Raw genomic sequence first — 222,266 nt, 5'->3', positions numbered from 1 at the left:
TTTTATTTTACTTAACAGGACCCATAATTAAATCATTAACATTAATGAATGATTAATTAATTAATGATAAATTTAACAAACTTTGACTCCAATATACTTAATGAAATATTTCATCCTATTTGATGATTGCTCTGAAAATGAACAAATGAACAAAAGATGGAATTTGATGATTGTATTTTTTTTCTTTGTTTTTGTTTTATTTGTTTGTGGCAACCAATGACCAATAAACCAATAAATAAATAAATAAAACTTCTAATAAAGTTTTTGCTAATTTTTCTGACATTTAGCTAATAGAAATATTGTTGGTATTTATAGGTAATGTAAGACAAGTGATATTTGGTCTGACTTAACTTCAGACAGTGAGATAAAAAAAAACTGTGCACTCGTCTTTTTAGTCAGTGTTCAACTATATATAATGTTACATAAAATGAAAGAGAATATACTTGTTCAATTCAAAGAGAGGAAAAGCTTTTGTAAGGATTGTGGATGAGTCTCCTGTTCTCTTCTTCTTCTTGTGCATTACCGCCATCAAGTGGACGGAGATATAATTCAGAAATTCATTTTTCCCATAAATCTTCAAGTCTTAAATGAACTAAAGTGTATACATACGCATACTCTCGCATACGCATACATACTGAATCCTCTCAGACAATTTTGTAAACTTTAAATATTGAATAAGTGCTTGAATTGTATCATGTGTTTGATGCTTCTCGTGATCCCTGATGCTCCTTGTTGTGCATCATTTCCCTTCACACCTCGTCTCAGTTCTCGTTGGATTATTTCAGTGCCGGTTGCTACCAGTGTCAGAGTATGTTGCCTTTAATGTTCATTTTCTCACTATAACTTGGGTCCACCATGTCTACTCGTAAATGGTATATCATTTACAAGTAGATATACTCGTAAATGGTATATCAATGGTATATCATTTATGAGTAAACTGGACTTTATGAGGGGGATGTTTTTGTGGAAGCACTTTCCAAGAAATAAGCAGTAAACCATTTCCACACTCATCCAGTCACAGATTGCAATCAATTACATAGCTTCCGTGACCCTGATCATATTTTGAAAAAGATGATCTAAGGCAGTTTATAGCCCCGGCTGAAGAAGAAAGCCCCACTAGTCGTTATTCAAATTTGGATGATTGCTCCTTTCGGTGTCGACACGCTTCCCTCAGGTGGATCTCGTTCCCCACAGCCTTAGGATGGAAGGTTAAGGCAAATTTTACACTTTTCATCTATGACATAAATCTATACCTTGGCAGTTAAACTGTAAACACATTGCAGGAATGTGACTAATTTATGGTTTCTTGTACATGTCAGGACAATAGACATCTTTGCCCATGTCGTTACTATAAACAGATGCATAAATGTGTAGAAATGAATCCTGAGGTTTTGGCCTTCATTAGGAGTGCAGCTACTTTTTCCCATAAACCGTAAAATAAACTCATTCCAAGAAACAAATAGCCACCCCATCTGTTGATGAAATAACTCATGGGGTTCATATAAATATGAATATGCAAATGAATATATGCATATTCATAAACTTATAACAATCAAAGAAAGAGAGGTCTGTAGTGATCATGGAGCACAAAATGTTTGAAGGAGCTGAAGATGCTGAGGAAAAGTGGCTTCTAGACAAAACTCAAGGACAAAAGACAGAACAAGGTCAGATTGCGCTGAGCCCTGGTCTGTGTTCCCGAGTTTTCTCTGCAGACTGTCACATAATTGATTTTGCACTCACGGCTAATTTCCTTTTGTGTGTGAAGTGGACTTTGCCTTGGTTGTTTTTTGAAGCTCGCTACCAAAATGAACCGCTCAGCAACACTCAGTAGAAAATGTCTGAAGACGGGAAGGACCACAGAGAGGTGATGGGAGCATGTGAAAAGAAACGGCGGGAAAAGAACATGTCTGCTACTCTGAACAGTTTAGAAAATGTTGGATATGTGGTCTGATATATTCTTTGTGATATTTTTGTGAAAATTGTGAAAGTGTTCACCACATAAACATTTGAAAGACTAAAAACTTTCTCTTCTTGAGTGGACATTAAAACTTTTTTTCTTCTTATAATAGGCTTAAAAAAATCTTCAGTTTGTTCTTCGTAAAAGTGAAAAGAAGTAAACAAAGAATTTGCCAAAAAAGTTAGCAAAACTAATAGTGTGAAAGGTGGTGACACTGTGGGACATTTCCCACATAGTGGGAAATATCAATGCAAAGTAATTATGCACGATGGTTGAATTTGTGAAACCTCCATTCAAAATGAGATGATGGAAAGAAACAGCAAACAAAATAAACATTTAAACAGTGAAGGAAAGTGTAATACAGCCGCCTGTGTAATGAACACCGAATTTGTCAACACTGGAGTGTCAAACAGAAAGTGAATTCAGCTTCTTTCTCAGAATGGTGAATCTGTAACCAGTCAATTGTTAATGAATTATTAAGCTCTGGATTAAATATGATTCTTGCTCACACCTTTAAGTGCTGATGCAGCTCATTTCCTGTAGTATCAGCAGCATCTCTGTGTCAAGCTCCAACACCTCGTCTGCGTTTTCGGATCATTTAAACCCGCCTTGTTAATCGTTGACTTTTCAGGATTGACAACACATATTTTACAGTGTATCAAATATGAGAAACAGGACCATAAACAAGTCAGAATGAAACTGGCCGATGGCTGCCCCCTGCTTTCAATCAGGACAGACACGCTGCAGGGACTTTGCTAAACCCGTATGTCTGGTCCAAGACAGTAAAACCTCAACCTCAATTTTTTTTTACTAATCTTTTAAATACAAAAATGTAAAATACAAAAGTTACTCTAATCTATGTTCTTATTTTTCATTTAAGAATAAAATCTAATCTGCTTCATAGTGCATAATCCTCTAGTCTTTCAAAAGACCTTCGCTGCAGTTGCACTATTACAGAAAAGGCTAACACATCATCCGAATTTTTCTTTATCTTTTGTGCATTTAACTGATTTTCTAAGATTTTCTTGCCTTTTTTCTTTACCTATTCATCTTATTATACTTATTGCAGCTGCTGAAATAAATTTGGGTTTCATTTATTTGTTTTTATCACTTTAATTCATTATCTGATCAAGTGTTTTATTGTGCGCCATCTCTGTTTTAATGCACTTATCACAATTTTTCTTGCTACTCTTGTTCGATATTTTATGTCAAAGTTCAGTCTCGCCATGATACTCTTCGTTTGTTGGACAAACATCAACTCTGTTAGAAGCGCATTTATGTACATTTTTCTAGTCTTCTTAAGCTCTTTCTTGCTCTCTGCTGTTGTGTGTTGAGTGTTGACACATTTTTTGTTTTCCCAGGCTTTTATCTCTTGATTTTACTATGTTTCTCATGTTGCATTTTATGCTTTGTGTGGTTTTAAGGTTGATTTTTATTGTACAGTGCTCTTGTGATTTTATGTCTGTGAGAAGCGCTGTATAAATAAACTTTACTAATCAGTTTTGCTCCTTCAGCCCACATTATATCACATGACACTCATTTCTGCGACGAGTTCCTGTGTTAAAATCCGCTGTCACCTCTTCCATAGCAGTGCTGCAACTCCATTTTGATGCAGGTTTTCTGTAATATTCAAAGAACTTTTTGGAAATGTAAATGTTTACTGTTGTCAGACATTTAATTGAAGAAGGAATTCCATTGTATAAATTTGTGCAATGTATTGTGGTTTATTTTCCTGTCCACAGTTTGCAATAATGACAATACAAAAAAAAAATACATTCTATATGATATACATTTTGTCCCTGAAAAATACTTACAAAGTTAATATCATATTTACCATAAAAATAACATCATGAGACTAAATAAGACTTTTCAAATAACAAAAGAAAGTGCTTTAGAAAAACAACAAAACCATATTTAAAAAAAACAAAAAAACAGTCATTAGCAACAATTAATAAGTGTCTTCACACTAGAAGCATCTCATAACCTTTACTCTTGCACAACTTTCAAGTTTATTCATTTCAAAATCCTGGTTTTACTTCACTTGAGGGATTTTTTTGTTCCTTCAGAAATCCCCCAATTATTGGCTTCTGTCCCAGGACTCATTCAGTGGTTGCTGTCCGTAGTGTTACAGTCTGTCAATAGTTTGCATTCGATGCTTTCTGCAGCAGGTTCAGCGATCAGCCTGCTCCAAAGGGTCACGTCCACACCTCTGGTGGAGTGATGATCTCCAGTCGACACAGCGGACAGGTACCGAACTCCATCAGGACTCTGAGGTTGCAGTGATCGCAGAGGCAGCGGTGACCACAGGGCAGCGTGATGTCGGCCTGCCACACCATGCACACCACGCAGTGGTCATCTGTGAGCAGAAGAGAGAGACAAAATTCAATTATGAGGCATCCGGGTGACTCCGTCGTTCACTTTCATGGGGGAAAGAAAAACATCAAATGACATTGGCAGAAAACAAACCTGCTGGGATTTCCATGTTCAGGCAGGACATCCTGTCATCAGAGTTTTCACTCAGCATTGGCTTTTCAAAACTGATAGATGACGATCGCCTGATGGGAGGCTTAGGTCCAGGGCAGGATGTTTTCTTGGAAAGAAAACTATTTGTCTTTGAGCCTGCAGGAGGGGATAATTCAGAGAATTATTGCTATTTTTAGTGTATGCAAAAGCTTTTGCTAAGAACAAGAAGATCAGGCTGTTAGCCAAACAAAACGTGGGTGTGTTAAAATAACCTAGAAGGAAGATGGAGCACGTCTGGCCGTAGACATCAATCATGGCCCAGAGAGGCTTTCTGACATCCACGGCTGCGCCGAGCCTTTTCTTCCTGGAGTTTTCAAATTTCACACATATGTTGCCGTCATATGTGACCCAGAATTCCAGCACCGATGTTTCCTGACAGTAGGACTCGCGCACAGGGACGGCCCAGTGACCCGGGGTTTGGATGAGGTCAGGCATAGAAAACGGGGGCAGAGGCAAGGGTATGGTAAATGGCGAAACGTTGGTGAAGCCCACGCGCAGGGCTCCTTGCCAGTGTGGCTCGCGCTTCTCCACCAGCACCCGGACCCTCTCGTAGGTCCTCACAGGGCGGCTGGTGAAAACAACACCACCTTTGAAAGTGTCTTCAGCTCTCTGGGCACGTCGGCCGCCCTCGCTCAGACGGATCTGATCTCCCACGGCCCTGGGATGGAAGGTCAGGGGACCGAGGCAAGAGGAGTCGCATTTGTGGGCCGTCTTTGGGTCTGCGGGGGAAAAAATCACCATTAAAACTGTATGACCACATCAACAGGTTATGTGTATGACATTTACACAAAAGCATGAGTTGCACTATAAAACCAGAACATGTAGTTTAACACAACATCCTGACAGGTAGACAGTAAAAGTGTCAACATAAATGTCTCCAATCCCGATGGATTGCAAGGGATAGTCGACAGAACTGTACTAGTTTCGCTGCAGATACATTTGTAAATACGTTATAGAATAGCAGCCATGCGTGGTTTCACTTTGAGAAGAATGGTTTGGCAATCTTCCCATTTAATAATTGCTCTTAGTTCACAGTAAGTGACAACTGATCTTCATAAACCAGAAGTTTAATTCAGAACAATCCCATTTACTTCACATCCCCGTTTCCTATTTTTGCTGTTGCAGGCCAGACTGTTGCTTAAGACTTTGTCAGCAAAGAAGAAGAAATTATGAGTAAATCTACCTAGAGGTGATCTAAAACTAAATATAATGGGCTAATCTGCGGTTCAACTCGTTTCTCGCTGACAGGATTCTCGGAACATCCCGACATAAACTTGACCTCAAGTGTTTTTGTTTGCTTTCATTTTCTTATCACACTACCACCAGAGGAAACAGCGGTCGGATTGCTCACTTTTGCTTTGAAAACATGCATAGTGCTGGTGTGTGGCGTAACCTGCTGGAGTCTGTGCCTGTCAGGACATGTCTTATAGTTAGTCTCTCCCTTGTGTTCTCAGAAACATGAGCTGCGTCTTTTACAACGCTCCCAGATCTTACAGTGAGTCATCCACAAATTCCCCGGTGTAGGTTACAATGCACTGCATGTTGGTCAAAAAGCATTCCCATCTGACATCATGTTTCCCACTATACGTGGTTTATGACTCCAGGAGTTGCATTATGGATGGACACAGTTGTTTGAAGTCTTCTTAATGACTCTCTTATCATGTGTTTCACAACCAACTTATGTTGCTTCTGCTTAGTTTCCCTGCCATTCTTATTTTTCTGCAACTTTAAGAGTTTAAGTTACAGGATATTTTTTTAGTATTATTATTATTATTAGAAAACACATATTTTTCTGACATGTAATTTTAGCTTTTTCCCTACTTTCATAAACAAAGAGCATCTTACATCCTTAAATATTTTTTTTTTTCAAAACCTGAAAGACGCATTTTCAATTCAAATATAAAATGAAGAAAAGTTGTAGAAATCTTACCAGTCTTCTTGTTGTGGTCCTCTCTCCTCATCTTGGAGCAGGATCAGTCTTTCGTACATCGACACGGGAACTGCGCTCTCTCGTCTGTGTTTGGTTTGGTTATGATCAAGTGTGGGTGATCCGACCTGCTTTAAAGTCAAGCGCACGCGTGGCTTGGATAACAACAACATCCACTCAGTGAATGAATGAAAAGAGGAAGAGGGCGGGACAGAGGGAGGGTAGACTGGAATTTTACCCAGCGCTTTCTCATGTGACTTCTTTTGGGACGTTTGAAAAATGACACTAAACGTTTTGCCATATACGTGCTGGTCATGACTTCTCTTATTTTTGCCAATTTCTATTATGTTTAACTATTGTTTCCCATTTGCTTCTAACTTATGTTGAGGACAATTTTAAATTTATTCACAGGTGCAAAAATCCAAGTTCCTCTTTTAGCTGAAACAATGCAACATAACATAATAATATAACATAAAAATACAATGTAATATACAATGTTTTGCTTTTTTCACCCCCCTTGTAACCTACTTCATATCATTTAAACAGGTTATATCAAGATTTTTTCAGAGCTTTATATAGTAAAATTAAAGTAATAATTCCCACTAATAAAAGGTTTTGTTACATTAAAACTACCTTTCTTAAGAATGTTTCAGATCGTCATGTGATGATGCGACTTATTTTGGTGAGAAAAAGAAAAGGCAAAAAACAAATAGAATAGAATAGAATAGAATAGAATAGAATAGAATAGAATAGAAACTCTCATGTTGGAAAATCCCCACTAAACATCAGGGATGTGTGTATGAAACAGACTCCACACAGTTGTGTCATAATTTTAGACGTGATCTTCTTCTTCCTCAGTGAGCGGTTGACTCAGATCTATTGGTCAAGTCGGAATATGCATGACTGCTCCTGATTGGCCGTGTGCTGTTTGTCTTTCGCAGGAAATGCAGAGCGAGAGAACCACTGGAAAGTTACTGCGTGTCTGTTTTTCCTCTGGTGAAGAGCCGTGTGTCTCGCTGCTCAAACTGCAGGCCGCTTCCTGCATCGCACCTGTTTGCAATAACATTGCAGGTGACTGAATTACTGGAAACACGATCACGTTCGCTTTATGGTCACCAGTCATTTTGAAACTGAAAGCTACTGTTGAACTCCTGGAAAGCACGGGCCATAAATCTTTTTCTCTGAATTTTGACATTTAGTTTAGCTTGGCTACGATTCACCTACAATACGCTGGACTCCTTAACCTCTGCTAACAGCCCGGCGTCCGGGTGTAAAACCGCCTAAAGGATTTGGAATAGCAAGCCGAGCGTGACCCTCTCTGTGGCCGCGTGACTCATTGGCGACGTGGACGCGCGTGGAAAGGGTCTCGGCGAGACAAGAGGAGGACGGTGTCTGTCCGGGGAGGTGGGAGAGGGTCGCGGCAGCCGTGGCCTGTCTCCAGCCACAGAAACACGTCGCTAAATGTATCACTGGTTCTTGTTTTGAAAGAGGAAAATAAAAAGTCACAGCGCTTCTAACATCCCCACGCTCAGGCGTGTCTCTAGGCTCCGCCCACTTTGGTGGGATTTTCTTCAGAATTTCCTTTTTTTTTTTTTTTTTATTTCCAACTTTGAAAAATTGGAAATCTGAGGAGAATCTTCCACAACTTTTCATGTAACATTCAGAACATTTGCTACATTTAAATTTTCCAACGTGTCTGTACAGTACAGGCTCCGTTTATTATTATATATATATATATATATATATATATATATATATATATATATATATATATATATATATATATTTTTTTTTTTTTTTTTTTTTTTTTTTTTTTTTTTTTGTTAAAGATATTACAAGTTATTTAGGGCAATCAACTGGCTTCTCCAAAAACAAACAAACAAAAAGATTATTTTTTTATGTACTTGAGGCCAATATGCAGCCACTGACTCCATCTATGATTTCCAGTCCGTTTTGCGACCCATATGCAGTCCATGTGTAAACATATTGGGATGTTACTCACAGAGCCTCTTCCTCTCTGTGAGTCCAGTTTCTGCATCTCCTTCATAGTTCCCCTGTGTGTGTTTGATCCAGACCAGAGATGTCTTATCAACTAGGCATCTGGATATGAATCCAGAATGGTGTGCCCCACATCAGCTGTCTGGAAACACGTCTCCAGGTGACGTGCTTCCAGAACCTTGGCAGATGAAAGTGTGGAAACCACAGGCAGCACGGGTCAGGCAGCACGGGTCAGAACCAGCCGCGTTCTATGTTAAGACAAATCTACTGACCGGAATCGTCTTGAATAATTCAGTGATTCATATGTTGCCATCTGACTCACTGAATCACTGACACTGGCCGTTAGGGAATAACTTACACAACTATAAGTTTTCAGCAGATAACATTTTGGTAATCGTCTTACTCGCACAGAATTACCACATTTTAGGACAAGTCTGAATATTTTTTACATATTCATGAAAAGGAGAAAAAAAAAAGAAATACAGAAAATGGCATCATTATGAAACAAAACAAACAACTTTAGTGACCTTCAAAGACAAGCATTGGGGTTATTTTCTACGGTCTGCTGCCTTTGTTTCGTCCGTTTTGGACTTTGTTACTTTAATAAATAACTGTGCCTCTCTAATCGATGCCAGTCAGACCCAGTCTGTTTCATTCTGGTAGCAACACAGAAACTTGCTCAGTCTACACCGTGTTCCAAATTATTATGCAAGTGATATTTTCTCAGATTTTCTTAAATGGTCAATGCAAATTATGGTCAGTATAATTTTCAAGTCATGAACTATTACAGTACAAATCAAACTTTACTGAACAAAGTAAATCATGAGAACATAATTTTTTTCAAAAATGAAAAAGTCAAAATGCACTGTTCCACATTATTATGCACAGCAGATTTTCTGAACATTTTATGGATTACAAAGAACTGCAAACGATCATTCCTTGAATGTGCAGCATTATGTGGTCACATGTACTAAAATCAAAAGCTACTTCAATCAAAAACATCTTAGCAGACAGAGTTACATGTTAACATACAACCCCTTCTTTGATATCACCTGCACAATTCTTGAATCCATTGAACTTGTGAGTTTGTGGAAAGTTTCTGCTTGAATTTCTTTGCAGGATGTGAAAATACCTTTCTACTGCATCCCACCCTCAGATCGTCTGCTTCAGGAAACTCCAAAGATTCTCTCAATAGGGTCAGAGGTCAGAGGAGGATGGTGACCACACCATGAGCTTCTCCACTTTTATGCCCATAGCAGCCGTTGACACAGTGGTATTCCTTGCAGCATGAGATGGCGGATTGTCATGCATGAAGATGATTTTGCTACTAAAGGTACAGCTCTTCTTTTTGAACCTGAAAGAAAGTGATCAGTGAGAAAGTCCATATTCTTTGATGAGGTGATTTTCACACCTTTGGGGTCTCTGAAGGGGCCGACCAGATCTCTCTCTCTCTCCCCATGATTTGGGCCCAAAAAATGACTCCACCCCATTTTTGCTGACGTCACAGCCGTGTTGGGATGCGATGGCCATCCACCACCAATCCACTACTGCGTCCATCTGGACTAGCCAGGGTTGCACAGCAGATATCAATGAAAGAAGATATGCTTCTGACAAATCAAAAATGATGTCAGAAGTTCATTGATCATTACAAAAAGTGTGTGCAGTCTGCAACTGCTTATAGATTAAAAAAAAATAAAAAAAGTTGGGGGGGAGAATTTAATAATATATTTGAGTTGACATGCAAAATTGTAAGCCTGTGTGCATTGGAGAAAATCCACAATAAACTCAAACTCCAGGAGTTACATTATGAACGGGCATAGTCGACTCAACTCTTGTTTTTTAAACCATTTGAAGTTGTTTCATAACCATTTTCCTCTCAAATACATAAGTTCAAACGCATCATTGGAAATTCCAACATTTATATTGACTGTATGCAATCTACTGAAAAGAGTTGCACATCTATCATCACACTTTTTAATGTATATGACAACATTTTCATTCAAACCAGGGGAGCACCCTGCCTCCTTCTCCTCCCCCTCTGCTGCTTGCTCTCGCACCATCACACTTGATCAGACATGGCAGGCCATCAAAAAATCTACTTGTTCCCACTCCATCTGTTCAAAAAACTATTAATCTGCTGCCGTCCAATAAAACGTTCGGCCCTCACCGTGGAGCCAATGGAAGGGCATTAATGCAGTGAGACCCAGGCCAATCCCCGGCTGCATTCTAATGCGGGCCATCTTTATCAAGGAACCACTCCATTTCCACATTCTGCGTATCTATGATTTCTGAAGAGACGGGCAGCAGGAGGCATGCATCTGTAGGACACAGCTGAGGTCTGTTTCCAGAGGGCTCAGATATGGAGCTAACCCATGCAAAACTGAGGATGGGCGCTGCATGGTGCACTCTCAGGCGACTTTGAAAGAGTTCATGTTAAGACTGTTGCTTTTGGACTAAATCTTTAAGAAGCTCGCTGTGCTCCAGAACCTCGACTCCGCTCGCGGCTGTCGACGTTTTCCTCGGGGGGCCACCAGAGGCCTCTCCCCGGCTTGGATCTTACTGGATGTTTTCCTGACACTGGGGGGGCGGGAAAACGATTTGGAGAACTTCCCATGGATCCGAACATCCAGGGGTCTTTCCTCTTCAACAACAGCCTGAACCAGTTCCCCTCAGACCTTAAGGCGCCGGTGTGCCAGTACTCGGTCCCCAACTCCTTCTACAAACTCAACCCGGGCCTTAACACCCAGCTGCAGCCGGGGACTCCCCACGGCATCAGCGACATCCTGAGCCGATCCATGGTGGGGGTCGGCTCCACCGGCACCACCACGCTGCTGTCTGGGTACTCCCCCATGGGGGGGTTCGGTCCCTCCGTAACCACTACGTCCATGTACTACAACCGAGATTACAACCCCTCGCTGGGCTTCTCCAAAAGCACGGCGGAGTGTCCCATGAAGGGTCGCAGTATGAGCTGCTGGGCGGAGAGCAGCTGTGACTGGAGAGGAGGGAGACAGCAGTGCACCAGCGGTGAGTCTGCAGAGGGTTTCAGCGTCGACCTCATCAGCGCACAGAGACATGCTGCAGCTTGCCGGGTCACAACAAGAGCAGGCTTGTGCTGGCAGGATCAGTCAGATTCAAGAGGAATGCGATAATGCTTCACTTGAATTTAGTTTTAAATGAGACGTTTAGCTGTAACGTCGCCGTTTTAACAAAACATCTGGAAAGAAAGAAAACTACCTTGTACTTTTACATTAGATTAGAGCTTATATTCAGCATTTTCCCGTCACATCAGGGAATAAATTGCGATGTGAATTATATATTAGAAATTCCCAATATGTAATTGTGGCAGTCAGTTTTAACATTCCAAATTATTAAATTATTTTTTTCAAAATAATTCTAAATTGGGTACAAAATGTCCAAATTATTGAAACAAGAAGCCAAACCTGCACTGTTTTTTTGTTTGTTTGTTTCTTTCTTTTCTTTTCTGTTTTTGCTTTATACATTTTTAGGCAGTGGTCCACTCGGAGAAATGCCCAACAGGAAGAAACACACCAGACCAACATTTAGTGGACATCAGATATTTGCTCTGGAGAAAACCTTCGAGCAGACTAAGTACCTGGCCGGACCAGAGAGGGCAAGACTGGCTTATTCTCTAGGAATGACTGAGTCACAAGTTAAGGTGAGTTTCACCACACATCATAATCAAAACCAGCTTTCGACTCAGATTCTCATTTTTACTCCTTTTAAAAATGTCTTGTATATTCGTCGTATTTGCTGATCAGTGATGGGTTCGGATATGAGCGCTGTGGCTCACTGCCCAGGACGGCTATTCTGTCAAGGGGCTACAGTAGAGAGAAAAAAAAAACATTGTGGCTGTTGTGCCTCAAACAAGTTTTCTGCTGCTTGGTGTCATGGCGGCTGGTCAGCAGAACATTAATAGAGGACTGAATCTGTACTAGAATTTGTGATCACAAAGTTTTTATCTTGTGGCACTTACTCGTGAGAATCGCAAATAAAGCTCTGGAAACTCACACATTTTTTTATGTTTTATTTGCAGTTTATTTGTAGTTCCAAGTTATTAATATATCTTAGATGAATAGATTCATTCCAGTTTGTTTACTTCTCAAAAGAGGCATAAGTGGCATTTTACATTTGAATAAAATGCCACTGTAAACTAAACATTCCCACAAAATCAGTGGAAAACTCAGTTTTAGAATGACAGCATCCAAACCCTTCTTTTTCCAATGAACTGCAAGACTTTAGGCTGAAAGGCCTTTTTGTCATCGCCATTGCTGTTTATTTAATCATAAATCTCGCGGATGAGATTGATGAGTGTTGTTCTGCTGAAAAACAAGTCTGTGTGTGTGTGCGTGGGGGGGTGTGTGTGCGTGTGCGCGTCAGGTGTGGTTCCAGAACCGACGCACCAAGTGGAGGAAGAAGAGCGCCTCGGAGCCCAGCTCCACGCAGGCCACGCACGCCGGACAGGGCGGGGAGGCCTCGGAGAACGAGGTGGAGGACGAGGAGTACAACAAGCCTCTGGACCCCGACTCGGACGACGACAAGATCCGACTGCTGCTGCGCAAACACCGCAGGGCTTTTTCTGTGCTAAGACTGGGGCCGCACCCTGTCTGAAACACACGCACACACACACCCCCCCCCCCCACACACACACACACGCACACAAACTTCACTCAACAGACCTGCATGCTGTGATTAATTAAGTACCATTTGTTTAAAGCTGGGGGACAGGGGAACGGACTGAGCATGCGCAGATGATGTCCCACAGAGAATTGGAAAGATTGAATTCAAATGACTTCCGGCCTGTTGTTATTGTAATTTTTCAAATATAAATTCTACATTCCAAAAAAAAATAAAAAACACTAACTTGAAATCTACTTGAAAAAACAGCAAATCTTTCCTCTCTCCAGGCCTTTCAGCAGTGTCTCTAAGGATTATGTTATTTGAATTTAAAAGGTGTAAAATAATAGAAACGTGAAACAACCAGGATCTAGTGAATTGAGTCAAAATTACACATTTTAATATCTCGATCGATTTTCTGCGTACACATGTCCGATGTTTTTAAGTTACCAAACACCCTGCAAAAAAAATGTCCAGCTGAACAATGTAAAATGATCGCACTTGAAATTGTGTGCAATAAAAGATTATGGGTTTGTTATCCGACTTTATGAGTCTGTTCTTTTCCTCAATGAAGAATTAATCTGATGCAGTCTTTTCATTTCTTTGTGTTCGCTATGGGGTGGCAGTTAAAACAGCAAAGCACCAGGTCACAGATGCTTAGAAGAAGGTCGTAGGTCAAATCTTGTGTGATTTACTCTGTTGGGGGGGGTTAATTGAAGACAATGGTGCCTGCAACCCAAGCTCAATTGAAAATCAATGCCAGCAGTAAATGTTTGTTCACCTCTCAGACGTTGAGCGTTTGTCCTACTTATGCGACATGCAGCAGCCTGCAGACGATGCCACGCTTGTTGAAAGGCTGAGGAATGCTGCAGGGACAGTTCTGAAGATCATCGTCCACGATGAAAGCAAAAACAAAATACGCTGGACTAGAGATAGGGCAGCATTTTCTCATAACACAAAGTCCAAGATGTCAAAATGAGTTTTATTTGTTTGACTTTCTTCTAACCTGAATCATGTCAGTGGCTCTCTGCAGTGTTAAGACACAAACTGACATTTAATCTTTTAATTCATATTTTAATAGACATCGTGTTCATTTTTATAATCTCATCCAAAGCTTATATTTGAAATTGTTTTATTTTCTGGTAATCTAAGTCAAGAAATCCAATGAGCAGAACAGTAAATAAGCAGCAAAGTTTGGATTCAGACTGGAAGTTACCAGATTTTCTAACGTTCCACTTTAAAGTTTACCGATCTGAATGGTAGGCTGTCCTTAACAGTAATCTCTAACCACTTTCAGAACTATTTTAAACTCTTGAGGAGTAATTAAAGGAGCGGAATGCATACAGCCAAAGGCTTTAAAGTAAAATATGAAAACTGGACTGGCAACATATTACCAAACATCAACTCATATGGAAACCGACACCAGGGTCAGTTTTTAGTTCACTTTCACAAGTCCTAAATTTGACTCACTGAGGTTTTGACACCATTGGATAGATACCTTATCTGGAACCACTGAAGTGCCATTGAATAAGTAAAATAAGTCATATTTTTTTATAAGTGGTTTTGTACATTATTTATCCTCACAATTAGCATTTGGCTTTCTTTAAAAATGACCAATAATTTTAACATTCTCCTTAGACATATGCAATAAATAAATAGTAATGGACATGGATACTTAATATAAGTTTGAATTCTGATTTTAAATAAATTAAATTTAGTCATTTCCAGCGCACGAAGTCACTAATGGGTTATGTTGAACAGATTGTATAAAATTTATATGAACCCTCTTATTACCATGAATCCAGCGCAATCAGTGTTATGCACAGTGATGTAATTAGAAAATAAAAACAAGCTAAAAATCAAGACAAAGTAATTTTGAAAATGGATTAGGCATGAAAAAGCAAATATCTTTGGGTACTACACCATTTATTCAGACATGGAAATACTAATTCCTAAATAATTAATAAAGAAACATTTAAATACAATTACGGCACATCTTCACATATATTTTCTTGTCTACATTTTTGCCACAGATACGTTTTGAAGTGTTTTCTTATCAACGGGAATCCTGCCATTATCCAGGAAATGAAGAGATTCTTGGTGTGAATCTTTTGCAATCAAAAGATCCAAACACGTTCTGAGGAGATGACTCAAATAACAGAACTACTTTGCATTGCATGCTTTATTTCCAAAAGTCAAAGTGAAACATGTAGTGTCTGACTAGAGTTAACTAAAGGTAATACTGGTTCCTCCAACCAACTCCACTCCTGTCACAACATTACATTACATCACACACTGGTTCAGACAATGGACACTTGATCATCATCACTGTGTCACTATGGTGAAGCAACAGGCCAACTGTACAAACAGGACATCCAAAACTTCACTTCTGCTGATATTTGGAATAAATAGACACAAAAATAAGCAAAACCCAGTAAGAAGCAGTCACTGTCATTAAAACCAGGTTAAAACATAAACTGATACCAAACATTAAAAATATATTACTGCACTGGAGTTACAGTTTCACAACATGCATCATAAAAATCACTCATAAAGAAAGAAAACTTAAAACAGTGCCTCATGCTTTACAAGTGTGTGAACGTGTTGTGTCTGCATGTGTGTGTGCGTTCTGCACAGACGCAGCATCCTTTGAGGTTTCAATTAAGTCAGGGAATGAAACAGAAACCATATTCCATATTTCAGTCATGAGTAAACATAAGAGGACAGACAGCATGATGAGTTTGGTTTTTGGCAGTGAAAGATGATGCGTTTGAAAAAGCGTGAGAAGAGACGATCCAGTGGAGGAATGCTGCACGGCACAGAAGTGATGATGAACGGACAGACCGGTAACAGCTGAGATGTTTTGGGAGATAAAGCACTTGGTATTATGTACAGTAAGTACATAGAAAGCCTGTCAGCGTCACACGGTGCAGAATGGTATTTTGTTCCCCTCTCCCCTGTTTTTGTCCCATTAAAATGTTTCAGATCATTGAACAAACCTTAAGATAACCCAGGGACAAACAAAATCACATCTCTAACTCCACTTAAAAGCAACCTGTTGCTGAAAAAGCAATCAGACGTAATGTTGAATCAACAACATTTTTGTGAAATCTTAGTAATGTCAGTCAACTTTAAAAAAATGTTAAAAAATGAAACGCCCCCCTCAGAAATCTCAAAGGGGACAAATATTTTTTTATGACAATCTGACTTCATTTATAGCAGATAAAGACTGCTAGACATTTTTGCTGCTGCTCTAAAATTTCACAGAGCCCTCATCCCGTAAAGTGTTATGTTTCAGTGATGTCACACTTCAATTCCAAAGCCTTTTTTAAAGGTAGATTTGAGGAGAACATTGGTTGAAACACGACAATAGAAAGGTGAATAAGAAGCAGCGCTTCTGTTTTTAAAATGCCATTGAGGCAGAAAACAACAAATGCCTAAAATATACGGAGTGGCAGCCGATGCATCAGTTCTTGATAAGATACAATCTGTTTCGAAGTCAACAGATTCCCGTACACGAGGGTTAAGAGAGTTCTGAATGTTGAAACAACAACAAAAAAAATCGGTCTTGCTTATAGCTTTACAATATATACACAATGTTTAGAAACCATTTTACGACAATTATGAGGGTTCACATTAAAATGTTGAGAACTAGTAAGGACTAAAGTATCTGCCCACATGGCTGCAAGCAGGAACTCCATGTTGAGTAAAGTCAGCATGGAGAAAGCTGCAGCTCAGAGATCAGATGACGTATGAAAGCAGACGGTTTCATGAGTTCTTCACGAGGAAGAGAATAATGCTGGTGTCCAGGGTGGCTGAGTTGTGGGGGTGCAGCTGAACACCTGGAACAGACGCAGAGTCAGACAAGACAAATGCACAGTATGGTTTTAAACTTTCTATCGTAGCTATTGATTCAAAATATTACCTCCGAAGGTATTTAAACCCTATTAATCTTCCTACGAACACCAGGGTTTCATTGGGATGTTTTTGTGACAGACCAACGTAAAATAGTACAGAACTGTGACGTGAAAATTCACTGATGCAGTTGTAAATGCATTTTAAAAATCTGAAAAATGTGAAGCACCCAGTCCCTGTTGAAGAAAAGAGCCTCCACAGCCTGCATCTTGAAAGAATGATGTTTTTAATCTCAATGTGATCTTCCAGGTTAAATAAAACAAAACTTTATGTTTCACCTCAGACACAGTGAGTTCAAGGTGAAGCGCTGGATTCCTTCACACAGTGCTTTGCAATCAAAGTTTTTACAATCAAACTGTAAAAACTAAGTCTGGGGTTATATTGTCCCCTCAAAATGTAAAAAGCAAAAAGAAACAACAGATCTTTGTAGGATATTCGTCCCTGAGAGGTATTCATTATTTGTGGCCCCTCCACACACACACACACACACACACACACACACACACACACACACACACACACACACACACACACACACACACACACACACACACACACACACACACACACACACACACACAAAGACCGTCATGATAAAGCAGTCCATCCTTAAACAAATAAATTTAAACAGCAGCAAAACAAAATTATGGCCGTAAAAATGCCAATATCCTGCTGAGGTGGGATGAATGCCTCTCCAGTCGGCCATCCAGATTGTAATTAATGAAAAGAAGTCGTGCAATGCACTTAATGTGTCGCCGCAGCGAGAGACCAGAGGATTCAATAGACATAGATCAGTGGAAGGTGCTGATCGCCTGTGCTTCAACTACACCAGACACAAAAGGAGCACTCGTGTCCCGCAGGTGCTTCATCTTAGTTCATATTCTGACTCCACTGGGCTGGCTTGGTTATGGCTCTCCAGAGAGAAGAACGAGATTACCACAATCTCTTTCTAAATCTGCCCTCTGGTAGCACTGCATTCTCACACATGGCGCTTTACTTATAGATATTCTTACCATTGAGAAGGATCGGAGTCAATGGTTATTCGTCTTCAGCGAGAAGGACAGGAATACGGGCTGCAGGACACCAAAAAACACCAAAGAGTCACTCTGCAGCTGATTTACTGCCTGACCAGAATAGATGGCTTGTTAAAGGCATACCTTATGGTCTCCCATGCAGACATTAGGACCAATTGTGTTGTAAACGACACCCTCTCCATCGTAATCTCTCTGAGACAAACAGAAAATGAACACAATCTAATATTTATCAATTAAGAGTCTCCTGAGTAAAAATGAAATATGCAGACAGTTCAATCTGACCCTGTTGATGAAATCGTTGGCAGTGGGAGACATGAGGATGCGGTCACACCAGGCAGGACAGCGTGTGTTCATGTACTGCCTCGGCTTGTGGTGGTCCTCACTGTAGGGGTAGCTACAGGAGACCACAAAATCATATTTCGATTGTCAGGTAGAACAGGAGAGGATTTTATAGATCATCGTTTACCGTTTTGGTAAATTTATTCTCACCTGGGTGGAAATGTGATGTCCTCTTCTCTGACAGCGTCAAGAAAGGGTGTGACCTCTTTATCGTACTTTAAAAGCTGGGAAATAAACAAAAACAGGCAACGTGCCTACTTTTAAAATTCCAGGTAAATTCTAGTGAACAGTCAAAGTTTTTTTTGCGTGTATATGGGTTTATGTGTGACACAATCTGAAACCTTTGAGAACAGATCCGACAGTTTTGCAACAACCTGAGTTTCTTGTTTTTATGGAGCGAAAGTCTGGAATGTGTCCCTACCGCTCTGCCATTGTCCTCTCGGAAAACAGCCTGGTGCACGTACTCAAACAGCTTCTCCTCGATCTGCAGCAGTTTCTGAAGGGAAGGGCAACATGAACGCCAGTCTGGGTCAAATCCGGTGACGGCGTTTTTGCTTTCGGGCTGCTGTAATTTACCTGGTGGTCGTTGTCTCTTTCTTCAAATGTGATTCTCTCCACTTCGTAATTGCTGTCTTTCACATCTTTCACAACATCTGCTTCGATGGTCAGGCACTGGCCACAGCAACACAAGCAGAAATAAGAGGCAGTGGGCGGGGGTCCGTGTTCAAATATGAAGCTGGTCAATATATATATATATGTATATATATATATATATATATGAAATGACAACATACCTGGACTAATGTACGTGTGTCCAAACGGAAGTTAAAATCTCCGAACAGAAAGAAAGGCATAGCAGCGTAGCGGCTGTCTAATAACCTAGAAAAGACAAACAATGTTTTTATTTGTTTAACACAAGAAGTTAAGGTTTATTTTATATAGTCTTTAAATATTCTGGTTTTTAAATTGGAACAAAAGAATACAGTTGCCTGTAACAACTATGTGCTGTTTTCATCTTGCAAGGACATAAAGTATTTGATTTGGACTTTATGGGACAGATCAACACAAAGTATTGCGTGACAGGGAAGTCCAATGCTGCTTTATTCTCAACATTTATTACAACTAAACATTTAAAAAGTGTGTCTCATTCATTTGTGTACAGACCTCTTTAATCTTACGTCCGTAAATAAAATCCGGTGTCACCAAGTACTTTACCAAACTGCCTAATTAGTAAATACAATCTATGAATCTGTAATAATCCAGGTGTCCGGCACATTGATGTGTTTGGGAGGCCCGTTCAAATTGTACAGCTGCTGATCTCACCTGTTGATGACATATTTGAAAGCGTTCTTGCGGTTGGCTGAATAAATGGAGGGAGTGGAGTTGAGGGCAATAAGGTTTGAGGCATCGTGGAAGAGGTGGATGTTGACCAGGTCTAGACCCCTGCGGGCAACACAGACATCGTCAAAATGCGCCGGACGAAAAAAACAAAGGAAAAGAAACAGTTTGATATCAGATAAGATGACACGTGTGTGTGAGCAACAATGGCAGCGTGAATGCATGATCGCGCAGGTGTCACTTTACAACTTTCCTGTCAGTGTGTAGACTGCTGATAGCTCAGAAGTTTGCGCCTCTTGAGCCAATAAATATGCATCAAATTCTTGTCATAACTATTGCCTCACAATGTAACACCATAACTGAACCTTTGTTTATCTTTTATCTAGCTGAGGGAAAGTCTGTGAGTAATGGCAGATGATAAACCTGGTTCAATAAAAGGACCAGGTTTATACAATCTTCAGTCAATAATTGTAACTGCAGGAACTGTTCAAGGTTTAAATTTGAAGATGGAAAATGTATGAAAATGTGCCATGTTTTATAACCTTGTGAAAACAACACAAACACTAAAAAGGAGTGATGAAAATATGATTTTGTTGATAAGATGTTACTGAGCTACGATTAATAAGAAATGACAGAGAATTCTGTTGGAATTTTGAAACAAGCATTAACATTTTTTTATCTGTTCAACAGTTAAAGTCAACTTTATTTGTGATGTGGTGATAAAAACTACATGGAACAAAGTTGAATTCCAGGTTAAGGGGAATAATTATATTTATGAATGAATCAATTTATATTTACAAGTACATCTCAATATATGAAACATATTCTTAATCACTCATTTCAGAAATGGAAACTCAGATTTATTATATACAAGTGGAATATTTCAATACTTTTTTTTTCCAAAATGGTTGGCCATTCAGTGCAGAACAAATTCACCAAGTTGTGCAAAAAACAGAATCTTCATAGATTAAACTGTAGAGCAATAAACTTGAACTTTTGCCTTCAGAGAGGATTCAGGGTGCCATGATGCAGAAGGAAAAGGTACAAGAACTGCTTGGTGCCTTATTTCATCAAACTCCAAAACCAGAGTGAACATAAATACACTATTGCAGACTACATTTCAGTTTCATTTTTACAATTATCGTGATAAATGTTTATGATGTAGCTATGGGAGGCATCTGACAGACTGGAAAGCTTGCTCATAAGATTTCCAATTTAATGAGCAATAAAGATCAATTTAGATGAGCTACTTTTCAATCTGTAACTCATAAGTCTTTCAAAACAAGTTTTCTGAAAGCTTTGATTATTTGGCGTTTAACAAGACCCAGTATAAGAGCTTGATCCAAGAGGCCAACAAGCTGTAAATTTGCCTCATTTCACATTTTGAAGTTGTTGACCTATGTAGGTTTTATATTTTATCTTTGTGTTTCCCATCAGTGTCTAAAAAAATCTTACTGATCAGTGCTTTGGTCAAAATTTTAAGCTACAGTGAAAAATCCAAGACTGTTGAAGTCAATTAAATATAACCTCAATAAAAAAAAAAAACCTTTTTAAGTTTCAGAATTTCACAATTGTGTTTTTTAAATTCTAGGCTGCATAGTACAAAAAAAACTTTTACATAGTTAATTCCATAGCTGAATTTTTTTCCCCCAAACTTGAAAAATAAAAAAGATCAAATAAAACGCAAACCTTTTGCAGACTTTCAAAGACTGTGTGGAAACTCACTTAGCAACAACACTCTTCATTTTAAAGCTGTTACTGACAGAAAAAGATTCTTTCATCAGTCAGAATCAGTGATTTAAAATTTTTTTTTTTTTTTACACAAAGCCATATTGTGTATCAGCTCTTTAACTCTGTTGTGTTTTTAAGAAAAAAAATCATTGTGCTCCCTAAATGTTTGTGAAAACAATTACATGTTCTGTTCTCCCCAAAAGCTAAGACGGGGTTATATAAACGATGATTATTGAATCTCTGCTTTCCATCCTGTCTCTCCTATGAATGTATCAAACACTGGCCTACATATTAAACCAGAGATCACAAAAAGGTACTAAATACAAGTGTTAAAACTCTCTTAAAACATGACATTATAATTTATCAAAAAATAAAGCATTTCACTATTTCTGAGGGTTACGTACTGGTTGTGTATGAGCCATCGGGTCCTCATGTAGCCCTTTCTGGACCACTTGAACTGCAACAGAGACAAATGAGAGAGAATCGCTAAACACCAGGGAGCCATGTCTTTAAAGTGCCAAACTGATAATTATTGATTCTTGCAGATAATTTGTCTCATCTCTGTGTCAGCAGCCCCAGTGGACTCATTTTTCCAGCATCTCCCTTCTTCCTGTTAGCATCCCCCTCGTCTTACATACAGACTTACATCGGGCCAGAAATTCTTTGGGAATTTTTCTTTCTCCACGGTGGCGACGCCGTCCAGTGAGCCCACGTACTTGGTCTGTCCCACCACGGCTTTAAAATCCTTAACTGGGAGCAGTAGGGTTCGGGGGGGGGAGGCAGACCGAGGGCGGTGACATGGAAAAGAGCGAGAAAACATGCAAACAGCGATCAATAAACTGGTGTTAACCTCATCAGAGCGGCATACGTGATGAGGGAATCTATAAGCGGGAGCCATTAGACTACGTTTGGCCGACGACGATCGGTTCGGGCCACACAGCAAGTGGCAGCTCCAGGATGTTTATGGCTCTTCCATAAGCTTTTCTGCCAAGCTTTTTCACACCTAACGTGACTGGACTACACAGCAGCCAAAATAACAGCTCCACTTTAAATTTGAGCACTTTGCAAATACCTGCCTAGGCAGTAGAGCCATCAAACTCTCATTACACAGAAACATCTTAAAATATCCAATGAAAAATGACAGGAATTTTACCAATCATATGCAACAGCAAACTGGTCCACCATGGGGTGGGAGCAATTGATCAAAGCGGAGGGCTACACTGCTGCCAGTTAGATTTTAATCATTCATTTTAAAAAGAAATGTTTGGTGAAAAACCAAAAACGCAGAAATATTCGTCACAACCTGATTCATTATAAACCAATAAAAATGAATGCAACTTTCAGACTTTAAGGATTTCTTACCATTAAAGTCATAATGATAGATATTTTTCAGTGTCTTGTGGATGAAGTACATGCTGCCCAAAGCCTATGGAGAAAAAAAACAGACAGATGGTGTTCAATATCCGATAAAGTATTCACAAACTGATTAAGTAAAAAAAACCTTGTTAAATTACTTTTTTTTTTTAAAATAATAATTTAGTTGTAAAATAATTTAGGTGACTATAGGTAACTAACCTCCATCAGCAGGTTAGTTACCTATTGTAGTATTTAAGGCAAGCATGTTTAAAACAATTTAACATTTTTGCAACCGACTTCTGCAATGACTAATTCAAAATGTAGCAATACCTCATGTTTGACACTAATTATTGTTACATGTGATTAAAAAAAACAACATTTGTTCATTTAAAACATTTACCATACCAATAACTATTACAGTGTGTAGTTAAACTCATGACATTGGTTTAATCCCAAAAAGCTACAGATATTAAAGCAGTATAGTATCACTTTGAAAGAAGCATCATAAGAACAAAAACAGGAAATACACTCTTTGAGTCTCATATTTTGGGGAAAATTTGTTAGTCTTTCTTAACACTCTGGCAACAAAATATCAAAAAATGGAATAAAATAGTTTTCTTTTTCAAAAGAGACTGTTGGGTCTAACATTTCTTGGTCTTACTTACAAACAGCATGGATAACATCTAACAACACAACAGGGCATATTTGTTTCCAAACTAATAACAATAATAATAATAAAAAAACAGCAGTAATTGAAAAAGGTTTTGTAGGGGAATATTTTAACTACTTCCTAACATAAGTGTCATGGGCTGGGTCGATGTAAACATGAAAAGGAGACATTTCTTGCTCCATCAGCAGGTTTCTTTTAAAGCAGGTGTGTAGAAGCACTGACTTGGGTGTTTCTAGTCAAGTCCGAACAAGTTCCTAAATCAAAACCTTACAGAAAACCTATAGGGTAAAATGAAGAGAGTATACAAGTTGACACATGGTTTTGGATGATAAGAGAGATAGTTTAATGGTCAAAGATGGCTCAATCTATGGTTCAACATTTTGAAGCATTATAGGAAACAAAGTTTTGTACTGTTGTTACAGTATTGACAGTTCGGGTATTAACAATTGTACACCTGGTTATTTTGATTAAAAAAAAAAAAGTTCTTATTGGGATATATTTTATGTCCATTGAAAAGATTAATTAAATTAACAGTTGGAATTTTCTATGAGTTTCAGTGTGAGATTATGCTACTGCAGAATACGCAACTCTTTGACAAACTTATCCACACCAGTGCATTGTAGTTTTATAAATCTATTGCAGGCATCCTGACACTGCAGCCTGCAAATCATAATACGCATACCTGTAAACGAACACGTGCCTAACGCTTTATATTCAAGTCTGCATTTCAAAGAAATCAAAAGCAGTGTCTCAAAATGAAACTAAAACTAAATTTAGACACAAACACATGGCTAGTCTCAAGGACCGACTGTTTATTACAGATAGCAAAAGCCTTATCTTCCAGCTATCCACTTAAGTTTTTCTACTGTGCAAATAAAAACCACGTGAAACTTTTAACAATAAAAACGTTCAGCAGAGCCACTTTCAGTGTGCACACTTCAGCGCCCAATCATCCCTGACATGGAGCTGACAATTTTTAATGTACTAACTGCCTGCTCCACTGATCTGATTAATCATGGCCTGTGAAATCAATAAAGACAGAAAATTAAAACCATTTAAAAGGTATTAAGCAGTGGGCTTGCTGTCTGCCAACGCTGGCGCTCTAAGAGGGAGCCGAGAGAAAAATAAGCGAGCGCACGGAGGGGGTAAGGTCGTGACGGAGAGCTGGCCTGCGCACACATACACACCGACGATCAGTCAGAGCATGAGAGATCTCTCCCTGAAGACATCGTTTATCTTCGATGCCACAGTCATCCTCATTTATTAAAACAGAGGTGTCTCCATTGACGGCTTCAGTGAACAACCGTTAGTGACCGACTTGTCTGACCTAGAGCGACGGAGGAAATTACTGGAACAGATCTGCAGGAGTTGAAATGTTTCTACGAAGGAAAAAAAAAAGTTTGACTGTCAGGTAAAGTTCCTCTCCAGAGATTCCTGTAGGGAAGCCCAATTCATGTGCGATTAGTAGCAGTGTTACGCACAGTTAGGCACACACAAACACCTTCACGTAGTTGGCCAAACACCCATCTTCATCAATCAAGTTTGTGCACAGTTTAATAAAAAAATATTGACTTTCAAGTGATTTTTTATCAAAACACCATTTGTACTGGGGATGCATGCCCCTCTACGTCTGCAGCCCCTGAGAAAAGAGAGCCCCTCCACCCCTACTAAGCTCTCTCTCTTGGCTTTATAACTGATGATCTGTAGCCAGGGGGAAACAAATTGAAAATCAATGCGGGTGGCACCGCCGAAATGAGAATGAGGCATTACGTGGGGCGGTGGTCGGGGAGAGGGGCTGCAACTCTCTCAGGGCAAACAGAGAAGGGTGCAAACACTCGAGTCCAGAGGAAAACTTAGTCCCAGCTGTCCACCGCCACCCCCCGACGCTTAATTTATCGTGTACAGATAGCCTGGGATCAATAGTTTTAATCTAGAGTTAAATGTATTGACTTTGGCCCGTCTCTCTCTCGCACCTGGCCATTGACTTTCCCCCGCTTTTGGCTTCACACACCTTCAGTCTACAAATGCAGACATTGACCCCTACTGTCAGGCACGCTGTGTGAGGGTTTCACCTGGGAGGAGGAAGGGTTAATATTTGAAGATACTTTTCTGTATAGGAAAGGCCCTACCAGGAGTGAAACTTTGACAAACCCCATTACAGCCAACTGCAAGCACAGCCTGAAGCTGATTAGTGAAACATGAGGTTAAGAAAAAGGGTGGATGCAAGAAATGACCTGCATGACCAGTGTGGAGACTAAGGCTGATGTTCTATGACCTGAACATCAACTGCACAGCAAGAAGTGACGTTTGCATGGTACAACAATCTGGAGAAAATAATAGTAATGTAATATGCTATCTCTGAATTTATAGAAATATTTTTTCAGCAAAAATGTATAACAGAAATTATTGTACATGCCATTAAAATAAAATGAATCATGGACATATTGACTGAATGACATTTGGAGCTGTTCAAAGTTTCATTCACCAAACACTCCAGTTCTATCGTAAGAAAGGCAACATCAGATTACATTCTGCAGTCACCACCATATTTCATGGTGATGTGCAATCAACAAGAATATTGCAGCTAAAGATTTTTTGGAGTTTTGAAAGTATAACTTTGTATGAACTACGGCTTGATTGCACTGACCCGCTCATACCTGCTCACAGCTCCATAACAGCACTGCAGACGGCAGCTATGGACAGAAATTCTTGGTCCAGTAAATGAAAGCATCACAGCTGACCAAACAAATCTGTCTTTGAGGGCCTCTCATCTCTCTGTGCCTGCACCGCGTTACAACTCCAACATTGTTCTATACTATATCTAGAAGATCCATGTCCCATACAAAAGGCTGGGATTATGAACGCTGCTCATATTGCACGGAAGCTTTGACGTATGAAGTTCTGCTGAAGGAAAAAAAGGTGAGCAAACAGAAAAAGCGTATAAGAAATCGGATTTCCTAAAAAGGGTGCACCTGCAATATGTCATTAAAGGTTGTAAGCCGCCGGAGTTCATTATTGCGCTTGGTGAATTCACACTGTTAGGCAATCTATATTTATTAAAATAGCTAAAAAGCAGCAAACAAAGCATGCTTTCAATGTTTTTAAAAATGCCCTCCTAACATTGACATGACCTTATCACACAGTCAAATGGTTGCATTTACATTAGCATCAGCAAACATCTGCTGCAGACTCCTTCCTATCAAGCATCAGAGTGCCTCACGTCTGTTGCTGAGGCCACCATTATGTGGAGGAGAGCGCCATCTTGTGGAAGAATATTGGAATATCTCCACAGGTTTCTTACCGTAAAGCTGTCTTCCGCTTGGAACTGGGTGTCCACATAAATGCAAGACCTGTCAAACTCCTTCATTTCCTCACTGGACTCTATGTTACTAGGAAGAGGAAGGGAAATGAATTGGCTCAGATGCAATGCAGCGCAACCACCCGGTCATTGTGGTTACTTTTTTAGTAGTGTTTTTATTTACCAAAAGAAGTTTTCTGCCTTGTCCATGTTGACCATGTAGTCCTTTCCTCCCACCTCCTGGAAGTGCAGGGCGATGAACTGCGGCTTGTACTTCCGGACTGTCTGTTTCAAAACCATTAAAGTCTAATGTTCAATCTCACATTATAGAGTGCTGCCGTGTGAAGATGGTCACAGTTGCTTTAAGGCCGACCATCACAACTCATCAGAGGTCTTACTTTTTTTTTCCATATTTGGAAGAGCGACAAAAGTGGGACAGAATTAGCAAAGATTGTAATTTTTTTAGCTGGATGAGATCGCCCACATAAAAATGTCATATGTTAGAACAGAGAGAGCTCTACTAATGCGAATGTAAAGTGTTCAAACTTACCTTATACAGTTCTTCTAACCATCCATTTTGGATTTCATCCACCTTTGAAATGAATGGAAAAAAAATAAAACAGAAAAAAGTTAAATCATTTGACTAATAATCAGTCACTGATTCAACAGTTTCAATCAATGTCAAATAGAGACTATATGCCTCATATTCTGTCCACATCCCATTAAGAAGCAAACAAATATACTTTCATGCATGCCTAAAAATCTAAATCTTCTATTTGTGTTACAGAAAGAAATCACAACATAGCTTAAAGAAGCAAAGGAAACCGAAAACAAAAACTGAATCAAACAGAACAAAATTCTTTCACTTTCTTTTTAGATACATCATCAAATAATTGATCAAAATCAACACTTACATCCCATCATAAAACACATAGCATACATAGTTTAAAACCATGTACAGTATGACTTGAAATGTGTCCGACAATCATTTGGGTAATACAACCATAATCTCATATGAATAATAAGCAGTGAATCCAGACTTGGTGCGGTTTTTATCTGTGGTTAATTGTTTTTAAACAAAACCAAAATGCAGAATCACAACCTGACTCGACGGATTACAAAAGCAGCTCCAGCAGCAACAACTAGCAGTTTCTGTCTTCTTCATGTGCGTTTCAGTGGAAACTCTTGCTAACGTGTTGCTTCAGTTTTACTCACCCAAGATACTGATAGTGCATCTACTGAGCATAAATCCCCCAAGTCCAAATCATAGAGTTTCCACCACCGTGCTTGATAGGTTTTAATAGCAACTAGTGTTGATTTTCATCAAAATATCCTTTGTGCATTAGAGATAAATATCTCTACTTTGCTCAAAAAAATGTTATTCTGGATGTGCTAAACATTTTTCATATGCAGCTTTCCAGAATTAAAAATTTTATTTGCCAATTGTTTCAATGGATGGCCATTTCAAGTAAAGATGCTCCTAAAAAAAAAAAACAGTGAAATCATTGGACTATTGTCTATAATTTGGATTCTGTGAATAGAACATTTTAAACTGAGCACTTTAATCACTAAAATCTTCAGAAATCGGTGTCCAGTTTGTTGTGCACTCAGCGTTTTGTGTGTGTGTTTTTTCAAATCATAGTGTCGTGACCTTTTACTCTTCAAACGCTAAATGAAATATTTTACATTTGAGATGTATGGTTGTTCTGCACAGCCTTTTCTCACTCACGGAAACCAGATGGGGAATCTATTCCAGGAAAGATTAGCAGCTGTTTTGAATGTTTTTCAGTCGTGAATGCATCTTTGTTTGTGTCACTGCAGGTTGTTTGGTCATCGCTGCATTGCCTGAGCGCCTGCTTCAATGAGTTGTTTAAGGATCCGTTTTCTCAATAATATTATATAGAAACTCACTTTCATTGCAACGGCCCAATAAAAAAAAACTGACAAAACTGCTCATTTAATACAGGCTGCATCACATTTTAGTGATCAATGGTAGCCTCTGGCTGCTGTTATGTTTACCCTTTTAGGTTTTGCTAAACAAGTAATGTTTTATATTAAACTTTTCTTGGTCAGGTCCAGGTGATATGGGTGCCTGTTAAAAAACAAACAAACTTTTATTCCTATAACTAATAAACGAATTTGTAGCAAAAGAAATGCCAAACAACAAAAAGGGAAAGTTTTCAGTGTCAAAAAATTTCTGGGAAAAACATTTATTATTCAAAACTCTTAGTATTTAATTTTTAAAAGCTCCTAACATACCCATTTGTGGATTGTTGTACTGAAAAAGAGGGCCTGAAAAAGAGGCCTGACCCTGTTAAAACAGCAGGTCATTACGCAATTTGACTCAGCAAAAATAATTTCACTCTTCCAAATTAATTTGAGGTTCTCCTGTTCAAGTAAAACATGAATAAAAAAAATGCATTTCAAAATGTGACTACAAAAAAGGTAACAATTATTTTCTTTACAAAATGAAGAAAGTCAAAGTAAGACTGTGTGATTGACAGATTATAGAAGCGTGACACCACTTTGCGTGTATTAACTGCACATCTGCAGATAACACCGGCAGCTATAATAAGTTTGTGGCCTGTTTTGTACCCGGCTCAGAAGGTTCATCTCTAACTAACGCAAGTTACGAGTTGAAATTACTGCAATGTTAACAAACTTGTAGAGTTGTTTCATTTATGCATTTCTTAGATAAAATTGAAACATTATGCAGTTTTTGTTGAAAAATGATGGCAGATGTTAACCCAAGACATGAAAGGTTGCAGTTGATTCAGAAGGTGTTTCAATATAAATAGTGTTCTTTTTTTTCTTTTCTTTCCATCATTCATTTGTGAACATCAGATTGATATTTCAAAGAGGGTTCAGAGAAACAAAACGTAGAGACGTAGGTGGGAAAATTACCATTAGATTCTGTTAAAGAAAGACTTTCCGTCAATGGCTGCAAAAATGCTTGAGGGATTCTCCCTTTAAAGTATTTTTTAAGGCTAGTAAAATTCTGTTTAAACTTTTGGCATAAAAACAAAACTGCATTTTTTTAACACCGTATTTCAGTAACATATCTCTGAGGAAAAAAATGTTCACCTTGAGTTTGAATTTTCTTACACAGATGCTGCAAAACATATTTTGGTGAGTCAGAGGTCAGTTAAATAAATGTCATGACTGCAGAAATGGCTTTGCATAGTGCATTTGCATGACAGGCCCAGTGCAGGTGAAAGGTAGGAAACCTCACAGCACTCTGCCTGCAACCACAGCCATGTTTGCACACTAATGAAGATAAACACTTGACAAACTCGATTTGTCTCCAAATCTTCATTATTTAAAAAAAAGTAAAGCCCGTGAGCAGATGAACACTGCAGTCCAGAATTTGACACGCTAGTTCCGTTTCCACAGGAGCAGCAAAGTCTGTTTTTCAGTGTTACTGAAGCAGCGAGTGTCTCTGATCCTAAAGTCCATTTCTGTGGCGCATTAGGATTTAATCTGTGGTCTGCTTAACATCCTTCTCTCACCCTGAGTCAACGTTTCAGAGTGTTTGTTTATGAGAACAGAAGGGGCCCTGTGTTAAGTAGAAAGGCTCTACTCCCCTTAGGAGAGTAGATATTCATCTGTTTATACATTTCCCACTGTGGGATCTCACACAGAATTGTTGGACCTAAATTTGCTCAACGGAAATATGGTCCTGAGCCAAATTTCCATGACTGCAAGCGCCCTCCTTCCTGCTAAGTCTGACTGTTTCACCCAGCCAGCCCAGGCAGAAACAAGGGAGAGTAATGGATATCTACATACGTTTTATAACAGACTGGAGCCTCGAAGTTGATCTAAATGTGGCAACGTGCACAACTATTTAGAAATATAAATAATGTCGTGTGAGAGACCAAATACAAAATGACAAAGTTTTCTAAGACCTGGGTTTTGGGCTGGTCACTCCCTCATGTTAATCAAGTCTGTCTGGGACCCTGATGCTTCTGACTTACTGGAGTTTCTGTCTTGTTCAGTAGCATTTCATGTTCAGCATAAGGCAACATGACCTCTACAAGCTGACCCCATGATCCCAGATATGAGATAAATGTGCCCAAAAACATAGTAAAATACATATTCCCAAAACATGATGCTCAAGCGGCCACAAAATACTGTGGCCTACAACTCACAGGATCAGTGTTGACCTTCATTGATCTCTACGACTTAAAACTACTGAGGACACATGCGTCATTAAATAATAAACTCTTCTTTTAAGTAGCTGCAATCACAAAGGATTGCAAGGATGCAGTATTTGGTGTGGATTTGTTTTATTTCAAGCATATAAATTGCATGAAATTGTCAATAACTTGTATATTTGGCTGGCTAGATGGTCTTTCTCTGTTTTTTTAGGCTCACCTGATATATGCCAAGACGGTAAAGTTCAAGGAGAGTGCTTGGGATATAGTAACGATGGAAAAAAAACTAGAAAAGTGAGAAAAATGGGTCATTTGAGATAAACAATTTTCAGTGTTTTTAGTGTCACAATAGCAAAATAAATTTTCTTGCAAATATTGTGCAGTCCTGTTCCATGTACACAAATCTCTATGCGTAGTCCAATATTAAAATAAAGTAAACTTTGTGTATTTAAAGTATGTCATGACCTTTACTTAACCAGTGCTTACTTCTGGTTGAGTTATATTTGCATCTCAATCAATTAGAATATCCTCGAATAAGAACGTATTCCAGGAATTCAATTAAAAAAAGTAAAACAAAGACAATATAAGAAGATTCAAACAGTAATATATTTAAAGTGTTTATTTCTGTTAACGCAGATGAATATGCCTTACACCAAACACAAGCAAGTCAAGCCACAAACAGTTTATGTTTGAAGAAGTTGGCTGCTGTTTTGTCCAACCATATTAATGGAAAGTTGAGTGGAAGGATCAGTTGCATGAGCAACAAGGATAAACTGTGAAGCCATACAGGGCATTTTAAGAGCCATCTTACACAAACACATCACGGACACGGGCTATAGCTGTTGCTTTATTTTTATGTAAACGTGAACTAGATAAACTAAAGTAGCGTCATACTTCCACTGGAGAAAAAGAACTGAACTCACTGGACTGTAGCTAAGGGGTCCAAAGTCCTATCTTTTTAATAACATACATTTTGTGTTACATTTAGAAATTAAGTTAAAGTGAAGAGGAAGAGAGTCCCCAAATGTTTGAGGTACAGTGTGAAGTTTCTACATTCGGTGCCGACTTGGGGAGCTGGACCCAAAGGTACAGACTAACTTTTTACACCGTTTACCATGTCTGACGTTGTTTCTGTCTGTGTGAAGAGGACAGCAGAGCTGAGCCAAGCCCTTCTTAACCAGTTACAACATGTATGAGAGTTGCAGCAGCTGAAAGACCATAGAAACTACTGTATCAACATCCCTGCTCATTGTGAGAATTACTGGTAAATGGAAATCTCTTTCCATTTTGCTTGTTGAATTTCAAGATTCTTGTTGCTGTTTTCTGCATTGTGGAAGTCATAGGGTTCTGCATTTTCTTTTTCCTGGGGTAAGTGGTCCCACTGGTGCAAACTCAAAATTTTTTTCTTAGGCAAAACACTTACAAATTAGGTCTCATGTGCAACCAGTTAGAGTGCACTCTGCAACCTTGAGACAAATTACTAGTGTTGGTCCAGCACTGTTTCTCAAATCCAAAGGCAACATAGCCGTCTGCTGCTTTCATCGTACTGTAGGACTTTGAACCTCCTACAGAAGGTAGAAATATTGATAATTTTTACAAGTATTGGTGCATGCAAAAAGTACCAATGCTAATTTAATGACAACAATATTACTCTGCTTGATAGGACATCACACTGACCAACAGAGAGTCTATACTACGTGTCAGGAAGAAGCTCTGTACACATTGATAAACTTTTATTTATCAGAATCAGAAATGATGAAAGGTCAGCCCTCCTTCAGTCAAAACTTGGTCCTGCTGTAACCTGAATGAAGGGCGAACCAACCTCTCCAATGATGATCACAGCGAAGCGGGAGACTCCTTTCATCATACAGCAGTAATCACCTCAACAAACCATAGAGCACTTTTAAACAAACTGAAGTTGACAAACTTGCAAAGACTTCAGTAATGGTATTATTTCCAACAAAGGTTCCACATAACAAAGCTGTCAAAGCAACTGGAGCGCTACTGCTCCAAGTAAACTCATCCATAGTACACATCCTCTGCTCTGTCAAGAGGAAGATGAGAAACACCAGATCCAACACTATAGACCAGCGGAAGGCTGCTAGGAAAACATCCTAGACTTAGAAATACTTTACAGCATTTTTTTTTTTTTTTTGGTCATGCGCAATATTTAAAGTTTCAGAACAGAGGCCAGCTATAAGATTTTTATTAGCTCTAGCTCTATTAGAGTTTCAACCTTCTAATAGAAATAGAAGGTTGAAACTCAGTTTCTCAAATTTCACTTTTTTGAACTGAATCACTGAAATCAACTCTTCATTTACATCCTAAAGTGTTGCGATGTACCTTTAAATGTGGACAGCAACAACACAAACAGCTTCAACGGGAGGTTCACGAGTTTGACTTCAATCCATCTTTTTACAGTCATCCGCATTTGTAAGGTATATGAAGGCTCTGTTTGGATCCTGACGGCAGTTTTGAAGCCTCTAACATTTGATCAAAAACGTTTGTCCGTTTGTCAAGCACCGGGTCACGTGACTCGTCGGCAGGTAGCCGAGCGTATAACGCTACTCAAGATAGCGGAAGAACACCGCTGAGCGCGGCTGTGACAAACACGACTCACTGCCTGGGTTCATACACGTTCAATAAACAACTTAACGACAAGATAAGACAACATGTCACCTGTCCGACCCTCACACAACGTGTACGTCAGCACTAGAGACCTCTCGCGCCTCACAGTAGCCTGCCTGTAACTTGCTGTGACTCGTTTCGGCGTGAGCCCTAATCCAATCCTCCGCTCTTGCTACCGTTGTGGCGTTATCCGCCCGTAACGGCAGGTTTTTACCTTTCTGCCGGATACTCACGTTGTTGAAGAGCGAGCCGACGTTCGCGGTGACGAGCAGCACGTTGGTGAACGTGTCCATGTTTGAGCCGACCACTTTCACGAACCGTCCGGGTGGGGTAAAAAAAAAAAAGAAGAAAACTTCCGAGCCGTCGGTAAGCGCCTCTGTTTGGACTTGAACAGGCTTGCAGTGCGAGCAAAAACAACAACAAAAAACTTAAGTTTATATCAGCTGCGGCTGGAAGTACGCCACCATCATCATCATCTCAGTACGTGAGCCCCGCTCGCGGTCCAACTCGGCTGCTGCTGATGGCGGGCAGTCGGTTCAGGTCGTCATCACTCGCCTCGGTCGGGCTCATGCTCCCAGCCGAGTCTCCAGTTTAACTGCGTGGATTCCCTCCCCCGCCCTCCAACTCTGAGCTAATTGGACTAGCAGCTTCTTAAGGGACTAAAGAGTCAGGAGGGAGCAGCTCCGCTGCCTTCAGAAGCTCTCTCTCTCTCTCCAACGACCCGGAGGAAGCCGACAGGTTGTTTAGACAGCCGCTCCGCCCTCGCGCAACTAGGACGTAGTAGTTTGAAATTTAAAAAAAAACAACCTGACGTGACCCAAAAAAAAATGCTCGTGCCATATTCTACAGCCACGCACACGTCAGTGTGTATCAAGAGGAACGAAATGCTGTTTGTGTGAAAAGTGTTTCTGTTTCCGTGTCACCGGGATTTTAAACGTCTCATTGAGACTGAAAGCATCCCGCTGCGTCATAATACCAAGTTTTGACGTCTCCCACCTGGGTTTGCTGACTGGACAAACATTCGTGGTGCACTGCACAAATATGCCATGCAAACTCACAAAATGTCAGGTTGAAAAGTTTTCCACAAGCCATGTGGAGGACACAGCAAACATTTGCTCTGGTAAGACATATCCATATATTTTTATTTTATTTTTATTTTTTTTTACCTGCATGTGAAATCCTTTGTATGGCTGAAAACTGACACTCTGAACACGCTCTCCTCATTTGGAGAGTGAACCGGGAAGCTGGTCAAAGCTGATTTGAAGATGGACGAAGCTAAATGTAGCCACAGCTCTGATGCAATGGTTTAATTATGTGTTTGCATTGCCTACACTTAATCTGTGAAGATACCTGAACATATATGTTCAGTCACTCTCTGTGGACAGTGATGGACCTATTCTTTTCTTTGCAAAAGAAGAATGTGCCACACTTGAGATATAGGTCAAAACACTTGCAGCTGTCATTGCAATAAGAAGTGCTTCTGCAAAACTACTGGTAAGATTTTGTTTTGCAAGAAAAAAAAATTGCTTCAACTTATAAATATAGATATTGCAGAATATCTGAATGGTGCTTATGGAAAATGCTGTTACTGCAAGAAGCACAAATCAATTTGCTGCAAAAACTAAAATAATGATTCCTCTACCACCATGAAAAGTTGTTAAAACATTCTACTATGGATGACTATGAAATGCACTGTGGGGACATTTGCATGTAAAGGATATAGATATAAATCTTGTGGTTTGACTTGAAACTTGAATATTTGTTGTTTTTTTTAATGCTCTAACCCACAAAGTACTAAGAAAGGGTAGCATGTTTTTGTTTTGTTCTTCTGCCTCCATAAATTGCCATCTTGACCAAACGAGAAGTAATTTTACTTTGCTATTTTTTGAGCCACTTACATAAATAATTACAGCAAAGAGAATCTGAAAACACTTTAATGCATTCTGGACTGGTTTCTCTACATAACACACACTCACTGAACTGGAAACCATTTTTGAGCTCTGTTGTGTGAAAAAACATTTCAAACAACTTGCATAACAAGAAATGTACATTTGATTGGGCCATGAGAAACATAATTGTTTTTCCAATTTACCCAATTATTTTTCTGTGAACTATGTGATGATAAGAGACGGTCTTGGATAGTCGCTTCTTTTTACCCAGCGCCGGCCATTGGGTAAAAAGCTATAAAACCCTGTTTAGTAAATGGATGTGTGCCATCCGGTGGTTCAGAGTAAAAGGCCATAAAGCAGAGGCTGCTGGATGGCTGACTCTGACTTTCCATAGCTCTGTTACCGAGCCGTAAATCATGGCAGGAGTTACACAGTGAATCCATTCCTGCTTCCGCTCAGTCCTCCTCCAAGCACAGTGTGCTTTCATTCATCAACGTCAACAGATCTATTTGAAACTGTTGCAAACAAAGACATGGCAGAACAATACCGCCGTGTGTAGAGTGCCGGATTGGGACATCCAGCTAAAGGCGGTTAAGCCTGGATGCCGGACAAACCTCATGCCCATATAAGGAGATTTTATTCATAAAAATGTTCAGCAGAATCATAACCAAACTGTCAGTGTGTGACAAATCGTACTGCGATGCCCCTAGACGACGCCATGAAGAAGAAATGCTTAAAAGGGCAGCGACAAAAAGAAATAGTACATAAGAAATATTGTATTAATTAATAATAAATGCAGTTCTGGCAACTTTAAACCATTTTTTCCCCATTTCCTTCATGGCAGTAAGTCTGCTCCAGACGGTGATACTCTTGTCAGTTTTGATATGGAGTTCTTTCTCTCTGAGGATGTAAACAAAAGAAGTGTTGAAAGAAGGGTATGAATTGTATTTGGACTTCATTTTTGATGTGGCCAAACATTCCACCCCAGTTCACGCCCAATGACACAGCAATGGTGCAACGTCTGTGTATTCTTCATGCCGAGTCAGTGTGAAAAATGTACAGCAGGGGAAATGAAACACTCAACCAGGAAACTGCCCAATCAGCACTTGGATCAACTTTGTTCAAATTGGATTTTCTTGGTTTTATTCACTGTAAAGTTCTTTCTCTGTGTTGGTTCGGTTCTTGCCTCCACAGAGGGGAACGACCCGACCTCCAGCAGCTTTTATGGGCTCAGGGTGTTGCCTCTGGCTGCATGACAGCCAAGAGCAAGAGAGAAGACTTGTTGGTTTTTAGACCGTGAAGAGGATTTTACCCGACCAGACGTACTCCCTGTCACGACGTACGATCAGTCCATTTTCTGGGATCAGAAGCTGCTGGGCATCATCAGCTGAAGAAAATCGGAATATTAACTTTAAATTTCCCTCCGAATTTCCTTTTAATTTTACGTCTGTGTTTGTCTTTTTTATTTTCTTAATTAAAAAATTTGATTACTAATAGGTTGAATGTTTAATTATGATACTGAACCCTATATAAGAACTCATGTTTTGAGAAATATGTTCTCAAAACCTTATTTGAATCTATGTCCAATTTAGACTGAGAATTAAGTTTTCAGGAAGAAAGATTTCTGAAACGTGGGAGTGTTGAAAAAAATGATTTTAATACGGAACTTTTAAGTAGCTTAATGGTTAATAATCCATCTCTTACAACACATTATGACATTGAGAACGCACACGTCATCCCTTACATAAGTGCCTCGGGTAATAGTAAACTTTTCTTTTCCAAGTATTCCCATGATTAACAGGTTTATTTTTATGACATAATTATGATCATAAAAAATACAACACATTTCATGATGTTTAACAGCCCTTTCTGGCAGGATCAGCTGTAACAAACCACAAGTCAAGACTTGACTCCCGTTCTTAAATATTTAGTTCAATGAACTGATTTGACAGGATTTGAATGACTGTCCCTGTTAACGTCAAGCTAACCAGCTCAATGTTTCAGGGAGAAACCTGCAAAAAAAAAAAAAAAAGAAGAAAAGACTGTTCCCACGATGCTACCTCCCAGTCTAATGCAAAGCCTCAACTACAGCTACAGTCCCGTCTAGAGACCTCATTGAGATTGCAAAGTATGGGGAAGAAGAAAACAATAATACAAACATATTTTAAAGGAAAAAATAGATAAAACCTTCCTAGCTTTTTATTGAAATGAGGTAATACAGAAACTGCACAAAACTAAGTCTGGTTGGAGGTAACTTGAATATGAACCCGCTGATTGTTTCTTACAGCTATTGTTTCTGTCATGGTTATTTATTCTATGCAGTTACCTTGGTGCCGTAAGCCTTTAAGGCACAACTATAAAAACAAATGGTTTATGAAAAGACTGCTGTCCTTTACTCCGTGTTGCTGCATTGACTTGAAGAGGAGTAAGAGCTCAAAAATCAATATTCCTGCATGATCGCAGCTGTAGGTGGACAGTTTCCACTTCATATTGTGAGGTCTCTCACATTCCATGGAAAACAAACAAACGGGATGCTTTCCTGCTCCGACACGAAACCACATGTTGATGCACGTCATAATGTAAACTAAAAAGCTCCTCATACAAGATTTGCTTTGCTTTCCCCCTGGAGAAAAAGCACACAAAAATATCTAGAATGTAACAAAGTTTTGCCCTGTAGTGTAGGCGCTGGCCTTTTAACAAATCATCCTCAGGTTATCAGATTAAAAACACGCTAGATTTAAACTACATTATCGCTTTTCTACATTCCAGGTACGCGTCCTGAAACGTCAACGCAAGGTGACACCATAAAGCTTTTTAAAAGCAAGGTGTAACAAAACAAAAACAGAAGTCAAATACAGATGACCATTTGTTTCCTCCTCGACAGAAAAAAAAGACAAGAGGAAGTCTTCCTCTTCACGCCAGGCCTCCCTTCTCTACAGCTAGCAAGGCTTTTATCGAGCTAATTCCAACGTGGCGGTGAAGGGGTGGGCTGGGCGGATACCCCGCATCAGTGATGCAACTTGACATGCCAGGCTGAGGCAGTGACTGGAGAAGTCAAATGGAGTATTGTTGGCATCAAGGAGAGGGCAATCCGGTGCAGCGGCTCCACCTGCTGACGGGTCGCCGCCGTCTGCCTGCTCAGCCTGCGGCGTCCAGAGCGGTCTCTGAGTCAGTCCACGTCCAGGGAGAACCCTCAGGAGCGGCTGCGGTCCTCTTGGGTGCCTACGAGCATTTTGCTGTACAACTTTTGCTGCTCTTCTTTAAAGGTATCTTTTACCTTCTCGCGCTTTAAACCTCCGTCCCTGTACAATCGAGAGTGCATTTTCAGAAAGAAAAAATATTCTGTCTATGGGATCAGACGTATTCGAATGACATGAAAGAGGAGCTAAAACAGATCATAAGGCCGTTTTCTAGGACCTGAACCTGTGAACTTTAATTTGTCATAAAATGAAATAATCTCATTGAGGAACAAAATATTGTTAAGCTGTTCAGTTTAATGCCATTTTCTATATGGTAGAGCAATTAACTAAGCGCATGTCCTTTTTGTTTCTCTTATTTAAAAAAGGAAAGTGAGAACATCCATGACTAAAAACTTGTTTTTCCACTATTTCTTTTTTGGCTGAGACGCTTTAAATACTCTGCAAATACTTGGACTCTGTTGGTATTTCCATGTTAAACATCTTATTAACTTGATTTAAATGATGCTTTATTAAGTCAGACAACAGTCTTCAAAGCAAAATGGTTTTCATATCATTAATTATCATTTTCCTTTAAAGAACTGACTGGTAACTTGTGTGTGAAAATGGCGTCTTACCACAGGAGGTCAACCAGTCCACCCTTCCTGGCTATGGCTGATTTTACACGATTGGCAAACTGAACAGCGTCTTCTCCTTCCTGTTGAAAAGCACAAATATAATACAGGAACGTTAATATGTCAATAATAAAAGATTATAACAAATTTTGTGTAGTTATGAGAAATAGAAATATGGTTCTAGCAATGCAACAGATGTGCAACTGAGTAGGATGTCTGAAAAAAAATGTGCATCACATGCACTGAACATTAAAAAGACAACTGAATACTATGGAAAAATATAATAAAATCAATTGAGAAAATTAACAGAAGTTTGACCACATCATAATCCTGCTTACTGTTCTAATAAATGATCTCCAGGCAATTTTTAAAGAATCTAGGACTTATGCTTTTAAACAAACAAAAATAGAACATTCCCAGACCAGATTAATTAAATAATGTACGCTTAATGCAATGACGACTACATTTGCTGAAAATCAGTAGGTAATCTGTTGAGCCTGACCTCTCTTGACATGGGAGGAAGGTACCACACGCTGCAGACGATGGCCCAGCTGCTCATCATACGCAAAAGGTAGCTAACCATTCCAAACTTGCTGCTATTCCAGAAGGCATCTCCAAACCGAGGATCGTACTGCGAGGAACACATCAGGTTATTCAACACTTTTCTTTAAAATACAGAAAGAAAAGCTTAACGCATAAAGAAAAAGAAAAAAAAACGATACCTTAATAGCCACGGGATAGACTGTGGCACCGATATCAAAACTTCCCTTCTTAAACATCATGACTGATGTATTGTTTATGCAGGTCCCTGTGAGTTTAAGATGAAGAGCCATCAAGAGTCTATAGATGAAACCTACAACTGTTGCACAGTTCATCCACTGAAAAGCTCACCTTCTGGGAAAATCAGGATCGGCAGTTTAGACTTATCTTGTATGTGATTGCTCAGCCTGCAACACAAAAGCAATGAGGCTTATTGCCAGACTGACAGGGATCAATTATGATTTTTCACGTCTGGAGAACAGAAACGGTAGAGACACAGACGGAAGTACTACCGCTTGGCCACTAGGTGTCTGTCTTTGACTTCTGAGCGCTCAAACCAAATGTGAGGGCAGGCCTGGACCATGGCTCGCTGGATAACCCCCATCAGTCCACCGTGAATCTGGCCGACCTGACAACACAAACAAATAGTCGCATCTATTTCTGGCAGGGCTGTGACTTTCTGCTGCCAACTGGAGTTAAAACAAAGATAATCAATATATTTGTTTTCCTTCCAGACTTCCTGTAATTACCATGGCGTAGCAGCCGTCGCTGGCCAGGATGATAACATCAATGGGCGAAGTGTGGTTAGCGACACAGATGCCTCCGTTTTTGGGTTTGTTCTCACTAGAGAAGTACAAAAAAGTGTCTTAAAAAACACTGCATTAAGACAGATCGTCACGGTTAAGCATCACAGACAATGTGAAATTACTCCATAAAGGAAAAAGCAGGACAGAACAAGAGTAGGGCTCGTCTTGCGTGACACAAAGCGGCTTATGAACTCGAACATATCGAGTCGACATTCCGGAGATAAAGTTACAATCTTAAATAGAGCGACACCTCCTATGTCAGCTGATTATTTTTAGCACTCCCCCTGTGGAGGAACCAAATTCAAACTGAGACTGAAAGAACTGAGAAGAGTCACGAGAAACTGAACAGATTAGCAAAATTTACCACAAAAGCTCAGATTCAGTAGTTCAATTTAATTACAAATGGAACATTAATGGAGATTATTATTAAAGTCACTGTCACTTTGACAGTGACTTCTCTAAAACCTTCAGTAAAGCCTGAAACGCCCATACCAACAAAAACAGACCAGATGTTGTCAGCTTCATCAGCAGGCACACAAACCACCAGCTTCCTCCTCCACATCCTGTTACATGTGCCATCATGTAGACACACTTATGCCTTTTTGCTTCGTGTTCTTCTCATATGATCACACTTGCAGTTTAAGTACAATGTGTCCCTCAATAACCCTGCGCATAATCTCAGTAAAGCAGGATTGCAGCTGCCCTTGTGTCCGAATTAACGTTTTATTTGTGTTAGAGAGCTCTGCTGTGTTTTTGTGCTTTGTCTGGACCCTGAAATGGCTCTCGCTGTGAATAAGACTGTCGACAGCTTGAGCAGAGCTTCAGGCACCTCTGCATTCCTTTTTATATGCGAGGGGATCACATTTCTCTGGGCACGGATCGTCGGAAGTTACGTAACGGCAGAGGTCTGCTGTGGCTCAAATTTGAGGGGAAAAAAAAAAAAAAAAAGAGGTAACTTGGAAGGTGAATTTCAACCAATGACACTTTATTTCTGTGGTAAACTCTAACACTCTTTGGAAATAATTGAAGAGTATTTTCTCGCTGACAGATTTCTCCTGTTTTAGCTTTCTTACGCAATGCGCCTTTTCTTTCGAATAATTATTTCATTCATTAAAAGAAAAGGAGATTTTCTAACCAACTTAATCCCATGTGAAAATGAAATCGCTCACCATTTCTGATACCAGCTAATCGCTGTGGAGTCGTTCTGCCCAACTCTTTTTGTGTCATTTAATGTTGAGCATGAAGAGCCTGTTTGAGATCATAGACCAGACTTTGACTGAGCCACTCCAACTGGAGGTAGGTGTGCTCTGGATTGCACCTTGCTGAAAGTCTCATTGTTGATTGTGGGTTTTTTGTACAGCAGTCGTATTTACTTTGGAACTCCAACGCGGTTGCCATTGTATTGTATGATTATTGATTTATAAACACTGCCATCGATTAAAACAAATGAGACTTGAAAAGCGCTTTAAAGGATCCCCTGGGTTCTTTTGCGGCGTTTTTGAATGAGTTGCTGAGTCATTTGGAGTGATGTGAAAAACAGTAGATAAAGTAAAAAAAAGAAGTACGGCGCTACTACTGCTTCACAGCGCTGCTTTGCTTAGCTAGGTAGGAAGCTGCTTTTTAGATAAAGAGAAGAGGAAGACTCAAGCATAGGACAAAAACCTGGCTTGAGCATTAAGCAGTCTTGCTGAGTTCAGACAGATGCAATCTGCTTCTAGCTCTGTTTTTTTTTTCTTACATGGGACTTGCTTATCATTGAAATTTCAATAAATAACAGAAGGAAATATTATTTTGGTGATGTGTAACTATGCTGTGGAAGAATCAATGACTATAAATAAATAAGAAAAGAGAAAAAGAAAAGCATAAATTGACGCTGCTTTTAAAATGTGTAAATGACCAAAAGCAAAGCTAGATGGAGTTTCTTATCAACTAAATGCGCATTTCAAAGTCTTTGATGTAATCTCAAGTACATTAATGCATTCAGATAATAAATCTAAAATGAGCAAGTGGCTAGAAAACACTCAATCTGCAGCACTGAACAGGTTACATTTTCCTAAAACCACACCAATGAATGTGCTTCAATGTGTTATGGTCCAATGAAACAATCGTTTCATTCGGTAAGTTTGAACCAAAATCAGAGTATCACCTTAAAAGCCTACAGTGAAGTAAGAGAATAAGAGCTAAGTTCACAAGGTCTGTGGGAAGTCTGTACAATCTGATAAATTTGGGGAAACTTTGCCAATATTACCAAGTCAATCTATGAAATACTAACAGATTTCTACCAAAAATAAAGACTAAATTAAATCAATAGGTGCTTAAACCACATATCACACATTCTCTCGTTTGAACAATATATAATGCCCATAGTTTATGAGAAAAGGGTTAGAAATCATTTGTGTCATTTGCTGCATCACATCAAACTGGCATTTTAACAGTGTGAAGTGTTGTTCACACTTTTGAGAGCCAGTGTGTTTGAAAAAAAAACAAAACAAAAAAAAAACGGTCCTCTACCTGTCATGATAGGTTATAATGGCAGTGAGAGCTCTGACACATATTCTGTAGCACATCAGATGGACTTTCTCGCTGAGGACGTTTTTCATTCTGTAGAGAAAACACACACACACACAGCGTGACATACTCAGGGCTAATCACTTCAAGAATTCAAACAGCAGAGATGTGATCCATCTCACCTTCCATTTTTCAGGAGTCCAATTAGAGAGGTGAGGAACACCAGCAGGCTTACACCAGTGAAGGCAAGCGTTACCCTGGGAGAGAGACGAACACGTCAACATCAGTCTTTAAAAAAAAAAAAAAAAAAAAAAAAAAAACAGGACAAAGTTGCTGCTTTCATATTCTAAACATTTGTTTAGGACGTCTAGTGAGAATAGGCTACACGTGTTGAGCCCTCATGCATTCTCTACCACCATAATTAACCACAGAGCCACCAGGAATGATTAGAATGATAAAAGGTCAACTAAATGTGGATGAATCCATCATGCAGGGTTGGAGGGGGTTCTGATTAAAGGTAGAGGGAATTAAACACATTCAGAAATGCAAGGTTCCCAACACTTGACAGCACAGCCAAGATTTCACTGTACAAGGCCTGAAAGAGAGAATCTATTATAGCCACGGAGAAGACTAGAATGACATTCGTCTGTGCAGCAGTGGCCTGATTCGTCTCCCCACTGACAGCTGGAAACGAGCCAGCCTCGCCGAGTCCTGAGTGGCTGTCACTGTGAATCTCTAACACGACCCCGATATCTTTAACTCGCACTGGGGAAGTGTTTACAGCCACTTCGGAGCACTGTCAGCACAGATGCTATGTCATTACTCAGAACAATTGTTGTTCCACGAATGAATCAACTAACAACATAAACATTGATGCGCCTTTTAAATAAAAAGCTGTAAAAGGTTACAACATATCCTATGATGAATAAATAGGAATTTCATTCCTTCATTTGACTCAGAACTCTAACAAAGACAATGCAGCATATTTATTTGTCTTACAGTCTTTGGAACACAAATCTTAATCTCTGAAAGCTGGAATAGGCAGGTTAGACCTCAAAGGAAACCAGAAATTGGTGCTGGTCTGATAGGTGCATCAGTAATGTTTATGTGGCTCACATTGCTTCCAGTCATTTTAGAAATAATTTTTGTCTTTCTGCACTGAATTAAGAGTTTCTGAACACATAATTTCAAGAAAACGGGTCTTTTCAAACGAAGCAGCCATGCTCGCTGAACATGGTTTTACTAGATACCAGATAGTGAAGCAGGGTCACGACAGTAAAAGCTTGAGCTGTTAGTGGCTAAACTTCTGCTCACACCTGTGATTCTGTTAGTGACACAGTCGATTATTAATTTCTTGTTTACTTTCAGTTTTACAAAGGAATATTAAGATAATTTTCAGTGTATTAAATATTTGACAAAAATGACATCGCTAGATCTGGGGCTTAACAAGTTGTCAGTAAAGCAACATTCCTAATTGATTTATTAGATATAAATAGTTTGACTATCCATGATCTCCCTTGAAGCTTTTTAATTTTTTTCAGTGGACACATTGCAAGGCCTGTTATGTTATTTCACATTTATTACTATTATTTTATATATATTTTATATATATATATCTATATATGTATATAGATATATATATATCTCTGTACTTTATAATTGAGACCTGTACCTGAGAGGCAGCAGGATCCCGTAGCGGATCAGGAGGCCCAGCCCCCACAGGACGGTCAGCCTCAGGCTGATGTATTGAAAGTTGTTGTTGCTGCGAGTCAGCAGGTTCCAGGACTCCAGCTCCTCGGCAGAAAACCGCTTGGTCACCTCGTCGTCCATGATGCTCTCCACACCTCGCCGAGCGAAGTAGAAGATGTCGGACATCTCGAACTCCGACGCAGAGTCCAGGTCTTTGTTGCTGCCGCTCCGCCGGATCTCCTTGATCTCCTCCTCCAAGGAGGTGGGCTCCTTCGCGATTATAGCTACAGCAAGACAGGCAGGCAGGCCACACGTCAACATTTACCTCTGGAGCAGAGGCGGCCGCTGAAAACGTTTCCAAAACAAACGTAATTAAAACAAGACAATTGTATCTTACCATTGGAGTAAGGTTTGTACAGGTGGTGATTTTTCTCTTTGGCTCCCCTCTCTATCCTAAGTGTGGCCCACTGGAAATGTAGAGCACAGGTTACATCAAGGTTTAGAAGACGCAAGAACATTTGCATTTAGATCGAAAGCTAGTACAGGCACAGAGAATTAAAAATAAATACAAAAAATACTGAAATGGTGTTAGTTTTACTGTGCTGAAGTTATTAATTTCCCTGTTTAGTTGACACTCGATGAATACATGAGGTTAGCTGGACTGGAAGGGAGGCAATATTTTAGTTTTACTTGATCTTTATTTAACCAGGGAATATCCCAGTGAAATTAAAAATCTCTTTTCTAAGTCAGACCCGGTGAAGGAACGCAGCATAACAGGACAGAAAATGTCTTGATGTCAGCTGACCTGAAATTTTTATAATGCATCTCTGCTTCAGCACGCCCAATTTAAATAATCAGGTCATCAGCAGCACTCTGTAGAAACTGACTGCCTGCTGAAGGAATTTGATTCAGGTGTGTTGCACCACAGGGAAATCTTCTCTATTGCAACAGTCTTCAGTCAGAGGCCTCTTCAGATTTGTTGCAAGACTGACTGCTACCACCACAACACCATCCATAATGACTACTTGAAGATACTTGATATGAGTTATATTTCATTTTCCTTTGGCATGGATACTTTTTTAGTCGTGCCAAAGGAATGAATGAAGATATTATTTTTTATTTCTTTGAATTTCTCTAAACACTAAAATAAAAACTGAGAAATAAAAAACAAACACTGCTTTTATTTTGAAAAATTGGATTTTAATATGTAGACTGACTTCTGCATAAGGACTGCTCAATGTTATTGCTAAGTAAGTGAGCCAATTAATTAACCTCCAAATGAATGAGTGTTTGAAATTCAGTATTTGTTGGTCAGGAAAAACATCTTGCAAGCTATGAAGACATTAAGAACATAAACATTAAATTTTGTGACGCCTTGTTCCCTGGAAAATGAATGTTCACAGTGAAATAAAGTCGCAGAAGTTGGTATGACATGCGGTTTCTTGATGCACTACAAAACAGCTGATGAAGAAGTCATTTCAAGGTTGTATTTTTGTGTGAGAGTAATTATAAAGTTCTCAGCCAGTCTTCTGGCCAATAAAAAAATATTGTTTAATTATATTAAACAGCTTGAGAAAAATTGTAAAAATCATTGTTATGGCAATAAGTTACAGAAAACCGGATTTAAAATGTGAGGTCCTGATTTCAATCCCAACTTTAAACACAAGATAATGAATTAACACCAAAGAAGAACTGGAAAAAAAAGTGGCCTTTCCGATGCACGTCAAATCAAACAAAACGCATGACAAGAAGAGAACAGGGTGTTCCCAAAAGCCAGCAGGGAAGTAGGAAAGGATCAGGAAGTATGGACCAGGATACGCTGTGAGTCTTATTTAGCCAACAGTCCAACATGACACTGACACGACACATGATAAGTTATGTCGGCTGGAGTCTAAAACAGTCAAAAACATGATACTGCATGGAAGATTCCTGTGTCCAAACGCTTTAACGTACTAACGCTGGGATCTGGAGTTTGTTTGTCAAACACAGGAAATTCAAAGAAAATTGCACTTCTTTATGTAAAATAATAAAAATAAACAACATCTACTGACTTTTTGAAATCATAAAAAAAAAACTTAAGTTTGAGGTTTTCCATGTGCAAGAACCAATTATTCATAGTTACCACATAGCATTGGCCAATGAAGCTCACCTATTGCTTTCTGTCAGAGCAACCTTTAAAATGTGTTGTGACAAGCTGTGGTACTGTTATTTAAAAATGCAGCAACAGGGATTCTTAGCAGAAGCGTCTTTCTAGTAACAGTGGAAACGGCTTAATGAATCCACCGTGACCTGGGGCAGCAAAAACTGCATGTGAATACAGGAAACGCTGTATTCACAAACGCTTTAAAACCTGCTGAACATCAGGTTTGTCCTCACACGTTGAATCTTAAAATAGATAATTAATGTCATTTGTAAGAAAATGGCTCATTATTTTTATTGAGTTAAAAGTTAAGCATTTGAACACTTTTTCCATGAGTGTATCTCAATACTTGTGAGTCATTTCTTTCTGCTCTGCAGTTGATGCTACAACAGAGTAGAGAATAAATGAAACATTGTTTTTGCCAAATTGTATGATAAACTGGGAAAAATAAGAAAGCACTGGAGCCACATCAGTTAATGATCTGGGTCTGCAGCACAATTTCCCCGCTGGTTACATAAGAGCGGAAGGACACTTAGTAGGCTGTTGTTAATCTGCATCAGTCAGTTAATGCAACACCCAGTGGGTTGACACTAAACGCAACCCAGAAACAGCTTGAGCTGAGCACACGTTAGATCGGATTCCTTGAAAAATGCTTCCTAAAATGTACAATGATGGGACTAAAAGGTATAGGTTCACTGGAGACGAATAAAGAAACCAGCTTGATTGTTTTTTCGGCAGTCAGTGAACCCATTAGCTGCTTGTTAATGGGTTCTGCTGACACTATTTGAGTGTGGAAGTTTATTAGATTTTTTCAATAATCAAATAAAATGCCAATGTTTATAACACTTCAAAGTAATCCTTTACCTTTTTTTTAACTTTGTAGAGAAAAAACATTTCTCTCCAATACTGATATACAAAGAGAAAATATGAAATTTAATATTTCCAAATATGGTTTGACAATCGGTCCTGTAAAGGAGTGATCTGGAAATGCTTTTTTTCTGTATTTCTTGAAATAAGAGAAATGTATTTAGCTCTTTAAGAGAAACCATGCTCAAAGTAAGAACTTAATATCTATATTCAGACAAAAAATAAGTAATTGGCAGATGGAACGAACTCGGCATAACTCCAGGTTACAAAGCCTCGATGTCGATGAGTTTTGTGTGTGCCATTTGTGACTGCTCCATCATGTTCAACTAAACACTTGATGAAAAGTCGATCGAAAGGCAGCGAGCTCTTACCTCAAAGATCTTCAACAAAGTCTTCATATAAAGCCGCCTGATGCCAAATGACACCCCCAAAATGGCTGGAACAATAATGAACACCAGAAGCAGGGTGACCCATACGGTGAAGGAGATGCCCAGCAGAATGCACAGCAGATTATCAAAAGGGTTGAAGAAGAGCTCCATCCTGACGTATTTATATATATATATTTCTTTTTAAGTTAGAGATTAGAGTTCCTGTGAGTACAGGTCTCTGCAGTCTGGACCCAAATGGCCCCTGTGGGTATTTGTCACGAAAATGCCCTCATTGACATCACCAGAGAATAGGGCTTCTCCAGACATTCAATGAGAAATCAATCCAAAAGCAAGCAGACATCTTCACGCTGCCCCTCAGGGCATTTTTCTCCAGATTTCATTGGTCCACTGAAAACTGGGATGAGTTCAAAGTCTAATAAAAAGAAGAGAGAAATAGAGAGAGAGAGAAAAAAATATCCGTGTCCTGTCCTTGCTGCAGATGTCCTTTTGGCATTTCAGAGACTGAATTCCCGCTGACGACAGCGACGCAAACAACGTAACAAAAACAACTGGGCTCGGCAGGTGTTTCCCTCCGGGGTCTCCGCTGCTGGGTGTCAACCTGCAAAGACGAGCAAACAAACCATCAGGGCCATTTGTGCATCAACGTGACGTCCCTTTCCGCCTGAATGCTGACGAGAAAAGTTAACAATGCAACACAGACTGTGTACACTTCTGTAAAACCGGCGTTCAGCCCTCACGCTCGCTTCCGTTTTCTCTTAAGACACTTACTGCAGTGCTTACGTTTACAAACACGTTTGTCCTTTCTGTAATGCATCCGATAGCACAATCAGATGTTCGCCGAGCGACGCTGGCTGCCGTGAGGAGATAACGCTAGCTGGAGGGAGGCCCTCCATCATCATGAGTTCATGAGAAAGCAGGACGGCTAACAGGAGGGTCCACACCGACCCGCAACCGCCGTCCCTTTGGGTTCACTCCGGAGCTTTACGCAGATATCCGTATCCCCGCGTTTAATAAGGATATACATCAGTGTTAATCCGTTCGGAACACGTCCGGAAGCCAGCCGTAAACGACCCCCGGTGCTGAAGTGAGCCGTTAGCCACAGCGCTAGCAGTTAGCCCGCTTTCATCCCTCAGCAAAGAGGTTTGAGAGGACTAAACATGCTGAGCCGACCTTTCACGGGATTTAATACGGCAACTACATGGCGCTCCGTGTATTAATAACTCAGCTGTGAAATACATGGGTGAGGCTGAAAGGTGCTTATGTCTGACCAACCTTCAGTCCCGCGCCGACGCAGCACGGCTTCCCTCCCCGTCCATCCCTCTCTGCTTCCCTCCCCGTCCATCCCTCTCTGCCTTTGTCTCGCTGACCGCCGTCAAACTCCACCCGCCGGACACCACGAGCAATCAGCGGGCGACCAGAACAGAGGCGATAACCAGCGCAGAACAGAAGAGCTTCGAACAAATACCTACCAGGAAAAACTACACTGACACCTGGTGGCCGAAGTGAGCAATTGCAGCAAACTTTTAGAAAACCTCAACGCCTGTCAAATTTGGGCAGCGTTTCTCCAAATTAGAATAAAGTAGAATGTAATTGAAAAGTTAATTTATGTCACAAGATTAATGGAGAAAAATCAAACTCGTGTCAAAATCTTAACTCTAAATTGAAATCCATCGTTTTATATCAAGTGCAGCGGTCATGAAAAGAAGTTTTGGGTATTGTTGCTGGGATCAGGCACAGATGACGTCCGGAGTTGTCTTTGCGCCGTCAGCAGAACAAAAACAGCGCACTGCCTCGCGAATGGCACGTGCGAGGAACACGCGTAAAAACAGTCGCATTCAATGACATATGGGAAATAACAGTACCGAGGATCAAGGCCCAGGACAGACACAGAACCAAGTTCTGAAGGAATGAACAAGCTACAATGAAGAATGAATGAGCTTATAATAATAAACCAAACAAACTGGGTGGAGTACATGTGAAATGCAATACACATGAACGGTAAAAAATAGACAAATAAACTAATAAATTCGGCGTCTCTCACTGTATTTCTGGCAGTGTAGATAAACGCCAAGTTCTAGGAAATTAAAATAGCTTCTCCACAAAGCCTGTCAGCAGAAGTTAGCATGAAGGCTGAAAAAATAAAATATATTGCTCCATTTACTTTTGACTTGATAAAACAAGTCAAAATGGGCCAACACTGGCATCTACCATGGCTCTCTAAATCACGGTGGGGGGAATTGGTGTGCCTGGGTTGGTGTGGACCACAGCTGGAGTCCTCACTGAAAACTTGAATGTGATTTATTCCGATCCTCTCTAAGGATCTGGTTATTCCTGTGCTGTACATCTTTTTTTAACCAAACTTTCTCTCTCCCCACTCAACTTCACAATAACATGCCTGGATGCATGAAAAGACAAGACAGTTTGCTGCTTGTCCTCATTGTTTAGTCTGCTGGACAGCTGTCAATGCCATATTTCCAACTGTATCCAAATCTTTTTCTTCTTTTTTCATTGGTGTTATGCAAGACATATGAAAATGTTTTTGACTCATAAAAGCAAAGATTTTTAAAAAATGCAGAAAACAGTGTAATTGATCTAAATATACATTTATTATGGAATTACCACACATTTTGCAGCAGAGAACATTCTCTACGTAATGTAAACATTTTTCCTACAATTGTTTTATGTCTTCAGAGAGAGCATGAATCTAAATTGCATGATTGGCAACTTGAATTTTTTTTATCTTAAATAGGTAAAGAAAAAAAAATATGAAAAACAAATATAATGGGGGCTGTACAATGGCACAGTTGGTAGAACTGTTCCCTTGCAGCAAGAAGGTCCTGCACAGAGTTTGCATGTTCTCCCTGTGCATGCGTGGGTTGTGTCCGGGTACTCCGGTTTCCTCCGACAGTCCAAAACATGAACAGATAATGGATGGATGGACAAAAATACTGGAAGTAATTCTGTAATTTGAGTGAACCAGTCTGAAATAAAAATGACTTACTGGAGTAGGGATATTCTGTCTTTATTCACACATTTATATCCATGTACAATTTTGTCAACTAATTTTACACAAACGGCAACAAAACTTGGCACTCAAGCCTCAAACCACCACCCGTCTTATTCATAATTAAAAAAAAAAATTCTATAATATGCATAATTGATATATATCAAAGCAATTTTAGCAGCTCTGAAAACATAAAAGGCAATCAGTCATCAGCATAGTTTATTCAGAGATGGGGGTCGTAGTTTTTGTTTTATTGAATACTAGTGCATCTAATGCATCAGAGGTAACTGGGAGCCCTCTGCCTGGGCGAGCATCATGTCTTGCTCTCCAGCAGAGACTCAAAGTCAGGAGAGCAGACCATTTTGTGCCTGACGTTCCCCAACACCATTAGGTTTCCGTTTTTTTCTGCCGTTTGAACAGAAACCAGCTCCTGAGAAGAGAAGCAGCAGAGACGACAGTATTTAGGATTGATTTAATACACATATGTCAAAGTAGCACAACTCTCAAATCAGATTAATGATGAAAAAGTATCACACCTGAAGGAAAGAGCACGACGTCCCTAGAGACACGTCAAGGGTGACTTGTCCCAGTATGAGTTGCACCCGGCCAGACTTCCGGACCAGCATCTTCCCAACAACGCCCTCCCTCAGATCCTTCAGATTACAGCTGTTGTCTTCAGCTTCCTCGTCCTGTAACAAAACAAATGAACTTATCACACGCCTCCTATGCATCCTCACTGATTGAAATGTCACCACCTGCTTCGTCTACCTGTGGCTCTGTCTTCAGAAGCACGGACTGCCCGTCCTCCGACTGCACCTCGGTTTTTACCGCCTTATGCTCCTTGGTGGGAGGCTGGCCGGGCAGCGAGTCGGGCAGCTGGATGAAGAACAGCTGCTCCGCTTTGCTCAGGCTCCATCTGTGCAGCAGGTCAGGGAGAACTTCAGGCTCAGGGAGAGGAGGAGGTTTGAAAGTGGCTTCAACCTTTTGTATCTCCACTTCCTCTGGCTCTTGCTTCACTGTAGACGTGTTAAGACAGAATCTTTATAGCGCACAGAAACAAGTGAGTTATCGCGTCGAGGAGTTAGAAAAGCTACTGGACATGGATGCTGGCATCCATCCCTAAATGGGATGTTTTCATCTGCATTTAGTCAATAATATATAGAACCACCTTCCAGTGAAATTACAACTCTGAGATGTTTCCAGAGACTGAAATTTGTGTTCATTTGTCTTTTAAAAATAGCTCAAGCTTCTGGGGATGATGTGTTCAGGATGAAATGCAGCGTTACTTGTGCACCAAACACAATGGTTTGTGAGGAGGTTCAAAAGCTTTTGGGCTCGTCTCCACACTGTAGGTGGGGGAAAATAATACATATACTTCAAGAAAATTATGTTTTGTATTACTCTTGACTTCACAATTATGCACTACCTTTGTCGGTCTGTCAATTCAAAATGGTGTGAGTGCTTTTTCAAGGCAATGTCATTCGGAAACTACCTTCAACTGAAGTCTCCATGGGCTCATCTGGGTCTGTCTTTTCTACTTTAACGGCTACACTGTTAAGCTCCTCCTTGAATCCCCACCCTGACACAGCCAGGGGAAGCTGGACTGGGCAGCTCCTCTGCTCGCTCCTCAGGAATGGGTCATCTATGAACTAAATGAAAGGAAATAAATCAGTAAGCAAAAACTCACACAGTCTGTAAACCAAAAACGCACAAACAGATGTCTGACGGCCAAAGGACGCACGTTTTCTCGCTCCAATTTGCGCAGAATCTCTTTGGTTTCCTCTTCGGTCTCCCTCTTCTCCTTTTTGATATTGATGATGGGCGAGGGTCCCATGCTCGGAGCGTCTCTCTCACTCTCGTAGCCCCCTGTGTGTGTGACAGGGTTCATATGCATGGATGTGAAACACTGAAGCATGAATTCATGAGCAGCCGCTTCTCTAGCTCGAGGCCCACCTCTTCTTTTAATCATCGTCTCTCCAGGCCCCTGCTCAAAGATGGAGTGAGACTGGATGACCTCGCTGCGACCTCGGCCCCTGCCTCTTTCCCCGCGGCCCCTGCCCCGCCCTCGATCTCCATCCCTCTTCTCTCGCCTCGGCACACCTTCGACCTTTGGTCTGTCGCATTAGAAACAGAGATTATCACCCAGCAGTCCCAGAAAAACATAAATAAATAGATCATAGATGTGCTCAAATATTTATTTATATATTTTTTTGTTTTAAAGGCTCCCATGAACTCACTCTTCTTTAACTTTTCGGCCAATGATGTTGGGAGTAAAGGTTTTCTGAAGAAGGAGGAAAACAAAGAAATGTGATACAGATCTGGCACTCATAAATATGTTGTCAGTCACTACTGTTAGCAATCTATCAAGTATATCTAAATTACAGGTAAATTACATTTATGTCACAAAACAGAAAATAGATTGTAATAAGGGTAAATGCATCTTTTCACTCGGACAACAGGTAGAAAGAACAAATACTGAGCCAATTAAAATATTACTGCATCATTTTTTTAGATTCCCATATAAGGCAAAACTTATTTTGCTCACATTATAATAAAAAATAAAAATGTACAGAGAAATTATCTGGTTAACAGAATCTGCAATATTTTCAAATTGATCGTCTCCAACTGCTAATCAGCTAGTTTAGAAATTCAAAAATCTGATCCTTTGTGATCACTGAATGGCCCAAGTCTAAGTGCTACCAGGTTGGGTGACTGGAGCAGTCTTCAGTGTGCCAGTTGTTGTTAAGTCAGGCAAACTCAAAGTTAGACATTTTTAGCATCAGTGAGAAGCGATTTAAAAGATAACAGCATTTTCTGACACAGGTCAAGAGATGTCAGGCTGCGAGAGAGATGAAGATTTTCAGCAGCTTACATTAAGGCAGAGACAAGTTGCTCAGCTCTATCTCTGCATGACAAAAATGTTTCCTCCCATTTGTCCAATTAGAAATGAAAAAGAAAAACTACCTTCTTTACTCCTCCTAGCGTTAGATCTCTGGATCGCACCGATGGCAGGCGTCCAGGAGAGATGCCAGCTGCTGGTCGGCGACCCATCAGAGGTCCTATGCTCCCCCGGCCTCCAGGACCTGGAGCCTGCTGACCGCTGTGGTCACCTGAGTCTGCCATCCTGATCTGCAGACAGATCTAACAGACAAACACCCTCTTTATGTGGAACTAACAACTATAAAATACAAACATGTGACATTTATTTTCGATTTGTACTTGTAATTGTTGTTGGTACTATCTGAAGAGTAACATGAGCTAGAACCCACAAAATGCTGCCCTGAAAAAGTGCAGCTTCCATCATACGACAGGCTCAGGGCACAGCTCGCCTATGTTAGGGACTACATTGAAAAATGGAACAGAGAGCCAACACCCAGTTCAGTTTTCACCTTTAGTTCCACATAGCTGGTTTTAAAGACCATGGGATTAACTTTTAATTCTGAAAGGTGTATTTCTCCCAAACTGATTTTAGGTGACTCTGTTAAACATTTATCTTTCCTGTAATTTATGTCATTTTAGGGCCCAATAAATTGTAGATGGAATCTTTATCCACGGATGTTATAAATTGGGCACTTTTATGAGAGCTCAGATCAAAGCTCAAACCATAATTATCTATAAAGATGTTTGAAAAGTAAATATTAGATCATACTAGATTCAAGTAACAATAAATTATGAATGTTAAGTCAGAATTATTTACATTGAATAAAATGCATTAGTTTTAATTATATAGTTTTGACAGTTTTTTTTTAAATTTAACTACAAATAATTACAAGTAATAAAAATCACACTACAAATCCTCAACACGTGGCCACATTACAACACAGACAGACACATGAGCTCAGCACTGTAGTTTACTAGAAAGTCCCAAAGCAGAATAACAACACGTGTTCCGGTTTTGTTCGGCTACTTGCTTCGTTACCCCTCCAAGGTTCTTACTGGGTCTTAATTCACAGCCAGAAATCCATCCCAGATCGTTGAGGAGCAGCTAGAGCTGTTTGTTACCGAGCTCTGACATCACGCACGGCGCCATGACACCACGGCGTCGTTGTTCCGGTCTGACGTCACGGGGCTCAGAGCTGCGCATGACAACCCGCAGGGTGACTTCGTTATCATTGCGTAAAGTGTAGCGCAGAAACGATCTTTATGATGAACCAGAGGCAATTCTGCAACACATTTTCTAACAAAAAAAAAACAGATTGACTGAGATTTTTTCCCCATAATTTATAAGATTTTCTAGTTTTAAAATGCGCTTAAAATAAATAAGTTAAATTTGTTAAAATTTTATTCCTTTAAAGTATAGGACCAAACTTACCACATGTTTATTTAAGCCATATAAACCCTTTGGAGAGTGACGTCACTCGCATCAGGCCCCGCCCCCATCTCCCTGCTGGAAGGCAAACAGCTGCTGACCGTGACAACAATAGTTTTTTTTAAAGCAGTGAAATAGACAATACAAAGCGCTAAATCATATATGTACGCCTGATCTCTAAGGGACGCAGTGCTTTGTTGTTAATTGTCAACACTACAAAAACTAGTTAAAGTCAGGAAAACGTTTTAATTCAGGAAGATAAATGGTGAGGAAGAGGAAAGTAGTTTTGTTATTCTTACTTGACTTTGACAGCCTTAACATGATGTTGAATTTGATGTTTCAGTTCAATTTTTAAAAAAATGGCCAACCACCACACCAACTCTGATAGGTTATCAGTAGAGCAGGTGTTTAAATGAGCTAATGACCCTCAGCTGTGTTAGATTAGCTAATAGCGGTCACGGTTAATCTGTCGCAGCCACTGTTTATGAGTTTCTGCAAAATCAAACCTGAATACATAATACTGTAAGAGACATAGTTTCTTACAGTGAGACTTTCCTCTTTGTGTGAGGAAGGTGTGAATGTTTTTTTTTTTTTTTTTTGGTGTTGTTGAATCCTGAAACACACAGGGGCGTTGTTGTCAGTTGCTACAACAACGCCACAGACTCGGCCATGCTACGAGTCTGTAGGCTCTTTATATGGCCTTTACAACAGAGCGAGAAAATGGTGGTTTTGAGTTATTCTTCAAAAGGTTCTCTGCATTATTTTCTTTTTACCTTTGCTGTCGCACGGTCCACTAAATTAATACTACATCTCCAGGTTTCATTCAACGGTGACAGCGGCGCTATAGATGGCAAGTAAATGAACCGTTGGCTTCCCCTCCAGCGTTGTGCGCATGCGCGAAATACAGTATGAACGTCTGACGTTTTAGTTTCAGGAAGAAACTAACATGTCCGTTTACATGGCTTTACAAGTCTTTACATGTCTTCCTGTGATTTTCTGTATTATAAGATTTGTGCCATTTGAAACATGTCCACAGACGAAGATAAATTGTACACCATTTTTTATATCCTAAAATAAAGCATGCAAAAGACATCCTTTTAATGTGTACACAGCATTAAAACAAATAATCTTTTGCAATAGCCATATGAACATAAATAAAACTTCTAACATTCAACTATGTTTATCAAGAAAATCCCAGGATAAGAATCGGAATTATATAGTCATACCACAATTTTTAGCTCCTGTGTTTGTACGGTCCCATTTGCAAATTACACTAATTTGTTATGGTTATAACATGAACGGCAGGTGCATTTTAAGATCTCCTGTGAATAGTTACTTGAAACACAAACCAGAATATTGTTTTTTCCCCTCATTTTTTTAGTTTTGGGGTCCCACCTTTGCAACCCCATGCAGCCGAACCTAAGCTACATAAATGTCACCAATAATAACAATAAACTAAACACTAAACAACACAAAGACAAAAACTAGTAAAGACAGTAAGAACAGTAAGCACCGTTCCATATTGATCATTGTAAATTCATCCATCCATTCATTTTCTAACACCCTTCTCCCTAATGGGGTCATGAGGGGAGGTGGTGCCTATCTCCAGCTAACGTTCCGGGCGAGAGGTGGTGTGCATCCTGGACAGGTCGCCAGTCTGGCACAACACTGTAAATTGTTTTTGTGAAATCGTAAAACATCAATAGGCGTTGAGAAAATCAACGCCTATTGCTTCCTGTAAAGAGCATCCCTGTGAATGTGTGAAACATGTCAGTTATGTACGCCACTCCAGATGTCTTTGTTCATCACCTTATTTGCCTCTATGAAGGTTTATTCTGTTGGGCTTACTGTGTACTGCTTAATGTGTAAATTATGTAATCTGAATTTATATAAACACTTAACAACACAAACAAAGACAAAACCATTAGAATGGTCAAAAAATGATTCCAACATCCCTGTAAAGGAGATAAACCGTTTGCTCTTGCTCCAAAGAGGGGGTTTTGGGACAGCATTGTCATGCCGTGACTAATGATGGATGACTGCTGCTTAATTACACTGTGAGCCTATCCGTTATCTCTGCTTGCCTGATAATAGATGAAGCTTCTCAATACTGCTCATAGTGTGTGAAATAACAATAATACATCACGGTCACTTTGAAAATTACAACTATGATGTGGCTTTGGGAGGATTGCTCCCTCACTGTGAGTCTGGCCTATATTGTCATATTGTCTTTATCCTGTGTTTGTGTCCATTGTTTCCGCAGCAGATTATCATATTAATCTGAGGAAGATTTCTTTAATCTCTAATGGCATCCAAAATGAAGGCAACATAATAACTCTGTTTTCTCTGAACAATAATGCCAGAGGAAATCTGCTTACTTTGGACTTATACGGTGGCATCCCTCGCCCCAGGATAGTATGGGACGGGATGTGGGGGTAGAAGCCTTGTGGAGTTCGTCCATATGGCACGACAGTTGGCACATGTATATTTTTTTAGGTCTGGTTGGCGCTCTGTGTAATCTACTGGGACGAAAATCAGAGCTTAATCTCTTCTGATTTTGCTAACAGAGCATGTCAAACACAACTTCTTCTCGTTTAACACTTCCAGTGCCCGTGATGTCACCATATTTGAGAGTTGACATTTACTCAAGGAGCCAAGTGTGCAGCCTACATTGGAAGGAGAGTGTGTGTGGCTTCTGCACCTCCGGATAGATTTACTCCCGACTGACGTGTTGTGTACGGTTGGCTGGTGAAACCGTGATGCTGACGAGGTTGACTCCCGCTGTGGTCGCATTTCAGTTTACAGATTTCTGCCTTTGTACGGGAGATTGAGGGAAATGGGGAGGAGTGGGGGGTATTCTTTTATGCATCCTGCATATGTGCAACTGCACGGGAGTCAAAGTAAACACCACGCAGAGATCAGAGGAGAAATGAGACTGGGAGGAGGGGATGGAGGGAAGGACGGCGGGAGGGAGAGAAGGTGATGGTGGGGGTTAGGCTGTTTGTGTGACACTGTGAGAGAAACAGTCGGAAGGAGAAGGAGGAAGAAGAAAAAGAAGAAGAAAGGATCCTGTGTGTGCGTTTGTTTCACCACCTAATCAGTTTTCCTTAGGGACCCATCAGCAGCAGCATCAGTGGAGGAAAGTAAGGAGGAAAACAATCGTCTCCCGTCATAGAGCCGAACCTCAGACGAGTAAGAAATGCTCTAAAACTATTCTGCTTATTGATCATTGTAAATGCCGAGAAATGAAATATGCAGAATTGTTCTATTTACCTTATTATGAACTTGATCATTCCATCTCTACTTCCTGTGTATGTGCCTCTAAAGAAATATTTGACATGAAATGGCTCGTGGATAGTGTTTCATATCAGCTGCACACTTAGTGAAATCATTAATGCTGTTGCAGGACAGGAAATGGGTTTTTATTTAGTTGCATTGATTATTAGAACAGGGCTATTATCATTCTCATATATCGCTTAAATTGTGCAGATGAACCATAAGCTTTAGGTTTTTCTCACATAAGATACCACTCAGTGGCTTTAATCAACCAGAAAGACTGGATTTCAAACTCAGCGGTACTATATTTGGTTCTGATGAAAAATACTACACTGTTTTTTTCTTCTTTTTTACATTAAAATCTGATTCAGTTCTACCTCAAAGTCCTGGAAAGCATTAAGTTCAACTCAGAAAATTGCTTAATGTACCTTTCTGTTTCAATGTGCAGGATTGCTGCATCTCGACATCTGTGTGTCGCGTGATAGGAATGAGCAAGCCAACGTATGCATGTGTGCACAAATCAGGATTTATGATGTGAAAACTCATTGTAATTATCAGCCAGAGCCAGCTGTCTTGATTGAAGCAGCTGTCTATTAAAGTAGAGATAACTGACTCTGATTTCTCATTGAAACGCCGGTTTGCAAATGAGGTCATGCAGTGGAAGCCTGTGTGAATGATATTAAGACCTTTGTCTGAACTGCGCTCACACATTTTTTGATCTGAAAGTAGCGCACGAGGAGAGGCGTGGGGCTTTCTGATGACCGGTCCTGTGAGAGTGTCTCTCTCCCTGCCCCAGATTCTGTCTCTGAAAAGGCTCCATGGTTAGAAAAGAGAGCAGGCAGCTGGAAAGCAGACGCATGGAGACGCACGTGATGCATCCCTTCTCTCTGCACGGTCGCCGGCGTGGACGAGCTACCTTACAAATTTCACAGTTCAAAGGCTTTAATGAGCTGCTGCAGCCTGTCCATCATCCTGGTCTGGGAGAGCTCCTCAACGAACCCAGCGGTCAAAAATGACGGCTCCTCTTCACGCTTGGCTTTCATCGCATCACACAGACAACAAAAGGAGAATGTTATTTTTAGCAGCATCTTTGAATTAGCATATGTTCAGTGTGAGCGTGCGCTTAGTAAGAGAAAGAAAAAAACAAAGTTACGTTGCAGGAGACGCTGGAATTTTACAATGCTTTGCAAAAGCAGTCAGCCAAAAGATTCAGTGAATTTTGGTGTGATTTTGTCTAACAGACCAATTCAAAGTGGTGCTTAATTATGAAGAAGAAGAAGAAAAAGGATGCTTGGTTTCTTTTTTTTGTTGTTTCTTTTACAAATAAAAATTTGACATTTGTATTCGGTTAATCTAATGTCCCTAATGAAAACCCAGAAGTCACATAATATAAAGTCATCAATTTAATCTCAGCGTAAATCCAACTGTTCAGTGAAGGCCTTAGGCCTTTATCAGAAAACATCAACGAACAGGCAACATCAAGACCAAAAAAACACGGCACACAAAGGCGTTTAAAGCAGGGTCCAGTTATAAAATAACATCAGAAAAGCTTTATCTATCTCAAAGAGCTCTGGTAAGTCCATAAAGACGATGGCGCACCTGCTGCCCTACAAAAACATGACCCTTCACCTGAAGTGGTGAAGGGTCATGTTTAGGAATGAGAGACAAGCAGCCGAGAGATGCTTGGTAACACCTGAGCTGTTTCATTAGTCTGTACTCCATACATCTGGCCTTCATGCAAGAAAAGGCATGAAAACTGCCACCGTCATAAGAAGCCAGCATGTCAGGGTCAAAGTAAAGGTTACGGCCAACATTTACAGAAGGTACTCTGATCAGACAAAAGCAAAGCAGTTTTTTTATTTTTCATATACATCAGAATTCATCATCCTCAGAAATATCAGACATTTAAATAAATATATATATATATTTTAAGTCCAGGGATTCCTAGCCTTAAAAAAAAACAACTTTTGACGCTACAAAAGATTTAGACTGGGTGTCAGATTCGCCCTCAGAGGAAAATACCAATGCTCGTCTCTATTTTTTATTTTAAACTTGAGTGAATCTCAAATATTTGTCTTTCACTTGACATTTTTATACTATCTGTTTGTGACACGTCACATGTAGATTAAAACATAACGTAAGGCACTGCGGTCAGGTATATTGTAAAAGAAGATTGCAAAGTTCCCAATGGATGGTTATTACTGGAAAACTACAGAGGAGTGGATGCCTCAGGGGGCAAACTCAGCCAAAGTGCATCCACCGAGGAGTCTTCCCATCAGTTGAGAGGCGAGAAGGCGGGAGCTAATGAAACAAACACAGACTGAGCAGCAGATTGTGCCCAGTTTAATGCTCTGGGCTGTGTGCAGCCGCCTGAATCGACGAAGATATGACCATACATCACTTGCTGCTGATGGGGTGTAAACCTCCCCAATTTTGGCAATACGAAGTCGCCTTTCTTTCACTTGTTCAGCCGTTTTTGTGCAAATTCCAGCAGGGAGAGGAGGCAGAAATGTTTAATAAGTTTCCTACAGTTCCAACTCCTGCTGACACGTGCAGAAAAGGGGCTTGTTTGTGACCCTCTTCCCTCAGAATCACAGGAGAAGACTGAGGGGAGGCTGCTGATGAGTGGTTGCTTGGAGACTGCTGTAGGTGGATTATGAAATGCAGAGGCAAAACAGAGGCTACTCACTCCGCTGGGAGCGTATTGAGTTGTGTAATAACTGAAAATGTCAGTTGAGGGCAAGAAGAGGGAGGTGGAGTAGAAAAACGTTCGGAGAGGGAATAAAAAAAGCAGCCACACAAATCCCTAAATGAGAGTCTAATTAAATTCTGTCTGAAAACGTCTTCATCCGCGATGTTTTCCGCTGCTGCTCAGACCCGACTCCAGTGACACTGCCTTTGGAGATTCTGCACAGATCAAGGCATTGGTATCACAGCCTGTATTTAGACCAGCCTAACCATGCACGTTTATCTCCTACTCTAACGGCAGATGACAGAAATGGACGCCCCTCTCGCCACCCCGTGCAACATCCAGATCTGTGAGGTGACCTGTGACTCTTTCCGCATCATGTGGGATATGCCTCCAGAGGACACAGCCAGAGCGACGCATTTCTTCATCGACCTGAGCCGCAAAGAGAACAGGGATCCGAACCGCTTCAAACACAGGGTCTGAAACTGCTTCGTTACTTCATCCTCCACCTGCAGGGCGGCTGCTCTGTCTCCGTTCATGTCTTTTCCCCACATTCAAATCGACCGACATCAAAATTCTCCACAAACACTGAGCCCAGTTTGGTTAGTATAATGGGTCTCACTTCGTCTTGGTATTCTGCATTTGTTGGGATATCAGATTTAACACAGAGTGCTTGTGCCCTTTCAGTCGCTTCCAATACAGGCAAAAAGGAAAAGGGATGCAGTCAACAGCTGCAGGCTTGTGACTCAGTTGTGAATTGTTTCCCTTTAAAGTGAACTAAAGCTGACAAATTCAGCTGCAGCAGTGAGCCGTTTTAGACCTAATTGCATCTGCTGCACTTTGAAACGACATAATAATACAAATACAAAGAATGTTTTTTTTTTGTCAAGGTATATAAATATCAATCGCACCTACCGTCTGTCTGCACACCTTTCACAACAGATTTATTTCAAATATTTTACTAATAAACTCAGATGCGTTCACATTAAGCAGAACCTCAGGCTGTTTTGGACTTGTTCGCGTTGGCTGTTTTTTGGGCTCCCTGTGTTAGCATGCTAACAAGCTCACCTGAATGGAGGGGTTTTGGGAAACTAGCCTCAAGCATGTGATAATTTTTAAATTATTATTATGCAAGCTTCCACTCCCTCTTGACTTTACTGTCATGTTTAGGTGTTGTTGAGTGACAACTTGAGCAAGTGTTATAGCAGATTCAATCAATTCCCATGTACAATGCATTGCATAGGCACTGTAAGAAATATAAACTCATAGATGCAGTGACTAATGATGAGATTTTTTTTTCTTGGTTATCTGGTTCCCAGTTCACAATTTGGCGCGAGATGAAAGGAGTACTTTTGAAATCTGGACAGGTTTTGGACATCTCTTTAATTCATTAAATACTAAGACGTCACACACTGTGGAGGGAATTTTTAAAACACACCTTGAGATGAAATGCAGTTCTCTTTGTGAACCCCTCGCCCCCCCAAAAAAACAGCAGCTGAGGAGAAGAGGAGTTGGAAAAGCAAAGACCTTTCAATCAGCTCCCTCTCTGACACTTTGCCACACTTTGCTTGCATTTCTACACTCAGTTTCATTTTGACGTCAACACTTTCACTCAAATGACATCCACGTGCATGTAACATGTGGAAGATAAAAAAAATCAAAAAAATCCCAGTCTCTCTTTCTTGCAGCTGCAAATCCCTGATAGTGATTATGATTTGTTGCTTCAACCTGCATCCTGTCACTGAAAAAAAAGAGAGGAATCAAAGCAGGGAAGGGAATTAGAGAGATGTTTCAGGATCGAGGTTATTTTCCCTCTCAGACAGCAATCGACAAAGCGGCATAAACAAACTTTTGCATCAGAGATGTTTCCATGGATATGTGAGCCGCTGAGCCAGTAATTAGCTGTGCTGCTTAGCGGCCTTGGCCAAAACAAAGCTGCTGATTTGATTAGATGTGTCTTAGTCGCAGCAGCTCTGGCTTGGGAAGGAACAGAATGCATTTAATAATGGAGCGTTGATGCTGAAAAAGAATAATGATTTCACAATTGTAAGTAGAATTTACTTCCTTAAAAGTCCATTAAACAGTCGTCCCCTCTCTGGTCTTCAGGATGTCCCAACCAAGCTGGTGGCCAAGGCTGTCCCACTGCCCATGGCGGTGAGAGGACACTGGTTCCTCAGCCCGCGGACGGAGTACTGTGTCGCTGTCCAGACAGCCGTCAGGCAGTCGGACGGTGACTACCTAGTGTCAGAGTGGAGCTCGGTGGTGGAGTTCTGCACTGGAGGTAAAACTCATCAACTCATTCAACAAGATAAATACGCTTAGGAACTTTGAAGACGAGAGAAAAGTATTCGCACCCCTGGAATGTTTTCACAATCCTGCCACAAGGATGAGCGACATTTATTTGGATTGTATTGGATCGACCAACACAAAGGCTTTTTTTTTCTTTGTTTCTGAAAATTGTGTTATGCATTTGTTATTCAGTGTGATTGCATCAATAGTTTCATTGTTTATTCTTTTGGATATAAAAACTGTGTTTAACTTTGTCTAATAGATTCGGAACACGTGTAAAAGTCACTTTTCAAGCTTTGCCAGATAATCCTAGCTCCTTTGCAACATTGTCTGTAGCTTTGCTGAATAGTAAACCTTCACCCTAGTGACTATTTGTAAATCTTTTTGGTCTGATTGGTCTTTTCCCAGGATCACTGCATTTAGCTCGATCTGTCTTTCCATCATGTCTGATCAGTTTACCTGGTCTTACTGAAATGAACACCCCAGGGACATGACGCTTCCACACTTGATTTCAGCACCAATATTATTCAGGACACAAACATCTCAATGTGATGAGGACTGAATGGAAAAGAACATGACAATGGTTTATGTGAAAAATCTTAAAAACTATTCATCATTCATTTTCCTTAACGCATTGGGTTGTTTAGTGTATAAAATCCATTGAAGTTTGTAAATGCGACTTGACAATACGGTATGTGAAAAGCTTCAAAGGGTGCGGATACTTTTGGGGGACCATATATTCAAAGCATCTGTCGAGGAGACATGATTTTTTTATAACATTTTTGCAGACTATGCAATGGAACACCTTCAGCAGCTCCTTGACAAGGCCAGCGGTCCTGCAGGACGACTGCTGAGATTCTCTGTGTTCTATCGCAACCAGCACCCAGAATACTTTGACTATGTCAGGTTGGAGCTGTTATCCTTCTCTTTGATCTGATTGGTCACACCAACCAGAAGAAATCCTCATTTTCTTTCTGTGTCTTGCATTAGGAGGGAATGTGGGGGACTGATGCGTCCGGCCCTGAAAGACACCAGCGGGAGTCATGGCTCTCCGATCAACGGCAAACTCCAAGGCGTCTTCTTCAGCTGCAACACAGAGTTCGACACGGGGCTCCCCCCCAAAGACTCTCCGTACGGCCCCCTCAGATTCCAGATTCCAGCTGGAGTCCTGCTGAACCCAAACGTCTGCCTGTACTTCGCAGACTTTTACTGCATGTACACGGCATATCACTACGTGGTGCTGGTGCTTGCGCCCGTTGGCACAGAGGGAGACAACTTCTGTCGCACCCGCCTGCCGAGGCTGGACCTGTCCTCCAACCCCTTTCTGACCTACACTGCCCCCCAGAGGCAGGGGGAGGAGCCCGTGTACTGCCACGCCAGTGACGTGATCCTGGAGGTGCTTTTCACGGAGCCGGTTCACGTGGATCAGGGGAGTGTGGAGCAGATCAGTGGGCACCACCAGCTTATGAGTTTGACCACGGCAAACGCCAAGAAAGATCCAAGCTGCAAAGTGTGCAACATCAGCGTGGGGCGCTGAGGGACAAGTTGACTTTGAGTCGACAGTTCGAAAAGACCCAGAATTGGACAAAACAGCTGAGGAAATTATGGACTTGTCAGAGCATGGTGGAGAAATACATCTCTTGAACTGTGTTAAAGCTGCTCCCCACCCCGCCTCCACCCTGAAGTGGAGGAGATTTTTATTTAATGACCCCTTGGATGATATATATTCCAGAGCTCTATACCTACTCTTCAGGTGTCTTCATGTGTTTTCCTACGTCCACAATGCTCCTGTTTCGTCATTTGTTCCACCATAAATTGGATGTTACTGCCTTTCAGAAATGTGAGTTTCAGAAAAACAGAAACATTGCACAGATTTTTTTTTTGTCGACTTCTCGGGATTCCCTCTGTGCCAGGATTCCTGCCACCTATAACCTACAGATGCAGACTGATCTGTAAAAATGTGGAGTCCATCTTTAGCATTTGTCCATGCTAAAGATGGACAAAAAGCCTTCAAATCAATTTTTCTACTCATTGAAGTTTTCCTTTTCCATTTAGAAAAATCCTATGACTTTAATTTGTGGACATTTATCCAGTGGGTGAAAGCACAATGTTAAAATAGAATCGCTTTTAACACATTCGTTGGTGGAACAGTCACCGGTAACCCTGCTGCCAAACGCTTTGTGCAACCATTCTTTGCAAAAAGGACAGTTCTCTGTCTCTCCTAGAACATCTCTGATAGTGGGATGGCATACACATAGTGAGACATCCTTCACCTCTACATTTTGCATAATGTCCCTGGAAGAAGGTTGGTTTTGTTTGTGATAAACCCTTTTTTATTCCCAGTGACAGCCCATTTTAGTCGCATTTCCCGCCGTTTCAAATTGTTGATGATGCCATGTACTCTAACAAGGTTTCATAGCGAATGCACATGCATGCACATAGTGAATGGATCTGGATGACGTGTCAGTGAGCTTACAATGCAGCGACAGCATGGGGAAAGTTGTAAACAGTGGATTGACTATGCAGCTATATTTATATTATTAAAAATCATATCAGTCTTTGTCAAAAAAAACCTGTCTGTCTGGAGGGTAAATTATCTCTATGCTGCACACTTCAAGAAATGAATGAGAGGAAAATGTAGCAAAAATACACTGTAGTCATTCTTACATCACAATACCAACATTTTCATTTGAAATTCAAGTGTTCATTTTAATGTCTTGTCACTAAAAAAATACATCAGTAAACTGTTACCGGTTAACTGTTATAAATAGTGCAACTATTTATCTACAAAGACACAAGAAACATATCTTGTTTCAGAATTTCTTCAACGGAAATTCTGAGGTTAATTTATAATGAGAGTATTTTTTGCTGGTTCGTGATTTGATTTGTCTAACTGAGAGTTTGATTTTCTAAATATTTGATTTGTCTTCTAGGAGACTTTGGGGGAAAGAAATAGAGTCATGAACTGTAAGTGTGCCACATTTGGCCCTTCATCTCTGGTCGCCCTGAAGTGAAAAGCAGTATCCTAGTTCGGTCCAACGTCAGACTGAGTTGTCACCGCTCTCTGAAAATGGAGTTAGAGGAAGCAGCAGAGGAAACAGTTCCCTGACTGTCACCTTTCTGAAGCTGTCAGTAATGTCTCAACACGCGGCAGGGAGGGTCACCCTGGGACTGCCTGGGGGTCCCTCTTCTGCTGCTGACCTCTGGTCTCTTGACTTCTGGACCCAATTGTAACCAATTAGAAAAAGTGTCTTGCTGAAATGTTGAAGAATATTAATATCAATAAAAATAAAGTAATCAAAATTTGACCAAGTTGATCCACGTTTGATTAATACAACTGAGTAGAAATTCTTGACTTTGGATTGCGTTCATCCGTCCTTCCATTTCCTGTACACCCTTGTCCCTGATGGGGTCGGGAGGTGCTGGTTCTCCAGGGAATGTTTCGGGTGACAGATTGCCAGTCTGTCGCAAAGTTAAAAACCAAATGATACAAATTCTACTTTCAAACCATTTTAGTATTTTACTGAGTTTTGTAACATTTCAGTGTTCTTGTCTGTTTTTCGAAATGTTTCTTTTTCGTCTTTCAAAGGGAGAGTAGATGGTTCTCGTGGTAATGTGACAAAAAGCATGAATTATTAGAAAGTCTAGTCAATTTAGAATAAATACTTAAAAGGTAGAAGTATACTGTGCGATGATTCTGCGTTGTTTATAATGAATTTTAAGGCTTTACCAAAAATCTGTACTTGTCTTCAAATACCTTCATTCGAAGAAGGAAGGTATTCTTCCCTTTATGATGTTGCTGTTTTTGTCATTTGCTGCAGTTTGTTGTTCCTGTTTGTCAGAGATTTAAGTTTCAGTCAAGAAAGATGCAAAGACTATTCCTTCTGCTTCTGAACCAGCAAAAACATTTCCAAAGGTCAAATCGGCTTTCACACCTTTGGTGCTCAATCCAGTTTTCTGACAGGACACGAGTTAGAACTGGGCTGTTGCTCATAAAGTACAGAAAGGATTCCTGTCAGACTATAAACAGAGCCCAGCTAAGACTGGCTTGATGCTTCTATGCGTGTGTGTGTGTGTGTGTGTGTGTGTGTGTGTGTGTGTGTGTGTGTGTGTGTGTGTGTGTGTGTGTGTGTGTGTGTGTGTGTGACGGCCCAGTCATCTTTGACCTATGTGGGAATGCTGGTGATGCCTGCAGTGTAAGGGATCCCTCTGCTATTGCACAACAGTATTAGATGAGAGACCAACTAGTGGGTCAGGACACAAGAATGTGGAGTGAAAGGAAATGGCATGTGAGAGATGGAATAACCAAGATTTATTGGAACAAAGCACAAAAACAAACACTTTTAAGCTAGAAAAGCTTTTATATGAAGAAGCTAAGTAGCGACGGCATATTCAGCTGCTTCTCATGCCCTTTTGCTTTTCTCATGGCAGAGATGTGAATTCACACACACCAAAATGCTGTAGTTCTGCCCGTTGTTGTTGTCCCAAAATGGCTCCCTGTGCCCTGCGGGCAGATACATGAGGCAAAACTCTATCTTCCTCTTGGCGTCCAACACTTTAGGAATCGCTATATCAAATTCAAAGATGTCGGTCTGGGGTCCTCCGAAGCGTTTCTGCAGGTACGTGCAGGGGATGTCCCTGTAGCTCTGCCAGGAGTCAAAGGTGACGCGCACACGCACGTCCTTCTGGTAGCTGAGGTTTCTGACTCGCGCGCTGCCTTGCAGGGCCTGTTCGGTGACGGCGCAGTTTTCCAGGGTGACCATGCTCTCGGCCAGCTTGGCTCGGAAGGACTGGAAGTCCAGTGAGGGCTGCGGGAAGCCCAGCTTGAGCTGCGTCCCCGGGCAGCAGGTGCTGACGGTGCAGCTGTATCCGTCCCCGGTCATGCTCCCCAAACCCTGCAGGGAGGGCAGCGGGCCGAGGTCACGCTGATCCTCCTCGTGGGAAAACACGCGCACGGCCGTCAGGGAGAAACCCAACTTGTCTGCAAATACCACACGTCTGTTCTTGACCGGTGCCAAAATGTCGCTGTCGGCATCATCGCCTTCCAGGTCACTCAGGAAAGGTGAGAAGGGGTGACTCAGATGGTTGGCGACGTAGTCGGGGAGCTGATCCGTTGCAGGGGCTCGGATGCAGGGCCGCTGAGGCTTCAGGATGGGGACCCACACGTGGGGACACAAGTGTTCGCGCTGGTTCAAGCACAGTCGCACTGCAATCTCCACAAGTCCCGCCGAGTGAGCCATGGAGCCCAGGCCAACCATCGGCAGAACACTTTGCGAAGAGCAAACAAGGAGGTTTAATAAAGACTGCTGCACTGGATGGGGGGAATTAAATGTGCAGTACAGTTTGGTTATCAGATGAATGAAAGAGCACATCTCAAGGTCAAGGGTAAACATTTGATCTCATCCTCATTTTGAAGGAGAAAAGCCAGACATAAGACCCCGCAGCTGCAGGACAGCATACTTACGCTGGACCGGACATCTCCATGCTGGCAGAGTGATGGTGAGGTTTATCTCAGTGGGTAAGCCTGCGGTGGAGACAAACGGAGAAGCATGTCAGTGTTACTACAAATATTCTGTTTAGAAATACAAAAACGTGTTTCGAAGCTCCCACTTACTAAGTCTGGAGTCTGGGAGGCTGAACCACAGACTGCATTATGCCTCTGTCTGCAGGACCAGCTGAGACTGACTCCTATTTTTACCAGCTCATTCAATACAGCAGAGACGGCTCTGCCCAGTTCAGTATCCTGACCAATCAGGACCAACAAAGAGACATGTTTGTGCTTATTTTTTTTTTTTGCTCTCAGTATTTACACAGATGCAGTGTAACATTATGACCACCCAACTGGTCCTGGACTCCACTGGACTCCTGAAGGTTTGTTGTGGTATCTGACACCAAGACGTTTGCAGCAGATCCTTTAAGTGCTGTGAGCTTCCCACTCAGCGAGTTGGAAGCCTTTACTCCCAAAGAAACATAAGAAGTTTGCAAATACCTTCATCTAAGAGTGAACTTGTCTTTTTGTTTTTGGATGCTTTCAACGAACCCCCCCCCAAAAAAAGGATTTTGTGTTTTATGATGAAACAAACTATGAGAAAATGTGATTTTGATGATCTCTTCAGCCGTAAGGATTCCAGCGTCTGTATGGCACTTGTTAAGCTCTGCTGTACGTGATTTTATTCTCCTTTATGGAAACCATCCCAGTCATGCTGGGCTCTATTCTCAGACACGTCAGTCGACACCAATCTCCACAGAGGCCTCAACCCTCTCCCTAGTTGGCACCTGGCTTGTCTCACGAAAGCATGTGTGACACGGAGGAAGGCCAGGTTACCAACGAGTCCCAGCGTGCAACACTTTTATGATCCACGTCCTACACGTAGCACTAGAGATGTACTTGGCAGTGGAAACCAGACTTGATGCCACTTTGAGAATTTGACATGACCCCAAAAATATTGTATAACACATATAAACCTTTAAGCTCGAATTACATTAATAACAAAAAAAAAAAAAAAAACACGCTCTTAAAACCAGACAGTTGTTGCAGCAGCTTAGGATTTATTAAAAACAAAATTGCAAACTTTACTCAAGATCAAGATTCTAGACTAGATTTACGGTTGGACTTTGTGCTTCCCCAACATTTGGATGCGTTTTAATCAGAACCAGTGGCACACAAAGTTCTTTCTCTGGTTCTGCTGATGTGAATCAAGCAAATGGTGATACTTGATTCAGGTTTGTTAGAGAAGGGGGGGAACGCCAAAAGATGTAGGACTTGTGTCCTGGATTTAGACACCTCTAATTCTAAAACATTGCATCGCTGCTCTTGGCATCATTTCTTAGTTATTGTTTTGTGATAGTATTCTACATAGCAAAGATGAAGAAAAATATGATATACTAAATATGTAATCCTAAACAACTGATTGGAGCAAAACAAAAAATTCTACAAAAAAAATGTCCAATTTTAATAACTTTAGTAAAATATACTACTTTTATTTAAGTTAAATAACTGATTGAGCAATTAGAAGTTATAGTCATTCATTAATTTGGTAAATGACCATCCTGCTAAAATAAAATGCTTAAACACAATTTAATTGTATAAGGAGTCATCTTCTGAATTTTTTTACGAAACTACAGATCGAATATCAAGCACTTTCAAGATCATTACACAGGTATTAAGTACCTTAAAAACACCTTTTTAAAATTCAAGCAGCAGTGCAAACCCTCTGAATGGTTTAAGGTAACTAGTTATGCTGGATTGTACTTTGTGGCTTTACCATAAGCACGCCACACTGTTCAGACTTTTATTCGTAAAAAGCTTTAAAAACAACGTAGTTCAGAGCTGCAGCAGTCGCTTGAGAAGAGTGCAGGTCGACGTGACGGCACTTCTAAACCCGGTCGCTCTCTCTGTTCTTTATCACTTCCAACTGCTGAGCAATAACAGTGAGGCCAAACAATAAGCACTGATTGCCCCCTCAGGCAATCATAACAATGCTGCTTCAATAATTACAACTCACAGTAGACAATGTTTATTCGGCTGAAGATGAAATGCGTCCATTGTACAAATGCATATTTACAAGATGAAGTTAGCACACGGCGTAAGGACATTTGCTAAATTTCAATTAACTTAGGAACACACAGACGCACGAGTTCACGTCGATCGAACGTCTCCTCTTGAAAAACAACCGTTTTCCCACACAAACGACGACGGAACGGAAAGGCGGGAACTGTGGTGCCAAGCGAACTGAAAATTACTTCCCCTTCCGGTCATAGAAGGCATCCTGTTATCGAGCGGCAGAGAAAAGGTCCAATAACGACGATGAGTCATACTGATTCAGTGATGCAGAAAGAATCTGGGAACATGGCAGCTCATATTCTGGTGTGCGTAAGGCAACGATCTGAAAACTTAAGCGCACTTCAGTTCTGATGATTATAATGATCCACAAATAACAGCACAGCCCTGCAGAATCGGGATTCTTCTACACTGTTTGTCAAGGCACAAACACATCTGGATCTGTGTGACAGGAGTCGCTCCTCTCTGAGGAGCAGCTCTCTTGATGTAATAAATGTTGATGCAGCTGTCCTTGCTGTTTCACAGGGCTGGAAAATACAGCAAATCTTCAGAAGCGAGAGAGAGAGAAACATCAACAAAGACCTAAAACGTAAAATTGTGTCTGAATTAGCATTTAAAAAGAAACTGTGATTCAGAAAAAGTCCCTAAAACTTTTCATAGTTAATCCCGTTGCAGTAATTAACTTCAATGTATTTTATTGTGACTTTGTCATAAATCAGCACAAAGTAGAGAAATTGTAGTCATTGCAAAATAGGTTATATGAATACTTTTGTAAGTGTTATAGTGTAAACAAAGACATTTAACTGATTCTAAAAAAACTCCCAATAAATCCAAATTTTACAGAGAATATAAAAGCTACAGAAAATGAATAAGCACAAAAACGCTTAAGGCTCATTATTGATTATTGATTGCCCTCATGCATCCTTACTTACCCAAATGTGTTCAAATTAACTGCACAGCTCCACTTGAGACCAGAGGCGCTACAATGCGATACCGCATCAGGTGCTGGGAGCCCTCTTCAAGATCCACAACAAAGTCTCTGACATAAACAAAAGAAGGCATTTCTAGAGCATCAATGCCAGGAAAATATGGCATCACAGAGAGGGGAGGTAGCTACACTCCCCCCTGCTGGACGCTTAGCTGAATGACAACGCATGAAGAGAATCGCAAAGATAAAATGAGCACCTCTGTTCGTCTGTTTCAGGCTCGATCAGAACGTTTTCTTGCCGCTCCTTCACCCGCAGAAACACAAAAGAGTCCAGGCAGGGCTCCGGCACTGGGGTCACAGTAAAACAAAGGGTTAAGGTCAGAGATCATTGAAGGCACAGAATCAAGATGGATGTTGTCATTTTACCTGCTTTCAGCATGTCCACAGCCTGCAGGTTTGGAGGCATGCGTTTCAGCGCTACAGCCTTCAGGTAGGTTTCTGTGTTGGTATAATACCTGGACGCAAAGTTTTTAAAATTTTATTTTTATTATGAATCTTGTCATACGACACAGGCCACATTTGCAGCACTCAACTCTTTGGCAAAGGCAAACTCCTCCGGAGAAAGCAGAGACGGCTGACCCTCCACTAGAGACTTTTCTCTCTCCAGGACGTGGGGGAAGTACTTCTCAATCTAGGGTGCGGAAAGCGCAAACGTCAAGACACCGGCAGAGATGTCTTGACGTTTTCATACGCGTTCAACGGACCTTCTGAAGGCGGGATCGCAGGTAGCTGCTGAGGACAAAGCGGATCCTGTCCATCTCCATCCGATGGAAGCCGGCCTTGGCGTCGCCCTTCTTCACTCGCTGCAGGTTAGCTTCCTGTTGGAAGAAAAAAAAAATGTTTTAGTTCAACTCTAAAATACTTTATCCCAAAAGTAAACAGAATTTTGTTGTAACTCATATAGTGTCTTGAAGAAGTAGGAAGGCGCAGGAGTCAACGACATGGTTCGTTAATTACGACTGACAGGAGAAATGGTTTGAACTTACTCCTCCTTTTCACATGCTCTGGGACTCGGGGTCGTAGTTCAAGTGTTATTTGAGAATTTGAAATGCTGATCATCTGCTTAGAGCTATTAGAGCTTCCTTCCCTCTTAACTAAAGTCACAACTCAAATGATGAAGCAGCATTTGTGACACTTATAAACTGTCCCAAAAGGAAGTCCTATTTCTGAGCAAATGAATGATGACTATTCCATATATGGACAATGTTTTGTGTGTGATAACAAGACAATGGAGCAAGTTCAGCTATAGTTCAATTGGAGAAAATGTGAATTTTTCCCACCACACCCAGAATTTCTCCTACTTGATCCTGTAGAGTAGCAACAGGTGTAACTCAGGTTCCCCCCTGGTACTCACCATGTGAGTCAGCTGCTCCATCACACACTCCACCACCTCTGACCTGTTCTCCAGCAGCTCCGGAGAAAACTTCTCGTTCAGCCAGGCCTGGGAGGCAGAAACAAAGTGGCGACACTGTGAGCGGAGAGCTGGTTGTGTCTGCAGCAGCGCGGAGAAGGCCTTAAAAGTCCCGGATGTAACAGCAAACGGTGTCTGTGGCTCACCTGTTCCAGCCTGGCGATCAGCTCCGCCGGAGTCATGACGTCCTCCTGGCTGTCGTCATGGTGGATGTCGCTGCCGTCCTCCGACAATGCGTCCGACATTGTTGTGCTGTAAAACAAAAAAGCCCGCTGCCTAAAAATTACTTTAAAATATGTTGTGTAGAGTCTTACGCTATATTTTTTAAAAGAAGGTTTAGAAAACCCCTTGGACGAATAAGTCTGAGGAGAGGACGGCTAGTTGTACAACTGCTGGAAAAACCTTCTTGTTTATTCGCGCCACTGAGACTCTTCTCGCGAGAGTTAGGTTTGTTTTCAAACCCCGGGTTGTGTCTGTCAGGCAGGCCGTCTCGCAAACCGAGCTTAATATGTACACCTGCCAATCTGGACACTTTACTAAAATCCTTAGTTTCTTAATAGTGTCAAGATTTTGTCATTTTTCGCACTACCTATATGAATTTATGCTGCTACAGAACTCGCATTAAAATAAAATTAGAAACAAGTCCACCTGAAGTACATAACTCGGGGACTATAATGCTCTTTTTGGATTCACGACACAGACCAACACAAACCGGAGCACATATATAAAGCGGAAGGTAAGGATACTAATAAAAAAAATCTACAATACGTGGTATTTGGCTTCTTCTAATTTGATGGCACCCTTTAAAATAATCAAGTGCAACCAAAGAGGTTCGGGTTAGGTTATCAAAAAAAAAAATTTTTTGGTAATGTTTTATACATCAGCCAAAATTGGAAAGAGTATGAAACAATTGCAAATTCACAAAGATGCTGGGAAAGCAGAGAATTAGAGACGAAAACAGAAACAGTTAAAATGACGCAAAACATCTGAATGTCCTTAAAGGGCTACTTAAACTGTTAGAATAGCAATGAACAGCAGTTCCTCCAATATATCTGTGTGTGTGTACATATATACACACACACATATATATGTGTGTATATATGTACACACACACACACACACACACACACACACACACATAATATATATATATATATATATATATATATATATATATATATATATATATATATATATATACTGCTCAAAAAAATAAAGGGAACACTCAAACAACACAATATAACTCCAAGTAAATCAAACTTCTGTGAAATCAAACTGTCCACTTAGAAAGCAACACTGATTGACAATCAATATCACCTGCTGTTGTGCAAATGGAATAAACAACAGGTGGAAATTATTTTCATATTTATTTCATTTTTATTTCATTCATTCAGATCTAGGATGTGTTATTTAATATATATATATATGTTTTTTTGCTTTTTTTTCCCCAAATTGACTGCTTTTGTGCCAATTTAGAAATGTTAGGAATTTTTCTAATGCATAATGTTAAGTGCGACTTTTTACTACGGAATATATAACTTGACATCAAGTAAGGCTGAGGCAGCAGTCTGTTTAATTTGGCTATCACACCCAAATTAGAGAGTAAAGGCAGAAGTAAACAGAGAGTCTTAGAGACAGAAAGGAAAGGCAAAACTATGGTATTTTTCTCCCTATTGGTCACATTTCATGACAATATTTAACTATGACAGAAAGTTTTACAACATCCTGAACTCCTGCTCCTGAAAATTTATTTGAATCCTCAGTGCTAAAATATTAACATTTACGCTAATGCTTCCTGGGCATAAACAGCACGTTGTTTTGTTTTTTTTTCTTCTCAGTTTTACGTTACATTTACAAGAATTTCTGTTACCCGCTCTACTACTTCCAGCTGTTTTAGACCACATTGTGGCTTGCAGCATAATCTCATTTGTGTGATTTCCTCTTTCTATTTCCTCTTCATTGCTCTTGCCTAAGAATTCTTTGTTATTTTCACCACCGCTGAACCTACTTCCACCCTGCCCATGCCACAGTGAAGCTGAGCATGACAGACCACAGCGGTGCGTCATGAGCTCTGCGCTGCAGGGCGTCTTTGTTCGACAGACAGTTCAAAACCCAGAGTAAATAAATGTGTTGGCAGATGCAAAAGCTATAACAGTAGCAACAAATAAATCGGCCCTGTTATAAGAAAAAATTAAACCATAAATCAACAAATAATTTTCCAAAAAAACGAGAGAAGAGAACCGTTATAAAAGATTTTTGTTTATTTATTTCTTTTCACTGTCTTTTTTAAATACATTTTCAAAATGGCAAATTCTGACAAAGACCTTTTTTTTGTCTCCTTTTTCTTTTTTTTAATAAAATATTTAACACTGATAAAAGGTAAACAAAAAACAAAGAGAGTGACCGCATTGTTTACTGTTCTGACTTTGCAATACAGTACTAAAAACAACAGCAAAGTTGCTTTTTTAATTTTTTTTTTAAATTTAAGATCAAGAACTGAAACAGTGGAATCAAACGTTAATGAGGTAAGGCTGATGTTGTGGAAAAACTAGCTCCTTCGACTTCTAAGCTTTTCCGGATGTGTGAATTGGCTGAAAAATGTGACTTTTATTTCAATGTGTAATAAAGTAGAACTTTGTGAACACAAAGACAGGATGAAAATAACGCAGTTCCAACATTTACACGATCCAGATTCAACTGGCCTCGGTCTTAGCAGCTGTGGAGAATTGTTGAATTTCTAGTGGTTTTGTTTGACTAATAATACTGCCTTGATTTTCTCTCCTCTAGTTTGAAAGCTATTCTAACATGTTCAATTGTCCTCCTCAAATCTTGTGAGAATAAACTGAACTCATGGTAGGTAGCGGGTATCCGACTTGTGGACTCAGCAGAGGGATGGGGTAAGGGTACGGGTAAACGGCCGGACCAATGAGAGCCGGGTGACTTGCACCGACTGGCATAGAATGGTACATTAGCTGGGGCTGAGGGAGTCTCACTCTGTGGGGAAGGAGCACCGGAGGTAACGTATGTTGGTGCCTGGAGTCTCTCAACGATTTGTCGTAATTGGACAGGATGCACGACGTCGGCAAGGCGGTGGTGGACTGAGACAGTCCCTGCTGACTGGGAGGAACTTTCTGCTGCACCGTCCTTGACCTGTCCCTCTTGTCTGTCGGGTAAGACCACGGGGTCACGCCGCCCAGCTTCTTGGCGAAAGGCAGAGAGTTGTCCGTCTGGAGCAGCCTGCTGTGGAGAAGTTTGTAACCTGGGCGAATGGGAGAAGGTCGCAGCAGCTGCACGGATTTGGGAGTGACTTTGGTGAAGCTCGAGGTAGAATGCGAGAAGGAAGGCGATGAGTGAAAAGGGTTTGCGAAATATTTGCTGGGTACTTTGTGGTAAGGGTTCCAGGCAGAGTCTTTTCTTTGGCTTTTTACAGAGTCAGTAGTCAGTGTTTGGGAGCTAACGAGAGGCGTGTCTTTCTTCTGCGCTGATGTGCTTGTAAGCGTCTGACCACAGCTCAAGGGTTTGCTGTCCTCTTGCATTTTGGCAGCGATCGAACAGTTCTCGGCCGACGTTGAACTGGGTCTGGGTTTGTCCCCGCTCCCTGCTGGAGATTCTTCCGAAGAAACGGAAAGGGGGGAAGAACTGCGCGAAGAGGAGGAGGATAAGGGCAACGGAGAGCCTTCAGAGGAATTGCAGTTCCTGCTAGAAGAAGCCCTGGCTGGAGACTGGGAGCAGTGGATGACTGAAGGCCTCTCCTTATCCTCTCTCTGGGAGCTCAGCGGCACACTGAGGCTGGCCTGAGCCATCCGCTTCTTCTTCTCCAGAGGAGAGATGACCTCTCCAGTTACAGAGGGAAGATGAGGAATCCAGTTGTTGGGAGCCTGCAGGATGTGGCCGTTTACAGTGGGGCAGAAATCTCCAGCGCTTCTGCTCGGTTGAGATCGCTCCGGGTGGCGTCTGTCAGAGCTGGGAGGCCAGTGGGTGAAGTGAGGACTCATCAGTGATTCACCTTGGCATACCACATCTTGGCTTCTTTGGGGTAACTTCAAAATAGGTAGGGAACATTTTGTTACTCACATGTAGTTATAAACCTTTTCATTTTCAGATTTTAAACAACGCTGTCCGCTGTTACCTCAGAATCCATTTCTCTCTCAGAATGACTCCTCTTCCTTTTCCCGTCGATCTTGTTCACTTTACTCTCCTGATTCCTCTTGTACGGCTTCCGTGGTTTGCTCGGAGGTAGAGGTTTGTCGTCCTCCCCTTTTATGTGTCTCTCAAACGGCAGCACCAACCTGCAGTGCGGAGTTCAAGATGTCGGGTTTATAAATGTCTTTTTTATTGTTATTAATTTTGTGATTTCTTGACCGCCTGCATGAATCCTCCTCACCTCTCATAGTGTCTCCGAGTGCACGTAGCAGCACTGGTGCTACCTGGGCTTCCTCCAAGCTCATCGTAGACTTTCTTCCAAAGGCGTCCGGTTGTCACCTGTTGATCAGCACAAGGGGGTTAGATGGAGTCTTTGATCAGAAACATCATTGTGAGTTTGTATGAACATAAACACATTCTTAATTTATGCATATGGTCTCAAAGATCTAACAGTTAGTGATGCTAGCTCTATTTTAGGGGCTTTTAAAGCATCATGTTGCTTTGCGGTAGGAGGCGGTGCGTCGTAGCCCATATTCCCGTCTGAAACACTGCGAGCGGTGCAGCTAAAGATTCTGATCAGCTCAATGAAAAGTAAGGGAGTATATGAAAAAAATATACACCACTCTACTTTTATATTGGACAAATACTTTTTTTTGGAAACCCTATATACACTATATATAAGCCTGAAATCTGTTTTAAGATGGCAGAAATTTGCTTTCATCTCAGTTTCTCTTGGAGCGGCTTTAAGCTTCAGCCTATGGGGACAAACTAATCTAGATTTCTGTCCCTGAATACGCCGGGGGAGTTATATAGTCCAGGTGAGATGGTAACTGCCTTCTCGCTCCTTTATCGGAATCCTGAACTATCATTCATTTAGAGCAAATAATAGCCTTGCTATCAAATTTAGGTTTGCGATCGTTTCCAACTGTACCAGCATTTCATAACGTAGTTTTTCGATTGTGCATCCTGTGTTTGGGCGTTGGTATACGTGCTTGCTTTGAGAGCTATTTTAAAAATGTCTCACAGGAAGGTGGTGGCAGGCCATTCTTGAAAAAGTCAGTCGGTTCACTTTCCTGAAAGAACACTTTCATTTTTTTTTTTTTTTTGTCAGATTGAGGAAATGTGATTGGCTTCTGTTGTTGTGTTTAACGCCCCTGGAGCAAAGCGTCGGTGGTCAACTTTAGCCCAGTTTGGCTCCACATACATGCAAGTTTCACTCTCGGTATTCACCCGAATGGGGCGACACAAAAAAGAACCTAATATTCTGAGAGCTTAGGCAGACATATTGTCCCACCCCTCCATTGTGTGACACCATTGTGACCATGTTGTAGCATCATAGCATGACCAATTAGGTGTTTTCCAACACAAACCAGTGAACACTGAGCCCCAGATAAGCAACATATTACTTACTGATTCATATCCCCCGAGTTTCTCAACAGCTTTGTAGATCATCCAGAGATCAACTAGGAATCAAAAAATATGCATCAGTACCAACATATTTTAATGCAAACGTCATGTGAATAACGAATCTTGATAATTATGATCCACTTACTCTGTTTAAAGCCAAGATGGGGAATCCTTTCTATGGGTGTGCCCTTATCTTTCATAAAACAGTGCAAACTTGCGACAAATGCTTTCTCCTCCATCGGCACCTTACTGGGCCCCGTCTCTTCCTCGCATTCAGTCGTAGAGTCGTGAATTTCAATAACGCAGGGAGAAGCCTGACGGGGGGACGAGGGGGAGACAAAAATCATAAGTTCACAGAGCATGGCACCCAAGACTGAGCTGTGCATTGTGTAGGACCTCAAATTACAGTTGAATGCATCATATTATAGATGAGAAAGAGTAGTCATCTCAAAACACACAAATGTTGAAATGAAACATCAAAATCAGAGAGTAGGGTTTTACCGCTACTTTCAATAGATAACCGCTACACATCCTGTCTGGAGAGAAAGCTGCAGACTTGTGGGGTTTTTGGTCTAGAGTTGTCAGTCAACGGTAACACGGATGGCACTTTGAAAAACAAGCCGTTGCCAAAGGACTATAAGTGGTGGAAAATAAACTACTTTTTGTAGGCCAGATGTTAAACAAAGATTGAATGAGGTTTTGTCACATCAATCACATTTGCTCTGGTTGTTGTGCTTAGTTAAACCTTCTTTATTTATATAGAAAACTAGCTGGGGTATTGTTATGACAACTGTACGCCAGCAAACATTTTTTCTCAAAATATACAACAATTCACAAACACAAAATTATATATATACATGTATATATATATACGTTCATGCTTTTTTGACAATTACCTGTAGAAACAGATTTTGTTAGTTTCAAAATTTGAGGACTTATAAGAAGTTCATTGCTCTGGAGCCTTTTTTCTGAAAGTTGAATCACTTTTCTTTTTATAAACACAAAAAAAACATACTCTTTGTGTTTCTTAGCATGATACAGATATTACACCATGATATAGAAGATCAAAACACTTCTTTTTTTTTTCCTTTTTTTAAAAAAAAAGAAATTCCAACCACACATGACTAAGATTTGGCTTACGTGTCTGATCACATACAGGCCGTTCCTGCAGTCAGAGAGGCAGCAGGGCGAGCAGCCGCTGACATGAAAGAACAATTAGAGCAAACTCGATTGCAAAAAATTCCAACGGACTCTGTAAATTCTGCTCCTGCGTACGGTAAAGTCATCTCGATGGGTTTGGCTCTTCTCTTTTTGAGGTTTAGTTTCTTGTCAGCAGCCACCAAGCCGCCCACTCTTGAGCGACATCTCGCATGTCTTTCTCTTTAAGTGGAGATGCACGATTTTTGCCTCATTGGCGACATTTTGAAAAACAGTCGCTTTTTAAATCCGATATCGAAGAGTATCTAACGACGAGCGCCACTATGCGAAGCGCAATAGAAAAGAACTTTAGCACTACGGGCGGAACCGCTTAATAATAAGTTTGTGTTTTGGGGGGTTTTTGTTTTATTTGGTTATCACCTTGTTTTAAAAACACAGCAGTTTCACTGTATAATTTCAGTTTACAACAAAAATATGACCCCACATGATCCCATTGCTTTGCATTAAACAATAATAATAACAATAATAATAATCATAATAAAGAAAAGCAGCAACTGTTTGTACTGCTGGACAAACAACATCGTACAGTGTTGTGCTGCAGCAGGACCAGATGTGTGCTTTGAGATCACATCAAGTCTCTTTTCACATCTACAAATGGACGGTTTAGTCGGTGATGGATGAGATTAAGCTTTCTGAACCTCGACTGCATGCCATATTTTAGTAAAGGTTGTGGGAAATTGCTGCAACGTTGGCGGACATGCCACGGGACGCTTCCACGTTGCCCAAAACGAACGCCACAACTTGGAACGGCTGGTCAAATGATGTTTGCTTCTGCGTCAAGAGACGCAAGGCAGGCAGGCAGCGTGTCTTCCTACAACACCGAAACTCGAGGCAACTGTGCAGCAGGAAGACTGAGGTTTTTTTGGTTTCATGCCATCACCGTCTGTCGTTTTCTCAGCCTAAGATATTTCTAAAAGGAAGAATTTGTGGTGGATTGCGAGTTTGGTAAATGATGTCTGTTTTCTTTTGTTCAGGTAGTAACAAATAGGGGGCCGGTTGGAGACACTGCAATGCTCCAGCAACTCTTTGAGATGTCTTTTCTTCAACACACCCGACTCAAACAATCAGCAGGACTCTGGAGAGTTATTATTATTATTATTCGAAATTATAACCCGTACCACAATCCCCAGCTGCAAATAAACCCGCTGAGATATTTCCACCGTCTTCTCAGTCTCAGCACACAAAACAATGAGTATAAAGTGCTTCTGCCTGCCTGCCGTCCACAAAACACTGTCACTGAAGTGAAATCAAAAGATTTGAACAATTCACGCTTCACATTCAAATGCAGACTCTCACATCGTCGCCTCCCCGGTCAAATTTCGCCAGATTGGATCGTCGATATTTTACTTTGACTCATCGGGGCCCAGAGAGCTGCTATTTCTGCGGCGCTCATTGTACAACAAAACAGCAAGAGGTGGTTTCATATTGAATCAAGTTCCTCTATGTGGTTCCTGGTTCCGAGAAGCAAACCTCCAGAGTGAGTAATAGTGAAGGTGCAGAGCTCTAACCAAGACAGTCCCGACTGAGTCACAGTCAGTCGGTGTTCCCAGCCAAACGGGGAGCAGCTCTGACTTTTCCGCTGTTGTTGTGAAAAGGTTTGTGTTCAGATTTCACCCCAAGGCCATTTTTACAAACCGCCTCGGGGTCCAGCTGATGCTTTCAGGCCACTGATTCGAGAGTCAGAAGGAAAAAGAAAAGAGGATACTTTTTTTTTTTTTCTGGCACAAACAAAATAAAATCTGATTGGAAACCTGCATGAAATTCAACTATACTCATAAAGGGACCTGCTTCACCCTCAACCATTGTTTTCTCGATCTGATTCACAAAAGTTTCGGGTTTATGCATCGACGGTTGCATACAGGAAATGTCTGCGCTAGGAGAAACCTAGTAGCCCCCCCCCCCACTGTTTTTCCCCCTTTCTTCTGTTCTCCTTGCAGCTCTCGGTCCACGCCGCAGAGAGAGAATATCATTGTGAAACGCTCGTTTGATTTTTCGCTGCTGCAATTTTTTTTTCTTTTTTGGAAAACTGTGTGGGTGATGATGTCAGTGAGTTGTGTTTGCGATTCTCACGATGACTGTGATCGGCGCCCAGGATCGATGCTATCTGGAGGGCAGAAGTCACCGCAGAAACCGCCGGGCTTTCAACTCGACCCGGCCTTGGAAATTTGATGAGCTAATTTATGCTTCTCATATTGTACCTCTCACTCCAGTTACCAGAACAGTGGCGTTTGAGTTTCTTTATGCGCAATAAAATATTGCAAGTGTGTGTGTTTTTTCTCTCTTCTTTCTCTCTTCCTCTCCTTCGCTTTCTATTTTGTTGATTCTTCTTAGAATGCAAAGCAGAAGCTTGTTCCTTGTACTCATTTCACCATCGGTCAAAAAAACAAAAAAAACAACCATAAAACAACTGTACACACACACACACACTCATACAACCAGTTCATCAAACTGCTACTTAAATCGAGCAAAAAGGGGAAATGAAAACACAACAGATAACACATTCTGAGCAGTCATGTCTGTAGTGACAAATTAACTGTAACTGCAGGAAACTGTCCAGAGGACCAACTGACAGGGGCTTTTTTTAAATTTTTTTTTAAAATTTCATCTCTGGTACCTGTTTTGCTCTCGCCTTGTCTTCATCGCTCCCAGCTGTTTGTTGTGATGCCTCGCTCTGGTCCTCTTCAGCTACACACACACACACACACACACACACACACACACACACACACACACACACACACACAAACACAAAGGAAGGAGAAGTCACCTCACTGTGTGACTCTGAATTCAAAGAAGCGAGCACTTCTTCATTTCGAGAAGGCTTCTAATTAAGAAAAGATTCGACATCAACATTGTGTGCGCGCGTCAATGATCAGGTGACTCATCCACACACACACACACACACACACGCACGCACACACACACACACACACACACACACACGCAGAGAGATACATAAGAAGTAATCTGTAAAGCAAATTGTTGACAGAGTGTGATATAAAACCACAGGCTGCAAAACCACTTCCTGCTCAAGAACACCGCCACTTCAACGCTGCACTGTATGGTATTGTAACTAAGAACAGCAGCAATCTGGAAATGGAGAAATCCAAAAATACATGAATGTTTGGTCGTTATCTTCAGCCTATTGCGACTCCGTTTTGGTCACAAGAGAAGTGACGCAAACAATGTGGCGAGTTATCTGTGATATAGAACTATTTTGTTGTCATGAAACTATTGTATTGTCCCAAAGTTTGAGAATGCACTTGCTCCCATCGGAAGAATCCAGCTAAGATTTTAGCGGGGTGGGAAAGTGAAACACAAACTCCTAAAGAGGAGAAATCAAAAGCCTGGGAGCGAGACGCAGTTCTGAGAAAGAGATGCCATTCTTCACCAGCCACCACCTCGACACCCTGTGAGCCCTCCACCCACAGCGATGTCACTTTTTTTTCCTTCTTCTTCAAGGCAAAACCAATATGCTTCTCTTTTGAGATCACTTGTTTCCTGTGCTTGTGGCTTAAACCTTTAATTCTGCTTTCAGTGGCCTCTTTACTTCTCCATTTCGGGCGATGAAGAAATATTCTTAATACAACATTTCATAACTCGCCGAATTAAATGATTGACTTTCAGTCTTTTGACTTTTGACTGGGCCGTTTGAACCACTGCATCCAGACAACTTTAAACATTTCATATTCAAGACATTATAAATGGGAATTCATTTTTTTTCTGTAAAGTCAACATTATAAAAAATGAGTGAAGTGTGAAAGTATACAATCAGCTCTGTGTATGTCTATATATATCTATATATATATATAGATATAGATATAGATATATCTATATATATATATAGTTCAGTTTGCATACACACACATATATATGTGTGATAATACTGTCACACACTACTACGGTGTGTGAGAGTAGTGTGTACTATCACACACCACTGAACTAATCTGCCTCTAACATTTCAGATTGTAGATTGTTTACACATGTAAATAACGTGCTGTAAAGTAAATAATGATCACTACTCACCCATTTCCAGAAGCCGTCCTCAACTCTGTGACTCGCCTGTTTTGTGACAGTAATTCATGCGACAGCCTCTTCAACTTCACACCACGAAATAGGAAGACGTCTCTGCGGGACAGTTTCATTGGTTGACTGATGATGCCATGACAGCGAATGAGGCTGGGAAACTGAGTTGTTTCTTTTTTCTTCTTTTTTTTTTTTTTTTTCATGCCTCGTCTTACAGTATTAGTTCTCACCGTGTCACGTCTGATATTCAGATTGAAAAAAAAACAACCCCAACATGCTGTGTTAAATTATTAAGCAGCAGATTAGTGTCAGATTTGAAGTATTAATTGGATCAAATGTTTGTGTCAAACTGTTCATTTGTGTCTTTGCGGCGATCATGACATTATTGCACATTGCAGTTTTAACAAATGTAAACCAGTAGTTTAGAAGATTTCTTTCTCAAAGACTCTCTTTCACGTCAAAAGGAACAGAAGTTTGCAAAGCTGTAATAAAAAAAAAAGGGCAAACATCCGCGTGGTTGCATTGAAACTGATTCCTCTCAATTGGAGCAAAACCAGACCTATTATTATAAGCACACACAGCCCTGAGTCAAATTCAGCAAAAATTGTCTGAATTTGAGGAAGCGAAAGCAGCACTCAACCGATGTCCAAATAAAGGTCTGCAGACCTCTGAATGCATTTCCTGGCTATCTACGAAAACAAATATCTGTTTCTACATTTCTTCTTCAAATAAAGGAAGCCGGGGCGTAAATAGTCACACATGGGCTGAGTTTAATGTTCAATGAGGTGCAGGGAGGCAAAAGGCTCGTGCTTTCACTCTGGGTCAAACATGAGGAATAAAAAGGGGTGAAATGTACATCCTGCTTCCTCAGCAGCCAATAAAACGGTCAAATTGTGGCGCAGGTTTGAACTTGCGTCCCCTTTTCTGATGACATAGGAAAATGCAAGTATTTTGGATCTTATGCTTTAGCAGCAAGCATGGTGTTTCTCAGTAATCGCGGCCAACATAAACGTTGTGAGACTTGCTGAGCAGAGGCTGCATGCATTGAAGTCCTCACTTTTTTAAGGAAGAGAGACGGTTCTACTTCTTCAAAACACTTTCTACTGACTGTTACCCGTTGATATTGGTTAAAAATAAAATGCCGAGATAATGCAGAAGCAGCTTCTTTTTGTTTTTTTTCCACATGAAATGAGCAGAAAATGTTTTTAAGTACTGCTAAATATATGTGGACAGGTTGTTGTCTTCAGAGTTCAAGCTGATGGAAAGCATCACAAAGAAGATGCTTCCAAGAAGAACCATCTTGGCGTTGGACGTTTTAAAAAGAATAAAATTTCATTTTTTTTTCTCCTCTACAGTTGCATTTTCCCTCCATTCCCCTCTGGCCTCCTCTTAACTCTGCAGATCTGGTGATTGAGAAGAGTCGACAGACGACACCCGGCTCCATCCACGTTTCCTCCCCGTGTTTTTGATCTCTTCGAAAAGGGGGATGCCCTGCTCTTCCATCTGCTGCGGATAGAGGTTGACATTTCGAGAAAAAAAAAATTAACATCTAAAATGTCAAAATAATCAAAAAAAAAAAAAAAAAAAAAGAACCTACAAATGGTCTGATGCTGAGAAGAGGGGGAAAATGTTTTTATGGAAGAAAAATATGATTTTGATTGGAAATTGTACTTCTATTGACACAAAAGCTCTACTAGATCAGCTTGAAACCACCTGAGATCAGTTGATAGATTAAAAAAACAGAAAAAAAACAATCTATGTGCACTCAAGTTCAGAACAATTTGCAGTCACTACCTAAAAATACAACATATGATTAAGCTGTGATTACAATTTTCTTCTTATCTCACATGCGAGCCGTTCAAAAACTTAATTCCTTGTAATTGTGTCAATGTTTTTGAAAAACTCGTGAGAAATTCTCTCTCTCTCTCTCTGTTCTTCAGCCGACAACAAATGTGAAGCTGATGAGCAAAACAGAGCGAGAAAATCCCCAGGCCATTCATTTCAGACTTTCAGTAGCATAAAACATATGAGGTTGAGGTGAGGATAGAGAGCTCTGAATGAGAGCATGAGGATTGAATATTGTGTTTTTAAAGACGCACGGCATGTTTCGAACCTTAAGTTGACTCAGTTTACTGGGAACAACCTGCAAAAAAAAAAAAAAAAAGAAGAAGAAGAAAGAGGGTTTTAACTAGGACGTGAGTCTTCCAGTCTTGGGTCGTGAACAAACCATTGCATCGTCGGTATTTGGCTGATTTAACAAGAGCACAGCAGTGGGAGATGATGTTTCTGTTTGTCGTTCGTCTCTAAATCGTGTGGGTGCGCTCTTGGGTGGAATTTTTATTCTGAAACCACACCAAGCTGATTTATTTCGGGCCAACAGTGTAAACACCAGCGGAAAAGATTCAAGCTGGAAGCTGGAGGTTAACGACGACCTCAAAGGGTCACGGAGGGAAAACTCAAAGAGAGGAGGAGCCGCTAAGGTGGGCATCGCATGGCCTTGGCTGCATATTTCATTCCCTTCGTCTGCACTATTTAACTGGCAGATGCAAAAGCAGATAGGCAGAATCTTATTTTCACGTGAAATTGAAACCTAAGCGTTTGGAGGTGAATTCCCCACGTGTTACCTCATTCCAGGAAACGGACGGTAGAGAAAATACTCAGACTGCATACATCTGAGTTCCTGTTAAACCTCTGAAAATCCCTTTAGATTTCTATATTTTAACCCCCCACCCCCTCCTTTATTTTTTAACCTGATCTAGATTGTATGAATATAAACAAACAAAAGTAGCAGAATTTGGTCACTTCTTTTATTATCAAGAATCTCTGCATTACAGTAGACAGTGAAAAAAAACAACAACACATGAATAAAGCATCAGCACAATGCCCTTTTCTATGTATGATGAATTGATTTTTTTTTCCATGATTAATAACAAAATGAAGTTGCATAAAGTCTGCTGTAAAGCCCGATGAAATGATTAAAAGGACGCCAACCATTGCACTTTCAACCCTTTATTATGCCACGCCCCTATCTGCTGTGCGCCCAAATTCAACTTCGGCCCCTTGAGGATCCTTTAAAACGAAATTAAATGCTGACTTTTATGTTCTTCTCCAGCTTTTCCCTGAAAAGTTACGCATGCTGAAATTATGCGGCCAAAAATGAGGAAGGACTTGAAATAAAAACTGCCGTTTGCTCACAGTTTCAAGCCAGGAACTTGACTGTTTTATGCCGCAAGAGCCCAGCAAGCATCACCTGTCAGTTTAAATATTCACTTCCACCACTGTCAGAATAAAAATGAACCCGAAGAAACACAGGATAGAGGTTCTAGCACGTTGAAAAAAAGAAAAAAGAAAAGTATAATTCAGTCTGCCGGTATAAGAAGGCAAAACACAGAAAGGCAGAAATAATTAGGCCGTTTGTGGTACCGTCATCTTTTCTCCTGAAATGGGAAGGAACATTTGCTACAAACACATCAAATATACCTGAAATCAAAACGAAGCCACTTTTTAAGAAATGTGAACTGGAAGTGGTGTTATTGAGGCTCACAGCGGAAATTAAGACTCATGTACTGCATCACACTGACAGATAAATACACTTCTTTTCTCAGGGGGCAGAGAAGGGACGAGGACGCCTCGGGTTGGGTCTATGGTTCTTCACAAATCCATAAACTACGCCATCGGCTGCTTACAGTATCGATTTAACTGGAACTGCGCTCTAAGATTTAAAATAAAATAAAAACTAAAAAAAAAACCTGGCCCACAGTTACCATGCTCATTGGTCCGGGGATGCGGAAACTCGCTTTGTTCATTTTCAGCCTGATCTAGAGCGTGTGAGGACCGACTTCGCCGAATGACGCGATTTTTTATTTATTTATTTTTTAAACTGCAAAAGTCCTCAGAAGAGTCCCGGCGCCGTCGATCCGCCGGGCTACATGAGCTCCACGTAATTGGCCGGGAACATCCCGAAGTGACCGTCCGGGCCGTATCCCCGCCACCAGCCCTCGTCGATCATTTCGATGCCGGTGATGATCTCGTCCGGGTCGAACGAGATCTCGGTGTCGTCGGCTGAAAGAGCAAAGGAACGGCGCGTCAGCATGAGCAGACGTGAAGCTGTGGTTTCAGGGGCTTTATGTGCTGCGTGTAATCAGCAGAGATCAGAGAGCGGCGCCTCTGACGATGTGGGGGACATTAGCGAGCACATGCTGCCAGTCACCAGCACACATTACAAGCTGCATTCGTGCTGGGCAATAACTATGGGATTTGGTGCAAAATATGCTGGTCAACGACATTATCAACTCAAAGAAAGAAAAAAATCAACTCGTTTTTAGCCCTCCAATAAGATGCAGCTATTGTCTCTTCACCTCCCAGATACCTAGAAGATGCACTGAAGGAAGAAGTGATGAAACGGCGTGGTCACCCAGTCTTTGAGAAGATAAATGTGCCCTTCACTTCTCAGAAACATGTTTACATTAAGAACAGCTGAATGTGTTTGTAATAAAAGCTGCTGTCTTCCCAGCGGTTTTCCACATCAGACTCTGTTTGCAAAAAAAAAGCAGTGAAACATAATGGAGTCACTGGTAAATATCACACTCTCACAATCTATCACTGAGAACCAGCCACAAATAAATCACATTTATTTATTCTAAATGCTATTTTGTCTAAACACATAATTGGCCAGGTTATTTCCCCACACCTTTTTCCTGTAAGCCGTGCTGCTGTGCGCTAACATTAATGACTTTCAATCACATTTTGAAGCTTGAAGGCAGAACGCATTGAAGACCTCAAAGACCTAAAATGGCCCGACTATTGATCATCTTCTCTGGCACATTTTACCACAGAAAATGATAACAAGATCGTTAGAAAATATTATCTCTCATACTTTTTAAATGTTGGGTTCTAAGACCGTTTATATTTTATTAGCAATTTGAAAGGGGGTCTTAGTAGTCGGAGCGCCGACTATTAAGAGTTTTACACTTGGACCCATTTATTAAACTTGATAAAATAATAAAAAAAAAAAAAAAACATTTTCCCCGTTCATATCTAATTGATAAGAACTGGCAAAAAAAAAAAAAAAAAAACATGTAGACCATTGAAACAGTTTACAGAAAATATTATACTTGTGAACTGTTTTGATGGTGTACGTGTTATGATATTTTTTTGGGTCAGTTCTACTCCATTAGATTGCATTTTTTAAATTAATTAATTAAATTTTTTTTTTTTTAATTTGAGCACTTTGTGAATTGGTAACAAGAAAAAAATAACAAAAGCAAAAACAGTTATAATTCAGCATTTTTTGGGGAAAACTAATTATTAAATTGTATCTTGCAAGTGTCTAAACTTTGGGATTTTGTTCCACTTGGCAGAGTTCGAACACAACTGGCCCAAGTTATGCTTTTGTAGTTTACATGAGGTAAATAATATCACACGACTATTAGCTAGCTGTCTTTCACAGCCACTAATTGGTGACAGAGTCTTAAAATAGAGCAGCAGTGCGATAAAGACTTGACACAAAGAGCTTCATATGAAGTCAGTGGAAACATCCTTTTTGGGAAAGGGTCTGATGTTTTAGAACTGAAGTTCTGTGGTTAAACCACTATGAGTATCATTTCTGTCTTTTCTCTTTTTAGGTTTAGTTCTGCGTATTCCTTTTATATGTAAATGCAAAACACTGTAGCTGCTAAAAAGAGAACGTTAATAGGGAAATTAGAAGTGACTCGATGCCGAGACGACACTGACGTTTTTCTGCATGTGCCCCCAGCACCACTTGTTTTAATTTGGTGGTCTGAGCCTCGCATTTTGTCGATGTTTGTGCTAAGTTACGCTAGAGTTTGGTGCAAACAGTAACAAACTGATGCAACAAAAGGCTTGTGGCTAAAATAAATAAATAAATAAAAAAATCTTTGAACGCGGTTTGCTAAAACTGCTGATATATTTAGCTTGAGAGAGAAAATTTAAGATTTTATATTTAACAAAACTAAAGGTTAAACATTACTAAGGCGACGCTGTTTTAAATGTCAACTTAGTAAACTACAACCATTGTTTGCAATGAAGACAATAAGCTATATTGCATTGTGACAACTCACCAGCCTGATAGTCATATAATGCTCTGGCACAGATTCCTCTATCTGACGTTTCCTCTACAGTCATTTCATAAGAGTTACTCTCATCCACCTGCAAGAGAACCGACGTTAACTCCTGGAGCAGATTCAGGTATGTCTTATGGTAGAAGTGTCTTTCTGCAGAGATGAGAACACCAACCTGGGCAGGCTCTTCATACGGTGTTTCTTCAACATACGAGTTAGCAGCTGGTGCCTCCTCTGGAAATTAAATAAAAATACAAAAAACATAAATGAGGTTCTCAGAGTATGACTGTGCCATTAGGGACTGTCACCTGCCAGCAGGTGGCAGCACAAACAACCAAACAGAAAAAACCCCAGCTCCTCAAAGTAAACAAAGATAGCTTTTTTTTTTTTTCTCATTTAAATAAATGGCAGGGTTGGGAAAACTGATCAATGATGGCTTAAGGTGATGGGGAAATGAAATGAACCCCACCTTTCCTCTGTTCCTGCGGAGGAGTTTCCTGCTCCTGCTCATCTTTCTCAAATGTGGCTGGCTCATCATTCAAATCCGGTTCTTTAGCACCCAAAACACAAGCACAGACATGCATGTAGACAATGGAGCACATTCACAAGTCCACACAGGTTCAACGCTGCCACCGGACACACTTAGAGCGTTCGTTACACTTTTGTTGTGAAAAGACAACAACAACAACAAAAAAAGACATAGGGAGTCCACAGGATTAGCTGGGTATAAAGCGTGACAAAGAATGAAAATGAACGTCATGAGAAATGAGGAGAAGATGACAAATATGACGAATGAGACACAGAGCTTTTTGTCTAGTGCGAGTCTATAAGACACACCACTATAGAAGCCGGAACATGTTTTACATCAGTCATTTGCCACTAAGCCGTAACGCCGTCTTATTTCCAACACTGACATGTCAAAGCAGCACATTCTCAGATCAAGAAGAATCTTTGACCAATCTGAAAGGTGTGGTGTGCCGCTGTATTCAGCTCATCTGACTCAATACTTTGCAGAATCGCATTTCACTGACACAAGAGCATTCAGAGAATGCCTAACAGATGTGCACATCTGGTGGAAATATTTCTCCCCATTCTTTGCAGAAATCTTAAGTTCTGACAGACTGAATGGAGAGCAGTCTTGCTGGGCCTATCACACCACTTGCCATGGAAATCCTGGCTGCTTCTCTGAATAAAGCTTTAGATTTCCAAACATCTACAGACTGTAGGTGAGCTGTATTTAGTAATACGGTGACTTACCAATTCACTGGTGGAGCTCGATGTTATTTTGTGTCATCAGAATAAAGGGGGCTGAATACAAATCCCACTCTTTCACATTTTAATGTGTGAATCAGCCAAGTGTTAATTTCAATGCAACTCATTTTTGGAAGCGTTTTACTCAGGAAGTTGATTCTAAGTAATAAAACAATCAGAACCAGTGGGTGTGAGTAACTTTTTGTTTCGTGACAATTACTTTTGATATGACTTGGGTTTAGATGCTGGTGTGTTTCAGTCTTCCTGTCAATATGTGTATGTTTGTGTGTGTGTGTGTTAAGCTCAGACCTGTGGCCCGGACAACAGCAGCTGGCACAGCAGAAGGAGAAGCTTGGCGCGGAGGTGAGCCGGCTCGCTCAGATTCGTACGCTTGCTTAGACAGAAAAGGGCTGCGAAGTCGCCCTGAGCAGACGAAACAAACACACCCCCAAAACACGGGTCCACAAATGGATGAGAGAGAAGACAAAGAGGAGGCAGACTCAGCGGAGGAAGAGACACGGTTACGGAGACAAGAGTTAAGTATGATCATGAGGCAACTAGACAGTCTGATGAAAAGCTTTGAGTATGTATAGAGGAGGCGATTACAGTCGCATCTACCACTCCCTGACAGCAAGTCAAGAAAGCGTTACGCTGATGCAAGGCTGGCAGGGGGCATATGAAGCAAGCAAGCTGTTACTGGGGCAATACCTGGCTGAGGGCTGTCGGGGGCAGCAGAGGGAGCGTCCGAGTCGCTGGGAGTCATCCCTCGCTCCCGCTGCTTGAACATTTCCCTGGGGTTCACGGGGCGCTGAGAGATCAGAGAAGCCGCCTCCTATAGAGGGAAAAAAGAGAAATGATAAAAAAAAAAGCAAAAAAAAACCCACTGAAAATAAAGATTCATTTGTAGGCGATAAAGAAAAGGTTGTTAGTGAAGTTCTTTTTTTTTCAGAAATTTGTGCTGCAGATCTAAACTGGAAAAGAAAACGGCTTTAGAAATGTGAAGCCTAAAGAGAGTAGGGTCAGAGGGAAGAGGCGCTTCAGGAGAGAAGGGTTTCCTTGGGGAAGGAAAACTCACGTTGGCTTTCTCCACAGAGTCACCTCTCCTGACTGCTTTCCTTTGAGCGGCATCGTTCTGCTGCTGCTGCTGCTCCTCCTGATGGTGTCGATATTAAATTTGGCACGACTTTCACAAGATGTGCGCACTTCATCTCTGGGTCATTCCGCCCCTTCGCCAAATCACACCAACACATTTTACCCGCAATTACCTTTTCGCATGCATTGATTATTTAGCAATCCGCAAGCTTAAAATGGCATCAGTTTTCCTTTTTGTAGAAATAAATAATATCAATCATTAGTGAGGTGTGGATCAGAAAGTTCTTGGGCGATACAGATGTTCTGAAGAAAGCCAGGGTTTGTGACACGAGGCAATGCCGAGATTATTCCCGCCAAAGTTTGGGCCAAAGTTTTCACTGGATTTTTATTAAGCTAAAAAAAAGTTTTGATGCATTTAACAAATTGTATTTTTAAAAGATCAACCTAAAAATCAACAGAGTACGTCAAATGGTTCAAACCAGTTCTAAGTTCTAATAAAAATAAATAAAATAAAAAAAGGTGAAATTTTAAAAATGAAGATAAATTTTCAAAAATCCTGGCATCACACAGCTTCTCCACTGGTTTTGGCTTTGATCCCTATTTACTGGAGTCACACAAACACATGTCTGATAACAGACAACCAGTAAAACTTGATAAAGTGTTTTAATCGTAAACCGTTCAGCTACTTAAATCATTAACTAAAAGTAAAAGTGGCACACACTTGTGCGGTGAGACCAGAAGTCACTTGCAGTGTTATTTTTTCTTTTCTTGTATTCTATGTTTATTTTTTGTGACCTGCTAAGAGACTGTAGATGACAATTAGCTTATTCCATAGTCCATCAAATGGTGACATTTGTTTTTGAGCTGCAAAAAGTCCCTTTTTAAAGAATGTTTACTTTCATTACCAAATGATTTATTGTCAAAGCAAGGGCAAAAATGTCCACTGTCCATGTCTGAAACGTCCTGCAGGAGGCGCTGCTATTTTTTACTGAACAACCGAAACCAAAACAACACGGGTATGAAATGGCGAAGCAGGAAAATGCCCAGCACTCTTCAGCTATCAAAACAGTGTTTTATAATAAACCAACTCCACTTAAATAAGTTCATCCCAGTCAGCAGACTGAAGAGCTGAAAAGCATTTGGTTGGCTGTCAGTCAGACTCACCCAGCGTTGCTTTTCCTGCTCTTTGCTCTCGGCTTCCAGCTGCTGCTGATACTTCCTGCCATGAAAAAAAAAAGATGAGGATCCTGTTAAAAGATGCTGTTATGAACAAGTCAGAACCAGAGCATGCGCTACCTACTTTTGCTGATCGATTTGAGAAGATCTCTCCTTGTCCCTTCTGTCCCTCTGCACTGCCTCTTTGGTCTCTCGGTCTTTCCTCTCCCTCTCCAGCTTTTGACGCTCCTCCTCAGCCTTGCGACGGTCCTCCTGGCGACGTTTCTCCTCTTCTTTCTGAAAACCCAACAGATCAGAATTCGTTGGAAATTTTATATTACTAAAAGCAGAAAGAGAGTCTTCTCACTACCATAAACAACTTAGATCTCAAAAACCTACAGGAGTTTCAATATAGTTCAAAATATTTACCTTTTAAACAAATACAGGAACTTAGACATTTTTTTTTCTACGCACAAAATATTTCCATGGTGCCACCAAGCAGTGTCAGCGTGCAAGCAGAATCTGCACAAGACTGATGTTCATTTGATGAAATCACCATCTGAGGTCAGAGTGAAACGGTTCTACAACTGATGTACCTCTGCCTGTGCCCAGAAGTTGTCTTTATTGGTCTTCTTTATTTCTGACATGGCGTTGGTTTTCTGGTACACTGAACCCTGAGGGGAGACAAAGGCATGCACAGAAACTGTGTAAGAATAAAACGGATGAATGAAATCCATAGTGATGCAAAGTGTTAGTTAAACCAGACACCAAAGTACCTCTCCTCTATGTTTTAGCTTTTTCAGATTCATTAAAGCCGCAGTATGTAACTTTTAAAAAAGCATTTTTTTTTTTTTTACATATTTGTTAAAACTGTCACCATTTTATAATGGTATCAGGAAGATAATATGTGAAAAAATATCCAAACTTCTTGGTGCCAAAGACAACCAATCAGAGCCAGGAGGAATGCATTAGTGCCGTCTGTCACTTTTGTGTACGCGCTGCTAAATGTACAAATGGCAGAGACACAATTTACTCATCTGCGTCATCGGTGGCTATGCTGACTAGTCCGAGTATTTGTGACAGGCTCCGTTATGGGCAGAGAGCAAACAGAGGGTGTGAGCAGAGCGTACACAAGCATGACTGACAGTACCGAGACCCTCCTGGCTCTGATTGGTTATTTCTGACCGATCTGTATTTCTGTTGATTTTTTCACAGATTATCCATCTCATCCTATACTTTCATAACACAGTGACAGTTTTATTACATATATTTAAAAAAAAACATCTTTTATCAAACTTATATACTGCAACTTCAAAGTAAAATACACAGATATAAGAGCCAGTTCTATATCTACAGTGTGTAATGACAAAAATGTCCAAGTGATAAGATCTCTGTACGACTTATGCTGTAGGGGAGGGAGCATACCACGGGCCCCTGAGGGCCGCTGTCCTGGAAGCGGTTGGAGGCTTCTTTGTGGAAGCTGTAATTGGCTCCTGAAGCTTTGGCCACCTTCTGCATGATCGCCTCAGGCTCCACATCCTCATCTGCTCTGGCATTGATGGTGACATGAGCCCCCTGAAACCGCGGGAGAGAAAAAGTTAACGCTCTTTCAGCGCACAACCACATTTTAAATGTACCAGCCAGTGAAAATGTTGCTGCAAACGGCCGCCATGTGAATCGGACAGAAAGCTGTCACTTTCAGAAAGACTAAGACTAACCAGTTCAATCCAACTGAGAATCTGTCGCAAGATATGATGATGAGATTGAGGTATTAGGTTGGGGTGCACCGATTGCAGTTTCCTGGCCGATCACTGATCATTGATAAGCCTAACCAATTTCAATTTTGACCAATACCGATTTTCAGAGCCGATTGGTCGGTACATCTCTAGTATTTTGCACAGAAAAGCAGGCAAACATTTCTGTCTCCAGAGGCAAAATAGCCAAGACGTACCTCAAAAGATTTGTAAAAATATTTTGAAAAACATGAATCATTTCCCTGAACTTCAAAAAGTGTGTGCTACTTTGTGTTGAGCTACTGCTTAAAGCATACATATAATTTTATAGTTAAGTTAATGTGAAAATGTTCTAGGACTTTTCCAAAGCTCCAAATTCTTTACTACTATAATCTTTTCAGAAACTACAACTTCCAGCAGCAGAACTACGAATTAAATAGCACTAATATTGCATAACCTGGAGGCTAACTCTCTTCTACCATAGGAAATGGCGCAGTGATAAGGAGGACATTACCCTTTTTGTTTAGTGTCATCAGGCAGAATCATAATCATAATTTCAGGTCAACTACAGTTTTACACAGCTAAAAATATGTGATTACTAAAGTGCAAACTTTCAATAAACAAGATTCAAAAAAGTTTTTGACAATCCTGTGATGGCAGTTTTCTCATCAACTGTGCTGACAGGAAATGATTCAGACTAGATGCCTTTGCTGACATTTTGCAGTCAAAAAAATAAAATAAAAGGGAAAAAGATGCATATTTCACATAGCCTCAAACATTCAAGATTACCTTAAGGAAATTAGCTATGGCGCTGACGTGGTTTGCACAAATTCCCTTCCTGGCATCTTTTACACCCTCTCCAGTCTGAAACGTAAACCATCATTGAAGCGTTTAACAAGTGGTGATCACGTCGCGTGAAATGAAATGCGGGACAGAGCCACGCAGCACCGACCCAGTTGATGAGGACATATTTAGGCAGACCGGAATTGGGATCCTGGACCCGGCAGAAAGCGTACATCACTTTTCCACTGTTGAGCTCCTCAACCAGCTCCTCCAGGCCTCCATCTGATACACAAACATTGTGGAAGAATTCAATGGCTTCTTGTGGTTTATTGTGCAACTGTGGACATATTTTCCCCCCCTCTTGGAAATGTTGGGCTTTAGAAAGCAAAGACCAGCAGTTCTTTTGTGCTCAGATTCAAGCACCACGACTGCATGCTGACAGAGACATTCCCACATGCATTTGAGAACAACGACAACAACTGGGTTATTTACCTCCTTTTTCTACCAGGCGAATGTCATTGCTGTTTCCCTCATACGTGAACAAGGCCCTGTGGAAAACACAAGGACGTACAGTGTTTTATCGCTCATTAATCCATTTTAAGCGTTCATGACACTTAAGCCCCTCTTCACACAACATCGTTTAGGGAAGTAGAGTTGTGTAAATACGGCTTCTGCAGTTTTAATCCTCTTTAGAAACAGACATGTTAGTAATCTTTCTAGGCTGCTGGCCTTTGTCTTAAAGGTTTCACATAATTTTATTTGCTTGGCGAATCTAACTATTCTTGAGCTCTTTGTGTGTTTTACATGTTGCAGATTGAAGGGAAGCAGAAAAATGAAAAGCAGATGACAGACGTATCTGCCAGGTTTTAACTCGAGATGCATCAATGCTGGGTCACTGAAAGCATTCAAACATTATCAGTTCAACTACTTTTCATAAATTTGAATCAATGCTAAAATCTTCCTCTAAATGTACATGTGCATCATCCAACAGTTTGGTGCGATACTAAAGTATATACTAAGTAACTATTCCAATGTTATAATCTCATAAACTGATTCTTTTCTGTTGGGATTAAACATTTTTTAATCAAAGCAATTGGGTCGCACTTTTCTTTTTTAAGTGACATAGTTCATAAGGGGGAGGAGGGAGCAGAAGAGTCAAAGAAAAACAGAAATTGGCATCAGACCAGGGAAGCCAGATCAGTGAAGTTTCTAGTTTTAACCAAACACTGAAAATACACTTCCTCTCCATATGCAAAGTGCAAGCTCCTTATTCTTCTTAGATTCAGAAACCAGCTCTCTCAGAAAGTAGCAAGAGCCAAGTCAGATCCCTATTCTTCTTTTGTTTTTACCCAGTCTGCAAAACAACAGGGAAGAAAAATAACTAGTTACTGAATAAGTGAAAGAGGGCTGCAGAAAGATTAAAAAAATGAACACAGGGAAACAATCAGAACATGTATGTAGAGGGAGGCCCGAGCTATGAGGGAATCCTGGAGTAATTTCCCATTTGGGTGAAGTAATTCAGGTCAGAGTTAAACACTGCAGCGGTCATCAACAGGTATCTGTCTGGAGGCCGTGAGAGCTGTGGGGTTTGTTATCTGAAAGAGGAAGTCTCTGAATTTGCCTCTCACATATTCATGTCATGTTCTGCCTCTATGTCGCCCGGAAGTGGCTGACATAGGTGAAAGTCTTACCTCATTTACTTCATTAGATCACTTAACAAGTGCTACAAATACACATGAAACAACATCTCACTAACATGACACACATCCCTGATTACCAGGTTTTAGGTCAGCAAATCCCAAACCTGAAACATTTACTGCCAATCAGTTGATTGGTAATTCTTCCCACGAGAAGAACTGATTTATATTGAGGTTATTATTATTATTATTATCATAAATTCCAGCAGACAACCACTAACAGAAATCTAGGTACCATGTAAGTCAATCAGATTCAATGCAACTTATTTGACGACACACTCAAAGCTAGCAAACATGAAGCTAACCAGCCCTCCTGTGAGGCGCGAGCGCCGCTTTGATGGCGGCGCCCCTTACCAGTTCGTGTCGGATTTTTCATCCACTACTTCTTTATAGGCAGCTGTTAACGCAGGGCCATTTTTGCTGAGGTTAACAGCCATCGTTTTTGCCGAGTACAGCTGGGCAGCTAGCTCTCTGCGGGCTGCGCCCTTCCTACAGGAGGAGTGGCAACGATGCTGACTTTCAACCACATTCGCCCAGGGTGCGCTCCATATCATGCGCCGCGCCTCCCGGACGGCGGGGCTCTTCAACTTGTTCACGATTGACGACATATGACTGTAGTTTTATGTCTTGTCCGTATCATTTCTAAGAAGCATCGCTTTGTTTCTCAAGAGAATTGGTTTACAGACGAATATTTTGCCCCTTTTTAAAATAATGTGTAGCTCTGCCCCCGTAAAAGCCGCGCGTGCGAATTAGTTAATCAAACGTACCCCAGTGTGCGTCGGTTTCAGGCAATCAGTGGCCCTCTAGAAACAGACAGGCCCTGGGCAAGAAGCGTTTCAAAGGCCCCCCGAGTGATAAAAACTAAAGACGCTTCAAATGAAGGTTCCTGCGGGATCTGCAAATGTATTCACTTTAAATTTTTTCCAACTACAAACTTCAGTGGGTTTTATGCGTTAAAACAACAGGAGCAGCACAACTTCCCAAATGTAATCATAAAAAAATATGTAGTCAGCTCCGCAAGTCAATATGAGTAAAAGGACTTTTATTACAAATCGAATTTATTTTTTTGTACCAATTTTCCTTGAAGAAATTTGTGTTTCAAAATAGAGGTCAGATTGGGTGGGCAGTTCTGAGGTCTCGCCATTGGTTCTCAATTGGATTTCAGTGAGGACTTTGATTAGGCCGTTCTGACATATGAATATGCCTCGGCCTGGCCAGGGGATGATAATCTTTACTATTCAAATAGTTTTTATTTGAACTTAAATACAAATACATATAGAACTGAAGAACACTGAAAAAAAAACCCCCAAAAACACCGGGTTTTAAAAAGACTGCCCATAAAAAAAAATATTTACTTTATGGGAGTTTAAGAACAGCAACAGCATTTCTTTTATTAGGTAGCAAAGCAAACATTTAAAATGAGAAATACACTTTGTTGAGCAAAACAAAAAAAAAGAAGAAAGAAATAAAACATTTAAATAATTTCAGTTTCATATCAGTCAAAGTTATCTGGAACTTCGGTGGAGAACCTTAAGTCGAAGATTTTACTTAGACGTCATCACCGAAGTGCACAAGGAAATTATTGCATGTTTAGTGTCATCCTCCCACTGAGGTGACATTCTGCACCAGTCCCAAGTATTTTGCAAGCGCTAACAGGTATTCCTTCCACAACTGCCCTTCATTTAGCTCACATCATGTTGCGACCACTGTGTCACCAAGAAGGTGTTGATGTTATGCCACCCAAAGTGTTTTGCATGTAGGCCAAACAAAACAACTTGGGTCTTCGTTCACATGTCTGAGCTTCCCTCTCTGGGCTTTAGCAAATTCCACGCAGGACTTTTTCCATCTTGACAGTTTGTGCACGCATGACTAACAGCTCCAATTTATGTGAAATGTTTTTGATGTGAAATATTTATGCCTCTTTCGACACCGTCACTGGCCCGGTAAAGCTCATCGTATAAACACACAAACTCCAAAAACAGACAGTTGTAAACCAAGATTAACTTTATTTTCATGTTATAACAATGTCATTAGTTATCTTGTTTCTATCTGTGAAGACATGTAGGTTCACGGTGGCAGTTGAAGTATAATTCACTCCAAATTTTCAGATGCGTGAAGGCAGGTTCTGCATTCCGACAAAGCCATGACATTAGTACTGTTCAAGCAGGTTTCCGTGTCTTTTAACGGGACGAAGAACCCAATTTGGGGCTAAAGTCTTGACAGCTAATTTACAGTTAACGACACATCCTCCGGATATAGAAAAATGAGGGTTAAGGCTAAAAAATGTTTTTAGTTCGAGGTGTCAGGCAGATGAAATGTAACAAAATCCCTGATATCTGGCAAATGGCTGTGAGAAGGTTCTCCAGAGTGCAAAGCATGCCAAAGCTGCCTATAAAAAGTCTACAGAGCACGCTGGACAGAGAAATGAAATGTGGCATCGCTCGTATTTATACTCGAGGGCGAATTGAGCTGCACAGCTGGAACATGTAAATAGATGACTGCACTTGAACTGAATTTATAGAGCAACTGGATCATGCAGCTAAGCCTTTCACTGCATATAGAGAATATACTTTTAACACTTTAGAATGCATTGTTTTTCTAGGACTTGCTTTTAAATGGCTTCTATAACAATAGCTAATAAAAATCTATGTTATGTGCCTAATTCAGTGTTAATTCTACAAAGCTTCTACAATCAGTCATGCTTAACTATGCACCGTCCTGCTGTTAAACCTATTCAATGATGCCTCAATAGCAGAAAATAAAAACATTTCCCTTTATATTGGCAGCACCAGCATAATGAGACACAATCACAACTTTTCTTATCTGCCTTGTCCAGCAGTGGAGTATATTAAAAATATGACATCATGACACTTCACAATCACGTTCAGTTTTTGTGACATAAAGAAAAAAAAAAAAAAAAGCCTAAAACTAAAAGCTTTCAAAAATACAGTCACATATGTATAACCCAGACAAAATATGTTACTGTCAGTTAATTCCAAAATAAAACTTTGCAGACCCCTCATGAACATGACAAAAAAAAACAAAAAACAAAGCTTCATATCTGTTTAAAGCAATTTATAGTGTCATCATATTTAACGTGTCAAGTAACTAAATGCTCACAACTTATAATGGCAAAGTTTTGCACAGACTCCTCTCCAACAAGGGACACCACCATAAACCAGAGGGCCCTTTTATTACAGTAAAACAGTAGCGTGTAAGTCTCATTATGACATCTGAAAGCTCATGAAATCCTGGTGTTCCTTGATGAATAATATCAAAAGTCCTGCAGAGGGATAGTGAGGGTGACAGTACTTCTTACACAGCATTTATTTGTGTGCAACACATTGCCTCTTCATGAAAAATTGGCTTCTGCTTTTTTTTTTTTTTCCTAAGGTGAAAAGAGATGAGCACTGTACATAAAGGGAAGATAATGGGTCGATGCTCGTCAAGTCTGATAACTTGGTTAGATACCTGAGTAACTGTACCGATGGGGTGGAGCACAGCGAAGCAGTAAGTGGAGGACTAACCGTGTTTGTAGCTACGTAACACAAAATAACAGTAGTATTGTTTTTGCACAATGAAAAGATCAGTGACCGGTGGTTATTTCTATAGTATACGAGTGCAGTGACAATGTGTGTGAAAGGAGGGGAATGGAAATCTAAGCCCATGGGGTCCCAGAACACTGACTGTAAAACAGTAGCTCTCCAGTGTCTTAAAAATCTGTAAAATTATTTTTGAGTTTCAATTACAGAGGACAACTGGGACAATTTTTTTTTTTTTTGAGTTTCACATTATTTTGGGGTAGAGACAGTTACTGCCAACAGATAATCAAACTGCTGTGCCCTTTTGTGTTCACCAAGAAACATTCTGTCTCAATTGCACATCTACTAAACAGTCTAACACAGAAAGGCCACTAAATACATGAAAGTACAGAAATAAGAAGAAATCCAGTATGGTGCATGAAGTACCTCTGAAATGAAGGGAAAGCCACTCTCCTAGACCGAAGTGTTTGCATCTCTGCAGAACAATAGCATGACAATGAGAATGAAGCGTATGAATAGCAACGGTGATAATCATAACAGAATGACTACCAGTTTACAGTCAAAGTGTGGCATCAGGGACTGTAAAGAAATTCCAGTATTCCATATGGGAGTGCTTTAAGTAGGCCGCCAGGTCCTGCTGTGTACATCTATACCAGTAATGAAGGACAGCACATTGTAGCTGCTCAGGACACCAAAAGCCAAGAGGCACCGTACCGCATTGGATCGCTTCCTTCTCAAAATGTGGGCTGTTTTGTTTTTAACTTTTCGTTTCCCTCATCTCCGTTTGTTCATTTGTATCAAGTAACAAATCCTTTGTGGGTTCTTTTGTTCTCATTTGTATTTTGATCTCCCTGGTGTTCTCACATAGCATACTTCTGTGTCCATTCTCTTGCTAGTTTGTTGTATCTGGAAGAGCAAGCAACAGTTTAGTTTGGTTTCAAGTTGGATACTATCCTCTTTAAACCAGTGGTGTCCAAAAACCTCACGTTAAAAGCACTTACAGGCCCCAATGATGTCATTAACTTTTTATTGTGTTGAAATGTTCAAAGTAGACTATTGAAAGAACTGGATACATTGTGGAGGCAAAGCATAAAATGGGTATCTTATATTTGCCTGCCTGATTAATTTTTTTTTTTTTTTAGAAAAATTATTAGAAGTAGATTTGATCTAGAACTTATTTCAAAACGGTTCTCAGCAACAAGAACAGAAAGCAGGTCGCAATCTTTGCAAAAACTCGCTGCATTTAGCCAAGTTTAATCCCTGGGTGCACCAAGGCGCCATTTGAGTGAAAACAACTAATTAGTCATTGAACATATTAAATGAGAATTTGTCCAAGTGGTCAAAAGCCTCACAAAATTATTTCAACGGCAGTAAGTGACCCTCAGGACACACTTTGGACACATCTGATTTAAAGTTTATTTCTAAAAATAAATAAATAAATAAATCAGAATGCACTCACTTTTCCCTGTCAGCTTTGTATGTATGAGCAATCTCTGGAACCAGAGGGTCATCTGGATTTGGATCACAAAGAAGGGAGCAGATAGACAATAATACTGTGGAGAAATAAATGAAAGGTTTAAAAGTTAGACATTGAATTTAATGACTGTCAAATGGAGAAAAAAAGTCAATATTTAAAAAACACATCTATTCCAAAACTCACAACGTACAGAAGTCTAATCAGATTTTAGGTGTTAGCAGTCTACATGCAGACATGATGTTGAGGCCAGCTTTCTTCCAGCCTTTCCATTGTGGTTGCTGCTTTAACTCAAATTGCTCTAAATTTTTAGATAAGCATGCAGTTGACCCGAGTCCACCTTCCTGGGATTATCTTCTGAGATGATGACCTGCTTCCTGCTACTACTTAAGCACAACCTTTAATGTAAATTTCAACCTTGAAGTTATTTTCCCATAATCTTCTACTTTACACCATTAGTCAGCTGTTTTCACTGTGAAGTCCACAATTAAGGTTTTTGCATAAATTACATTTGTTGACATCAATATGACTGGAGCTGCTTTGGCTTCTGTGAGGGTGCAGATCGCAGCCCACAAACCGGCAAACTACAGAATCCGAATAAAAACTGCAAAATCAGACAATAACACCAGACTGTTCATGGCGGTTTTGACAACAGCCATAACATTCACAGTCATTACTTGCGATTATTTCACATCGGCTGCATTCTAAAAATAAAGTAAAATCTCTTATAGCCCGGCGGAGCTTTGTAATATTCACCTACTTTACAAAGACTAAATGCTGAGTGGTGTCTCTGAGTTTCAGAGGAGCATTAACCAGGCAGACACGCAGCAGAAAATTCAGCTAATAATACATAATCCTTGGGGTCGTGATAGTTTTACTATTTTAATATACAGTACTTTGGGTATATCGTAAACTTAGAACACCAAAACATTAACAGTTCAAACTGTTGAAAATATGGCTTTGATTAGAGTATTCATTTGTTCTGCTCCAGAAATACTTCTAGAAATACAGAAATACTTTAGCAATTAACCGGTATTTACCTTTTGACACTGTGAGTGCAGGTGACCACTGTGACCTCAAGATGTCCAGACAAATACTGCCATTGCTGTTGATATTAGGATGGTATATTTTTGTTGTGAACGCAACCTGGGTTAAAACATGAAATATGAAAGTAGTCAATAATCATCTGCGTTCTGCTAGTATTAATGAGTTAATTGTACCAAACTGGAAAACTGCTGAAGTGTGAGACCTATGAAACTCCTCTTACTTTTGGTGGTTTGAAGGGATAATCTGTTGGAAAGTGAATGGTGAGGAAAAACACCCCACTCTGGTAAGGACTGTCACTCTGGTAACACAGAAACAGAAACAAAGTTACAATACTTTTAAATAATAGCACTTCAAGTATTAGCTGAAAGTTGGAAACAGATGTACTTACTGGACCCATTATTGTTGCCTGCCAATGAAACACTATTTAGGAAAAACAAAAATGATATCAGTTTGATATACTGATATAAAATTCCAAATACACAAGAGAAAATATTTATTTTGTGCAACAAGGAATATGTAATTGAGACTATATCTTTTTAGCCAGGGAGTCCTGGTATTGGTATTATCATCATTACGTTTAGTCATACGTCCATAACAAAATACTTACAGTCATCACCGACTGGTCCAGCAGAACACTGGGCAGGAGGGTCCCTCTGCAGGTCGGACAGTTCCTTGAAGAAAGACAGTCACACATCTATTTAGCCTTGACTGTGCGAAACCATTGAAATGCATTTTATACAGACTTAACAAATAAGTTTCACTAAACAAACTTTTACAGCTAATGGTCAAACTATTATTACCCTAACATAAATGTACAGGAAAACAACAGTATTTTCTGTTTATTTTAAACCAGTCCACGTTTTAAGCTCACACTACATAGGAACAGTTTTTACTATGAGTGCAGACTTGCACTTATCTCCATGACGCAAGGTTCAAACTAAAGTTATTTGACTAACTGAGATTAGTCACAACTTCTCTGTGGCATACGTGGCAAAAGAAGTTGCAGCTGGACAATCTCAATATGAATGCAGCATAAAAACATTTGTAAAAATGTTTAATACTGAAATATTATGCAAGACAGTTGTTACAGCGTTTCCTTCATGCAACACAAACACAGAGTTAGACATGTAATGTCTAATACAAAAATTAAAATGTATTCATTTTAAAACAACTACAACAAAGGCCAGGGTGAGTTTTAGAGTTGTTCAAATTTGTTTCCTAATGCAGCTTAAAACTGTATTTTTTTTTCCATCTGAACTGAAGAACTTGGAAGGAATTTGTCAATAGGCACATTAGTATATTTAACTGTAAAAAATGTGACCTTCTGGCTAAGGCTATTACAAGTCAATTCCCTAACACTTATTCCCATTGTTTTTGTTTTTTAAAAAAAGGCAAAATCCATCTTTTGGTTTTGATACAGAAGTCCAACTAATGCAACATCTTCCTTATGAAAAATGGCAATGAAGCAGAAAGTGTTGTTTGTAAGTAATTCAAATGATCCAGTGTGTCTCAAATATAAGTAATACACAACGTCATCAAAAACGTTTTATATTAAAAAATGTTTTTTTTATGATCTCCTATCAGTAGTGAAATAAAACCATTCACCTGCTCTGCGCAAATCCAACCCCACAAATAAACATATTAACACAATCAACACAGACAGCAAAACACTGGACTCTTAAATAGAAATCAATCCTGTTATTTAACGTCACTTGAAGGGAAGCCTATTATATAAATACACACCATAGCCTGCTCCAGTGGCCCATTTGCCATTCCATATATGGCAACACTGACTGTAGGGTTCAAATTTGGCAACCACCGTGCAGCTGTCATTCAGCGAGTAAATACATCATCCGCTACAGCATTAGGGAGAGAAAACTAACAGGATTCTGAGCCAGGAAATTATCCGGAAATCTTTGCCATGGCGACCAGTCAGTCCAACGTCCCCACTTTATAACCGAGCCGATAAAAGCTAGCCAAACGTTAATCTGTGAACTGACTTCTGAACTACTTTTATTCCAACAGCAGGACAGGACACGTTACAAAGTTACTTGTTTAAATAGAAAACATGTCACACAAAGAAGCAACAATATTTTTTTTAAAAAAAGCGGTTCTCGGATTATTGTGGGCCGGCATCACTGTAGCAATGCGCCAACTGGGCCAGTGGTGGTCAACACGCCTTTGTCTTTGAATTATTTTGAAAAACAGCTTAAAGAAACACAGCGTTGAGGCCACATTTAACCGTGGAAATGGGACGCCAAGATGCCGTCTTTAAACAGCGAGCCATTTTAAAAGAGAAACATCCACGACAATGTTTGGCCGGTTATGAAAGCAAAAAAAAAAAAAAAAAAAAAAAAAAGAACAACATACACTCACCTTCTGAATTCTTTTCAACGCCATTGCTCCAGTGGCTGGCTATGCTAGGTAGCCTGTCAGCTAACAGTTAGCACCTCAGACATACAATTAGGATTCTGTGGCCGCGTACTGATGAATTCAGCTCTGCATTCAGTCAACAAATCACGTCTGAAATGCGGGAAGTATGGGCGTTTGGGCTAGAGCACAACGACTGCGATAAACCGTGTGTCTTTTTTGTCGCTCTCACTTCAGACAGCAACAAAACATCCGGAGATATTTTAGCTGTGTGTGTCTGACTCCTCTTCGTGCTAAGCGAACAGTTGATATCGCGAGACCTATGTAACAAGGAGTCAAAGCAGTTTTGAATCTATCTATATTTATCTATAACTATTTCTATCTATATATATCTATATGTCTATATGTCTATCTATCTATCTATCTATCTATCTATCTATCTATCTATCTATCTATCTATCTATCTATCTATCTATCTATCTATCTATCTATCTATCTATCTATCTATCTATCTATCTATCTATCTATCTATATAACATAAACTGTAAGGCTGCAATGTATAACAACAACAATAATAATAATAAAGCAATAAGCTGATTGCATGCCCATTTCGACGTTCAGTATTCTTAGGATTCTGTTAGCATTCACTATCTTGACTTGGCAGTGTTTACCTACTCCACCTTGTAAAAGATCTATCATACTCTAAGGACATCTCTTGCTTACAACCAACCTCTGGTGACCCCACAAATATTCTGCAATATTCAGTTTTGAATTTAGGGTACGCCAATTCAAAATATTTTGTAGAAAAAGCGTCTTTCTCAGGATCCTATTCTGAAGACCAGGTAAAGAGAACAGCCCATTAAAACAGTTTCCAGATTGTTGCCACATGTGTACCAAGACAAGTTCACCTTGGAAATGTTCCTTCAGTGGATCTGCTTGTGTCTTGAAAGCTCGCCTGGCCATGGTCTGTGTTGTGTTTCCTTCAGTTTTGCAAAATGTTCAAATTTTTACACCACTCCTCATTTTCAGCTGTAAGATGTTTGAAGGTCACATCTGAAAAGAATAATTAAATATCAAAATAAATAAAATAAAACATACTTTTTATTTAGTTGGGTTATCTAATTTGTCCAATATAAAAAATTGTTATTTGAACTCAATAATTTATGTGTGGGGGTAAAAAAATGGAAATCTTGTTAGAAAACTTTGCTGGGACAGCTGAACTTTTTCTCAGGTCTGCAGTAGTCTAGAATGGATTAAGTAATTTGATAAATGCGTCATGGCAAAAGCTAAACAAGATTCAAAACAATTTCTTTTTCTTTTTGGTTAACAAAGAAAAATCAAGGTTTGATCACATTTATTTCTGCATAATTTAAACTTTTAAAACTGTATTGTTTAATGTAAGCGCATGCATAATTTAAAAATGATTTTGCAGTTCTTTCAGACAATAATTTTCATGCCAGAGGTTTTCGTTTCCTGAAGACATGATGTATTCGGTGACTCCAGGTGTCCACAAGATGTCACTATTTGAAAAGAACAAAAGTACAGACATCACTCAACAAGCTTGAAGTATCATGAAAGCTTTCACTTAAAAATATTTTTGCAAAGTTTATTTTTATTTTATTTTTAAACTGAAAACTCCTTGTCTCATCAGTGGGGAAATTTTTTGTTTTGGGATAATCTTTTTTTTTTTCTTTTTTAAGTGGACATGTATGTAAAAATGGATCAGAGGCAATGAAAGTCAAACGGGTAATATTATTTTCATGTATATAAAGGAAAAAGGGGGAGGGAGGTAGTCTTTGGAATTGTTCATTCAACACCCAATCACTGTAAAGGCATATTCATCTGAGTCAGCTGCATGCTCCGGTTTCTGCACGGCCTTGTCTCACAGAACCGCATGAGCTCCCCTTTATATGTCTTAAACAAGGGTGAAAAAAGACCTCTCATTATTTTAGAGAGTGTGCATGAATGGGACGTAGTGTTCATTCTTCTTAAATGGCTGATTCAGTGTCAGGTTGACGGTCCTATAGTCAATGTGACACTGAGAGGGACCATTTTCCTTTGGAAAACTGAAGATTCCTTCAGATAATATCTTATTGTTTGCTCATCTCAGTGCTCTCAATGACCTGCCTGTCCTCGGGGCCTGCCAGTAATCAGATTCAGCGAGCAGCAGAGGTAGCAGTTTGGGTCTTGTGCAGCAGGGGCCTTGTGTTCTCAGTTTGTCTACTTGGAGAGGCCATTTATCAGCATGCGGTTTTCAGACAAAGTCAAGCCCACGCGTTGTTGTCTTTAAGCCTCAGTTCACAAAGCCTCCCAGGGTCGCCCTACTGTAGCTCCTTCTGCAATCCCAAATTATGACTCTTTGCTTTCCATTGCTTGTTTTAAACCAGCGGGGCTTGTAGCTGCCAGAAACAGCAGGGATTTCTGCAGTGGAGATTAAAATGCTGCCTTGTAACATTTCAAGGAAATGTGTAATATTGTTTGTGCCTTTATGACTAAACATCTCTGAAATAGAGCGGGATTTCCCACCGGTGCCTGGTTAGTTTTAGTTTTAGTCACAAAATCTTGTATTATCCGAGGTTTAAATGTGTCAGAAAGAGCGACTGTGAGGTTATATGTTTTCTAAGGATTACAGTGATGTGGTATTATCTGAAAGCACAGACTCAGCAGACTCCCGTGATCTGTCTTTTTGGTCACATGAAAGTTCAACTGTAAACGTTCCACTCACTGTGGAAATCACGCTAACGCTGTGTCTGCGCCTCTGCACATTCCCTTCAATAGCACTTCTACTTTTTTTTTTTTTTCCATGGTTGCCATGACAAAGCACATATGCTTGCTGTCATTTTCAAAATTAACTTAAATGGCTCCTGCTAATGTCTAAATTATCCAATAAAAGCACTACCAATTAATGGCTTGCACAAGCCTGGGCTCACAGTGCCCCCGAGGTGTCCTACCTTCGGTCAGTCTATTAGCTTTCTGAGGGCTCTCTTATGGAACAAAGATCCATTGTTCCTGCGTACTAAGAGATATTTGTTCACTCCTTGTATCAGTGGTCTTGATTTGATTATACACACAGGCAATATGTGCAAGCAGTGCTCATGTTTGCAGTGAAGTCAGCACTCTGCACAATCAAATAATTCTTGAGCTGAGCAACTGGAAAAAAGGCTCATTATGTATGGAGCAATCAGAAGTTCATGGCTCATTTCCTTAGCTGTGATTTGATTTTGCTTGTCAGTGTTAAGGTGGCCTCTGACCTGGGAATTTTCTGAGTTTTCTTTTCTCCCCCTCAAGTGTTTATTTGTGCTTTTGTAACTTTCGTTGCAGGTAAGTTTAAAAGTCAAATCAAATATTAAAAGCAAATACTGGAGAGTTTTTCCGTAAGTCTGTGGCTTTCTCCAAGTCACCGAGACAAGTCAGCACACGAGTGAGAGCTTTTCTTATTTTGTTATAGTTTTTTTGGCTCGCAGGGCCAGTATGATGTAATCATATAAACATTTATAGATTCAAGGATGTGCTTATTAAACGGTTTTAACAAGCATGCAAGGGATTTAGTTTTAATTACAAGAAAAGGTTCTCACACTAAGACAAGCCTTAAAGCAACATTTTGCAACATCTTAGCTTGATAGACAGACAGACAGACAGACAGACAGACAGACAGACAGACAGACAGACAGACAGACAGACAGACAGACAGACAGACAGACAGACAGACAGACAGACAGACAGACAGACAGACAGACAGACAGACAGACAGATAGATAGATAGATAGATAGATAGATAGATAGATAGATAGATAGATAGATAGATAGATAGATAGATAGATAGATAGATAGATAGATAGATAGATAGATAGATAGATAGATAGATAGATAGATAGATAGATAGATAGATAGATAGATAGATATTTTCACAATTTGTCACTTGCATCATCCAAGTGGATTTTTTAAAATCTTTTGGATGATGCAAAGAAGTGTGTTTTTTTACTGAATGTTATACAAAATGCAAAACATATGTGACATATATGCAAATTCTATGTAGGGAGTGAAAATGCACATCGGTCTAAACACAATACACCTACTATGAAACATAGTGGTCACAGGATCATGCTGAGAGGATTCTGAAGCTCAACAATCTGGAGGCAAAACCAAAAATAATTTATATATTTCATGTAATGCAGGAAATTAAGGTACCAAGGAGTTGAATACACACCCGTAGCTAAAGAGGAGCCATTTCAATAGAACCACATTGATGTTAGAATGGCCCAGAGTTCAGAGATAAAACCGGTTCAGAATTATTGTCCAGACTTAAGCAAATTTGTTTTACAGACTCTCTCCATCCAACCTGACTTCCGAGTTTGTGTGGAAAAAGATAAGAAAAACCCCCAACAAAAAAACGAAATACAAATTAGAACATAATGTATTTTTCTGTAGTTCTCTAACTGTGAGCCTGGTTTCTTTCATTTTTATTTATTTATTTATTTTTACTTCCCTTACTGTTCTCCTCCTTATTGCCCATGCATGGCTCCATGTTGTCCAGCCTAGTTTCTCACTGCTCTGGTTGATTTAAACTTCAAATTATTGTCTGAAGATATTTACGAGTTTGGTTAGTGGCTATTTTCTAGAGTAGATATTTTCTTACAAGAGTGGCCAAGAGAAACGAACACTTCACATTGGAATCCCAGAGTATCCAGAAGCCATAGATTGCTATGTGTAATGATATTCTCATATTCTGCTATTTGAATTTAATTGATGGTTAGAAGAACCAGTATTTTGTTTAGTAACATTTTTTTTAAAACATGCATTTAAAAAAAAAATTAACTAAATACATGTTATTTTAAAATCTCGAGTCAAAAAGTTTTGACTCCGTAATTGTATCCTGTTGAGTGCAGCTAATGTTTTTACGTCGTTTTCCTGTCACAGCTGAGAGTCAGTAAGTCTCGATTATGGATTCTTTCTCCTAATTACATTTTCTTTTATTAATGATTGATTATTTTATTTCATGGAGGCTAAATAAATAAATAAGTAAAAAAAGAGACTGAAATCAGATCCAGCCCCCTTGCTCCAATCCCATCAGATCCACCCTCATCAGATGCACATCATGTGGAGCACAGGCATAACCACACATAGAGTCAGAAAGCAGCAGTAATCCATCTGGGGTTAAGCACTTATAGAGCAATCCCTGGGGCCCTCTGTGTCTCTGGGTTGCACCACGCTTCTGGCAAGGTGATTGACAGCTCTGGAAACTGTTTTACTGTGCTGTTCTTGCACTGAGCAGTCTCCAGAGCATAGGTAATAACTAGTGTGAAATGTTGACTAATACATTTTGCGGTGACTCTCCCTAATCAAATGTTTTCCAGCTGTTTGTGCTCTGATGATAAATTCAGGTTTTCCTAGTTTGCCGAGCTTCCTTGGGAGACAAAGGAGGGATTTCCTCTGAAACAGACAGGCAGTGGCAGCACCAACAAATGACTGGGTACAGAGTTTTTTTTAAATTTAAGGTTTTTACTAAATTTTAGTTCATTATTTACTCCAAACAAATTGAAGAAAAAAAAATGGAAGAAGCGTGTGATAGCAGGGACAGCATGTACGCTGTGATAGAAAGAGTACGACTCAAAGCTAAATGATGCAAAAAAGTGTCAGTGTGGGTGTTAGGTGAAAGCAGACTATCCTTGTTATCTTTCAGCAAGTACTTGTGTTACAGCCAGAAACAAGCCCTCGCACATGCGCTTACTTCCATAAGAAAATATGAGACATTTGAACATGTCTGCTGCAACAGAGTTCAGGTTTTCGAGCTGCCACCTGTTGTTTGGCAGGGTTTTACTGTGGAGAGGTGTGTGGTTAGTGTTTCTGATTGTGTGAGAAAGTAAGTGACTGGGGCATGGGGGGGAAGAGAGGGGGCTGTCCATCCTGCTGCACAATAAACAGTTTGTTTCCCAGGAGCACCCCTCATGTTCCTGTTGTTGGCTCCATCAGCGCTCACTGGGAAACGTCCTGGCCTCTATTGTCCGAGAGGTCAGAGGTCACAGGATGCTCCTAAAGGCCCAAAAGGGGAGGTAAGAGGTTGGATAGTGAGGTCTGATAAAGAATGACACACTCTCACACACACACACACACATAGTGTGTTTTTCTATCTTTACTGGGATTTTGTATTGACTTCTATTCATTTCTATAAGACATACCCCAAAACTAACCTAGATTAAATTCACACTTTAGTCCTAAACTTAACCCTTAGCCAAAAAATTAGCACCTCTCCTTATGGGGCCCGGGCTTTAGGCCCCGTAAGGAGCAGTCGGTCCTCACAATGTAGTATTTGTTGGAAAAATTATCCTTAGACTGTAACAAAAACAAAGCCACACACTAACACATACATGTGCATTTGCGCATAAATGCACACTCACAAGCGCCAATTAAATGTAAAAATAAAACCAAAACACTGAAACAGCATCTTGTCACATCGCCTTTCATTACAAGTCATTATCAAGATTTTCAGGAAATGAACGAGAACAAAGCTCCGACTGACTGTTTCATACTAAACATCCTGACATTCCTCAGTTCATGTTTGGAGCTCTGCTCCTTATTTGCGTTCTCTGAATGTCTTTGCAGGATGGCCTGCGTGGTTTCCTGCAGAAAGCAAGCAAATCTTATCTAAGAGCCAAAGTGGTGTAATTGCACTCATACTGCAATGTGCTTCAACCACAGGTGGATCCGAAAATGTATTATTTATATGGCATGGAAAGGTTATTGAGGAGCTTTGGTAGAAGGTTTAAATTGTCCCATGTCTTAGTGTGCAGAAAGAACAGGATGAGTGGATTCCTGTATTCCCAGGATAATCAAAGACATTTATCTGTTTAACAGAGCAAACCGGAGCTTTCAGTAGAAATCCAGATGAGTCTTGCATTGCAGTTTTGGTACTTATTTTTTTGCCATATCTTACAAACTACGTCATCTCAGCAACAATGAAGCTCTTCTTGTTCATGTTTGTACTTTTTTGTCTGATTTTATGTATCTTACACCAGGTAAAATGTTTTTTCTTCTTCTATGTTTTTGTATACCGCACTCTTAAAAGTGCCAATTGCAACTGCGCCTCCAGAAAATGCATGAGTGAAGCTTAAGTTGGGCCTTTTAGACAAAGTGCATGAACATCATTTAAAAGTGTAATAAATCCTCATTTGCATTTGCAAAAAGAATCAGATATATGTTTGCACCGAACTAAACCATAAATCAGACATGTTTATTTCATTGGCCCGTAATATTGATCTGAATCCATTAAGCAAGCCTTTGTTCTGTCAAAGTAACAATAATTCAGGTTCTGGAGGCATTTTAAAGCGTTTTATTAATTCTTTTGCAATTCTTTTCAATTTTGTCCCCTATCCCACAATCAACAGATACAAGATTTATAACCAGCAGTAAGCCCTGTAGCAGCCTTCCCAGAAAGTGGTGTAACTCTTTGACACATCACCCAACTAGGATTTTAGAAAGCAGCAATTAGGTTATGAAGTAGAAAATAGGTTGCAAGAATTTTAGTGACATAGAAAGAAATAGTGTTAGTTAGTTAGTTAGTTAGTTAGTTAGTTAGTTAGTTAGTTAGTTAGTTAGTTAGTTTAGTTAGTTAGTTAGTTAGTTAGTTAGTTAGTTAGCTAGTCAAGTAACCAAGTTGGTTAGCGCAAAGTAAGTTGAAACAAGTTAGTTAATTACTTGGCTAGTACATAACAGAAAATAAAAGTACAAATAAGTACAAATAAACTCTGAGTCAGAAAGTTTTAGTAAAAAAAAAAAAAGGAAGTTTGTGATTTATTGACTTCTCAATTAAAATAGTAATTAAGTGAATGAATATAAGAAATCAAAGTGGCAAGTGAGGGAACAGGCTGTTCAAAGATATGTCAGCCATTTTGCTAGTGACTCTCTAAACATGTTAGCCAGTAAGTTATTTTGTCAGTTGATGAGTTGTTTCAGATGGTTACCCAAAAAAGGAAGAAAGCATGTAAGGCACCAGCTAAGTGGTTTTGTTATAGTAATTTGGACTGGTTAGAAAGGAAAGAAAGAAAGTGATAAAGTGCAAGAATACAAGTCATCACGAAACTTTCTAAGTGAGTAATGAAGCACTTAGTAAGTTGCAAAACAAGAAAATACAAAAGAAGAATGTAAGTCAGGTAGGTTGTTGGTATCTTAGTAAGCTAGTAATAAAGATTAAAAATGAAACATCAGCAAGTCGTGAAGTGAATGAATTGATAAATGAATAAGAAAGTAAGCTTATGAATTAAATATATGGGAGATTAAGTGGCTAGCTAGAAAATAAAATAAGTAAGAAAGTTAGTATACTCATAGGTCTGTATGTTACTTTGTTTTTAACTTTGCAGGTGAAGAAAAAGTACGTTTGTGAGACAGTATAAAAGAATGAAATTTAGTAATTTTACCAGCTTAATTGGTCAGTAATACAATACATGAGCAATACAGGTATAATGCAAAAATTAGGTTTTTCAGTAATAATAAATAAGTAACAAACAAGTAAGTAACAAAGTTAGTTAGTTTTTAGTTAGGTATTTAAAGGTCAATATTACAGAGTTTCTTGTGCAGTCAGCTGATATCCGGATGAAGGATAACTGAGGCCAAGGTTTTTTTGTCTTGTGTGCAGGTAATTGTTTGAACAACCCATATGAAAAATGGTTTCTAAATATTAAATTACAGTCAGAAAAAAAAATTCCTTTTGTCATCAATAAAGTCTAGATGTTTTCCTCAGCTTTTCCTGCAAACACAAACCAGGAAGCTTTCAGTGTCAAAAGCCCTTGTCCCTTGCCAGCCGACTGTGCATATTCACCCGCAGAATTTGTTTTTTGGGCTTTACCTTTGACAACAGGAGCACTCTGAGAGGACGTGTTGCACATCAGAGAGGTTTGCCTTCAGGGCGTCCTGCCAGGAAGTTTCTCCAGCATGACGTTTGCATTTTGAAAGCACCTAATTTAACTAGAGGTTTTGTCCAAAAAAAAAAAAACAAACAAACAAAAAAAAAAAAAAAACAGAAGTAGTTTTATTACCTAGGCGTAAGCAAGCAGTGAAATAAAACAGGTTTACAGCAGAATTAAATCCAGATGGTACGCTAATGTCACTGATATGCATTATCTCGACCCATCGCCAACTGGAGCCTATTTGCCAGGCGGACTATGTCACTAAATATCCCGCCTCACCTGACTCTAAAGCTCTTTCTGGGGGTTAAATGAGCAAAACAGCGAAAAGGCTCTGCCACTTTATGTTCCTTTAGAACAAGGGAGAACCAACCATGCATAGATACCGTTCTGGGTTGATGCTTACACCAAAATAAGTTGCAAGTGTGCAACAGGAATACTTTAAAGTACTTGAGGAGATAATTCAAGGACAATCAGTAGTTGTAGTAGTACGTCTTCACGGAATTGCAGCATTGCAGTATTCATAGCCCTATTATTGCTGGAATAAAGGCTTTTAGAGTCCACTGTAAGACGAGAAAGTGTTAAAGGTAACAAGAGAGACAAAAGACGCAGCACACTGGGATCTTCATTTTTCAACCACAGGCAATTATGAAAATAATGCTTTAAGTTTAGGTTACATGTTATGAATCTTCCTCGAGGCCCGACCCTCACCTTACCTTGCCCTGTCAGATCGGGTTAGGAGTTAGACCGGCGCAGGGATGTGACAGCTGGAAATGGTTTGAGGATCTCTGGGTAGTTTGTTTTCAGAGCACGCTGCGGGACTGGATGAAAGACATAAGTAAGTTGGCCCGTGGCTGCAATGCTTATGCGCCTCAAGGCAATAAAAGTGTTACTGTGAATTTGATCACTGTTTAATGCCTGCACTGCAGCACTATTAGCAAGTTCTAAGTGCTCGGCATTAAAGTGTGACAGACGGATCCGAGCTGCGCAGGTATCTCGGTAATGTGTGACTGTCCCAGCTAATTGGCCTCCTCTGTGTTTTGAGCACTTTGACCTATCGGGGATTCATTTCCTGGCCTGTTGTGTTCCTAAGTATGCAACAGGGGTTCTGGCATAATTCGCACTCTCACTTCCCAATCCCTCTCAGATGGCAGGGTGCTTTTCCTCTCTTTATGACCAAATAAATCTGACTGGTGCTAAAGGAAAGAGAAAGAGAGAGAGAGAGAAAAAAAACGGGATTAAAATTCCCCATTCGCTTTCTGGAGGAGTCCAGCTGCATTGCACTGTTTGTTTTCCACGGCGCTCAGAGCAGCTGCAGAGAGGTGGGCCAAATCAAAACGGCGAGGACGTATTTTTGTTGGCATGCGCTTTCCCATTCACTTAGCAATAATTGCATTGTGAAATTAGAAAGAAGCAACAAAAGCTAGGATTAGTGTCACACGCTTAAAAGGTGCTTTAAGTGTAGCGGCTCCAAAAAAAACAAACGGTGCTCGTTGTCTTTTGTCAAAGTAAAGTTCTCCCTCCTCATATGACACAATGCGTCAGTGCACACCGTGTTACATCCACAGGCTGAGTTACAGAGCAGACTCCTTGGACGCAAGAGCAAAGTTTGCAGATGAAGTAAGCTCCCCAGATCAACATTTATCGCTGTTTACCCAAACTGAGATGATTCAAAACAACACACTGACGCTATTTTAATAGTGACACATGAGTGGCAGCCAACTCGCACCGCGGGAGGAGAGGTGTCGATGTGCTCGCCGATAACGCCGGGGAGAAATGCGGCGCTGCAGGTAAGGCATGTCTGAGCGCAATACTATCTGGGCTGCTTGGCTGATTCTCAGCAAATGCCGTCTGAATGTAAATGAGTGTGACTGCCCAGCAGGTTTATGAGGGCTGTCTCACTCAGCTCAATGTGATCTCTCAACACCTGCCGTGGCCTTGCAGCAAACTCTGACAGAGAAAACAAGTCGGACCGTGTACTTTGTAACTGCTTTTACGCCATTTTGACTCATCGTGAATGAGAGGGCCTGAAAAGACTCGAAAGTGACGTTTTCGAGACCTTCAGTCCCAAATTACTGTAAACCGTTCAATGAATTAGTTGGTAATGTTTAATGGAGAGCCCCAATCTATAGTGAATGAACACGTAAGACTTGACCCCCAAATCTAGACGATTCTTCACAGAATCATCTAACACTGGTCTTCGCAATGTTTTTCATTCACCAATGTTCTGTCAATTTCAAAGTTATATGTAATTGCAGTGAATAGCACATATACAAGCAACAAAAGCAGACCGACATGCTTCACATTTTCACAAAAAAACCCAAAACAACAAAACAATTCAATCAAATAAAGAATAGAGCAGGAAGTAGAAGATAGTAAAGCAAATAAAAGCCAAGCGAAACTATTTACTACCCCAAGGCTAGGGAGGAATGATGAGTTTTTAAATTATTGTCTGAATTGAGACTAAATTATGCAGAGCTGGAGTAATTACATCACTTGTGAAGGAAAGTGGTTGGACTGTATTTTATTCAGGGGCATCAAACCCCTTGACTGTCATGCTGACTCTTCATGAACCTATTGACTTACATGTAAGCATCCAGAGGGTGACAGATGAATGGTTGAAGATAAGTGGGGTGAAGAAAAATGCACTCCACACTTTTCAGATTTTTCTGTTAAAAATAAAAATAAAGCAATTTTCTTTTTATTTGGAGTTTAAGTTTGTAATCTATGAAATTGTGCCAAGTGAGATGAATGCTTATGAAAGACCCGGCCATCAGAAATCAATGTCTTGAGTCCACCACAAACATACGACTCTTTCCATGCTCCGTTTGTGCATTCCTTGCTGGACGCCATCGTCTATAGGTTGTAAAGAAGGCATTTTAAAACATCAAAACTAATAATAAGCTGTCCATGAGAAAAACTAAGCTGCTCTCGCGGACTGGGAATAGGTTTGTCTCCTCCTGTGGGTACTCAAAGACAAAAACCAGCAAGAACACTAAAAATATGCAAAAAAGACTTGTGGTGCAGTTTCCCAAGGCCGGAGAAAGGAAATAGACTGACAGTTTCTCCCTGACCCCCTCACCAACCCCCTGTAACCTCCTAACCACCCCTTGGGGGATCCTGTCTCTATGCGTAAAACAGACATTCAGAAAGAGTCCTGGAAAGTTCAGAGCCACAAAAACAAGGGGATGTGAGGAAGTTCAATAAGCGCGAACAAGGAGGGCTCAGCCGATAGATAATCTCAAGGCCACACAGCGCGGGCCTCCGGGCCTACAGGGATCCTGCACATTTGCCATTGTTACATTGAAAAATTAAACAGGTCCAGTGAGGTCAGCTGCATTGAAGCCACCTCTCTTCTTGAGTGTCTGCTCCGCGCCGCGATGTTGACATACAGGGCAGGTGCAGCCGCCCCCCCACCCCTCTTTTTCCCCCCGGTCCATATCTGCATCAAGTAGAACCCCAGACCCCTCCACCTTCAACCAGCATACACACACAAACACACACACCCCGCAAAGCTTGGATGTCACAAGACGGGGGTTAAATGGACAAAGACAAATCAACCATTTTCTTTAATATCTCTTCAACAATCAGCGCAGGGCTGCTGAGTTAACACAGGGGCCACAGAGATGGACACAATGGCTGGATTCTTCGGGCTCGAAGATGGCTATGGGAAATGGCATGGATGCCAGTGCTGATAAGTGACCGATGGGCTCAAGTTACTTCCAGCTGTCTGCTGCCATGCATGCCTCTCCAAAACGTATGGCTCGCACATAAATGCAAACTATTTCATTTACGTAACACTCATAAAGTAAACGCCGGACGTATAAAAAAAATAGAGAGAGAGAGAGAGAAAAAAAATTCAACAGCCTCTGACTTGGAAAGGGTTTATATTGCAGGAATTAATCTCTTGTCCTCTGAGGAGGAACTCTGTTCTTCTTCAGCTGAGAAAACACAGACAGCTGAAAATTCGGACCTCGCTGGGGCAAAAGCTGGATCAATAAAATCCAGGGAATACTGGAAAACCTGGATGCAGCATGTGGAAAGAGTCTGACTCAGGTCTCCTGGATAATTATGCTAGTTTACATTGTTTGGCTGAACACAGTAAACAGTGTCCACGAGGACCTGTTGGCATTGTTGGCTCCGATTGTTTTTTTCCCCTTCAGCTATAAAAGCCAGATTTCCATACGGACACAGGAAAATGAAAATTACATTTCCCTTCCAGTGTTTAAAATGATGGGGAATTAAAGAGAAAATAAAATTGAGGCTGTAAAACACTATTACTTTTTAACGCAGGCTGTATTTCTGAGCTGTAAACTTAGTTGCTCTCAAAAAAAAAAAAAAAAAACCCTCTGCAAAAAAATAAAGAAAAAAACAGCGCCACTCTGCATTAGCATCACCTCAATACCAGTGAGGGCCTCTTCCTGTCCATTTGGAAAATATAAGTACATTTTCAAGCTGCTGCACACTCCAAAAGGAGAGTGCTTTTGGCAGGCTTTGAAGTTCTAGGAAATAATGCTGCTTAAAAGCATCCTCCACAACACAGAGAAACACGAACGTGTATTTCAGACAAGAGGTGTGAGTGAGCACTTCTTAGGAGCCATGTAAATCCCCACTAGAGGACTTGGGCTTTAATGTGTTTTTTTCTTTTTCTTTCCTCTCTTTCTTGTTATGATGCTGTTGCACCCGCCCTATGAAGAGTATTGATTGCTTTTATGAAGGCTCATTATCATCATTCCCTCATTATTTCGTCATCTCTCCGAAAGGAGACTCAGCAGTGTCATAATCCCATAATGCGATCATTCAGAAATGTTCCATCGCTTTTCTTTTCTTTTGTCTTTTTTTCGTGTGGCAGACGAGCGCGTCTCTTTTCTGGTGAAACCTGGAGGGAGATACTGCAAATGCAACAGAACACCACCGCCAAGGAGAAGGGCAAGGATAAAAACTTTGCATCACGGCCTTTTATTTTCCCTTCCCTGCACAGTTTAGTGTTTCAGCTACACCCTTTAGGCAGTAAAAACTGTCATCTAATCATATCCTCGTGCAGCCTAAAATGCCATATACGCCCATACCAGCCTGGAAAGGGGACCTTTCACTGGATTAAAACGGATATGAGGTTATTTTTGTGAGATCCATGATTGCATGAGGCACTCCCACCAAGACTTAGTGTGATGACTGAGGAGGTGAGCTAATATGGCGTGGTGTTGATGCAAAAGGCGTTGTGTAAGTTCAGAAAATAGCTGCTGCCCTTCGACTGAATAAACAAATTTCAAGTTTTATGTGCCACAAATCTGTTGCTGCTGCAGTGGATATGAAACGGCGGCCGAAACCCTGTCTTGGACAAAGCAGGTGGCCGACGGTGTTCTGCCTAGAGAAGAAAGCTTCTTCTATAAAATAATTCCCCTTTGATGACGTTGAATTTACTTTCTCAATTAAAAATGAAAAAAACAGAGGTTACTAAATCCAACCTAGAATTCCTTGAATCGCTCACAATGTTCACAATCAAACAATTGATTTGGGGGGACAAGAATGACAGCGTGGTGTACAATACATGGAAATAAACACATTTATGTCCTCAGGAAAGGACTTCAGGTCAGTTTGCCCCTTCAGCCGGAGTGAACTGCCATTTCATTCCCGGATGTTTTTTCTAGTAAACAAACCATTTTGTGCCCTTATGTTTTTTTTTTTTTTTTTTTTTTTTTACCAGGTTATAAATATTTTGAGTGCGTGAGAGAAAAAGAGAAGTAGTGAGGAAAAAAAAAAAAAAACTCCCTTAATTTAAATTGATTTAAATCATGTGACAACTTTTTGGAGAAATAGGGCAACATTTAAAAATGTAGGTTTTTCATTAAGATGATTGACATAAAGTCTCAATATTGCTTCCACAACTGCTGCTGTTTTAGTCGAACATTTTTAATAAGCAAGCAAACCTATAATCTGCCCGTTGTGATGTCATCAAACCAGTACAAGGAGAACAGATTTTTTTTTTTTACTTCAAAATATATATTTTTGTACTTTGAATTGTGTCAAATCTTATGCATGGCAGTCAATACTTCCTAATCAATCTGTTTTTGTATTATCAGTGTTCATTGGTGAGGGAGAACACATTCTATTGAATTGCATCTTTAACTTCTTTGTGAACCAGATTCTTTATGTTGAAATTTTATGAATATTTTTTCCTCATTTATTCTTTAATTTTCAAAGTAAAAGTAATGAATTGGGGAGGTGGGGGATGACTATTCCGACTTGCCTGCTGGTTCAATAAAAGAACATAACTTCGACTTGCTTGAAGTGAGATCTAAATGTCTTGAGCAGAAATTTAAGTCCAACACCAGAACATTTCTTATGCATTATTAGGTAATTTGACGGTCCGGGTTTGGCCAGACAGAACAAGCTGGACAGTCCGCCGCAGATCTGAGGGAAGACAGGGAATCTCTTCAACCCCACTGAAACAGTGAGGGGAGAAGATGGGAATTAGTGCTGAATTAAGCACCACTTTGATTGGAAACTGATTGACCGACTGTTGGCAAAACATGAAAGGATGACCTTGAATTCGCAAAGGCGCACATGGATTGGCACATGGCCTCTCTCTCTCTCTCTCCTTCTCTCTCTGCCACATTCTGTCTTACACTCTTACCATCTACCAAACAGTAACACACACACACCCGCACACACACACACACCCGCACACACATGCACTTACATACAAGCACTCTGTGATAGGAACACATTTCACATAGAAAGAGAAAAAAAAACACATACATGTGTGTTGGCACAAACACGGCTCCATCTCTGCTTTTTTCACACTTTCTTTTTTAAAGTGAGAAAAAAAAAATCCACACACAGTCACGTACGACATGCCAGAGTTGTGAGAGCAACTTCAAAGTAAGGCAGATGCAGGGACAGCACCCTCTGAATAAATTTTCTGGCCACCAGTCGATCTGCCCCCAGGCTAAGATTGTGGCTGTTCGCATCTCCCTCCTGACCCCTCGTCAGCTCACTGTTACATGCTATCTCCCTCCTGACACGGCTGTCTTACAGCAGATCGTTGGGATGTGGAGGCAGATATGAACAGAAAAGGAAGGGAGGTATTTTGTCAAATGCGTTTTTCCCCCAAACTGTGTTAGTTTTTGGGAAAGAGGCCAGATTTGTTTGATTTGATGAGCAAATCGGTGTGAGAGGCTTTATGCTAACACAGATCAACTATTTACTCCAGAAGACTGGCTCAGTGTGTTCCCAACGTAAACAAAATGTCTGCATGCAAATTCCTTCTGTTTTCGCTTTTGTCCATCCTTCGATGTTTCAGATCATTAAAAAATTGCAATGTAATACAGCACACAAATTTGAACTTCAAATACAATAGAAAAACAAAGTCACTGACATCTGACCAGTCTGGTAATCGTTCCAAAGCCATTTCTAAGACTTTGGGATGTCAGTAAACCAAAGTAAGTGTTTATATTACACAACTGGAGACAACATACAGCAGTGTTGAACCTTCCTAAAAATGACGGGTCCACCAAAATGACCCTGGTTGATTTGGTCACATCAGTCCAATCACACTTTGGTTCTGCAGCAAGACAGACATCTAAAGCACAGAACCATGCCCACCTCTGAATACCTCAAAAGACAAGACAAAATTAAGTTTTGGAGTGGCCTAGTCAAAGTCTGGATCCAGTGCTATTAATACATAAATCCCTCTGACTTGGCTGATTTAAAATATTTCATCCCTTGATGCCTATTGTATTACTAGGTTAAGGGGGGATTAGTCTTTCACATAGGGTTGGTTTGGATAGCTTTTTTCTCCTTAATGAATGAAAACCACAGTTTGAAAACTGCTCCTTATTTTTAATCAGCTTATTTTGATCCAATATTAAAACTAATTTGAACATCTGAGACATTTAAGTGTGACAAAAGTAGGATGAAAATATGTAAATGGCAACACTTTTTCACAGCACTCTAAATGAAAACAAACTACTTTCCCCCTGAATTTATGGACTAAATCAAAGACTTTATGACTTTTTCAGCACAGTAAGAGTGTGCATTGTGAATCTGACCAAATGTACAAGTTTGTGATAGAACTAAAAATGCATTTTGAGAATATTCTAATTCTAAGACCCTCCAGAAGTCTTTTATATATGTTTAAAAGTATCATTTGAACAAAAGCAGCGAGTTCATGTGGTGAGATGTTCTTTCACAGGAATAAAACATTACAGACAACCTGGATTATTTCTCACTGTACTGTTACAGTTGACAGAGAACAACAGTCTCCTTACAGCAATGGAGCTTAGTAGCTCGGTGCTTGAACACGTGTGTGTGTGTGTGTGTGTGAGAGAGACAGAGAGAGAAAGAGGCAGAGGGTGTCATTATTGTAGATATATTCCTGTTGAGCAGCTACTGCAACATGTTCTTATTTTTCTGTGTTGACTCGTTTTAATGCTTGATTTTATTTTATCAATCATTTATGAGGACACGGTGCATGAGCACAGAATAAATGTAATTACACCTGCAGGGACACGAGTAGTGAATTTCAGGTCTGACAGGCGATGCGCTTAATAAAAATACACATGAATTTTCTTACATTTTGGGACATATGAACGCAAGGCTGTGGGTCCGTTTCAGTCAAAGGGGTTGCGATACAGAAGTGGGTGATGAAAACATTTGAATAATGCGCTTGTTATGTTCCATGCATACTGCGGACCCCCTAAAAAGACACTGATGTGTTGCCCCCAGGCCAAATATTCACCTGCGCGCACACATGCAAGCGCAACAATGAGTATTTCGGTGCACAAGATAACCCACCTATTACTAAAATTTATAGAAGCTGCACACTATATGTTGCTTTTAACTGGATACAAATAGACACACACACGCGCGCACACAAACACCCAGAAGGAATCTGGGGATCTAATGAGGCCCGTGGAGACACTGCTGAATTGTCAGTCAACCTTCAGCTTGCTGACATGCAGTCAACAACATCAGTGGCTTCTTTTCTTAAACAAGAGCAGCCTGTCAGATGGCATCAGCAATAAAGAAAAGTCCCGGGTCCACTGGCGTCGGGCTGAAGTAGGTGAAGGCGTAATGAGGCAATATTCCAAGAATAATCATAAAACTGCTAACTTGCTTGTGGTAAACCTTGGGAAAAGTTGCAGCGCTTCGGGATTGCACATAATTCTTTTTTTAGAGCTTTAAAGTACATCCCTGACCCATTGTTATGATTAAGATTTATGTGCAGGTTACACCACAAGAACAAAACAAAGAGAGAGAGAGAGGAAAAAAAGTGTTGTAACTACTACTTCCCCCTGTCCTTCCAAGAGTGCTTGCAACACCAAGCCCACAATCCTGTTCCTCAAACGTCAACGTCTGTCTATGAGAGGCGGACAGGAGGATCAGAGCGCAGCCGGCCTGAGGCATGAGAAACCCCGGCTGCTGCTTAGGGCCTCCAGGCCAGCAGGGGGCAGCCAAAAACCTCTCACGCAGAACATATTGTGAGCCTACGAATGAATTTGCTTTCAAGGTTTATGAACAGGCATTGGTCGGCAAAAATGGCAGAAGCTGCGAGAAATTTTCCATTTGACTATTTCCGAGGTGTAAAGTACTTTTAATGGAATAACTGGAGTTTTTTTTTTGTTTTTTTTCAAATGCAGTGCTGTTTTTCCTCCAAGTGCTGGCTGAGGTGTTACAGCTAATGCCAGCTTGTGTTAGCAGAGAATGGTGAAATAGATATTATGCACAACTGCTTGAAACCTCGCAGATAATTATTCCATTTTGTAATTTTTTTCCATGTACTCAATGTAACATTACTGTATCTATAATTATATTACTAATAAAGAATAGGCTACTGTTCAAACAAAAGCCATTAAATCATGTTTTTGATCACATTTTTGTGTAAATTCCATGAAACAAACAAACAAAAAGTGTTTTATTGAAGGTTATTAAGCCATAAGAATCTTATGCCCAGCATGCCTTTTCATGACTAACAGGTACTTAAAAACGTTTCAATTCTTCAAAATGTAATTTTTCAAGATATTAAAGAATTCATAAAGTACAGGTCGCAAACGTACAGAGGAAAATTATATCAGTTTAAAAAAAGACATGTCAGTCAGGTTGTCGCTCTGGGGCCCAATCCAGATTCTGCTTTGGACCCAATAAACGACTCGCCCAAACTGGATCAGAGTCAGATATCTTCTTCCACACAACATTTGCAGTCTCTTGATTTTCTTCCCTGTTTTATCTCTGGGCCAAAATGGGGAGGGCTTAACACAGGTGTTAGGGCACAGTGTCTTTCCCCATACAACACAGACATGCAATTTACACAGCAGTGTGTAATTTTGAGTTTTATCACTAAAACCCAGTTTAACCAATGAAGTGTGAGCGTAGCAGAGGTTGTGCGTAAAAATGTTATAAATATTTTGATTTCTTTAGGTGACTTCTGTGATCTTCACTTAAATCCAGTGACAAATATTTTGTTAACAAGCAAAGGTGGCTAATGTTGTTAGATTAGCCACCTCCTAACAAGGTGGCTAATCTTGTTAGCCACCTTGTTAGACGGTGGCTAACAAGACGGTAGACGGTGTTGAACCTCCGTTTAACTGATTTAAATATAACTGGGTGACATCTAATTTAAAATAAATCCTTTTTGTAGTGTGTAGTTGTAGCAGTGTGCTCTCTGGTGTCTGTAAATCTCAGCGAGTTGCTGAGGTCTAGTCAAATAAACAGAGTCGGCCCAAGGCATTAGCAAGCTGTTCAACGCCAGCAGAGCACCCCCCTCCGGCCCATTAACACGTGACTTCTCACAAAGATTATAGATCTCAAAATTTCACTTTCGTAATTACAGTTATCAAGAATAAGCTTTGTTTGAATATTTATTAACAGCATATTTCAAAGACTTCAAAAATCTTTCATCACATGGCTGGATTTAGGTGGATGCTAAACCCTGGGCTGGAGACAGTTTAAGTGCCCGACTCATACAGGTTCCCAACAAAGTGGCATGTTTTCAAGAAATTTCTCAATAATCGCAAAAAAAACAAAAAAAATCAACCTTTTAGCTTGCTGTCAGCTAAAAGTTAACTTAACATGGAAGCTGTTCATTTGAAAAGAAAACCAACTTAAAAACAGTTTAAGTAGCTAAAATCTGCTGAAACGTTGCCTCCAGCCTTCCATGGATCGGAGAATTCATTTGCTTTTCTGCAAATTCACAGTTTACTTATTACTTATTTACTTATCTTGTTCCAACTTTTGACATGATTTTCCAACAGCTACTAGTAATCACTTATTTCTTCAATAAATATGAGACATCTTTTAATGAAATTCTTCTTGGGGCCCTGTAATGAATACTAAGAGGAAAACAAATTTTTGGGTGGTTTTGAACAGCCTCCAGTCTGACAAGCTGCCAGCCTTCCATGGATCTGAGAAATTTTATTTTTTAAAAACTTTTCTGCAAATTCACAGAATTTGCATATAAGTTCCGACATTTGACTTTAGATGGTTTTTTTCCTACAGGTACTTCTGATAGTCACTTTAAAGAATAACCCCTTCACAAAGTATGAGATTTCTCTTTAAGTGCAAATGAAGTTCTCCTTTAACATCTAGAGCCGTCTTGTTAATGAATAAGAGGAAACACCGAATCAGCATTATTATTATTATCATCATTATTATTATGTAGTTGTAGCCACTGCGCTTGCATGTGCATGTGCGTGTGTGTGTGTGTGTGTGTGTGTGTGTGGGTGGGTGTGAGTGTGTGTGTGTGTGGGGGCGGGGGGGGGGGTTAGTAGGTGGGTTGAGGGTTAAGAATAGCTGATCTGCGTGCTGCTGAATGAAGTGTCGGTTTTCAGCGCTCTAAACTCCTCCTCTCCGGACCGGGCTGCTGCTGCTGCTGCTGCTGCTTCGCTTCCACTCGAACAGCCCGAGTAGTTTTTTCGGAGCGCACTCTCCGGCAGCAATGTGGAGGGAAGGGGCGACTAGTTGAGCAGTTTTTTCTTTTCCCCACTCCCACTTCTTTTTTGAGTTCTCCTTTTTGTCTCTTCCCCGCTCTCCCCCAGCCCCCCTTCCTAGTTTTGAACTTTGCGTGTTCTTTTTCTTTTTTTTTAAAATATATATATATATATATATACACATATGTATATATATATTTTTTTTGGTCGTGGAGAGGGAGCACAGCGCTACACTGTTCAATAAAGGGAAGGAAAAGCGGCTTTGCGACGGGTGTTTTCTTCATGTTTTTTTCCTGCTGTTTTTTTTTTGTTTGTTTTTAAACTTGAGCCATTGTTTCTCACACATGGATATTAAGGAGATAAAGTCGGACGCGCTGCTTTCTCTTCGGTAGGGTCGTAGTTCAGGAGGAGAGCACTATTCCTATTCTTCAGGAGCACGAGAGCTAAAAATAATAATAATAATAATAACAATAAAAAAACACGTACAGGGACCACAAGTTTGTCCGCAAGCTGAGACAGAGGCGAAACTTTTGCCAAGTTGCTGCGCATCCGGCCGCAGAAGCCAAACATTTATCGATATTTTTTTTTTCCCCCAACTTTTTTTTTGTTAGTTTGTTTTTGTTTTATTTTCTCTCTTTTCAACTGTGGATTATCCTCGCAAGCCTCGTCATGGATCACGGAGCCAAGTTCAGGGGATGAAACGGGAGTTGTGAAACATGAACTATTGTAGTTAGTTGACTCCACCAGTGGCACGTTTTGGACTGTACAAGAAAAACTGCTTTTCGTGAGTGCCTGTGTGTGTGTGTGTGTGTGTTTTTTTTTTTTTCTCCTTCCTTCCTTTTCGATCCTTTCCACTCGGGTGCCAAAATGCCACAGCTGAACGGAGGCGGCGGGGACGATCTGGGGGCCAACGATGAAATGATCTCGTTCAAAGACGAAGGCGAGCAGGAGGAGAAGATCTCCGAGAACGTCTCCGCGGAAAGGGACCTGGACGACGTCAAGTCCTCCTTGGTGAACGAGTCGGAGAACAACAGCAGCTCGTCGGACTCGGAGGTAAAACAACAACAACAACAACAACAACAACAACAACAAAACGTTTGCACATTTGTGAAGAAGGTGGTTTGGCAACAGGAAAAGGAGGGGAGTTTTGATCCACATGCATGCATGTCCTCCCTTTCTGCAGCAGGCAGAGAGGCGCCCCCAAACCAGACCCGACTCAGAAAGTTATGAGAAAACGAGGGATTACTTCGGTGAAGGTAATAAACATTCAGGATTCCTTGTGTTTTTATCTTTTTAAGTTGTGGAAATATTTTCAAAAAAATGTAAAAAGTGAGAAATTGTGGCGCTTTTTGCCTCGGCAAACCAACAAAAACCCTTTAAGTTCTTCCTTCTCCTCCGCAGCGCTGAGGAGACAGCAAGATGGTGGCTTTTTTAAGAGCCCTCACTATCCGGGCTACCAGTTCCTTATGTTTCCTGACCTCACCAATCCATACCTATCCAATGGCTCGCTGTCTCCCAGCGCGAGGACGGTGAGTTTCCCCCCTCGTGGGACATTGTGCTCTCTGTGCTCGTGCATTCTCTGAAGTCTGTCATTCTCTAAAAAAAAAAAAAAAAAAAAAAAAGAAAGATAGAAAGAAAAAAAAGGGAGGAAAAACAACTTTGGCCCTGCGTGAAAGTTCCTTGTGCACTGCCAGACCGCCATATTCCCTCCAAGTGGCCTCTCAAGGAGCAGTACTAACTACCTCTTTGTTCTTTTAGGGGGTATAAATTTCTCCCTGCCACCCACTCATTGCAAAGCCTTGCATTTGAACTTCTTGTCATGTGTTGAACTCAGTTATTTATTTATTTTTTTATTTGAACAAAATAAAATACCCCTCCCCCCAAAAAAAAACAACCAACCAAAAAAAAAAACGTATTTTCCTTGCCCTAATATTTAAGTTTTTTATTTTTTCCCCTTACATTTCAGAACAGAAATGGTCTCCTTTCGATTTGTACTGTAGAAATCCTCGACCACTCAGAAAAGCCCTGCAGAAGTAAAACGGTTGTTCTTGTACCTGCGTCCTGCAGAGGCAGCAGCATAAAATCGCTGCAGCGCCCCGTGCAAGACGTTTTCCAGAGACTTTCGGTGTCTGGATAAGGCTGATAGTCCCGAGCAAAGTGTTGTTGACGCAGGGCTTGCGGAGCTGCGTTTACTTGTTGCATGATGGTGTCACGCTGTTTGTTTGCAGAGGTTTCAAACTGATTATTGCATTAGTTTGTCTGCAGCATTTGTGTTTGATTTGTGTGTGTGTGTGTGTGTGTGTGTGTGTGTGTGTGTGTGTGTGTGTGTGGGTGTGTGTGTGTGTGTGTGTGTGTTTAAGTGACTGGACATGCAGCAAGTTTGGTAGGAATGCTGCCTCCAAACATTTGGGGTTTATTAGACAAATTCTAACTTGGAGCTGTGCAAACTTCCTTGGGATAATCCCTGTGTTCCTCTGAGCTTGTCCCACTCCCCCCACCCTCCAGTACCCCCAGTCCCTCCTCGTTCCTCCACCAACCTTGTCACATCCCCTCCCCCCCCACCAAAAAAAACGAGTACTTTCGTTAAAGCCTGGCAGGCATCTGACTGGAGAGACACCCCGCCAGCCCCATCCCCACCCCTCTGTCTCCCTTTTCACTGTTTCAGGCCCACTCACATCGCCTCCCCGCACCTTCCATTCAATTAGAAAGGCGTTAGTCCACCATTGTTATTCTGAGCGGCCTTGATGGCTTCATTGGAGGTCTCCATTGGGGCTTATTAACTAAATGGCTGCCTCTGCTCAGACCATGTGATGCGTAGTTGTCTCTGTGTTGTTGGTTTTAGAGTTTTAGACGAATACCAGCAAACAGGTAGGTGTAAGCTTCGGTCAAGAGCTGAGCAATATATATTTTTTCTCCCCCTCTACTTTAGTTCCCACCACTTTTTTTTTTTGAGAAGTTCAGCCTTTTGGTTCTTAAACTCTTGATCACATCTTGCAGGGCAGCTGAAATCTATCCTAGTGGGCAGACGTGTATTTTTTTCAGACAGAACCTCAATACACGTCATCTGGCTTATAAAAGGCTTCCAAATATCGCAGCCAAGCAGGGTTTTTTTTTGGGTTTTTTTTGTTTTGTTTTTATGCAGCTGCAGTATTACAGGCTTTAATATAGTGTTGAGCCGTGGTTATCATAAATTATAGAGATAAGTGCTCCAATCTTACTCTTAATCTTAATTTGTCGCGCGTTAGTCTCCGAAAGCTTCACTTCTCACCTTATTTCCATTTATTTTGGGACCAATTCCTTTTCGGACGAGATGATTTATGATTTAAAACAGCTTGAGAACTCCTGGTCTAATTAAAATAACCATTAACCATCTTGTGCCGGGAGCTAATATTTATTGGAGACGTGAAACCAGGCTTCCCTAAAGCAGATTGTATAGAATATAACAAAAAAATGAATGAATGCTTGTCAAAGTACAAATTTACACTTGATTGATGCAAAATCTCCAAGGCGAGCATCCTCTACTCGTGTTTGAAAAGACTAAAACTATGAAATGGTGAAGGGTTGACACGTACCAGCATCTGTTTCTATTGATTTCTTGACTGAAGATTTGCTGTGGAATCTGACATATTATGAGCTCTGATCAAGCCAACAACAGCTGCTCTTGGTGGATATTGTTTACAAGGTCTCTGCGGTGCATTAAGGCACCATAAAAAGTCTCACGTTGTGAATACGACATGTTTTCATCTACTTGCTGAGAAATGCAGTTCATGCATTTGTTTATGTTTGAGAAAATCGGGTGTTAGTTTCCGCTTTGACGAATCAACAAAGCCCAGAAGGCAGCCGGACCCTGGAGTCTTACATCCAAAAGTACCGATTTCAAGCCTTAGAAAGTCTCACATATGCAATGTATTCTGTAATATCTTATTCTACATTAAGACGCAACAACATTTTGTATTTTTATAGGTCACTCTGTGACTTCTTTCTTATGGTATATAATTATTTAGATAGAAATACAGTAAGGCATTAATTTCTTACTTTATTTTTTTGTAAGTTAGCATCGGAAAATTTGGTGTTACTTGACACATTCACATGGTCAAGGCAGTCATTCATCCTTTCGGAACCAGGTCTTCCAAAAAACATGACAAATTTTAGGCCTTAAAATATATCTTAATATGCTAGGTTTTCCAAAATACCTCCAAATGATCAGTTAGGAACGTATTATATTTGCAGTTTATTCCTTGCGTCCTCCATGGTCTTTCATACTGCATCCATGTTGTTATTAACCAAGAACAGCAATGAAGGGATTACTTTGTTTGGCGTTTGGTGTCTGAACCCGAATTTGTTAGTCTCGCTTTACGTTACTTTTTAATTAAGTTCTAAAGTTAACTTATCTGGGTTGTTCTTGTGAAACTCATATAATTTATGAAAGTGCACAAACTTCTCAACAATAGTTGCATTCAACAAACTTCCAGAAATCCAGTATTTATAGGAGACACATAGCCACATGTTCTTGTCATAAACCATATTTACAGCGTAGAAAAGCGATAAATCATTTCCTGACCCCGCAGTTAGACAGTTGGTCATAAAAATGACCGAAACGACATAACTGTGAAATAGGAAAGGGGCAAAATGAGCATCACGACAATATTTTGCTCTTTTTGTGGATTGTTTCTCAGGAAACCTTGTTTGATTACAGTGTTTGGTGTTGCAGGGAGAAACAACACCATACCAAACTGATGGAGAAATGTCACTAATCTATTCTTTTCTCAATCTATCTCTTTTTTTGTGTGTGTGTGTAAGCCTCTCACTTCCTCGTGTATACGTTGGCTGAAGCAAGGTTTAAATTAAAACAGCCATCTTCGTAGCTTCGGGCAACGCAGTGAATAATTAGAGTCTTTTCTAGACGTATAATCCTCCATATTTAAAAAAGAGAAAGAAAACGAGGTCAATGGGACAGAATGCGCTGACTGTGTCAATCATCGCTGTGGCAGAAAACAAGCAGGCAGACAATGGCTGGCATACTTAGCGGTCGTCTTGAGGTCTCCATATTGCCCTGCCCTCATGGCTTAGCGTGAATGCAATGCAGTGAGTGTGATTGATGAGAGGCTCATGTTAGAACCTTTTTAGACTCGCATTCTGGGCGCTGGGGGCTGTTCAGACCTGCAGATCTCTGTCGTCTTCGTCGCAGTCCAGATCCGACTGCTGATACTTTACAAGTCGGCCTGCGCCAGCACGTCCGTCCGGTGGCTCATTTAAACCTGCTGAGCTCCACGCTTAAAATTTATCGCCGCATCACCGCTCTTGTTTGTAAAAAACGCGGAGATTAGCTGGAGAGATGGGTGCAAACAATCCTGGCGCTTGGCAAACACTTTATGGTATTGCATGGCTTGGAAAGGGCTGCTGGGACAGAGAGGTTTGTTTTATAGGCTTCGGGTGGTATGCGGTTGTACTTCTGCTGCGTTAGACGCATTAAAAGTTGCGTCTGTCAACCAGACTGTATGATTCATGGAAGGAGCAAAATCCCCAGTTTTTTTTTTTAATTCAAGGTGGGGACTTATACTTTTTTTTACAGCTTTGAGTAAATAATGGTGTAATTGCACGACTCCATTTGTTTTCATACATCTTCTGCGTGTGTGTGCTCGCATCTCGTCCTCTCTTACGGGCTTTCTGGTATCGTCACATGTATGCCATGCATGCAGCAAACACAACAAACTCGAGCTGTTGCTCAAGAGTCGTCTCACGCGGTAGTTTCACTCAAGAATGCGCTACACGATAAAGGATTTAAAGTCCCCAACTTGATGAAAAAATCTGGATGTGGCAACCCCATCACGAGTAATGAGAGAAAGGCCTACATGGGATCAGCACAGAGTTCCCCCGAGGGCCAAGCATAACTGATTTAAAGCCTGCTCAGAGCTGACATTCCGCTGTAATCCACCGAGAGCTGAGGAGGAGGTTTTATGTTTGCAGAGATGTTCCACCAGACTCCTGCCTGCTGTGCAGCTTTTTTTTTTCTTCTTCTTCTCCCCCCTCCACAAACTCAGCTCGATAAATCCAGCTCATTGTTCCAGCAGTAGACGGCCTAGTGCCAGATTTAATTGGTGAACCCGCAGTCGCAGTCGGACGCCACCTCTCGCCACCTCCCGCGTCACTTTTCGATAACTCCGCCGGCCGCGCTGCCGTCATCGACGCTGCCACTCGAGAGCGAAATACCTCTTGTGTGCGAGAGGTGGCAAGTGGGCAAGAGCGAGGCGCGCCGCTCAAACATATCTTCATCAAATAACGCGGTGGGACGCTCAAACTCCCGAGCATGATTGTTGAATAGGAAACTGTTTGAGATTGGGGATATGAATAGGAAAGGCTTGTATAAGTCTGAACTTGTCAGTGGCTGCGATTGCATGCCTTTCTTGACGTTTTTTTTTTTCTTCTTCTTTCCATTCTTTCTGCTGCTTTTGGTGCTTAAAACGAGCAGACAAAGAAAAGTCAACACAGACATTGTCCAGCCGAAGAAAAGGGCCTCTCCTTGCATAAGCACAGCCTGGCTGTGTGGAGGTGTCTTTTTATCAGGTGGCTCACTTGGCATTTCACTCACCTTGCTGTGCATGCGTGCGTGTGCATGTGTGTGTGTGTGTTCAAGAATGAGCAAACATGCAGCCATGCGTGCTGTATGTTTGTCTGTAAGTGCCGGAGTATGAGGGCGCAGGAGGAGGGGCGTGCGTTCAGGTGAGGCTGTGTGGACATTTTGCAACAGAGGGGACAGTGTGCGCCGCTCACGTTCTGACAACCGTCTGTGTTGTATTCCTGAATCTCAAATATTTTTTCAGCCAAGCGCTGTGTCAACAGAGCTAGCGCTTCTGACTAGGTTTTTAGTTTTGAAAGGAGTTTTCCTTCAAAGTCAAACACATCCACAGCAATCTGGTGGCTCTGTTCAATTAGAAGCAGAAATGCTGAGCGCTCTCGGCCTGCAGTGATTAATTTCGATAATGATCTTTTATGCTCAGGCTTGGAAAGTAAAGAGAAACAGGTGATTACAGTCTAAATAGTTACATAGCTCCACCACTTTTATATGCTCGTGGGCAATTGAGATCAGATGTAATTAGTGCGAACACAAACCAAAGCTGCTTTTAGCCTCTTCTGCAAGCCTTTCATTTTGGCTGTTACGCGAACATGCATCTCCCATTTGCATTTCCTTTTCATCACAGATGCCCATGCTCACTTCCTAACCTCGCTTACACAGATCTGTGTGAAATGGTGTCAGTCCTGGTCTGCATCCTTCCCTCTCTGGTCTCTGTGGAAGGCTTTAGCTGGCGTCAATTCCTCCCTGCTACGCCATAGCCTGCTAGCTCGCTACCTAACCCACCCACTCGCCCGCTTGGCATTAGAAATTCTGTTTATAGCGCTCTCTGGCTTCTCGAGCGCTGGGCCCATCAGGAGCATCTCTGCACCCTTTGAGGAAAGGATAACCAACATCTCCCCTCTCTAGCCGCAGACTCCCCATGTTCAGTGACATCAATGAATCCCTTTGATGTGCCAAGATGAATATATGTGTGCAAATGTTTTTTTTTTTTTCTTCTTTTTTAAAATCAATTTATGTGTTTTTTCGGATTTGCTATGTTTGGCCCGGGCTGCTGCTGGCTTTGGTGCATTGCTTTCCCCCTCGAACACTCGGGCAAACTTATGTTTGAGTTCAAAGACTTGGCGGGTGAAGGTGAACACCTCCAACGCACCTGATTTCACTCCAGAGTTTGAGGTTTTTACAGTCCCAAAACAGATTCGAGATATATTATTGACCTCGTTTCTGCGGCTTAACAACAACAACTACAAAAACTCCTGTTGCAAAGTTAAAGATCTGAGTGTTGCAGTGAACTCAGAACTTGTAGCTGTTTCTCGAGGAAACTGCTGGTCATGCCCACACATATTCTGACTGCTTCGCAACACTCACAAGCGGCAGAGGATAACAATCACTGCAGGTCTGGTTGTACTTAAAGACACCAATGGATTAATTCATAGAAACTAAAGCTCGCTCTCTTATGCTCAACAGACTCCAATCTATAAAAAGAAACTTTGTTGGGGAGTTTCATCGATGTAAGAAGTTGGGGACGGCTTCATTAAAGTAAAGATTTTGACTGGTAGAAAGAAATCTCCATGGAGAAATGCACAAATAGTTCGGTCTGCAAGACAAGTCTGCCGCAGGGCAGAACGACAATGGCGTAAAACTCAACTTCACGTTCATCACGACATCTACAAAGAAAAACTACGTAACTATCACTTAACACTAAAACATGGAAGGGAGGCTTTCTTTGCAGATGTCATAAACAAAAACATCAACAATGGTCGAACTTTATTTGCAACAGTTGACAGGCTCACAAACCCTCCTGTGACGTTTCCACCTGAATTCCAATCTAATGTTGCCTGTAATACGTTTTCTGATTTCTTTTCAGAGAAAATCCAAAAAATCAGAGGATTAATCTGCAAATCAACTTCAAAGCCAGAACCATTGCTGTACCAAAACAAATACAGAAAAAATGACCCATTTTCAACTACTTATTTATAAAACTCTAAAAGAAATTATAAGTCAATAAGTTCAAGCTCCTGCTGTCTGGATGTCCTTCCACACATTTCTTTAAGAAAGTCCTGCCTGTTATTGCTGCTGATCTGATCCAAATCGTAAACTCATCGCTTACATCAGGTGTTTTTCCCCAGGCTTTGAAAACAGCAGTCATCATACCACTGTTAAAAAAGAACAACCTGACAAATCACTATTGCAGAATTACAGGCCAATCTCAAACCTCCCATTCATCAGCAAAGTTATTGAAAAAACTGTGTGTAAACAATTAAATAGTTTCCTCATGATGACCAACTGCTTTGACACTTTCCAGTCTGGTTTCGTGCTCACCACAGCACGGAGACTGCCCTCGTAAAAGTATTCAATGATATCCATATAAATACAGACTGTGGGAGAACCACAGTGCTGGTTCTGTTGGACCTCAGTGCAGCTTTTGACACTGTCGACCACGACATATTACTGAATCGACTTGAAAGTTGGGTTGGACTCTCTGGTTCGGTGCTCGACTGGTTTGAATCCTACATAAAGAACAGGGATTTCTTTGTTTCAATTGGAAACTTCTCATCAAAGAGGTCAAAGGTTACATGTGGGGTACCCCAAGGTTCAATCCTAGGACCCCTCTTATTTAATATTTATATTCTCCCACTAGCTCAGGTCATAACAGGAAATAATATTAGCTACCACAACTATGCGGATGACACACAGCTCTACATTACGATGTCACCAGGTGACTCTGAACCCATCCAATCACTGAATAAATGCTTAGAACAGATAAATGTGTGGATATTCCAAAACTTTCTCCAACTGAACAAAAAATAAAACTGAAGTCATTATTTTTGGACCTAAAGAGGAACGATCTAGAGTCAATGCACAGCTTAAGTTATTACAACTAAAACCTAGCGATCAGGCCCGAAACCTGGGAGTAGTGATGGACTCGGACTTGAACCTCCAGAGCCACATAAAGACAGTAACAAAACCGGCCTTCTATCACCTGAAGAACATCTCCAGGATTAGAGGACTAATGTCTCAGCCAGATCTAGAGAAACTCATTCATGCGTTTGTCTTAGTCGCACTGATTATTGTAACAACATCTTCACAGGCCTGTCCAACAAATCAATCAAAGAGCTGCAACTGATCCAGAATGCTGCTGCTCGCGTTCTCACTAGAACCAGGAAAATAGAGCACATAACACCAGTTTTAAAGTCCCTCCACTGGCTCCCTGTAGCTCAAAGAATAGATTTTAAAATACTATTGTTAGTTTACAAATCACTGAATGGTTTAGCAACACAATACATCAAAGATCTGCTGTTGTAGTGACAACCTTCCAGACCTCTCAGGTCTTCTGGTTCTGGTCTGCTCTGCATCCCCAGAACCAGAACCAAGAGAGGAGAAGCAGCTTTCAGCATCTATGGACCAAAAATTTGGAACAAACTTCCAGAAAACTGTAAAACAGCGGAAACCCTGACTTCCTTTAAATCTCAAGTAAAAACGCACCTGTTTAGAGTTGCATTTGAAATGTAATATGTATGGATTTGATTTTGTGGATATGTATGTAATTTATTTATTTTATTTTATTTTTTCCTGTTGTGGGCAATGGGGCCCGGCGAATACCCGTGGTTAAACGGACGGCGGAGTCCGGCGGTAACAGGCGCTTAAATTCCGTGTCAAAGGGAAGGGGGAAAAAAGGGAAAAAAGAGGGAAAAAAAAAAAAAAAAAAAAACTTGGTATTTTATTCTATGTTGCATGCCTTTGTGTTTTGTGTTTATGATGTAAAGCACTTTGAAATGCCTTGTAGCTGAAATGTGCTATACAAATAAAATTTGATTGATTGATTGATTGATGTATGGTGCATTGTGTGAATACCAGTATAGTCCTGTCTGTACTGTGGTATTAACCCAGAGTCCTGGTGCAAATGGCGAGGACAGAGCCCCTGTAATTGTTGGAATAGTCAGATTCAATCAGATGTGTAACCACACTCAAAAACAGCTAATACCCCTGAAAACTCACTTAACACAAAATGTACAAATAGATGAATAATTGAATGACATAACGCTCGTGTCACACATTTGAATAAGTCTCACGGCAATGTAGGTAGACTAAAAAAGTTAGCAAAGGGTTGAGTTCGTAGAGTTGTGAAATGTTATAAAGTAGAAACAAGAGATAATCAATTGATCGATCGATTGATCGACCAATCAATCAGTCAGTCAGTCAATTAATCAATCATTTATTTCTGTTACGCTTTACACAAACACAGAGTCGGTGACCAAAGCGTTTCACTGAGTCAGTATAAAGAATGACAGTAGTTTAAGACCTTTTATAAGAAATGATAGAGAACAAAACACTATATGACGTTTAGTAAAGTTAAAAGGAAAATTAAGAACTTTTGAAGCAGCGTTCGTGTATCAGTTGATAACATCTTACTTGCTTTGGGTCACTCTCTGCTTGCCACTTATTTTGTAAAAGTAACCTTAAGGTTACAGCTAACTCCTAGCACACTAATAGCTAACCTACTCCCAAAGGCTAAAGCAGTGCTTCTCAAATAGTGGGGCGCGCCCCCTTTGGGGGCGCGGTGCGATACTTGGGGGGGCGCGTGTGATCCTGGGGAACAGGCTTTTTTTTTGGCCGTACTAGTATAAAGTGTAATTGCGCACAGTAGGCAGCAGTGGCGCTCTCATTGTTACTTCTGTCACGTTGCGACAGTGCAACATTTTACGACTTACAAGACAACAGGTTTGCCTTGGTTAGCAGTGTTAAGTCAACAAAAAGCTCCGACTGCGTTCTGTCTATGGCCTCCGTTATTCAACAACCCCCAACATGAAAAAGTTTTTCACAGGATGAAAAGAAAAGCGGAGAGAGACAAAGATAATGAGACAACAGAAAGTCAACCAAAAGCTAAGAAGAGGAAATACGACGAAGCGTATTTAGCGCTTGGCTTCACTGTGACTACAGTTGGAGAAGAGGAAAGACCGGTGTGTTTGCTGTGTCTAAAAATGCTCGCAGCGGACAGCATGAAGCCAAATAAATGAGCGCGTCACTTAAATACGTTACATCCCAATCACGCCGATAAGCCGCTAGAGTTTTTTCAGCGAAAACGTGCTGAATATTGCCAACAGTCATCCCGCTTTGTGAAGGCTACTTCAGTAAACCATCAAGCGCTGCTAGCATCATATAAGGTGGCGTACCAAATTGCGCAGTGCAAAAAGCCCCACACCATAGCAGAGGAGCTGATACTGCCTGCAGCAGTAGACATGGATTTATTTATTTTTAATTTCAGGCATTGATGCACTTAAAATCTTTTCTGTTGCAGACTTAAAACACAATTTAATAAAGTTATTCTTTGTAAGTTTGACCATGTCTTTCTTTTTTTCTTTAATGTTAATAAGGAAAAAAATGTTATGCAGAGATGGATAGTCACGGTGGGGTGTGGGGGCGCGAATAGTTTTCTTCTTGCTAGGGGGGGCGTAACGGAAAATAATTGAGAAGCACTGGGCTAAAGCTAAAACCTGACTTCATGTTGACAAATGTGTAATCAAAGCAAACTTTCACTGTCTTACAAGAAACACTCTTGTCTCAAATACATCTTACCAGTTTATGGAAATGCCATTCAGTCATTGTCGTGTTTGTATTCGATGGTTTGTTATTTGCATAGAAAGTGGAAGTAGTGTCCACCACATGCCAAGAATAGAATATGTAAAGCGTTTCAGGTTAGAAAAAATTTTTATAGTAAAGTCAAACTTTGCAATTTTAATCATTTTAAAAACACTATCTTTAGCATTGAAGAACAAATAACATTTTGTCTTCATTTATACAAAATGAAGACACTTTCAGCGATAAGTACAATAAGTAAGACGTTAATCTGAATAGAACCGTCTTAGAAATTCAGAACAAAGTTCTTCCGCAGAGTTCCTCTTTAGATTTTTCATTTGTTTTATAAAGTGATTCATACCAGTAAGCCACAATGTACACCTCACAGAATTAAATGTTTTCTCCCATAATTGTCCCATAAGTTTTTAAGCTTCGTTGTATTAAAATGTTCGGGAAGAAAACTCACAGAAAAACTCTTTAACAGGGTTTCATCAGTCTGGTATTCCAAGCAGCTGTTTTCAGTTTAAGCTCTGCAGGCAGCAGGAGAGGAAGAGGGAGAAAAAGAGGGAGGAAGGCGAAGGCAGGAGGAGAGATTGTCGATGAGATGTGGTGGTGGGAGCATAAACTAGGGCAGATACGGGTGCTGCTATTCGTTCCCCCTGCTATCCCAAGGTGGGCCTGCTTCCAGACATTGAGGCATTCACTTATCAGAGGGATTTCTGTCTCCCACAGAGCACAGTTTCTCCTCTGTAGACCACAATGCCTCGCCGTCACCCTGACAGTAAGAGCCCGATCAAGAGACGGCAGCAGGATATCAGATCGTGCCCGTGTAGCATCAGCAGTCCTCAAAGATTTACATCAGGCTCCTCTTCAGGTCACACATGGGGCAAGCGGTCTGCTAAAGGCCATGCAGAACAGCCTGTGAGTCGTATCAGGGAGGCTGCAGTGGCCATACTAAATTAAGAAGTGGATGGATATCTGTCCAGGATGAGGTTAGCTGACAGCGAGCAGGGCAGCTGTTCTTCTTGTTGAAGTTGTAAATCAGCTTTGTTACGTTTCTCTCAATTTGTTCTTGTACAACATTTTTGAGGCCCCTGTCCCCTTACAGGCCCGACAATTAGACTTCCACGTGTAAAATGGATTTAAAAAAAACAAACAAACAAAAAAAACATTTTCTTGAATGCATAAATAAATTGTGCTAGCCTTTGGTTAAGCAGGTTTTAAATACTTTTATGTTTTCAGTTGCTGGATTTGCTTTTCTATTCTTTTCTGTTTTAGCTCCAAAACTACTAGAACTTCAAGTAGCGGATGAGACTCACTCACCATCTGCAATATCTATTCTCTGAGTCTAAAAACACATGCAGTGCATGTAACAGATCTTATGTCTGACTGCATAAATCTTGAAGGCAGCCAGGGGGAATTTTCCATGTTTAATACATTCATATAAGTAGGACACATGTTACTCTGTGCTTGCTTTGATGTTGAAGTTGGTGTTGGATATAACAGAAAAGTACAAGTTGAAGAAAGATTAGCCTAAAAGATTTATCAACTATACCACATAACTGATTTGTTATAAATAATTCAGGTACTCTGAGTGTTTTGTCTTGGCTCGTCAACAAAATTAATATTTTGTCATGGACTTCATCGGTTGAGATTTAACAATACACTCAGCTTGCAATACCATGTGAAGACAACAAACGATTTTTATCAATATTTTCTGGCTTTTTAATTCTAGGGCTGCCTTCAGGCCAAAAACAAGATGTGAAAATGTGAGACTTTCAAAGTTTAAAAAGATGAAATGGATATGTAATAAGCCTTCAGCTGTGTTTTAAACAATATGTCAACTGAAGAACATCTTATTCAGGTTTGCCCACATACTTTATTGTAGGTTATTAATTAGATTAAGCTGCACAAAGAATTGAATTGCAGTAATCACCACAATATCAATGTATTTTTGCAAAAAAAAAAACAACTGTTTGGATGCAAATTTATTTGGTTCTTTTGTTTTAGGTTTTTCTGAAACAATTTTCTACAGAGCTAGGATGGATTTTCTTATTTGCGTCCTCTCTACCCTTGTTTCTCACCCATTATGTGATGCAAAAGATTCTGAAAAGTGTCAAATAAAAGAGAGAAAAATAAAGCAAACCTTTTAGGTAGTTTAAATTAATTTGGTAATAGCCAACAATATTGCCACCGCAATGTTGTGGAGTCGTACAAGAGATCAAATGTTTACCGGATTACATATAGCTTCGCGCCGATAACTCTAAAGGCTATGCTAGCTTGTCATCAGTGGCTAATGATTAGCCAGTCATTGTATCCTTGAAATCTTTTTGTGCCTCGTATTATATAGAAATTCTTCTGCAAGCTGGAAATGAGAAGAAGAAGTCCAGACTAATATAAACATGCATTAGAGATCGGATAGGAAGATATGGAGGAGATGACAGCATGAGCGTCATTAGCAGCGAGCTAGTCGGCTAATTGTCCCCTGCTCAGCAAGTCATTCAAATAATATCACAAAGTACCAAAACTTTCTCAAAATGTGTTTGAGATAGGTTTTAACCAAAAATATTTACTGAAATATTTGTGTGTGTAAAAAAAGAAAAAACTGTTGTATTTACATTTGTTGGATTATTGGTACGCTCAATAAACTGCATGAAAGTATTTGATTAATGTGTTATTTATAATGTGGTATTTCAATATTGCAAAATCTCGTGTTTGCAATATGTGGAAGACATGTGCGCTGTTTTTTTTTAAACACACATGCCGATTTCCCATGAAATCAGGCCTAATAATGGTGAAAGAATTCACATTCTGGTGCCTCTTCCTCTGTCCCGTTAGCCTTATAAACCAATTGTATGAGTTAAGGAGTCACAATGTTCTGCAGACCATCAAATTCGATTAAAGCCGAGCAAAGGCGAGTCATCTCAAATGTGTAGGCTCCTTCTTTCGGAACCAACTTGTGGATCCTGTTAGAAAAAGCAGCCGAGGCAGCGGAAGCCTGTGACGGACCGAGGCTTTTCTTTCGGATGTCGTGTTTTTTCTGACCTTATTTGCTCAATTTTAAATTATGAGGTAATGTTCTTGATTAGTAATGAGCAATGGCTGTGATTGAGGGCCTTGTGCTCGGCAGACATAAGACAGTCTTCAGTGATAGCGGGATTCCCCTGGTGCCTGCCCCCAAGATAATCAGCATGATTAGGTTTCTTTGTTCTGAGATGTTATGTGATGCTCTCAGGTTGACACAGTCTTGAGGTGAATTTTGTGTCAGATATTCAAAATGTTGCACCTTTACAGGTACAATCTTGCCCGTAAAGGTATGGAAATCTGCTGATTTACTTTCTTAAAATGTAGAAAAGCTACATTAAGGGGGAAAAAAGATCTAATTAAGGCTATACGGCATGGAGAAGGCCGAGGAGTCCTTTTTGTTTGGTTTGCGCCTGGTCTGGAGGGGCTGGCTATTGGAAATCCCTGAAGCAGGCTTTAGGGGCAGGTCTGATTCTCGTGTGAAATGGGCAGGCTCTATAGCTCTCGGCTGACTTGACTGGGGCTGTATGGGTGTGTTGGCAGGGGGAGCGCCGGCCATGAATAGGGTCTTTGACTACCTCAGACTTGCCCTGAAAGGCAGGACAAAGACCCTAGGGCAACGGCTTAGAGCCTCACAGCTGAGCTACAGAATGCTTGGCCCAGTCTTCCTCCCTCCTTGCCCGATTTAAATACTACAGTGGCTTTCAGCATTCTAGTGACGGAGGCTTGCATTCACCGCCAATCGACCACCATTTCTCTGTTATTGTTTACAGTGAACTAATCCCGCTCCTTTACGTAACCCCATTGTGCAAAATCCATCAGTGGGGCTGGTCAATATGCATCAGCGAGTCTCTTAAACCACTCTGGAGACAGGCTCATGTTGTTCATATTAAGCAGAAGTTATTTTGCTGTAGATGAGCTCTTGGCACTTCTCTCAGAGTTGTTAATAATGGAGAACCTTTGTCCGGCTGAGATGTTGGCAAGTGAAGGAGCTGAAGCTCGACGCACACCTCTCGACCGCTTGATTATTTTTGACGGCTCCGTCAGCTTTCGAAATTTGTAAGACGCGGAAAATAAATAGCCATAAATCTTTTCTGCGCAGTTAATGGGGTTACTTGAGTCCTGTCCAGACACTCTCTCCCCACAGAGTTTCTAGTTTCAGATGTCACTCAGAGCTTTGTTTTACCCCCTCCCTCCCTTTTCCCGGGTGAAGGGTCGGAGGCCAAGGTTCAGGGCCAGTTGGCTGAGTGGCCACAAAGGCTATGGCTTCCCCTCTGCACATCCGATCCCTCCGTCCACACCGGCCAGCAGCCACAATGAGTGGATCAGCTTGCAACATTTGTCTTTTCTTATTATAACCGAAAACTTTCCTGGATTTATGTCAAGAGTGTAATTGTAAGGGCAAAGTTCAGATTTTCACAGTAAAACCATAAAACCGGTTTGGAAGTTTAATTGATTCCAAGCTGAAAAGTCTAATTGTTTTCTTCCTCGCGCTCCTGCTAAGGCTCTACATCTTTTCATTTGTATTATCTGCATAATTCGAGACCTCATATCGTGCCCGCTTTTGTCCGCTCAAATGTCATGTCCTCTGCTAAAAATCAAAAAACACAAAAATGGCAGAACACCTAAAACCTTTAACCCCCCCACCCCTCACCCTCCTCCACCCCCAAAAAATCCCAACTTCTCTCCCCGCCCCACAGCCACCACCCAAACATGTCCTCCAGCCAGGTTTATTATGCCGTTTCACGCAGACCAAAATTGCAGCTGCATGGAGAACAATCTGGAGCACATTAGCTCAGGCGCTGTGATTTATAAATTGTTTCTCAGGCCATAAATCCCTGCTGTAATTGTGCACAAGCACCCCTCTCTCTCTCTCTCCCTCTCTTTCTCCAGTCACTAACCCCCCCACCCTCCACCACCACCGTGCTCTGTCTCTCCTTCTCTCTGAGCAGCTTACAGTCCTTGGGTTAACATTTAATTGTTTGCAGAAGTGTGTGCAGTTTGGAGTGAGCAGAAGTTTGTTGCTATGTGGGTGTACAACCTGAGATTGCAGCAGCAGCAGCAGCAGTTTCTTCTTCTTATTATTTTTTTTCTTGCTAAGTTATACGCTAACTTTTGAACGGTGTCCTAAAACTATTTTTCTGCCACATGGTGTGAGTAAAGTTTTGCAAAATAGGATGGGAGCGTAATGTCTTCAGCTCCGTGTTCCTGTGGTTCGTTCTCGGCATTCCTGAATACTGTGTAATTGAGAGGGGCCTCTCCTCAACTCTGTCCCTGGGAATCTGATATTTACAGCAGCCCCTGATTGTAATCACCTCACCGTTCTCATTAGATTGTATTGAGAATGAAAGATAGCAGCAGCTGTATGCATTCTTATGTTCACCCTTGAGGTCCCAGCGGCCTGGTGAATGTCATGGAGACTTTTACTTTTTTCTTCTTTCTTAGGTAATTCCAAATAAATCAAAACAAGGTCTGTAAAACATGTTTCATCTGTCAGATTGTGCAGAACAATATGATTTCGATCAAGGTCTTGCTTTTGTTTCTAAACGACTGTTTTTCTTTCTGAAGCCCCGAAAAGCTCCGAGCTATCCTCATCCCAACTTGGCCTCCCAGCCTCAAGACCTTTGTTTTGACGGAGAGATTTATTCCTTACAGAATTTCAGACACTTAAAGGGGAGCCCTGCATGTGAACATGCAATGAATTTATAGCCGAGTGCATCACCAGGTCGTGATTTAGAAGTGAGTGTCTAAGAGTTGTGTGTGTGCACGTCTGCAGCTTAAGGAAAATGAAGCCTGTAGACTGTGAGGAAATGACTTTTATAAAGGTTTCAGGTGAAAAAAAAAAAAAAAAAAAAAGAAAAGAAAAATGTGCTGGCAACCTTCCAGACCTCCCTGCAGTGGGCTGACAATACGCATAACTAATCCTGGGGAATGTCATGGTGATTTTGTGCTGTGTCACACATTGTGGAAGGCTTAAAGTGCTTTAAAAAATATGTTCTAATCACATGCAAACTGGGAATTTGTTTTATTCCTAAACTATTAAATAAACAATTTTGTGGCTAGTGCCGTCATCAGGTAATCCAGGAATAGCTCACCTTTTGATAAGTTTTGTTTTGCCATTATGTCGTGAACGCTTGACAGTATCTCGACCTGCTTGTCTATTATGTTCCTCACATGAACCAATCAGAATTGCATAGTTTGAGCTGCCAACACTGGAGACAGTTTCAAATGTTTATTTCTAACCTTTTTCTGCTAGCGATCACAAATCATTCACAGGATGAGGCGACGTGCCACTGGGTGTGAGGAGGATCAGTTGTAAAACAAGATTTTACAATTACTTTTGAAGATAAATTACACAGTAATTTCAGGGTTCACATTTTAAGATGTCTTTAGCTTCTTCCATTATGTCTAATATTACGAGCAACAGTGTGCTCCATGTTCGTTTTCTAGCAAATGTAGACATTTCCTTGATTGCCAAACGGTGCTGAATGTTTGCTGTACTTTGTTTGACCTTCCTGTTATTTGCTCAAAGTATTGCTCTCTCCCACTCTTTCTCAGCCTAAATGAATTAAAGACATGTTTGAATTTCTCTAAAAGATCTGTATCTCTTGAGCTAGTAGCACCTTTTAGAGCACCGCTTAGATAATCTTTTCTCCCTTCATTTAAACTAAAAACAGTTAATCATTAGTCTATTTTTTCCTTTTTTCTGAGCTGGGAGAGCTTTCTTTTGGTGCTTTCACTCATTGAAGAAATATCACATTTGTGAGTTTTCAACCTTGTAAAGTTTTTTGATGCATCTCCAGTCATAATCTAAAAATAAAGACCTGATTTTTTTCAAATATAAAAGTACACGTGCATGTAAAGTTATATTTATTATGTTTCCTAACTCTTGGTCAACTTAAAGAGCCAATCAAAGTGAAAAAAAAAGAAGAAAGAAGTCAAATTCCAGCTATTTCTCGCTTCCGGTCTACTATTTCTACCGATCTCTCGAGGTGCCTGTGTGACAGGGCCGACCAATGAACCTACCATACCTGTGGCAGTTCTGTGTGTGTGTTTGCATAGAGTAGAGGTGGAGGAGATGGAGGCTGGAGGGAATGAGGTTAGCAATGGGGTGATAGCAATGTCAGGTAGTAAAAACTGAGATGAGGCAGGGCCCAGGAGTCTGAGGGGCCTGGAGATTTGTGCCTTTGCACTCAGAGAGCAAACACAGGAGGCATCTGCAGGCAGCTGTGTGTGTGTGTGTGTGTGTGTGTGTGTGTGTATGTGTGTGTGTGTTGAGGGGGGGTGCTGCTGCTGTTGCTGCTGCATGGGACAGGGGGTTGAGGGCAGCAGAGCTGGGTGGTGTTGCAGAGAGAAAGACAGAGGGGAGGGCAGGGGTGGAGGAGGTGGTGGTGGGGGAGATTGGACTTGCAGAGTGAACACAATCAGCCCTCTGTTTTCATAAGACTTGTGGTATGTGAGAGCAGAAACAAATGTGTTTAATTTAGGCTCCTTTTTTTTTCTTTTTTTTTTTTTTTTACTTGCCTTCTCTGCTACACCCACTTATGCCCACCTCAGTTTTTCAAAACTGACTTCTCTCCTCCAAGTTGCTTCATTGCCTCTCCTGCCTTTTAGGAGTTTTATATATATATATATATATATATATATATATATATATATATATATATATATATATATATTATATATATATATATATATATATATATATATGCGTTTTTTTACAGGAACCAAAAAGAGAAAAAGAAACAATCGCCTTCTGTGCCCAGTCAGAAAAAAAAAAGACCTACTTAAGTCTACTTTTTGAGGGTGGAGGTAAATATTTATCTGGTACTTTTAGAAAAAAAGAAACAACAAGAGCTGTTTTTATATTTTTCCTGCACATTCGGGGTGACCGAGCCCTCCGTTCAGCGTTCCTGACTCATTACACCCACTTTACACACCTTGGCAGGAAGGCGCTGTCTCTGATGCTGGCGACTCGCGCCGTCTCCGTCCAGTTTTGTGTTCGGCCATAAATGAAAAGTCCAGGTCTCACGCCCGTGCCACTGTTGCAGTCTTTGACACACGCATTTGATTTCTAAGTTGAGCTTTACTGTAAACATCCCGCCGAGTGCTGGTAACCACCTCCAGCTCTGGAGTCAATTATACAGACGTTTACAGCTGGGAGTTTCAATGAAACGAGGCTACTCCCTTAACAATAAAAGAAGAAGTTGTGTTCCTGCGCGACGGGCTAAACAATACCGCAGGACATGGGATAGGGGACAATGTCTTTGACAATCAGAGGTGTACCTCGTCCTGACACCAGATCGCTGTGACACTAGTGGGAGTGAGAGGGAGGCAGGTATGGAAAACCACATTACTGACTTTACCTAATTGACTGGAATAGCTTCTTGCTTTCCTCTCTGCCTTTATGAGATAGCCCTACTCTTACCAGATGCATAATTATTTTCTCCTGCGTCTAATTACGCAGCGAGTTTTTTATGTGACCTGCTGTTGTGCTCTGCTTTACGAAATTACTCACTTATTCCTGACTGTAGCCTCGGCCTCCTTTAACCGTTTGATTGAAATTACCTGAGAGTCAAGGAGACAGAGCGGGTATAAACCGTGAGCCAGATGCAGAGGAGCTATAACTTTTTTTTTTTTTGAGGAAAAAGAAAATAAACTCTGAAACAAAAAAAAAAAAAAAAATGCTTGAGTTGCAGAAATGCCAACGCCTGCTGAAGCCGCAGCTCGCTCACCAGGTTAGAATGTTAAAGAAGTTCTACGAGGGGAGTTTATCACGGCCTTGTGTTCTGGTGATGCGGTTTTATTACTGAAACAGCACTAAATTTGGGGCAAGGACTTTTCAAATAAACCTAGGCTGCTGCGTAGTTTTACCTCGCGCTGAACACACCGTTGCGTTTACGCGTTGTGCAGTAGATATAGTGAATTTCAAACTCCAATCTCGGTCTGGACTGAACTGCATTTAGGCCTCGCTCAGCCAAGTTTCACCAGTCACTGACTTATTTAGCCTTTAAAGAAAAGCATTGGAAGAGAACAACTTGTTTTGTGTTTTCAGTCCGCACAAGTTAAAATGGAGGCACAAATAAAGCACGTTCTGAGCTTCATCACCGACAAGGCATATCAAAACAGAGGGGAAGGGCGAGAGCAATGCCCTGCTGTTTTGTAAGACCTTGTAATTTCAGAATGATACTTTACAAAATGCATTGTAAACGACAAATTCACATCAAGATTCACATTTGATTTTACGAAAAGACACTTTAAGTAGTGTAAAGTCGTGGTAAATTTTGAATTCTTAAAGTTAGCTGATAGTTTGATTTTTAAATTCTAACCAATTAATTGTAGGATTATTTTACTGCTGAACTTTTATGTATTATGATTTGAGGTCAGTGAACATGGTTACTCCATAGAAAGACATTTTGGTGACTTTTGAAGTATTTTTGTCATTTCATTTTATTTTATAGGTAGTCTTTTATGGCTTCAATCTATCAACTAATCGTGTGTGAAAAAAGTAAAATAACATAATTTTGAGGGAAAAACCCAGAAATATGTGAATTTGGGTTCCAGTCGGACCTTAGGTGCAGGCGACCGATTGAAGGCAGACAGTAAGTGCAGTTTTTACGTGATATGTGTTATAACTATTTTGAGGCCTAAGTTTTACTTCCACTGTTTTGATTTTAAAGTGTAAAGGCTCTTTGTTTAAAAGAGTAATGGGGCAGAACAGGTTTGAATTCAAGCTTTCTTACAGATTTAGAGGTTTTATCACTCTGCAAATGTAAACCAATTCATTAAACAAGCTTTGCTCATTTCTGGTTGTTCTGGATTATTTCTAAATCGACCTTGAACGTGACGTTTTAGAACCCCTGCCCTATATTATTGCATTTTTCCATTTAGATAAACTCCTGTCCTGACGTGTTGAGGCATCCCGGGCAACGAGCCGGGAGCCTCGCTGCCGTCTTGTTCGGACCTCCCCTGCGCTGCCGCCCCTCTCCGCTGCCCTCTCTCCCTCTCTGCGCTAATAGTTCTTTTGTGTACAAGAGCATGTTAAGAGGCCAATGAGCCTGGCCTTAATAGGGCCACGTCGCCATAGAAACCGCAGCACTCTGGATGTCTGACCTTTGACCCAGTTTTTTCTGCAGCCCGTGAATAAGAGCGCGGGGACAAACCAAACGGGTCACAATGGAGGCCCCGACAGAACGAGGGAGTGCTCCTGTCATAGTCACTTAACTTCATTCCTCTACGGGCTAATGGACACTTCAGACCTGCTCCGCCATAAGCGGCGTGCTAAATTTCCACCGCGGCATCACGGGTTAACACGTTGTAAGACTGAGAGAAGAGGCTTTAAATGAAATTTGAGTGATAAGCAGACACAGGGTGCGGGGCGGTTAATCGTATGTTTTTCATGAGTGATTGATTAGACCACAGATAAACGCAGTCAGATGAAAGTCATCAGCGCTGATTTCATTAAACGGAAGAAAAGCCATGTCATATTTTCGGACGTAGACAACAATGTGTCCACTCTTCCTCTGAAGTGTAGCTTTGGGTTTAAACTTTTGCTTTAATCTAGTTTTAATCGATAACTCCCCCCCCTCTGGCTGGTAAATGTACCTTATCTGAGAAGTTTCCAGCGGCCCTGTCGTACAGTCCTGATCTGACCAGCTGAGCTGCTTGTCACCTCCCCATCGATTACACACTAATTAGCACAAAGACTGCCGAGGTTTGCTCAAGAATTGTTAGTGTAATTGCTTTTAACGCCGGCAAACAATGGGTCACCTGAGACGAGGCGGGGCTTCTACTTATCACGTTGTCTTTGTGCTGTAATCTTTTAATTGTGTTTCCGCGCATACATCAGGTCGAGGTGTCAATGGCCCCGGCCAGAGCAGGTGATCTCAGCAGAGCAAACCTGGGAGGAGCCGGCGACGCAGGGGGCCCGACGGGGTTATTGTTTGAAGTTGCAGGGGACGGTAATTAACACCTCAGCCAAACAGCAAGCTGTGTGGCCTCATTTGTTTTCTTTTGGGGGGGGTAAAAGAAAACAATGGGGAGGGGTCTTCACACAGTAGGTGAGTGACATTATCTGCTGGAGCGATCCCCGCAGGCATTCCTGCAGCTCTGCTGTTTACCATGAGCTGGGCAAAGGCATTTCACAAGTGTAATGTTGGCTCTGGGCAGACGCTTTGGTTTTTTTATTTACTCCCTTTATTTGCTTTTTTGCTCCTAATTGATTGACTGAATCCATTTTGGTCAATCATGCAGAAGAAGTGGGATAATAATAGCAGAGTTCCTTTGCACTCTGGAAAAGTGACAAAAAGTGTTTTGTAGATCCGTCTGTCCCTCCATCCATCCGTCCATCCATCCACTTATGCTTTACAAAGAGGCTAGAAGGGATAAGAATATCGAAAATTGGAAATCTTGATTTTTTAACTTCTCAAAAAGTGTTCACTCTATCTGCTTTTTACTTGAGTCTTATCACACTTATGTACCAAAAACTTTTCTTTTCTTGCCACCAAACTTTTCATCACATTTTCAGGGTGGCCCCTTAAGTCGACAGATAGTTTCTAGCAAAGTTTTGGGATCCTCTTTCTGTCTCCTTGGCAGAGCGTCTGACTTAGTTTGACAGCAAATGTCCAGGACATCTGTCTCCTCTCGGTGCTCTGATGTCGGCCCGCAGTATGGCACCGCAAACACTTCAGAGATGACAAAGACACTTGGCCGTGTTTTTTCCCTCCCGCTCTGTGAGAGCAATGTAACAATTAGAACCAAGCTCTGGCAGGCCACATGCCCCAGAGCATATGTTGCATTCTCTCTGTTCAAAAAACCAAAAAAGGGCTCCAGTGTGGCTCGTTGGAAAAATTTTGATGGCATCACTGCCACCTTTGTCGCATCTGGGCCTCTTATAAAACTAGCACATTCTACTGATGTCTATTCTGAGCGTTGGAGGCAGCAGGGAAAGCTGGAAGACAATTAGAGAGCGACGAAAATGGACCAGCTAAAACTTCTCTTCAGACACTGCTTTCTTTCAGTTCTCCATCCGAGCGCATTTACAAGAGTTTCCAGGTCCCATGCTGCAACAAGCATAGCTATGGGCCCTCACCATATGTCTGTATTTACTTCTAATAAAACAAGGCCATGTGTAAAGCATTAACTGAATGCCCTGCAGTTGGGCTGATATTACTCTATCTAAGTTTCAATCTTTCGCAAACATCTAATATCACTTAAGCCTTGGCATAGCCATTTGAGAAATCCAGTTTTTATTGTTCTAACTTTTTTCTGACACTTTTCACCACTAAAATGCTGAGAAAGTTTTTTTTTTCTTTTGCGTTTTTTGTTTTTGCATGGTGTAGCCCACAATTCCTCGCCTTTTGTTTCCTGAGACAACTCAAGCACCCTCCCCGTCCCTCTCTGCCTCTCATGTCCCAGCGAGTGGAGTCCAGGACAGCAGCTAATGTGACAGTGTGCGGCTGGTTGCTACCTTGCAGGATGTTTCAGGGAACTGTGTGTGTGAACAGTCGCTGCACGGGGGCACACTGGCAATTAGAAGCAAAAGTAGGTGCTCAGGAAAAAAAAAAGCGCCCGGGGGCATGTTCCTCAGCCCTGGCAGAAGCTGTCAAATAAGGGACGGGATCGGGTGGGAGAGCCGGGGTGGGCACCGGCGGTCCAAACCCGAAACGCTCGCAGTGGCGCTTGTTTCGTTCGTGGAAGGGTTTGTGATTGACATAGATTAGACAGTGAAAACGGCATTGTTTTGAATTTCTCTCTCCAGAGAGTAGCATTCATTAGGCGCCATGCACAGAGCAGAGCAAAGTTTCAATGGGGAGCTAGCAGCCTTTAAAAGCGACTGCCTCCTGACAGTTGTATGGACTCGGGCCCATTAGTTGGAGCCCACGATTCAGCCTTGAGCAGTATAGTGAAAATGAAGAGGGCTGATGTCAACTCCAAGAATTCCCCTCCTTTTTCGAAGGGGAAAAAGGGAGCCCCTTCCCCCTGCTTTGGTGCTCTGTTGGACCCCAGCTGTCAGGAAACAATACCCTCTGCCTGCTCCGACAAACTCATTCCTGAAAATGTTTTTTTTTTCTCTCTCTTCCCTCCCCTCTCCTCTCCGTTTTCCCCCGCTTACTATAATGTCTTTTCCATTTTTAACCCGCAGTCACCCAACCTTCCTTCCTCTTTACAAACCCGGAGTGACGAATGGAGTTCTGAAAATCAAAACCTGAATGCACGACTCCTCCAGTTTGCTTGTTTGTCGTCATTTATCCTTCACGCCTGTGAAAAGAAGTCAAAGCTTCGCATAGATTCTTTAGCGAGATTTGCCTTTCAATTTTTTTCGTTCTTCCAAGAGTCGAATGCTGTTTATTTTCTGTTATCATTTGTCAGATGTTCGCAAAGGATAGGGGCCAAACTGTCCATGCAGAGGAATTCACACGTACAATCCTGCATAAACCGCAATGACAAGACTCCATAATCAGGTTTTCTACAAGCTTGAAAAGCATAATTATATTTATCAGATCTTGACAGATATAGAAACAAAAAGATATGATTGTAAAATGCTGTTTTTTTCCCTCTGGAGACGCCATCTAATTGTCCACCTGGTAAATACCTGCGTTTGTAAAGTTGCTCCAATAAGACAGCAATTCATAATTATTTGATATGAAAGATGTGCATCCATCTTTTATTTAAAACGATGGATCCTGTTTTCATCAATTAATCCTTATATCTGTTTCTTTTCTTCCTTCCTTCTCTACTTGTCTCATTGTTTCCTTTCTTTTCTTTTTCTTTCTTCCTTCCTTCTTACCCATTATTACACCAATATGTCATGTCAAATATCGTTTTTTAATTAATTTGAAATGATACCAGAGAGACAATCCGCATGCCTGACAATCTGCTCCATCCGGTGTGTGAACTGATCCATAAACCAGATGCTTGCTGTGCTTTTGGAGTTATGGATTCAGGCTATCGTCATTGCTAAAGGACACAGCAGATGAAAGCAAACAAAGCTCAACTTGTTCCACAAAGCAATAAATACAAAAAGCGAACAACAAAAAAACATTTTCTTTCTCGTTCAGTTTTATCTTGATCGCGCAGCGACTACGGACCTTAAGGGCCAGCTGTCCTGATTGGACCGGCAGTTGTAAAACTTTTTGTGACAAGTAACAAAATGAGGGAGAAGCAGCGGACAGACAGCTCTTTATGATGGCTTTCACACATGTGTGAATTATGGCGATAGAGGGGGAAAGAGGAGGGGCTGCGTTCGGGTCAAAGGGCCAAATGAATCGGACAGTCGGGGAGCGAACAGCTCAGCGTCTCCTAGATCTGTAGATGGGGCTTCCTTCCAGTTGTCTCTTCCCACCCCGGCAGCAATGGGCGCCCACAGCTGGCCTCTTGTTTTTCCTTGACAAACTGCAATTTCACAGTCGCTCACCAGTCCGCCGCGTTCACATCAGTCTTCCTGCTCTCCGCCGTGCCAGAAACTCCCTGTCTTGAGTCCAGCAGCCATGTTGGTCTTGTACAGGTGTTTGCCGGAGGCCTCTGGGGGTTTGACACCATTCTTGTCATTTCTCACGAAGGAGATGAGGCACATACTCGTACATGAGTGATTTTTAGAGACATTTTGACTCACATGGCCTTCCATAACTATTCATACCTCTTGATGTAATTTGCCTTTTTTTTGTTTTGGTTTTAGGTGGCAGGTCCGGACACAATAGCGCGTCATTGTGAAGTTGAAGGGAAACAATGCATACTTTTACAATTTTTAGAAAGTAAAATCACAAAAGTGTGGCATACATTTACATTTAGCCTCCCTCTACCTCTATCTGATACCCCTAAATAAAATATAATGCCATCTGTTGGGTAAATCCTTCTGTGACGACCTTGAAGGTTTGTTGGAGAACATTAGTGAACAATCAGCATCATGAACTCAGCAGACAGGTCAGGAATAGAGAACATTACAGCAAGAGTTAGATGACAAGACAATATTCCAGGTGTTGAACATCTCAGGGGGCGCTGACCTGTGGTGGTCCACCTAAACTAACAAGACAGACAAAGAGAGCATTAATCAGGGAGCAGCCTTAAGGCCCTTGGTAATTCTGGAGGATCTGTGGAGATCCTCAGCTCAGATGGGGCAATCTGTTGACAGGGCATCCATTAGTTGTTCTCTCCTTAAATCCTTTCCCTTAAAGGACGATCGGCAGGAAGAAAGCTACTGTTGAAAGAAGGATAGAAGAAGTCTAGTTCACCACAAGTCATATGCAGCTTTTTGGTCTACATGCAAAATGCTATCTGTTGAGGAAAACTGACATTGCAACGAAGCATGGCAGCATATTTTTATCTCTTAAAATTCCAAACAAATCCATTGTACCACTTGAAGTCTCGGCTTCCTCCCTTTATTTGAATCTGTTTAGCCAGGTTTTTCATTATTTAAAAAAAAAAAGATTTTATAGTTGTGGATCTGATCCAATTAATGTGTTTATGGCTTTTCTTAAATTTGCCCTCCTTTCTCTTCCCGACAGTACCTGCAGATGAAATGGCCTCTCTTGGACGTTCCCGGCTCTGCAGGAATGAAAGATTCTCGTTCTCCGACACCAGGGCATTTAGTAAGTAGCCTACAGACTTTAACAAGTATGACTCATCTAAACAGGAAACCGAAAAGAAAGACAAAACAAAAGCAAAACGTTAACAAAACATATTGAGTTATTCATTCACTTCAGGTACCAGTACATTCTCCAAGGGTTTGATTCTGAAATAAGTTGTAATTTGGTGTCCTGGAGGATTTAAAAAAAAAAAAAAAGCAGCATCAGCATGGTGGAACTTTGTACACCAGCTAACTTCTCCTAGCATTCAGCTTCTCATATTTACGGCTCTGACAAGACGCTTCCTGCAGCCAACACTGCTCAGCACATTAACCCAATTATTGAACAAATCATGTAAACTTATTGTGGAAATTCATTTACTGTGGAGAGGGGGGGGGGATACAAAACGCTTTAATCAAACTATATCTGTAATATGGTTATGTGCAGTAATGAAGTTACGGCCCAGTGTTCCCCGATTCCTCCGAGTTTCCCAGCGCCGCCCGTTGCTGTGCCCGCAGGCCAGCTGCTGGGAAGACTGTCTGTCTTCACCGCAATAACTCAGCCTCCCCCATAAATCTCCGGAGCCTGATGCGCCTTGCCATTCTTGAACTTTCCCACACAGGTGTGAGCGAGTCATCACGCTGTCTCGCTCCAGTTAGACAATGCGGGGCCTCAGCAGACCTGTTTGGTTTGTGGCGCTCGCTGAGGGACGAGTGTTTTTGGATTGGAAATGTGCGATAACTTTGAGCCTGGAGAACATGCAGCTGACGTCTCACCTGCGCAATTTTATCAGGCTGCTTTTCTACTCCAGGAAGTTATTTTAATGCAAATCCACCCTATGTCTCCTTCTTGAAAAAAGAGAAAGAAGCAGAGAGAGAGAAAGCCATTGTGACTCAGCCCTTCGGCCCTCCATGTACTCACTGCTTGTGCTTGCTGAGTTTGCGGTTTATTCTCTTGATTGCAGAGATGAATATTACAAAGTCTTCATTGAGACCCGTAAATGGGAAATTGTTAGTGGGACATGGGAACCCAGCAAAGATTTATATCTCAATGCAAACCAATTAGGATATTTTATTGAAAAAACACACTGACCTGGTGGTGACCCTGTTGTAATCTTTGTTTTGTTTTTTTTGTTCTTTTTGACCATTTAGTCGACATATAATGAAATATGTACATTAACATTACAGGAAAACAAAACAGAACAGAAAAAAAAATGATTGAAAAACAACAATTAAATCAGAATCCAAAACATAAACTGGTTTAAATCTCAGCCTACTTCTTTTTAAATCCCTTGCTGCTACTTTAACATCCTCGATGTCTTCTAACCAGAAAATTCAACACAGAAGGGCAGCAAAGTAGAAGAACGAGAATGAAAGGAACCAAACTGTTTTATTGTAGGAATGTTTTTTCAAAGCTGTCAGGATTCTGGATGCCATTTGAAGAGGCGTTTTGCTATTTACCCATTTCATCACCAGTGGGGAATTTTGTGGAAGTAAGTTGCAACTTAAAAGTATCTTTTTTATCCAAACCGCTCGGGAACACACGGGCTCCGTGCAGTCCTGAAAACTCTAAGAAAGTCTGGAGTTTACTTTTAGAAATGAAAAAAAAAAAGTATAGAAAAATTTTAGAATTTATTATAATTAGAATTGGCACAATCTGAATTTTTTGGGCCAGTTCACTTGTCGACTTGAGCTAAATTTGAATTTATCTCATGTCCACTTCCTTTGAGAACAGAAGTACAAAAATATTTCAGAACGGCATGAAAAAAAGGTATGATGTCACTCAGCTGTGTGTTAGAGCATTTACTGTAAAATGGGGTTTCACGTGGCAAAAAAATACAGTGTTAATGTTTTAATTATATTACTGAACTAGATGAATGTTTTGCAGTCAGAAATCGATGGAAGAATCTTCTGGAAAAGTAGAACCTGTTGAAGTGGAGATAAAGTCTTGTCATGCAAATGTGACTGTGAAATAACACGATCGTCTCAGTTGTCATTTGACACTTTTGTCATGCCGAGGCGTAAAAAAGTAGGGGAGGCTATCCGGTTTTAATCTGGTGAATTAAAATAGAAAATTTCTCTGCAGTGTTGAGTGACCTGTGATTGGGAGACTTTGTTCAATGCGGAATAAAAAGCTCTAATTCTGGTTGTAGTGTACTCTGGCCACAGAGGTTGGAGAGTGTGACACCCCCAGTGTCCTTTACCCCCCACCCTCCCATCTCTGGGCGAGGTGCCCACATGCCCCTCTGGTGTGCTGCTGCTGTCAGGGAGCCAGGATGATTATGTGCTCATTACTCCAGCCGCAGAGAGGAAGAGATAGTGAGGGAGAGACGGGGGGAACGGGAGGAGAGCAGCAGGCTGCCTCCCCAGGCCTGCAGACTCCCCAGGCCCCCAACACCGCACTAATGAGAGCAGGGGGAATGGATGGGTACACACAGGGGGCCAGGGATTAATGCCCAGGGCCAGGAGGAGCCACGGAGAAGGGAGCAGGGACTCCTGAATCTGACCTGCTCCCCTGCAGTCGAGCGTGTGTAAAATCTACTATTGTTGAATTATTATCATTATTATTTTTTTATGTCACAGTGGCTGGGTGAGGTTTGGTTTATCTGCAGAGACCTGCATGCAGGAGTGAGCGTATCTCGCTGCCTATCGACATGTCAGCCATTCTTATCGGCTGGCTACCCATGTGGGTATTTTTTATTTTTAAATGGCAGACCGATTCAGGGAGTTAATTAGATTAATAAACGGGTTAAAAAATAAAGAGAAACGTTGTAAGACAAAAACTAAACACTCAGCGGACACAAAAAGTCCATGGACATGCCGCGCCACCTTGTCGCTGTGCAGATTGGGCCCATAAGACCCGTATGCTAATCCGAGCCTGAGCCCGGCCCGAGTTCTTCAATTATTCAACAGACAGGTTTGTTTAGCATGCAGTTGGTATTGCTTTTGCCAGTGGTGAAGGTGAGCTGGGAGGACTGGGAGGACAGGCATGAGCTTTTCTGTGAGCGCGCCTGGTCCTGCCGTGCATACGGGAACTTGTTTTGTCCTCGTAGCCGCAAAGACACCCAGGATCTGGACCCGTATTTGCTGCCGGGTCTGGTGTGTTTCCATGAATAATCCATCAAAGCCGCTCCAGGGCCAGGTGATGCAGAATGAATTTTTGCGTCTGTGTGTGTGTAGGTGTATGTGTGTGTATGGGATGGGGGGGAGGACTTGTCAGCCCACCAGTAGTGACCATGCTGGACTGAGGAGGAAAGATAGAGTGGAAAAAAGAGGTGAAGATGTAGTGCAATACTCATCTCCCTTAAAGTAAAGATCCAGTCATTATCACAGCACTGGCAATGACGATGTCAGGGCCGCGTACTTTACTTTCTGAGGTCACTCGGTGCCAATTTGTCCGCAAGATCTACTCCGTGTCTCATTATGGACTACACCGCCTTATGCTGTTATTGTGGATTAAAGGAAGCTGTGAGTCGCTAATGAGATAGAAGTGACCAGAGTGTCTGACATGGTTCTCGGAAAAGGCCTGATCTACACCTGACAGGGGCACGAAGAATCCCCCTCTTTGTTTTTTAATATTGTACCAGTGTCTGGAGCCATCGGGGCGCGGAGGAGCCGCGTCCTGTCAGCGCACCGTGTCACTTAGTCGCAGAAATGTTTAAATGAACTGAGGAGCCAAGGTTCAGAGCAGCATTCCAGAAATACTTTTTTTCGTGTGTGTGTGTGTGTGTGTGTGTGTGTGTGTGTGTGTGTGTGTGTGTGTGTGTGTGTGTGTGTGTGTGTGTGTGTGTGTGTGTGTGTGGGTGTGGGTGTGTGTGTGCCTCTCCTCAGTCTCGAGCTCTCGGGACCGGGCGACATTTTTAAGTAGAGATTTCAAAAAAAGCTTTTACTTAATTCCTTAGAATTAGCCGAGCCAGATTAAATGAAATAATGAAAATGTGCTCACTTTCAACCCAATTTTTGCCCTAACAGAACTTTTGACTTGGGGTGCGAGGGGGAGGGGGGAGTCCAGTGAGAATATTTCTTATTTTGCATTAGCCAGTGAACACCCGGGATCCATCATGAAATCAAAGGCTTCAGGAGGGCTGAACTGAATACTGATCTGAGGTCTGCGGTCCTGCTGGGCTGCTGCAGAGACAAGATCCTCTGCAGAAGTGTGTTAGGGAACAGGCGCTTTGATTCCTGTCAGTTTCACTGGGGCAGCAGACTCAGATTAGATACTTTTTTTATAAGAGGTGGGTTTACAAGAAAATACCAACGTAGGGTGGTTGGTATTTTATTGCCAGCCACAAAACGTTGGAAATATTGCAGTGTACGGTATTACTGTATTTGGTAAAAAATTTAAACAAATAACCTTCTATTTCTCTCACTGTCACATTTATTATTTTTTTTGTAAAGGACAGCCTCGCTGATTCCCTTTTAAGAGATCAACAGCTTAATAATAATGACGGGCGGTGCTCCATTTGTTTCCAAAGATGACTGTGGTTTGTTTCCACTGGGAACGTCTCCAAATTATTTCTTCTTGTAACCAGCAGAAGACTATAGTTCTCTCCTTTCAGCCAGCTGATTGCCAGTGTTCAACAACACGTGGGGGAGGGGCAGCACTGTGTTACTAAAAATCGATGGAGGCAATTTACGCTGTAGGATTTACAAATCATTTGTACCTCAAACTTTCTGAAAAATCAAAAGGTGATGGCAGCTTCTTCAACGTTTCCATAACTTCTCCAGAGGGCAACTTTGCAGCTACTTCCCCCTCTGTCTTCAAAATAAGAGTCTCAAGCAAAAAAGACAAAAAAAAAAAAAAGAACAACAAGGATACAATTGCTTGACTATATAATTTAAATATCTGGGGTTAACAGTTATAACATAGAATGACTTCAGCAGATGAGGTGTTATTTTGAGGATTAATGCACAAAATATGTTTGGTATATATTTTGTACCTGTCACAAAATATTGGAGATTTTTACCAATCTCTAAATATCAAAAAAATTATTTTATTGGGCAACATTTTTTGTACAATAATAATCAATATATTGTTTTATTAACAGTTAGAATAATTCAAAAGAAATGTAAGTGATTGAGTCATCTTATACAACATGTTTTACAATGTTTATATAAATACCCTAATACACTGATGCATAAGGTATTTCTCACTCAGGATTATGATGCCTGAGAATCACATACAGACCCCTTGGTGCGTCAATGAAACGTAATTTCATTATATACCTGCTACATACAAATATTTACAATCCCTCTGCGGTTTTATTTTTTCTCTCCACATAATAACGGTCTCATTTTTGGTGCCTCTTCTAAATTATTTCATAACCTCTTGGGGATTTTCACTCCAGTAACCTGATGCTGCTTTGTGCTGTATTATTCTAACCTAGAATTATAATGCCGCTGACCTTTTCAGAGGCGATGACCGGCGCGTAAAGCGCACATCGCCCGTGATGAATAGCAGAGTTTTTTGGAGTGGTTGATTTTAAAGACATATGACACGGTCAGTCTCCCCTCACGTCCGCTTCCTGTTGGCGTTGACAAACAGGGCTTGGATTTCTCAGCATGCCAGGCATTCTTTTCACCCTGTCTTTCCTGGAGTTTTGAAAGGCCTCTGAGCCTCCCACCCAGAATCGCCGAGCATAAAGACACACAAAGCTGCGGGGTTATTCAGTTTGTTCTAAGCTCTCTTCCCCCGTCGGCTGTTTGCCTAGTAATTCAATTCAGATGTTCAGGATCCAAAAACATGTTTGCTTGAATGAAATCCACCCCTCCACCCACTTTTGACCAAGGACTGTGCTTTTCTTAGCTCTGGTCCAAGTTGGACAGCCAGGCAAGGTACTGCCACCTCTGCCTTTTTTTAGCTTTAAGTCCTCAGAAGAGACAAGCGTCTCTCCCTGCACTTCCTCAGCTGCTATCTGCTGTGTTTTTCCTCTTTAAACCTTCCTGTGTCTATGTGAGGTCACTCCCTCGGAGCTGGTCTGAGTGTTTCTGCTTCTCTAACTTGAGATTTATGTGCTACAACAAGCACGCCTGTGTAAAGAGCGTGATTTCCATCTGCTGGTGCTGATACTGTCTAGTATCCGCTCGATCATGTCGATGTTTACGTTTAAAACATAGTTTATGTTCCTTGTGGTTTTTAGATTATGCTTTCCATGAGGATTGCGAAAGCAGACATATGAATCTGTCATGGGCTAAAGGAATATAACCTTGGTGCTTTCACTTAGTCAAAGAAGGCATTGATGCATTTCAGCTTGAATGATTAGGACAGTTTTTCAATAGCAGCAAGTCTTAATTTATGATTTAATGGTGTTAGAAAGCTTAATTAGTCAACACTGACTGATTTACATCAGATTCTTCTCATGAAGGGTTCCGACGCCATCTTTATTGAGAAACCGGCAGTAAGCCTTCGAACAGGTTGCCTGGGACTGCTGAACCAAAAGTCAGCGCCGAGTCGAAACTGGTGCCTTGAAAACTTGTGTTTAGAGCTCAACGAATCATGTATTCCAGGATATGAATTATTAATGGGGATCATTTGAAATTCTCACTGAACTGATTCCCAAAATGTGTTGGCACCCAGGTCTGGAGGTCTCAGACAACCCTTTGCAACACAGGGAAAATCCAGGCGTATTGTACATGAAGTGGAACAACAAAGCACAACTTAAATATACATGACGTGTGGGAGCGGGGATTTTAACCCAGTAAGTTAGCTGCATTTTCTGAAACTGACTTTTATCAGGTCTGTCTCGATCTTCTTATCAACTGTGCCCAGAGCAAGTTATTTTTACTTTATAGCCTTAAAGTCCACAAAGTCCATAAAATTCCATACCTAAGTCATTTTAATATAAGTGCCAGGAAAAGCTGTTTTGTCCTCAAATTCCTTCAGTTTAAAGTTTTTTTTTCGTCACATTTTCAGACTTTGAAACAAACTTTGTATAACCTGAGTAAATACAAAATGCAGTTTTTGAACACTGGTTTAATTTCTTAAGTGAAAACAAACAAACAAACAAACAAAAGCAATCCACTTCATTGTGGAAAAGTAATTGCCCCTTAAGCACAAAGTCTTGTGAATCTTTTGCATTTTCTCCGTTAATAACTTTGACCCCATCGTCTTGACAGAATCATTTCACTTCAGTCACAGTAATTTTGGGCTATTGAACGTTTTTTGTTCAGGCTCATCCCAAATCAGTCTGATAGGATTTAAGCCCAAACTTTAACTAGACCTCTCCAGAACCGCATTGAGCCATAGAGAGATTGACTTGCTGTATAGACCAGGCGAGCGTGAGATCAAGGTCATGAACTGATGATGGGAAATATTCGTCGTCTGGATACTTCATGGTGGTAGTGGCAGTATGACACTACCACCATGTTACAGGTACTTTTCTTTCTGCAATGTTTCACCCAAAACAAGTGAGGCTTGGAGAGCTTTAGATGTTGTTCTGGGTGCTAATGCGACCCCGTCCGTTCTCCTTTGTCATTCTTCTTCTTCTTTTTTTTAGATCAGGGTGTCATGCATTACTTTTGAGAATTTTCAAACCCATCTCTTGCGCACAATCAACAAATGAGGTTCAAAGATAATTTATGATACAAGTAAAGCAATGTTTGATATTGAAATGAGTTTGATCAAAACAGCAAAAACAGAAAATGTACTTATTCACAGCCATGTTTAAGCAGCAGCAAATGCTTCCAACAATCCAACTTTAAGAAGATCTAAAAGGAGCAAAAAGTTGGACATCGAAAGAAGGCAATAATATAAAGTTAAAGATTTAGAACAATCCTCAGCAGCATGAAGTAAAAGAGAGTACAGAATCCTCAATGCAAACCTTGTTCCCCAGCAGACCACGTTGGGGAGAGACAGAGGTTGAGAAGGGGGTGGGGAAGGATATTGAAGAAAGGTTAGCCTGGAGGAACAAGACTCCTTTCTCCCCTCCCACCCCTTGACCCTCCCATGTGACAAGTTGAGCCAACAAGTGGTCTATTCAGCCAGGCAGCCAGGGGAAATGGCTGCTGGGCTGAGCTCTGGCTAATGAAAGCAGAGACGCTTGTTATTATTATTGTCTTCATCGTTCCCGTCGTAGCCGTAATGCCGATCAGATCTCGGCGGGGAGCTGTGCTTCCTTTGGAAAGACACTCGCTGCAAGCAAAAGCAGGTTTCATCACTAAACCCCAGCAAATATCTGAGGCTATACAGAATTTTAAGTGGATTTCTACCATTAGTAACGTTTATAACCCCCTCCTGGTAGCGGATTGCATTCAGACACTGCGGGAGATGATGTCTCTGCAATGTTTATAGGGATCCAGTTTACCTTATCGTGATTGTGTTTGTTTGCGGTTGGCTGGTGCAACTTTTCTGACTCGGTGGCACCGTTGTTTTTCCTGTTTGGACTGAACAAACAGTTCTCTCCTCAACTAAATGACCGTAATGATCCTGGCATGTGTCTGCGAGGCTTTTTAATGCTCCTTGGTGCCGGGCCAGATTGCATCACAGGGCCAGTCACACGCATAAACTGTGATGTTTACCAAGGGAGGCATTTAAAAGCGATGTCCCATTCAATCTGCGAATTTCTTTTGTTTGTTACAGTTACAGGCATGCTATTCCTTTTGCCCATATAAAACAGCAAGACAAAAGGGGGCTCAAATTAAAATCAAATGTGTCTTTCTGTGCGAAGGTTGCACCTGAATGTTGCATGTGAGAAGCAGCCATGAGGCACTTTGTATGGTCTGACATTGTTCAGTCAAAATGCCCCAGCTTCACAGTATCATAGTTATAAGTTACTCAATCAAAATTGTATGACATGATCCAATTGTCTTTGATCCAGCTTCATAAACAACTTCTGCCCTATCAACTGTGTAGCAAATGTTTTATGTTGTCATTTCCTCATAGCTTATCTGATATTTTTAATTGGAATATTTTATATCATGCTTTTTATCTCCTTTGAGTCACTTTTGTGTTTTAATATTGCTATGGAATGCATTTGAATTGTACTGATATTATTTTGATTTTGTAACATAGATTTAAGCAAAAGTGTAGGTTAGGTTCAGGTGTTTAATATTGCGCAGTAATATTTAACACGCCTCCCATTCACTTCTTTAATAACACAAGGCTTAACCAGTTTCTGTTTGCCATGTTGGAGGTTTCTTCAGCCAGCTAGTATGCAGTGTACAGCAACAGGTGGGGAGGGGGCAGCACTTTGTTGCTCTATGCTCCACTCAGATATACAGAATATAAAACCCTTGTATCTTTCTGCTTTTTGAGACAACAACACAAGCATGGCATGCTCATATTAACTGGTAAATTATTTGTGCTGCTTGCCCAGCTGGCCGGTGCTCATCGTTTTAAAACAGTAGTTTAATAAAAGCGACGGAAGGCGCTCCTAATTATTGTCCCACACATTAAATAGGACAGTTTTTGGGACTGAAAATGTTTCAATCTATTTTCCCTGAGGAAGAATTAAGGGAAAAAGGGATGTAGCTGCTTTTAAGCGAGCTAAAATGCAACAGGTGGAGACAGGCATTATAGGGCTTTTATACAATTATGTGCTCCATGGAGTCAAAGAAACCTCCTGTGTCTTTTCCTGGCATCTCCTTGAGAGAATTTCAAGCCATAGAAATAATAGGAAGGAACTTTTCTCTTTCAAAACTTTAGCATATCTTGGGTACTGGCTTTTGCCTGGTGAGACGTTTGTTTGTTGCTTACTTTTCCGTCGTTGTGTCTCCTGTTTCAGTCCAATAAAGTTCCCGTGGTACAGCATGCCCACCATGTCCACCCGCTGACGCCCCTCATCACCTACAGCAATGAACACTTCTCTCCCGGCACGCCTCCATCACACCTCTCACCTGAGATCCTCGATCCAAAGACAGGTAAGATTGTCGCCTCGTGCTGTAGACTTCAAGTTCAGGATTTTTAAAGGGAGCTTTGTTTTCAAAGAAGAGCTTCTCATGACGTGACTTGCTTTATGTAACATTTATAGTGTTATCATTTAGTATATAAACTAAATGGTGCTGGAAGTTGAAGCTAATGGCTAATCTGAGTGCTACTCTGACCCAAAACTTCTACTATGTTCCATTAGCAGTATGTGTTTCAGACAGGAAGGTCATTGTTGGTGCACCGCCTCCTACCTTAATTTGCTGTATAAATAATAATTGGTTTTAGTGAAAATAGCTTCCCATTGGTTCGAAGGTTCATAAAAAGTGTTTGCAATGATTGTTAAGACAGTTGTCACAAGATGAAATGTTGTTTTTGAAGCTAAAACAAGTCCACTTTTGTTTTGGTTTTATTTAGATTAGCCCTTATATTTAACCAAGTACCTTCATTTACATGAAGATTAGAGGCATATCTATTATGAGAGTTATCCACTGCAGGTAGCATATCAACTGTTTGTAACTTTTCACCAGAACCTTAAATTAAAAATGGTCTTACGTTAAATGCCAATCAGAGCTGTAATGTTGTGTTTATTGAACGAATGTCTTTACTGAGCCGTTCAGTGAAGCTTCATGTTGTTGTGGTTTTAGAAGCAGACACTTGTTACAGTCGCAGCGATTTTCCAGTATTAACCCAATGAAGGTTCTGCCATTTTGAGCATAAAATAAGGTTGGATAGTCAGAGTAAGCAATGACCGAATTAGGCACTGATGAGTGGGCTGAAATTATTCCCATTATTCAGACATGTATACATCTTAATCCCACTATTATATCATCTCAGAGTTTCCACTGCATCTGCCTACACACTGTGCAGCTTCACAATGCAGAGTTTTTAACGACTCAGGACATCTTTTTTCTTTAAGAACATGGTTGCTTGTTCAGGGTTTGTTCCCACAGGTTTGGTGAGGATGGGAAACAGTGCTGGGTGGATATGGGTAAATTAGAAAAACACGCTTCCAAAGCTGTGGGAAAACCACCATGTTCGCAGACTTGACTTGGGTGGGACGTATCACTCAGCCTGTGCACCTTCTTGTAAGCGAGAACATGAATGAAACTCACTTCATTCACCTCATGTGGATAATATTATATAAAGTCTTCAATATTTGCAGACCCATCAGTAGTGTAGTGCAGGAAAATATAAGCATTGTGTTAAACTTTTATTGACTAAAAGCAGCATTTGTTTGTGCTGCATACATATCTGTGAATTTCATGTGGATACAGCAGATGTAATGACTGAATATGAAATGTCAAACATTACCAAAATAGAAATAGGTACATGTGTGCTGTTTTTTAAAAATAATTTCTTCTTCTTTTTTGTCCCTGCAGGTATTCCTCGAACACCTCATCCATCAGAACTCTCTCCATACTACCCTCTGTCTCCTGGTGCTGTCGGCTCGATTGCACATCCTCTCAGCTGGTTCATGCAACAGTGAGTGTCCTATTTTATAAACTATAACACATATATTTGGACGGATACTAGAAACACAAAGATGCAGATTTTGACCGATCCTCTACTTCTCTTTAAGATGTGCTTTGATACCTTCATGTCTTGAGAAGCCAACAAAACATCTGTATCTGCTGAGATGACATTAGGACACATATGTGAGAGAGCAGTCATATCAAACCAAAGACAAAGTGATTATAATTCAAACCATCTTTGCCATGGAGTTGAGCGATTTTAGCAATTAGCATGAATAGCATTGTTTTGTTTTTTTTCTGAGAATATACATTTCCAAAAGGCTGTAAATATTTTGGAATGCAGAATATTTACAGAGAGGTTGGATGATCAGAGCAGATTTCTTGTACATTGTGGAGCCTTCCTGTTATCCTTGATCTCTCTTTCAACCTAGATAATTTATCCCTTTAAATAGCTTCTTCCTTTTGTGTACACATTGCTCTTGCTGGAAATAACTCGCTTTGAATCGTTCTCACTCAGTAAAAGCATCCACACCAAAGAATGTTGTTCCATGGTGACCTTATTATATTTTTGACGTTCCAGTTGTTTAGGGAAATCAAGCTGAAAACTGACCAAATTCAGTCATCTTCTCTGCCTTGATGTTTCTTGTTTTGTTTTTTGTTGTTGTTGTTTTCATTAGAAGACTTTCTAAACATTTTGTTTTTCAGGCTACTTAAAAATTATACTATCACTTTGAAACATTTTGACAAAGTATTGTGTCTCTCTTGGAATTTTCTTTATGAATGTACTCCACTTCATAACTTACAACAGTTCAATCAGTGCTGTGCAGCCAAATTTAAAGCGACATCGCTCAAGTCCAGTTGCGCCATATGATAATGAAAATATCTGGCGGAATCTCTAAACATTTACGGGTTTTTCTACGGTTCCGCTAATTGATTGCAACGGTCCCGCTCCGCGAGCAGAGGATTTGAGTGGATTGAGAGCAGGATTAGTGCTGCTGGGTTAGCTGTCAGCTGTGTTTGATCCACCTCATATCGGAGCTTTTTTTTTTGCTCACACTTCTGACTCTTGTCTTGCAGGCAGGGCCAGCCCATGTACTCCATCCCTCCGGGGGGATTCCGTCACCCCTATCCGGCGTTGGCCATGAATGCGTCCATGTCCAGGTGAGTGGATCATGTTCGGCAACACGACCACCTTCCCGAGGGGCGGGGGACATTTAATACGTGCTGCTTCTGTGACATGCTGTAATCACATTTCCCCCTGCTCTCTTTGCCAGACTGTAATAAAAGAAACGACTGTAGCACAGACCTAAAGGCGCATTGTTCACGGCGCAAGATTGTTGGAGCGCATGCTATTTCGTCGCGTGAATTTGGGATCTTAAGCAACACTAAATAACATTCTTCTACTTGGATAAGACGTTGTCAGATCAGGAGCAGGCTCGGGTGTCGGGTCCACAGAGGGATGAGAGCTATAACTCTGAGAGGCAGGCTCAGCTTCTTAAACAGAGTGAGCACATTATTGGCATTCAGCGCTCCTCTCCTGTCTTCTTTTTCTGAGCTAAACTTCTGTGGTCAGGTCGGTGTTCTGAGCCACTCCACACACACGCATGCGTGCGCACACACACACACACACACACACACACACACACACACACACACACACACACACACACACACACACACACACACACACACACACACACTAGTAAAGCAGAGATGAAAGGGCTGGGAATCGATTAGGACAAATCAAAGCTTATCTGAACCCACACGTCCCATCAGACTAAACTCTCAGGCTCTCTGTCAAAATTGGAAAGATTTGTTACGAGGCTTCCGGTGTTAGTATGAGATGAAATATTCAGAGGGCTCTCTGTGATCAATAGCTTGTGCATCTCTATCCACATATATACTCACAACATTCACCAAATGTGATGTCATGAAAGCGATGGTGCAGGCAAACGCTTCAGGTTTACCTTTTCTACCTGCTGCGTCACACATCGATGTAGCGTAGCTCCAACTTGGAAATAAATTCAATGTCATGAAACGTAGGAATTTATTTATTTATGAATTTTATTAGGACAACAAATTCCTGTTATTTCTTTTTTTTATATTTGTATATTATTTCAAAGATGTTTTGGAATATATTTGTAAAGATTCTGACTGAAATCTGGTGTAAAAAAGTCAATGTGTCGCAGCATTCCTACAAAAACTGTATGAAGAGGTTAAAAAAGAACAAAAAACCTCATTACTGCTGCTGTTTGTGGTTCCTGTAATTTGGACGCACACACTTAATTGAGAAATAGTGATAGTTTAAGAGTAAAAGTGCCTAATCCGCAGAACACTGTGCCATTTCGCCCCTCTGATCTTTATAGAGTAAAAGTTACAAAAAGCCTGTATTAGCTGGCTAGTAGGTCAGACTTCCTTCTCCTGTACACACAGCGTCTCTGCTTCAAATATCTGTCCTTCCCAGTCTTAGAACATCATTCCTCAGAAAGAGAGGTGGGTGGTGTCGCTATAGTTTTCACCATCCAGGTTTTAGGTGACCAGAAATATTTTCAAGCAGCCACATTTGCCTTAGTCGTAAGTTACGGAGAAATAAGACACGTGCGTGCCTTTTTACAGAGAGCTGTCCGGCAGTGTGCAGCAGCAGGTGAGGCAATGCATGGACGTTCTCTGGCAACTCATTAAAATGACTTTGAACTTTCGGAGCAGCGGCACATAGAGAAGTTGTAGTGGGGGGAAACAAAGGAAAGTGGGTTTGAAAGCTAAAATTGGCTTTAAAAACTTTAGCGTGATTTGATCGGTTCATTCTCACAAGGAGGTCAACACCCACTTGTTGATACGATTTATATTGTTAGAATAAAAAAAAGCAACTTCTCTGCTCATTTAACAATTGATTTGGTTTGTTCTTTGATAGTATAAAATGGAGCATTATTTAGCATAAATAAAGCACCGATTTTCTTTCAGTTCTACTCCACACAAACATTTAAGTTTGACATGAGATGATCATGACACAAAAAATGAGCATTTATACATTTTTTTTTCAGTTCCCCAACCCAGATTAGTCATTCAAACAATGAGCAAATTGAAGCTTTTCTGACACATTTAAGTAAAAATGTGTTAACTAAGTACGTAATGTTTAGTTTCAAATCAGTGACTTGCATCCAGCTGCATCAGCCGTGAAGCACAGTGACGTCAACAAACCTCTGCATTGTTCTTTTGTGATCTCCCAATTTGTGTTTGGTAGGGAGTGTTTCTGCACCAAATCTCCCTCTTAAAATGCAGCTCAGCAGGGTTTTCATATCTGGCGGTTGACTCGACTAACCTGAAGCTTTCACTTCTTTCTACCAACGAACTTCCTTTTGTGTCAGCAACAAGAGACACCAGACAGGCAGATGTATCAATAAATGCTCTTGGCTTCGTCTTCGATTTTTCCTCGAGGTGCATTGATCACTCTTTTGTGGCAGGTTTCCTTTCCTCCGGCTTTAAAAGGCTTCAGTATGCTGATAGAGGTTTCAACAGATTTAGTCAACTTTCATGTTTTCTCATTTCAGAAAATTTTTTCAAGCTTTTCTGCTGTGAACCTTCATTTGCTATAGATTTTAGGAGCAGAAACCATAAATGAACTCACTACTGCTTTGCTTCAGTCATTTTAAGCTCTTCTACAGACTCTTTTAGGGGCTCATTTGTTTAGCTTTTTGTGACTAAAAACGGCCGTTTTTGTTTGAGAACGTTTCGGCCCCTTACCTCTGGGATTTCCACAAGACTAACATATTCAAATCTGTCATTTTAGGTTAGGAAGCTTTTTTAATGAAAGCCCCTCCATGCATGTCTCTTCTCTGTTTCCTTTTAAATCGTCTATTTTTTTCTGTTTCCTCTGATTTTATTTGTGCACACACCACTGATACTTATGATAGTTTGCTCTGAGTTTTCTTTACTCAGCTTTCTTCCACACTGAAGAGCAAATGATATTTGCCCAAACAACCTGTTAGAATATGTATAATTTATTCACTAATTGTACTTTCATTTTCTGACTGACTGATCTTTTTTTTTTTTTTTTTGGCTTGTTAATACTCAGCATGACAGCACTTTTTGGCTATAATATTAGTTACTTTTAATTGCATTTTAGTCATCTGACGTCATTTCAGTCATTTTGACCATCTACATTTTTGTTGAGTCGTTTTTCCGTGATTTTTTCTTTCTAGTTCATTGGGAATGTATAATCCCCCTAATTAAGGGGGGAAAACAGAAAGTTGACAGGATATTTTGTCATGGTTTCTAGTTGGTGAAGCTGACACTGCGCAAGTTCATCTCGGTTCATCTCTTTTTTTTTTTTTTTCGAACAGATCGAGCCACGGCGTTGACCTTTTAATGTCACAACATATTTTCTTTGCCAGTGGAACAAATGAATAAAAAAAAATCTGTCTTGTTCTCTTTAAATTAGAGGAGGAGCTTATGAGTGGGATCAAGACGTTAGCTTAAATTTGTGTGTCTTAAATGACCCAGGCTCGTGGAGCTGAATGTTGCCCTGTCTCGAAACGCTGTGCTCCTTTGCACTAACAACTGGAAATGGAGAGGGCCACTTTGTAAAGGACTTGTGTGCAGGAGGCTTTCTGAACACTCTCCGTGGTCTGGAAGGTGGTGAGGAGAAAGGTTTCAGGTGTCACGGCCATGCCGTCACTATGGTAACACCACACTCCACTTTCCTTCAGCCGTTGGTGAATAAAAGGGCTTTTGAAGAAGTCTTTATTTGAACAAAAAAAAAAAAAACACAGAGAGAGAGAGAAAGTAAGGTACTCTTTGTGTGTATGAATTTAGTCTAGACAGAGGCTGCAGGCTCCGTAAATTTACCCAGAGGGCAAGACGGCGCTGTAATCTGCCAAACGAGCCGAACCTTTTCTCGTCAAGTCGACAGAGGCTCCCTGTTAAAGCCCGGCCGTTAAAATGTTGCCTCTTTTCGCCTTCCCAGCTTGGTGTCCAGCCGTTTCTCCCCTCACATGGTGACCCCTCCTCCTCACAGCCTCCACCAGACCGGCATCCCCCATCCTGCCATCGTCTCTCCGGCCATCAAGCAGGAACCCAGCGGCGACAACATCAGCCCCTCCATGCATGCGTAAGAGCAAATAAACGCTGATCGCGAGCGGTACCGCCCCGCCATTCAGACATCACCGACAGAATCTTTGTATTGTTTTTGACCAGCAGGAAGTCTCCCGTCCCTTCCAAGAAAGAGGAGGACAAGAAGCCTCACATCAAGAAGCCGCTCAACGCTTTCATGCTGTACATGAAGGAAATGAGGGCCAAGGTAGTCGCAGAGTGCACTCTGAAAGAGAGCGCTGCGATTAACCAGATTCTTGGGAGACGGGTAAGAAGCACCGGCGTCGACATGAATGTTGATTTGTTGTTGAGTGTGGGGAGAAACACATCTAACATGTTCACTTTTTTCACCCTAAATATGTTTCTAATGGGGCTATTTACATGAAACTCCCACGGGAAACAGTAACTAACAAAGCAATCCACACTTACGAAGAGATCAGATGTAATATATCCAAAAAATGTCCGTCAGAACCACATGCTGAACAGTAGGCATGTTGATCTGCTGTGCCTTTTCTTCACCAAACTTGACTTTTCCAGCTATATCTAGTTAAACAAACTACAGTGCTACATTTTGTTGTACAAATGTTCTTTAACACAAGCTTCAGCATCATTTCATAATTAATTGAACTGCAGGATCTCCCTTTTTGAGCCTCTAACTATGCCATTCACCTAAATTTGTTGGGTCAGGACTGAGGAGGTGTTAAGAAATTAATGTGCTAACGATGTGTTAAATTTAGTCTTTTCTGTCGTTTTCTTTCCTCCTTTTCATCTATTTAATCTGTATTTACATTGCTTTTCATATATATTTTGCTAGAATATAGTAATTGTATTATCTTATGTTAGTTTCCAATAAAGTAACTTATTTAAAAAAAATGCTTTACCTTCAGCAGTGGAGTCTTGTGCAGTGGTCGTAAACAGAGGCCAAAACCATAACTGTTTTCTTTTCTATATTTCTGATGTTCTGAAGCTTTCTTTGAGTTCTGCTTGGCTTTTGGACAATTCTTACTTTTTTTTATGTACTATCAGAAACATTGCGAGAAGTATCTGTCTCGTCTGTAGTCCGTTCTACTTCCACATTATCCTGCAAACAGTGTTCACCAGATACACCTATATCTATATCATGCATTCTAACTGTACGGTTGAGAAAGTCTTGAGAGTCTTTCACATACCGTAATGTATTGACAATAAGAAACTCTTTGGCTCACTATAATTATTGTGGATTTCTTGCCGTTTTTTTGCTCCTTTTTCATGACGTGTTCAATATTTTCCACCTGTAGCAATTATTACATTTAATTTAATTAATGCACTAATTTGTCCATAAACAACAAATTTGAAGTACATTGGGATAAAAACGCGTTCGACCCTCCCCACCCACCTTACTTATGAGTGTGTGCGTGTGTGTCTGCAGTGGCACTCGCTGTCCAGAGAGGAGCAGGCCAAATACTACGAGCTGGCCAGGAAGGAAAGGCAACTGCACTCGCAGCTCTATCCCGGCTGGTCGGCACGAGACAACTACGTGAGTAACGCGTTTCCCCACATCTGATCTCGCTTGAGTAGGAGAAGGTATCAAAGTGAGTGCAAGTCCTGCCAGTTTCAGGCGGGTATGACTGTATTGGTTAATTTTAGCGTGTGCACTTTTGATCTCATGAACCAAAGTTGTTGAGGTGGTTTTACTTCCGCTGCGAGAAACAGTTTTTAACAGCATTGTTGTATCTGCGCAGGGAAAGCGGAAAAAGAGGAAGAGAGAGAACAAGCCAGACTCAAAACCAGAGGGTAAGAGGCCTGTCTTCTTCCTGACTGCCTGTGTTTGTTTTCTTTCTTTTCTTGCCAAACAATTGAGAGGGGATCTGGTTCTTTATTTGCAATGCAGCGAACTTCACGTTTGACCTGAAACGGAACATCTCTTCGATTATTTTTGTTTATTTTGTTGCACTTACTAACATTTTTCCTGCTTTTATGCTTTGACAAGCAGCTTATGAGGTTCAGTGCTAGTAGTGGCAGGTATGTTTTATAGCACAGCAGCTGTAAATGGCTAGAAATAAGTCCTCCACCCCTCAGCGCACATTTTTTTTTTCCCCGTTCATTTTGTGTCATGTTCCTTTTTTTAAATCATACAAGCATACCATCTGAATGAGCCCTAACATCCTCTTTCGCTCGCCTCGTTGTGATGTGGTGACCGGTTGATTTGAGAAATGTCACGTTTCCAAACTTTCACATCTTGTTTGGTTTTTTTGTTTTTTTTTGTTTAAACAATTACTCATTTGCTTCAGTCGGCCTTGTGGCACGCGAAATGAGCGGGTTGATAATTTGGGTCTCTCTCAATCTGCTTTGTTTCCTTGCATCGCAGACTTCTCAATAAGGAGCAAGAAACAGTGCGTGCAGTACTTGCCCTCAGAAAAGATGTGCGACAGCCCGGCGTCGTCTCACGGGAGCATGCTGGACTCGCCGGCCACGCCCTCCGCCGCCCTCGCCTCCCCCGCCGCCCCGGCTCCCACCCACTCCGAACAGGCTCAGCCGCTGTCGCTCACCACCAAACCGGAGGGACGAATGCACCACCACTTCTCTGTACCCGGGAAGGCCTCTGGCTCTGCATCCTCCTCGTCCTCCTCGTCCTCTTCCTCTTCCTCCTCCTCGCAGCCCTCCATCGCCATCCCCGTCAGTACTTTGGGAAGCCAGTCGAGTGCACCCATCCTCACCCGGCCAATCCCCTTCACCTCCCTGCACCCCTCCATGCTCTCCCCGCCGTCCCCCTTCCATCAGGCGGCCCTTCACTCCCATCATTCCCTGTTCCAGTCGCAGCCGCTCTCCCTGGTCACCAAACCAACCGAATGAATTTGCAAAATGCGTTTTCTTTTTCTTTTAATTACTTGTGCTGTATATTGCTTTCCTTTAAGAATAGGTATTAGAACAACTTTTTTTCTAAATGATGAAAAGGAAGAAATATTATTGGTCAATATTTGACCGCCTCCTTTTCTACATCTCTCAATGAAAACAAAATGTATTTTTTGTAAAGTTTACTGCAGAACTGGGTTCCTTTGTTTGTTTGTTTGTTTGTTTTGTTTTCTTTGACGCATTTATCCAATGAACCTCTTGTATAAAAGAACCAATGTACATAAAGTTTCTTTATAAAAGCAAAAAGGAGACAAAAACATTTTCTTTTTAGCCAAAACCTAATTAATGTTAGTATGAAGTTTTCAGTTCTAGTCCTGGCCAATAATTGCAAGCCCTTTTTTTTTTTTCAATTCACGAGTGTGTTCCCCTTCTTTGACATGTTAAATAAACATTTGAAATGGTTTCTTAAATAAAATGTCTCTGTTTGCCTTTTTACCAGAGCTAGCCCAAGGCATAAGCAAAGTGAGCTGCTGTACAGGGCCCAAAGCCAGTAGGGGGCCCCCAAGAGCACATGCCTTCTCATAAAGGAGATATACTGTATTTCTGAAATTTATATTTGCAGTTATGTTTATTAAAAACAAGCCTCAATCTAGCAACCAAACTCTACATATTAACAGCTGAAGAAGAAGAGAATTCCCTAAACTAACATAACTTGAAAGAACTTAAACAGATTAAGTGTCCAAACTCATCCTTACTCAGTTTTTTTTGGGAGAAATTTGTTCCAAAGGCAGGAACCATAATCACAGGTTGAAATCTCATGTTCAAGTTTCCCAAATCAATCGAGATTCTATAAACATTTGTTTAATTTAAAATGGAAAAGTACTAAAGAACAACATTAAACATTTATAGTTTTTTATAGACACTTTACAATAAATCTCAGTTGAACAATGTCCGTGTTGTTCCTGACTCGGCTTTGCTCCGTCTCACTTTTTCCAAACTCGGAGACCTGAAAGTCTACAAGGAAAGCGGTTTTGATGCAGCCTGTCACAAAATCCAGAAGCTTACTTCACTCTTGCCTGCCTCAAAGCGGACTGATAGTTGAGGAGGTGGCTGCACACATGTAATCTGTTTTTATCACAGGTAAAAACATTTTATGTTTGAGTTTTGAATTGCTAAAGTCATCTAAAATGGAAGTACCTGTAAGCCTTTCAACACTCATTCTGTTCACTTTTATAAAAATTATCTTGTGATGCAGTATTGACAAGTAAGGACACTGTTACTGATATAGATTCAATATTTCAACCTTGCTTAAAATAAAATTCCAATGTTTGTCTTTAAAAACGGGACATAAAAAACAGTTTTGCCCAGAACCACATAAAATCTTAGTCCGCCTCTGCCTGAAACATTTATTTTTAAGGTTTCTTAAACTTGGGAATGCAGCTTGCGTTTATTTTGCCACATTACTGACCAATGGTAATAATAGTGAACTAAAAACTGTAGTTGCAGTGTTAATGAGCAGTTAAATTTTATCACAGCTATACGTTGAAAAATCTCCACAAGCACTCACACCTGTCATTTTGCTCCTAAACAGAACCTCCCTTTAAAAACCTTGCTGAGGGTGGCGAGGAGTTTTAATGTTTAATAAAGCAGAATTAGGCTAACCGCACTGGAAAATGAGAGCCAGAACCCAGAGAGACTAACATCTCAGGCCCAGAATAAATACAAATAAAAGAATTATAGACATCTGCTCCGTCTTAGAGTATAAGATCCCATAACAATGACAAAAAAGCAGGTCAGCCCCATCCCCGGCTCTGCAGACCCTGCTCGGGTTCTCGATCCCTTTCCTGCACTTTTACAACATCTTTATTCACCGTTTGGCACGTTGCGGAGGCTTTAATTAACTCTGAGGTAATGGGATGGAACTCCTGGGACCTCATTAGGCATTTCAATTAGTGAAAAATACACAAGGTAGGTTACAGTTTTTGGTGGCTTTGGAGATGATGATTGGTGCCAGGGCTGGACCAATTATGTGTGAGCAGAAGGGGAGCTGGCCCAGACAGGCCCACTGACAACCACCACCGCCCACTTCTCCGAAAGTTAAATCAAGATGTGGTCCACAGAAAGATATCGAAAATGTGCTAAATGTCCATTTTAACATTCAGTTTTGTGCTTTTGTTGAACAGAAGATCACTTTTCATATGGAGACGCATTTCAAATCCAAAGTAACACCATTTACAAATTATCTTATTTCAATAATCCAGTTAAAAAAAAATTGAAGTCATGCACAGATCTACTCTGTTTATTTATGTTAATTTTGATCATTTGAATAAAATAAATAAAACCCCAAATGCAGTTTCACTTCAAACCTTTAATATTGCTCAAGGTCATTAAAGAAATGTTAAAACAGAAATGATCTACACAGTCATGGGGAAGACTGCTGGCATTGGAGTTGTCCAGCAGTCACTGGCTCACGGACAAACTCCACAAGAAAGATGAAGCTGAAGAAAAAGATAAGAGTAAACAAAGAAACCACCGGATTTACCAAAGTCATTTCATTAGATGGAATCTGATTTCACATTTGTTTTTGAAATCAGTGTCTGATACTATTCTTCTAAAGTGAGTCAATGCAATAATTGATAAGCAGCATTAACAATGTCAAGAAAGAGCATAAAATATGACAGAAGTTAGTTATGGCTACTAAACGTATTCATTTTATGTTTTTGTGCAACAGAGTGGTCTCTGTCACAATTTTAACTCCTTCTCCTAAAACACCCAGCTGACTGGCAGACTGAGGATGTGTTTCTGCTTTAGAGCCCCCTATGGTGACACCAAACTGTCAGCCGTGTCCTGCTCTGCTTTAAACAATCATTAGCTATAATAAGTCTTTACTTGTTTTCCCCGTTCTGCCTTACATCATTCCAGCCCCAAATCACGGCTGCCTGCTGTGAGCCACTTCACCGATCCATCAATAAGATTACAGGTAATAAGGTGTCAAAACAGCCAGCAAATCTGCCGCCTCATGCATCCAGGATTGTTCCTTTAGTTTTTTTCAACTCTTACTCCATATATGCACTTTACATAGGGATTGAGTATTTATGTAAACATACATGAAATTATTTACGTAACGCTTTCTTTGACTTTTGATCATTTGTCACATTGCAGACTTTCAGATGACTCAAAAGAGTGCACTATCGTATTGTACGATGAAAAACATACCTGTGAAGTGAAAGTTTGGAAAGCGTTGCGTTCTGTTCAGCGCCCCTCGTCTTTGCAGCACCACGTTTAGCGGGAAGTTGTTTGGGTTATATTGTTAACAGCTGTCCACACATTAAAAAAAAAAAAACCCAAACAATTAAAATAATTGATGAATATTTTTATTTGAACTGTCAGACAGAAGGATGTCTGCAGATAGCAATTTCAAATGATGTGGCAAATTCTTTATTAGATATGGATCTGGCGTTTGACTAGATCGTTCTAACACGTGCATTAATCTGAACTTTTTCTTAATTTTTTTCTGTATGTTTATGGTTTTGGAAAAATAAACCTCCACCAACCACAGTTTTAAGGCTTTTGCAATCTGTGAGGAAGTGCACATAGATTTGGACAAAATGGCTCCAAAAGTGGGGAAAAACCTGAACACCAACAGACCGAATGTGGATTGTTTATATTTTGACTTATTTTGCTTTGGAGTTCAACCACTTATTAACTATTTTTTTTTTACATTATTAATTTGGAGAGGGTCGGGGGGGAGGAGTTGTTTTTGAACACCTTTTTTTGTCTTTATGTTTGGTCCCTCACACAGTGTCTGTTTCTCGCAGGATTGCCCTCTCTCTTGCTCTGTTCATGTTCTTATAAACTCTGACCAGCTTCTCCGTCCCTGCTGGATCCGTACAGCATGATGCCACGTTACACTGTGGGGATGAAGTGCTCAGAGTGATGTGAAATGTTGGTTTTCACAGCTTGTTGTGGTCAACTTTGCATCTTGGTCAAAATAAATAAATAAATAAATACAAATAAAAAAAACTCAGTATGGTTTCATCTGAGCAACCATGTGGTGGAAAACCTTTTTGCTTAGAATGTCTTCTTGACACTTTTCCATAAAAGTTAGATTTTTTGTTTGATTGTCCTTCTCTCTGAGATGTGCATCTCTGCAGCTCCTCCAGAGTTTCCACAAGCCTTCAGCTTGTTTTCTGTGATTAATGATCTCCCTGCCCTCTTGGTTCAGGTGGACGACCACGCATGGCTAGTAAGTGTCTCATACTCACTCAACATGAAAACTTCACAGCCGGACATGTCGTTTGATTATCTTACCATGTTTTAAATTTCTCCATAACTTCCACCCAGGCCTGCCTGCTGCGCTGTTTGTTCCTTAATGTTCTCTTTCAAACCAGCTGGGTCTTTGCAGAACAGCTTGATTTATACAAAAAAAAAAAAAAAAAAATTCATTGCCCACAGATGGACTCCTTTTACTGTAGACATCTGAAAGGTGATTTAATTTAATGGCGTCATAGTCGAAGGAATGGAATATAAATGGATGCCATGATTTAAAAAAAAAAAAAAAAAACATCCTTGAATCAATGTCACAATTATGCACCAGTTTGTTGCTGGTACACCCCATAAAAAAGATCCAGTAAAATACATTAATGTTTGTGGTTGTAACCTTGCAAAATGTAAGAAATACCCCCACCAGGTGCATGCAGCACTTGTATCTGATCGCGAAGAAGAACCTGCAAAACCTAAATAATGATCGATTTGATTTGTTGATTGAGATCAACTGCAGGGTTTGCGTTGATCTTTTCTTTTTTTTTATAACATTTTCTGGATGCCGCTCCTCTAAACATCTGCCATGTGAGCACGAGGTCAGATTTAATTCATGTTAATTTTTGCTCATTAGAGTTCTGCAATCTCTTGCCAGGATTGCTTTTTTTTCCATCCCAGGTTTTACTTTGATCTCGGATTTATTCCAGGCTAATCATTTCATTTCAGGCGTCCTGAAGCGGCTCGCAGAAAGTCGCGCCGTATTAGCGCGGACCTCTGTTCGGGATCAGCGACCGCCGAGTGGAATCGGAAAGACTCGATTCTCCTTCTGCTATCGACTTATCCGTGACCTTACAGTCCCGCTAATAACAGGATGCGGTGCTGGCGTCACACGCGGTTTCCCCAAAGTGATATTAATCGATTGTTTCTGTAGCCTTCACCGAGCTTAGCAAGACTCAGCTGGTGCCTTTGTGACGACAGGTATGGCGCGCTGCGAGCTTAAGACTCTCCTTAATGTATTATTCATACCCGTTTGACCTTAAAGATGGAAATGCAAATGGGTGTCAAGAATGAGAGGGATCGTTGGACTTTTCAAATGCCAACTGGCCTGCCACAATTAAAACATATTCATTACAACAGCCCACAGGTCCCACGCACCCAGCTGAGATGTAAAACACCTCCAATTAACATTTAGATCATTATCTTCTCCCCTCTGAAGCCGCTGCACGTGTTCAGGAGCAGCACTGCTACAGGTAGGGATCAATGAGTGCTGTTTTATTTCTGAGAATAATAATAATAATAACAACAATAATAAAAATACACTAGACTGCCAAAGAATAGAGTTGCACTTGCTGAGAAACCTTTTTAATTAGCAAGAGTTCCGCGATCTGCTGAACTGTTGGTGGTTCTGAAATGTGCAGCATGAATCAATACTGCCACCTGTTGATGGAGTCCAATATCGACCACAGCCTCTTCGTTTTGAGGTCAGTCCGCGTCATGTCACTTTGCAGCCACAAGATGGCAGTAGTGACAAATTTTGATGGATTTGGGGTAAAATCTGAGATGTGATCAATGAATTGAATATTTCTCCTGTATTATTATTATTATTATTATTATTATTATTATTATTATTATTATTATTATTATTAGTAGTAGTAGTAGTAGTAGTTGTTGTAACAATATTACTTTCTCATTAGAATTTTGAAGTGATATTTTTTTGATTTTGCTCATTTTATCAGACGAAATAAAAAAATCTGATCAAAGTTTGTTTTATTTATTTATTTATATTGAGTTAAACTGCTTCTTTTCAGGATAAAGAGCATAAAGGTAGATGTCCACACTAGTTGAAGCTCCTGCGTTTCACTTTCACTGAGGACACCAGTGTCTTCATGGACTCATTGACTTGCCTTTAAGTGTTTTTGGGGTGACAGTGAAGGGGTTAATAAAACAATGTTTCAGACTCCTGGTCCTTTCCTCAAACTGTATGTGCTGACTCAACACCTTTAAATATCAGCAATACTTCTACTCACCTGCACACATCATCACCTGCAGCTTTAATCCTTTCCCTCTCTGATTTAGGTTGAAAGTGATCTTTTATTTGACCAACATGATGACTCTGACTGGAGGTAAGATTGCTGTGTCTATAAAAATAACAGCGGAAACTTGCAAGCAGCTGTTTAGCAATTTCTAGAAAGGCTTGGAAGAAGTGAATGGAAAAAATTTCCCACTGATTATTTAGGAGAATTTCATTTCATTAAATTGTACAAGTTTATCAAATCTGTTCTTGAAACTATTTAGAGAAATGCCTCCTTCATTTCGTATGAGAAAAAAAAAAAACTTCTTGGTGAAATGAAAGTACATAATATGTAAGGTTTTTCTTTATCACATAAACTTTTGATGTGAGGCAGCTCCAGTCAGCAAACGCCTGAATTGTCTTAAAATGTTTTTCCTGTATATCTTAGGAGGAAACTTACCAGTGTCCGTTTAGTCTGAATCCTGTTCCTTATCAAGGTTGTGCTCTGCTGAGTGAGAAAGGGCAAATATACAAAAGGAGGATGCACATGTAGCATGCCTGGATCTGGACTTAGTTCAAATATTTGTGTTTCTTTAACATTTGAAAACCAAATTTAACAAAATGCAACAACTATGTCCTTTCCTCCAAATACACCAAATACCTGTTTGGACCTCAGACCATCAACCAACGTCTCAGTTTTATCAGGAAAGAGAATTTCTTAATTCCTCAGTAAGTCAATAATCCCACAGATATCAATGGATAGACATTTATGGAGCTTATATCCTTTTAGCCTTTAATCAAAGGTAGTATTTCAATCTTGTTACCATCGAAGCAATAATCATGTAGTCTGTCTCCAACACCTGGTAAAAGTATCTCTACGTCTTGCACTTTTTAACACTGTCACATCACAACCAAAACCACAAGATATTGTTTGACAGACCAACACCAAAAGTGAGGACTGTACCATGATTTGAAACCAGTCTGCATGTTGAGGGTCGGTGGTGAGCTCTTGTCCTTTGTATAAAGCTGTGCACTTATTGGAGATCATTTTTGGGTATAGGATCATTTTGTTTCTCACTCCTGGTTTTTCCAATACTTATTTGGATATTGTTTTAATGTTAGTCTAACTTTTGGCTTGGTAAATCCTTTTTTTTTCCCCTCTGTGATTATGTCTCTGTTTGTTTATCATTTTCACATCATGTTATCAGCTTCCTGTCCCTGCTAAAAAAAGAAATATCCTTGCAGCATGATTCTGTCGCCACCATCTTTGAGTTCTATAAATTTTTATTCTTGGTCTCATTTGAGCAAAGCACATTCTTTCATGTTTGCTGCTTTGGGCACACTGCAAACAGGAACTCTGAATCATTGCGCTACTTGCCACTAGTAATTCAGATGAATGTAATGTTTTGAAATTAGTTCACCTGAGCTGTGGATCTCTGCAGCTCCTTCAAACTTATACACTTTTTGGAGCAACTGGACTCAGTGGGAAAAGTATTGTAGTCTTGCGGTTGTGTTTTGTTACCTTTAAAACAGCTTTTCATGTAGCATTTTTTATTTTAAATTTAACAACACTCAATTACATTTGTTTCTCTGTCTTGTATAACCTGTGGGATTTACAGGAAGTGGTCTCAAACAGGAGGAGCTCACCGATTTCTGTCAGTGCCTGGACACTTATCTGTGATTATCTGACATTCAGGTGAAATGTCCTCAGTTAGACTATACTCCGTCATTATTAAAAAATAATAAAATGAAAAATAATTGAAACTGTTTGCTAAATTTCTACACTTTCTACAAAATGAAAATACAATTAGCAAATTCATTACATACATACATACGAAACATACAACGATTAGCAAAGTCACCATAAATGGTAAATAAACGCAGTTCCGCGACCACGTTGGACGAAGCCGCAGCCATGTAATACACGCACTCAACCGGTAGGGGGCGGAAGACATCTCCTCCTGTTTGGTGGAGCAGCAGAAGAAAAGCGGTTTATACACGGAAGCAAAACCTTGACGTAGACTTTACAACCTGTCCGCTTTCGTTTGTCTCTTTGGATTGAGTTGAGAGGACTGGACAGATTAGATTATACAGATTTGGTTTACATTTCGCCGGCTGGTGGACGCAGCGGACACGATGCGGACGGCTTTGTTGTCACTTTGCATTTTAATGCTCTGCGTGTTGGCCGCAGGTGAGTGAAAGTTTGTGTAGTTTAAATTATGTAGTCTTTTATTTGTAAATAAAAGACTAACACGAGTCGCGTCAGAACATAATATCAGCCATTGTTTACTGGTTTTTGTTTTTACTTTAATTACGTAATGTAGTTGTTGGTCAAAAACAGTGAGAGTTGACAACAAGCACGTTGAATAAGAAAATTCCAGAAATGTGCGGATATCCCCCATAAAGCGGCCATATTATCAGGTAATTACAAACCAGAACGACCTGAAAGGTCATCTTTTCACCTCGGTCAAGCTCGTCGACGTTATCTTTAAACTGAAAATAAAAATCTTTGATCTCAAGGGACTAGGACTGAACAACTGTGTGGCCAGAAGAAAACAAGGCGGAAGAAAAAGTTTTTTAGTTGCAAGGGAGGGTTGGACTCTGGAGCAATGGAAGAAGATCACGTTGTCTGATGAGTCCACACATATCCGCCTCAGGGTGAGAAGAGAAGCAGACAAAAATGATTTCACCCATCTTGTGTGTCTTCAATGGGGGCAGGTTCACGTTAAACAACATCATGTTGAGAATGAGGTCAGATGACTCTGATTACAAGTCATTTCATCAGTGGGGCGTTTTCTTCCCGGATGGCATTGCTATCCCAAGATAACAATGCCAGGGTTCATTGGACAAAAATTGTGGAGGACTGGTTCACGGAGCACGATGCTTCGATTTTGCACATGGATTGAACCTTAACTCCATTGACAGATTGTTAAGAGTTCACACATTTCGTCTCCAAGGTTTAGAATCACAGCAGATGCACAGGACAGAAAGCCTCATCTCCTAAACCATGTGCAGCGATGAACAATTAGATTCAGTTTTAATGTCATTTTATTCGCTAGTGTGACATTTCTCTCAGCCTCACCTGTGGTTTTTGTTTTGCCATTTTTTAAATTTTGCCTGAAAAAAAAATCAGCTTTCAAACAAAGAAGTCGAGGTGTTATTGAATCATGTATTCACAGAGACTAAAAAAAAAAAAAAAACTAGAGACGAAGCATTAATACTTACAGCAGGGTGACAACTATTTCAAAATGCTATTTTAGAAAATGCTGTGATACAGACCGCTTCCTAAACTAAAGACACATTACAGTTTAAATATTTGCCTTTAGATGACTTTGATGGAGTTCTCAAGTTTCCTGAAAGAGGCAGAATGTAGATTGTTTCCTGTTCTAGATGCAGACGCCCACTGCATGCAATCTGCGTTGTCAAATAGATCATTCAAAGACTGTCACTAATCCAGTATATGGCAAATATTTCAGTTGCAAATTTAAAACATAATGTTCATAATTATAATAAAAAAATAAAGACCTTCAGGTCAGTTCACCTTATCCATATGTATTGCTATAAAAAATGGTTTGCCTTTTACAACTTTTATTGTTTTTGCATTTTTGTACATGTTTAAAATCACTGGATAAATGTTATCAAGGATCACCTAACTAAATGCAAGTGCAGTTTTTATATTATTATTATTTAATCTATTAAGGATAAAACAGTTTGCATCCTAAACCTAATTTGTTGGCTACACATCAAGTGGTTACAATAACTGCCAATGTGTATTTAGCATTGCTGTGCGTGAATTTTGGCCTTCTCTCATTTGCAGAATTATGTTAAAAGTAACACATCAACAGTTAAAGTCCAGACTTTGACTACACCATTCATTTTGTTTGTTAGAACCAGTGAGAGTGACATATTGCAGTATCTTATAATCCCCTTGAGATTAAGGATGCAGATTAAGGTTGCAGACTTTCAGAGCATTCTGATTGAGAGCAGAATTCATTATTGTAAACAATATTTTGTCCAGGTGCTAAAGCAGTCTACAACCATCGCACTGCTGCCACCATATTTAGTTTAGGTTGGATTATCCTTTCCTGAAACAGTGTTTCACACCACAAGTAATGGAATACACGCCTTCAATAGTTTTCCACTTTTGTCTAATCAGTCTTTTAGAGTTTTGATATCATTAAAGAGACAAATGTTTTTGTTCTTTTTGCTACCAGATGTAGTATTTTTATGTTTTTTTATTGTACGGGTCAGACAGTTGGGCATAGGCCTGGCTCATGACGTTTTGTCGTAATTCGATTAGTTAATCAACTGATTTAACGAGGGGAGTAGGGCCAGGTTGTTTTGGGTAGCTTTTCTTACTTGATGAATAAAATTGCCATTTAATGTCTGTTTTAGAATTATCAAGTTTATTTCTGTCTCATATCATGTAAGTTTGATGATCCAAAGTGATTAAAAATAGAGGGCACTGTATGTTGTGGCCATTTTTGTTGAGTTTTTTTTTATTATTTTTTTTATCTCACTTTCTGTAAGTAACTGTAGATTACAAATGACTGTGCAATCTTGCATACTGATGTCTTGAGTATTTTCAATTTATGTCACCCAGAGTTGGCTTCCTTACTTTAGAAAATGCTTCCAGAATAAAATGTCATAATGAAGCCTTGGCAAAGCCATTCGATTAACTTGTACATTCACATGACATCGGGAATTTTAATTTTTATGACACTGATACACAGACTCATTTCTCATATCTTTGTTGTTTTTGTATTTAAATTTTTTCAAATTTGTTCAAAGCAGTTTGTCACTTCAGTCGTTAATATAAAACGATACTTTGATTAGGTTCACTTACTTTAAGTTGTACGAAATTATCGGTTAACTTTTGCAAGAAATCAAGATGGAAGGACATTCGGCAATAAAAGATCTGTTGCCATTCAGTCTGTTTTGTGATATTTTTAATTTAATTGCTGCTTTTTATTTTCTCAGGGGCTCCACCAGGTGATCAACCTGGTGACCCGGACAAAGACCCAAAGGCAGCAAACACGCCGGGAAAACAGGATCCACCTGGTGACCCGGACAAAGACCCAAAGGCAGCAAACACGCCGGGAAAACAGGATCCACCTGGTGACCCGGACAAAAACCCAAAGGCAGCAAACACGCCGGGAAAACAGGATCCACCTGGTGACCCGGATAAAGCCCCAAAGGCAGCAAACACGCCGGGAAAACAGGATCCACCTGGTGACCCGGATAAAGCCCCAAAGGCAGCAAACACGCGGAAAACAGGATCCACCTGGTGACCCGGATAAAGTCCCAAAGGCAGCAAACACGCCGGAAAACAGGATCCACCTGGTGACCCGGATAAAGCCCCAAAGGCAGCAAACACGCCGGGAAAACAGGATCCACCTGGTGACCCGGACAAAAACCCAAAGGCAGCAAACACGCCGGGAAAACAGGATCCACCTGGTGACCCGGATAAAGCCCCAAAGGCAGCAAACATGCCGGGAAAACAGGATCCACCTGGTGACCCGGACAAAACCCAAAGGCAGCAAACACGCCGGGAAAACAGGATCCACCTGGTGACCCGGACAAAGACCCAAAGGCAGCAAATACGCAGGGAAAACAGGATCCACCTGGTGACCCGGATAAAGCCCCAAAGGCAGCAAACACGCCGGGAAAACAGGATCCACCTGGTGACCCGGATAAAGCCCCAAAGGCAGCAAACACGCCGGGAAAACAGGATCCACCTGGTGACCCGGACAAAAACCCAAAGGCAGCAAACACGCCGGGAAAACAGGATCCACCTGGTGACCCGGACAAAGACCCAAAGGCAGCAAATACGCAGGGAAAACAGGATCCACCTGGTGACCCGGATAAAGACCCAAAGGCAGCAAACACGCAGGGAAAACAGGATCCACCTGGTGACCCGGATAAAGACCCAAAGGCAGCAAACACGCCAGGAAAACAGGATCCACCTGGTGACCCGGATAAAGACCCAAAGGCAGCAAACACGCAGGGAAAACAGGATCCACCTGGTGACCCGGATAAAGACCCAAAGGCAGCAAACACGCAGGGAAAACAGGATCCACCTGGTGACCCGGATAAAGACCCAAAGGCAGCAAACACGCAGGGAAAACAGGATCCACCTGGTGACTCGGATAAAGACCCAAATGCAGACCCAAATGGTGAATCCGATAACACAGATGATTTAGCTGGCGAATTGGATAACCCAGACGATTCACTTGATGAATTGGACAATAAAGACACAAATGGAGAAAAGACGCAGGGAAAGCACCCTTCAGGTAGTCAATTTGACAAAACAATGGATTCAAGAGAGATGGAGGGGGAAAACAGTCATTTCTTTGCCTACCTCGTCACTGGAGCTGTGCTGGTGGCTGTTCTCTACATCGCTATACACAACAAGCGCAAGGTACTTTAAACATACAATGAAATTGAACTTTATGGAACTCCAAAGTGGTGTGTGAAGGAGCCCTAAGCACAGTCAGACCACAGTTCTCTTATTGACAGCTAGTCTATAGGAACCTAAAGCAAATGTTTATAAAATAAACTGATCAAAATTTTATTTTTTAATTTTTTTATCCAGATTATCGCCTTCGCTTTGGAAGGGAAGAATTCCAGATCCACACGTCGACCTAAATCTTCAAATTACCAGAAGCTGGAACAGAATGTAAGTTGCAGCAACAATAAATTATGAAAAACCATCCTACTGCACAAACTCAGTCTGAAAGAGAAAATCTTTACCTTTTTATTTAGAAAAATCTTTCAACAAAATGTGAGATTGTAAATTTTCATGTTTAATGTTTTTTAAGAATGAATTGACATTACAAGAGACTGAAAGAACAACAATAAAGAGAAGTTTGCAACTGAGTTACGTGTTAGCTTTAGCCTGAGAGGGGAGTAAAAAGGGATTTGGAAAGAAGTATCGATCTGTAGGCTTTTAACGCAAACAGATTAAAGGTCCTTAGTGCATCCAAAGTCGAGCTGTTGCCACTTGCACTTATTGAACTAACTGGATCTCAGCAGGCATACAGTTTGGACCTCATTCCTCTCGGCTTCCTTAACAGAGAATTTGTAGCACAAACAACTGATTTGTGCTACCTGTCCTGGCCCAGGTAACTGGACAGGCAGGTTGTTCCAGTCTTTGGACCACACTGGAACCGGATTAGCTATATGACAGGGGGAAGCACCGCTGGATAGGTTTTTGAATATGTACAGTTTGTTTAAGGTCATGATGGAGAATCTCAGTCACAGTTTAGTCCAAACTTTAACTAGGCCGCTCAAAAGCCTTCATTTAGTGTTCTTCTTTTGATTCTTTAATTTGAAATTCAAAGGTGAACTTCAAAATTAATTTGGGTGCTAAATCAATAAAACACCCCAGATCATCACACTACCACCACCGCCATGTTTAAGCATTACGATGATGATCTATTTCACCACCTGCGTGGATGAGAGGCTCATCAAATCCAATCAAATTTTGGTGACTTTGAACTGTTTTTCTTACAGATGTGATCCAAAGTTGCCCACAGACGCTCAGGAGAAAACGGCTTTAGTAGACTGCGAGTGGATACAAATCATGGATCTGCACTAAAACTAAATGACCTGTTAAATGGACATTCTTCTATTCTTGACTTCTCAATGTTGCATGACTATGCAGATGACACTGATGCCTTATTGGGAAAGGGAGGGAGGTGGAGGGGACTCAGATAGAGGGAAGTAAATAAAGGACGTTATGTGAAACAGGCTTTCAGTATTTTGCAATCTAGGTTGCTGAAGGTCCTCACTCGGGATGTAAATCAGTCGTCTGCACTTCCGTCTTATGATACTGGACAGATTTCAACATGCACCTGAGGAAGTTGTCAATGTAATGTTTCTGTTTAAATGCCTTTATTTGCGCTGTTTCTTTACACAGTCTGTTTTGGAACCACTGTTGAAATCTTGTCGGTCCAATCATCGTATGCTTGGGCAATGGTGACATTTTGCTGTTTTGGGTGTGTGTTTGTTTTTGTCTCAACTTTCATACCACTTGATGGGTTGGATCTGTTGTCCACAATATACTTTTTCTACCTTCAATTGCATTTATGGGGTTGAATTTGTCTGCAGTCCTTGTTTTGGTTCTTTCAGGAAAAATATTGCTCTGTACACATAACATGACCACTAAAATAAGGAGTTTGTTCTTTCCCCTTGAATGAAGTTGTTTTTGTATTTAGAAAAAAAAAGCCATACCTGTGCCAAATTATTTAAGGAAGTATTGTGATTTATTGTGCTGCTGTCTTTTTTTTTCCCCTTTACCTCGTATTTTCAGTAATCTTTTTTTTCTAGCAAGTTTTGGTGAAAGAGAAAATAATCTGCTGCTTCCTGGAAGCCATGTTTGTAGTATGCCAAACAGTTCATCTTTTTGGTCCTCTGAGTTAAGTGTCACAATAGTTTCAGAAGGAATTGTATAGACATTCTGCTGTTTTACTTCATATCAAATATGAACAGCTGACTGCTTCTATTAAAAAGCTATTTGCTAACTTTCTTCTGTCACTTTTTTTCCCTTAGCACCTCTCTAATTTAATCCCTGCTATCCGCAAACAGGCATGGGTTAAAAGGGCAAAAAATTGCTAAATTACATTATCATTCCAGGACAGAAAAGGATGCTTCTTAATGTCTCTGGTTAAAGCTGATATGCACAGCATGACTCTCAACTGGATGGATAAAACATTTTATTATAAAACCGCTCTAGTTTTAAAAAGTGCCCTCAACTATAACAAGACTTCATGCTAGTTGCTTTATTTAACAGACACAGTACCTTGCAGAAGTACTCCCACATCCTGAACTTCTCGATATTTTCTCAAATTTGCAACCTTAAAGTATTTTATTGATATTTTATGAGGTACACCAAAACAAAGTAACAACTTTTTAAGAGTTCAAAGCTGGCAAATACAGCATTCCACTGAAGCTGATCCCACCTTTCGCTCTGACAGCAGTTTTCCGGTCCTCCCACAGATCGTACATCTAGATTCTGACTGAAAGTTCTGACACATGATGATGCTTTGATCTGAAGCTTCCTGTTGTTTGAGGTGAACCTCAGCAAGTCTTTTGCAGTCTTGACACTGATGTCCAAACTCCACAAAGGTCGGCATGTAAGGGCGGGCATTTATCCTATTGTCCTGAAGTGAAGTGATTACTTATGCTAATTATTCAATAAATAAATTTGAAAACTTGACTAATGCAGGTGTGATTTACAGTGACACAAATCACTCTTCTTTATGTGACTCCTGGTGTCGTAAAGATTAGGAATGTTTTTCTAAGAGCAGTATTTGTGCTTGTGGGACCTTGATTGCTGTGACATAATTGCTTGATTAGGCCCCAGTCAAACCGGGACCTAAAAAAAAAAAACTGCAATAAAGAGTTCTTATTGTCACATTTGTTGTTGTCATGATGCACAGGGCTTTGACAAAAGCATTACGAGACAGTAGGAGCAGTGAAAGGCTCCATACCATAGCTTACATTTTAAAATGTTTCAGTATCCTGGAACATCATCTTGATGGACCTAATGCTCAAGTATGCAAATAGTTAGAGTAACATTTTGCTTGAATTTCAGCATCTGTAATTTTATAACTATTTTCTGATGCAATCTAATCCCAACCTAATATCTATGTCATTATTTACAACTGGACATTCTGAGCATTAATCCATTATCCTATAGACATTTTTAATTGGCCACCGATCCATTGCCTTCTGATTTAGCAGCAGGTCCTGGAGGGAAACCCAGGCAACATACTGGGTGTATGTTGCCCAGTATGTTGCACTGGTGCCTTTTGTCCCATTGACTCATTTTGATGATGATGATGAGAAACTCCCCTGCTTGATGGAGCTCATCAGTCACCCACCATTAGGGTAGACCTTGTGGCAAAAGCTCGTTTAAGCCTCTTATATCTGACCTGATCTGGTTCTTAGAAAAAGAGAAACGAATAATTTGTTAAATAAGTTAAGAAAAAACATAAACACAGGCACATACAAACAAGTATTTATTTAGATGCACGGTGTCTCTTCACAGAAGCACCATGTTCCGGGTCTCCTCTTCATAAATGTCCGGTATCTCTCCTGCAGAAGAAGGCACCATCCTGACCGAACTGCTCCCACGCAGCTCTGCCTCGTACTGGATGAGCTGCCTCCAGAACCCGGGGTTCGGCCTGACGATGGGTCGACAGCTCCTCAGCAGCCGGTGTGCCTCCAGCAGGCTGGCCCCGCGGTGCTTCATGAGATAGGCCAAGCAGAGCGCGGCGGAGCGGCTCACCCCGGCGTTGCAGTGCACCAGAGTGCAGCCGTGGCGCTCTGCCGTGCTCTGGATTTTATCCGCCACCTGGTCAAAGTGGTCTCTGAGCGGGGACTGCGGGGAGTCAGGCACCGGGATGTGGATGTGCTCCACTCCGGGCGGAGGAGGAGTAGAGTCGTCCTTGGTTTCTGTGGCGCTTATGATGCAGGTTATCCCATTTCCGGCCACCTGGGAGCAGTCCTTAGCTGCTCTGCTGCTGCTCAGGAAAAGGTGCTCGGTGACCCGGCACAAGCCAGAGAGGCTTGTGGTGCCAGATTGATGCATAAACGATGAGAAAACAAACAGCCGGATGTCTGCAGAGCTTGTTAGAATGCGCCAACGCAGAGCGGAGGAATCTACGGTAACCGAGAGAGATCAAATATGAAGCAGCTCCGGTACTATGTCGCCCCCTGGTGGATGACATTTATTAAAACTGAAGCTAAAATGTCTGGTGGAAATAAAGAAAGTTTCTTATATATATATATATATATATATATATATATATATATATATATATTATATATATATATATATATATATATATATATATATATATATATATAATATATATATATATGTATAGATCACTCAGCATGATATATATATATATATATATATATATATTATATATAATATATATATATATATATATATATATATATATATATATATATATATTATATATATATATATATATATATATATATGATATTATTCTGGTCCAAATGGGCATCGATTGCACGATTACATTTTGATTATGTCCTAAACTGTTGAGAGTCTGAAAAGCTATCTTTGAGATTTCTCTGAAATAAGTGGACAAACCATAAATAACTCTGGGGATTATATAAACATGATGGAATCATGATGTAAACATAATTACCCTCCCTCTTTTATCGACAGGAGGCTCATTCTCCTCTGGATCAGAGGTTTTGGTGATATTAATCTGCTAATATCCTGACAACTATTCTCTTCTTGCTAGAAACTACAACAGCTTTAGCAGAGACACTGCCATTTTTGTAAAACCCATTGCACTGAATCTGCTCATTGCAATTATAAGATGCGGTTTAACGTGTCAGCTTTCAGATATATTGTGATGGTACTTCTGCTTGTAATATTAATGTCTGTGAATAAATATTTTGAATTACAATAGACTTTGACTATTGTAATTCTGAAATAGAAAATAAGAATAAAATCACCATGGGAAGGCCCACATACAGTCGTATTCAAGAACTTTGAGTATTATTGAAAAGTAAATTTTTTTTCAGTAATTCGTTTCACAAAGTGATGCACTGGGAATATAAAATGACAACATACACTGATTAGAAGATTTTATTTCTTCTAATCATGACGAGTTTTGGCAAACAGCCAACGAAAGCTCAAATTTAGGATTACATTATTTATATCAAGAAATAAAAACAATAATACAGAAACGTGAACTTAAGGAAAATATGTTTCTGCTGAGTGATCGATCTCTGGGTGTGTGAATGTAACACTGTCTGCGTGTTGTTCTGTGGCTATATGGACCAGCAACTCTGCAAGAATAACATGGATGGATCCGAATCTTTCATTTGACCCAGATGTCACTTGTTTAGAAATCTACCTTAGCCCACTGTTTTTAACTCTGGCAGCCTTCCAGTAAGTTAATTACTTTAAACCATTGTTTAGGTTAAATCTTAGCCATGTGGCATTAAACCTATGACCCAAACTTGTGCTAAATTACCCCCAGGAAATGATTGCTGCATATTGAACTCAGGACAAGATGAAAATAAAAACACAAAAAGGAATTGCTTTTTTTTTTTTTTGCTAAAAGATTAGTCTGATTTTTTGGCACGTGATTAAAGACGTAAAATAGCCTCGCAGCACCTGTTATAGAAATGACAGTGCAGCCACAGTGTGTGGATTTGAGGAGGCTGCGGTGCATTAGCCGGTGCCTGCAGGCAATCCTCGGTTGCCCAGGAAACACAGATGGTGGGATAAAGGGGTTGCATACAAAAGACCATAAACCTGTAGCAGCAGCTGGAGACCGAGCGCCGCTCATTCTCCCAGGACTGCGCAGTCTCGCTCATTCAAAGGAGCCTCTGTTCTCATTAATACCTTCGCTTCATCATCTTTGTCCAAAGCTTCCTGCTCCACTTTGTCCTGCTGCCCCCACCACCACCACCACCACCAACCCCCGCCAACTGAACTGCCGTCTCCCCCGTCAGTGCGCAGCAGCAGCAGCAGCATCAGCTGCTGGCACTCCCACATCTGCTCGTTTCAGCTCGGCGGCCATGAAGAGGACGCCGAGCCTCGGCTCACGGCGAAAGGCTGGAGACTCGGTCCGAGCAGCGACCTCCTTTACGTGGGGAAGGAGGATAAACTGCGCCAGCACAGCGGGGAAGCGCACGTTGTGCAGCTTTCTCCTAGGATGGAGGGAGAAGCGGAAGAAAGGGAAGAAGCCATGATCTCTTCCCTCCCTTTTATGCTGCGGGACAGATGGAACCTGAAGAGCTAAGGTATGGAAACATATTCCTCATTTTTCAATATAAACTTTTTTTTGTTGTTGTTGTTAGCTTTCTATGTGCAATTATGAAATTGTTCCAAGGAGTACATGGGGTTTTCTTAATGGTACTCCCTTGGCATAAAAAGGCCTGGAGAAAAAAAAAAAAAAACATTCTCAAATTTGTAGGCAGTTGTTGAAAAAATAAAAATACCTACATGTAATAAATCTTCACAATGAATAAAATAAAAAAAAAAAAAACACGGTCTTTCATAATCGGAAACAGCCGGCCTAAGGCAGAAGCAAGCTCTGCTGGCCGGGTCTCCTGGCCAGCAGGGGGCCCTCAAGAGAGGTTTCCTTCTGAGACAAAACGTTGCTGTAACACTTATCAAGCATTGCCCTGCTTTTAAATTTGCTCCTAATCTGTATTAATGTCAAGCAAATTTATGTGCTCAGGCGAATCACGCAAAACGAAAATATTCATAGTGTTGATAGCAATACTCAGCCATAATGTAACATGATTAGTTCAAGCCGATCCTACTTCAGCCTCTTTGTATTTGTAGTTAATTATAAATGTCAGGGATTAGCGGGTAACTACCAGAAGAAGTTTTTGATAAAGTGATTCCCCACCTCTGGTGATCTGCATAAAAAAAAAAAAAAACAGCAACAAAAAACTACCTGTCAGTTTAACCCGAAACCACTCCTCTATTGATTGTTTGCAGAGTTGCCTGAGCGGCCCTCGTGTTTTACGCTTTGCAAGCACTGCAAGTAAGTATGACACTTTATTGAACTGTTATGGTTTTCTGTTTAACAGGGTCTGTCTTAGATAGTCGCCGCATCCGATCGTTTCTAGTTTAAAGTCTAAAACTCATGCAACTGTTCGGAGCTGAAATGGGTTATTTGACTTTATATATTCGTTCGATTATTCAGGATTCATAAAACTTGATTTTATTTGTGAAAACAAAAAAGAAGACCTTCATGCCTTTTCTCAAAGGAAAGTGTAAAGGGCAATGCACACTGGCAGCTCTTTACACTGGCGTGGCAATCATTCAAGAGAGCTTTGACTTTATAACAGAACATTAAAATAATACAACTACATTCCAGCTTCTTCATCTGCTTGTTTTTTGCATAGTTTTGGTAGTTCAGGTGGTTGCATTGCAGCAACCTTTCTATTGGAAAAAGGTTAGAGGCTGAAATATCTATCTGTGGAAATAAACAATGCTAAGCTAATGTTTGTAAGTTGCTTAAAAGATGCTGAATTCAATGCAGCACCTGGTCACCGCTAAGCTGAATTATTGTACATTGATTGCTGAGTCAGTGAAACTGTGAGAACTTGATCAATGTGATAATTAAGCACAAACAATTAAACTGAGACATTCTTCCCAGACTCTACCGGAGTCTGTACTGAAAAGCTGTTCATCACATTTCTTAATATATCAGAGAAATTAACACGTCTCTACAGTTTGTTTATTTCATATTTAAAATGCAGAGTGTCCGCCTCTGAGCTGAAGACTAACACAGTTGTCAATGACAGCACTCTGATCTGGCATGACGCAGAGCAGAAAGTAGAGAGGAATAAAGAATGACCAAAACTGATTGAGAATAATGTGTTTGCTGTTTTAGCTGACCAGCGTTGTACGGGCTGGACTCGTCCCCAGAGCTGCTGACCCGGCACCGAACAGGACTCTGGGAGGATCCAACGACAGGGCAGGTTATGTGTTATCTTTGTTAAAATTGCTGGAGCAGATTAATCTTCACAGATCAGTTTCTGGTCGTTTAGTTATCAGTGTTATGTTCTTGTTTTGCGAATAATGAAAAGCTGCGACGGGAAAGAACAGGAGCCAGATCCCTTTGGGGTTCTTGATAGGACAGTTGGGTTGCGTCCCACTTTTCTGCTGCTTTGTGTTGTGTGTCCCATCTCCAGTTACACTGATGAAAAAGCAGATTTGGCCTCAACCAGATCCCATTGTGCCCCAGCTGGCGTTCCTTCATCTCCTTTGCTGCGCTGCCTTACAGAGCGGTACTGATTCTGCCACTTTCATGGTGACAGACCTTTTATTTCCCTCATATTCATTTTACACTCTTACCCTATATGGCTCTTTACTTTACTTGATTTTAACCACTCAGTTTATGCTTTATTAACTTAGTGTCCCTCTCGCTCTCAGACAGATTTCAGTGTATTTGTGTTTAGCTCCTGCATTATGGAAACATGAGCTGCAACATGAGAGTAGCAATGTGTTAAGCCACTGACATGTTTCTGTTGATGTGAATCTGCCTTATATGTAGGATTACAGTATAGAGATAAACCAACATGAAAGCATAGATCAAATCTGATTAACATAATCTGCCTCTCAGATTTATTTATTCAACATTATGTAGGATTATCCCCAGAAAACATTTTCTTTTTTTCACGATGAAGCTCTTTATGTGTCTCCTGCACAGGCACTGAAACATTTTTCAGTAATTCAGTTCAGAAAGCAGAACCCCTGCATGATAGTGATTTTACAGAGTGATGTGTTTCCATTCATTATTTCCGTCCACTTTATTCACAGCTAATAAAAACTTCAATCCGCAGGCGGCATGTCTGGCAGTGTGGGCAAGTGCCAATCCTCTTGGAAAATAAAATCAGCTCAGAACACATTGGAGCATTGCTTCTCAATTGAGATGTTTTTTAATCTTAAAATAAGACTTTGGACTGCTGAGCAACACTTCAGTCCTTTTTCCTCTTAGCGCACGCAGGTAGACATTTATGACATTTTCTCTGGTCCAGTGTAAAGGCTGTAAGCCATGTCCCGGATACATTTGTGTGTGGATGTGACTTTTCATTTTGCTGAAGAGCCACCACTTTTTCCTTCCAGTCAACCTTCCAGAACTCTGTGAACAGTGAGGTTTTTTGGCAACGCATTGTTTTGTTGCCCACCCTCCTCAATCATAAGAGCTTATTTAAAATGCAGTTAGTTTTTTGGCATTTGCATCTAAATGAACAGAAATTAAATTCTTAGTAATATCACTCTGACGGTTCTTAATCTGTATGAGTTTTACTGCTTGAACTGAATTACCCAAATTAAGTTTTCAATGAGTTTCAAACTGACAAAGATTCACCTATGAGGTTTGAAAATGGATCTTTATTCGCTGTGTTTGGTCTGTTTCTCTTGCAGTGCCAGAGTCTTGTGCCGTGATGCGTCTTCGAAGGAAAACCTTCAGCACTAGTGTGTCTCTCTAACAAGAGACAACGTCTGCCTCTGTTCATCAGCCAAGAGAAATTAGCTATTGCTTTGCCATCATTATCTGTTTAATCGTGTGGCTGCTGGAAGGGACTTCATTCAGAACCGCTTGCTGCACTGTTAAAGCTGTTTGAAAGCTTAATTCAGTCCCTCTCCTCGTACGTTTTCTGTTGATTCGATGCATAGAAACCTTCACTGTGAATCGACTCCACCTGAGTTACATTTTCTTGCAACTGATCGTTTCTCCCAAGCTTTCACCTGTTTATGTAACGTTACCGTCTGTGTCTTTTTGTGAAAACTGGCCTGCAGTGTTTCCAGATCCAAATCTATGAGGGGTTTACATTCAAGGCCTGTACAAACAAAAATATTATGTGCCAGTGTGTGAAAACGACGGCTGTTCTCACCTTCTAATAATGTGTAAATCACACATTTCTGTTTGTTGAGAAACCTCACGAGCTCAATGCGAAACCAGCTATTTTTACTGTACTATTCTTCAGTCGAACTGTAGGGTGCGTGTGTGTATGTGTGTGGGATGAACGCGCGAGTGTGTGTGTGTGGGAGAGTGCATGTGTTTCTCTGCATGCGCTCCATCTGTGTTAGTGGCAGTACCTGTGCACGTGTGTCTCATCAGTCCGATAAGATGTGTCTGTAAATGGCCTGAAACTGCCTCTAATATTGTTTCTAGCCACTGGATGTACCAGATGAGGGATAAAACATTATTTACTGATGATTCTTAGCATTTGTTACGGCCTCATTTAAAGAAAAAAGAAAGAAAAAAAAATCAGAGTTACTTGTGATTTAGATCACAAGGATGTCATTGGAAATTAGTGTGGTCCAGTTTTCTCAACGATGCCTGCTGGCAAAAGTCAGACGGTTTCAGTGCCAGCAGCCCCATCATTTAACACTTAAGCAAATTACAGCAAATGCTAATAATGATGTGTAAATAGCCTTTTACCCACGTCTGGATTGCACTAACAGTATCTGACTAATATCTAACAGTACTAACGTCTGCTAACAGTTGAAGGATTACTAACCCGTGTTGAGAATGCAGACGGCTTGCATTTCTAACCCACTAACTTCCCTTTCTGCTTTATGCACACTTCAAAATGCACACTTCTCTTGCATGATCCTGCAATTCTTCTTTTAGAGATGTCCAACTCGGAGATCCCAAAGCGAGCATGGAAAGAAGGGTTTCAGGACTGAGGAAGGGCAACGTTGAAAACGTAGAAGAAAAGCAGCAGCAGCAGCTGCTGAGGTCAAACTCGGTTGACCACATACTTCACGAAGTGTAATCTGATCCCAAGCGATTTCATTTTAAAGGCTAACTTTGTATGCTTTTAAAAAAATTTTTATACAGCAGTTTTCTCTCTCTCTGATTGTATTCTGTGTGGTCAACCCGGCCTTTTTGTCCCTGCAGGTAGTAACTAACTCCTAATAGTGCTCATACTAACAATGTAGAGGCTGTATCTGCCACTCTTACTAACATCTTCCTGTCGTCTGATTGATTTCACGTTAATTAAAGCATGCTGTGGTACCAGTGATGCTGATTATAAGACAGTCAATTGGCTTTCCCACCCCCCAAAAACATCAACTTTCCCAAGTGTGTTTTAAGAGCTGAGTTGAGGTTTTATCTCTTAAAAAGCAACTTAAATGTTACTAACCAGAGGAGCTTCCAAGAGCTCTGCAAACTAACAAACTAACCTACTAATAAACTAATTTTCTAACCTTCACTAACTGAAATCACTAACTGTGTTTTTAATGTGACATAGCGCCTTCAAACCGAGGAGCTGCATTGCTTCCTGAATGTATTTAAGAGTGTTTGAACGGCTGTTGGAGAAGAAAGAGTGCGTGCTGTAGTCAAAATCACCAATATTCTTTATATAATTGTCATTACAAATATTTTTTAAAGTTACACGTTTACACCAAAATTGGTGTTGTTCCCTCACCAAAAACATACCTGAAATGTTGCTTTCATTCTTTCATGCATGTTGGAGAAATCCTTGAATCTGCTGTGGCAACCATTCAGCTGTGTTATATGAGCCACGTCTCAGTGAAACTGGTAGAAATGTTGTGAAAGAGTTAATATTTGTGATGGTGTCCTGAAGGCAGAGTGTGAGAACGAGAAAGATCTTCCTAAAGAAACAGGCCTAATTTGAAAGTTTAAATTACAAAGTCAAATTTCTTTTAAGTCAATTTGATCTATACAGCATTTTCATAACAACTGAGTTATTTGATCATGTTATAAATGGCTATATATATTATATTATATATATATATATATATATATATATATATATATATATATATATATATATATATATATATATATATATATATATATATATGTATGTATGTATATATATATATATATATATATATATATATATATATATATATATATATATATATATATATATATATATATATATATATATATATAAAACACAATACTGCCCTTTTTAGGGGATTTTGCTATTTGCTATAACTATGCTATGCATTTTTAAAAATCTTAATTGAGGAAAGATTTTTTTTGCTGGCAATATTATTATTATTTTTGTTGTTCTTTTTGAAGACCCCGAACTTGAAGGTCTGGAGCTGACTTTAAGAGCACCTCTGGAAATATGAATTACCATAAACGGAGCAGGGCTGAAAAACAAATATATGGATTGTTGTTACAGAATGTTTTTCCTAATAACTTGTTCAACTCAAACCAACTATTTGCATCAACATTCTTAAAAGTTATAGGAAGTTTTAGCCTGCTACATAGAAAAAACACATCAAGTTATTTTTCTAAACTGCACATTACTATTTTTACCACTAACTATGATTTGTCTGTAATTAAACAAATAAGAATTACTGTCACATTATAATTAATTCAAATTTTCTGATCTTTATAAGAAGATGAAGCTGGAGAGATGGAAAGGATTGTTTCTAATCAGCAGATTCTCCTTTTCTGCAACAGGAGGTTGGATTGCTATAAGACATTATGTTCCCGTACTTTAGGAAAAACACACATTTTCTGAGAAATATGTTTAATAGTCTGCTATACTAAGTTTTCTTTGCTGTTTTTGGCAATGTAAGCATGTTTGTTTTTTTTTTTTCCAGATTATGTTTGTAATTCTGTAAATCAGCGATGATAAATTGTCCCACATTTCACCACAATACTTTGAAAATGTAATAATATCTCAGCAGTTGTCAGATTCGCCGGAAGAATCATGAATGTAAGAAATGTATGACCTTTTTATCGCTTCATTGTTTGTTGTCTGAACTATTTCTCTGTTAAGAGCAGGTTTTGTGTACAAGTAAATAATTTTTGTTGTGTTTCCTCTGTTATGTCAAAATAAAGAAACAACGTAAGACAAGTCAGGTTTTCAATAATAACCAGTGATAAATCAGAAAAATAGCTTTCTGAATCCATTTGAAACAGATTTTTTTCTATGTTCATCCCATTCTTTTCTTTATTTCCTTCTTTCTGTCTTTAATCCTTTCTTCCATTCATATGATCTTTTTCTTATTGTTATAAGACTGAATATCATCAGTTTCTGAAGACAATCTGTGACTAAGCATTTCACACACACACACACACGCACGCACCAATTATAGTGTAGGTTGAAGGTCAATTTATAGTATGGATATATATATTCATTCTATATATATATTGATATATTCATAGTATTCATATTCATACTATAAACTGAGTAGTGTTTCATTTGCATAAGAAAGGAATAAGAACAACTAAATTAGAGTATTTGTTTTTATCCAGTAATTTATAATACAGTACTAACATGGTCACTTTTAATAGTAGTCATATAACAGAAACAGAATCAGTGATTGCATGAATTTGAGACAGTTTAGTGTTTGAAACTTGTTTTTATATGTTGTGGAATCATTTGGTTTATTTTTTAGCCAGATTTTGTTTGAGTGACTAATGATGGAAATTAGTCATTACAAAATAATAATAATAGCCTCCATAATATATTATTATTATTATTATTATTATTATGGGGGCCTGCAGTAGAAATGCATGGCTGGCCCCTATTGTTCTTCACCTCATAATAACTGCTGCTTCCTGCTATCGTTAATGCGGCCCGTACCGCTGCATGCTCCTTCATAATACAGTATATACAGTATATCAAAACGTGCGGCTCGGTCCCAACATTGGAGCTGTTACCTTTTTTTGGCATTTTGAGTAACTGGCAACATAAGTAACAAAAAACGAGCCAAATTCAAGTCAAAACAAAAGACGAACTGACACAAAAAAGTGTTAGTTTCACTCAAAATAGACAGAATTTTGTCTCCCTCTGAGCTGCTTTTTAGAACTACAGTGATGGCAGAATGTCAGAATTACAAACATGGTGGAACAACTGATATAAACTCATTGCGTCTCTGAATCGTGCTGTTTTCTTTATATCTTATATGCATATCATCTAATGGTGGCAAAAGCAACAAACAAATCTAGTATGCTCTGGACTTAAGATGGAGTACATGTACACATATTCTTGACATCCTTTGATTAAATTAATAAATGTAATTCCAGTACCAAAAATTTAACTTTATACCAGGTGAGTCTCTCTAAGCTGAGAATGTGAACCTGTACTGGGCTGATTCTGTGTGTCTTCAAATCATTTTAACAATGCTCCTGTAGAAGATTCATAACTTATAACTTATAAGTCTGAAACAGGAAGAGGTTTGGAAAAAACAGTCTGTGTGCTACACTCAAGAGAGAGATTCATTTGATGGATCAAAGAGTGATGTTATCACTGCTGATGTCATTGTTGCCATTGAAGCTGGACATTTTAATAGTGCATTCACATCAAGCACGTTTTGAGCGTCAGGAAATTCTGGTTTATATTCAAAGTCTATGTGGAGTGTTGCATAGACTGCAATTTGAACTCCAAACGGTTCAAATCGCTTCGCGCTAGATGCCCGAAGCGCACCGCAATAGCCCTCGACGCTCCACCACACAGACTGAATGCAAAACGCTTTTAGTGTTAACACACCATTATATGTCCAGTGTCACATTAGCTCAGTGCTTCTCAGTCCAGTGCTCAGGCCTTCTGCTCTGCATGTTTCAGAACAGCTGATCTAAATGATTGCGTGACATTTTTTCATAAAAACTGACTGTCTCACAAAGATAGAACTCTTTCTCCATCTTTCTGTCTCACAAACAGACAGTTAGCAGAGGATTCGTTACCATAGCAATGGAACACAGCAGTGCAGAGCAGCTGATTAGGACTACAAAAACGCATCACTGTAGTTCTAACTATGGAAGAACTCTCTGGAATGAGCTGGACTTTAGAACTACTTTTGTTTTGGGGCTTTTATAATTGATTTTAACCAACCATTGATACACACTGGATTAGTGTGGCAATTTTAAATTAAGCTTAAAGAAAATTACAAAATAAAAGACTTGACCATTTTTACATCAGGTAATTGCTCTCTTGGGCATGCCCCACATGCTACTGACAGCATTTAAAAAAAATAAAACCAGTGTTACCACTTTGGATTAGTTTGGCAATTTAAAATGAAGCTTAATGAAAATTTCAAAAATAAAAGCCTTCACATTTTTTTTTACAGAATGTTGCTGTTTTGGACATTTTAGAAGTGATTTAACCCAATCAGTGTTACTCATGGGATTAGTTTGGACATTTAAAATGAAGCTTACTGAACATTTCAAAATAAAAGCCTTAATATGTCTCTCTGGCTAGTGCAGTGCCATAGGCGATGCAATAATATTAGCTTGCATTTTCTCTTTCTCTCAGATTAGGGTGCACGACAGTGCATTAACATTAGCACAAACATTAGCATTTCACTGCCCCCCACTAGTGTACCAGCTAGGGCGGTGCAATAAGATTAGCCTTCATTATCTCAAGTTAGCATTATCATTAGCCTTTTATCTTAAATAAGGTATTAGCTATTTCTCTTACTTATTAGCCATGTTTAGTATATTGAATGGAGTAAATCAATTATAGACAACATGCTAGTGATGCCCCACATGCTACTGACAGCATTCACAATAAAATGAGCATTTTGGCTCATTTTAGTTTATACACTAATTTTAACATACTGAATGGTTCAAGTCCATGTTAGTCAACATTTTATTGTTAAGCTTAGGATTGATTTTTAGCATCAGAAAGCTGAGTGCAAACCGACGGGAACACCTTGGCAGGCCCCGGTTAAATTTCTTCAGGAATTTTGTAGTTATTAATTAATAATAACAAATAATTATTGTTATTATTAATTCATTTTTTAAACACATTCCTTAATAAAAGAACTTGAATGTGCTAACTGTTCTGCCTAAATCATGGACAGATTTTTATGTGCAAATATGCAGATTTCCAGCAGAGAGCAGCATCTGACCATGCAGTGTGTTTATTGCAGTTTGCTCCATTGCTTGAGGTGTAAGATTTCATGCTGATATTGATATTCATGTAATAATGGTGCAATGACATCACATTATTTGGGGATCAATTGTCCAATAGAGAACTTCTACAACTCTACATTCAAATGCAAATCTGTCTAGAGCCCTATTTAGAACTGAACTCAAATAGGAAACAAAAAAAAAAGAAGAAAAAACTTTCATCGCTTCTCTGTCCTGGAGTTTGTTCTCCTAACAACTTTTCCTTCTGAAATAGCATTACCGGTCAAAGGGAAATAACTGTTACTGTCAAGGTGGATGATAAAACAGAGCAGAAGGCAGCTTCATTCCAGTGACCTCCTCCTCTGTTTGCATCAGACTAATGGAGCTCTGCCCCTCCCTCACTTGAGCGCCGATGCATTCCAGATGACAAGGGTTTCCAAAGGTAGTAGCAACAGGGTCCAGGTCTTCATGGGTCAGCTGTAATTCACCACAGAAACTCAGAGAAAAGAGTCCTAACAGAAGGATGGAACTAAGTTAAAGTCTTAAATATCACGTAAAGTCCAGTTGAAAGGTAGCGATGTTGGAAAGAGAAGCATAATCGACTTAAGCAACATCTTGTGGTGTGTGGTTCTTTCTCCAAACACATCGGGACTCAGGTTTACTGGGACATGGATACCACAGGGACGTTTATGTGTTAAAGGGAAACAATGGGGGCTGGTAGCAGAAAACTGTAAAATCTATTTTAATTTTAATAACTGGTTCAGAATATTTTTTAATTGAAGCCAATTCTTCACTCCTGTCTCCCTGTTCTGCCTTTACTAAAATAAGGAATGCGATGACAGAGCTTGGCTGTTTACATCTCTGACGGCGTCTGATCCAGAAGCAGCTCTCTGAAACCGGAGCCTCCATATCTGGGTGGATGTCTGCAGAAAACAGCTCTCTACTTTGAAAAAAAGAATGCAGCTGTTAAAGATGGCTAGGAAGCAAAAAAAAAAAAAAAAAAAGAAAAAGAAAAAGTGAGTTTAGGAAGTTTTTATTTTTTCTATTTTCTCAGAGCTGCTGTAATCAGAGGTGCTTTGGCCCCACTGAGTTTTAAATAGTAAATCAGCTCAAAGACAGTTCAAAGCACGAGAAGAGATTGGTTTTCTCTGAAAGCTCATGCTCGTGTGTGTCTGAGTGATTCTGAGTGTTTCTCAGCTCGTAAAGTTCAAATAAAGGCACAGGAATCAGGTTATTATTGTGCAAAGGCTTTCTATTCTTAACTGCACGTTTAGAGCCTCTGTTGTCAAAAGTATTTTTAAAGCATACAGCTTTTTGCATCTCATCAATCACCTTCTCCAGCCCAGGCTCAAGGTTTTTCGTGGATTTTCCTGGATTTACTTCCATGCTTCTTCCCATTACATCTGACCAACTTCACTGGTTATGGTTGAGAAAAGCAGCATAAGGTTGCCAAAACTACAGTCACTTCAGACCAGAGCACCTGCTTCCACATATTTCTTGACTGTTTGCTCCACATTGCTTGCACTAAACTGAAAACAGAGCATTTTTAAAAAAATGCAATTTGTTTTCTAAGCAAATGCAAAGATTTCCAAGGAATGCTGTATTCAAGTTAGCCTGAATTACACTCTTTTTTTTTCTCATGACAACTGGTTGCCAATGTATTTATTTTGGGGTAAATGAGTGAAGAGAGCTGAATGCAAATACATGTCAGACTTTAGATCTTAATTTGTAGGTTTTTGAAAAACACACATCTTTCCTTCCCTTTTACAGTTATGCACCAATTTAATGCACTAACTCCACTAAAATGTTTTTTTTGTTGTTGTAAAGTAAAAAAAAGATTAATGGGTATGAGTACTGTATATTTAATAATTGCTATTGCTGTCTAGGCCTACTTCATAAAAATAAAGAAAATCTTTCCATTTAATGATGGTATCAATTAGCCTGCAATACCACAAAAATACATATAATTATAATGTATCTTTTAGAAGACAGCCAGAAAACACTGAATATTTTATGCAGACATGTTCAGTCTGACTGACGCTTCATTGAGTTGTGGCCTGGCAAACATGTGAGATCACATCTCTATAATGTTTGAGCCCAGCAAACGTATCACAGAGCAGGAATGGAAGAGTTGAGCTGTAAACTTTGGGTCAAAGGTTGAGGGTCTTTAAATGCACATAAAGAGCTTAGCATCGCAGCAGGGGGGTTTCGAGGAAACTCTTTGCAGACCCCTTTGAAAGAGATGGAAATCTCGGTCATCTCTATGAACAATGCAATTACAGTCTTCATAAGGTCAAAACATTTCAACTCTGTCTGTGCTGCAGTAACACAAAATGTGAGTCCAGCAGTTTTTTTGGGGAAAACCTGGAGGCAATGTTTATTTCTCTACTCTACATTAGTTTGGTGAATACTTTTATTCTTGTTGCAGGTGTCTATTCACTGCATTGCCACCTTATCCCTCACTGCATGTTCCTCTTACTGTTTAACCATTAAACTATTGAACATATGATCCACAGCATTTCCTCCTCTTTCTTCTCCTCCTCCGTTGTCTTCCTTCTAAACACTTAGTTCAGTTAATAGAATAGAAATAGTGATAGTAAGTCAGGGAGATGCTACTTCTTCAGTGTCTTCCTCTTTCTCAGCGACATCAGCCAAACGCTCAGATAAGCAGGCGGACTGAGAGAGCCAATCAGCTCCGCTGGCTGTTGAGTGATGGACAGTAATTAAAAGTTAGCTAATAACCTCTTCACACCTGACATTTCAACAGGGAGGTCCCGGGCACCATTATCTACATATAGATTAAACAGCGTAATTGGTAGAGAGATAGGGTTAGGAGGATCGCAAAAAGGAAAGGGAGCGGGGTTGGAAAAAAGGCCAAGCCATTGCCAAACCATTAGGCAGAATATCTGAGTGACACTCTGATTTTGCTCCTATTGCTAATGCAACAGGAATTGAGCTGAACTAAAATGCTAAATGAACGGACGCCTATCTCGGTGCGGTTATTAACGGGGCAAACAGCGGCCATGGAAAATAGCTTTAATTTCAAAATAATTGCCAGGCAGACGTGACACGCTGCAGACACAATGTGATGGCGAAGAGAGGGGGAGACAGAGAGGCAAGGAGGACACGAGGAACTTCCTCTCAGGATAAATATGGCTGGTTGGCGCCTCGCTTCTGCCATTTAATAAAAGTGGTTCTGTACAATGGAATAGGGAGAGAAAAATTAGGACTACGCACCGTCATTACCATGGTGGAAACAGAAAATAACAACAACAAAAAAAAAAAACCTTCTTGAACAAGTTTCAGTAAAACTGAAACTATTAGGAAAACTGATTGTGCTCACTGATGTTGAAACACTCAAAACAAAAGTTAGCCAGTAAGCTTTGCTAGTGAAAACAGTTTCCCTGATTCCTTGAACACAGATTTAAACATGAAGCAAATATTAGAACATGCTGCATATTTAGCTGCTTGAATCTTTCCTTCAGTTGTGTGATGTTACAGACACTCTGGTCTGGTTAGCAAGCTAGCTTTGTGTTTCTCTCTCTATTTAGCACAGACAGTTTTGAGGTTTCCCCTCTTGTGACATATTCGGCAGTGTGACGAGGGTCACTGTCCATTTGGGCCCAAGCTTTGTCTTGCTTTTCTTGGGATGTTGTTTCAATATTTTGGCAAAATATTCTGTCCCCGTGACTCATCTGCTTGTGAACAGTATCGGTCCTTTCTCAAGTGAAACCCTGACTCAATATGACTCTGCCAACACAAATTCACATTTATTCTTCACATGTTCTCAGGCCAGCAAGCATCCTGTCCTTTCCCTCATATATAATGTTGATCATTACAGCCTCATATTCAAATTCCAGAGGAATCGAATCACATGACAAATAATGAGTGTGTCCCTCGATGCATTTTCAAAACTGTAATAATGTATTTTTTTTTAAAGTAGTTTTTTGCTTCTTTTCTTCAGAGTGACCGTTCAGTCTACGTTGATGCAGAAATAGTTTCACTTTGGATTGATGACACTCTCACTCTTCTAAGCTCAATCAAGCAAGGTTTTTTGCTTGATTTGCACATCCATCTCTTGGACTCAGAACCGGTCTCCTTCCTGGACAGTACGACGGCTGCACATTCTCATGCTTTTACACGTTTGAGCAGATCAACATGGAATCATCAAGCATCTGAAAAATGACTGAATCAAACTTTTGGAGGTTCACAATTCTCCTCATGATGTATTGGCTAATTTTTTTGTATTCCTGTGTGTGAGGTGTTGCCTTAAAAGACGTCCACAGATCTGTCTCTATCAAACCTAAATGATGAACCTATCTGAAGCTCAGAAGGTGATAACGTCATCATATCAGCTTTCCCAAATTGATTAAATTCATTGTAATCCTAATCTATCTAAACCCCTAAATATAAGAACGCAATAAGAACTTCTTTTTAAAATCCATTACCTGTTATTCTGTCATTTAATAAATAGAAATATGGTATTCACTGACTGACAACTTGACTGACTTACAAGAGTAAAGGTTTGGCCTTCAGCTGGAGCTTGGAGCTGCAGTGACACGTTTCCCCACTAGATGTCCCTGTTGCTTTAGTCTAGAAGCTTCACTTTCGGTACTGGAGTGTGTATCTGAGTCATCTGTCCACGAATTGTCTCTCCAAACCTTGGGTTCATCCATCATGCCCAGAGCTGCTTGTCTTTCTTAAAATCAAACAAGAAAACATTTCTTTAATCCTCTGTGCTTCATCTTTTCTATCCTCTTTGCTGTACTCTTGCTGTACTCTTTTTTTTGTGTGTGTCCCCCTTCTCGCTATCCCCTTGGCTTCGATAAAAGGATCACTTTACTGTTTATACAAGCGAATTGGCGTTGTTAACAGGTGTAGGGTAACAGGATACCTACACTGGCAGGAACACACAGAGCGGGTCGCACCCCTCCTTGTTTCCTCACCCTCACCAGCCATACTCCACTGATGGATTGCACCCACCATTCATCTAAATTATGTCACCGACAATGAGCTATCAGTTCAATCTGGCCCAAACGAAGCCCTGGGTTTGTTTCTGTCGACACTTCCTCAGCACTCACTTCTCCTCCTGATTACTGTCAGGGTCGGCGGGAGTGAGGCTCAGCCAAGGCTCGGTCCCGGGGTTTCACTCCACCGCACGTCACTGGTGTGTGTGGTCCTACTTTTGCTGCCACTTACAGCTGTTATCAGGCAGAGGAGTTTGCATTCATCAATTACACAACTCGTTTTCACGAATCCTGAAATGCTGTAAATTTAGCACTTAATGAAACTTTACTCAAGGTGCAAATTACCTACATCGTCATCATAAAAAGAGGCTTAGCTTGGAAAGGTCAGCATGCAAGTCTGGTTAAGAACCAAAGTTAATCATGCCAGCAAAATGAGTCCTGTCTGACAGGAAAGTTCAAACAGGCCATTATGGCTGTGTAAACAGAAAAGTGTTCCTTTACTCCAGCCATTTTAATCCAGTCCAGCCATGTTGGATCCTATGTTCGTCTCCCCTCCCAGCTTTCTCCGAGCGGCCCCCTCCTTCTCTCCCATGATGTGTTTAATTCCTTTTTCTCCTGGCGTCCCTTAGAAATACTCCCAGCTGCATGACAGATGCTAGATTTCTATTCTGGTCTTTCTCTGTTTCTATCTTTCTCAAATGTTTTTTCTTTCTTTCTCAAATTTATCTCTTTGGTTCTTTGTTTCTGTCTTTGTCTTGATGAGTACTGATATTATCCACAGAGCTAACACAACACATCAGCTAAACATGCTGAATTACTACACTATTAATGCAGACAGAAGGTAGTGAGAATCACAGCTCTAATCTTTTATTGGAAGACATTTAACTTTGAGTGTCACACACTGTCAGTGTAATAGGAGACGTAATTGATCAAAAGTCTTTTTACAAAAGTGTTGCACTTTGAACCACAAAAAGTAACAACAAATTACTTTTATAATCCTTTGACCAACTCAGTCATCTCCATCTCATAATATTGCCCCCGTATCATCTGTAGTGCCTCCATGTCTTAATACTGTGTGGTCAGATTTAACCATTGCTTTTGAATGGTCACCTTGTCAGAAAACAACTGAGCAATAATACTACCCCCACAGGCTTATACAGTGTATTCATGCCTTCACCTCATCTTCGTACCCTGTTGTTCATCTCTCTGGAGCGAGGTAAACCTGCACTCATCTTCCTGTTGCTCTTGAGTCCAATCGTATTTTCTTTCACCGACAAATGACTTTCTTAAAAAGGTGAGTGTTTAGCTTTGTTAGCTTCAACTCTCGTTGTAAAGGGAGTGTGGAAGAGCCCTTATTATGACTATGAGTTTTTTTAAACAATTTGTTTTAGACTAAATTTTGAGCAAATGTTATTAATTCCAATGACGAAAAAAAAAACACACACACCAATGTTTTAAGGCACTTTTCCTCCAGGTCAGATATACCACACTAAAGAAATAATTGTTCTGTGTAACGGGTCTCTGTTATAACTTGGACAAACAAATCGTAGGTCAATGCCGTAGTTCACTTCAGGTGGTGTTTATTGTGGTTATCTTCTGGTGAAAACTGTCATATATTCATGTCTGTTGATCTCTCGAGAACCACCTTTTGTGTCATTTACAGCTGCACATATTTTTGGGAATATCACTGCCAGATTTCCACCTCTGAATATCTTCCCTTATCATTCTTTACTGAATAACTCAAGCTGATGTCACTGCAAGGATATTCAAGTCAGAAGGTCTTAGATATTTGTTTAAGATATTTGTTTAAGTAAATCCAGGGGTGTAACTCACTTGCCCTTTTTCTGTCAAAGTTATGTTCCCTCAACTATATGAATCACTTTATGATAAACTTTTAAGCATAATAAGGTTCTCCACCAGCACTGAATTTAATACACAGAATTCCCACAACTTCTGAACTGTCTGGAAGTGAAAAACAACAGATAAGAAGATACCAAGATCATAGGAAACAGAGAAATTACAACGATGTTGCACCGCCATTCTGATTGGCTACTTAACTGAGCCTAACTACAAATTTGTTGGCTTCTTATTTCATACAAATAACCCAATGTTTTTCCTCAGATTGCATCACTGCAGCTTTAAGATGCGCCCAGTAAGTTCCACCTCGACATAAAATCTTGTGATTGTGCCTCTTCCAAGATCATTGTCTTTCTTCTTTATTGGATTTTAGTTCTTGCACGGAAGCCATGGAGAGCTTAAAGTGTGATAGAAAAAGATGCAATACTTTGTTTTTCGTATCTACCCTTCCAAACATTTTAAAAGGCACATTTTACCCATGCCTGACAGGAGGTTCACAAGCCTCACAAAAGAAAGCCCTTTCACAACATTTGCGTCATTTCTTTGATGTCGAGACATTATATGTCTTTCTAAAAACCCAACATCAGACGGGCTAGCGTGTCATCTCCTAAGAGAGAGGCACTTGACTGAAGTCGCTGTGCAGACAGTACAAAGCCTCCAGATTGGTCCATATTCATGAAGGTGTAGCTATTACTGACATATTTTCTTATGGGAACAAATCACCAGCAGGGCTTGAGGATGCTGCGGTATGTTTTTAAATCTCTGGAGCTTTTCGATACGTTTGCATTGTGTGGTACTTGTCATCTGGGAATGTTCTCACGGACTGGACAGGTTCACACCTCTCTGACACAGGAGTTGCTGGGTGGGTGCCGATGTACCCACCCAGCTGAGTTCATTGGATCTGACTTTTGGGGAAGTCAGATGTGCGGAGTTTGAAATAAAGTAAGAAAATCCAAAACGAGAATATTTATGGTTTGATATTTAAAGCAAATGTTGGCATAAAACCAGCACTGGAAGTCCATAGTATAAGAAAGCAAAGTTTAGATATAATACTGTAGATAGTGATTGTCCTACGCAGGAATGCAGTTTGAGACTGCCATCCAAACAGGAGGAAATGCATTCAGGTTGATGTCAGGTTTTAATTTTCTCCAACACACACCGTTTTGTCTTGTCTCATCTGACTAACTCACCTCTTAGACAGGTTTGCCGTGCCCGCAACATGACTTGTGCAAATTTCTTATTGCTTTCCTTCTGCAATGGCTTCTATTCCCATCCATTCCACAGAGACCAGATATGTTGAGTGCGTAACAAATAGTTAACCTGTCAACAGATTCTCCCATCTGAACTGTGGATCTCTGCAGTTCCTCCAAAGTTACCACAGTGGCTTCTATTTATTGATGCTCTCCCTCCCTGGCCTCGCGGTTTAGATGGACGGCAACTTTTTGTGCTTTATTTCTGATCTGTCTGCTGTGCTGTTTGGTCTTCTTTATGTTGTTCTTTATTGTTCTCCAACAAAACCTCTGAGGTCTTCACAGAAAAGCTGCCATCTTACTGAGATTGAACTATACAATCTACACTATACAATACAATCTGATGACAATTAATTGCACTGCATATTATTTATGGGCAGTAGAAATAATGAATCTGAATTCAACAGTTTTCAAAATTTTGTTTGTGGATTATTTTCAAATATCTTATAAACTGGTGTCCTTCTCGTTCACAATGATCCGCTGCTTTGTGTTGATCTGTGAGATACGTGGTATAAATGTATCAGAGTTTCCACTGCTCTCCAGGAATTTATTTTTATTCTGTTTTAGCAATCCGCCAATCCCTAAAGCCAGACGACTTCCTAAGTTGTCAGATATTTGCATGAGATCTTTATTTTTAAAGCAAATTCATCCAAATGTATTCACTTAAACCGATGTCCTACCAGCTTTTCTCTGGAAATGTTCTCCCACCTCCAGAATGACATTGAACATGCAGCGAGTGGCAAGCACAAGAGACTGAGGGTTAGCAACAAGTCAATAACCAAAACACAGCAGAGCATTGAAGGTTATAAAGGTGTTGTGTGTGTGCAGACTGCTTAAACGAGCGTCTACCTGTGTGCTTTGGAGTGCTTGCTCAGGAAAGCGGTCTGTAGTCTGTTGCAAACCGAGGTATTCCTCCTTTGCCTCATTAGTGCTGATTTACGCCACTAGTAGGTAAAAAAAAAAAAAAAGCAGGATGGACCTCCCTCTCACCCACCTCTCCCCCTCTTTCTCTCTTCCTGCCATTTACACACACACCCAAACGCGCGCACACACACGCAGACACACTGCCCTGCAATGCTCCTTTTTTTCTATTTTCTTCCTTTCTTTCCTTATCTCTCTCCTTCTCATTCTCCTGCCACGCACAGACAATGGGGCCCTGGAGAATACCGGCTTGTGCTGAATTATTCAAATCAGCAGTGGCAGCAAGCCGGAGAGCAAAGGAGAGAGGCAAGAAGGTAGAGGAGAGAGAAGGGTAGCTGGAAAAGTGAGAGAATACAGGATAATGGGGGGAGGATTTGGAGGGAGAGGAGCAGGCAAAGACGGAGGATTGTAGCAGAGGTGAAACTCGTTGTCTCTGCATGCAAATAGCCTCTTGCTCCTTTTTCTCCCCCCCCCACCCTCCCACTCTCTGTGAGTCACCCCCTGCCCTTCACCGCTTCATTAATACACATCTGTACCCCGGCCCTTCCATCCACCTCTTCCCCAACTCACTCCTAGTGGGGGGAAGAAGAGAGAAACATACGACTGAAGGTGGGGGGGAGGAGAAAGGAAGGGTGAGCTCAACAGCAGCAGCAGCACGCTGTTGGCAGGAGGGAGAATGCGCCGGTAATTAGCCAGCACCAGTACAAACGAAGAACCCAGGAAGGAGAGAGGAGAAGAGTGGGAGAGGAAGAAAAGAGCAAAGCTCTGAAAACAAGCCTCCTGCCAGGCTGAGCTCCCCAGAGGCAAGACCTGGACATGACGGTGTGCAGTCTGGGAACAAAGGAAAGAGAGGAGAGCCGGGGAAAAGATGGGAGGCTGAAGAGTGGGCCCGTGACAGCACCTGCAGAGATGGAGAATCTGATTTTGTGTTTGTGTGTGTGTGTGCATGTAGGTATTATTTTCTTGTGATTGTGAATGCCACTCGGTGAAGGATGCCTTTAAGTGTAGAGTGACAAGATGCCTCTGTCTACCTCTGACTCAAATCTGTATTTTAATTCGCCTTACATTCAGCATAGTCCTCTTCAGAACTACCAGCACCCTTTTGATGACAGAGGATCCCCCCATCGCCGGTGCTGTCTGGTTGTCTATATAAACCGCCACATAATGCATCACAGACGCTTCACAGCGTGAGCCGTTTAGACAACACAGGCCGAGCAAATACCGAATAATAGCTAACAACAATAATAATGAATAAATGCGGTGGTATTGAGCATTATATGCCTGGGAATTAATTCCAAACACGAGTTATTCGTATGTCTCTAAGCCCTTTTGGTCACAATAACACACACCACAATTTTGTTCAGGGGAAATACTTCAAATAGCAACTCAATCCTCTGAAGGTCATGCAGGAGTGTCATTTCTCCATGAAAAAGAGGACACTCGTCATCTGGTGTCATCACTGGGTTCCAAAATGAACTCTATAATATGAGACTCTGACCCGTCCTTTATAATTAAGCAAGAGCTTGTAAAATTCTGCAGCTGGTTCTTCAAAAGTGAGTCTGAGCAGCGACTGTATGCGTCTGTGTGTGTATGTGTGTGTAATTGAGAGACAGAAAACTTGACCCTGGAGTCCTTTGCCAGCCTCATTAGTGAGAGGACTTGGTTCATTACATGACGTGAGTGAGTAGTGAGGGCTCAGCAGAGATCACACACCAAGAGGGAGTTTGTGTGTTTTTCTGCTTTTTGATTACAAATACACAACGTGCTTTTTTTTTTTTAAATAGCTCAATATCTGGTTTTTGTAGCAGAAAAGTTTGTCTATTGTGGCATTTTAGATACAGATAGATCCCTATTTTTGTATTGGTGCTTGGAAAAAAAAAAAAAACTGATGAAAACGGCAAAAAGTTCAAGTAACTCCAGACAGTAGTTATGGATAACAGGCCAAGAAAAAGCTGTACCACTGTTAACATTTGACCCAATTTATTATGTTTGTTTTTGGAAAAATACATGAAAGAAATAGATTAACAGATTCTGATAGAATTTCCTTTATTAAGGGAACAAAGCCATCAAAATCGGACCACATGTAAGAAAAAGGTATTTGCCACTGGCTGCAACAGAAGAATTTTTACCCACTGGGCAGAATTGTTTTAATGAATCCACATTGCAATTGTTTAAGCATAAATGAACTATTTAATGTCACAAAGTACAATATAAATGTTATTTAAGTCCAGACTTTATTTAGGACCCTACAAATAATCTTTTTAGCCTTTCAGATGTAAACTTGCCGCTGCGCTTTGGATTCCTGTCTGGTTACATAGACAAAGTGTGCTTGACTTTGAAGCCATAGGATTTTCTTCCTCCTTGCAGCTCCGTCCAGCAGATACCAGAGTTCATAGTTCCATCAATTACTAAAAGCTCTTGAGACCTGAAGTAGCATAACATCCTCTGTCATGTTTCACTGGTATGGTTTACTTTTTCTGAAATTCAGCATCAGTTTTACCCCAGATGTGACAGGATGCACACGTTAAGAACACTTCCATATTTACGTCATTAGTACACGGCGCATTTACCCTAAACACTTGGAAAGCATCAAGATTTTAGGTGGTAAATGTGAAACAGATCTGCATGTTCTTTGTGATTTGGCTGCAGCTTTTTTCTTGGAACTCAACTACAGATGCCATGTTTTTTTATGCCAGTCTTTTTCTTGTTGTTGGATGATGAACACTGACCTAAACTGAGACAATATGGACTGGAATGCTTTAGATGATGTTCTGGGTTATTTTTTGGCTTCTGGATAAATCTTAGATGCTCTTTCTGTCTCTCTCTCTCTTTCTTTCTCTCTCTCTCTCTTGTTTTTAAATTTTATTAGCCAGGAAAGGTTACCACTCGTTCATGTTTACTACATTTGTGGATAATGTCTCTCACATTGTACTGACATCTGTCAATAATTTTCTTCATGTGCAATTTCATTAGACTGAGGCATAGTACTTTTGTTTTCAAGGTATTTTCATGGCTACAGTGTGTGTTCTTGGAGCAATTTAAGCTTGACAGGATAAAATAGAACAAAAGAGCGTACAAATAAAAGAAACTGATTTATGTATTTTTCCCTTTACTGTTTTGTTTTTGCAGCATTCTTCCACTTAATACAAAATGACTTGAGAATTAAAGGCTTTCCACACTGTTCAGGTGTTCAGGATTTCGTTTGCCTTTCTCCTCGCCACAGCAGATGGCTATCACGTAAAGATACTAGATGGATGGATATTAATGTTGAGAAAACTGAGATTTCTATTTCCCTTTACAAAAATGTTTTCAGTTTTAGCGCTAAAGGCCTTAATCTAATAGAAATCTTAAATATGTAACTTCAATGTAGATCAAAAAGTAAATTGTGATGCACAATTTTCAAGAAACCTGTCCTCATGTGTTGCCTTTTTCCACTCATTTCCCTTTAGTTTTGGCCAGAAATTAATCCTGCAATAAAAGGATTTCCTCTGTTTTAGTTTTCACATGTCGCATATATTATTTTGGTTAATGTAGTTGAAGCCAGTCCTGCAGGAAAATCTGCAACCATTCATGCCTAGAATTGAGAGTGGCCATCAGTAAAATTTGATAAGATCTATGAATTATTACCATATAAATAGGGGAAAAAAAAAAAGTCTGTTTTTGGAGACACATACACAGGGATATATGACTCATTTGTGGTTAGTAGTTATTTTCAATTTTAAAAAATGTTACAATATTAAGTTTAATGAACAGGAAATTTGATGGATACTCTTACAAGCATGCATAACAGTTTTAAAAGCATACATAACGATGAGCTTTTTTTTTTTTTTTTTCTCTTTACCCTCATTGACGTGAAGAAGCATCTCATGCCGGCTGTGGATCGATGCCTCCCTGCGGGTCGCAGAGCGTGAGGCCCGTCCAGCCATGCGGAACCCCAGGAGAGCTGGCTGTGGTTTGATATGCCGCATGATGTCTTCCAGCACAGCTTCAACCAGCCAACCTGCCCCCATCTCTCCACACACCATTTAGATTTTTAGCCCAGCGCTCTACTGGGAACCGGGCTTGGCAGTGTTGGTTACAGGTCTCAGGCAGAGCACTGATGGGCCCTTCTGCTCAGCATCCCTTTGTGAGCAGGTAGAAAAGGGGGGGAGGGAGACAGGTGTGTTTATGTTCCACTTGTTGCACACAACCACCCAGAACAGATGCCCTCTGATTTCTAAGAGGACAGTGAGGAGGAAGACAGTATGAAGAGAAAAGTGGAAATGAACTGGAGGAAAATTTAATGGTGAAAAAATGTAACTATTTTCAATGAAAGAGTCTTGAAAATGATGTGACCAACGTTTTGCCATATGTACATTTCCCCATTGCAAAAATGCTTCCAGCTTAAAGCCATAATTATTTCCCAGGAAAGTCCTCTTTTTTCCCAAACAGAGTCCTGGATTGGTTTGAGAAGATGCTTCCCAGTCAGTTTATGAAATCATATCAGCATTACACCATGCTCCTGGAGCAGACCTTATGCACAGTGTATGAGCTGAAGAGTGCACTGGAGTCGGGATGTTTGGCTCAGCAGGTTGTAAGGAGTCTGAGTAATCAGGGTTTGGGGATACTAATTAGGACAATTAAGTCCTAATTACAATGTAAACACATACTGCTGCCAGAACTGCAGCCCCCTAGAGTGAGGCCTTTGTAGCATGAACTCCCATTCTGCTCCGTTGTCAGCAACACCCTCATATTCTGCAGTCCTAACTTGAATAGATGATACGGCTATTAAGTCCAAGCAGAAGTGACATACAACCTTTAATCAAGCAAGTCCATCTTTAGCTGCTTTGCCTTTCAGATTTATTGCCGTCGTAGTTGGTGAGGCTTTACGTGAAATGTTTATGGTGTTCAGCTGGAAGACAAATAGCAGATCTGTTTGAGTACGACACAGGGATCAGTGTGGACCTGCTAGATGCATCTGGAGAACTTTATAAATATGTCAAGCATTTAGAAGTTACTGCCAGCCGTCCATCCATCATCCTCAGCTATCCCAAGACCCCGCTGCAAAGTCTAGGAGGGAAACCTCGACATTCACCTTGCTAGTGTGTCCAGCTTTTCATAGGATCACAGAGCCAGGAGGGTAACACTGTCTGTCCAGGATGGTCTTGGGCATAACTCTGAAAAACTTTCATTCAATGTTTGTGAATTTCTCACCAGCAATCCAGTGATTCTGGCCTTGCTCAAACTGTTATATAAACATATTTTTGTGATGGATTGTTTAAATTTCTTCACATAAATCATTATTGTAAAATGAGACTGACGGAATGACTTAGTCAACCTATGAGCCTTCCACTCCTCAAAAAATAAAAACAAACAAACAAACAAAAAAAACTAATTTTCTAAAGTATTGCACCAGGTCAGCTCAGGCTACTATGGATTTATTGTGAACGAGGCTTCTGGCCAACGTTAATATATGAAAAAAAATAAAGCACTGAAGTGAGTGACCGTGTGGTCTATTTGTTTAGTCAGATGTCAGCTTGCGGGATTTATATTAAAAGGTTGGGGTGGATCACAGTTTTCCTTGGAGATAATTAAGGGTAAAGGGGTTGATTTAGGCAGTCCCCCAGAAGAGCTTCTAAATGTAGATGAGGCAAGAAAGCTTTGTGCCGTCTATCCTCCCTCTCTTAAGGTCAGTTCATTTTTATCCTCGCCTGACATCAATTTCGTCTTCTGGCTAAACTGTTGACGTCCGTACACTGCCCAAAGTGCGCCAATGTGTGCTAAAAAATGCTAAGGTGGATGTTTGTCTTGCACATTACTTTCCACAAAAGAGAGCTTCTCTTCTTGATGTCTGCTGCCCACAGTCGGGTTTTTGAGTCTGCAAGTTTGAAATGTCTGTCTATGAATATCTCTCATTTTAGTGTGTGGAGAAGCTTGAAAGCTTCCAAGGATCCCAAGTCTCAACTGTATAACCTACACATAATTAAAACGTATTAGCATCAAAAGCAATGAAATAGAATATGATCAACAGGAAAAGCATTGGTCAGAATGAAATAGAAGTTTGTAGAAGCAGCTTTACTGCAAAAATGTCTGCAGTAAAGCTGCAAAGTAGAGAGCACAAACCGAAGAGCATAACAGGAGCAACAGGTTTAGCAATTGAGGAGATGGGCTGAAAGATGGGATAAGAAACAGGAAGATCTGACAAGGAACTGGCCAAATAAAGGAGTATTTAAAAACTGGGGAGGCGATAACTCTGACCTGACAGCTGTGTGGGGACATACATATGGAGGTGGGGAAATTTACTCACTGATCCAAAACTTTGTGCAAAATGTAAGATGGAACTGAGGAAACAGAACACAACACAGGAATAGCTTAAGAACATTAAGAATATCCCATCAGTAACACAAGCTGAGTAAAAAATATTGTTTAAAAGGCTCAAATGGCGGTTTAGTGTTTGAGTTCAACCAATGACAAACTTCTTGAATCCTTTAGTGCAAACTTCCATCTTTGGATTTCGTTATGCAAAACTGTTTAGATATAGACCAGAAAGTACATACTTCTTGATACCAGGTGAAGTGGGGACAGACGATGGGTGGATGGAAGGAAGTTTTTAGCTGTGAGCGAAGATATTTTTAAAGTTTCTGACTGAAACTGCAAAAGACTATTACAAGTAAAGTTCCAAGTGGGTAGCAAAACAAAAAACAAAACCTGGGACCTCCTTTGTAGCAGTTGACTCGTCACAACTATGCGAAACCCCCCCCCCCAAAACAACAACATTGTTTCCAATAATGTCAGAAGCAAAGACTGTTATTAAAATGGAGGTGGAGTAAACAGACAGAAGAACCAGACAGGTGGGTGCACCTTGCTCTACCGTCAGCTATGATTGGTTTAGAGATGAAGCAAAGATGCTCCTTGGGGAGAGAGCAGAGAAGTGACAGGGTGCTGTCACCTCTTAGGATATTTGAAGTAGGGAAAAGAAAGAAGTCTGCAGAGGTCAAAGAGCCGCAGAGAGGCGTTACACCCGCAAGGAAAAGAACAACTCAGATATCTCTGCCCTACCTTTTCTTACTTTAACAACCCCGTAGAGCCCCTTCCCTCCTGCCACCTTCTCTACGTTCATCGAATTCATCATTGTCTTGTCTTTTTTTGTAGCAAGTCTGACAGCAACTGACATCGATCCGCTGGTATCAAAAGACTGCGAGTTTTCACGGATTTTAAAGCGTTTTACCTCAAGGGTGTAGATGAAACATCCTAAATTCGGACTGTCGCGAGTTTATATTTGCACTTTAAGGACCTGAAGAGTCATACAGGTTTATAGCCGACTGCCACAGCACAACAAGCACACCAGCATCGCATAAGCCCCCTAATTGTTATGCCACTTCCCATTACACATGTCATTTCTCTTACCACGCTTTCATGCCCATGAGCCTGGCCAGCTGCTCAGAGGCAGGTGGAAGGTGAGGATAGGGCGAAGTGTCAATGTTTCACTGCATAGAAGGCGGCATAAAGGAAGACTTAAACGAATAATCATGAATTAGGTGAAGCTTCTTTTTCCTCCCCAGAACTGAAGTTTATTTTTGAGTTGGGGATGTGCGATGAAAAATTTAATACTCTGCGTTTTACTGACGTACACAAGTTGAACACTAGTAAGAACTTGTGTACTTACTAACTATTTACAGTCGTAAGTTTTAATCTAAAGTGTTTCAAACATTCGATCTGTACAGGCTGTGCAGATAACCAGACTCGGTTATTTTTCATACAAGTAAAAATCTCCTGCTGTTCTGACTAAAACTTCAAGGACAAAAGATTGACTGGCCCAAATCTATAAATTAATGAATAATTTCAGCACATTGAAGCATTTCAGTATTTATTTCACTTTGTAAAGATGATGTTAATAATTTAGAAGTCATGAATTCTTGCCTTTGCTCATTCTGCTTTTTCTTGTTTGGATGTCAACAGTAATAAAATAATTAAATTTAGACTTCTCTCAGCTGACAACTTCTAGGAAATGTCAAAAACAAATCGAAAAGATGTTCACCTTTTGATTTTAGGCATGGTTAGATTTTATTTGAACATATTTTAAACAAAGATTTGCTGACAGGGAAGCTTGACTGTACAACTGCAGCTCTTTGCTCTGGACCGAAGCCCAAGTATGAATATTTCCAGTATAACATGATTAAGACGAGAATGTTGCTTTCAAAAAAATGTCTAAACTGTGATTGTGATAGGTCAAGCAAAGATTGACATACTTTTAAGCTTCAAGGCAAGGACTTTTGGAAAAATATAACTTTAAATATATGAGGACTTCATCTGTGACACTTCATATGGGACAATGTTTTATTATTTTAGTGTTTCTTTTCTAAATTAGTGAATGTCATCTTGGATTCATCAAAACATCCCACATAGCTGTATTCATCTTCCACATATCCCCATATGACCTGTGTCAAAGAAAACAGAAAAGATACTTAATGTGTTAAGAAATTAAAAGAGATGATGATTGTTGCTATTCTGACAGTATTGTGGCATGACCTGTGATTATTTAGCAAATATCTTCAATTGATCGATCGATCGATCAATCAATCAATCAATCCAATTTTTGACAAGAACAAGGTTTCTGAAGAGCTTAACGTCAAACACAGCTACAGACTTTTTAATGGGGTTGCTACTGTATCCCTAAAACACGCTGTCATTATAAACAATGCACTGTGAGCAGAAGATATATTGTGCAGGGATAGTTGAAAAGTAAGACAGGCTGTGTGCAAAGCCTCCCGGTTGCCGCTTCCTCTTTTATAGCTTGACCTTTCTCTTAATTGGCTGCCATGTCTTTACACTGAGATTCTGTTGGTCTCCCAGCCGAGTAATTTCACTCCCTCTTCCCACTAAAGCGTCTCCCTCTGACCCATAAATTGGAAGTACTTTAACCTTTCCTGAGTGTTCACTTTATGGTGTGCTCTTTATTCTTTTATTATGCAGATGAGATGAATTTTCATGTTTGAAATACTGACTCCGATTAGCTGCTCACGCTGTTTATCAAAGTCTCTCATACTCAAATTTGTGCAGTAAAATTACTTCTGAAAAAGAGCTCATAATGAACGACAAATTACCGTTGATGACCTGCCTGTATAATTTTAGATGCAATGTAGGTGAAAAGAAACCTTATTACAGTGAGCAAGCCCCAAATTATTAAAATTACCAGGCACATGCTTCCAAAAGACAGTGTTTAATATCTCTGTGATCACAGTTCAAAGCTTGCATTCAGTTGTGTGGTTCACTACAATCACCATAACGTTTATATGCAATTCTTACATTCAGTACCCTGCAAAAGCATTGATACCGCTTCAACTTTTTTCACACTATTTTACACAGTACAACCAGAAGTCTACTTCATTGACAGGCAAACACAAAGCAGATAGTTCACAATAAGGCACATGCAGTTTCGTATTACCTTTCATTAAATAAATTCCAGGGCAACCATTTGCCTCCAGAAGTTGCATGTTTTCTAGAGTCCAACCACACATCACATTTTACCAACTTCACAAAAGTTCACAGGAAGTGCCAGTGAAACGCTTTGACGTTTGCGGTTTTGACGTAAGAAAATGTGAAAGTTTTATCCCAGCATCGATAAAAGCCCTTAATCGACGAACAATTAGTCTAAACACGGTTCATAATGTATTCGAGGAAGTGTATGTGAGTACTGATGGTGCAATCTACTTGATGTATTGATATGTTTATTTCAATTTATTTCCAAACCTCATTCTATGACTGTGACCCTGAAATCAATACTTTAATTTACGGTCCAGCTGCTTCAATCCATTCTTCAGCGTGTGTTGCTTCTGACTGGACAGATGTAAGCAGAGCTCCGGGTCTCTCTTCCTCTTTACCGGCTGACTTGTCTCGCCACTGAGTGGGAGGTAAGGGGTCACTTCAACCTATAACAGGCTGCAGATCGTCATCCTCCAACCTTTACAGTCATTGCTTTTGCTTTTTTTTTTTCTTCTTAATTTTCTCTGCGCTGACTTTCATGTTTCTGCACATGTTGCAGGGAGCACAAGGTTCTGATGCATGAAAGACAAAAGAGCACAAGAAAGTGGTCGTGTAATTCCTTTGAAATACTGATGCTGCAGCCCTGCCCGAGCATATAGT

The 222,266-nt window shown here is 40.5% G+C and overlaps 14 protein-coding genes and 1 long non-coding RNA gene across 34 annotated transcripts; 5 read left to right on the top strand and 10 right to left on the bottom strand.

Moving 5' to 3' along the window:
* Positions 1–3,679: 3,679 nt before the first annotated feature.
* LOC129372064 (E3 ubiquitin-protein ligase NEURL3-like) lies at positions 3,680–6,552 on the bottom strand. The gene is made up of 4 exons (XM_055049063.1): positions 6,411–6,552; positions 4,693–5,199; positions 4,424–4,576; positions 3,680–4,313 (listed from the first exon to the last, which is right to left on the bottom strand). The coding sequence occupies exons 1-4, from the start codon at positions 6,439–6,441 to the stop codon at positions 4,153–4,155; spliced, it is 852 nt and encodes a 283-aa protein (XP_054905038.1). The 5' UTR covers positions 6,442–6,552; the 3' UTR covers positions 3,680–4,152.
* Positions 6,553–10,898: 4,346 nt separating this feature from the next.
* nkx6.3 (NK6 homeobox 3) lies at positions 10,899–13,039 on the top strand. The gene is made up of 3 exons (XM_055049154.1): positions 10,899–11,429; positions 11,912–12,081; positions 12,804–13,039. Exons 1-3 carry the CDS (start codon positions 11,018–11,020, stop codon positions 13,032–13,034), a joined length of 813 nt encoding a protein of 270 aa, XP_054905129.1. The 5' UTR covers positions 10,899–11,017; the 3' UTR covers positions 13,035–13,039.
* A 1,906-nt stretch (positions 13,040–14,945) lies between these two features.
* Positions 14,946–34,243, bottom strand: inpp5l (inositol polyphosphate-5-phosphatase L). The gene is made up of 16 exons (XM_055049126.1): positions 33,737–34,243; positions 27,272–27,313; positions 26,906–27,006; positions 26,725–26,812; positions 22,760–22,823; positions 22,044–22,147; positions 21,802–21,854; positions 19,652–19,771; positions 19,123–19,207; positions 18,905–19,000; positions 18,750–18,824; positions 18,479–18,552; positions 18,272–18,383; positions 18,113–18,181; positions 17,969–18,028; positions 14,946–16,882 (listed from the first exon to the last, which is right to left on the bottom strand). The coding sequence occupies exons 1-15, from the start codon at positions 33,794–33,796 to the stop codon at positions 17,987–17,989; spliced, it is 1,185 nt and encodes a 394-aa protein (XP_054905101.1). The 5' UTR covers positions 33,797–34,243; the 3' UTR covers positions 14,946–16,882; positions 17,969–17,986.
* A 2,784-nt stretch (positions 34,244–37,027) lies between these two features.
* LOC129372106 (glycerol-3-phosphate acyltransferase 4-like) lies at positions 37,028–49,584 on the bottom strand. Of its 4 annotated transcripts, none has more exons than XM_055049137.1 (13): positions 49,415–49,584; positions 48,125–48,740; positions 45,144–45,213; positions 44,730–45,030; positions 43,240–43,314; positions 43,061–43,150; positions 40,493–40,586; positions 40,256–40,371; positions 40,095–40,150; positions 39,926–40,011; positions 39,706–39,834; positions 39,207–39,286; positions 37,028–38,694 (listed from the first exon to the last, which is right to left on the bottom strand). In XM_055049137.1, exons 2-13 carry the CDS (start codon positions 48,290–48,292, stop codon positions 38,586–38,588), a joined length of 1,374 nt encoding a protein of 457 aa, XP_054905112.1. In that variant the 5' UTR covers positions 48,293–48,740; positions 49,415–49,584; the 3' UTR covers positions 37,028–38,585. The 4 variants fall into 4 exon arrangements, with proteins under 4 accessions (XP_054905112.1, XP_054905113.1, XP_054905114.1 ...); XM_055049138.1 differs by lacking the exon at positions 49,415–49,584 and adding an exon at positions 48,911–49,369; XM_055049139.1 differs by lacking the exon at positions 49,415–49,584 and adding an exon at positions 48,923–49,369.
* A 1,691-nt stretch (positions 49,585–51,275) lies between these two features.
* Positions 51,276–56,333, bottom strand: polr3d (polymerase (RNA) III (DNA directed) polypeptide D). Of its 5 annotated transcripts, none has more exons than XM_055049320.1 (11): positions 56,229–56,333; positions 55,459–55,551; positions 55,083–55,323; positions 54,111–54,287; positions 53,384–53,427; positions 53,100–53,260; positions 52,888–53,012; positions 52,639–52,795; positions 51,915–52,162; positions 51,683–51,835; positions 51,276–51,576 (listed from the first exon to the last, which is right to left on the bottom strand). In XM_055049320.1, the coding sequence occupies exons 4-11, from the start codon at positions 54,267–54,269 to the stop codon at positions 51,460–51,462; spliced, it is 1,164 nt and encodes a 387-aa protein (XP_054905295.1). In that variant the 5' UTR covers positions 54,270–54,287; positions 55,083–55,323; positions 55,459–55,551; positions 56,229–56,333; the 3' UTR covers positions 51,276–51,459. The 5 variants fall into 5 exon arrangements, with proteins under 5 accessions (XP_054905295.1, XP_054905297.1, XP_054905293.1 ...); XM_055049322.1 differs by having other exon boundaries at positions 55,058–55,323; positions 55,459–55,548; XM_055049318.1 differs by having other exon boundaries at positions 55,459–55,548.
* Positions 56,334–58,109: 1,776 nt separating this feature from the next.
* LOC129372182 (phytanoyl-CoA hydroxylase-interacting protein) lies at positions 58,110–67,017 on the top strand. Of its 3 annotated transcripts, none has more exons than XR_008607227.1 (6): positions 58,110–58,647; positions 61,721–61,897; positions 63,527–63,701; positions 64,498–64,615; positions 64,700–65,549; positions 66,643–67,017. XR_008607227.1 is itself a non-coding variant. In XM_055049285.1 (5 exons), exons 2-5 carry the CDS (start codon positions 61,721–61,723, stop codon positions 65,244–65,246), a joined length of 1,017 nt encoding a protein of 338 aa, XP_054905260.1. In that variant the 5' UTR covers positions 58,110–58,647; the 3' UTR covers positions 65,247–67,017. The 3 variants fall into 3 exon arrangements, 1 of the variants encoding a protein (XP_054905260.1); XR_008607226.1 differs by having other exon boundaries at positions 64,700–66,014; XM_055049285.1 differs by having other exon boundaries at positions 64,700–67,017.
* Positions 67,018–68,002: 985 nt separating this feature from the next.
* ppp1r3c2b (protein phosphatase 1 regulatory subunit 3C2, duplicate b) lies at positions 68,003–69,403 on the bottom strand. Its single transcript, XM_055049074.1, has 3 exons — positions 69,324–69,403; positions 69,174–69,233; positions 68,003–68,977 (listed from the first exon to the last, which is right to left on the bottom strand). The coding sequence occupies exons 2-3, from the start codon at positions 69,191–69,193 to the stop codon at positions 68,113–68,115; spliced, it is 885 nt and encodes a 294-aa protein (XP_054905049.1). The 5' UTR covers positions 69,194–69,233; positions 69,324–69,403; the 3' UTR covers positions 68,003–68,112.
* A 1,807-nt stretch (positions 69,404–71,210) lies between these two features.
* gins4 (GINS complex subunit 4 (Sld5 homolog)) lies at positions 71,211–74,098 on the bottom strand. 3 transcript variants are annotated; one of them, XM_055049053.1, is made up of 8 exons: positions 73,816–74,098; positions 73,613–73,699; positions 72,963–73,076; positions 72,792–72,889; positions 72,625–72,713; positions 72,456–72,546; positions 72,203–72,309; positions 71,211–71,852 (listed from the first exon to the last, which is right to left on the bottom strand). In XM_055049053.1, the coding sequence occupies exons 1-7, from the start codon at positions 73,912–73,914 to the stop codon at positions 72,213–72,215; spliced, it is 675 nt and encodes a 224-aa protein (XP_054905028.1). In that variant the 5' UTR covers positions 73,915–74,098; the 3' UTR covers positions 71,211–71,852; positions 72,203–72,212. The 3 variants fall into 3 exon arrangements, with proteins under 3 accessions (XP_054905028.1, XP_054905029.1, XP_054905030.1); XM_055049054.1 differs by having other exon boundaries at positions 71,211–71,815; XM_055049055.1 differs by having other exon boundaries at positions 71,211–71,797.
* A 1,856-nt stretch (positions 74,099–75,954) lies between these two features.
* On the bottom strand, positions 75,955–84,537 carry arid5a (AT rich interactive domain 5A (MRF1-like)). Its single transcript, XM_055048751.1, has 7 exons — positions 84,464–84,537; positions 83,052–83,122; positions 79,365–79,533; positions 79,223–79,275; positions 78,054–78,151; positions 77,799–77,958; positions 75,955–77,709 (listed from the first exon to the last, which is right to left on the bottom strand). Exons 1-7 carry the CDS (start codon positions 84,465–84,467, stop codon positions 76,492–76,494), a joined length of 1,773 nt encoding a protein of 590 aa, XP_054904726.1. The 5' UTR covers positions 84,468–84,537; the 3' UTR covers positions 75,955–76,491.
* A 2,719-nt stretch (positions 84,538–87,256) lies between these two features.
* On the bottom strand, positions 87,257–98,766 carry dbnlb (drebrin-like b). Of its 6 annotated transcripts, none has more exons than XM_055049143.1 (15): positions 98,609–98,766; positions 97,050–97,105; positions 96,727–96,839; positions 96,564–96,638; positions 95,467–95,616; positions 94,638–94,715; positions 94,187–94,338; positions 94,051–94,105; positions 92,870–92,947; positions 92,503–92,626; positions 92,104–92,217; positions 91,013–91,093; positions 90,719–90,777; positions 90,544–90,631; positions 87,257–88,525 (listed from the first exon to the last, which is right to left on the bottom strand). In XM_055049143.1, the coding sequence occupies exons 1-15, from the start codon at positions 98,689–98,691 to the stop codon at positions 88,389–88,391; spliced, it is 1,443 nt and encodes a 480-aa protein (XP_054905118.1). In that variant the 5' UTR covers positions 98,692–98,766; the 3' UTR covers positions 87,257–88,388. The 6 variants fall into 6 exon arrangements, with proteins under 6 accessions (XP_054905118.1, XP_054905119.1, XP_054905121.1 ...); XM_055049144.1 differs by having other exon boundaries at positions 92,870–92,944; XM_055049146.1 differs by lacking the exon at positions 91,013–91,093.
* A 1,474-nt stretch (positions 98,767–100,240) lies between these two features.
* On the bottom strand, positions 100,241–106,979 carry ube2d4 (ubiquitin-conjugating enzyme E2D 4 (putative)). 2 transcript variants are annotated; one of them, XM_055049131.1, is made up of 7 exons: positions 106,694–106,979; positions 104,925–104,988; positions 104,706–104,737; positions 104,538–104,615; positions 104,311–104,416; positions 103,256–103,349; positions 100,241–102,702 (listed from the first exon to the last, which is right to left on the bottom strand). In XM_055049131.1, the coding sequence occupies exons 1-7, from the start codon at positions 106,715–106,717 to the stop codon at positions 102,657–102,659; spliced, it is 444 nt and encodes a 147-aa protein (XP_054905106.1). In that variant the 5' UTR covers positions 106,718–106,979; the 3' UTR covers positions 100,241–102,656. The 2 variants fall into 2 exon arrangements, with proteins under 2 accessions (XP_054905106.1, XP_054905105.1); XM_055049130.1 differs by lacking the exon at positions 106,694–106,979 and adding an exon at positions 106,061–106,294.
* A 20,456-nt stretch (positions 106,980–127,435) lies between these two features.
* tcf7l1b (transcription factor 7 like 1b) lies at positions 127,436–174,971 on the top strand. Of its 3 annotated transcripts, XM_055048866.1 has the most exons (13): positions 127,436–128,564; positions 128,695–128,767; positions 128,913–129,040; positions 155,187–155,270; positions 164,968–165,103; positions 166,490–166,592; positions 167,660–167,743; positions 171,546–171,689; positions 171,776–171,938; positions 173,079–173,186; positions 173,392–173,443; positions 173,643–173,671; positions 174,018–174,118. In XM_055048866.1, exons 1-12 carry the CDS (start codon positions 128,379–128,381, stop codon positions 173,660–173,662), a joined length of 1,281 nt encoding a protein of 426 aa, XP_054904841.1. In that variant the 5' UTR covers positions 127,436–128,378; the 3' UTR covers positions 173,663–173,671; positions 174,018–174,118. The 3 variants fall into 3 exon arrangements, with proteins under 3 accessions (XP_054904841.1, XP_054904839.1, XP_054904840.1); XM_055048864.1 differs by lacking the exon at positions 173,643–173,671 and having other exon boundaries at positions 127,439–128,564; positions 174,018–174,971; XM_055048865.1 differs by lacking the exon at positions 173,643–173,671 and having other exon boundaries at positions 127,440–128,564; positions 171,779–171,938; positions 174,018–174,971.
* A 7,784-nt stretch (positions 174,972–182,755) lies between these two features.
* On the top strand, positions 182,756–189,993 carry tgoln2 (trans-golgi network protein 2). Its single transcript, XM_055049020.1, has 6 exons — positions 182,756–182,964; positions 185,754–186,060; positions 186,107–186,173; positions 186,292–187,194; positions 187,369–187,452; positions 188,289–189,993. The coding sequence occupies exons 1-6, from the start codon at positions 182,910–182,912 to the stop codon at positions 188,292–188,294; spliced, it is 1,422 nt and encodes a 473-aa protein (XP_054904995.1). The 5' UTR covers positions 182,756–182,909; the 3' UTR covers positions 188,295–189,993.
* A 792-nt stretch (positions 189,994–190,785) lies between these two features.
* On the bottom strand, positions 190,786–191,460 carry LOC129372138 (dual specificity protein phosphatase 14-like). Its single transcript, XM_055049205.1, has one exon. It carries the CDS (start codon positions 191,368–191,370, stop codon positions 190,822–190,824), a length of 549 nt encoding a protein of 182 aa, XP_054905180.1. The 5' UTR covers positions 191,371–191,460; the 3' UTR covers positions 190,786–190,821.
* Positions 191,461–193,091: 1,631 nt separating this feature from the next.
* Positions 193,092–199,028, top strand: LOC129372162 (uncharacterized). Its single transcript, XR_008607224.1, has 4 exons — positions 193,092–193,580; positions 194,287–194,332; positions 195,188–195,584; positions 196,723–199,028. It is a non-coding gene; the product is annotated as an uncharacterized LOC129372162 (long non-coding RNA).
* The last annotated feature ends 23,238 nt before the right edge of the window (positions 199,029–222,266 follow it).

The sequence above is a fragment of the Poeciliopsis prolifica genome, unplaced genomic scaffold (assembly GCF_027474105.1).
Source record: "Poeciliopsis prolifica strain line A6 unplaced genomic scaffold, Auburn_PproV2 SCAFFOLD028, whole genome shotgun sequence".
NCBI classification, from domain to species: Eukaryota; Metazoa; Chordata; class Actinopteri; order Cyprinodontiformes; family Poeciliidae; genus Poeciliopsis; species Poeciliopsis prolifica.
The sequence above is the reverse complement of the archived record's forward strand: the minus strand, read 5'-3'. Positions and strand labels throughout refer to the sequence as shown.

What these genes read in the sequence shown, in the direction of transcription:
- inpp5l (XM_055049126.1), bottom strand. Translation starts at nt 33,796, where the DNA reads ATGGACACGTTCACCAACGTGCTGCTCGTCACCGCGAACGTCGGCTCG. An exon ending in TCGGCTCGCTCTTCAACAAC is followed by an intron (nt 27,314 to 33,736) that starts GTGAGTATCCGG and finishes TTCATTTCAAAG; the next exon opens with GTGGATGAAATCCAAAATGG. An exon ending in GACATCACATTTCCACCCAG is followed by an intron (nt 18,384 to 18,478) that starts GTGAGAATAAAT and finishes GGTCTCCTGTAG; the next exon opens with CTACCCCTACAGTGAGGACC.
- ube2d4 (XM_055049130.1), bottom strand. Translation starts at nt 106,150, where the DNA reads ATGACAGCTGCACGGTGGTTGCCAAATTTGAACCCTACAGTCAGTGTT. An exon ending in AGGCAACAATAATGGGTCCA is followed by an intron (nt 104,616 to 104,705) that starts GTAAGTACATCT and finishes CTGTGTTACCAG; the next exon opens with AGTGACAGTCCTTACCAGAG. An exon ending in TGCACTCACAGTGTCAAAAG is followed by an intron (nt 103,350 to 104,310) that starts GTAAATACCGGT and finishes ATTTCTCCACAG; the next exon opens with TATTATTGTCTATCTGCTCC.
- tcf7l1b (XM_055048864.1), top strand. Translation starts at nt 128,379, where the DNA reads ATGCCACAGCTGAACGGAGGCGGCGGGGACGATCTGGGGGCCAACGAT. An exon ending in GGTCGGCACGAGACAACTAC is followed by an intron (nt 173,187 to 173,391) that starts GTGAGTAACGCG and finishes GTATCTGCGCAG; the next exon opens with GGAAAGCGGAAAAAGAGGAA. An exon ending in GCCAGACTCAAAACCAGAGG is followed by an intron (nt 173,444 to 174,017) that starts GTAAGAGGCCTG and finishes CTTGCATCGCAG; the next exon opens with ACTTCTCAATAAGGAGCAAG.
- polr3d (XM_055049320.1), bottom strand. Translation starts at nt 54,269, where the DNA reads ATGGCAGACTCAGGTGACCACAGCGGTCAGCAGGCTCCAGGTCCTGGA. An exon ending in CGCTAGGAGGAGTAAAGAAG is followed by an intron (nt 53,428 to 54,110) that starts GTAGTTTTTCTT and finishes CTCCTTCTTCAG; the next exon opens with AAAACCTTTACTCCCAACAT. An exon ending in GCAAATTGGAGCGAGAAAAC is followed by an intron (nt 52,796 to 52,887) that starts GTGCGTCCTTTG and finishes CCTTTCATTTAG; the next exon opens with TTCATAGATGACCCATTCCT.
- dbnlb (XM_055049143.1), bottom strand. Translation starts at nt 98,691, where the DNA reads ATGGCTGTTAACCTCAGCAAAAATGGCCCTGCGTTAACAGCTGCCTAT. An exon ending in CCATAGCTAATTTCCTTAAG is followed by an intron (nt 95,617 to 96,563) that starts GTAATCTTGAAT and finishes CCGCGGTTTCAG; the next exon opens with GGGGCTCATGTCACCATCAA. An exon ending in TCCGCAGGAACAGAGGAAAG is followed by an intron (nt 90,778 to 91,012) that starts GTGGGGTTCATT and finishes TTTAATTTCCAG; the next exon opens with AGGAGGCACCAGCTGCTAAC.
- gins4 (XM_055049053.1), bottom strand. Translation starts at nt 73,914, where the DNA reads ATGTCGGACGCATTGTCGGAGGACGGCAGCGACATCCACCATGACGAC. An exon ending in TGCGATCCCGCCTTCAGAAG is followed by an intron (nt 72,890 to 72,962) that starts GTCCGTTGAACG and finishes TCCGCACCCTAG; the next exon opens with ATTGAGAAGTACTTCCCCCA. An exon ending in CCTGAAACAGACGAACAGAG is followed by an intron (nt 72,310 to 72,455) that starts GTGCTCATTTTA and finishes TGTTTATGTCAG; the next exon opens with AGACTTTGTTGTGGATCTTG.
- LOC129372138 (XM_055049205.1), bottom strand. Translation starts at nt 191,370, where the DNA reads ATGCATCAATCTGGCACCACAAGCCTCTCTGGCTTGTGCCGGGTCACC.
- tgoln2 (XM_055049020.1), top strand. Translation starts at nt 182,910, where the DNA reads ATGCGGACGGCTTTGTTGTCACTTTGCATTTTAATGCTCTGCGTGTTG. An exon ending in GCTCTGCGTGTTGGCCGCAG is followed by an intron (nt 182,965 to 185,753) that starts GTGAGTGAAAGT and finishes TTATTTTCTCAG; the next exon opens with GGGCTCCACCAGGTGATCAA. An exon ending in CGGAAAACAGGATCCACCTG is followed by an intron (nt 186,061 to 186,106) that starts GTGACCCGGATA and finishes GCCGGAAAACAG; the next exon opens with GATCCACCTGGTGACCCGGA.
- LOC129372182 (XM_055049285.1), top strand. Translation starts at nt 61,721, where the DNA reads ATGACAGAAATGGACGCCCCTCTCGCCACCCCGTGCAACATCCAGATC. An exon ending in CGAACCGCTTCAAACACAGG is followed by an intron (nt 61,898 to 63,526) that starts GTCTGAAACTGC and finishes TCTGGTCTTCAG; the next exon opens with GATGTCCCAACCAAGCTGGT. An exon ending in GAATACTTTGACTATGTCAG is followed by an intron (nt 64,616 to 64,699) that starts GTTGGAGCTGTT and finishes GTCTTGCATTAG; the next exon opens with GAGGGAATGTGGGGGACTGA.
- LOC129372106 (XM_055049137.1), bottom strand. Translation starts at nt 48,292, where the DNA reads ATGGAGCTCTTCTTCAACCCTTTTGATAATCTGCTGTGCATTCTGCTG. An exon ending in GGGATCCTGCTGCCTCTCAG is followed by an intron (nt 43,315 to 44,729) that starts GTACAGGTCTCA and finishes TCTCTCTCCCAG; the next exon opens with GGTAACGCTTGCCTTCACTG. An exon ending in TCTATCCCGTGGCTATTAAG is followed by an intron (nt 39,835 to 39,925) that starts GTATCGTTTTTT and finishes TGTTCCTCGCAG; the next exon opens with TACGATCCTCGGTTTGGAGA.
- nkx6.3 (XM_055049154.1), top strand. Translation starts at nt 11,018, where the DNA reads ATGGATCCGAACATCCAGGGGTCTTTCCTCTTCAACAACAGCCTGAAC. An exon ending in GAGACAGCAGTGCACCAGCG is followed by an intron (nt 11,430 to 11,911) that starts GTGAGTCTGCAG and finishes ATACATTTTTAG; the next exon opens with GCAGTGGTCCACTCGGAGAA. An exon ending in TGACTGAGTCACAAGTTAAG is followed by an intron (nt 12,082 to 12,803) that starts GTGAGTTTCACC and finishes TGTGCGCGTCAG; the next exon opens with GTGTGGTTCCAGAACCGACG.
- arid5a (XM_055048751.1), bottom strand. An exon ending in ACAAGGCGAGAGCAAAACAG is followed by an intron (nt 79,534 to 83,051) that starts GTACCAGAGATG and finishes TCCCCCCGTCAG; the next exon opens with GCTTCTCCCTGCGTTATTGA. An exon ending in CCATCTTGGCTTTAAACAGA is followed by an intron (nt 79,276 to 79,364) that starts GTAAGTGGATCA and finishes TTTGATTCCTAG; the next exon opens with TTGATCTCTGGATGATCTAC.
- LOC129372064 (XM_055049063.1), bottom strand. Translation starts at nt 6,441, where the DNA reads ATGAGGAGAGAGGACCACAACAAGAAGACTG. An exon ending in GTGCTCCATCTTCCTTCTAG is followed by an intron (nt 4,577 to 4,692) that starts GTTATTTTAACA and finishes CCCCTCCTGCAG; the next exon opens with GCTCAAAGACAAATAGTTTT. An exon ending in GAACATGGAAATCCCAGCAG is followed by an intron (nt 4,314 to 4,423) that starts GTTTGTTTTCTG and finishes TTCTGCTCACAG; the next exon opens with ATGACCACTGCGTGGTGTGC.
- ppp1r3c2b (XM_055049074.1), bottom strand. Translation starts at nt 69,193, where the DNA reads ATGGAGATGTCCGGTCCAGC. An exon ending in ATGGAGATGTCCGGTCCAGC is followed by an intron (nt 68,978 to 69,173) that starts GTAAGTATGCTG and finishes CTCTTCGCAAAG; the next exon opens with TGTTCTGCCGATGGTTGGCC.